Below are 288358 nucleotides of genomic sequence, written 5' to 3' on the forward strand. Positions count from 1 at the left end.
TTTTGCATAGGGGTTTGTATGTGTAAAATCTGGGCTCTGTATGGTGGTGCACACCTTTAATCCCAGCCTTCAGAAGGCAGAAATTCAGGGGGAGGATCTCTGTGAGTTCAAGGCCAGCCTGATCTACATAGAGAGCTCCTGAGTAGGGCTACATAGTGAGACCCTGCCTTAAAAACCAAAACCTTTGTGTGTGGTGGGGTGAGGGGGAGAGAGGAGTGTATATGTGTGTGCAAGCACGAGCATGTGAGTGTTCATGTGCGAGTGCGGGCATTGTGGATGTTCATGTGTGAGTGCTTATTTGTGTATCTGAGTCAGGATGGGTGTGTGCCAGTACCATGGCACCCATAGGGAGGTCAGAGGACAATCTTGGGTGTGGCTCTTATCCTCCACCTTATTTCAGACGCTGTTCTTTCTGTCTGGCCCGTGTGGTCTATAGTTTCCAGGAATTCTCCTTTCTCCATCTCTCAGTTCTTATCCTGCTGCAGGAGCACAGTAGGACTCTGTCCTGTCTGGTTTTCCATGAGTCCTGGAGGTCCAAGTCCTTGTGCTTGGGTGTCGTGTTTTACCCACTGAGCCACCTCCCCATCCTAAGATCTGCATATTTCTTAAACCCTAACAATTTATAAACAGGGGCTCAGTGGTTAAAGAATAGTGGCTGCTCATCCAGAGGCAATCATTCCCCAGAACCCTCATGATGGCTCGTCACCGTCTGTAACTCCAGTTTCAGAGGACCCAGTGCCCTCTTCTGGCTCTGTGGGCACTAGGTATGCATAGGATACACACACATGCATGCAGGCAAAGCACTCATATACATTAAATAAAACAAAATAAAGATAATTTTAAAAAATAAATTGAAATTTGGGAACAGCTTCAAAACAGAGATGGCAAATTCTTTTCTATCCCCAAGCTCAAGGGGTGCTCCCACGAGCCCTGCTCTATGGAGCCAGGTGTCAGACGTTTCATTGTGAAATGAGCCTCAGTCTTTCCAGCTTTGAGGCTCATTTGTACTACAGGAGCCCAGTTCCTAACAAAGCCTTCTAAAAGCACAGAGGAATCACCTGGTGTGTGTAAGTGCAGGTTCCCAGATGTCACCAGACTCCCCAAGGAATCCATGGATCTGCATTCCCTTGTGCTCCTAGGGATTCTAAGGGGCAATTGTTATGCTACCGGGTACAGGAGAAGGTGCCGCCCCCCCCCCCCATGGATGATGGAGACACTCCAAGCAGATGCAGTGGCGAGTGTGACAGTGGAGGGGAGAGGGAATGGAGGGAAGGAGAAGGGGGAGGGGGAGGGGAGGGGAGGGGAGGGAGAGAGAGAGAGAGTACATCTCTTGGGAATAGAGAGAAGGAGAGAGGAGGAGTTTCCTTTTTAAAGGAGACTTTACATCAGAAGGGAGGGTGAGCCCCCCAGGGGCAGGCCAGAATGCCAACATTCCTCCATTTTGACGATTATAAAAAGATGAGTTATGGATAGCAAGTTGGGGAATACGGGCACTGAATTCTCGAGACTGCTTCCTGCTGACAAGGGGTGAAGTGGGAGGCGGAAATGAAGGAGGAGGAGGGAGGCTCCCCTACCCTCTCCAAGGTTAGCCTGTCTCTAAAAGCTGGGACCAGTAAAGTCCACAGAAATCTTGGAGTTGGGGGAGAGAACTGTTAAAACCGGCAAACATCATCAGGTCTGAGAAAGATAAGTGAACAGAAGTGAGACAGCTCTCCTGTCTTCATATAAACAAACCTTAAAGCTGTTTCTTTCTATCTAATTCACCAGGAGATGATGAGAGCAGTATTAGCCCTAAGAGAATGAGGCTGTGAATTTTACATAGAGAACTGAGAAGGCAGCTGAAGCAAAGCCTAGTGGCCAAATGGCATCAGAGATCTGAGAGGGATACATTTTACCTGAGTTAGCAATTGAGAGTGACACAGACTTACCTGCCGGCTGCCTAGACAGCCACCCTAGGGTCCTCCATGGTTGTTGAGGGCAGAGGTCTCAGGGCAACAACATCAATCTTCAACTGCCAGGCCTAGGCCTGCCAGGCCTCAGAAGATTCAACAGTTGTGGGGTAGGAACTTGTGGGGAGGACCAGCCTACCTTGTCTAGGTAAAAGTGAGGCAATGGGTTCCCAGAGTCCTGTTGTCCATGGTCTGAAGAAGGCCCTGGCAGCAGTCGAGGTTCTTCTGTGCCCATCTCAGTGGCTGGTGCTGCCACTATGGAGCAAGCTCCGAGTGGAAGTTCTTCCATGCCCAGCCATCTTCTTTGGAGGAAATAAAGGTGCTGATAGGAGCCAGCAGGTCTCTCTAGTGACCCGTCCCGCAGGCCAGGTTATTGGGGAGACCCGAGGAGGCACCTCCTGAAAGATCAATGGGGGCGAGAGAGAAAGGAGACCAGGCACATAAGGGAAGACAGAGTCAGTCTGAGTCGTGTCAAGGTCTCGTTTATTGACTGGGTATTGAGGTTTATAAGCAGGGCTTCAGGCAGGGAGGGGGAGCAGGGGAAGCAGAGAGAGAAGAATGAAAAATTCCTAAGGAAGGGTGAGGTCGCTTTGGTCCCAGGCCCCTGCAGCTGGCTGATTAGCACGTACTCCAGGAAGTTGTACAGCCCGCGGTTAGGCCAGGAACCTGTTTTTGCAAGGTTTGATAAAGTAAGGAAGGTCACACAAAATTCAAGACACAGCTGTCCGGAGTCGGTCTCCAACACTCTATCATGAAAAGCTTTTTAATTAAACATTTAAAATACCATATTCTGCAGATCTCTGAAGTATTTGAGGACTGTCGAGGTATATCTGAACAGACAAACTTTTTTTTCTTGTTACTTGTTTTAAGCTCAACCCTGAAAACATATGCAAAGGATTAAGTAAAGCTTATCCCTGTAATTAATTACATCAGTACTTAGGACAACTACAATTAAAGAACTTGGTTATTTATAAGATACTGACTGTTTACTTGTGTTCACTAACAGTCTACAATAAATAGCCTTAAAAACAATGATTTTGAATTGAAGCTCTTTTAGTATCAAATATGGGTTCAGTAAAGAAACCAAAACAAAATAGCCATTCCCTGGGTAAAAACCAAACAAGTTTGTATAAAGCTGTTAAGGCTGTCTCCTGGGAAAGCAAGGAAGTTACAAGGGAAAGGTCACAGGGTGAAATGGGAACAGGAGAAAGGGGTAAGTTGAGGCATGGCCCAACTCTGAGAAAAGGACCCTCTGAGAAAAGGACCCTCTTGGAGGATCAGAAACTCCATCGTAGGATATATATCTTGTTTATCAAATATCTTATTTATTAAACATATGCCATCATTTATTTAAATTCTCTAGAGGTATAAATCTCTAAGTTAGCTTTTGTTAATCTAAACAGATAAATTTAGTAAGGACAAGGAGGCTTACATTCCTAAGCCTGAATAGACCTTGAGTAAGGAGAGACACTTTTTAAGCCATTGGCAGCGATATCTGCAGCTATTACTATTTTTAAGGCACTGTAGTTCTGGTCTTTGAGTACAGCCAGTTTATAATCCTGAATGATTTATATAGAAATAATAATTTCTTGTGGTCATATAATACCTCTTTGGCTCTGCAAAAAGAAGGTCTAGTGTCTTAGCCTATTGCAGAACCATTTTGGTTAATAAGTCTATCAATTGACAATATTGGGTCCAGTTTCCTGGGATATCAGTGGGCATTAGGTAGCCATTTTGTCCCCTATGCCAGGGGTTTTACCTTTAACTTAGCCTTTTAGCTTGTTTTGGGAGCAGGGAGCACAGGACTATGTATTCTTTTCCAAAGCTGCTTCAGGCTGAAATGGGGCACAGTCAGTGCCCAATGCAGCTTAGAGGCTAGTCAAAGGTAAGGGGAGGATTTAGGCAATGGGATATTAATCAGAAGCATCTTATTTGATCCAGCTGGAAATAATGAGCATTCATATCGGCTGGTCCATACCAGCTTTCAGTAAGTCCATGACTTACAGGTTGAAGTCAGTAGCCAATGCCTGGATATGTCAGTCAGCCAAATGGAAGCCCACTGAAAGAGATATAGACTAGAGATAAGAGTTAAAATTGATGAACTTATTTGGAACCTTTAGGCCCACAGCCTCAGTAATTGGGAAGGGGAGGAGTTTGATAACTCAAGCTGTACTGTTGTATCCATCTGGTGCCCCTCTGACCTCTCTGAAGTGGATCCAAGGGCGTCTTTTGATCCTCTGAGTCTTATATGAATTTTTATTTTATAAAATGACATAAAAGTTTTAGATATATTAGCATTACCAATCAGTATTGAAACCCACATTGTAGAAAAGCAGACATTGGGTATCTGCAAAACAGTAGAAGTAGACCCTTGAGTCCTACCAGAATTACAGATTTGTGTTAAAAGGTGTGTACATTTTTGTTTAGAGAGCCAGGTACAGATTGGACAGAGATGTCTTTGGTCTGATGAAAGGTTTAAGTTTATATTTAGAAGACAATCAAGGAAAATTTAACATATTGAGCTTGCAACCCAAATAAGTATCATAATTCTATTAATGTTAAAAATCTGAACTTTTGAAATCTTGGTATAATAATATCATAGAAGGGGAAATTAATCTGAAGCATTTAAATCATTTATTTATGTCAAAAGACCTAGTAGCTTTAGGAAAAGTAAGGCTTGATTTTTTTTTTTTAATCTATAAAATGAGCTGGCAGGTTGGCCATATCACCAGCATGTGTCTCCACTGATGCCCTAGAGCCTGGGACAGGAGAAGATAGGTCTCTGGGCCTGCCCACATGCGTGCACGAGCGGCCTTGGAGAAAGGAATGCCAGGCCGAGACTAAGTCCTCCACCCCATAAAATAGTGCATGGTGGGCGCGGGGGCTATGTTCTGCGCAGCTTGCCCCAATGCCCTGAGTGCGGGTGGTGGCAGAGGGAGGGCAGGCAGCCAGAGTGGGGAGGAGCTCAGCTCCATGACGCTGGGGGCTAGAGTCGTGATGGTGGTGGTGGTAGGAGGAGGGAGAAGGGTGGGAAACAGGACGAGACAGTTTGAGAGCGAAAGCATGAGGGTGAAGGGACCTGGCTACAGGTGACGATGTAACTGCTTTGGCAGAGACTGGAGGAGCATGAGCGAGTGGAGATAAGATACCAGCAGGTAGAGCCTGGATAGAGGTTAGTTGGTAGGCGCATCTTCCACAGTGAGGTAGAAGGTCCAACAGACTGACCTCCAGCATCCCAGAGGGTCAGTGAGGACCAATGACAGCTCAAGACATCCAGTGGATCATCATGTAAAGGCTATGGGCCATGAAGTGAGTGGGCACAAGCTGTTGCCATATACCATTACGTAGGAACAGGGGCCCGAGAGCTGAAAGCCTAAGATGCATGGCTGCCAGTACTGGAACCTGAGTGAGGCCAAGAGGTAAGAGACCATGGTCGAGAGGAGATGAATCCTCACTCATGGAAAATGGCCAGAAGGGAAGGGGGGAAGCTTACCAATAGGGTGAAGAGTCCCAGAGGTCCTCCAGTCAGAAGGGTGACGATGTTAGACAGTACAGGGTCCCATAGTTTCTCAGACTGCTGGTAGGCAGGAGAAAGCAGTGGGAGAGCCTGCCGAGTTATGGAGCACCAATGTTATGTATGATACGGTGCATGGGAGGCCTTGGCAGGCTGGGCCAAGGCACCCCAGTGGGTGAGGGAGGCATGCCATGCAGATGCAGCAGTGTGTCACAGTGGAAAGTCACTCACAGCCCAGGCACAGCATTCATGTGGAAGTTTATTATTATAGAGAGATAGAAAGAGAGGGAGAGAAAGGGAGAGAGGGAGAAGGAGAAAGGGAAGGAAAGAGGGAAAGCAGAGGTGTGCACACCTCATGGTGAGGAAGAGAAAGAGGAAGAAGAAGGGAGGGTTTTTTTTTTCCTTAAAGGAGGATTTACGTCAGGATGCAGGGTGGGTAGAAATAGACGATTCCCTTGGCATTTCCTAAGGGTTGCTCTGGGCCTCTGCCATTTGTAGCTTTACACGCACATACACATATGTGCGTGCACATGCACACAGCTGCTTTTTGTTTACTTTTTGGATTGTGAGCATGCATGGTGATGCATTGTCATTGTATAAATCTGAGGTTATAAAAATACATACCAGGAAATTGAAATCTTCCATACTGTTGTAAATCAGGGTGAGTGACTGTTACTAGTTGGTGCTGGAGACTTGCTTCAGTGGGGGTTCAGGTCCCAAAGAGGATGTGTGGAGGTGGGGAGAAGGAAGAGACAGACATGATCTGAAGGTGAATCAGGATGGCTGCCAGCAGAGTTCATTGAAAAGAAGAACACACCTTTTATACTATAGTTGCGTGTAGGATTAAACAGGAGACAAGGGGCATGTCAGCTGGGGTGTGACTTGAGATCAGGGATCGATGAATCTAGCATTGACCTTGATAATAGGCACCAGTTGTTAATGGAAAGGCCACAAGTTCCTCTTGCCAGAGATAAGGAGAATAACTGCTATACTAAGCAGGAACTTTCCTCAAGCCCCCAAGGGAACTGAGACCCTTATCCTGATGTCTGATCTTGGGAAAAGGACTTCTTCTGGGGACCAGACACTACACTACAATTTAAGAGCAATTTTCACTCCTCAAGGGGAAGCAATTCCCTAATTGCATCTCTTTGTATCTTAGTCTTACTATATGGGCCTGTTTTCCTCATATACTCCCAAAAGGGAGGGTCCTGATGTCTTACTCTTTTCCCATTATACTCTACCATTCTGATTTCTCTATACTTATTAACTGAACTCTTGCCCTTAACGGCCTCAGGCTCTGAATCTGAATTGTCTAACTTTCCTGTTCTTGGTGTAATTAGGAGGGCACAATGGGATTCCTCATTCCATGGTGGCAGGGATCTTTTTCCAAAGAATTATTTTGTTTAGAGAGGCTACCATTGTACACATTTTCACCCTTTACCAAAGTTCACACAAAATTTCCCAAAGGGAAGGGCAATAATAATGATAATCATTAGAAATGGAAGCAAAAAGGTGCTGGAGAAGTGTGGTCTGCAATGTTAAAATTCTGGAACTTTGTCAAGCAGCAATGGTCACCATATGGTCCATGTCAAACTGCTATTTCATTAACTCCAAACATGACCCCTCTCTTCCCATTAAGTAACTAAAATCAGTACACTTTCTCCCACCAGAAAGGCTCCCTAACCAAAACTGTTAGTGTTTAATCCTATTTTAAAAATGTCTCTGGGGCCAGCAGATGGTTCTGTGGGTAATGGTGCTTCACTCTAAACTTAATGACTTGGGTTTGATTCCTGGAACCCACATGATGGAAGGAAAGTGCTTGGTTTCTCTAGAAAAGAGTGCATGTAATTATAGAAAAGACAGGGGTTTAAAAACATCATTACATTTTATTTATTTATTGCATGTGGAGAGGAATGCACACATGCTTTGTTGTGAGTGTAGAGATTAGAGGATAACTTTGGGAAGTCAGTTCTCTCCTTCTATGATGTGGATTCTAGAGCTTAGATTCAGGTTGTCAAGCAGCATCACCTTTACTCCATGAGGCCTCTTTTTAGCACCGATTATTTTTTCTTTTTCTTTCTTTTCTTCCTTTTTCTTTCCCCCTCCCTCCCTCCTTCCTTTCCTTCCTTCCCTCCTCTCCTTTTTCTTTTCTTTTTTTTTCTTTCTTTCTTTCTCTCTCTCTTTCTTGACAGGGTGTCATGTAGCTCAGGCTGCCCTTGAACTTGCTATGGAGCTAAGGCTGACTTTGAACTCCTAGTCCTCCTGCTTCCACCTCCTAAATCCTAGGATTACAGGAAGTGCTACTGTGTCCAGCTGGAGTTGATGCTGTTTAAGCTCTTTCCATGATACACACATTAAGCTGGACGGTTTAGTACTCATTAATTCTTAAGACAACTCACCAGATGGAGCCTATTATTGTCCTCTGTCTACTGTTAGGAAACAGTATGCAGTTTCTACATGAGATCGTAGCAAAACTGTCCCAGAAGTAAAGTCTGGGTTTATGAAATCCATGTACTTTGACTGTACAACTGTGTCTTTAATCACTACAGCACACTGGCCCTTCAGTTCTTTCTCTTGGCTGCATGTGGCACATCATAGCTGTTTATTATTCTTTGTAGGGGAGAATTGATAGTGCTTTGCTTATTATATAGGTCTGCTCACTTAATCTTCTGAACAATATTGCAAAGTGAGTAGTGGTCTTCTCATTTTATAGTTGGAGACATGAATAGTCTGAAATGCTGAATTCTAAACTGACTTTCCCCATCCCAATCCCTGTTGTACATAGGCTTCTATAATTTTCTTCCCATGAGCTTGTGAGTATAGAAACTTTGCTTCAACCCACCCAGAACAGAAAAAAAAGGTGAAAGGATTTAGAATTTAAGTTTCCAAATGGTTGACTTTTAAGAGTTAGCAGGGATATGATCCTGTATAAACTTATCCAAGTCTTGTGAGGCCTTTCAATAAAATGCTTATACAAGATGGCCCATGAGCTTGTGAGTACAGAAGAGACCTTGCCCCAGCAAGTATGCATTCTGCTCCTATCATGATAGCATATGTGAAGGAATCAGCTGATCCACATTCCCCACCCATGGAAATATGAGATGGTAAAAATATGCTGTTTGCACTGTTTGTAATAGCCAGAACCTGGAAATAACCTAGATACCTGTCAACCGAAGAATGGATTAAGAAAATGTGGTACATATACACAATGAAGTACTACTCAGCAGAGAAAAACAATGACAACATGAAATTTGCAGGCAAATGGATGGAACTAGAAAATATCATCCTGAGTGAGGTAACCCAAACCCAGAAGGACAAACATAGTATGTACTCACTCATAAGTGGATTCTAGATATAAAGCAAAGAACAATCAGACTGCAACCCACAGAACCAGGGAGGCTATATGGCAGGGGGGACCCTAGGATGACTGTGGCTTAGAATAAGTTTTGGGTTTACTCAAAAAAAACCAAAACAAAACAAAAAAAAAATATGCTGCTTACATCCCATTAGTTTACAGTGATGTGTTCTTCAGCCATGGAAAACCAAAGCAGAGATGTTCTTGTAATTATTTAAGGTCATGTCACACAGTATGGCGGTGGAGACTTGATAGGGACTGGTTGTGGCTCTAGAGAATGGAACTCCACAGACTTATATGCAATGTACGGCCATTTTGTGAATATTTACGCATGTGTATTTAGGATGAAGGTGAATGGAGGAATGACTGGGCTCGAGAATCCCTTTTCTTCCCTCACCTCCCTTCTCTTCCCTTCCTCTGCCTTCTCCTCCCCTTCCCCTCCCTTCCCCTCCCCTTCTCCTCCCCTCCCTTCCCTTCTGTCTCCTTCCCTCCCCTTCCCTTCCCCCCTGCCCTCCCCTCCCCTCCCCTCCCTTCCCTTCTCCTTCCTTCCCCTTCCCCTCCCCCCTCCTCTCCCTTCCCCTCCCTTCCCTTCTGTCTCCTTCCCTCCCCTTCCCTTCTCCCCTCCCCTCCCCTCCCCTCCCTTCCCTTCTCCTTCCCTTCCCCCTCTCCTCCCTTCTTTCCTTTCTTTTCTCTCGCCTTCAACTTTCCCTTTTTCCTTCCTCCCCCACCCACCCTTTCTTTCTTTCATTTCCTCCTTTCTTCCTCCTCCTCCTCTTTCTCCTCTTCCCCTTCTCTGTCCTCTCTTCAAGTAGAAGTCAACGTTCATTTAGTGTTTCTTATAAATCTGAGGTGTAGTTTTAAGCACTTTCGTACTAATTCAACTTACCCTCAAATCAAGCATTACAGTGGTCATTTTGTTGTGATTTTTCTCACTTATACAGAAAGAAATTGAAGTTCAGGGAGTTTGAGTAACTAAAACTCAAGCCAGAGCCGTGTGACTCCAGATCTCCTCTGTGGCTGTGGTGCTGCTGTCTTGTGAGTGCAGGACCCTGCTTGTAAAGATAACATTCAAGCAGTCTGTTGAACAGGCACCACCCGGCCACTCCTGTAACTAAATGAGAATCAGGAGAGGCTCTGCAACTGATATTCATCTGAAACTGTCCCCAGTTCCCCATTCATTCCCTCAGCCTTCTTCCTCTCACCAGCCCTTAGTGCTGAGGAGAAACCCTTTCTAGGATTAGAGTGAACCACCCATGGGAGTAAATCCACTGTGCTGGTGTTATGCCCAGATTGCAGGGTCCCCCCAAAACCACCAAGGAGTTCAAATCCTCATGGAAAAGCAAAGTGCCTTTATTCAAGCAAGCTCCAGCTTGGACCGTCCATGTGGACCCAGCAGTATGATCAGAGAGTCCCGAGACTGGGTAGGGTGGGTTTTTTTTTTTTTTTTTTTTGTTTTTTTTTTTTTTTTTTTTTTTTTTTTTTTTTATCATAGTAGATGTTAGGGATAAGGGGATTTTCCAGGGTTCAGAACTCTGATTGGCTGACATTCGTCTAGGGCTACCTTGGTGAAAGGGAAATGGGGGTGTGCTGGGCTAAAGGACACCTGGTAATATCTATAATGGTAGGAATGTTAGGTATTTTCCCCTGGGATGCTGATTGGCAATTGTACAATTTGAGGAGTAAAGGAGCACCAGGAAATAGGATGGAGCTAAGTCCCGTGTTCAAGGAGATAAACAGATTAAGAAATGGAATGAAGAGAGCGATGACCTCAGGGCAAAATCCCATCCAGCTAAATTTCCAACTTGTGAAAGGAATTAAAGAAAAGCTTAGAGCTGGGTGTGGTGGTGCACATCTTTAATCCCAGCACTCAGAAGGCAGAGGCTGGTGGATCTCTGAGTTTGAGGCCAGCCTGCAGTAGAACTTGGCAACTACAACCATGTGGTTCTGGCTTTAGAGTCAAGGATAGAAGAAAGGGATTATGGAATCTTCCTCTGCAACTAAGGAAAGCCACTGAGGCCAAGCATATGTCAGGGATATTCCTGAATGGAGGCCTATAGAGGCCATTGTCTGAAGCTGTGAAAGTGAAGCCTGCATTGCCTTGGAGACTCCAAGATGTTGGATAGGCCAGAGTCGTAAGATACCTGCCGAGGAAAGCTGATAACAGGGAGTGGAACCAGTCCAATAGAAGGAAGTGTGTTGCAGTCAACAAAGCTTAAAGGAGTTGGAGATCTGAAGAGTGTTTTGACATCAGACATGGAGATGCAGAGTTTGGAGTTTACCCAGCTGGTTTTCAGTTTTGCTTTGGTCCAGTATTTCCTCACTATGCTTCCTTCCCTATGTTTTAAATGGTAATGTATATCTTGTGTCATTATATGTTGGAAGTATGTGATCTGCTTTTTGATTTGATTTTATAGGGGATTACAGTTAAGAGATTGTATAAATCTCAGGAGAGACTTTGAAATTTTGAGTTTTAAATAAGTCTGAGACTGTTGTAGACTATGGGGACTATTGAAGTTGGATTGAATATGTTTTTGCACTATGATATGGCTACAAGTCTTTAGGGACCAGGGTGTGGAATGTGGTTGTTTGAAAGAAAATGGCTTCCAAAGGGAGTAGCACTATTAGGGGGCATGGCCTTATTGAAGAAAGTGTGTTACTGTGGGGGTGGGCTTTGAGATCTCCTATGCTCAAGCTACACCCAGTGTCACAGTTGCTTCCTGTTGCCTGTGGATCAAGATGTAGAAATCTCAGTTCCTTCTCCAGCACCATGTCTGCCTACATGCTGCCATGTCCCACCATGAAGATAATGGACTGAACCTCTGAAACTGTAAGCCACCCCAATTAAACATTTTCCTTTATAAGAGCTGCTGTGGTTGTGGTGTCTCTTCACAGCAATAGAAACCCTAAGACAACAACCCTCAGCTTGAATGTGTTCCACTGATTTTCCTATGTTCACACCTCTCTTCTTAGGCATTAAGTTACTAGTATAGAGTATCCCCAAGGCCTTTCCGTGGTCCCTGAGCCCATTTGGTTAGAGTTGAACTCCTAACAACACACAGGGACAAGGTCATGCTCCAAAGGAAGGTCAGGTACAATGGTCAATGGGCCTCACAAGTACAAGTGTCTGCTGTGCCAGGCTCTCACTTAAGCATTTTGCATCTACTGATTCATCTAATCTGCACCATGATGTTTTAATGGTAAGAGGGTGACAGAGGTCACATAGCTTGTAATTATGAGTCCATATTCAAATGCAGGCTATCCATCTTCGGATTCCCTGATTCCTATCACAGCTACCAACAGAACACGCAACAGGGCTCCAAACCTTAGCCCAACTGACTCCATGATGGAAATGGCATTCAGGACATAAAACTCAGCATGTAGGTAGCACCACCTGCCAAAATGAAAACAAAGGCCTAATCCACTAAGTCCATAGTTCTGGGAAAGTCTCTAACTGTACTAACCTTGCATTTTGGCTTCTGTTGTTCTGCTTCTGGCTAACGGTTCTTGTGAACTGAAGTGTGTCCACCCAGAACATGGGCTTTGTGTTTAAAAGCTCACCCTGAGAAAGGCTCAGTGCTACACTGGGATCCTGAAAACCCAGTGTAGTTGGCATACTAATAAAGACTTTCTATTGGCTTAAATCCATGTCCCAGCAGTCTTGTCTGGTGGATACTTCACAATATTTCTGGAGGTCCCACAGAGATCCCCAGAGACCAGACCTTGAGACACCAGGAATCTCAGGAGTGGTGAAGAGTACAGTGGCCGTGGAGCTCCTAGGGGGTGCACAACCTGAGTTCCAGATCCCCAAGACTCCCCTTGGTCAATTGTTGCCCAGCACTTTGGAGGAATCTGACACCTCCACCCCAAAGGAAACAAATTAGAAAGTTGCCTGGTCTGTCACCTCTGGAGGTAAGTCTGGTTAAGGCACCTTATGTTTGGACACATAGGAGAGGCTAGACACAGCTGCTGATCCAGTGTCCAGGGTCCATGGGAGATGTCACTGGATTGGATTCTGCTTGTTTGCTCAGGTGTGTGAATGTGTGGTGGCCCCTCTGGTTGTCTTCTCTCTCTCTCTCTCTCTCTCTCTCTCTCTTCTGTGTGTGTGTGTGTGTGTGTGTGTGTGTGTGTGTGTGTGTGTGTGTGTGTGCATGTGTATGGTATGTGTGTGTCTTTCTATATGTTTCTTTTATGTTTCCCTCTGTTAACTAATGGCTTTCTTTGGTATGAGACACCCCCCCCCCTTAAGACCTGTGCCCCCTCCTGTTGGGGATGGACCCAAATCTTTTAGCTTTGCCTGGAGAAACAAACAAACAAAAACCAAAACCAAAACCAAACCAAACAAATACAAAAAAAAAAAAAAAAAAAAAAAACAATCAAACAAAACCAACCAAACAAAAACCCTGCCTGCCTCACTCTGGAGCTCGATGTTGTTTAGTTGCTTGATTCCTGCTCACAGTCAGAGACATCCTAATGTGGAGGGGGCAGGGCAGGCCTCTCCTCCAGGGTCCCCCTGCCATCTAAGTGGAAGGCACACAGGCAGGGAGAAATAGCTCCCCTGAGGTGGCATTCTGCTCCTTTGCCTGCTCTAAGCAACCTCAGGAAAGGGAAAAGGGGACATTCCACTCCTTTCATGATGTATGTCTTCACTTCACCCAATGATCCATATAAGTGAAAACCTTAGAACCTATCATTCTCTGAAAAAAGTAGAAAAGCCATCTTCAGGCTGGATAGGGGGAATCACGACTGGACAAAGCAGAAGCCTGGATAAAATGGATTTTCTCTTCTGGCCAACACTGACCAAGGAGACTTTAAACTTTTGCTAGGTCCTTTGTAGAAGGATTAATGACAGCTGCTAAAAAGATTTCCTTTGTCATCCATTTGGCCACAGATATTAAAAAGTTAGAAAAATTTAAAGGCATAAGTAGATCCCAGTTGCTGGAGGTAGCTCAAATGGTGTTTAAAAAGACACGCTCATTGGGACAAGACCTTTTGTATAAACTGAAAGCCCCCATGACCTCTGATGGTGAGACACAATTAGATTTATAGATACCCAGCAAAATTTTGGTGTCTACCCTCTGTTAGAAGACTATCTTCTAGCTAAAAGCTCTTCCTCCAATCAAAAGATACAATTGGACTGTCTCTCAGATTGACAATAAAGGTTCCTGGGTGTATGGGCAGAAACTATCCTCCCAGGACTGGCCCAACACCAGGTTCCTATAATTATTCAACTAATCAGTTCAGCTACCCCCATCCAGATTAAGCAATAATCCAATGATCCTGGAAAGAAAAAAGAAATTGCAGTCTGACTTGGAGAGACAGTCATCCCGGTGCCCTCCCAGTCATCCTAGAATACACCTCTCCTGCCTGGGAAGAAACCTGGGACCTCTGATTCTCATGAGTCTGATTCTTCGAGAGAAACAGGTGTACACTGTCTTAGACACAAAAGATGCATTCTTCAATCTCCCATTGGCAGATGTGAGTCAGCTCATCCTTGCTTTTAAATGACCAGACCCAGAGGGAGGTTTCAGTGGACAACTTATATGGACCAGGTTGCCCCAAGGATGTAAGAATTCTCCAACTGTTTGCTGAGACACCAAATGCTGACCTCCTGACCTTCTATCAGAGATTTCCTGGGAAAACAGATTATAAAAGGGCTACTGAGGGACGGTTGCAGGCACTATAGACTTTGAGCTACAGAACGTCAGCTAAGAAAGCCCAACTTTGTACATCAGAGGCTACCTATCTTGGATACTGGCTGAGGGGAGGCACAAGGAGCCTGTCTCAGAGTAGGACTGCTGTCATCCTTCAGATCTCAACTCCAAAGACTAAGAGACAGGTTTGAGAGTTCCTAAGAGCAGCTAGGTATTGCTGCCTCTGTATTCTAGAGTTTGTGAAAATAGCAAGGCTTTGTACAGAAGCATAAAAAGGGGCACTGAGCTCTTCATCTAGATTGAGACTCAACAAAAGGCATTTCATTTGAGGCTTTAAAAACAGCTCTGACCTCAGCTCATGGCCCAGAACTTCCAGGTGTCTCAAAACCTTTTCACCTGTTTGTTCAAGAAACAAAAGCCATTACAAACTGGATTTTAACCCAAACATTAGGACTATGGAAACACCATGTGACATAACTGTCCAAATGATTGGACCCTGTAGCCACACAATGGCCCACCTGTCTAAGAGATGTGGTGGCTACTGCTAGCTTAATGAAAAACAAGCTAACTCTGGATCAGAATCTTAAAACTCACAGCATCCCATGCTATTGAGGCCCTCCGAGGAACACCAGAGTGCTAACTGTCTAATGCCTGTGTGGCCCAGTATCAGGGCCCATTCCTGGACCACCTGCGAGTCTGGTTTGAAAAACCCACCACCATCAATCCTGCTACTCCTTTGCCTGATGACAACCTGCAAGTGTTCATCCATGACTATTACAAGATGAAAGATAAAACCAGTATGTGGGAGTTGCAGCAGTTACCTTAACTGAGACGGTTTGGGCTCAAGCCAGGTACCTCAGCCCAGAGAGCAGAACTGACTCTGCTCTCAAATGAGGAAGAGGAAGGTCTACCACCATGTACGTGGGCAGGTGCTATGCCTTTACTAGCAGGTATGTCCATGGTATGATTTATAGAAAAAGAGGGCTTCTCACCACTGAGAAAAAGGACATTAGACAATCTTGGCCCTCCTGGAGGCTATTTGGCTTCCCCTACAAATTGCTGTCCTCCACTGCTGAGCTGCTGACCTGGCTGTCTGATGAATGGCCCTAAGACTAGTGGGGCCTATTGGTATTCTGATGACATACCCTGGCCTGGTGCAGCATGAGACTCCATGGTAAAGAAAGAATAGACAGTTCAAACCCACAGGCTGATGGAGGATACCAGAGGGAAAGATCATTCTCCTGGAAACAGCTGGCAGGACTCTGGTAACTGACCTTCACCAGGCTACTCATCTGGGGTCCACAAAGCTTTCTGAGTTCCTCAGACTAAGTTATATTACAGTGTGGGATGTCTTAGTCAGATACTAGGTTTGTGCTCAAGGAAGTCCAAAACAAAGAGCCCTTACCCAGGAAGGGGTGAGGATGAGAGTCCAACACCCTGGCAACTGGGAAAACTGACTTCACTAAGTTCCAGCCTGCCAGGGGAGGATAAAAAAGTACTTGTTAGTTTTTACAAGTATTTTTCTGGTGGGTAGAAGCATTTCCCACCTGGACTGAAACTGCTTTAATGGTAGCTTAAAAGTTCCTGCAGGAACTGGTATCCTGATTTGGCCTCCCTGTAGCAATGGAATCCAACAATAGTTCAGCTTTCATAGCTGAAACCTCCCAATGAATAACTAAAGCTTTAGACTTAGATTGAAACTTCCTAACTTAGGTAGATTGAAAACTTCATTGTGCTGGGGTGGTGGCACATGCCTTTAATCCCAGCACTCAGGAGGCAGAGGCAGGCAGATATCTGTGAGTTTGAGGCCAGCCTGGTCTACAAAGCAAGTTCCAGGACAAGCAGGGCTGATACACAGAGAAACCCCATCTTGAATGACAAAAACAAAACAACAAAACCCAAACCCAAAACAAAACAAACAAACAAACAACAACAACAACAACAACAACAAAACCCGAAAGGAAGATAGAAAGAAAACTTCATTGTGCATAATATAGAGATCAGAATCGGAATTCTGGGCTGGTAAAACTCTCATGAGAGCCCAGCAAATTGTGGATAAACCTTCCTTTGCTTCACTTTGGGTCTGTTGTACTCCATACAGGGACAGATTTACCCCCTATGAGATTACGTCTGTAAGACTTCCCCTCCCCTCCTGCTTCCGCAGTTCAGAGACCAGCCACTGGTAGAACCCTCTAACCATTCCGTTCTCAGGTCACCACAGGCCCTTCAATCCTCCGTACAGGCTAGCCATCCAAGAGACTCAGCTGATCACCCAGTCCGCAATCAGTTTCCCCTTGTTTGAGTCCAGAGATACTGTCTGGGTCCAGTGGGTAGCCAAATGGGTGCTGGAGACAACTTGGAAAGAACCCTACTTGGGGACGCTCTCCACTCCTACAGCTGTGAAGGTAGTTGGCATTACACCATGGATCCATCACACCCCCCCAAAAATGGAAGCCACAGACATTGCCTCCAAATAGACTGTCTCCCAGATGATGGATCCATTAAACTTAAAGTTTCATCAGGTACCAGACCCTTCCTCTCGCTGCCCCTCTACCTCTTCCTGAGATTCATGTTTGGTTTGAATAGAGGGTTATGGGATAATCCCCACCACCTTCAGGCCTGGACCCAGGAACTAAGGAAGACAGAAGCAGGGGAGGCAATAGCTAATATGGCGACAGACCAGCAATTCCATCTTGACCTTTTACTGATGCCCACTTTAAGTGTCTTGTTGTGTTGGAGAAAAGAAAGATATGGGAGTTTATCTTTTGACATAGAAATACAGAGTTAACAATTCTACGCATCCCTTAAGCTGGAACCCCTAATTTCCAGGAACAGGGGAGTTTCCATGGCAAAAACTAGGGTTGTGAAATTGAGGCTTCCTGAAAAATTCCTTAATAAAGATTCTGGCCTTTGGGAAACAGGAAAAACCTGGAAAACCAAACTCTACATCACAGGAAGGGACCCTGGGGATAGTTAATCATTTCCAGCCAAAAATCAAGCAGGATTGTTAGTTATGCTTAGACACCTGGCCCCCATAATACATAGCAATAGGAACTAACCAGCCTGTCAGCCCATTGACTGATGAGAATCCTTGTGACTGGGGAAAGCTCAAATTAATGGTAGAGGACATACAATGGGCTGAAACTTGTCTAATATCCCAAACCTTTAACCTAGACACTTCCCCTTATTCTGATGCCTTCTATTCTGCCTTATGGGTTAATTCATCTTGATCAAAGCAGTATTACCAAGCCTCTGAGATGACCGGGCATGTACTAATGGTTTGACTGAATGTGCCTCTTTTGATGCTTTCTGAACTAAGTAGACAGGTTGATCAGGACCTAGAGGTATTAAAAGTTTCTTCTTCTGAATTAAAACAATAGATTTCCTTGCAGAAACGATCCTACAAAATTGAAAAGGCTTAGACTTATTTCTCATAGGAGATAAAGCAAACTAGGTATGGAGATAAAGAAACCTGTTTTTTTTTTTTCTCTAATTGATCAGGATTTATTAGAGAAAATCTTGCTATTGCTGTGGAAAGCCTCAAAAATAGAAAGAGACAAAAACACGAATCAAATAATTGATACCAGTTTCTGTTCTCTTGGACCCCCTGGCTAATACTCTGCTATCAGCACTGGCTGGACCTTTAATTCTCATTCTGATTGGATTAACGGCAGGCTCCTGCATCTTAAACTATATGGCCAATTATGTATCGGTTCAGTAAAATTAATGGTCCTTAGGACCAACCACACCTCTTTAGAGCAGAATGAGTTCATGATTTGACTAAGACCAGTGGGTAATATAACAGGGCCCCAGACCTTAATAGGCCCCAGACCTTAGCACAACTGACTCCATGATAGAAATAACATTCAGGCCATAAAACTCAGCATGTAGAGTATCACCTGCCACACCAATAACAAAGACCTAATGTACCATGGACTGCAGTCCTGGAAAAGTCTCTAAATATATTAAGCTTGCTTCTTTGGCTTCTTTAGTTCTGCTTCTGACTAACTGTTCTTGTTATCTAAAGTATGTCAACCCAGAATATGATTTTTGTGCTTAAAATCTTACCCTGAGAAAGGCTCAGTGCTACACTGCTGTGGAACAATCTCTGTACACTGTAAATGTGTATTACTTTCATTGGTTAATAAAGAACTGACAGGCTATAGCTGGGCAGGAAGAGATTGGGCAGAAGAGCCAGACTATGAGGACACTGGGAAGAAGGGCAGAGTTTCGGGAGTCATAAGTGAGACACAGAGGAAGCAGGAGATGTACATGCCATGCTGAGATAAGGTACCATACCACATGGTAGAACACAGATAAAAATATGGGTTAATTTAAGTTGTAAGAGCTAGTTAGTAACAAGCCTAAGCTATCAGCTGAGCATTTATAATTAATATTAAGTCTTTGTGTGGTTATTTGGGAGACAGCTGGTAAGACAGAGCTGACCAGAGGTCCTGACAAAAAACTCCAAATACACTATACTGGGATCCTGAACACCCAGTGTAATTGCCTACTAGCTAATATAGATCTTCTATTGGCTCAAACCCGTGTCCCAGCAGTCTTCTTTGATGGATACTCCACAACAGACGCAATTAATTCTTATCAAGAAAACTAAGTCATTGGGAGCCAAAGAAATGGCTCAGCTGTTAAGAACTCTTGTTGTTGAACCCAGGTTTGGTTTCTAGCACTGGTATCAGGCGCTCACAGACACTTGTAAATTGTAGCTCTAGAGGATCCGAGGCCCTTTTGACTTTTCTGGGCATCTGCATGCAAGTGGTACACACATATATGTTCAAATGCACTTACATACACATGAAATTAAAAACAATTTAAAAAGAGAAAACTGAGCCTTTTTACCATCATTTCATACCATTTCAGAGACTTTCCTGGTCTTTGTTTCAACATTACTTCTCCCAAGTTTGCACCCCAGGGTGCTGTTCATTAATCCTTGCCAGCTCTGTCCTATGATTTGTATCTTTGCCTCTCTCTGTCTTCTAGACAATGAACTCTTTTCCAGGTTCTGTTTGTTTCTGAATCCTTCACAGCATGTAAAACAGAGCCATGTACATAGCCAAAACTCAGTAAATATTTGCCTAACTGAATGAAATCTCTTCTATAACATTCGCTTTAACAGAGAGTGACAAGAGTTAGAACCTGGGTGGGGGGCATTTGATGTACTCTTAATTCATCTAGTTAATAATTATACACTCTAAGTGTCAATTTGATGAGGCACTGATTTCTTGCCTTACTAATTGATTAATACCAAAGAGTTGATTGGCTGTCCATATGTAATAGTTAACCTAGAGTGTCAACTTGATGGGATTTAGAGTCATCTAGGAGCCAAAGCTCTAGGTAGGAGTGTCTCTGAGGATGTTTCCAGAGAAGTCTGAGAAGGGAAGACCATACTGAATGTGGCACCACCCCATGGGCAGGGGTCCCAGACTATATAAAAAGAAGAGCATCTGAAGCACAGTCCTAATTAGTCTTAATAATAAAAACCCAGAGTCAGATATCAGGGCGAAAGCTAAAAGATCAGAGAAGCAGAGCAACAGCCACTAGAAACTTCTACCTCTACAAATCCTTAAACCGAATGGGGGTACTCCTGTCTCTACGCATCCTCAGACTGACTAGGGCACCGAGATCCTGTCTCCACCCACCTTATATCCCTGTCTTCATTTCCCTAGTGCTGGGATTAAAGGCATGCACCTCCCAAGTGCTGGGAACAAAGGTGTGAGCCACCACCACCTTGCTCTGTTTCCCTCTTTTTCTTTATTTTTATTTAAAAATTTTTTAAATTCATTTTACATACCAACCATCCCTCCTCCCACTCCCCACATCCCTGCTCCCTCCTGGGACCGCTCCCCACATCCCTACTACCTCCTGGGACCCACCCCTCACCCCCTTTTCCAAAAGGGTAAGTTCTCCCATGGAGGGAAAGCAAAGCCTTGTAAATTCAGTTGAGGCAGGACCCAGCCCCTCTGTTCTTCTTTTAGACTGGTTCAATCTCATGTAGTCCAGGGTGGCCTTGAACTCCTGATCTTCCTGCTTCCTCTTCCTAAGTGCTAGGATTAAAGGTGTGTGCCACCGCTGCCAGGCCTCTATGGTAAACTAGTGGCTAGCTCCACCCTCTGATCTCCAGGCAAGTTTCATTTGTCAGAATATAAACAAGATATCATATAATAAAGCCTATGTCTCTCTCTTCTTCCTGACCTGACACAATGTGACTAGTTGCCTAACACTCCTGTCATTGTACCCACCTCACCATGATGTACTGTACCCTCAAACCATGAGTCAACATGAACCCTTCCTTCCTTTAGTTGCTCTTGTTAGATGTTTGGCCACAGCAGCACAACTAATAGCCAAGACTTTCGTCCCTCAACACAGAGAGATTTTTGTTTGTCGTTGGGTTTTTGGTGATGGTAGGAATTGAACCCACAGTTTTGCACATGCCAATCAAGTGCTGGACAGCTGAGCCACATCGACCTGAACTCAGTAACTAGGCATTTAGGCTTATTTAGCAAAGGGTTCACTAGCCACATGTATTGTGTTCAATTTTCCAACTTTTTGATGGGCCTTGAAGGGACAGCAGTTACCTTAAAGGAAAAGGAGTCTCCCTTCCTCCTCAGTGGGGCTCCTTATTGCCTCCTTCCAGTTCTTCTGTCCTAAAGGTTCATATGTCACTTACAAACCAAGCTAGATATAAAAGGCACCCATGGAGTTAGCACCCTGAATTTATTTTGCCTTCTGGAAGACCTAATGGGCTCCCCCATGACCTTGAGTTGGTGTTCCAAGTTTTTTTACATTCTTGAAGACTTTAAGAGGGTTCCTGTGTTGCCCACCTTCTCCACTAATAAGCTTTAGGGTGGACCCCACTCTTTCCCCCATGTGGCTCTTTGTCTGATTTCCTGTCTCACAGCACAGCCCCTTAGGTCATCAGGGCTGCTGGGCTTTTTCCCTTGGCCTGGGGTAGAGTTCTCCAGAGTCGGAAAAACAGTAGTAATCCCTTCTCACTTCCTGGGAAGGCTTTTGGAAAACAGAGAGAGGGACTGGCACCAGGAGTTGTATTAACTATGACACCAGTTTAGAGTTTGAGTAAATGTTTCCACAGCGTGAAGTGGTTGTGCGTGTTTTCAAAGATCTGGGCATTTGGGAGAGTGTAGCTTGATTTCTAGGGTGCAACTTCTGGAAACTCAGTTGCTGATTGTATTATTTTGGATATCTTATTTATGTCTCTGATTTTGTACTTTATCATTGTAAAATAGGGACACCATCATTTACTTTGTAAAATGGTTAGGAGAAGTTAGAAAATTAACATCTATTTTTTTCTAAATTTTTATTTATTTTTTTTAATTGGCCATTCAGTTCTTTATTAGACCATCAGGTGTTTTAGACAGACACAGTATCACAGCTTCACAGAGTTAAACAAATGCAACATAAACAAAAGTAACACGCCTTAAAATAATATTCTACAACAGAGAAAGAACAAAAGAAAAAAATCCTGCATTGTTACAGGGTTTTACACAATGTTGAATGCTTTCTATATTCTTGGAGGAGGAATGGCTGGCTGGCATGGATTCTCCCATGAAGTCTGGTTACTGCGTTGTAACTTGGCTTTTTTTTTTTTTTTTAATGTTGAATAACATCTAAATTGCTATTTTTATTTGGATTTCTCCCAAAGGTGGCTGGAAGACAAGGGCTTGAGAAAAAGTGGTTTAAGTGAAAGGGGGTGTTAGGAACTAGCAGCACCAGAATGTGGGACTGCTCATGCCCCTTAACCACGGCCCACAGGACAAGGGTGCTGGCTGGGCATTTATCATCAGGCTCTTTGTCTCCAGTGGTTGAGCCTGCTCTTTGGGTGCTTTTCCTCTACATATAACTCATGTATGTGTGTAGCCTGTGGTGTTGGCATAAGCTTACAGGTGGAGAAGAACAAAAACCAGTGCAGAAGCTTCAGATGGAAGCTGTCAGAATGCCAAGAACTGTATACAGCTCTAGGTGAACTCTGGTATAGCAAGAACATGTTTGTGTGAGATTTTATAGGGGTTGCCGTGGGAGTGTAAATCACTGTCTGGCACACAGTGCATGACCAATACAATGGAAGACTTGGGTGAGTGTGGTTTATGTGGAAGAGGATATCATAACGTAGAAATATGTAGTTGGTTATTTTACTCTTTGGAAGCCCACCACCCAGCTCCCAAATAAATATAGGGAGACTTATTCTTACTTATGAATGTCCAGCCTTAGTTTGGCTTGTTTCTAGCTTGCTTTTATAATTTAAATTATTTCATTTCTTTTTAGCTACATTTTGCCTCTGGGCTTTTTACCTTTCTTTATTCTATATATCTTTCTTTCCTTCTTACTCCTTGGCTGGCTGTGTGGCAGTGTGGCTGGCTCCTGGTATCTTCCTCTCTTTCTCCTTTTTTCACTACTTACTCTCTTCCCTAGATTTCTCCTATTTATTCTCTCTGCCCACCAGCCCCACCTATTCATCTCTCCTGTCTAGCTATTGGCCATTCAGCTCTCTATTAGACCAATCAGGTGTTTTAGGCAGGCAAAGTAACACAGTGTTACAGACTTAAACAAATGCAACATAAAATAATGCAACACATCTTTGCATCATGAAACAAATATTCCACAGCATAAATGAATGTAAAACATCTTAAACTAATATTCCTCAACAGAAATAGGGGAGTAGGAGAATAAGATGAGGAAGCAAGAGTTCCAAGGACCATTAAGAGAAAGTCATTATTGTGGACAACCTGGGTTTTATCCCTCCCTAGTGACTCCTTGAGATGTTATGTAGAATATGCCTTAGAATCATGTCACCAGTGGGTAAGGATGGTGTCTGGAATTTCTGGACTCCATTTTCCCCCACTGCTGGAAAGAGCTTTTCTATTATATGGAGGCCTGTTTTTCAAATTAGTATCCTACACTTTCTCATGCAGTGATTACAGACAGGCCATCCAACCTCTCTTGAATTTGATACCCTATCTATAGGGTGGAACAATATGTACTGAAAAGGCATTGTTACATCTCAGTGTGGATGTATGTTTCACAGAGAAACCCTGTTTCGAAAAACCAAAAAAAAAAAAAAAAGTAAAATGGTTGTTAAATAGCAAATTATTGGTAATTTTCATGGTTTATTTTGATTTAGTTTCATCCCATGGAAATCATACTCTGAGTTGGAACAATATTTTTTTTTGTAAACAATCCTAATCTTTGAACATGAGTCCTGGCATGAGACCATGCCTTGTAGGTTGCTGTCCTGTATTATTTTTTGCTCCCTCACATGATAGTTTACTTTCTGGAAGCTTCTAATGGAAAATAATCCCTATAGTCCTATGAAAAGTCATGGCTTGCTGTATTTTTCTTGAGATAAGTATTATTATTTACACCATACCAATTTAATAGCCACCCTAAAATATGGTCAACTAAACCATGGATGGACCCTGGAAAATTAATCGCAAAACGCTCATTCCAATATGGTACCACGTCTGGTCTGCTTCCCACAGTGGATCAAATAAAATAGTAGCATTTATTTTAGAAAGGTTTCCTATGCTTTTTTCCATCCTTCATATTTAAAAAAGTGTTTAGTATAAAATCTAAAACTCTTGGATTTCTTGGATAGCCATAATCCAGTGCCCCTCCTTGTTTCTCCATGGTCTTACTGTATAGCTCTGACTGTCCTGGAATTCACCGTGTAGAACAGGCTGATCTTGAACTCATAGCTGCTTTGGAACTCACAGAGATCCATCTGCCTGTACCTCCAAAGTGCTGGGACTAAAGGCATGTGCCACCATGCCTGGCAGTCTCTCTTTTCATGATGCACACAACAGCTAGGCAGATCATTCCATGAGCTTACCTTGTGTTTCTGCACATACAAAACTAAAGATAGTGAATCTGCCTGGATAGTTTTCTGTGCCTGCTCTTGATGGAACCTCTTCATTAGTTATAGTCATATTCTTTTCTACTCAACACACATCAATTCTCAGGATCAAGAGGGATTCTTCAAATAAATTTGCCTTTCATGTGGGAGATAAAACTTATTTGTTATCATGACATTAAACTGAGAACTCCTGCATGATGACTGAAATTTCATTTTTTTTTCACCTGAAAGACACTAAAAAGATTAAAGCTGGATCATTATAGGCATGTGATTGGTCTTTGTAACTTCTAGAATAGAACTTGTGGGTGATACTTTCAATAGCTTACACATACATACAGTACCACATTTAATCTTTACAGCTCATGATTTCAGTTAGTTTATGGTTGGCCAACTCTGCTGTTTCTGGGTTGTGGTGAGGCAGAACATCAGGTCAGAAGGGCATGAGAGAGCAAAGATATTCACCTCATGGCAGCTAGGAAGTAGAAAGGAGGAATGGAAGGGGGCTATCACATGTATGTATACCTTTCAATGACACTAGCCAGTGACCTAGAAAGTTCCACATTTCTACGTCCTCCCAAATTTTGAATCTACCAATGGACTAAGCCATCAATGAAGGTAGAGTTCTCACAATGCACTCACCTCTGAAATGTATTACCTCTTGTCTTAGTTAGAGTTTCTGTTGCTATGAAGAGACATCATAATCATGGTTGGCAACTCTTTTTTTTGTTGGTTTTTTTTTTTTTTTTTGAGACAGGGTTTCTCTGTAGTTTTGTGCCTTTCCTGGAACTCACTTTGTAGACCAGGCTGGCCTCGAACTCACAGAGATCCTCCTGCCTCTGCCTCTGCCTCCCAAGTGCTGGGATTAAAGGCGTGCGCCACCATCGCCCGGCTATGGTTGGCAACTCTTAAAAAGGAAAATGTAGTTGGACTTTCCTTTGGGCCACCAGCTCACAAATAATGATATGGAGACTTATTATTAATTATGAAAGATAGGCCTATAGCTTAGGCTTATTCCTAACTATCTCTTACAACTTAAATGAACCCATTTATATTAATCTACAGTCTATCACATGGCATTACCTCTATTCCATCTTGCACCTCCTGTTTCCTCTCTGTGTCTCCTGGCATCTCCTCCATACCTCGATTATGATTATCTCCTCCTACTTCCTCTCTCTGTCCAGAAGTCCCACCTATATCTCCTGTCTAACTATTAGCTGTTTAGTTCTCTATTAAACCAATCACAAAAATATATCTTCACACAGTGTACAACTATCCCACAACAGGAAAACATTTAGTTGGAGCTTTCTTACAGTTTTAGAGGTTTACTTCTTTATCATCACAGCAGGAAGCATGATGGTGTGTAGGCAGACATGGTGCTGGAGAAAGAACTGAGAATTGTAATCCAGATTGGCAGGTAGCAGGAAGAGAATTCCACATTGGCTTGGCTCAAACATCTGAGACTTCAAAGCCCACCCCCAGTGATATATTTCCTCCAACATCATACCTGCTCCAACAAGGCCACACCTCCCAATAACGCCAGTCCCTATGATCCTATGGGTCCATTTTCATTCACACTACCACATTCCATTCCCTGGCCCCCACAGCTTATATAATATATAATTATAATATATTATATATATATTATAGCTATATAATATATAGCTATATATAATATATAATATATAATAAATATATATTATAGCTATATAATAATGCAAAATTCATTTAGTCCGACTTCAAAGTCTCCATAGTTTAAGAGCATCTTAAACCTGTAAAAGTCCAAAGTTCAAAGTCTTTTTTGAGACTCATGAAAATCTCTTAACTTGTAATCCCCTATAAAATCAAAATCAAACAAGCAGATCACATACTTCCATCATATAATGGCATAAGATATACATTGCCACTCCAAAGTGTAGGGAAGGGAGCATGGTGAGGAAATACTGGACCAAAGCAAAACTGAAAATCAGCTGGGCAAACTCCAAACTTTGCATCTCCATGTCTGATGTCAAAATACTCTTCAGATCTCCAACTCCTTTAAGCTTTTTTTTTTTTTTTTTTTTTTTTTTTTTTACTGTAACACACTTCTTTCTCTTGGGCTGTTTTCATTCTGTTAGCAGCTCTCCTTAGCAGATATCCCATGACTCTGACATCTCCAACATTTTTGGGTCTCCAAGGCAATCCTTTACAGCTTCACACAATGGCCTCTCGAGGCCTGCATTCAGGGACATCCCTGACATATGCCTGACCTCAGTAGCTTTCCTTAGTCATGGAGGGAGATTCCATAACCCCTTTCTTCTGTCCTTGACTCTAAAATCAGGATCACGTGACTGAGGGTGCCAAGTTCTGCAGCTTGCTGGGGCTGGAACATGGTCCCCTCATTCAAATACATTTTCACCGGCTTTCTGTTTTTGATGATTTGTTTTATTGCCCAATCTTGGCTGTCCTGAAACTTGATCTGTAGAGCTAGCTTGCCTTGAACTTAGAGATCTCCTTGTCTCTTCCTCTGGAGTGCTAGGATTAAAGGCATGCACCACCATACTGGGCTCTAAGCTTTTCTTTAATTCCTTTTCACAAGTTGGAAACTTAGCTGGGTGGGGTCTTGCTATGAGGTCACCAATCCCTTTATTCCACCTAACATCAGGCTTTTTATTAATCTGTTTATCTCCTTGAACACAGGATTTAGTTCTATTCCACTTCCTGGTGCCCCTTTTTTTTGAACTGTAGATTTTGTATTTTTCCTTGCTCAGCTTGCTCTTTTTCATTATAGATCTTTATAAGAGTGAACACTAATAATAATATGACAGAGTCAAAACTAGGCTGTTGTGAAATTTCCTCTGGCAATGCCATCATTAATCCAAAACTCTTCAATTTAGTCTCAGGCAGACTTTTAAGACAAGGGCAAAAAGTAGTCACATTCTTAGCCAAAATATCACAAGAACGGTCTCTAGGCCACATACAAATATTTTCTCTTCTGAAACCTCTTGAGCCAGGATCCCACAGTTTAAATCACCCTTAGCACCACTGTCTTTCATGCTCCTGCTAGTATAGCGCCCCCATTTAAAGTGTTCAACTGCTTATTTTGGTCCAAAGTCCCAAAGTCCACATTCCTCCAAACAAAAGCATGGACATGCCTATCACAGCAATACCTAGTCCCTGGTACCAACTTCTGTCTTAGTTAAGGTTTCTATTGTTATGAAGAGACACCATGAGCACAGATACTCTTATAAAGGAAAACATTTAATTGGGCCTAGCTTAGCGTTTCAGAGGTCTAATCCATTATCATCATGGTGGGAAGCATGGCAGTGTGTAGGCAGACACTAGGTGTAGGTGCTAGAGAAGCTCAGTGTTCTACATCCAGATCAGCAGGCAGCAGGAATAGAATGCCACACTGGGTGTGGCTTGAGCATCTGAGACCTTAAAGTCCACTCTTTTTTTTGGTTTCTTGAGACAGGGTTTCTCTGTGTAGCTTTGGAGCCTGTCCTGGAACTTACTCTGTAGCCCAGGCTGGCCTGGAACTCACAGAGATCCACCTGCCTCTGCCTCCCGAGTGCTGGGATTAAAGGCGTGCACCACCACCGCCGGTTAAAGCCCACTCCTAGTGACACACTTTCTCCAACAAAGACACACCTACTCTAACAAGGTCACACCTTTCAATAGTGCCAGTTCCTGTGAGCCTATGGGGCCATTTTCTTTCAGACTACCACACCTCTGAATACTGCATGCATCTAGAACCATATCTTCAATATATGAGACTTTGTGAGGTATGAGGGGGGAATTCGTATCTAAACCAGGACCTTATACATCTCCATTTCAATAGGAGAAAATTCAGATGCTAAATCAGTTTTTCCAAAGCATTTACCCCCTGTTGGAGAGATTCTAAGGCTTTTGCTCTCACTCTTTGCACTGGAGTTGGGGTACACACCTGTGCTGTGGTTGGTTTTGTTACTCCTGCATAAGCTGCTCCTTTGTTTGGAAGTTTGGATACCTGGTGAAATATTCAGAGGACATGTTCTCTACCATCTTTGTAGTCAGGGGTTGGCTCAATCTATTTGTGACAGAGAATACCAAGTCACCTGTTTCTTCTCGCATAAACAAATTAGGAAACAAGTAAGTATTAGGATCTATAAATTCTCCGTTGTATTAAGACAGAAGGAAAAAGAGTCTTCTAACTTTTCCCCACTTATCCATTCTTCTCAGCATTGGCCAGGGTGGATAGAGAAAGGAAGATAATGTTTCCTAAGAGCTTACTCACTTTAAGTTTCAATTCCAGGTGTTGTTTCTGGACTGTGTTTGGATGTGGCTAGGCACACACAGCACCCTTTGAGGGCAGCCGTGAGATCTATATACAGAACAAAAGTATTAAATAGGAAAGGATAAATGAGGAAGTCTCAGTACTGAGACTGTGTAAGACTCATTGTCCTGTCTCGTATGCAGGAGGCTCTGGGTTTGTTGCCCAGCACTGCAGAAACTGGGTTTGGTGGCACATCATTGTAACCCCAGTAATCAGGAGGTGGACATGGGAGGATCAAAAGTTGGAGGTCATCCTCCATGACAAAGTGAGATTGAAGCTAGCATGGGTACTCTACTTCAACGAAATCAAACCATATAACGAGAAATGTCACGATAGTCTTATCATCCTTTCTACTTTGTCAATTGAGACTTATCCGTGTGGCCCATGGATGGGGGCTTGGGGCAATGACTCTGGTTTATCAGCTTCTTGCTGAGAAACATGGGGAAGCACTGAACAGTCTCCAGGAGTGAACTCCTCTTTCCTGAGATCCTGGCCCATGCAAAGGTATTTTTCTTGACAACCTTGAGAATTTTAGATTGTGAACATGGACATTGTTGAGATTACACAAGCTTTAAAATCAGATTTTTTATAGACTACTTGGATGGAAGGCCAGGAGGGGAGCAAAGAGCTTCTCCACACGGGTATTAGTCGCTAGAAAGTGAAACAAATTTGCAAGCACAGCCTTGAAATCAAAGGGAAACAGAATCCCTGAAGGAGTTCCAGTGAACAGGAGATGGTGATTGGAAATGCATCGTGTTAGAGCTGTTGCAAAGGAAATGTAGCAGTGGGAATCTGCAAAGGACACTGACACTTAGTTCCCTCCAGTGAGGTTTATTAGCATGAGAGGGCCTCAAGGGCATCATGGGGCCTCATGGGGCCTCATGGCAAGAGGGAGAGCATTGGATAGAAACAATATCTGGAGATTGATCTGGACATGATGAGGCCTTAAAGGGAATGAAAGTCTCTCTGAAGCTTTGGAAAGGTGAGGGGGGGAGAGAGAGAGAGAGAGAGAGAGAGAGAGAGAGAGAGAGAGAGAGAGAGAGCGAGAGAGAGAGAGAGAGGGGTTGAAATGTTGAGATGTTATGGGAGGGATGGTGGGTAGAGGGTACAGAAGAGGCTCTTCTGAGATAAGCCTTCAGGACCAAATCCCTCCAAGGTGTCTTGGGCTAATCCCCAGAACAAAGGACTAAGGAAAGATTTGACTTTTTGTGATCTTTTAGAGCTAATGGGAAATTTCACATCATGTGACTTAGTTGAGCATCACCTGGCTTGCACGATAAATAGCATGGAGGAGCTAGGTACCATAAACTGAGAGCTGTCAAGTCACAGCACAGGCTGCTTCTATATTTTCTGTTCCAGAGAAAATCTGCAGGGAGGTGTGGCCTGATTCAGGCTCCAGCATCTGCTTTGAAGTTGCAGACCGTGTTGAGTTCTGACAGTACCAAGGTTTAAAGTGTGAGACAGTGTCATCGGTGGTTAAGAGCATAGGTTCCCAGAGTGAAAGCTTGGCTGGATCTTGGTGAGTGCTGGCTCTGTCATTTAGCAGCCATGTGACCTCAGATGGTACTGACACTTCATGCGCTTTGGTCTTTCTGCCCATGCAGACTTGACTTGGCACTGGTGGGGGAGTCAGTGACTTAGCACATACATTCATTGGTCTTTCAGGTGCATTCAGTAGGTGTCTCATAAATGCTTGCCATTATCCCCATTGTTACTTTCTATCGTGTTTGATATCACCATTGGTATCATCTGCGTGCAATTAAAATTGCTTTTGAGACCGGGGCTCACTATGTAGCCCAGGCTAGTCTCAAAATCATCATTTTCCATTCTCTGCATACAGGCTTGCATCACTATACCCAGGTACTTGGAGTAGGAGTTTTTTTTTTTGTTTGTTTGTTGGCTTTTAGGTTCTGTTTGTTCTTTTGAGATGGGGATCTTTTGTAGTTCATGCTGGCGTCAAAGTCATTATTTAGCAGAGGATGACCTTGAGTTCCTGACGCTTCTGCCTCTACCACTCAAGTGCTAGGATTACAGGTGTGCACCACCATGCCTGGGAAAGATGTCTTTTAAAAATGCTCATCTCATTTCAGCTTCTTTCTCCATCAGATCTTCAGCTTGTATTTCCTATCTTAGGTGCCCTCCCCCTGCCCCCAGTTACTCGCTCCCTATGTTCTCACAGTGAGGCCGCTCATCCAAATATTTATGTGGAGTAAAGGATGCCACAAGAGGTTATGCTATGCTGAATACTTTATTTATATTTTTATGTAAACATAATTTGCTTTGTAGGCACAATATAACAATATAACGAAAGCTCTGAAGCCACAGACACATTAGACAATGTTCGGTTCATTCCAATAAAGCTCAACCTTCCGAGAAGCCTTTGTAGCTCCCTTAAGGCAAACAAAGACACTCTTTACACTTCCTCCAGGAAACAACCACGAGAGGGGAAAGAAGGTGCTTAACACAAGAGTCCACGGGATGACTGACTGATTCCAGTTGTCCCTCACCCACCCTCCTGTTCTTCAAGGTGATGCTGGTCACACTCAAGTTTTCGAATTCTGTGTTCTCAGTAGAGGAGGGCTTTTCACGTGTAATCAATGGTTGGGGAGAGGTGACTTTCTATGCTTCTCCGCTGTATATGACAAGACCATTTGCATTCTGAATGTGAGTTAGGTTCCGTGTTCCCCAGAAGAGAATCTTTCTATGGCCAGTGACCAGAAAGCTATTTCTACACACTAGCAATAGCACTTTGAGAGTGGTCCTCAGGTCTACCCACCCTTGAGCATGGTTATGGTGGAAATGTAACTGATTATACAGTATTTAGCAAGGGCCATCATCTCTCTGGATAGCCAAACAGTGGAGTGCTAGTCACTCCCCGGAGCTAGGAAATAAAAGTCTGTGGTTGGCACGCTCTTTTAGATATTCTCATCCCCTGGCTTATTGGCTGGTGGTACTTTTTCTCATCTCTATATTTGACTCACACAGTCACAATGAGGAAAGACTCCATTCAGGTAAATATTTGGCATGAAGAAGTCATCATCACAGGTTCAGGATCGAGATAAAGGAACATGATGAATGGCGTGAGACTGGTTACAGAGACTTTGCAAACCAAGCAGGGAATTGTTGAAATGTGTTTGTACCCAACCCATGGGGGAAAGAGAGGGGTCCACCCTAAAGCTTATTAGTGGAGAAGGTGGGCAATGCAGGAACCCTCTTAAAGTCTTCAAGAATGTAAAGAAACTTGGAACACCAACTCAAGTCATGGCAGAGCCCATTAGGTCTTCCAGAAGGCAAAATAAATTCAGGGTGCTAACCGCATGGGTGCCTTTTATATCTAGCTTGGTTTGTAAGTGACATATGAACCCTTAGGACAGAAGGGCTGGAAGGAGGCAATAAGGAGCCCCACTGAGGGGGAAAGGAGACTCCTTTTCCTTTAAGGTAACTGTTGTCCCTTCAAGGCCCATCAAAAAGCTGGAAAATTGACCAGGGTATGTGATCAAGCAGTTTGGCCCCTGATTTTGACGGAGCCTGCAAATCAGCACCACGGTTTTGTGTGTTGGAGAGGGGGACCACACACTTGGCATCAGATGCTGGGTAGCCACCATCTTTATCCTTAGTGCTTATTGCACAGTAGAACATGCTTTGAGAAGGCAAAAGAAACCAATTAGTTTTTCAACCCCAAATGTGGTTGGTCTTCAAGGGAGCTCTTCCTTGGGAAAGAAAGGCATTTCTTGGGCAGGAACTTAGAAATAATCATGGTAATTCTGAAGGCTGAGGGTGAGGGTGAGAACCTAGGTGAGTTTAATGACATCTGAGTTAGGCCTACATGTGGTGAGTGTTTTTAGGATTTAAATAAACTGTGTGTGGCCACAGGAAGGACTTTGCTCAGGAGACATGGTTTCAGAGCAGAGGTCTCTGTAGCTGGTCTTCAGACATGCTGTTGACCCATCTCTATCCTAGAAAGAACCCACACCTGCTTCCCTGGTTTATGGTTTTTGAATAAGAACCAGGGACAAGAGTTAAAGAGAGGCTCAAACCTTAAGGTGCAGAGACAAAGGCAGGGACATGGCCTCTTAGAGGGGGAGTGACAAAGTACAGCTTGGAGAAGTCTGCATGTATAAGATCGTGAATGCTCTTCCTGGCCTACTCTCTTGCCACTAGCCAAACTGACAAAGTGCCATAGTTCGAGGCATTGCTGATGGCTGGCAGGCAAAGAGTGTCATTGGCCTGAAGAATAATGGGATCTGGACAGGGCTCTGTGACAACACCTTTCAATCAGCGTAGCCTTGTCCATGTCTGGTTTCAGACATTGGGCTCCATAGTCTTGTATTAATTTGCAAGGCTATTCTAAAACTGTCAAGAAGGACCCGAAGAAGGATGGGTTTGATACGAGGGAGAGGGGAGAGTGTGACACACGGACCAGGAAGGGACACAATACTGCATGGAATGGGATTGGCACTTAATTCCAAACACAACAGTGATCAACAACAGCTTCTTAGCTTGGCTGACTGCAGACAAACACGACACGCACTGGACTACAGCATTTGTTCACGGGGGCACAGAAGAGTTCTGATGGTGGCCATTATCTTGCCAGCCGTCCTCTACATTCACAGAGATGAGGTCTTACTGGATGAAGGGCATCCTTTCCTTGTTCTCGCTGTCGCCTTCGTGGTCCTCTTCCTCCTCCCCTGCCTCGCTGGTCTCTGTGCTGTCATTGGCCATCTGCAATTCAACAGAGGTCGTGATGGAGGTTATGTACCTACTCCCTCATCATCCCTGAGCATCAGACAAAGCATTGTGGGATGGACCTCTTTCAGAGTGTTCATTCCGATAGGGGAAAGTGCCTCTGAGGAGCCCTTCTATACCCTTTACTAATACCCACCAAGGCCCTGCTGCTTCCTTTAACGTCACCTGTAAGCCCTGGAGGTGGTCTCATTGGATCCATCCTGAATCTCACGATGCCCTAGATTCAGTTTGACTTCATGCCGTCTTCTTGCATCTAGAAGGGCTGCGGCATCTCCCCTACCACCAATGCTCCAAATACTCGTTCTCTACTGTCTCTTTGTCCCTTTGGGTGTCAGGGTGAAAATACTTCCAGAAAACAAGAGCAACAATTCAACAGAGGCAGACCTGAGCTCTTGGCTTGAATGGGGGCATTATCTGGCCTTTGATAGGCTCTGCCCCTTGGTCAAGCAACTGTAACCCCAGCCCAAGGGCCATCAGAATCTCATGTGTTCACGGAGATAGGCAGTCCCTCTGCACAGGAAGCCAGTGCCAGCTATTTTGTTTAAATGTAATAGTTGGCTAGGTCAGCTCTAGAGCCTTCTATGCATGGGGCTGAAAGAGACCTATTCACATGGGCCACAGGGTATTTGCATGAAAGTCCTGGGATCCTAGTCCCTCTTTCTAACCTCATACCATAATTTTCCCTCCAACAGTCCCGTGAACTTCATGAGTATTTAAAAACTCTATCCATATTGTCATCAGCAGCTTGTGTCACAAAGTGCCCCTTTCTTTGACTGTTCTGTATGGAGTGAAATGGCCATTACCCTTGAGCCATGTTCTGGCTACACAAGACCAGGAGCTATTTCTGAAAATACACACTTGGACTGACAGCTACGGATCACTTTAATTATTTCTCTTGAAAAAGACAGATACTGACACAAGACTAGTGCGTTAGTAAAGAAACTTAAAGCAACAACAAACCTCCATCTTTTCTTTTTTTAGCTTACCCAGAACTTAGGATGGCCAGTCATGCTCAGTGAATGCCTTTCTAGCTGATCTCAAAGAACCTGTCAGTCTCTAGCTCATCAACAGGACCAAAGCTGGAGTGCAAAGCAACTTGCCCAGGTTGCAAATGGACTGAGCGCCGCAAGGCTTTGAATGCATGCAGTCGGGAGAGTCTGTGCATTGAGGGCTACGTCGTAGGCCACCCCTCCTCCAAAGCAGCCAGTTTGGGAACAGGTGAATCTGACCTGATGTATTCTTGTGGATTGCCTGGATATTAGGGTTTTATCCTAATAAATGGAAGTGAATTGAACAGGAGCACCAGGGGCACCCTAGAGGCAGCTGGCACCGTTCTGTTGGGCACAAGCAGTGCATTGTTTAGAATTAACTAGGAAGTCTTCCCCTTGATAGCAGCCTAGAGATAGAACCGTAAAACAGTCCTTTTCTGTCCATTCCTGTCCGTCCTCACTCAGCAATTTTCCTGTCCTTCTCCATTTTCATCTCAGCCCGTGGCTGATCCCTCATTCTGGAGTCATCTGATCACCTCTAGTTTTTGAGAGCCTGTAAACACTGCCTGTATATTTCCTTCATCATCAGCTGTGCTACACGTGATGATCCAGCAGTTTGCCTTTGGTGTTGAGCCGGGCAGTTTCCTCTGCATTCCACTTACCAGCGGAGTCGGAGTCTTTTCCACATCTAGAATCAGCTTCCCGATGTTCCCTCGGTCATGGATGCGCTGCATGGCCTCTTTTACCTGAGACACAAGGGAGACAGAAGCACTTAGTGAGATGTGGCTCCTGGAAAACGGGCCTGGAAAAGTCAATCCGCCGGCCTTCCACCAGAGGGCGCTGCAGCTCAAATAGTGGTTCAGGCAGCAACTTTTTGGGGGCGCAAATATATTCATTCGCCTTGCGTCAATTATACACTGTGACCCTCTTCTGTAAGCCTGCCTACTTAAGTTTTACATAACCCTGGCTCATAATTTGGCTAAATAAACCAGTTACCAGGGCTGAACCGCATTTGCGAAATTCCCATGATTTCTAGTTGCTGGGATTTCTAGTTCCTGCTTTCACCTAGCAGGAACTCTCTTCAGAAGAGCATTCTCTCTAGAAAAGAGGATCGATGGTCTCCTTTCCCATATCTGGGTGCTTGTCAGACTCATGAATGTAGGGGACCCTCTTTGAAAGGAAAGCTGTCATACACATTCCTGTTTGTTCGGAGCCTTTCCTTCTGCTGTTGTGTAGAAAGTGAACTGCAGGGGGCGCTGTGGGGATTAATGGAGAAGACACTGAGCCACGTATGCTCGCTACATCTTATTGAAATCTAAACGGGAACGAATGCAGCTTCTCTTGCCTCACAAAAGTCAATTTGTAAAAATTTATAATAGATTGAGTCTAAATATTTTTCTTAAAGTCCCACAATTTAAAATATTTTTGTTCCTTCAGCCCACAAAAATTCAGTAAATGTTGCTTCAAGGCTAGATGCTATGACGTTAAAAAAAAAAAAATTGAAAAGTCAGACATCGTTAACTGCATATGAGGAACTCAGCCTGTGGCTGTTGGAGAAATGTTTGCTTATTGGAAACTCAAAGGCTTCCATTCATTTGGATCCAAACTCACAGAACCATTAAAATGTTTGTGTTCAAATTGCTTTACTGGGACTTCAGAGACACAATTCAATTTACGGGAGAAAAACATAAAAGATAATGAGTGTATTGCTTTTAGTGACAAAACCCTGAGACAGCGTATATGTCCCAGTAAAGGGATGGGTAAATAAACAATGGTTTCTACATTCATCTACCACATGGAAATGCTGCATAGCTTTTAAGGAAAAGAAAGATATATGTCACTAATTATAAAGGAGACACAGCAGGATCGAATGCTTTTGTAATCCTGCTAAATGAGGAAACCGACAGGCATACTTTTATTTACATCTCTATAAAAATGTAGATATTCTAAAATAACTAGGAAGGCTTGCAGGTGTACCTGGAAAGTTAAGTGGAGGAGAGGTGGGCCTTTTAACTCTACTATCCAAATAATGTTATGTGGTAACATGCTGTCAAAGTCAACGCTTAATATAAATTTCATGCATCTTTCAAATGCAGTGTTTTTGGTCACTTCGTGGTGAGAAACAGTCTCTGTTTTGTAGACTGACAGTGTCCTGTGATTGTTAATGTTTTCGACCCCGATAAACAAACCAGCTGATTCCTTCTATTTACATAATGACTTCTGAAGTATTTTCACACTTTGTTATAACAATAGGTAGCACCTTTGCCCCTCAGTATCTGTGGCAGGTTGATTCCAAAGCTCTTCATGGATTCCAACATGTGTGGGTGCTCTTATATAAAGCAGTGTGGTATATATCTGCATAGACCCTACATACATTTCCCCATAGACTTTAAGTTCTCTCTAGATCACTTGTAACACCAAATACAACATGACACTGTGCTGTTCTACTATACAGAGAATCATGACATGGAATCAAAGCATGCATGTTCGTGCAAACTCCCCCCTCCCCCGCCACCTCAAGTATTTCCTCTTCAAGGTTTGCTGAAACTGCTGATGTAGAATCTGCAGATGAGGCAGGCCCACCATGCTTATTGAAAGGCTCTATATGGTGACAGATAATTGTTGGTATAGCTCTCTGCCCCTCCTGGGAGTCGTGTCCTTGTGTGATTCTTTCCCGTTGAGTATAGGCCACAGCTAGGGACCTGTTTCCCTGCAGAGCACATCAGATGGGATGCGCTCCTCCTTTCAAGATTGAGTTACAGAAGACCACATCCGTGCTGCAATGACTCTAGTGAGGAATGCTGCGTGGCTGGGGCTACCCTATAGAGTCCCTCCAAGAGAGAGACCTAAGACACGCTCCATCCAGTAGTCAGGAAGGAACCGAGACCCTCAGCTCCTCTGAGGAGTTAAATCTTGCCACCAACCCCTAAAGAACTTAAAAGTAGAATCTTCTCCAACAAGCCCTGAAATGAGATCATATCCTGCTGACATCTTGACTGTAGCCTTGTGGGGGCCGAAGGACCAGCTAAATCATACCCAGCTCCTGGTACCCTATCCTGAGCCTATGAAATCATCAATGCTTTAAAGTTCACTGTTTTTTTGGGGGGCGGGGGGAGTAAATGGGATAATAAAGACTTACCAGACTCCTACCTTGCATATATGTTTAGCTTGCAAGATACAAATAGTGCCTATTTTAAGGATAAGTACCCCGAGGCTAAAGAGCATAAGCAATTCATTCAAAGGTTACATGGCTACGGGGAACCAAAGTGTGGTTCAGAATTAGGTTGGATAGACTTCAAATCCAGCATTTCCCCCTCAGTTTTACCTAGAGAGGTCTGTTTCACTTGATTCTAGAAAGTAGAAGGTGGTAACAAAAACCCTCACAATGTTCTTTTTGAGTATTAGGAACACTATGTACCTTCTGTATATCACAGGCAAGTGCTCTACTACCGAGTCACATCGTTAGTCTCCTGATGGTGGATTCTGGCCAATCACTTGACCACTGCCCCGAGTCCCTCATTGTCAGACTCTAATCAAGTGCTCTGCCACTGAGCTATGCCCTTAACTCCTCAACGATGAATTCTGACCAAGCACTCTATTACTGAGCCATGTTGCCAGACTTTCCCTGATGGTTTCTAGCCAGGCACTCTGCTGCTGAGCCATCCCCTAACCCCTCACTGGCTATGGTAGTTGGAATGGCATTGGCCCCCATAATCTCATAAGGAGTAGCACTATTAGGTGGTGTGGCTTTGTTGGAGTGGTTATGGCCTTGTTGGAGGAAGTGTGTTACTGTGGGGTGGGCTTTGAGGATTCCTATGCTCACGATACCACTCAGTGTCTCAGCCGACTACCTGTTGCCTGCGAGATGTAGGACTCCCAGCTACTTCTCCAATATCATGTCCGCCTGCATGCTGCCATGCTTATATCACCATGATGATAATGGACTGAACTTCTGAAACTGTAAGCAAGCCACCCCAATTAAATGCTTTCCTTTATAAGAGTTGTGTGGTCATGGTGTCTCTTCACAGCAATAGACACCCGAACTAAGACCCTGGCAGATTCTAGGCAACTGTTCTAACACTGAGTCACATCCCTAGTCCTTCCATGGTGGATTCTAGGCAAGCGTTTTACCACTGAACCACACCCCCAGCCTTCCTTTTACTTTTTATTTTGAGACAGGGTTTCACTCTGTTTCCCAGGGTGGTCTAGAACTCAGACTGAAGTCTAAGTAGACAATGAGTTTGTAATCCTCCTGTCTCAGCATCTGGAAGAGCCAGGATGACAGGACACAGTTAGGCACACTTTAAGCTGCTTCTGTACTAAGTTGGAGTCCAGGAAAATGTAAAGAGCTGTTTTCTCACAAGTTAAAGTGGATCGTGATGCTCGCGGGGTTGGAGGAAGTCCCCCCTGTAGGGTTGCCTTTAATCTGCATATTTTTGGAAATTTCTTTCCGAAATGAAACACCGCCTTGAAGTCCTGTCTATGGAAAATGGATAAAGGACCAGGAGTAATCTCAAGAGGTCATTTAATTACCCCCACCCCAGTCATGCTGTTAGGCTCTCCACGCTCTTTTAAAGGCTGCTCCTGGAGCTGCACAGGAGCCCCACTGGCAGAGGCTTAGAAGGAAGGAGACTACTACTTTTGATCAATTCTTTATCAGGCACAGTGTGTAGCATTTTGCACGCATGGTGCTATTTCATCCACATGCTGAGCTTCTTGAGGGAATGTCTGCATCAGCCTTTCAGACGAGAAACTCAGGAGGAAGCATCTGAGAGGTCTGCCTCTACCTGTCACTCAAAGAGGAAGAGCCGTGTAGGAAAAGTGAGTGCCAGCTTCTCCCTCTAAGGCTCTGTGCAAAACCCATGACAAAGCTGTGCTGGCCACACCCCAAGACTGTCCTCTGCTGATACTTCTGCACAGGGTTTAGACTTAACCACCAATTTATCAGTTTAAAAAAGGTCCTCTAATAGGTGATGTTCTTGAGATGTTTGAGAGCACCTGGGAAGATTTGTCTCCTCTGCATTTAAGACTTTCCTAATGTACCTTTCCATCTGAAACCAAAATTGCATTAAAGAGAAGAATCTTGTAGGCTTGCATCATCTAATCCAGTAGCCACAGGTCACCTGTGACAACAGGATTTGCACTTGAATGTGGTACTAACTGCCACAGGCTGTCACCATAAAATGTGTACCAGATTTCAAAGATTTAGTAGTTAGGAAGCCACCAGAGCGCAAACTAGGGCCTGGAGAGATGGCTCAGTGGTTTAGAGCACATACTGCTTTGGTAGGAGACCAGAATTTGGTTCCTAGCACCCATATCAGGTATCAGGTAACTCACAGTTCCTTGTGACTCCACTTTTAGGGGATTCTTCTCCTGGCCTCCATAGGCACCTGCACTCACACTGTATGCCACGCAGGCACACTTGTACACATACACACACACACACACACACACACACACACACACACACACATACACACACACAAATAATTTAAAAAAAATTATAAAAATTATTTTAAAAACTGAAAAAAAAATGTAAAATATCTCAGTGAGGATTGTGGACAAAGGTTCAAATTATGATATTTAGACATTGGCTTAAGGCGGGCACATTCAAGTCATCTTTTTGTCCTCTGAACGGGTTAGTAGAGCACTTCAAAACTTCACCGGTGGCTTGGCAAGTGTCCTGCTCTGTTCTTGACTGGCTGCCCCAGGAGCCAATTCTTGCACCCTTCACCCCACAACTGAAGATTTGCCTGAAGCTCAGTCGGCTGTCTGCTGTGCCTCTGCGCGCTTCCTGGAGCTTCCCAGTCCTGGCGCTAACTCAGCTGACAGCTCAGCTGTGAGCTCTTCTGGGTACTTGTTCTGTGCCCTGTACACTTGATCTTCACAATCTGGCCAAGTACTGTGGGGTCCTGGCAAGTCAGGCTGGCAGGTAACATCAACTCCATCCCTGTACTTGTAACATCTACAGCAGCCTTTATGTTGTAAGCCAACAGAACACCACACTCAAATACAAACACAAAGCAAGTTACAGATATGACAGAAGGTTTTCCGACTAGGCACAGGAAGAAATGCAACGAAGCAGCTAATAAAATTGATTTCAATAATGTATTTTACCAACTCTATCCGTCCTACTTAGCTTTAATCATCAACACCTTGGTGTAACTGAGAAGGAAGTCTCAGTTGAGGGGTTGCCCAGAACAGATTGATTCACCTGTGGGCATGTCTTTGGGCGGTTGTCTTGTTAATTGATAGAGGAGGGCCCAGGCCACTGTGGGTGGCACCATTCCCTGGGAAGGGGGTCCTGCCTTGTATATAAAAGCTAGCAAAGCGTTGGTCTGTGGGTTGTCCAACACAGTGTTCCTCCAGCACTTCTACTTCAAGTTCCTGCCCTTCCTTCAGTGATGGACTGTGACCTTTAAGTGGAAATAAACCCTTTTCTCACCTAGGTTTGCTTTTGGTCTTGACAGTTTTCACAGTGACAGATGATAACTGGGACACTATTCAAAGCTCTCTCATTTCAATATGTACTCAAAGTGATATCAAGTTAATGATGTGTGTTTGTTCTGCGTTTTGGAAATTCGGGGTATACAGCAAATTTACAAGGTATCCAAGTCAGACTAGCCTCTCTTTAAATACTCAGAGGCCCTACATGGTTCATAGGCAGCTTGGAGGTGCCTACAGGAACCCCCAGTGTGAAGGAAGGTCAGCATATGCTAACCTGCAGAATAAATGCATAAGTAAGTGAACAGACGAAGGAACAAGTGGATATGTGAAGCGGCTGAGATGCTATGTGGCTGAGCCTCACCCAGTGGGTTTCCATCCTGTGTCTACCCCACTTCCCAGAGTGGGGCAGCTGTCTCTTGGTGGCCTGCTCTGTGCTTCCTGGGTGGCCTGCAGGAATCTGTTCCTAATCAGAGCTGTGCTCCCCATACCCTGTGGGAAACAACAACAACTTCTGTTGGCTGTTAGGCCATCCAGATGTGTCTCAGCAGCTGACTTTCCCAGGGCTGGGCATTGTGGAAGGTCTCAGGCTCTACCCACTGGCACTAGTTTCCCAAAGACGCAGTGGGAGGCAGGGAATCTGAGCCGTGCCATCCAGACATGTCAGCATCTCAAGATCCTGAAGTCACTCGAACTTTTTCTGATATGGCTGTGTTTCATGAGGCTACTTGGATGGCGACCCAAGCAGATGATGGCACAGGTGATTGGCTCTGCTTCTACTTGGTGACACTGTTTGATGTCCCTGGGTTTTGTCTTTGGTCTACATGAAACAGCAATACCTATGCTACCTACTCCCTCTTCCCTTTGACAGTGCCAAAGCCCAGGTAGAATGGGTGTGCTCTATCTTTATTTTATTTATTTATTTATTTATTTATTTATTTATTTATTTATTTATTTGGTTTTTCGAGAGACAGGGTTTCTCTGTGTAGTTTTGGTGCCTGTCCTGGACCTTGCTCTGTAGACCAGGCTGGCCTCAAACTCACAGAGATCCATCTGACTCTGCCTCCCGAGTGCTGGGATTAAAGGCGTGTGCCACCACTGCCTGGAGCTCTATCTTAAAAAAAAAAAAAGACTTTTATTTTTAAATTCATGGGTGTGTGTGTGTGTGTGTGTGTGTGTGTGTGTGTGTGTGTGTGTGCATGCACAGGAGTGCTGTGCCCTTGGAGACCAGAAGAGGGCATTTTATCCCCCTGGAGATGGAGTTACAAGCAGTTGTGAGCTATCCTCCATGGGTACTGGGAACCAAACTCAGGACCTCCAGAAGACCAGCAAATACTTTTAAACTGCTGAGCCTTCTCCCTAGTTCCTGCTCTACTTTGAAGGAGCCCCACTTTCCCTTCTTAAACAGGTTAATCATAAAAGATAAACATTCCATGACTCCCTCAAGAATGTACTCAAAAAGGGGAGAATGATGTTTGGTTGTAAAGAAAACATGGCCATGGAGAGGGGCAACATGCTTGTATAGTATGACAGCGAAGGATAGTGGACCTCCTCAGGGTCCCTGTCACCCCACCCCCAGCATTCCCTACTTATTAACTATCTGCTATTCCTGTGGGGACCCCAGCCTGCCCTGCAAAGCCTCAGGATCTCATTGGAATCCAGACTTCTGCATTCATCACATGACATTATTACCTAATGTTTTTAGGACACTTTCCCCCTGTGAAGTGTGGGTAAAGTTTTGTATATATTTGTTCTCCCTGATGTAACAAATTGCTTTTAGCATAGTGCTCGACGCACAAATTTATTTTCCTATAGGTCTGGGGGTCATGAATCTGATGTGAGTCACACTGGTCTAAACTCAAGGTAGGTTCAAGACCATGTATCTCTCTGGAGGTTCAAAGGAGGAACCCATTTCTTTGACTTTTCCAGCTTCTAGAACCCTGCATCCCTTTGCTGGTATGTCCCTGCTACCATCTTCAAAGCCAGCAGCACAGATTTTTAAGGACACTTGTGATTATTCAGAGCCCTAAAGATAACCCAGGAAAACCCACCTATCTCAAGATCCTTAAATTAGTTTCATCTGTGAAATCACCTTTGCTTTGAGGCCACATGACTTCAGGTTCTGGGGATGAGAATGTAGATGTCTTTGAGGGGAACTTATGCCCATCACAAGGTTAGGTTCACCTCATAGAACCACCATTATGAAGAGTGACAAGGATGGCACATCAGGAATTTGGCATTGTGATTGGCCCAAACTAATTTCATGTAATGTCTACACAGGACCAGGAAGATGTTCTCTACTGGGAGTTACTTTAGGATGAAACTTGAGGTCTCAGCGCCCTCTATTGGAATTCTGAAAGATAGTCAAGTTCTCCCATATCCGAGCCTGTCCTAGTGGCTTTGGTGGGAACTTGAGGGTGTGAGAAAATTAGCCACTCACAGGCTGGATGCCTCTGCTTGTACTCTTGCCTCCAGCCCTGCACAGGTGACAGCCAGACCTGGCTGTGACACAGGGATTATGTAGTGCGACTGGTAATTGACCGTGGGGTGTGAGGGCGGCAAGAACTAAAGATGGCAGCTCATGGTGATGCTCTAAGACAAGTCAGAGCAGGTGATGAGTGAGGGTAGCTGACATCACCACAGGGATGACAATGATGATAAAATACCACATATCCATATGAGGCTCCTCATTGTCATCTTTGACCTTCATTGTTGAACAATGCTTCGTGATGAACATTGATTTCTTCTTCCATCTCCATCCCTAAAATGTGGATCCAAGACTGAACAGGCCCTGGGATCTGAGCTATAGGACTAGGAAGAGGAGAGGGAACAAGAAGGTGAACAGCTCAGAGGGAAGAAGGCCAATAGCAGGCAGGTGTCCCTGGATCTGATGATGCAGAGGGTTTAGAATCAGCAAAGCTAAGCCACAGTGCATTGACTGAGAACAGCCCTTTGTGGGTATCCTGGGACTCTTATCTCTTGCATTTTGCTTCTTTACAGACCCATAGTCAACCAAGACTCTTGTTCTCTAAACCTATTCTCTCCATGCAAATTGCCCCAGCTGTCGCACCCAAGGTTAAACACAGACTGTCATGGAGGTTGCAGCCTCCTAATAGAGGTTCTCAGAATAACTTATTTAAAACTACTTTATTGTGTGCAGGTAGCCTTACTCACAGAGAGTCCCTGGCTGATTTGTGTGGCCTCTGCACTGCAACCCAGCATAGTTCATCTGGTACCATTGGTTCATGCTCTGCATGAAGTCCGTTGTGTTTAATACTCAGGGCATGACCCACAAGGAAAATTTAATTGGCTCACAGCATGTAGGAGCAGTGGAGCAATTACAACTGAATGTGCTCATTTCTGTCTACACCAGAACCAGGAGAGATGAAGTTTCCAGAAGTCTAGCAGTGCTGGCTCACTGACTGCACCCTTGGTGTTCTGTTTATTCTCAAGACATTGTGCCTCTCATTCATTCTTGGGCCTCCTTTGTTCATTCCTCTGCCAGAGACTCTGGCAGAAGAACAGAAGGCAAGAGGGGTAGTGGAGGCTTCCCCTTGGCCATCCCTGCCTAGTGGAGGCAGATTTCTGGCAGAAGCTAGGTCTCTTTGTAACTGCAGCCATTGCCAGCTCCCAGCTCCCTCTCTGGCATCTGGTAGTGTGACTATCCTGACAAGCATCAAGATATTTTAGAGAGACATTTGTGTCCTTCTCTTTTAGCTAACAGACTATTGAAACAAAGTGCCCCAAGGACTTGGAATGTCCTCCAGAATGTCACGCTGGGAGAAGAGAAACAATAAAACATGGCGACAAATGGAGGGGAAGCTTGAGTCCCAGGAAGGAACTTCACACACTTCTGACAACTAATCTTAACTCTAACCGTACAGAAGAGGCTGGAGCTCAGACAATGAATGGCAGGACCACAGCTGGACCATAACTATTTTGCTTTCCGTATCTCTGGCCTCTGCTTTAACCCAAACCTCATTCCAGAATTCTGGAGATGAACTGTGGGGTGGAGTGGGGGCTGGATCCTGTTGTTCTTCCCAGAGTGGCCACATTGAATAAATCTCCCTTTTCTAGTTTTTCCTCTTACTATTTTTTTTCTTATTAAGAGTGGATAGACAAACACAGCTTTGTGGGTCTGTCAGGGACCAGTCTCTGACCCTTACATGCCCAGTAATGGTAATGCTTATTCTTTCCCACACACCTTCAAGCTTGGGGCAGGCAAGATCTTTCTACTATTGCCGGTTCCTAGGCGTCTCAACCCCTTTGTTGGCTTCTTCAACTCTGAAACATGTCAATGGACACTCCCATCATTTAAAGTCTTCAAACCCTTGGGTTAATGTGCTGCTGTGTCATCTAGGACACTTAGATTGGCACATTTAATACATTCATCAAATTCAGTGAAGCTGGGCCATTGTTTGAGAGGATTTCTATGAATTTGAGGTCAGCCTCAGATAAACTGTGAGACCTCATTTCAAAAAATAAACAAACAAAATGTGTTGAGTGTACACTCAAACTTAGGTCTGGGAAGACTGATGGGCACATGATGTCTCCAAGAGTCCCTACCAGTGCTCTGCTTATTATCTTAAACACAAGCTTAGACACAACATTGCCATTTGCTCATTACTCATTGGTGTGAGGACAATGTGGATAGAGAATTTGACCTGACTGGAGGGCCAGGGAGAAATCTGAGAAAGAAATAATTGATCTGGGATTTAAGAAATGAATGGAGTTTATTTATAGTGAAGGGGGATGGGTCAGAGAGGACAATTTCGACCAACAGGAGAATGTGAAAAAGACCTCCAAAGGCCAATGGCCATGGGAACTATAGAACAAAGTGAGCATGAACCTAGATTCGAGAAAGGTTGAGTTGGGACATTCCAAGGATAAGTGTTGTGATGGCTAGCCCTGTCAAAGTGACATAATATAGAATTGCCTGGTAAAGAGACAGTTTACATTGGGTTGGCCTGTGGACATGACTGTAGAGAATTGTCTTAATTGAGTTAATTGATGTGGGGAGACCCAGCCCACTGTGTAAGCACAAGTGGAAGCTCCTGAGCCATATGAGAGTGAAGAAATCAAGCTGAGCAAAACCAAGCAAGCTGCATGCATCTATTTCTCTTTGCTGTTGACTGCAGACGGACGTGCTGTGACTAGCTGTTTGAAGGTCTTGGCACCTTGACACCTCCACAATGATGGGCTGTAACCTGGCACTGTGATGCCTCCACAATGATGGGCTGTAACCTGGCACTGTGATGTCTCCACAATGATGGGCTGTAACCTGGCACCGTGATGTCTCCACAATGACGGTCTATAACCTGGCATTGTAAGTTGCACAATGACTGGCTGTAACTTGGAACTGCAAATTGAAATAAATTCCTTTTCCCCCTAGTTGTCAGAGTATTTTTTTCACAGCAACAGAGTTGAAATAAGAACCTGTATCATAGAAACAGAACATCCCTGTATTTCCACACTGCTACTTGAGTGGCTCATTCTTTTATACTTGGGCGATGAGGGTTATAGAAAGCTCAGTTTTTGTTTGGGGTTCCATTTAATGCTTCATAATATTCAATTTTCTTTTGAATGGCATGAAAGGGATGAAGTCATTAAGGTACAAATGACATCACTTAATAACTATGGCACTGAGCTTGTGTTATGAATAGTAATAAGAACTGTCCACCTAAGATAGGAAAAGAAATGAAGATGGAGGATTCTATGAATCACTGTGCCTATTAGATGATAAATTAAAGGCTTTGAAAATGAAGAATTGAGAAATACCATAATGACAAGACACATCTAGTAAAGCCATCTGTGAGACATTATACTAACCATGCCCATCTCTGGGAGGGACCAAGGATTGCTTAAAATCAAAAGTGGGTGTTTAAGGGCAGAATAATCATATGAGTGCCCATAGGATCTAGATTTCCTGGTTCGACTGTGTAGTTTCAGATATGAAAGTGATAGAAGCCCAAAATTCAGAAATATATTTATTTTATTTTTAATTATGTACACGTGTGTGGGTATGGTTATGTGAGTGTAGGTACTTACAGCATCCTGAAGAGGGTATGAGATCCCTTAGAGCTGGAGTTACAGTCAGTTATGAGCCATGGGATATGGGTGCTGGGAACCAAACCTGGGTCCTCTGCAAGAGCAGCAACTGCTCTTAACTGTTGAGCATCTCTCCAGTCCTCAGCCTGAAGGTTTTAATGGAAGAATGACTGGAATTATGAAATGTCAGACCCATGGACTCACATGCCAGGAAGAGAGCAAAAATGAGGCAATCTTCATTTCCTCCTTGAACAAGCTACATGTGGATCTTGGTGGTAATGCAGGACACGAAGCCACATTTAAAGAGGACCTTGTTCTCAGAACCATGCAAGTGCAGGGTTAGCACCTGAAAGTGAGGACTGCCTTAAATTTTGTACTCTAGCAACCACTCTGTCTTTCTCTTGTCTGGGCTTGTATGGACGACTATTATTTTGGAAGGCAGGTGATGAATTAGGTATTATATTTAAGGCAATTCTCTACTTGGCAACAGGAGAGCTTGTGGGGATACTTCAAGAGCATTGCATTTGTGTGGGTATATACATGATTGTGCTTGTGTGCTTGTGTGTACGTGCATGTGCATGTGTTGACCTTGGATGTCCTCTTCAGTCATTCTCCACTTTATATTTCGATCACTTTCTACTGTGTGCTTTGAGACAGGGTCTCTCACTGAACCTGGAGCTTACCGATTCCTGGTCAGCCAGCTCCAGGGATCCTCTAGGCTTTGTCTCCCCTGGGCTGGGATTACAGATGTGTAACACTGTGTGTGGCTTCTTATGTGGGTACTTGAGATCAAACTCAGGTCTTCCCTGGGCTTGCGCGGCAAGCACTTTACTGACTGAACCATCTCTACAGCTCCCTCAAGAGAAATTTTAAGGAGCCATTAGCAGCAAGTGCTGGCTCAGAAGACACCAGGAGCATGCTGAGAGTAAGGAGTAAAGAAAAGCAAAAAGCAAGTCAGAACCACCTGGATGGAGTGGTTCATTCTCTTGTCATGAGCATCTGGATGGCACGAGGTCCCTTGGTCAAATATATAGAGGTTCAAGTGAATTAAACAGAGCCAAAGTCAGCCATGCAGCCGAAATCCACCTAATCCATATAGCAAGTCTGAGTGTTCATACTTATTCCGCTCTATTTTTTATGAAAGCAAGAGATAGGAAAAACAATTGTCAAGTGTATTGCTTTGATAATTATTGATTTAGCCACTCATTTTCTTTTTGAGACAGAGTATAATGTATCAGAAGCTGGCCTTGAACTTGCTATGTACCCAGGGATGATCTTCAACTTCTGATTCTCTCTCTTCTACTTTCTGAGTGCTAAGATGATAGGTGTGCTCTGCCATGCTAGGGTTTTATGTTTGCTTAATTAGCAATGGATTTGGGTGGTTGAGAAGAACTGAAGTAAACATCCAATGAATGCTAATTCCAGTGTGTGTGAGGCCAGGGGAAGGGAGGGAGATACAAGGAGATACAAAGAGCTTCCTCTCTGGTGATGCAGTCTCTCAGAAAGGTCTAAACTCTAATATATACTGTACAAACTTTAATGGTTGTTACTGCAGTTTTTTGGGTCAAACCAGGGTTCTCATCCATGCTAGGTATACAGCCTGTCATAATACAGTAAGCCATACCCCTAGATTGTTGTACAAGAGAGATGTTGGGGGGTGTGATGAGCACAGAAGAGGAAGCAATTTGTCTGGGAATAGGCCAAGGATGAAAACATGAGACAGCCATGGAGAGGAAGTGATTTCTCACCTAGGACCTGAAGATGGGTTAGAAATTTATCATTCAGTCAAATGGAAGGACTTAAATAATCTAAGAAAATATTGTCCTATCTAGAGAATGGAAGGTTAAGACAATAACCCGAGCTTCCAACATTTGTGGGGTTCCACAAGTCAATGGGGAACTTGGAGATTACATTTAAAGTTTATTCTTGTTTTGGATATTTTAGAAAAAAAACAAAAAACAAAAGCCTCAAATCAGGGAAGAGATGCAGTATTTTTGCCTGAAAGGATCTAGTTCCTCACTAAGGATGTAATGACCTTGCTGCCAGATCATGTGGGTTTTACTTACTCACAGGGGAACAACTGAGTCTTTTCTACCATGCCTGAAGGTTTTCGCCTAGAATTATCAAAAGGAAGAATTTGTGGAAAGGGTTAAAAACCATAAGAAGTCCAGGGCTGAAGAGAAGGCTCAGTAGGTAAAGAACTAGCCATGGAAGCATGAAGACCTGAGTTTAATCCCCTGAACCAAGTAAAATTGCCAAGTGTGACGGCTCATGCTTCTAACTCTTACTGGAGGAGTGGAGATAGGAGGATCCTCTGGGCTTACTGGCTAGCCAATGTATTCAAATCCATAAGGTCAAAAAACAAGGCAGAGAAGCCAGAGAAGAAGACATCCAAAACAATGACCTCTGACTTACACACACACACACACACACACACACACACACACACACACACACACACGCTGCAAAAAGTCCAAAGATCTTTCAAGGCCTTGAAATTCTTAATTCTTAAGTGGTTAGCCATATTTGAAGGGGATGACAGTGTGGTGATATATTGTGTCCCCCAATATATCGTGCATCCTAATAAACTTATCTGGGGTCAGAGGACAGAACAGCCACTAGATAGACATAGAGGCCAGAAAATAGTGATAGCACATGCCTTTAATCCTATCACTTGGGAGGCAGAGATCCATCTAGATCTCTAAGTTCAAAGCCACACTGGAAACAGCCAGGCATGGTGACTCATGCCTTTAATCCCAGGAAGTGATAGCAGGAAGCAGAAAGGTATATAAGGCGTGAGGACCAGGAACTCAAGCTGGTTAAGCTTTCAGGCTTTCGAGAAGCAGTTCAGCTGAGATCCATTTAGATGAGGACTCAGAGGCTTCCAGTCTGAGGAAACAGGATCAGCTGAGGAATTGCTAGGTAAGGAAGCCGTGGCTTGTTCTGCTTCTCTAATCTTCCAGCATTCACCCCAATACCTGGCTTCAGGTTTGATTTTATTAATAAGACCTTTTAAGATTCGTGCTACATGACGGTGAACCTCAATGACACTGGAAGCTACAATTTAGTAGGCACAGGTGACTTTTTCCTTAGGCTTTGCAGACAAAAGGCTGGTCTACAGGGTATAGGGGGAAATTTCTGTACTTAAGGGAATGGAGATGCATTGACTAGGTGGAATGGAAATGACTGAGTCTGTGTAAAAAACATTTAGAATAAAGCAATTCTGTACAAAGAGCTCCTTCAGAAAGCTGGTCCTTTTCCCTCCTCGATGGAGGGACGTCTCTATTGGCTCCTTCCACTGAGAGAGGAAGAATGGGGAGGGCTCTGGGTTCTGAAGAAGCACGTAGCAGTGTGAGACACTCCCTGCCAGTGGGTTGTAGGAGAGAACTGAAACAAAAACTTTGGTAAATGTAAAGGACAAGGCAGGGGTGGTAAGTCCCTGGGTGGCAGAGGACATTGCGCAGTACCACCACAGCTGCTGACACATGACGGGTGCCTGCCAGGTGCTGTCACCAAGCAAAGCACCGTATATGCATTCTCTCATTTTGTTGCATCAGTGCCATGAAGCAGGTGGGAGTCTGTCAGGCTGTCACTCAGGGTTACATAAAAATACTTCCGTTTTTCTTCTTGAGTCTCTGTCACTCATGGAAGAGAGTTGAAAGGAGAGTGGAATTTAGTGAGGTTAATGGCTTGCCCAGTGGAGTAAGGAGAAGCTAGCTCTGGATATGCACAGAGCTTGAGGCATTGTTGCAATGTGAGAGTAGGCAGCCCCTGGGGATGATACGGGAATGGAGAAGAGGACTGAAGGATGAAGGATGCTGGGGACTGCAGCACAGGACCATCAATGGACTGTTTCCCCTGCACTTGCTTTTCCTAGGTCATTGCTTTTCTTCTGTCCTCTGGGGAGGAATTGTTCAATCTATGACATTTAGGGCTGGATGCTTCTTTGCTGTGGTAGTGGTCCTGTGCACCACAGGAGAGTAAGCAGCACTCTTGGTTTTACTGTATAGTTGTAGGCAACACTCTGTAGTTGTGACAAATGCATTTCCAGGCTTTACCAAATGCCACCCACCTGCACAATTCTCTCCAGTTAAGAACTAAAGCATCGCCGGGCGGTGGTGGCGCACGCCTTTAATCCCAGCACTTGGGAGGCAGAGGCAGGAGGATCTCCGTGAGTTCGAGGCCAGCCTGGGCTACAGAGTGAGTTTCAGGAAAGGCGCAAAGCTACACAGAGAAACCCTGTCTCGAAAAAACCAAAACAAAACAAAACAAAAAAAAGAACTAAAGCATCATGGGAATGTATTATACATATTCACCTTTCCATTGGTTAGTGGATGTGTTTTTCAAAACAGCATCTTGCCTCATCTTAATTTCATGTAACACCTTGGACAGGGACTTGCCTACTAGAGATTTGGTTCTGTTTTGTTCCTGGGACTAGGAAGAGAGTATGGCACACAGCTTGGGAGATGCTCAGTAACAAAACACATTTGGTCTCTGATTTTGTACACTCATTAGTTAGTATGTTTTTTTTTTCTTAAAATTTAGATTGGAGACAGCCTCAATCACACACGTGTGGTGCCTGAAAGAATAGTGAACTGGCTGTTTTAGTTCCTTTTCCTTTTGCTGTAATAAAATACCCTGGCAGAAGCAACTTTAGGGATACAGGGTTTATTCTGGTTCATAGTTCAAGGGCATAGTCCATTGATGTAGAGAAGTAAAGGTAGAAGAAGCTTTGGGCACCAGGTCACATTGCATTCACAATCAGAGAGTGGAGAGTGATGAGTACATGCTACTGTTCAGTTCCCTATCTCTATTTATATATTTTTATAAAATATTTATATATTTATATATATGGCCTAGCCAAGGGAATTGTACCACCTGCAGTGGGCAGACCTTCCACCTCAGTTAACATAATTATGATAACCCTCCTCAGCCACAGCCAGAGGTGATTCTAGATTCTGTCAAGTCAACAATTAACATTAACCATCACACTGACCATGCTGTCACCTATATGATCCCAAAGCTCTGAAATTCTGGAACTTCTGAATTCAAACAGTGCTTCATTTCACTAACAGTGCTTGCCCATCATGAGATAGGCACTGTGCTTAGCTGATTCATGTGAAGAACAGAAGAGAGAAGTCTCTGGCTGGGCTAAGATCCCTGGAGAGGATGAGGTGATGAACACCTGGATGTGGCCTTGGTTACTGCTTGGTTCAACCATCACACCATATTGGAAATCAGCAGAGAGCTACAGTGATGAGTCCTTCAACACTAGGGCAGCAAAGGAGGAGTTGGATCCCGGTCTCTGTTCTGTGCAAGCATCAAATAATTAGATTTCCACTCAGTGCAGAAAGAACCCTTCAGGATATTGTTGTACTGTTAATTAAATTCACTCACCATCTCTGTGTAGTCCCTTGGAAGACCCCTCAGCAGAGCTTCACCTGCCTATGTTTGGAGGGGCTGGTCTGGATGATGGTGGGATTTTGATGAGTTAGAATCACAGGGTTGGTAGAATAGCTCATAGCCCAAAGGAATATGATGAGACCAAACTTACTGTGATATGAGCTGAAATATCAGAAGCAGAGGTGCATGTCGGGATTGTAGCAGGTGGGCCTGACTCATTCTTAGGGAGGAAATAGGAGTCAGTATGAGCCAAAGGCTAGTAGGGACACACATGCCTGCATTAAGAAAAAAAAAGAAAAAGAAAAAAAGGAACACAAAACAGGGCTGGGGAAATGGCTCAGCCAGAAAGGCACTTGCTTCCAAGATTGATGACCTGAGTTCAGTCCCTGGAATCTACATGGTAGAAGGAAAGAACTAACTCCTGCATGTTGTACTATGACCTCCATACCCAAAGTGGCATTCACATGCATGTATGTGTGTTGTGCACATGCGCACATGTGTACACATACACACTAAAATAAATGCAAAAATTAAAGGATTGCAAAAAAGTGTTCTGCTGAGTCAAATTTTTTTAAAAAGGCAACCATACCAGAATAGTTACATCTGCTTATATCTACACATAAGTAAATAATTGCATACAGAAAGGACATAGATACATACACCTTAAAAAATTATAACCACTGGGTAGCTCACCAAATTAGAGCTGATTTTCATTTTCTTCATTTAAATTTCTCTGTTTTTAAAAATGCACATTAAGTTATTAAGGCACAAGGTTCAGAGAAAGCTTGTGAGGTGGACAGCCTAGAGTCTTTGTTGGGAGAGGTGTGAGCAAGCCCTAAATAAGAAGAGAGCCCACTTCATGTCTCCTAAAGGGCAGAGTTGGCTTTCAAGTGATAGTCCACAACCTTCCATGCCAAATCCTTGCCAGGGTACCCAAGTATAGGGTGCCCTGTCCTAGGGCACCCACTGCTGCAGCCCATCGGTCAGAGGGCTTTGTCTAGCTTGAGGCCTCCTCCTCTCTCTATGGGAGCTTTTTTTTAACCCCCTGCTTGATCCCTGGGGTCACTGTTTTTCCAGTCTCAGCTTGTCCCTCATTCTGCTGCCAAATTTTGATGACTGGTAGGTATAATGTTATGGTTTCATGTGTTCAGGGCTTGGAATTCACTGTGAATTAAGAAGCCAATGATGGTGACTTCAGCTACACTGGCCAGCAAGAGCTAACTGAAAGTGTTTGCCCCAAAGCAGTGCCTTTGCTGCAGATTAGAACCCTGTGACGGAGGGAGCATAGCCATTCTTACTTTGCACACATAGAAAACGAGCATAGCCATTCTTACTTTGCACACATAGAAAACGAGAGACAGACAGAGAGGTGAATTTGCCTGTGGTTGTTGACATAGTAGATAGAAGAGCTGGAAGTTCAACCTAGCTCTTTGATAAAATATATATATCTGGAGTTCAGCAAGATAGTTGGTGGATAGGTGGATAAAAGCATTTACTACAGAGCCCTGGAAACCAAAGTCCAATTCCCAGAACCAAACTCATGGTGGGAGTTATCTTCTGACCTCTACACGTGTACTGTGGCATGTGTGCACAATACTCACCTCTTTTCCTCCTTCCCCTCCCTCTCATACACACATGTGATGATAATAATGATCATGATGATAATAATAATAAATATATGCAGATGGGGTGATACCATACCCGAGACTTATCTTATAATACTAGGGACTGGAAACAGAGGAGACACAGTGTTAATCACTATGGAAACAAGGTGAAGGTAGTACCCAAGTGTAGGGAAAGAGGACTAAGAGCGTCAATATTCCATTATTGATGTTTTTGAATATGGTTTGAAAATTCTAAAAGGTTTATAAATGTGAGCTTCGGGCTTTCTTCACAAGCAACAACTATAACAATGACTTTGTACTGAAGCGCTTACCCACTATGCCAGATGATGATGATGTTATAAGCGAAGGGTTGAGGCTCCTTACACATTCAATGCTTAGAGAAGTGTTGTTCTCATCTCCCCAGAGAAGGATGTGCCTTTTCAATGAACCAGTTCACCTTTGCCAAGGTAAAACTTCAACAACTCCCAGCCAGGCAGCATTCACCAATGAATGCTTGCAAAGCCATACCCCCAGAGAAGCCCGCAGGCTGGGAGAGGAGGGAGGAGGCCACGGAGACCGTCAATTCCCATAGAGTGTGGGAAGAGCTGCGTTCTCAGAATGAATGAAGAAGCGTGGGAGCCCAGGGGAGGAAATGACTCAATTTGGAGAAAAGTGGCATTCTCACTGGGGTTTTAGGAGTGGAGAGGCGTTTCCGGAAAAGAAGCTGTGTACCCTCAGACCAGAGTCCTGAAGGGGAGTAGGTGGCTTAGCCAGGAAAATGGGAGTTGGGGGTGGCACCATGCCTCCTGGGGACAGTATTGAGCTGTCCAGGTATGGCTCTGCGAGGAGCAGGAAGGGGCTGTCAGGGGTTTCAGGAAGACTTTCCAGAGGGCGATGTTGGCAGGTGGAGAAATGGGGAGTCCAGTGGGGATAGGAAGTAAGGGATACTTGAAGAGACAGAGCTGGCAAGATCTGAGGTGTGCTACTCAGTCCCTGTTTTTAGGATCATTTTATGCTGTCTGCAAGTTGGGTAATTCCCCCAAATGGTGGAGAGGATTCTCCACAGCGAGCCATGTTTTGAAAGACTGTCAGGGAGAGATGAGATCTTGGGATAATTTGGTTTATTTCCATCCGTTTCAATTAGCACTGGAAACAGATGGCCTCATCAGCCCTGGAACTTCCTTATGTTCCCCCTGTCAGCATCTGTGTGACTCTAAGGTCTAATTTTTAATTATCCCTGCCCATTTGCAGGGACATGAAGGGGAAACGGGAACATTCTAACCCCCTTTAAAAAAAAAAAAAAAAAAAAACGTTTTCCTTTGCATCTTTCCTGCTTGCCTGTAAGCTATTTTTTTTTTCTTTTAAGCACCAAGGAATATCTATTAGCCTAGGGTCTGTGTTACCATGGTAACAAGACCAAACCAGCCCTAATATATAGGGAATCCAAGGGTATAGTTGAAGGAGACATTATTTTCCAGTGACTGGCTAATGTGTTGGGCATAGCCTTGTCAGATTGGACTCTGGTCCTAAAGCAGGATTCAAAGGTGATCAGAGTAGAGTGCATGTGGCTGGTGGATAGTAGCCAGCCAGACCCTCTAGAGTCGTGGAGAAAGGTGTGTATGGGAGAGGTTCACACACAAAGAGTTTGGTAGAAGGTATTAGGAAGGTGTGTGGCAATTCCTCAGTACCAATAAGAAACAAGTCATAGACTCTCCAAGCAGTGTAACAATATTTGTGCAGGGCTAGAGAGATGGCTCAGCAGTTAAGAGTGCTTGCTGATCCTGCAGAGAATCTGAGTTTGGTTCCTAGTACCCATATCTGGCAGCTCACAATTGCCTGCAGTTCCAGCTCCAGGGGATCTGACTCCCTCTTCTGGCCTCTGAAAGCATCTACATGCATGTGTACACACACACACACACACACACACACACACACACACACACACACACACACACAGAGGCATATATATGTGTATATATATATTAAAAAAAATTAAAATTAAAAAAGGAAATGTTTGTGTAGTCTTTAAAAGGTCTTTTATATGCCGTGCAAATTCTTTAAAAGTCCCCAAATTGGTAGTTCCATTTCTGAGACCACGTCCCAAAGAAATAATCCTCCAATGGGAATTAAAAAAAAACTAAAAGAAAGACATATTCAAAATATTTGCAGCTATACCAATAAAACAAAAAAGCAAGCTAGGTATGCATGTATGGGGAATAGTTGAGTGAATGCTGTTGTTGTCATGGCTTAGAGTATGTTTGGGTCACTGTAGTTGTACATGCTGATAGGAGTACATAAAGCAGTTCCTACTTTTTTACACAGTATGATTGGCGTGTTCCACCAAATGCCTAACCCTAAACAAAAGAAAAGCAAAAACAAAATCCCTCTACAAAAAGACAATTTTGGAAACAATAGAACACATAAAAATATCACCAGTCATGGGAATATGGGAGGTTTCTGTTCATTTTCTTTTTTCTTTCTTTCTTTTTTTTGTTTAAGTATTTGTAAAAAGAATATGCTACTTTCCTTATGCAAAGAAAAATAACAATTCAACAATTCAAGTTCTATAATTTGGAAACAGCCAGCCATGTTTCCTGATAAGTGTTCTATGTTTTCAGAAGGTATAGAGACAAAAGGTACTTGGGTTGGGGTGAGGGATGATCTTTTTTATTGTTTTTGTGACAGGGTTTCATGTAGCTCAAACTGACCTTGTACTTGCCATGTAGTTGAGTACGATCTTGAGTTCATGATTCTCCTGCCCCCACTTCCTAAATCCTGAGATTACAGGACTAAGGTGGTTTGAATAAGAATGGCCCCATATGCTCATAGATTTGAATGCTTGGTCAGCAGGGAGTGGCACTATTTGAAAGGATTAGGAGGTGTGGCCTTGTTGGAGTAGGCATGGCTTTCTTGGAGGAAGTGTGTCATTGGGGGTTGGGCTTTGAGGTTTCAAGGGCCCAAGTAAGGCCCAGTGTCTTTCTCTTCCTGCTGCCTGTGGATCTGGATATAGAATTCTGAGCTACTTTTCCAGCACCATATCTGCCTGTGTGCTGCCATTTTATCTCCCATGACAATGGACTAACCCTCTGAAGCTATAAGCCAGCCCCATTTAATTGCTTCCCTTTATAAGAATTGCCATGGTCATGGTGTCTCTTCACAGCAATAGAACACTGACTAAAACAACTAACCTTAATTTTTAAAATTTAAAAATTTTTTAAATAAAAAAATTTTAAAAATTAAAAAAAAAATCACTTCTTTTTAAAAAAATATTTCCAAGTTTTTGGCTATTTTTTTTTGTACACAAAGAACTGCTTTTATTGTGACATTTTACACATATATTTTCTCATACTTTATTCTTATTCAACCCTCCCAATTTTTTCCCTCTCCATTTTGTGGATGTTGCGTCTCATCCCCCTCCCCTGCATGATATATAATTGTATAATGCAGGGCTCTGAGTAAAACAGCCACTGTCTTCACTGAAGATGGTGCTTTATTGCAAGAGACCATCATTTCCTCAGGGAAGGAGGGGCTTCGGGCCTTGCCATCGCCTGAGGTTCCAGCTGTCCCTCTCAGCATCTGCATGCAATCCTGCCCTAATGGCACATGGTCTGTGGGAAGGGACATCTTGGAGGTGTCAAAGTATATAGGATGGGGGATGCTAGTTGAAGAGGGGCTCTATCCATGGAACAGTTGGGAAGCTGAGTGAATATCTTCCAGTGAGGACACGTTGGGGTCTTTCATACTCCTGTCAGTAGCCCCTCATCGTGTTCTGGAAGCAATCCAGGGATAGACATATCCAAACTTCTCCAAACTCTCCAAATAGGTCCCTCTGCTGCTTTCATGACATGTCCATTCCATCATTCTCTCTTGTCCCCACTGTCGATTTCTTCCTCCCCTCTCATAGTTTTGGGGCCCTTTATATTATTGCATATAAAATCTAGGCATTGTGTGAGATATAGGACCAAATGATTCCGTCTGTCTCCATTGATTTGACAGATGAGTTCTGTTAGCTTCCAGATGCTTCTAAACGTACACTCTGTGCTAAAGCCAGATGATCTATCTGATCTGTGTGAACACCCAGGCCTCTGTGCAATGCGGGGTCTATCCTTGGTCTTCTCATTCTCTCTTACTTGGGATTTCATGCAAGCTTTAAAGAAATCATCCAAGATGAAGGCAGTTTGGAAGAGGACTTCCTTTCTCCCTCTGTGTGTGCAGATTGCATTGGGAAAAAAACTGCCCAGTGAACGTCCCATCCTTTGGCATTGTTTTCCTTTCCACAGCAGTCTCCAGAGTCTTGGCACAAACATCAGCTACACAGCCACCCACAGCTGTTTAAGAAACCAGAACAGGCCTAGAGTAATGACGCTGATGCAGTAGGTATTTGAGCCCTGAGTACCGTAGGCAATAGTAGTAATGGGGGTAATGATGATGGTTATTGAGTTCTAGGAGCACGCCAGCAGCAGGCAGCAGCAGCCAGCAAGCTGCTTTCCAAGCTTCAGTGCCTTTCATCCTCACAACTCAGTACAAGGCAGGTGCATTCTATTTGCTTTGTAGAGGAGGAAATGGAAGATCCTAGCTCACACTCTGCTCAAGGTCACAAGGCTGAGATGTGGAAGAGCTAGGACTTAAATATAGGAATACAGTCCTGAGAATCTCTCCTGTCTGTCATAATTTTGCTATTTAGGGCTCCTTGTTAGAGGAATTATGAGGGATCATTGCAATTTGTGTGTGTGTGTGTGTGTGTGTGTGTGTGTGTGTGTGTGTGTGTGTGTGTGTGTTCATGTAAGTGCGTGTGTGCTTGTGCCCGAGGAAGCCAGAGGACAACCTTAGGTCTTATTCCTGAGTTGTCTTTTATCTTGTTTGAACATTTTTTATTTTAATCTCTCTCTCTCTCTCTCTCTCTCTCTCTCTCTCTCTCTCTCTCTCTCTCTCTCCCTCTCTCTTTCTCTCTCTCTGTGTGTATGTGTGAGTGTATATGTGCATGTATGTCTCTTTCTGTGAGCATAGGTGCTTGCATGCCACTGTGTGCATTCAGTGGTAAGAGGACATTCCTGGGTGTTGGTTCACATCTTCCAGCTTGAGAAGGGGTCTCCTGTTCACCTCTGCATGTGCCAGGCTAGCTGGCCCAAAAGCTTCTGTGGAGTCTCCTGGCTCTGCCTCTTGTGCCTCCATAGGAACAACAGACTCCAGACATTTGCTACCACATCTGGATTTCAGTGGCTCCTTGTATGGCAAACACTTGGTCCACAGAGCCATCTCTCCAGCCATACCTTGCTTTTTAAGATAAATATTTCATTGACCTGAGAGCCTCACCATGGAGGCTGGATTAGCTGGCCAGCCATCCCCGGGGATCCTCTGTTGCTACCTTTCAAGTACTGTGATTACAGCATGTCCAGTTTATTTTTATGTGGGTTCTGGGGATTCAAACGGAAACTTCATGCCAGATTAGGGCAGCCTTTACTAAAAAAGAAAGAGCAAAATGCTCAGAAGAACATTCATACCCTACTGAAACTTCACTTTCAATGTGGTCAGGAGCACCAAGAGAAGAGTGCAAAGGGGGTGATCTTCTCGCTAGGTGATTCAAGGTGAGGCTATCCCATGTTTGAGCTCTACACTATGTCATTGTACACCAGAGAATGGAACTGTCTTTAGGAAACCCCTATTAGAAGATGCTGGAAGACTTGAAGGCAGAGAGAAAACATCATTTTTTGATTGAGCATGGATATAACATTGAGATAACTTAATACTAGATTTTTGTTTTTTAGCGTGGTTCTGGGGATTGCATCTAGGGGCTTCACACATGCTAGGCATGGAATTTCTCACAGCTCTACAAACCCCAGCCCCATTAAACTCTTATCCTAAACAGTGGCCTGTTGGACTCAGCTTGTACTAGCTCATAGGGATCCATGATTTCAAATTACAGGAATCTAGCAAATCAGTTGATAGCACACGAGTAGCTTTAATTTCACCTACTGGGACTGTTTATACCAAGAAATTAAAAAAAAAATGCTACAAACTCCCCACCCTTTAGAGCTGGTTGGTAGAACAGCCACTGGCCAAAACTTCCATGCTTCTGTTAAAACTTCTCCAAGGCATCTATGACCATAGACTTTGGGGTGTGTGTGTGTGGATTATCTGTTTTTTCTCCTGCCTTGTAGAATTTGTGTGGGCAGAATGGAGATGTATTCAACAGCTTCCTTGCGTCTCATGATCTCATTTCCATTACTTCATCTCGAAGGAGAGCAATAGAAACTACTGTGGAGAAATGTGCTGTAATTGATTATTGCATATAAAGTAGATGAACCAGGCTTCCTTCCAGCCTATACTCTTTAATGAGCTATTTTAGTGCTGGCCCTGCTAAATGTCTGAAATTTATAATGCTCTGGAAACTCATCAGTTTCTGAGGGTGCAATGACTATTAGGAGAGGAAAACAACACCCCCTAAGATAGAAGGCAAAATCAATTGAGTGCAGAGATTTTACACCCTCTATATCCCCCCAAGTTTTATCCTAAGCCTTTCTGTTTATATTTTGGCCACAGAATCTCAAACCTTTGATTTTTAACACCTCAGAAGCAAGTCAGGGACCAAACAGAGATTGCTAGATATAGCACAATGGACAGGGCTTTGGAGTTGTGCTACTAGGTGGCGGTCTTCAGTGCATGTGCTGTCATTGGTGAGGTGGTAAATATGCTGTTGTCATGGTAGTGGAGGTGTAAGGGTGGGTAGGGTGTCTCAGGTAGGGGAAACCCTGATTTGCAGCCTTTGCTGACGTGTGATGCCTTTGATGCAACTAGCTCTGTCTGTGCTGATTTCTAGCTGTGATGTGTACAGTTGTCTCTGAGGAGCTGATGCAGGCTGGCTCCTGCCCAGCTCTGTGTTGTTCAAATCTCCGGTCTTTAGTGTTTCAGAGGAGTGGAGAGTGCTCAGTCCTATAGAGAGGTAGAAATAGGTACTTTCTCACAGTTAGCTGGGAGAGGCAAGATAGACTCCAGTCAGAAATGGGAGCTACTGCCCTTATGTGCTGTCTGTGAATCCCATAAGAGCCACCAGGGGGCAGCAAAAGGCTCGCAGGACAGGACGCAACCAGAAGCGGGATCTGAGCATCCTGGTGAGTATAAACCAGAACCCTCTGAACCTGCATCAGGAGTGGGAAGGGGCTCCAGAGACACACCAGCCCACCCATGTTCAGATTTCTTCTCAGAATTGCTTTCCTTTCTCCATGGCTTCCTTAGCACGGATCACTTCTAATACTAAGAGAACATTTTCATTGGCTCATTCCATTTGTTCATTGCTTTTCTGGTGTGGTACTGAGGTGTGAACAACAGTGAACAATAGGGCTCTGGAGGGATGGTTCCGCTCTTCATTCTCACAGTAACAGACAGTGGCGGGAACTGAGAGGCCCTATGAAGGGCAACTGGTCAACTGGATGTGAGTTAGGCTGTGGTCTTCTCTGCAGATATGAGAGGCTGTGGACATCTCTGCACAGATGTGAGAGGCTGTGGTCTTCTCTGCACAGATGTGAGAGGCTGTGGTCTTCTCTGTGTACAGATGTGAGTTAGGCTGTGGTCCTCTGTGCACAGATGTGAGGGGCTGTGGTCTTCTCTGCACAAATGCGAGAGGCTGTGGTTTTCTCTGCACAGATGTGAGGGGCTGTGGTCTTCTCTGTGCACAGATGTGAGTTAGGCTGTGGCCTTCTCTGCACAGATGTGAGGCTGTGGTCTTCTCTGCACAGAGGTTCAGACCCACTCTATCTTTTACAGCTTTTCTCATGCTTATCATTATCATCAAACAGACTTGGCCGTGAATTCAGGGATCCCCTCACCTGTTTAGAGCAATGCCTTTTATTTTTAAAAGTTGTCTTAGTTACTGTTCTATTGCTATGAAGAGATACTATGACCAAGGCAAGTTTTAAAAGAAAACATTTAATTTGGGCTCATAGTTCCAGAGGGTAGAAGAGTTCCTGAGCATCATGGTGAAGAGCATGGCAACAGGCAGGTAGGTATGGCACTGGAGCAGTAGCTAAGAGCTTACATCTGATATACAAGCATTAGGCAGAGAGAGGGAGAGGGAGTGAGAGAGAGACAGACAGAGAGAAAGAGAGAACGAGAGAGAGAGAGAGAGAGAGAGAGAGAGAGAGAGAGAGAGAGAGAGAGAGAGAGAGAGAACTAATTGGGAATGGCATGGGCTTATGAAACCTCAAAGCTTACCCTTAGTGACTATCTCCTCCAACAAGGCCACACCTCCTAATCATTCCAAAACAATTTTACCAGCTGGGACCAAGCATTCAAATATATGAGCCTATGGGGGCCATTCTCATTTAAGTACCACAGAAGTGTACTCCCTCCCCCTCCACAATTCTTTCCTTTATTTTTTATTGATTAATTTTGTTCTTTGATACTTTCTTACATGTGTGTAATGCATTCTGATTACTTTCTCCCCCACTTTTCCCCCTGTATCTCCTTTCCATTCCTAACAACACCCCTCTCATCCCTACCAGTCTCTTTCCTAGATTCATGACTTCTGGTTTTATTTTGTGACCCATTTGATATACCCAGGGCTGACTGTGTGACCACTGGGTTGCAGCTATCCACTGGAGCCTGGTAGGGTCACCAGTGGGCATTCAGCTGAAGGCTATGATTGCTCCTGTCCCTGAATCTCTCAGCAGCCAATAATCCAGCAGTGGGAGGTAGGTCCTGAGCTTTTCCACTATCCATTCTGACCACCGAGGAGCACATTTCTGTGTAGACCCAGGGTAGGTATGCTCAGCTGCTTTGAGCTCATGACTGCAATGCCTATGTCTTCCCAGAAGATGGTGTGCTGCAGCTCTTCTCCCTCCCTCCTCTTCCCAATGTTCAGCAGGCCTACGAAGAGCTCTTATTACTTCAATTTGATGGATGAAAAAGTGAAGAAGGGATGACAATTTGTTCATGGCCACTCAGATCATTTATGTCATAGATGAGCTTCGGATTCTAGCCAGCTTAATAGCACTACCATTACCGACATTCCTAAGCAACCCTTTGGCTAATGATGGCTGTGCTCAGAATCCAGGCTGAACCTCTTTCCCACACCTCTTACCACATTCCTTTCTAATCTTCATCCTCCATCTTCCTTTCCTCTATGTCTTTGTCTGTCTTTGATTTGAGATAAGGGTTGATTTTCTTTATAACCATCATTGAATGGACACTGAGGAAGTAATAAGCTCAGATTCTACTTACCAGAAGGCATTGAAAATTCCTGGTCACCCAAATAGTTAGCTCAGCTCTAATTCTCCAAAGACTGTGAAGGTGTAGCATATAGATTCTATTACCTGAACTGCCAATTTATTCTATTATCCATAATAAGTAGTAATGACATTTCTTAATTGTGCTCATAAAAACCTCAATAGACTTTACTAGAATCATGTCATAGGAGATGAAGATCCAATCTCATACAGCCAAAAAGAAATGCTACTCTCTGAATGAATCTTTCACAATTTTTTAGAGATGTCACACACTCAGTGAATCACTTCATTGGTTTCAGGGGATATCCTAGTTAAGAGGAATGAATTCCACTCGGAGGGGTAAAGGTAAGTGACCTACTTAGAGAAAGTCCGCTGGCCTCAAGGGGAACAGAACACCATGACACCTTTTTGTCTTCATCTAAAGATTAAAAAGTAGATCTGAGTCCCTGTCAGAGGCAAAAGAAGAGGGAGGTCTATTTACCAGACATGGAAGTGTCCCAGCCTCAAATTTACCATCATAGCTTTGGCCCTGCCACTTACTCTCCTACCCCTCCATTATCAGATGTAGGGCTGCTATAAATTGATGTCTTCTGCCTGTTGATGCAACAGAAGGTACCACACAGTTAAGCCCTTTTCCATTTTTTTTTCTTTTTGGTTTTTTCGAGACAGGGTTTCTCTGTGTAGCTTTGCGCCTTTTCCTGGAACTCACTTGGTAGCCCAGGCTGGCCTCGAACTCACAGAGATCTGCCTGGCTCTGCCTCCCGAGTGCTGGGATTAAAGGCGTGCGCCACCACCGCCCGGCGCCCTTTTCCATTTTAAAGTTAGGCAATAAAGCTCTCCTGCCTCCCTCTGTTCTCTTGGCTGTAATTCCTGGTTTTCTATGGTGGTCACTGTGTGGTGTTTTATAAGCTCCAAATAATTGATATTAATTTCCAACTGCTGCCATAACAAAGTACCGCTTGCCTAGTGGCCATCACCAATACAAATTTATTATCATTCTGGAGGGCAGGAATCTGAAATGGCTTTCAGTGGCCTAAAATCAAGATGTCAGCTGAGATGCGTTCTGTCTGAATGCTCTAGGGAAATGTCTGTTTCCTAGGTTACCATCTGAGGCTTTCAGCATCTTGCTGTGGCCTTGTGCTTCACTCTTTCAATAACCTCACAACTCCAGTGGGCCTCCTGGATCTCCAGGATAGTCCCCCTATCACAAGACCCTTTATTTAATCATATCTGTAAAGTCCCTTTTGACACAGAAGGAAATATATTCACAGGTTCCAGGGACGAAAACATAGACATCTTTGGGGACATCAACATTTGCTGGAGCCACTATTCATTTGTTGTTTCCAGTCCAGTACTTTCCTTGATTTCTTCTTCTTCCCAGTCTTTACTTCTAATTGACCAGCAAGTCCCAGTCACTCAACTTGAAGCGTTCCTCAAGTCTAACACTTCCGACTTCCTCTCACCTCTGCCACCTAGGCTAGTAGCATCATTTGCCTGGATGACTCCAGAAGCTTTCGCTAAGCTCTTTTTACTTCTTCTCTTATTTCTTCTTTTCTAGAACATTCTATTCTACACAAAGGAACCAGAATGGCGCACGCACACACACACACACGCACACACGCACGCACGCACGCACGCACGCACAGAGGCAACAGGCTAACAGAATCCCTTTCTTCACATGCTCCAATAGCATCTTTCCCATCTTGCTTAGTTTGATTCTAAGTTCACCACTGATCTGCCTTGATTATGCCCCATTTCCTGTTTCTCTGACCTCAGAGACTGCTACTTCCTCCTTTGTTTTCCCACCATAGCACACTTGCCTCACTGATGTTTTCTTAAAAGTAAACAGCTTTTCCCCCTCTTACGTCTGCACTAGCTGTTTCCTCTTCCTCAGACGTTGTTTAAGACTGCTTTGCTGTCTCCAGACCCTCTTGTCTTTGACGCCCTAACCCGTAACATCTGCTGTCTTTATCTGTCCCCCAATCCTTTCCCCTTAATGGGTTTTTTTTTTTTTTTACTCAGAACTTGTCATTACCAGAACTTATGTGATTATTTCTTTGCTTATTTTTTCTTCCCATACAAAGTTCAGTTCTGTGTGGGCAGTATTTACCACTTCCTCCAAATCCTGAATAGCAACTAGGTACATGTAGGTGTTTGATAAATATTTGACTGAATGAATGGCATTCTGGTTCCCTTGATTCTCCCAACAGCCCTGCCAGGTAAATACAGTTCTTGCAGGATGAGGGTTTGATTTTAGTTTGTCATATGCCAGCTGAAAGAGTCTTAGGCAAGTGACTTAAGCATCCCAAGCAACAGTTTCTCAACTGAAAATGGGGAACTCAAATAAACTGCAAGGAACCCTATGCCCAAAGGAGACAAAGCAATGATACTCTAAGAGGAGGTGAGTGAAGTGTAGGTCACATTCATTCCTTCTCTTGGCCACTGGGAGAACATGGAAGTTGAAGCTGGAGACCCTGGTACTTGTATCTGGCTTTTCTCCCCTTCCTGGAGACTCAAGGGGACTAAACTTCCCAACCTTCTCAGTTAGGCAAGGTCATGTGGCAATTTTTAACCAATGAGATTTGTGTGGGAGAATGTTGCCTCAGTCCTTGGAACCCTCTGTTAGAATCCAGCTTGAACACACTTGAGTCCCAGTGTTCATTCTTCTATGAGTTAACACAGTGCTTCTGTTAAACAACAAAAAACCCCTTTGTTGTTCTTCCTCCCCTTTGGATTTCTGTGAATTCATGGAGGCAAGCAAGAATGCAGGCAGGAAGAGCAGGGAAGGGGAAGCTTAGGGTGCTGTGGCCAGCATTAATGATGAACTGTTGCATCTCAAGGATAGCTTCCTCAGTAGGAGGAGGCCTCAGGCATTGTGCTTCTACTGTGAGTTCCAAATGGTGGAGGATGAGATAGGACTGAGAAAAGAGTCCTCATAGTCAAAATTCAGAAATGCTGTAGACAATATCAGCATAAAATTCTGTAGGTAAGAAACCCGTTTAGCTCCATTATCTAGTGCTTCTTGAATTTACTAGATTTTAAGCTTGTAGGATACATTTCCTGAGAACCTTCCCATCTTACAGCATAGCAGTGACAGCCTAAATGTCACATTATATGCCCAGGGATGGATGAATAAATGAAAATCCAGGGTACAATAATATACAGTGACCTTCTGAATCTGCCAGCCAAAAGAGGTAGGCAATACAAAATGTCATGGTAGAGATGCAGCTATTCAAAAGTTACATTAAGTGTGCATGGGCCTGGGTGGGTGTGCATGAGTGGAGACTAGAGGGCAAGGTTCAGGAGCCAGTTCTCTCCTCCCATCATGTGAGTCCTGGTCATCAGGTGTGGCAGCAAATGCCTTTATCTGCTAAGCCACTCTACCAGCCAGAGACATAGCTTTTTGACACGATTTCAGAAGTTTTAAGTCCATAGAGGAATTTGGGTTTCTACTCATAATATATGAACCTTAATAGTTTACCACTAACTCTACCATATATCAGCCTTTGCTAACATCAATGCATTTCTTTCAGCTGTATGACTTTTTTCCATATCCCATAGCAGTCTGTACATTATCACCCAGAACGAGGGTCCATAATTTTCTACTAGGATCCCACAGTACAACAGTCTGCATTTGTACAAACAAATAATTTTATTCTGTAAGATCACTGTTTAAAATGTGATGAAAAGTCCTTTCTTGCCTGCAATTTCTTTACAAAGTTAGTTTTTACTTCATGTAACTGGTGTTTTTCATACATCAGCAAATGTAGCATTTGAGCCTCCAATTCTTCCTTTCCCTTTTCTGAAGTATCTTTTGATGTCTCACATCTCTTACTCTTTGGAAAATTTGATGTAAAAGTTAACTCTCTGTAGCCTGTTGCTGTTTCCCAGATCTGGGAAGCAAGATCTTAGTTTTAAGTAATTTCTTTTCTCTGTGTCTTGGGTTCTTTATGCTAAGAAGTGCTGTTGAAATAGTTAAATCCTAGAATCTTTCTCCTTCAACATGGCCATCCTGTGCATACTAATGCCATTTTATGTGAGGCTAAGCTGTCCTCCCCTTCTCCTATGAAAGAATGACTTCAGGAGTCAGTGATTAGGGGTGCAATCTAATGAAAGAATGTATCTTCTGACCTCTGGAATAGAATAACCTGGGTTCAAATTATGGCCCTCTCGCTGCCTGGCTGTGCACTCCACTCCAGAATAGCTGCTGTGAACTCCAGAGTTCAGTCTCATCAGGAAAATGGGGATGATAGTATGATCTAAGTCAAAAGAACTGGGATTTGAACATAAGGGAATTTAAGATCCTTAGTTTGGTGTCAAGTACATCACAAACATGCAATAAATTACATTGACTACAGTGTGTTAAGCCAGAGAGAATATAGAGTCATTAGACCAGCCCACACTTCCCTACCTGCTGTTTCTAGAAAGGCAAACACCTTGGGAGAAAAAGATAAAGAGACTTCACATCTGTCCATTCCACTGGACAAGGGTGCTATACTAAGGCCAAGAGGAGAGAGAGGGGTATCTCCTGGTAACAAGAGCAAAGAGTTCCCTTAATGAGGCATGGAACACCTTGAGATTAGAAACTATTTAAACATCAAAAGGTAATCTACAGCTTGCAGAGGGTTTTCATAGGTGTCAGGAACATACTCCTGAGGCAGGAGTCCTGAGCCCATCTCAAAGGTTGGATTAGGGCAAGTAATGTGTTGCTGAGTTTTGATTCAGCAAGGTAACACCTTCATGATGTTTCTCTGGGAACTGGTCCCACTTCAAAGTGCTAGAGCTTTCTTTACTGTAATGATGGTGAAGACCATGGTGGGGTAGGAGGTGGTGGCTACTGTGTGGGCAACAGTTGAACAATGCCCCCAAAGAAACCTGTGGCAGTGACAGCCAGGAATATGTAATATTATGAGCTGGGGATACAGCTTAGTGAAGAGCACTTGACTAGTGTGCAAGAGGCTCTGGGTTCAACCCTGTAACACACACACACACACACACACACACACACACACACACACACACACACACTAGTTGCCACTGAAATTGAGTATGACTAGAGAAAATAGACAGTATGGACTGGATGTGGAACACAGTGTGTTATTTTGAGAATGTCGATGAACATGGTCTAGGGTTGGGTTCTGATGTTCACTCCAGAGAAGATAAAGAATTTGGGATGGGGTTTGGGTTGATAGTTCATTTCATTTGAAGAAATTGGGGGTATAGTGTGGATTGGAAACTCATTTGGAGATGAGGTCCTTTTCCAGAAAGAAAGGCCTGCAGGAAGTCAAGTGTACTATGTGAGACAGGAGGATGGCTTAGTGTGCAGTTTCAGAAACTCTTTGCTGACTTCAAATACCAGATGTATCATTTACCAGCTGCTCTCTTCAAGGTGTTTCCTCCACAACAAAACAGACATGGGAGCCCTTCCTCTTGCCACGCTATGAGTATGGAAGGTGGCTTCTGTTTCCTTCTGTAAGGCATTTCTGTCACTCAGAGTCCCCATTGGATGCCCTGTCTGCTTCCCTCTCCATTGTGAAAGTGTCGGTGGCTTGAAAAACATTGATGATTTGGGAAAATGAGGTGCCTTTCTTCTGCCCGAAAATTTACTTTCATATTTGAAGTGCTCTTCTACCTGCTGGAACTGAGAACAGCTTCCTGTGGGTTAGTTATCCAGCATTGAATGCTGAAGGAGATTCAGCATGCCTTCACACTCCCCAGGGAACAACATGATTGCACATGCTTAAAACCATGCACACTGCTTCTACCTGTATTCAAAGATGCCATGGATCTTTCTCTCACTAAAGGTCCCTGCCTGGGAGAGAGTGCCTCATTGTTTAAAGACCACTGAGCCAGGAGTCCAACAGCTGAAGGAGAGGGAGGGGGACTTCTGGAGACAAAGAAAGATGTCACATTCCATCCATCTTGAGAATGCAGAGTGCACATAAAGAGCATTCAGTGTCCCTTGGCATAAAAACAGCGGAGCATTCTGCTGCGGAGATGCAAGAGACTTCACCACCCATTTAACAGAGCATTTCTTGCTTTCCAGACTTCTCTCTCGAGCTATTAATACGACAGTCTATGCAATTGTTTTTGTAACTGCTTTTGGGAGGCACATGAAAGACATTGTTCAAGAGGAGTTTCCATTTAAATATTATTTCTTTGATCTTAATTATTTGTTTAAAGAAAAGCTACATGGAGGTAGAGTGTCCTCACATAGACACACTGTAAGGAGAATGGCTACAGCTCTATGTCTGGGCACAAAACAAAACAAATGCTCACAGTCCCAACCCTGACTAAGGCCAAAGGCCTGGATGAAGAAGTTGCAGTGACAAGAGTCATTGGGATTGGGATGGTGTTGAGAGGGCTGTGAAGTTGCCCTAGAACGGTTTTATTATAGACTTATTTTGAGACAGGGTCTCATCTAGTCAAGGGTGCCTTCAAATGTGCTAATGTAGCCAGGGATAGCCTTGAAATTGTAACCCTCCTACTTCCACTTCAGAGTGCTGGGATTACAGGCATGGACCATCATGCCTTATGTTTTTCTGAGTTTTTAGTGCACGTGCACACATGCACACATGCGCCTGATATGTTCAGGAGTCCACAGAGGCTGGAAGAAGGCATTAGATCCACTAGAGCTGGAGTTACAGACCATTGTGAGCTTCCCAACATGGGGACTGGGAATTGAGCAGCAAGCACTTGTAAGAACTAAGCTGTCTCTCCAGCCTGTTCCCCAAGTACTGTGGGATGGTCTGTATGTCAAATGTGTTGCTGATTGGTCAATAAATAAATCACTGATTGGCCATTGGCTAGGCAGGAAGTGTAGGCGGGACAAGGAGGAGAATAGAGCTGGGAAGTGGAAGGCTGAAGAGAGACACTGCCAGCCGCCACGATGACAAACAGCATGTGAAGATGCCGGTAAGCCACAAGCCATGTGGCAAGGTACAGACTTATAGAAATGGATTAATTTAAGCTGTAAGAACAGTTAGCAAGAAGCCTGCCACGGCCATACAGTTTGTAACCAATATAAGTCTCTGTGTTTACTTGATCGGGTTTGAGCGGCTTGGGACTGGCGGGTGAGAGAGATTTGTCCTGACTGTGGGCCAGGCAGGAAAACTCCAGCTACAAATGGCGCCCAACGTGGTGGCAAGAGTTTCCACCTAAAAACTGAGAAAAAAAGATTCTAAAACAGACCTAAAAACAGCTTCCTAATTGTCTCTCTCAAATGAGCGGCAGCTGTCGGCTTGAGCTACTGGAGGGTTGCTGGCGTGCGCGCTCGACCTGCAGTATGGCGGGAATGAAGTCTCTGCAAATGGCACATTAAGCTGCATTGTGGATTTAGCCTTTGCTAGTACAAAACAAAAAAAGAGGTTTCTGAGCTACATGCTGCTTGGATAAAAGCATAGACCCGCGATAGCTCCCAGAGCTGGCGGTAAGCATACTGCCGCCATGTTGGGAAGCTGAGGTGGGCGGAGCCAGCAGCCACAGCTGCTACAGCTTAAAGCAACAGATTCATAATAAGACAGATTCAGATGTAATAGTTTAAAATGTGTGTAAAATATACGTAGGCTTAAAAGAGACAAAAAAAGGTGATATATACAATATAGAAACAAATACATGGTTTAAAAAAAAAATAAAGTCTTTAAAGAGACAGTAAAATTAATATAAAAAATAAGCCACGTAGAGATGACTATTACACAGAGAGTCTGGATTGTGTTGTCTTTGGGATTCTTAACTACAGAGAGATATTTGATTGTAAAGGAAGCTGAGTTAAACCAGTATGTATATTTTAAAGATACTTTGACTTCAAAATTTGGATGTAAGGATATGTTGCTTTGGAAAAGAGTCTCTTTTGTTTCCACAGAAAGCAAGAGGCTATGGATTTGTTCCAGAGTAAGATACATCAGGTTTGACCAGCCAAGACCCCCTGAAAGGTCTCCGATGACACCATGGCCCAGATGATCCAACATCCAGAACCATTTCAAGACAACTGGCTCAGATGATACAGCCTCACGGACTACTCCATGATCCTAAAATTTTCTTTGTTTCCCCAAAAGATACAGCGCCCCCCTCCAGCAGGAAGTAGTAAGAGAAGCTACGCCCAAATTCCCAAATATACCAAGTTGACTTTGGAGATGTGTAAAGGTTAAAACCTTCCTTTTTAAGAAAAGAAAAGGGGAAGTACTGTGGGATGGTCTGTATGTCAAATGTGTTGCTGATTGGTCAATAAATAAATCACTGATTGGCCATTGGCTAGGCAGGAAGTATAGGCGGGACAAGGAGGAGAATAGAGCTGGGAAGTGGAAGGCTGAAGAGAGACACTGCCAGCCGCCACGATGACAAACAGCATGTGAAGATGCCGGTAAGCCACAAGCCATGTGGCAAGGTACAGACTTATAGAAATGGATTAATTTAAGCTGTAAGAACAGTTAGCAAGAAGCCTGCCACGGCCATACAGTTTGTAACCAATATAAGCCTCTGTGTTTACTTGGTCGGGTTTGAGCGGCTGTGGGACTGGCAGGTGAGAGAGATTTGTCCTGACTGTGGGCCAGGCAGGAAAACTCTAGCAACACCAAGTTTTGATTTTGGAATACTTTTTAGAAAACCTGGCCATATCCGTGTACCTAGCCATTAGCTCCGTGGGTGTCGCTTTCCTTTGTTATGTCTTAATGATGGATCATTGGTGGGGAAGGATCAAAGGGATGTGTAGCGTCGATCATCAAAGGACCAAATACAGCATCCAGTCAATTTCATGGTTAAGGTCTTTCCAGGCAAGAAGCCGAGAGAAAGGAAGGAAAAGCTGCCACTGGCTTTTTAACCTGTTTCAAAAATTTCTCAGAAGGCACCACTCCACGACCCAGCACCAACTCTGCTGCTCTGAGATCTGTTTTAGTCTTCCAGTCTCCCCTTTAGAGCTTATGTCTTTCTCGGGGTCAAGGAAGAAGCGAAATTGATTTTAGAAAGAGAAACTGTGAAAAATGGTTCTGGGCTAGTCTCTTCTCCTGCTGAGTCCATTTGATGCACAAAGTGGGACAGACACTAGATGCCGGAAGCTGAAATGGTTCCTTTTGCTTATTTGACTCTGGGCAGAGAAAAGCCACACTGAAGAATCCCTTAATCTCCCCAGTATTCTTTCCATGAATGAAGTATATTGGCCCAGTTTTATAGATAAGCTTCAAACAACGTGATCAAGACCAAAGCAATAATTATTTGATAAAGGTGACTCAAGTTCATACTTGTCAGATCAAAATTCCAGAAGGTACTTAGACCTCACAAAACAGTGTCACCAGCTAAGCACCAAGTGCTGAAACACAGATGTCTTGGGGACATTGCATATTCAAACCATAAGAGAAGGTACGCTTCCTCTTGATTAAAGAAGTAGAGACGATTTTACCCATCACTGTTCCTCTCTTCGAGATGGCCACATGATCAGAAAGAAATTGTTTTCATGAAATGAAAGAACTGAAGGCAGAGCTGAATGTCACAGGCCTTGGGGGGGGGATTTGTTGACCCCAGATCTTAATGAAAGAAATAAATTTCTCTGTAAGAAATAAGGAAATAAATCTGAAGGTCTCAGAGGCCAGCTTGAGGAGTATGAAGAAAAGGAGAAATGGATGGAGTCTTAGAGAGGGTTTGGCTATCTTAGGGTGCTGTCTCCTGGTCTCTGAACCCCATCTTAAAATGCTTGGTGTATGTTAGGGCTGAGAGCACCTGGGGGCAGCGGAGGTGATGATACTGATGCTGGAGGGACACGTACTAAACAGAGATCCTGCCCACAACTGCCAGGAAGACAACAGATCCTGAGCCCCAGAAGAAGCAACTACTGAAAAATCATTTCAGCTTTCTATAGATTATAGCATTGAGTGGAGGATATGAATCAAAAAGCTTGTCTAGGGAAAGCAGGACTCCAGCAGACCTCTGTCTTAGGTACACACAGGGACAGTGAGGCTCAGAGAGGCAGAGTCGGCTGAGAAGAGTCCCATAGCCAGAAAAGAGCTTTGGGTGTGTTTACTTTAAGAGCTGTGGACATATATTTCTTGTCTTTGCTTGGAGAAGGGGATAAGGGAAGGCTGACAGGTATCACGAGGGATATGTCTAAGCTACAGCAAAGGGCTGGGTGGGCAAAGGACCCCATCTCATTCACATGTATGCCACTAAACTCAAAAGCACTGACCCAGGACAGTTCTTATAGGAACCATTTTTCCAGCAAAAGTAGTGTAATAGCTGTGTGTTTCAGTTTGAGTAAAAAGCAAGCAGGAGGGGACCTTGGGGGATGTTTTTTGCCCATCTCTTTCATCTTGCAGAATGGGAAATTAAGTCCCAGAGGAGAAAGCCATGTGAGCAGGTATGAGGAAGCCTTCTGATAAATGCCAAAGGGATTTTGTGCACGTGCAGGCAGAGCACAAAACAAGCCTGACAACAGGGCAGTTTATTCTGTTAACCTGAGGCTACCCAGGGGCAGGGAATGGTGCTATGGCCTCCCGTCTGGTTCTTTCTCCCTAGCTCTGTCAGTGACGGTCAGCAAGCTCATAGATGCCTTGTCTCCAGATCTCCTGTGAATGCTGAGACCTAGAGACGCTTGCATGGGGAAGCCTATGAGTTGGAGAATCTTCCCAAAGCTCACCACTGTGGCCAGGAACTTTGGGCATTGAGAGGCCTCAAAGATAGCCTAGTGGTTCTCAGGCTATAGTACATGCAGAGATCGACCTGATAGATCCATGTGGGCTGAGGCCCTAGAGTCTGCATTTTTGTAAGGGTCTTCTTGAATGGCAGGCAGCTCAGGCAGTTCTTAGATAACAACATGGGGACATGGTATAGTGAACAGCTCACAGTTTGGGAAGCCATGTATGAGCCCAAGTTCCTCCATAGGGAAGAGACTTCATTCCTCTGTGCTTCACTTTCTTTATTTACCAACAGGAGTTTTGGGTACGCAAGTATAATGAGAAGCTCTCAGAAGTGCCTGGTCTATGAGAGAGCACCATCAACTTTAACGCAACTTTCTCCCCCTTCCATGAGAAACTCTCAGAAGCGTCTGGTCTATGATGAGAGCACCATCAACTTTAATGCAACTTTTTCCCCCAACCCCGCACCCCCATTTTCAAGGCTGCCTTTTTCCTTGCCCCCTGCCTAAGTATGATCCTTGCTGTCACATGCCACATCTCCCCACCTCTTCCATTCCCAGCTGTGACAAGCCGTCAGCAGCTGCCTGTCTTTTCATTATAAAGAATTAATCTCTTCTCATTCCAAGGCCAAGGCAGGAAAAGAATGCTCCCCTGCAGCCCATAATAAGAAGCACATCCTACAGTGGTTTAGGTGCCTTTGTCTGCTCCATTGAAACATGTCTAACTCTGCTGCCTTGTGCTGGAACTGGCCTTGGTAATTACTGTAATTGTGTGACTCGGAGTGGCTCAGCAGGAACACAGTGCCTTTTTATCCCAGGACCTTGTAAGAGCCTTGTGGATGTTCTATATGCACTCACACACACAGACACGGTTAGTGGCACAGAGACATGCAGAGACAGACAGACACACAGACAAAGACATACACACATGGGTGAGAGGAAGACAGTCTTATCTAATATAGTATTTGCTGTGATGTCAGTTTGAGATGATCTTCACGGGCTCCTATGTTAGGAGTTTCTCTAGATGATGGAATTCCAGCAAATTATTGCATCCTGATGGTTCAGGCCCAGTCAATAGTTTAATCCCTGGATGGATTCATGATAGAGTATAACTGGGAGGTGGTAGGAAGAGAAGATGGTGCTCATTGGAGAAAGGAGGTCACTGGGAGTGTGCCCTGGAAAGACATGCTTTTTCCCCTGTGTCATTTCCACTCCCCTCTGTTTCCCAGCCACTATGAAGCAAATGGCTTTCTTTGCTACAGTCACTACCTGATGTTCCGCCTTGCTGCGGGTCTAGAAGAAATGGGGCTGGCTGACCACGGACCAAAATCTATGCAGCCATGAGCCAGATTACACCTGCCCTTCTCAGGTACTGAACACAGTCACACAAATCCGACGAATGTATTCCTCAAGTTTGGACTCAGCAGCAACTTCTGGCAGTAGGCGCTAATCTGAAATGAAATTTTCATTTTTTCTTTTCTGAAGAGTACAGAATCCTCTGACTTATTGTTATTCAAGTAGGTGTGGGGTGATTAAGAGAAATGCAAATGTCTGAATATCTCAAAAGAAGTAGTCAAATCAGGACAAAGGAACTGTTCATAAAGACATGAAATTAAGGGATAAGAAGAGCAGATAGAAGAAACACAGATGCATGGGCGGGACTCAGCCAGCCACGGGCACCCTAATCCCCAGCCCCTGACCGGATTCCAGAGAAACCCCCTAGCCCACACCTGCAGCTGAATGCACCAACCAGGAGCCTGCCATAGTGCTGCAATTGGGCACTATGGTGATCTCTTTGTGATGAGGAAGCATGACCCAGCACACTACCAGGGCGACCTGAGTGGGATAAGGAGAACTATGTGCAGGTCTGAGGCTGTTCACTACAGGCCTGGCAGGGAGAGGGAGAACACAGGCCTACCTGGTACCTTGCAGTACCAGCCAGATGGACACTATTAGTGTAAGCATGGGAGAAAAGAGAGAGAGAGAGAGAGAGAGAGAGAGAGAGAGAGAGAGAGAGAGAGAGAGAGAGAGAGAGAGAGAGACAGAGAATGGTTCAGGTCCTGTGGACAGAGGCATATCTGAAGAGAAGAGAGAGGAAGGGAGTGTGCTGAGATGGTTAGGGAGCTGAACTCTCGACCAGCGGCAACACATGGGAAAGTTTGCCCTGAACTTTGTTGGGCAGCACAGCAGTGATCATCCTGTTATTGAGAGCACAGCTGCCCAGGCCCAGACCCAAGGATATGACTTGGCCCACCCCATCATCCACCCCAACTATGATCTGCTGGAGCATGTGAAGGGACCTGATCTGCAGACTCAAAACTGCAGGATCTCCACAACACAGAGCAACAACAGGATATCCAGGATGAGCCCAAGAGTAGAAACCAGAGACCTCGAACCAGACCAATGACACTTTGCAATGAACACAGGCAAGTAAAGACATATGGACAAAAGGGTATATAGTGTGACTCAAGGTCACACTGGAACTCCCATGATGAGATTTTAAAGTTCTTCTCTTTTTATTTTTTTTTATTTTATTTTTTCTCTTAAATTTTGTTTTATTTGGGGGTGCACAGGGGCAGAGGGCTGATGCAAAGGGACAGGGAAATGAATGGGATCAAGATACATGATGTAAAAGACATATAGAATAAATAAAATTAAAAAAAGAATAATAACCAAGGTTAAAGAGCTAGCACTTAAATTCAAGTTGTCCAATCACTTCTTTCCACATCTCAGGTACAGCCTAGGTCTTTCTGATCAGTGCAGGCCTCTGTGTGTATATAAAGCATCTCTGCGTTCATTGTTTATGTTTCTACCACATGAAACATGAAGATGGCAGTGCAGATGTCATTTTCCCCATCTTTAAAGATGGTAAATAAACCAGCTGTGTTGATGGACACCTGCAAGCCCAGCACTTAGGAGTCAGAGGCTGGTGGATCTCTGTGAGTTCATGGCTAGCCTGGTCTACATAGTGAGTTTCTAACCAGCCAGAACTACACAGTAAGACCCTGTCTCAAAAAAGTAGGGGAGGGAGTGGCTGGAGAGATGGCTCAGTGGTTAAGGGCACTGGCTGCGCTTCCAGAGGACCAAGGTTCAATTCTCAGAACCAACATGGCAGCTCACACCTGTCTGTAACTCCTGCTCCAGAGGATCTGACTTCCTCACACAGATATACATAAAGGCAAAATACCAATGTGCATAAAAAAGTAAGTAAATAAATAAACAAATAAATAAATGTCAAAGAATTAACTTGTTTTTTAAAAAGAAGAAACACAGAGGAGTCCATGTGTGTTCACACTGGCTCCTTTTGTTTCTGGCTCTTTCAGGAAAGGGCAAGTGTCCTAGTGATATGTAACTGTCAATTTGACATAGCCCAGGGTCACATCTGAAAGGAAATCTCAACCGAGGAATTGCCTAGATCAGATTGGCCTGTGTCTTTATTAATTGACATTGGAGGGTTCAGCACATAGTGGGTGGCGCAACTCCCTGGGTAGACAAGAAAGCTAGTTAAGCATAAAGCAGAGGGAGCCAGTGATTGAGCCAGCAAGCAGTATTTCTCTATAGTTTCTACTGTACTGCTCTAGCTATTAAATGAATTCTGAGGTCAGAGGTAACACCTGCCTCTAAGTTCCTGTTTTAGTTCCTGCCCTGAATTCCCTCAGTGATCGACTGTCACCTGTAAATTAAAACAAACCCCTTTCCTCCTAAGTTGCGTTTGGTTATGGTGTTTGGCACAGCAACAGAAAGCAACTAGAACAGGAAGCATAATTCATTACAAGATTCATGGTCTCCCGAAGAGGGAAGCAAACCAGTTCTTTAAGAGAGAGTTCTCTTTGTGTGTTTCTTCATGAGCCCTTGTAGATCAAATTTACAGACTCCCCTATGAAATACCCTGGAGATTCTATAGCAGCATCTCTTGTTGCAGAACAGAGAATCACCAGCACACTATTCATTAAAAACAGCTTCATGGTCAATCAGAGAGGTACCTTGATTCACTACATTCTTCAGCTCTGTCTTGCCCCAGCTGGGGAAGAGTAGGAAGCCTAGCTTGCTTCCTTGCTAAGTCTAGGGACACTTAGCATCAATGACAGCCTTTTCTACCCCTCAGAAAAGATTTGGCCTGGGCATGCTTCATAACACAAATTTCAGGTGGCCACATTCAGCATCAAAAATGGCAGGAGATGGAACAGATGGCTGATTCTGGTCCAGAGTGATGGAGAACTGAGCTGACTTTGGACTCACTGAATGTGCGTATATTTGCATACACCATGTACCTGCATAGACTTTATATATTATATACATTCATATGCACACTATACACAGACACATTATGCACATACAAATAAATTTAGACACTTCTGAGTGTAATTCATGCGGGTGTCTTCTAGCCTCCGTGAGGTGTGTGGAGTCACTTTGTTCCCATCACCAGCTCTATCTTTGTGAATCTCTAATATGGCATTTTGGAAATCTCCCCGGCTTCCTCCTCCTCCTTTACTCAGGCTATTGCTTCCAGTATTTGTAAGGGCTCTGCCTCTCTACTGGTTTCCTCCACTCCTAACCTCCACATGCCGCACCACATCTGACTGGAAGCAGCCAAGACTTATGGAGGCTAGAATTTTGTAGAAATCCCAGTTCCTAGGAGCTGAATGAAGTCTTGCTTGACTAGAACGGCATTTGAGCAGCAGTTACCTTGCTATCCCTTCTAGAGCTTCAGCTCTGTGTGGATATGATTTGCTTTTTAGTCAGATGACATATAGTTGACCTATTTTAGCAATACCAGCTGTATTGGTGACTTTCCCACGACTGTGATTAAGGAGGAGGCTCCTGGCTTCCTGTACTAGTTCACAGTTCAAGGAGGTAGGAGGAGTGTGAGGCAGCTGGTCACACTGCATCACAGCAGGAAGCAGGGAGATGGGAGCTGGGGTTCAGCTTACTATCTCCTTTTTTTTTCCAGCCTGGGAACCTGGCCCATGAGATGGCACCGGCCATATTCAGGGTGTGTCTCCCACTCGCAGTTAGGCATTTCTGGAAACATTCTCCTAGATAAACCTAGAGGTGTGTTTCTTTGGCGATTCTAAAGCTAGTCAGGTTGGCCCTGAAGATCTGCCATCACTCCAGGCATCCCTTGCTTGCTGGACCCTCACTGCAGTCTCTTGGTTTGCACGCCCAGAAGATGAGGTTTGATGGCTGTTTTCTCTCGCGTGGTTATCTTTTCTCCACTTTACAACGGACTCATTTTAGTGCACAAAACATGAGTAGAAACAAATGGGCCCGAGAAGTTAATGCAAACTCATGCAAAGATATGGGATGATTTCCACATCATATTATCATATTCATCCTCCTCCAGCCCTGTTAAGCCAGGGAAGGGAGGTGTTTAACGGTTCTTCACATCTCCACCTCTCATTCATTTTATACAGGCTGCCTAGCAACACTGTCACAGAACACTTCACATTCCAGTTCCAGCCCTCTATTTCTGTTAATTGGAAAATGTTTTGTTTCAACTCATCAGCCCAGTATCTTTCCCATCAAAACATCATTCCACTCTAGGTACAACACCCACCACTGAGGGGCCTGTGTGGTTCGAAAATCAGAGGACATGAAAGGATGTCTGTTTTTCCACATATGCCCGGACTTCAGATGAAGCATTGCAACACACACATGCACACATGTATATATGCACACATGTACACATATGTGTACACAAAACACACATGTGCATGCACATTCACACTGCATATGAATGTATACACACATTGTACATTCGCACGTGCGCGCGCGCGCGCACACACACACACACACACACACACACACACACACACACACACACCAACCTTAAAACTCCTGAGGGACTTACAGTCTCTCACTGTTAGCTAGTTGTTTTCAATACCTTCCTTACATCTTCCCATAGCAGAGCTCTAGGGTGAAAGGAAAGATGGATGCCTTAGAATTGATTATCTAGCGGAGACACACTTGAATAAGGAATAAGCTAGATAGGAAGGAATGATGGATGACTCCTGCCTTCTGACCAACTTAATTTTCACTATCAGCCCAATCTCTCTCTCTCTCTCTCTCTCTCTCTCTCTCTCTCTCTCTCTCTCTCTCTCTCTGTGTGTGTGTGTGTGTGTGTGTGCAAGAAAGAGAGGGAGAGAAAGAATTATTCTAGTAAACAAACATTAACCAGGAACCTATACATGCTTAACCCCAAGATAAATAAAGGAAGGATCCTGTGATGAACAAAGTAAGAAAAGATAGATATGCTCAGCTGGGAGGATGGATGCATCTCTCTCCACTTTTAAACCTTCATTTTCATGGAGGGAAGTAGGTCTTGAGAAATGACTGGAAAAGGTTTTCCACCTGTGCTATAGAAGACATTAGCCAAGTGCACCATGTATGTCACATAGGTTCCCAGCTGGTTCTGGGATCTGACATTTTAGTATTGGTCACAGCAAGACAAGGAGGACAGAGGTCATGGCAGGACACAGGAAACAAGGAGACAAGCAATGCATGAAGGAGTCTAACAAGGGAGATGGCCAATGCAATTACTCCAGCTTCTCTGGGGTGACAAGAGAGGACTAGCTAGCTGTATGAGCTATCCAGAGGGAAGAATGAAGGACAGAGGGATTAGAGCATGTGTCTGAGGAGGAGAGATATCAGCCTTGGCTTCCTGCATGGATGTCAATGGCATTAATTGGGACATTATGAGAAAAATGTTTCTCAGTCACCAAGTTATACTTAGCTTATAGGGCCCACTGTGTCATCTTTGGCTGGCCTCTGAGACCACAGAACAGTGAGCTTGCTGGGTCAGATGGCATGAGGTTGGTTAGTGAGGAAACCCTGTGTTTTTTTTCAGCCAATTATATTATATTGCTTAATGCCTTTGCTTCACATTCTTGAAGCTCTCATTCACACAATAACGTGAATTTCTTCAAAGTATGTCTTTTGATAGCATGCTGGCTAGTATTATAACAACTTGACATAAACTAGAGTTGTCTTGGAAGAGGGAATATCAATTGAGAAAATGCTCCCATCAGATTGGTCTATGGGAAATCTTGTGGTGAATTTTCTTGATTGATTATTGATATTGCTTAGCTCACTGAGGGTGATGCCACCCCTGGGCTGTGAATCCTAGGTGCTATAAGAAGGTAGGTTAAGCAAACGCTGAGGAACAAGTCAGTAAGCAATATTCCTCCATGGTCTCTGCATCAGCTCCTACCTCCAGGTCCCTGCCTTGAGTTCCTACTCTGATTTCCTTTAATGATAGAATATGACCTGAGATTTGTAAGATGAAATAAACCCTTTCCTCTTCAAGTTGCTTATTGCCACAGTGTTTTATCACAGCAATAGATACCCTAACTAAGACTGAGAGAACTTAGGTTTATGAACCAACTCTATTTTTCCCTACTTTGCCACCAAATGTGGATGCCAAGTAATCAGTGTTTTCCTAGGGTGATGGGAAGAGGCAGCCCAGATCTAGAGTCTTCATTGGCCACCAATTGATGTCTACTACTCAGGGCTCCACCACCAAACACATGGAGGAACGGAGTTTAGCATTCTTTCAACCCATAGATCACCTCCTCAAGTGCAAAGCAAATCTTCAGTTACCTAGTGTATGTCATGGCTTGAATATGAAATGTCCTTCACAAGCTCATGAGTTTGTACACTTGGTCTCCAGCTGATGGCACACTTTTGGGAGGTTGTGGAACTTTTAGGAGGTAGAACCTCACTGGATTAAGTGGGTCACTAATAGGTAGGTTCTGAGCATTATATAGCCTGATCCCACTTTAGCGTGAGCTCCTTATGTGCCGAGATGTGAGGACTACCTCATGGTCCCACCACCTTCTTACCATGATGAAATTGTGCCTTATTTAACCATGAACCAAAATAAATGCTGAACTTGTGTCTGAGAGGTGTTCTGTCCCAGTAAAGAGAAAAGTAACTAATGCAGTGTTGTGGTGGTTTAAATGAGAATGGCCCCATAGACTCACATGTTTGAATGCTTAGTCCTCAGTGCAACTGTTTCAGAAGGATTAGAAGGTGTGGTCTTGTTGGAGGGGGAGTATCACTGGGTGTGGGCTTTGAAGTTTCAAAAGCCTCATGTCATACCCTGTTAGCTCTCCACCTTATGCTTGCGGATAAAGATATGAGCTCTCAGCTGGTCCTGCAGCCATGCTTTTGCTCCACCATTATGGACTCTAACCTTCTGACACCATAACTCCAGTTAACACTTTCTTGGCCATGGTGTTTTGTAACAGTAATAGAAAACTAATTAAAATGGCATACTTTGTAACAGTATCTCCTACTTTCGGAGAAACTCATTGCAGACAAAATGGTAAGGGGTTTGACAGAGCAGTCTTTGGATTAGACAGAACAGAAATCTGGTCCAACTATATCATTCTTCCTGGTCCTCTGTCAATAGTCTTATCTGTAGCCCTGTAAATTCTGCATTAATAGAAGCTGTGGACAAGCCAAACCACATTGGTTACTCTCTGTGCTCTGTTGAAAAGCACCTTCATAATTGCAATGATCTGAGGCTGAATAGAGATTTTGGGGACTGAATTAGATTGAATTTAATTACCTCTGTTAAATTTGCCACGGGACCCGAGTCCCTGTAGTCATTTTTATTTTCCAATATTAAAGGTGAGATGATGGAAGATAATACTTTAATAAAAGCAATATCTTTGAAATTATAAATCATAGATATACCTTCTGTTGTAACAGTTACATCTCAGGAGTTCAATAGCAGTAAGAACCCTTTCCATTTTTTATTTCTCTTTCTCTCCTGGTATCTCATCTCCGAGCTAAGAAGATGAGCTTAAATTTCCTCTAATCCTGTCCCCCTTTTCTCTCTCATTCTTCCAAATTGGCCCTTCATTAAGAAAGTGATGTTTCACTAGGACCGGAGAGACTTAGGTTCTATTTTGAAGTCTCCATTAGGCCAAGAGGGTAGATTACTCAACAGTACCTCTCATCTAAGTCCTTCAAGCTCTGGTGCTTGGCTTGTAAACTTTGATTCACTGATGAATACACAAAGATGATTTCTTTTAAATCAAAGCAGTGTCTGTTAGCACTCCTGTATGACCCAGCTGTTCTGTGAGTAATGTTGCTCTGAGATCAGTCACCACTGATCAAGGGGGTGCTCTTTGCTCAGGATGGCAACAGTAAAATGGGGGAGATGATAAGAGGGTACCCTGAAAATATGACTGACTTGTTTAAAAAAAGGCAAAAGTCAATGTGACAGAAAAAGATCTTTTTTGCAATACACTTAAAAAACAGATATATCATCTTCATTGTAGATTCTTTCAAAGCCTTAATATTTCTTGGACAACAGTTCAATGTTATAAAAATATAAAAATACTCAATTATAAAACACTTCCATTCATACATGATATATATATATAATATATATGTATATGTGTGTGTATAGGTGTATTTATACATATCTATCTATCTATCGATCTATCTATCTATCTATCTATCTATCTATCTATCTATCTATCCATCCGTTTTGTTTTTTTTTTGAGCCAGGGTCTTACTATGATGTCCAGGCTGACCCGCAACTGCTTATATAGCTTAAAATCTAGCCATCTGCAGAACCTTCCTTGGTGACCCCTTGAAGATTCTCACATGCATCTGCTACTCACCAGACATTTTTATAATCTGTCCACACATTAAATAATGTTTTACAGAAAAGAATCTATTTTCTTATGTATGTCACTTGCTTCCCCCCAAATAGATGTTAAATTTCTGGTTCTCAGAATCATGGTCACAGGCAGTGATGCGCTAGTAGATGTTGAACAACTGACTTCCTGGGAGCAAAAGGGTCCCATATGTATATACATAAGCTTGTGATAAATTTTTCTGGCATGGAAAATATGTGTTAGACAATTTACAAATATAAATACAGCACATAACACTCCTGTCGAATCCACGGATGTTGATTTGTTCTCAGAGGTTGCATTTGTTGATTTTTCCCACACCTTTTGATCTGGAGCCAACCCATGGGGACCATTCAACCATGATTTGACAAATGGAGTTGCATTCCAATCCAATTCCTCCTTCACAGGAAACTTGGTGCAGTTCAGCGCATTACGTGATTGATACCTGATCTACTAGGTACGTCAACTTCTTATTCTCAACCAAGTTTTATTAATAAGTGAATCTCTTTCAGCTTCATCACTTAGCAAGGCAGCTTTTAAAGATTAATTTGCATTGCTCACATTTCCTTTATTGCTGTTTCTGTTTTTGACAGTGCTGGGGATTGAACCCAAGGCCTTATGCATGCTGAGCAAGTGTTTTACCGCTGAGCAATTTCCTCAAAACTTCATTACTTTCCAAAGCCTATTAAACTGCTAAATACTAAATCAAGCTCTGACTGTAGCATTTGCCATTTTTCATGGGTTAAAAATTGCTATCAATGTGTAGGTGCATATGAGGTAGCTCATCATTAATTACACTTCCACCAAAAAGACAAAATAAAGCAAATAAACTTAAAAGCATATCTAATCAAGTAAAGGACTAATAGGTTTTAAATATTAACTACCTTTGATTTCAGTAACCATTTTAAATGATAGCTTTACAGAATTTAGTATTTAATGCAATGGTTCTATTGGATGACTGGCTCACGAAATCTCTGCCTAATTTAGCAATCTCACTTGAGAGCTGGTAGGGGCCAGTTCTAGAACAGCAGTGCCTCTGTTTTGTAATCCAATGTCTTCTATGGTTCTGGGCTGCAGGGAGAGCCTCTGAATACTCACCCTGTTGAATGAGGAGCTTAGGATTCAAAAGGGCCGATGGTCAAAGAGATTGCAAAAATAAGGCAGCCCTCTGACATCTCCCCAGTAAATACTGATGAAAAGTGACCTCTGGATAGATTGGGAACCCTGGTATCCCTGGTGAGGTTCATAGGCTGGTTCTAAATGCAGGACTACTAAGGATCTCAAAATTTCCCTTTAGACATAATGTTAGATATTGTCTTGACCAACACCTGCTCATTTCTATTCATACAAAATACACCAACTCAGTGACTCTGTCTTCTTCTACTTGTAACCAGAATATCACAAGACAGTTTGTGTAGTTGCATCAGAACTACTCTAAGGATCACTGAAGAAAGGAAGGACTAGGATAAAGGGCAGAGATAAAGGCAAGCATGGGGATATGCACATTTCCAGTGATGTGTGTTTAAAAACCAGCTCCTCCCCTGAGCAGGCATGTGGTTTTGGAGAAGCTGCTGAACATTCCTGAATTAGTTATTTTCTTGTTGCCATGACAAATTACTGGACAAAGGCAGCTTAAGGAAGGGAAGGTCTTTTTTTGCTCACAGTTTAAAGATGCAGTCCATTATTGCACATAAGTCGTGGTGATGGGAGAGCGAGGCATCTACCTGGTCATATTGCATTTGCAGTCAATAAGCAGAGATCAGTGACTGCTAATATTTCCTCCTGTATATTCAGTCTAAGAACTCTTCCCTATTCATGATGGATCTTCCCTCTCTAGTTAAACCTCTCTTGAAAGACTTTTACAGGCATACCCAGAGGTGTGTCTCCTAGGTGATTCTAAATTGCTATGACCAAATTTTAAAGCAAGATTTAAATAATATTTATTTCCTCTTCTTGCACATCTTCCAAACGGCTTTGGTCAGTTTGTTACTACTCTGTGCCTGCCCCTTGTGAAATAAAAATGGATAATACTGTCTACTTATGATGGATGCTGTGAGGATTAAATGGAACACGGTCTGTATAGGGTTCTTAGAACAATGTTAAGTGCATGGTCAGAGTTCAGTGTGAATTGATTTCTATGCCTGTTATGTTATAATTATCATCAGACTCTTGCCTACATGATCCAGTGCTGTCTCTCTCAATGCTACTCTTCTCTTCTTGTTTTAAGCCATGGACGCACTATTAGCATCAGTGACCACCTATGCTTTGGCAGGTCCAGTAGTTGTTCTTGTTTTTTTTTTAAGGATTTTTAGGGGGAGGGCATGAGTGTGGGCACTTGGTTGTGCAATGGATGTGCACATGAGGTCATGCATCTTCCTCAGCTGCTCTCTCTCTTATTTTTTGAGATAGGGTCTTTCACCAAACCTGAAGCTCAGCAATTTGTATAGACTGCCCGGCCAGTAAACCCCAGGTATCATCCTGCCCTTCCTCCTCAGCTTTGGGATTATAGGCATTTACTGTCATGCCTGGCTTTTTATGTGGGTTCCAGGGGATAGAACTCAGGTCCTAATGCTAGTAAGGCAAGCACTTTACCAACTGAGCCAACCCTCTTCTTGGCTTTTTCCTTAAACCCCAGGAGCTCCAATGATCTTGGCTATTCACTTGACAATTAACTATGGAAAGCCTTGCCATGGTTTTTTAATTGTTGTCTAAAGCTATTATAGGAGCATCACCCATTGCTATTCTTTGCTTTTACTTCTCCCTAAGCAGACATTAAAATCATTGCTAGTAAAAAAAAAAAAAAGGGCCATGAACTTTTTCTTTTGACGGACCTAAACTACCCTGAAGGTAGTATTGTATTTGGTATCACTCAGCAAAACGGATGGAGAAGGGAGGAGGTTTCATAACTAAACTAGTAAATTAGTGCTATGAGTATGAAATTAAACACCATGTCTGTCCTTGCCTTTGGGAAGCTTATAGCTTGCTGAAAGATATGGAAAATAAATATTCAATTATGTCTCTTCATTGTAAGTACATAGTGCTGAGAATACAAAACAGGGACTAGAACTGCAAGGATGTTTTCCAAGACACACATGCTAAAGCAAGACCTAAAGAATTGAACAGAAATGGACCTTAGGGAAGCCTGATGTCTGGTGCTAGGGAGAGAGGGTCTACCGGGATATTCATTTCTATAATAAGGCCTCATGTAAACCTTCTGGAATGTCTGAAGGTTGTTTCCTCTAGTCATATTGTACCAGTTTAAAACTTTCTGCACACAGGAGACTAGCAAAAGTGAGCTGTATGTCTGGTCCAATCCACTACTCAGGAGATCCAGTTGTCAGTCAACCCTATGGAACTGGGTCTGTGTGAGCCTGGAGAAGTGATGGTTTGCATAATTTCCCAGCCCCGTGTTTTCAGTGACATAGTGGTGAGGGCATTTACACCAGGGAAATTGGCAAGTACTACTCTCTTTCTAAGGGCCTATTGCCAAATTAGTTATTAGCACACCCCTGTGTGTAGTTTTACTTGGGATTTTTCTCTCCTGCTTCCCACCAGGTACAACCATCTTCATAGGTTTCTATATTACATTCTGCTAAAGGAAATTCAACCCCAACCAACTATATTGGAAGCTTTGTGCAACTACTGCTGTTGGGACCTGTTCCACATAGAGTTTGGCCAGAAAAGCTGAGAGTTAGTGCCTGTGGGGTCACGTTTGACTCATGGGCAGTGACATTTAATGACAAATACTCCTTGCTCTGGTTTTCCAGGAAGACAGTTCTGAGATGCATTCCTAAGTCTCCCCAGGGCCTGGGATCAAGCACTTGCCACTTACAGCAGGAGCTACCTTTGAAAATGTATCTTTTTTTTTTTCCTGAATATTCTCCTTCTACCTCCCTCTTTTGTTCTGGGATCATTGCCCTGGGATCATTGCCCAAATGATTTTCTGCATGCTGTCTGCATCCCAGGCCAAACTCACCCTAAAGCTGAATCTATTGACATTTGTATGTCAGTCTCAGGACTGTCCTGTTGTATTAATAAGTGGTAATATGGAAGTGGCCTATGATGAACAAATAGCCCACTGTGATGTGTTGAAAGCCTTGTCTGGTCTCCCAAGACTAATCATGCCTTGCTCCCATGAGGAAGCTTGGGAAGCACTCATCACATTGTAAAGTAATTAATTGATGGATCAACATATCAATATTCTCTTCTTCCATGTGTTTGACACTGGGACATTGGTGGGGCCTTGTCTCCCTCACCTTACAGCATCCCCTAAGCCAGACTAAGTACTAATAAAATTTAGATGAGTGAATTAAGTAAGCACTTTAAATATATCTTTAGCACATCTTGGAAGAGTCATTAAATACTAACTGTGGGTGGATGGTGAAGAAATGAATTACAGATGTGAGTCCAAACCATTCACGTGCAATGTGTGATGTAAAGGGGAAATTTAACAATGCAAGCTAAGGAAATAAAGTAAGTAAGGCTTTAGCAAATGTAAACCTGTTGTGACTGTGACATGTTCCTTATGGGCTCAGGTGTTTGAGTGTTTGGTACCTAGCTGGTGGGACTATTTGTGGAGGTTGTGGAATTTTTGGGATTGTGGTCTAGCAGAAGTGAGTCATTGGGGAGCAGACCTTGAGTGATATCTGCTTCTGGTTCTGGTCCAAAATCTCTGCTTCCTGGCTAGCTTTTACGTGAGCACCTGCTGCTGCTCCCCTGTTGTTCTACTGTGGATTCCCACTGTGAGGGACTCAATCCCCTGAAACCACAAGCTAGACAAACCCTTCTCCCAAGTTGCTGTTCTCAGGTATTTTTGTCCCAGAGATGTGAAAATTAGCCCATATTTCCTAAGTAACAAACAAATAAATAAAATAAAGGGACTGCCAGGGAGAGAAGCAGAAGCCACCACTACTGACAATTTTTAATGACGATCTTTCAAAAAAGCACCAACATGTCTTTTCCTCACCAGGGGCTTATGGTACACCTATAACAACATGGGAGGAAACACAAACATGGGCGAGCCACTTTCCAAAGCATTGAGGATGGACATTGGTACAATAAACCTAAGCAGCTTGTAATGCCACAAGCAGGGAGTTATGATGCACGGAAGCCTGAAGACTCAGATAAAGAAAGTCAACCATGTATAACAAGACAGCAGTGGACACTGGAAAATGGCTGCCACACAGAAACCAGAAGCAGAAAACACAGCAACCCAGACCTAAACTGAGAAATGAACTTAGCAGGGTAGGCAGAATGATCCCAGATCTACTAAAAAAAGGTTTTTGCAGGAATTATTTGAGGAGCCCTCCTCATCGAATTTTTAAGTGCAAAAACTTGTAAGGTTAGAATCTTAGCAGAAAACATAACATCAGGCACCTTCTATGAGCTTTACCTTTCCTTATGTGCCTTCATCTTAAGTTCCTGCCTTCAAAGATGATGAGTCGCATCAACCAGTGTACTGGCGCCTTCCTTTCCTTTGCCTCATTTGTTTTTAACCATAAGAAAATTATTTCCAGATTTGGAGCATCTAAAGCTATCAAGTGTCTTTACAGATTGTCAATGAGAGTCACATAAACAAAGCCTCACATATTGACACTGGGGGATAGCCTCCAAGGGTCTTTCTGACTGCAAAGGGGGAGTGAAAATTCCTGTCTGTGCCATCAGTCATTCTGAAGAACATCTCTCCTTCCTGGAACAACAGCTCTATTTATTCATTTGTTTACTTTGCAACCATTCACTTTGAAGGTGCTTTGATTTTTCTGTCTCTCCAGGTCCTGAGCTTTAGTAGATAGTAGATGCTCAGTGAAGGCAAGTTGTTTTATAATTAGTGAAAAAAAAAATACAGGTAATGATATGTAAATTGAAAAAGAACATCATCTCAAAAAATAAGTGAAGGGTGTACTATATATGCCACTTCTAAATAATATTCAAATCACATTTATTTATCTCAAGTCCTTACATTAATTAGCAAAGAAAGATTGATCTAAGTCTTTATAATAATTAAGAAAGAAAAGTTGATGTTAAGTCTTTCCTTAGGGAATTTGAGAAGTATTAAAGATCGAGTGATAGTGTCCTCCCAAATTCATGTGTTGAAGTCATAAACTCGATCAAAGAGCAATGCTATTTAGAGATGGGCTCTTTGGGAGGTATGTAGTATTGGATGAGAATAGGGAGGAAGGCGTCTAATGATGGGATTAGTGTCCTTTAATATGAGACTCCACAGAAGTTTATCTCCCTCCCACCCCTCTGTATAAAGACACAGGGAGAAAGCACACATCTAGAAAGCATTCCCATCAGGTACCATATTGACACCTTGATCCTGAACTCTCAGCATCAAAAAAGAGGTGTAGGAAGTAAATTGCTATTGTTGAAGCCACCCAGTCAATGGTATTTTGCTATGATAGCCCAAGAAGTCAGAACATGAAGCAATACACTAGAAATAATGCTAAAAGGTAAACTATTAAGAATAAAGTGAAGCCCAGTGTGGTAGCCCATGCCTTTAATCCCAGAACTCAAGAGGTGGAGGCAGGTGAATCTCTGTGAGCTGGAGGCTAGTCTGGTCTACATAGTGAGTTGTAGGACAGCTACACAGTGAGAGCATTTCCCAAAAAGGAGGAGTAGGAGGAAGAGGAGGAGAAGAAAAGAGAATAGAAGAGGAGGAGGAGGAGGAGGAGGAGGAGGAGGAGAAGAAGAAGAAGAAAAGAATAAAGCAGAATCTAAGTGAATAGATAGATAAGCAACATTGGTAAACCACTGTCATTTGTGATAAAAGAACAAACCAATTATACTAGGAATAAAAAGAGTACTCTGAAAGAATACATGCAGAGATGGAATTTTCAAAATTTATATATTTTTGTACATGTATAAGTGTTTACATGTATGTATGTGCACCACATGTATACAGACCCCACAGAAGCCAGAAGAGGACATTGGAACCCCTAGAACTGGAGTTACAGATGGTTGTGAGCCTCCATGTGAGTGCTGGAAACTGAAGTCAGGACCCCTGCAAGAGCAGTAGGTCCTCCTAACTACTGAGTCATTTCTGTAGGCCCAGAAGTGGCTGATTTTCTTTGGTTGGTTTTTGTTTTTTTGAGAGAGGGTTTCTTTGTGTAGCCTTGGGTGTCCTAGAACTAGCTCTGGAGACCAGGGTAGCCTTGAACTCTCAGAGATCCACCTTCCTTTGCCTCCCAAGTGTTGGGATTAAAAGCATGCACCACCATTGCCCAGCCAGAAGTGGGTTTTAATGGTAATATTGTGACTCTGTTATGTACTAAATGTCTTTTTGAAAAGTGACATAGTTTGATTTTTTTTCTAAAAGTACTCACACCAATGTCTCACAAACCAGAGCCTCAAAAACTGTATATGGCTTGTTGCCATTTCTCTGTGAGACATTGGGACCTGTGCTTCTTTTTCCACAATTTTTCTATACCTTGGGTCAGTCTGTTAGCTGGTGTACAAGTCTTCGGTAGGTAGTAGAGCTATTATATTTAGTATCTACTAAAAGTGTGAACAGATTAATTCTCATTCTCATAGAACACCAAGCTCAGAAGAGATACAGAATTATATATGCTAACTACTCACCACAGCAAAGTCTATTTCTAAAATTAATTTACATAGCAAATGTATGTTTAAGCCTTAGATTTAACATTGAAAAAAAAGAGAAGTATAAATCAAAGGTTGGGCTTAGATTTCACAGGAGAGAAGACGATGTCTTCTGTGTCCTTGCTCTGTGGTATACTGGTGGTATGGCATCCAAAATTTACAAGGGAGGAACCTCTGGTTTAGTGTTTCTTGCCACACCTTCCTTACTAGTAGACAGGTATGCAATTAAACAGAGGGCATGTCTTCCCAGGCCAGATATGCATCTTTCTTAGTAAGTAGCCACCATGCAGGGGCAGCATTATATGGCCAGGGCAGCCGCACAGTCCCTTTATCTTTTGATGAGTTTGTTTATTTGCCAGAGTGTCTTCTTGTGAGGACCATCCTAGCTGTGCATAGCTTTTTGAGGGTCTTATGCTTTTACACCAAATACAGCACTGTTGAGAATTTTGGCTTTAATCTCCATTTTAGAACATTTACCACGTTTGTTATATAAAAAACAAAACAAAACCCAGTAATTAAATGAGAAATAGTAGTTGAATTTCATCAAGTGCCGTGGCATCTATTGAGATAATTACACAATGTTATTATGGAAATAGGATAAATTATATAAATAATTCAGATTGCTGTTGTCCCCTGACATGCACAGGTGAGGTTAATTACAAAAAGGAATGTCATCATGCATTTCCAACTTTATCCACAGCTCTTGCTTTTATTAGAACACAGAGAAAAAGAGAGGAATATGATAAACCCATTAACCAGTAACAGCTATAGTTGTGTATGCTTTTTGATTTCTAATAAAGAAAATTTGGGTGGATTATACTTATATCATCAGCCCCCTGTATATCTGGTTCCATATCTGCAAACTGAACCAGCTATGGACTGAACATATTTGAAGCACAGTTGTATTGGTACAGAACAATAGAGGCTTTTCCCCTGTGTGGTGAGGGGTGGGGATGACCAGTGTGGTTCATTTAATATAGCCTTTCCAAGAAGAAGCGGATGCTGCCTAGAATGTTGAGCTGGGAGTTATCCAACAGTAAGAGGCACCCAGTGGAAAAGACCAAGATTAATTGGTGATGGATGTCAGGGACTGAGGAGGAAGTTCAGATGGCTTGCAAGCCATGGTCTTTGCCCTATCTTGTCTAAAGGGAGTCCATTCTATTTGCTCTGATCAGGGAATAAGTCAGCAGATGTGAGCATAGGCTTTTGATAGAATATAGGTGACAATTATTCTAAATGACTCTGTGACTATAAAAGCATAAAAAGAGAAAATGTACCATTATTTATAAATCATAGGTAAGCTACAAATGAAGGCACCAGTTTGTTCCTGAATCTCAATGTCACAACTCCAGTCCCACCTCCGACCCCTCTGGCTCTGATCTTGCTATATGCTCTTTAACCCAAGTCCTACTATCACTTTTTAATTCTCCCACATCTATGACCTTAGAGATAAGTCTAGATCCTCCCCTAGCTCTATCGACAATGCTAGTCCAAAGTTAACACTGCCTCACCGAGTTGTGACCCCATGTCCCTTCTCTAGCATCACAACAGACTCTTAAATCGCTTATATGAACTCAGAAGAAGACCTGGGGCACCCACAGTTAAAGCCATAGTGGGAGGGAGAAAGAGTCATAAAAGATATGTACTGTAATAAAGGCTGGAATGGGCTGCATTAAAACAGGAACTTGTTTTCTTTAGGGTGGTACAATTCTGGGTGATTGCTAATGCCTTTTAATAGTATTTGCTAAGTGTTGGACATTGTGGCCATATGGTACTTACATCCTTTATTCTTTTAGCTGCAAAAATGAGTGGTGAGGGAAAAAGGCAAACAGGCACAAAAGCAGAGCACACACACACACACACACACACACACACACACACACACACACACACGCAATATCCATGATAAAATGACCTTAAATTCCATTACTTTTTAAATCATCCTTTTCAGTCTATCTTTGTGAAAATCTGCATAATGGTCACAACTCTTGTCCTGCTGTCTCTATGGGTTCACTGTGGGTCCTGATCACTACAAACGACGACGGGTTAAATTCTATGGACAGGGAGGGTGCCACTGTTGCCCATTTTCATCTCTGCATTTTCCAGTACAACCTTGCATGCTGTAGCTTGGAAAGTAAAGTGCTCCTTTGGAGTATGTCCAACTGGTGAGGCAGGAAATGCAACGAAACCAAAGCAAGTAATAGGGCGTTGCGGTAAGTGGGGGTGAGGCCAAGGGGGTGACAGTGAGGGGTTCAAGCCCTGGCTTTGGAGTGAAGCGAATCCGTGCTACCATTAAGAGTTTTGTGTCTTAGCTGACCTGAGCTGGTGGGAGCTCATGGACTCTCGACTGACAGCTAGGGAGTCTGCATGGGACTGACCTAAGCCCTCTGCATGTGGGTGATAGTTGTGTAGCTTGGTCTGTCTGTGGCCCCTAGCAGTGGGACCAGGATCTGTCCCTGGCGTATACCAAGCTGGCTGTTTGGAACCTATTTCCTATGGTGGGATACCTGGCTCAGCCTTGATGCAGCGGGGAGGAGCTTGGTTTTGCCTCAACTTGGTATGTATGCTTTGTTGACTCCCATGGGAGGCCTTACCCTTTCTGAGGAGTGGATGGCGGGGGTGGGGGTGGGGGAGGAAAATGGGGGTAGGGGGAAGAAACAGGAGGAGAGGTTGGAGGGGAAACTGTGGTTGGAGTGTAAAATAAATAAAAAATTTTTAATACAAAAGTTTTGTGTCTTGGCAGCAGAGGTATCCGTGCTCATCTCCATCACCTCTGTCTCATCTGGAACATGGGCTTCGCTCCTCCAGCCACAGGGGGCTAATGTGAGTCAACCCTACTGCACCTCCTTAGTCATAACATTAAGATTTCATCTTCATGTCCCTGTCCTCACCCACTTGTTCCCTGTTGAGTAAACTCATATGTATATGAAGTTGCTAGGGAAACTCAAAATGGGACATTTGAAAGAGAAATGGGAAAGGTTTTCTCAAGAACCCTCTCTGGCTTTTATTTTTTTTTTTGACATTTTAATTGTTTTGTGTGCCTCTCTCTCTCTCTCTCTCTCTCTCTCTCTCTCTCTCTCTCTCTCTCTCTCTCTCTGTGTGTGTGTGTGTGTGTGTGTGTGTGTGTAAGACATGTGGAAGTAGGAGAGTGAGAGTGGGAGTCAGTTCTCTTCTTTCACCATGCGATCCTAGGGATTCAACTCAGGCATCAGGTTTGGCAACTAGCTGTGCCTTTACCTACTGAGTCATCTCACCTGCCCCACACTCCGGCTTTTACCCTCCAGCATCCAGTCAGCAACTTGTATATTGATTGCAAAAGGCTTTAGAACAGGCCAGGAGACCCAGGGTTATTTCCATTTCATAGATGCAAAAACTGAGGTTTAGGATAAAAAGTTCACTGTAATTGGAGAAATTAGGGACTGATGAACCAGGGTCTTGAAAGCGATTCTCTTTCCCTTTCTAACAGCCCTGAGCCAGGATGTTTCAATCATAAAGGATTTGGGAGAACCGGAGAGAGAGCTCAGGACAAAGGCATCTTTACTCTTAGAAGGGATCTGTGTTCTGGTTAGGAGCACAGTCTCAGGAGACGGTGAACCCGAGAGTCAAGTTTTGACTCCATTATTTTGCTGTGTGATCCTCACCTGGTCCTAGAACCCTCTCTCTGAAACTCAACTTTCTTGTCTGTAAAATGGGGTAAAGAATTGCTTTTTCCCAATGGGACCACCAGGCATCAGACAAGTGAATGTATTTAAGGTCTCAGGGCCAGCATCAAATTTCCGCGCTCCTGTTCCTTTGTCATCCATCCAGAATTTGGTGGGCAGCTGCTCACTTACAGTTTATTAAATGACTAACAGGCACATGGCACTTTCCTGGCAGAGCCTCCCTGAATAAGCTAACAGTTTAGTAGTCAAAGACTGGTTGGTGCAGGGAGGAGAAAGGCAAACAGCAGCGTGTGTTCATCATGTATGCTGCAAGGAGCTTCTACCCCCAAAGCAGAGCCACAGACGCCTCTGGCAGGGACTGAGCAGCATAAGGCAGAGCACCGGTGGTCCCATGGTGGTACCTCAGAGGAAACTGCCACACTGCAGGATCAGCGAAAGACATGCCTTTCCTCCCTTCTGAAGGGCAGAGGCCCCAGGGACTTGAAACACATCACCTCTGGGCATCACTACAGTGTTTCCATTGAGAAGGTACCGCCATTATCCTCATTTTATAGAGGAAAGAGCAAAGTCCAGGTAAGAAGTGAGGTGATTTCCTGAAGGAGCGAGAGGCTGGACCGAGAAGAAGGTACATGGAAACCTTTTCTAGAACCTTCCCTCTGAATTCAGACGCCAAAATTTGTTTCTTTGGCCCTTTATAGGCCATAGCACAATTGTACTTTCCCATCATTTTGGATTCATAAATTATGTGTTGAAATGTGTCTTTTCCCTCTTGCCTGCTAGGTTTTCAGCTATAGGCTAATCAGGCTATGACCACTTGCAGAAACCTCTTCCTTACAGCTCCATTTGATATAAGAAAATGGCAAGCTCCCTACCAAGATCCTGTTTGTAAATTTATAATTCTCTAACAGACTCCTCTGGTGCCTGGATTCCACGAAATTGACAGGTACCACTTTTACTTCCCGAAGGAATTTTACAGACCTGAGGTTGTTAGAATCTGGGACAGCAGAAGGCTAGCTGCATGATGGGTACATCTCAACTAGGTGTCCTTCTCTCCCCCGACCTGCATCCTCAGAGCATCACATTTCTTTCTTGGGAGGTAAGACCTTCTCCCTGCTGCTCAGTAATCAGAAACACATGGGCTGGGACTGCAGGACCATGCTGTGTACCACTCATCACAAAACATTTCCCCTTCCTCTGAGACCTAAGAAGGGATCCCCAACTGCCTTGTGGCCTTAAACTCTCCTCAGAGCACCACTGCTTTCTCTCTCTCTCCATCCCACCCCTTCTCACTCCCACCACCCAGTCTATGGCATTACTAAGTTTCTTATTCAAAAGGGTGATCCACCTCAGCCCCTCCACACACCCCCAATCTTAAACCTTTCACTCCTTAAGTTTGTATGTTGAAATCCTAATGCTTAGGACCTTAAGCTGTGACCTTCTTTTCAGATGCCGTTTGTTAGATGACAGACACTGTGCTGGAGGAGGGCAGAACCTGGTATGATCTGTGTCCTTAGAATATGGGGAATTTGGGAGATGGATGCATGCAGGGACACCATCCTATGAAATAAACCAAGAGACCAGGGGATGTATCTATAGGCCAAGGCACACTGGAGACTGTTAGCAACAAGGAGCCTAAACAGGCATGGACAGATCCTTGTTCACAGGCCTCAGAAGGCATTAACCCTGATGCCATTGTGATCTTCCCCTTTCTGTTCACCATATTGAGACAAAAAGTTTTAGTTGTTTAAACTGCCTGGCCTACAGTACTCCGTTACAGTACTGAGAGTGAGTGACCACACAATTCCTCTGGGAAACAGGATCAGCTGTTCCCATTCTATAAGAAAATGAAGAATGGAGAAATAAAGTGTTAGAGGATAACAGCTAGAAAGTAGGAGGGTTGAATAAAACAATCTGTTGATTCAACAATTTATACTATTTATTTAGGGTTTTGCTCACAGATGGGAACAAGTCTCATGTGAATAGAGTACTTTGCAATTAAAAGTTCAATGCATTATGGATTCTGGGGATTGAACAATAAAAATAAAAAACCCTATAATAATTACAGGGACATGACAGTATCTCCATTTCTTGTGTGTGTGTGTGTGTGTGTGTGTGTGTGTGTGTGTGTGTGTGTGTGTGTGTTTCTACATATTTGTCCATGTACATGCACATGGAGGTCAGAGGCCATTGTCAGATGTCTCCCCCAGTCACTCTACCTTAGTTTTTAAAATAGGGTCACTCAATGAACTTGGAGTGTGCTGATTCAGCCAGACAGGCTGGCCAACAAGATTTAGGAATCCTCCTGTCTCTGCCTTCCTCGGCACTGGGATTACAAGTTTGTCATTGTGCCTGGCTCTTTAAAGATGTGGGCTCTTGGGAATCCAACTTAATCCTCATACTTATACAGCAAGCTCTTTACTGACCCATCTTGCCTGCCCCAAGTATCCCCATTTCTAATGGAGGAAACAGAGGTTCAGAGAACTGTTGATGGGTTCCCAAGGATGGGAATGGAGCTTGTTCACAGCATGCTCAGCTGCCAGGCTGTGGCCTTTATCCCTGCACCCTCTGATGTAAATGTCTGTGCTGGGGTGCAAATGACTCCTTATCTGCTGCATAGCAAGCCCTTCCATCTAATCTAGTGAATAAATCAACATCTGTGAATAGCTTACCTCTGTAGATACCTTGGAAAATACTTAGAGATGATTTCCATTGCCCTCTTGCAAGTAAGATATATAAAATAACTTCCCTAACAGCTCCAAAGGCAAAGAGAACATTTCTAACCATTGACATCAGCAGAATATAGCTTCAGATCTTTTAAAAACGCATCCAGGAGCTGCCTACATCAATTGTTCCCAGCTTGCAAAGAAGACCAGTTTCACGATATATTTTCCACCAAGTGACGGGCCAAAGGCAGAAGATAATTATTTTCTTCATAACAGGAATGTATCCAAGCTGAGCCTGTGGACTTCAAACAGGAGTGTTAAGCTGTGGATAATATACTGAGGTCTGTGGTGCAGATAGGATTGTTTGGATTAGGTCTGAATGGGAGATGATGTACTGGGCCAATGAAAATGCATGCTCTGAGGCACTGGAATTCTCTTGAGTTCTCCTTGCTTGGGACCTTGTTACCATAACTCTGTTGTAGTGGTGTGGCAATGCACTTTGACAGCACCACTGACTTCTGTGTCAACAATAGGCTAAGCAGTCTGTCTATTAGGTCATTTAATTTTTCCAATTAGAAATGGAAGTGACCATTGTGCTCTCCATTTTCACAGGTCCATGAAAGTGACAATGAGGGAGGTGAGCCCCTGGGCTCTGAAGGCAGAAGCTCCTAACTCAGGGTCAGGGTATTGACAACAGGGAGGAAGCTGTGTTTTTACAGAGGAGCTGATATCATCTTGCCCGAGTCTTAAAAACGACCAGAAATTCGTTAGGAAGACAAGGAAGAGGGAAGGGCACAGTGAGCAAAGTTTCCAGCATGGACCAAGGAAGTGAGATGCAGAGCCACAGTCGTCCACTGAGGCTAGAACAATGGCCACCTGGCTGGGGGATCCCTACTATCCCATCTGATTTCACTTCTTTCAAGATCAGCTTCCCCAGCCTCCCGCATCATTTTGTGTTTAGCCTGATGAAATTCTTTGCTCTACATGGATGTGTCTGCCTCTCTCTGTCTCTTTCTCTAGCTCCTTGGCCTTAGCTGGGCTATAACACAGACCCAGGTCTCACTCCTGCTCAACTCTTTTCTCTTCATTTTATTTCCTTCTTATTAAGTTACACATTCACTTCCGCCCCCTGCCTACTCCTTGTGTGTAGATCCAAGACCCATGCACAATTGTTTCCAAAGCTCAGAGACTGCTGTGGCACAGGGAGCCACATTCATCCTCTTACAGCTGTTTAGGTATAAAGCCTCTTGTGTACTAAAATCATTGGAGGTAGCTGCGTACCTTCTGGAGTCTCTGGGTCCTTGTCCTTTCTGGTTCTTACAGTCTTTTCCTATTCCTGGACTCATGGCCTTACACCAAATCACCTTTCATCCTCTGATTATGGTATCAAAATGCCTTCCCTGTTTCTGGTCCCTACTTTCCTTCTTACAAAGCCCCGTGTGACTACACTGAAGCCTCCTGGGAATTACAGAGTCATTTTAAAGTCCTTAATCACATCTACGAAGTACCTTTGTCGTATGCGGTAGCATATTCAAAGATTAGAGATTTGGAAGTAGACATTGGTTTGGTTTTATTTTAAGTTGTCCTTGCTTAGCACCTTGCATAGTAACTCCTGATCTTTGATATCTCAATGCTTTAGGCTTTCACTCTATAGCTTAGGCTGGTCCAGAACTCACTATGTAGCCTAGACTGGTTGTCAATCCTCCAGCCTCAGCCTCCTGACAGATGTGGACATCTTAAAAAATTTTAACTTATGTGTGTGTGTGTGTGTGTGTGTGTGTGTGTGTGTGTGTGTGTGTGTGTGTGTGTGTGTATGTGCATGCACACACATGTGTCATGGCACATGTATAGCCATTAGAAGACAACTTTCAGGAATTGGTTCATTCCTTCTAGCAGGGAAGGAACTCAGGTTGTTAGACTTGGAGGCAAGCAGCTTCACCTGCTGAGTCATCTCACCAGCTGCAATACGGACATCTGTGAGAAGAGGCGATTCTGCTTGACATAGATGAGTGAGCTGAGCCAGAGCTATGCAATTTATTTGGCCTGTTGGACAACTAGGAGAAAGGGGCAGGCAAATGCACAAGTAGGTTTAGAGCCACAATCCGTGGAAGTGTTTAGGTGGCAGAAAACATGTGGCCGAGGGGTGTGCATGGAAACAGGGAAGGCTTCCAGGGTGGGTCTCACAGTTCAGGGGGATACAGTCCATCACAGTAGAGAAAGCATGGTGGTAGGAATGTGAGGCAGCTGGTCATATGGCATCCATAGTTAGGAAGCAGAGAACCACGAATGTTGTTGCTCAGTTCATTTTCTCAGTTTTTTTCCCATCTAGGACCCCAGGATGATGCCACCCACATTTAAAGCTAGGTCTCCTCACCTCAACTAACCCAATCTAGATACCTCACCACAGATGTCCCCAGAGGCTTGTCTCCTAAGGTGATCTAGATCCTGTTGACAATCAATATTAACCATCCTGTGTCTATCAATACACACACACACACACACACACACACACACACACACACACACACACATATATATATCATAGATTTAAATATAATTCAAATATCATACAGTTCATCCATTCATGGTATGCAACTCAATGATTTCTAGAATATTCATGGAGTTGTGCAACTACCACTACCATTTACTGTAGAACATTTTTATCCCTCTAATAAGAAATCCTGTGCCTGTGAGCAGTCCCACTCCATTTCTCATAATCTTTCACCCCAGGGAATCCCTAATCCACTTTCTAAGCAGCCCTCTTCCAGACTTGGGCTCCTGTTGGATGCTTTCCAGGCACTTACTCTGTCTGATGCCAAGTAGCAGGCTTATGCTGGCTGTCAGTCTGCCCTACCTACACATTTCCTTCCCAGCCCTGGCTGGTCAGACTTCTTCCCTCACCACACCACTGAAATGGCTTTCTGAAAGACTGGCAATGGGCACTGGTTGAACCCAATGACATCTCCTTTACACACCCCTGGTAGCAAGCAGTGACCAATGATAATGGCCTATCATAACTATCTGCCTAACCAACGACACTGCCTAAGGATACCTCATCTGAGTCTGACTGCCAAGTGAAGGAAGGGACATACTAGCATTTCCCTCCACAGTGGAGGAGTTAATGATCCTGCTCCCAAGTTCAGAGTCAGGCTCCCTGTGTCTCAAAGTCAGCTTTGATACATACAAGCTCTGTGATTTCCAGAAACTTTATCTTTGTATGCCTCCATCCCTCATCTGTTGTCACAGCTGTTGTCATGGTAACCACCACTCAGGGGTCTCATGAAGATTAAATGAATGTTAAGGCCTCCACAAAGTATGTGTTATATAGACTCCTTCTGTGCTGATTCCTAATATAATTATTTAGCTCATTCTTTTGTTCAGTGAATTTATTCATTGCCATTTTTTCCAACAGTGTCTATGCTTTAGATTTCTCTGAGGTTCAAATGCCCTGCAAATTCAATTAAAGGCAGGGTCTCTGGGCAGTGAAACCTCTCCAAAAGCTCATTTTGTGGTCTTACAGATGAGTCTAATAGCTCCCTGGGTCTTTGGGTTACTGGAGAGTTTAACCAAGTTAATACATGAAGCATATCGAACAGTCTGGCACATCTAGAATCTCCCAGATATATTAATGGGCACAGTTATCCAGTCCTCTTCTCTCCCACATGGATGTGGTTCTCAGCTCTCTGGGGACATCTCCACATGCTTTTCCTGAGTCCCTTAAACAAGACTCATGTCTGTCTGAGTTTTTAAACTTTCTTACAGAAGCTTCTAGATTTCATCTGGGCATTTGTTTCTATAAACCGACTGCATCATCTCTTAACTTCCTGGCCTATAGTTGAAGCCTACGTTAGGACTGTCAATCACCTCCTCCGTCTGCCAGCTCTGGCCTTGAGTCATGCCACTCTCCTATGATTGCTTCCCCATATTAATCTCCCTTTTATCTAGCTGCTCTTTTGTCTCAAGGCATAGAAAAGCACCCATGAAGCTCAGCATCTAGCCTTTCTTTCCTTCCATTCATGCCTTTAGACAGCCTGTATCTGTTTGGAGCTAGTATTGGCTTCGAATGAAAGACACAAATATATTCAAGCCGTGACTATCTACACGGAGCTAAAGTGCAGGTTATGCATAATGAGATATTCAGGACACACACATCAAATAAGTGACTCTGTTTGGGCAGTGACCTTCATGACACCACAGCAAAGAAAGCGACACATGGAAGGGCATAATTAACATAATTGACGGAGAGGCAACCAGGCCAGAAGGCTGCAGAGACAAATTGTTCCCTGCTTTCAAGCAGAAGGGTGACATCATCACATAGACCAGTTCTAGTGAACTATTCTACAATGATGGGAGTGTTCTAAACACACCCTGTTCAGTATGGTAGCCACTAGCCACATGTGGCTTCAGAGTACTTGAAACTGCATTTTTAATGTGACATAACTGAAACTTAAAGAGCCACCTGTGACTAGTGGTATCATATGGGAGACTATAGCCAGACTCTTGATGAAATCATGTTGCAAAATACTATACATGGTGCCTTCAACAGAGAACTTATAAATATATTGAGGGCTGGGAAAATAGTTAGGACTCTAAGATGCTCACTGTTGGTAGTGCAAGGACCTGAGCTAGATCCCCAGAACCCAAGAGCCCATCCAAAGAAGCTGAATGAGGTGCTTTGCATGTAGAATTCCAGTGCTTGGAAGGCCGAGACAGGAGGATCACTGGAGTGTGCTAGCCAGCCAGACTAGCTTACTTGATGATTCCAGGCTACTGAGAAACTCTATATTAAAATAAAATGTAGGCAGTGCCTGAGAAATAACACTCAAAGTTGTTCTTCAGCTTCCAAAAACACACATGTACATAGAAGCATGAACATGGTTATCCACCCACATGTGCGCACATCTACCAACATGGGTATCCACATTCATGTGCACACATACACAGTTATTAAGATCTCACAGAGCCCTTGGTGAGCTGTTAACTGGCAAATGGGTAAAGTTTGCAGTGATAGATAGTCTAGACACACAGCCTTTTGATGATACTGGTGTTTTGGGTATTTTTTTGCAAAAGGGTCTCATATAGCCCAGGTTGACCTCATACTTACTACACAGCCAAGGCTGGCTTTCAACCCCTGATACCTTCATTTCCCAAGAGCTAGGGTTATACATGTGTATTATCTGTATTGTTTTTTAAAATGTTTTCTTCTTAAAAAAATTTATGTTGTTTTTAATTATGTATATCTATGTATGTAGGTACAAGCATGTGAGTGTAGGTACCATTGGAGGGCAGGAGAGGGTGTCAGATTCCCTGGAACTTTACTTACAGGTTGTTGTACCAGATGTAGATGTCAGGATCTGAAATGGGGTCTTCTGCAAGAACAGTATGCAGCCCTAACTAATGAGCCATCTCTCCAGTCCCACTGTTTTTGTTTGTTTGTTTGTTTATTTATTTATTTATTTATTTATTTATTTATTTATTTATTTATTTATTTATTTTAAGGCAGGGTCTTGGCCTGTAAACTAGGCTATCCTGGAGCTTACTTTGGAACCCAGGCTGGACTTGAATCCATGTTCCTCTGCCATCAGTGCCTTTGTGCTGGGATTACAGGTCAGTACCATCAAGCCTTACTTCAGGTTCATGACAACATAGATCAGCCTTGGCGGCACGGTTGAGCCTCACTAGACTGGGAATAAAGTGGTGTCATACTCTCTCATAGCAACCCCATTAATCAGAAGCCAACTCCAAGACTTGTGCCAGGCAGCAAAGGTGTCTGTGATTTGGATCCATTCCCTAAACCCTATGTCCTCTCCCATGCTTACTCTGGAGCTTTCTCTCTGACCCACCTGCCTTATAACTGCCTGTGATTTTGTTCACACCATCCCCACAGTGTGTGGTATTTTTGTGGTACCAACATCAACCCAATGAGAGAGAGAGAGAGAGAGAGAGAGAGAGGGGGGGGGGGTGTATGTTTGTGTTCACCTAGCTGTGTATACATGTCCCTGCAGGTATGTGTGTGCTCATGTGCTTATGTGTGTGTGGAGGCCAAAGGTCAATATTGGGTATTTTCCTCGATTATTTGCATCTTATTTTATGAGACTGAGTTTTTCATTGAACCTGGGTCTCATTGATTTGCTCAGACTAGGCTAATAATCTACAGGAGTCTGCTTGTCTCTGCCTCTACAGGGCTGCATTACAGGCTCTTGCCACCATACCCTGCTTTTATGTGAGTACTGTGTATATAAACCAGGGTCCTCATGCTCGTACAGCAGGAACTTTACTGATGGGGACATCTCTTCCCTCTTCCCTTTTATCGTTCCTAAAAACATCTCTGCACATTTAGTTCATTCTTAACTTTGTTCTCTCTGATTTCACACCCAATTGCAGTTGACACTGATACCCTGTGATTGATTATTGCTATTCTCTAATTATTTCATAGGTTTAAGTTTTGTTAACAACTCAAGGACAGGAAACAGGTTGCCTATGGTTGGTGTAGACTTGACAGGTGAAAGTACTATGAGGGCATAGTAGGCGCTTGTTTACTTACTTTTCTGGTCCATGTGACCTAATGACTGACAAATGTAACTTAAGGAAAGACGAGTTTATTTTGGCTCCATATTTAAGGGTACAGTCCACCATGGCAAGGAGGCATGGCTGCAGGAGCATGGCAGCTGGAGCATGGGGTGGCCGGTCACATGGCACCCATAATCAAGAGGCAGAGACAGATGAATGCTGATGCTCAGCTCTCATTCTCCTTTTCATTCAGCTCAGGATACCAGCCCATAGGATAGTGCTGCCCACATTGGGTGGGTGTTCTCTCCTGAGTTATGCCTTACTGGAATTGCTCTCAGAGACACACTAGAGGCTTGTTTCCATGGTGACTCCAAAGCAAGTCAAGTTCACTATGAAGATAAGCATCACTAGTGCCCAGGGAAACAACAGCTGCTTGGGTGACAAACACAAATGTTTTGTCCCCTTTCCAGCTTAACCTGCAAGCTTAATTTTTTCCTACGATATAAAATACAGGTGTATATTTAGCATCTGAAAGCAAATGGGAGACTATAGTATCCCCCACTCTGCTTTGTGTATTAAATTTACAATAGAGTCCCAGACAGATGGCTAGAAAAAAAAATCCTTAATCGTGTCTGATATTATTAAATCTTCTTGTCTGAGGGCTCAGAGAGCCCAAGAAAATTTTCTTTTAATCCCTTTGGGTTTTATATTCTATAAATGGAGTTACATAGCTGGTCTGAGAAGCAATTTTGTGTAAGCCCTTACCAAATGGAAGGAGGGAAATCATTACAGTCCGCCCCCGAAGGTTCTCAAGCAATAAGCATGCTCCACTCCCTTTAAGCCCAGAAGAGCTGCGTGGGCTGGATAAATGGCTGCATTTGGCCCAACTGCAGCTCTAAACAGATGTCTGTAAATATTGTAGAAAAGAACCCTCAGAAAGTTGGTGGGTGTCGCTGATGAGTGGCTGTGGAGGCTTTGTTGGCAAACAGGCAGCAGCCGTCTGTCGCCCTTCTGTGGAGGACCAGCCTGCTACGCTGATTACAGTTCCTTTGTTTTTCTGGTGACTGGATCATCCACTATAGGTTCTGCTGCTGAGGCTTCTCCTGCCTCCTCCTCCTCTTCCTCCTCCTCCTCCTCCTCCTCCTCCTCCTCCTCCTCCTCCTCCTCCTCTTCCTCTTCTTCCTTCTCTTCTCCCCTCCCCTGCCTCCTGGGACAGGGTATCATGCACTCCAGGCTGGCTTCAAATTCACTATAGAGACCAAGATGACCTTGAACTTCTAATTTTCCTGCCTCTGCTTCCTGAGTGCTGGACTTAGCAATTCCTGGTAAATGTGGTGCTTTTTGTAGCAGTTGCTAAGCAATGGAGCTACAACCCCAGCCCCACAGCTTCTTTTAAAACAGTGATCCTCCACTAGGAACAGTTTTCCATCACCCTTGTCCTACCCAGTGGCCCAGGAGACATGTGACAATAACTAGAGACAGATTTCTTTTATTGCTGCTGCTGGCATCTAATGAGTAGATTCAATATTGCATAGGCAAGCCCCCTACCCCTGATGAAGAATTATCCAGATCAAAACATGAATCAGGCCCTAGGTGAGAAACCATGACTTCTTTCTTTCTGCTTAGAAACCCTGTGTTAAAAATAATAATATCGTTTTATTTGTACTTGAAATTGCATTTTTTAACATTTTATTAAATAAATTAACGTTTTCTCTTTTCTCTCTCTCTCTCCCCATATGTATGTACGTGTGTGTGTATGTGTAGATGCGTAGATTAGAGGACAACTTGTGGGAGTCTGTTCCTGTCCCCTTGTGAGTTCCAGGGATCATCAACATTGGTGGCAAGTACCATTACCCACAGAGACAACTTGCTGGTTCCAGGAAAATATCTCTGAAAAAATATAGCTTATTTATTTCTTTACTTACTCATCTATTTTCTCAGCAAATATTTATGATTAAGCATAGCAAGTATCCAACCAGTCATGTTTCTGTGTGGTGCTGGGCTCACTGACTCATCCATTACAATATGCTGTTTCCTGAGCATCCACTCTGCCAGGCACTGGAAGCCTATATGTTGGATTTTCCTACTTACCTTCTAGTAGATGCGAGGCAAGAGTCAATGCACAAGCTGATCAACCATTGGTTTATACAATGGAGACCACCAAACAGTGGAAAAGGAGTCAGTGACCAGGGCAGAGGTGGCTTCTTTGGAAGGCAGAGGCAGAGAAGGCCTTCCCACATAGGTCACAAAAGAAGTCATGAATAGTGGGGAGTATGTATATTTAATGCAGAGGGGACAACTACTTCTTCAGAGGTTCAGGGAGGGGAAGGTGTGAGTAGGCTTAAAGACCAGAAGATTGGAAGGTGCTGAAGTATGGGTGAGAGAGGGTGGGTGGATGCATAGAACATGAGAAAATGGTTGGGAGTACAGTGGGTCAGGACTCGACTAATCTCAAGAAGACAGGGATTTAGACTGAGTTCCAGATTTTCTCTCTCTCTGTCTCTGTCTCTGTCTCTCCCCTCCCTCCCCCTCTCTCCTTCTCTCTCTCTATATGTGTATTAACACTTGAGAGAGTGGGCAGAAGAGAGGATATCTTAGTCATTGTGCTATTACTGTGAAGATGACCAAGGCAACTCTTAGAAACATGGATTTAGACTGGGTTCCAGATTCTCTCTCTCTCTCTCTCTCTCTCTCTCTCTCTCTCTCTCTCTCTCTCTATATATATATATATATATATATATATATATATATATATATATATATATATATATATATATATATATATATATCTCTGTGTGTGTGTGTGTGTGTGTAAGAGAGTGGGCAGAAGAGAGGATGTCTTAGTTATTGTGCTATTACTGTAAAGATGACCAAGTTAACTCTTATGAAAGAAAGCATTTAATTGGGACTTGGTTTTATTTTCAGAAGTTTAGTCCATTATCATCATGGCAGGGAGCATAACGGCATGCAGGCAAGTGCTGGAGCAGGAGCTGAGAACCTCCTTAGGCAGAGAGACAGACAGTGAGAGCGAGAGCGAGAGCGAGAGCGAGAGCGAGAGCGAGAGCGAGAGCGAGAGCGAGAGCGAGAGAGAGAGAGAGAGAGAGAGAGAGAGAGAGAGAGAGAGAGAGAGACTCTAGGCCAGGTAAAATTTCATGGAGAGGAAAAAAGTCTGAAAAAGGTCCTCAGAGAGGCCATGTTGAGAAGAGTTTGGGAAGGGAAACACTTCTATGTGGGAACTAAGTGACCTACCCCCCACCCCCAATTTCCTCCTGATGTCAATTTAATCAGCAACGTTCCCCACAGGCTTGTATTTCAAGTGTTTGTTCCCAGGCTAGTGACACTATTTTAGGAGGCTGGGTCCATCTGGTAGTTACTCGTCACTGGAGGCGGGCCCTGGCTCTGGGACTGCTCTCTGCTCCCTTGTCATCTCTGATACGATTAGCCAATCCCACACTCCTCTACCACCATGATCTGAGATGCTCTGCCATGCCTTCCCCTCCACAAAAGAAGGAAAACTTCTGAAATTGTGAACCAAAGCGACACCTTCAGTCCAGGTTGTCAGGTAGTGTGGTCATTTGAGGAAAACAGCGAACACGGCCTCTCCCAAGAGCTTATTACAAGCAGCAAGCTTTCTGCATGTTTTTGCCCACTTTAGTAGTTTCTGTTCCTTCATACTCCTTGGATATAAACTCTGTAAAACCCAGGGACATTATCTACCTATTCTTCACTGTGTCTTCAGCATCTCCCCAGAACTAAGCACACAATAATTACTCAGTAGGTGTTTAGAGACTCTGCTACTACTGTGAGCAAGGAAGAGTGTCAAATACTAAGAAAACTAGCGGGGCCAACTGGACCGCCTCTTAGGTTTTAACCCTCATAAGCTACCAGATTTGCTGGGTCCCTTTGGGCACTGAGTTTAAACCTGTCTATTTTTTTTTTCAATTTAAGAAATTTTTTAAAATTCATTTTACATACCAACCACAGATTTCCCCTCTCATCCCTCCTCCCATTCCCCCTCAGACTTCCCCCCCCCAACCCCAACCTACCCCCCATCAGCAAAGCCTGGTACATTCAGTTGAGGCAGGACCAAGCCCCTCCCCGCAGCATCAAGGCTGAGCAAGGCATCCCATCATGGGTAATGGGCTCCAGGAAGCCAGCTCATCTAGCACCAGGGCTACATCCTAATCTCACTGCCAGGGGGCCCCTCAAACAGACCCAGCTACACAACTGTCTCCCGTATGCAGAGGGCCTAGTCTGGTCCCGTGCAGGTTCTACAGCTGTCAGTGTAAAGTTCGTGAGTTCCTATGAGCTTGTAAACCTAAGTCTTATATGTGCCACATGGATGAGAGTTTGTCCTGATTGTTCCTGCTTTTCTCTGGCATGCCACTATGAATAACATACAGATCTCCGATTCATTAAATTGAAAAGATTTTCAGTAAAATGATGACAAGAGGCAAACCATCTTGGCAATTACACAGGACAAAGAACACATTATTGTCTGATTTACTTTAGCAATAAATTGAATTACAATGAGCATCTGCAATAGAACAAGATGGGAAGGAAGGAAGCTGGAATGTTAACCACATTATCCTTCTCTGGAATGTGGATGTGCAGTTTGTCTTCTATTTATGCTGGGTTGATTTAGGAATGTCCTGTACTGAATATGGATTTCGGTTATCACAACAAACAAGGACTTTGGGTGGCTGTTCTTTTTTTTTTTTTTTTTAAACTGTCCATGATACTTCAATATTAGAATGGCATACATGCATATAGTTCAAGTTCACAATTAATCTGATGGCATGTTACCCCTCACCCAAATCTATCATACACACTTCTGACTTAGACAACTTAGTGTTTGTAACTTAGGTTGTAAAGGTTTCTGGGACCGCCCCCCAAAGTTTAAAAGCACTTATTCCAGGGCTGAGGAGATGGTTCAGTAGGCTATATGCTTGATCTGTAAGCATAAGGACCTGAGTTAGGACCTCCAGCATCCATGTAAAAGTTGGGCATGATGGTGTCCATCTATAACCCCAGAACTAGAGTTGAGAGAGGAGGAAGGCAGAGCTGGGGGGTGCTGGCTAGCAGTCTAGTCTAAATGCCAAGCTCCAGATTTAGTGGGTGCCTGTCTCAAAATATAAAGTGGAGAGTGATTGAGGAAAACAAGAGTTTTTGTTTAATTTTGATGTCTGGCCTTCACACACACATACATGGATGAGTGTACCACTCACGGGTGCACACACTCACACACACCCTTCATGCACAAACACACATCTATCCATCAAGTACATCTTCTATAAGGCACCTCACCCATGAAAACAATGCAAAACAAACCAAGAACACAGTCCATGCCAACTTAAGCATTTTCCCAGGCCTCATGACTGAGGGAGATCTGAAATATCACCCCAAATCCAGGCCACATGCTTCCTTTATTCTCACAAGGAGCTGTCATGCTTCACCCTTGTCTTGTCCTGAAGGATTTCTAGACTCTTTGAAAACTCCTTGAGCACCATATGAACCAATCCAGCTAGTTCCTACTTTAGCATCCTTGAAGGTTATTTTGTTCACATTTCAAGAATGTTTTCCAACACCAGAACTTTTGGCAATCTGCCATCATCAACAACACCAGCAGCAACAAAACTCCTAAGTTCAACACCAAGCTCAACACCATTACTGTGTCCACCATGACAGCTGACAATGTCTCAAAGGGGCACAAAGCATCCAGTGTCTGCATACAAATCAATTCCATCTGTGAGCTACCTCGATCTTGACATTTTAACAGTGATCACACCCTTATGTAATCAAGGTGAATTGGCTATATCCATTCAAATTTGTTGTTTTACCTGGGAATAAAGCATTCATGTATAAATGCTGGAGATGCATGGCTTGAAAGCCTCTTGGGACCTTGAAGTGGTCCTTATACCTAAAGCACCATGACCCAGATATGCCAAACCTGTGGGCCATCTGTGGCCAAGGATATCTATGAATGCGGTCCAACAGAAAATAATGAGGTTACTTAAAATGTTATGAGATTTTTTTTTTTGGTGATTTCCTTCTTGTTGCTCAACTGTGTATTTCTCGCATGCGAACTTGGCAGGTGACAATGTGGCATTTTGATGTCAGAAGGTTGGGTTCACCTACTTTAGGACTTTTGTTTAGAACAAACCTGGAGAAAAATGGTTTTGTAAAAGATTGTCATGGGTGCCCAAAGTCCTCGAAATAAACCAAGAAGGTTGCTTGCTTACCTCCTCCAGGGCCCATAAGGAATCCACCACAGGCTTGATCTTCTTCTGGTTGTACAGCCCTAGGAGCTTCTCCACTACTCCCCGGATGAGGCCTGAGCGGCCCTGTTTGAAGAGCAGGTTGAGGAGTGAGAACCCTGCGATGACTTTGTTTTCTTCATACAGCTTGATGGGGTTCACTTTCTCCACCTGCCACCACTGCAATTAGAGAAGATTCTAGGTTATGAAGTCCAAAGGGGGTTACATTGTGCAGCACTGCCTATGTCTTGGGGATATTATCTATTCCAAGGAAGCCAAAGTTGAAACTGGGTGTACTCTAGTGGACCAGCAAGCAGTCTTGGTGATATATCTTTTAAGCATCTATTTCTGAATCTATAGCCATTGGTGCAGAGGATATACTAGATAGCAATGCTGTGTGAGGGTTTTAGCTTGGAGAGAGAGAGAAGGCTGGGCATCCCTTTTTCCAAAATCCCCACTCTAAAGTGCTTCAAAAGCCAAATCTTTTTGAGTGCTAATATGGTACCATAAAGGGACACTAAAAATCCTGTCTATGCTGGGAATGTAGCTCAGTTGGGACAGTGCTTGCCTAGTACATACGAAATTCTGGGTTCAAATTCTAGAACCACACACAGTAAACAATTTGGAGATAGATGCTTGTAATCCCAGAACTTTGGAGGTAGAAGCAGAAGGATTAGAAATCCCAGGTCATCTTCAGCCAAAAAGTGAGTTTCAGAACAGCATAGGCTACAGCAGAACCTGTCTTAATACACACAGACACAGACACAGACACAGACAGACAGACAGACAGACAGACACACACACATATTATAAAACATATCTTATAGCTTACCTGTAAATATTCCAAAATCTGGAAAAAGAAGTCTCCCTTCCCCCACCAATGCAAATTCTGAAGCTCTTCTCACCCCATTGCCTTGGATAAGGTTTCTCAGTCTATTCGAGACCACAGGTTGCTACAGTAGTGAGTGTGTGATTAGGATCATTGACTCTGGAGTGGATCCTGATTGTGTACCTCACTCCCCATTATTCTTTGCACTTCATCCTTCTCAGCTGACTCAAATGAGAGGACACACTGGCGTCTTCCAGGAGGGTACAGAGTAAAACATCTGGCTCTATGAATGGTTGTGGGGTTGATGAAAGAGTCCTAACACAGGACGTTTACAGAGTGACAAAGTATTGGGGGCATGGTGGAGGTGACCACCATGGGTGCAAGATCACCTTTTTACTTTTTATTTTTTTAAGAGGGTGAGTTGGGGATGATAATGACAAGGCTACTGGAAAGGTAGGTGGAAAGGAAGGGCAAGTTAAGAAAGAACACAGCTTGGAGTGATAAATCCAAGAGGTTGGGACTGTGTAAATGGCTCTCCTGTGGGTTCAGCCTTTGAAATGTGACAAGGATTTTACGGTCAAATGCACTGCTCTTCTTGAGCTGTCCCATCCCCAGCTCTGCTAAATGTGATTCCTTGAAAAGTTCTGTGAGTGTGGCTGTGGGTGTCGCTCAGTTTGTAGACTGTGTGCCTAGCATGCATGAAACTCTGGTGTTGCTCTCCAGCACCACAGAAAACTAGACATGGCAGCACCTGCATGAAAGCTTCATGTTTGTTTGCAAACCGTCTTCTCTTACTCTTGGTCTCCTAAGTATCCCAAAACAGAAGTTCAAAATCTTGGGCCCCATGATTAAGCTTGATGCCTGCACATCTGCAGGACCTCAGTGAATGTTTGTGTAATGCCGACTGATGCTACAGGCACTGCACATCTCTGACCAAGAGCTCTAGGAATGGCTCAGTGGGTAAAGGGGCTTGCCACAAGGCTGGAAATCTGACTTTGATCTTAGGACCTACATGGTGAAGGCAGAGAACTGACTTCTGCAAGTTACACTCTGACTGCTTCATGCATGCTATGCCAGGTTTACACACACACACACACACACACTATTAAACAAGTGTACTTAAAATCTTCTCTGAAATTTCTAGAGTTGAGTGTCTCTTGTTAGCTGTGTAACTAGGCAATTCACCTAACCTCTCTGCGTTCAATCTCCTTATACAGCTTAGGGCGAGGGAGGTTGTCATAGGAAGTAAATGTGTTCATGTGAGATGCATGTTATTTCAGCAGTGTGTGTATACCACAGGCTCCACAAGTGTAGACAAATTTAATTGTCCTTTTAATCTGAAAGCCATGTTTTAGATTTACTGAGCAATAGCTTGGAATTTGGAGTCAGGCTGCTCTCTAAATGTCAACATCATCTGTAGGCATCATCCTTGTCATAGCCCCAGAGCGAACAGCAAGGCTGACAAAGCATAAAGAATTCCTTCTGCTGAAATCTTAAGATGGAACATAATTAAGATAGCAGAGTGAGAACTCTCTATATGATTCTAAATGTGCCTTTCTTGATTGCATAGAATTTTTTTCCTGGAGCAAAGCCATCATTGCACTTCTGAGGAAACCTTCTCTTCAATTTACTTTTAGCCAATCAGCCTGCATGAACCTGGGCCTCTGGGCTTTTATTCATGACCTTCAGCTCCGGAGCATAATGGTACTCATTTGAGGAAGAGGAAACCGAGTCTCCATCCTGACTGTGTTGTTATAAATACCTTCCCTAGCTTGGACACACTGTAATTATTTCATTAGTACTGTGTGTTGGGATTGGGCATTAAGGGTGAGAAAAGGGAAAACATTTCTTACAGTTGTATGTAATTTGGGACTAGCATGATTCCTCAGAGCAGTCTCTCAGCATCATGCAAACTGTATCCACGGCAACAAAACAGCCATGAGTTATACACAGCCTGTCTTCGGGAACAGACAGAAGATAGCATCCCTCAGTAGGTTCTATCCTTGTTCCTACAGGAACTAAATTTCAAATGATTCTTTGTATACACACACACACACACACACACACACACACACACACACACACACACAAATATTTGGGCTTTTTTGAGACAGGGTTTCTTGCATAGTTTCGGTGCCTGTCCTGGATCTCGCTCTGTAGACCAGGCTGGCCTCAAACTCACAAAGATCTGCCTGGCTCTGCCTCCTGAGTGCTGGGATTAAAGGTGTGTGACACCAGCACCTGGCTAGTTCAAATGATTCTTGACCTACATTTTTATTAAAGTCCCATATGCAAACAATGCAAAAAAAAGAGTCTTTGAAATTCTGATCTCATGTATAGAAGGAATACTGCCATTCCCCGATTCAGCAGATGTTCGAGGGTAAAATTTGGACAGTCAGTGTTGGCATAAAGAACATATAAATATTCCTGGCATGTTTAATATTGATTGTCAACTTGACAGCCTCCAAAATCATCTTGGAGACAAATCTCTGGGTATGTCTGTGGGGGGAATTTCTAGACTGGGTTAACTGAGATGGGAAAACCCTTCAAAAATGTGACCAATACAACTCCGTCGTGATATATGGAAAGAGAATTCTAATGCCTTTTCCCTGGCTCTCTCACCACCCTTTACACAATGCTTCTACCTCATCCTGCCTTCTTCCAGAATCCCATTTCTATTTTCCTTTGAGGTTGGGTAGGCATTCACAATCAGGTTATTAACACATTTCCTTATTGTTGGGTCTATCTCCTTAATAGAATGTAGGAGCCACAAGGGTCCTGCACACCTCTGTCACATCCACTGTGATACCTTGCTTAGAATGCTACCCACAGTAGATGTTCAGGAAATGCCTATGTAGTGATGCTTATTGTTATAGAGCATGGTCCTCTGAGCAAAACAGCTACCATTTTCATCAGAGTGCCTGTGCCTATACATGAGCAGGCTTGTTGACTATTGGTATTCCATCAGAGAAGGAGAGGGTAGAGAGGATCCTTGGATCATCACCTGAAATTCCAGATGCTCCTCCAAGCCATATGTAATCCAATTTTGCCCTAATTGCATGTGGCCTAGTGGTCTCAGAAGGTACTAGACAAACATAATCTTGGGAGGGCTAAAGGAAGGGTTTCCATCTATGTGACTATGAGGAAGCCATTATCTAGTTGGGTATGAACTTCCCAAGGCAGCTGCTTTAGGGTCACCTACACTCCTGCCAGTAACTCCTCATTCATGCTCATATGTAAGGGCAATAATCTCAGTGGTTCCTCAGTGTGAGCTCTGGTAGAATCATACATTGGTCTGTTGCCAGGACTTTATGTGGGGGTGTTTTTTACATCTCCCCAGGGAAGAAATTCTTGCAACACTTATCTGGTGCGTCAGCTGCACCAGAGACTTGGAGCACAGGGACAGAAGCTGAACACTTGTGAGAAATAGCAGTCCCTTGCTCTAGTGGGTGGGGTAACAAAAGCACAACCCCAAATCAGCTTAACTCTGACACATATAAATAGCTCTGTATGGAAATATCCATCTGAGCAGGTGCAGTGAGGGAGAGCACTCCTCAATGGCAGGCAACGTCATCACATACTCAGAAATTATTAAAGTTAGGGGTTTCGCATTCCCATCTCCAACACAGTAAGATGGGGACACAGAAATCTACTGTGACCCTAGAAACCTGGACAGAAAATGGTCAAAATAAGACTGTCTACTATAAGGAACAATTACAGTACCACAACTCTAAGTTCACTATAGACAGGTTGAACCAATCTCTGCTTAAATAAAAAGGAAGCTTTTCAAAATTTTACTGACACTACCACCTTTCAAGTCCTGGTCCTTCTGTATGCAGTTAGCAGGGAATGGATATGGAATTTATTAGAACTGCACGACGCAGATGACAGACGAGCAGTTGACCAGTTGACTAATGTCTTTTTTGTTGCTTTTTTGGTTTTGGTTTTTTGTTTTCCCAAGACAGGGTTTCTCTGTGTAGCCCTGGCTGTCCTGGAACTCACTCTGTAGACCAGGCTGGCCTCAATCTTAGAGATCTGTCTGCCTCCGCCTCCTGAGTGCTGGGATTAAAGGTGTGCACCATCCCCGCCTGGTGACCAATATTTTTAAGTGGAGCTCACAACATGGAAAAGAATGTTAACTACTAGCTAGTAGACAGGCAAGGATACTTACTGACTTTGCAAAACTGAAGAAACTCTTGGTCTCTCCAGTTACCATGTTGGATGAACCTGCAAATGAAAGATGCCCAAGTCAAGTAATTGTTCATGAAAATCAAGGTATCTTCTTATGGAAGAAGAGTGACAGGCATTTCATCTGTGCACAAGTGGCAAAAGCTTGCAAACAACATGCTTCAGTCTTCGAAGAAGTAGAGGTGTTGGGGTGGGGCACAAAGTGGAACATTTGGCTAGTCTTCAGCTCTTACAGGAAGATGGGTGTATCATGGTGGCTGTTTCATTCCTTTGGAAAGCCAGGCATGTAGCCGTAGGTGATTGATTAGTCCAATGCTTTAATAATATGAAACATTTTGGTCCTGTTTCTTAAAAATAAGAAGTGAACTTCTATAGGAAGGCACTACATAGACCCAAATTTGATTCTTAGCAAGTGAGGGGCTTAGGACTCTGACATGGGCTGGGTACTAAAAGGTAGGAGGGGAACTTAGATGGATACAAACAATGAGATACAGGAAAGATAGAGGAGAGAACAGTAATTTCAGAGGTTTGGGGAATGTGTGACTATCTGTCACCTCCAAAGGGGACCAGGCAGAGAGGTTAAAAAACAAAACAAAACCTAAAACTCTAGATAAAACAATATTGGAAACTGTGTGTTGACAGCTGGACCAAGTGACACTCAGATGCCAGATGAAGGTGAGGTGAGATGCTCAGAGAGAAATGATCCCTTTGCAGGGTTCCCAGTGTGGATGGGGTGGGAGGAAGAAGAAACCCTCGACAGTATAGAGACCATCCTGATGCAATGGCCCATCTCCACAGACTTTCCTGCTTCTCATCAGATATCTGGAAGTGTAATTTTTCTTAGACAACAGTCATTTACTTAAAAAATGCATATTTTTAAATTAACGATTTGGCCTGGCTAAACTATTTCCCAATCAGTTAGTTAACCATCCCTTTATCTTTGATGGGATGATGAGTCCCAAGGATCATAACTCCAGGCTTCCATTACATAGTAACCAAGTGATCAATGTAGTGACTTGGAAAATTACGAGATAATCAAGTTGACGTTCACCCAAATGACATCATGGAATTGAGGCAAAAATACAACTCCTGGCTAATGAGAAGGAAGGATGAATAAATTGCCCATCTGCCTTCTATTAGTCACATCCGATGTTCTTATAATGGTATTGACCCTTGTAGGTTTTCTCATCAATAATATTAATCAATTATTTACTTCTTGGGAAATAAGTGGTCAGGATAGAAATGACCAGAATGCATCAGAAAAGGAGTGTTGCTCACCTGCTTGGTGAGCTCAATTCCTTTGTAATAATGATCTGATGATGAGAAGATATTTATAACCCTCAAATATCTCTTTTATAAAGAGAATTGACTTCTTTTTTTCCTTCTGAAATACTCAGAATTAAGGCTCATTTTTTTTTCGAGACAGGATTTCTCTGTATAGCTTTAGAACCTGTCCTGGAACTCACTCTATAGAATAGGCTGGCCTCGAACTTACAGAGATCTGCCTGCCTATGCCTTTGGAGTGCAGGGATTAAAGGTGTGCACCACCACCACATAGCAAGGCTCAAATTCTATTGCAAGAACAGGGCACAGAGGTTTTAGGAACATCAAACATCAGATATTCCAATATTCTGCTTGGGAAGATGGCCTCTGGCTTTCTATACACCTTTTGGAATTTGTGGAGACCACTGTTTATATTAGTGTGTGTGTGTGTGTAGACAAGAAGGTCAGACACTAAAGTTTCATTTTGCTGAAGAAAATTTGCTTCTGATTTTCGTAACTTTTCTGCATACTCAAGAGCATAGTAGATGTGGCCAGGCATGGTGACTCACACTTGTAATCCTTTCACTGAAGAGACTGAGACAGTGGGATTATGAGTGCAAGATCAGCCAGGGTTGTATAGTGAGACTGTGTTTCAAACAAAACAAAACATTTAAAGAATGACAGTGTAGGAGATAGGGCAGTAGGCAAATAAGTTAGCTTTATAATTTATGACAATAGTATCAGCATAATAAATGCGCTGAAAAAAAAAAACAAAAAACTAGATACTCCCAAGCTTGCCCATTACACAGAATATTAACACCTTTCACCTTGCAGAATGTGGTCAGCATGGTAGAGTGCTTTCTGTTGTTGTTGGTTTTAGGCCACTGTGCATGCACTCACCATATAAAATGTAGGTCCCCAGAGGTTTGAGGAGACTGAGCCCCTTGCCAGTGTTGTCCCCACACAGGCAGTCCAAAACAATGTCCACACCTTCAGCAGAGATCCTGCACAGAAGGAGACAAAGCGAAATGATACATACACCCTGTCAGGAACCAAACTCTTGAGTCTTTCCTTTCCATGTCACATCATTTGGTGTCCAGAAAACAAAGAGTGATCACTCTAGGACCATCCATCTAACTACTGTCATCCTTGACCTACTGCAGATGCCGGCGATAAGTCCTCTGTAAGCTAAAAATATCTCAAGTCAAATTTTGCTGAATTCATCTAACCTAATACCTGGCATGGCCAAGCAGTGCAGCACACTGTAGCATGAAAATGGTTTACTCCATGTTTACATGGATGCCTGGGCACTGTCCCCACCCCTAGCATCACAGGAGAATATTATAAGACACATTGGTAGCCCAGGAAGAACTCAAAATCAGTGTCTGAAATATAATGTCTATGAATGCCTTTTAAAAAAAAATTCCTGGACCAAACCACTGTGAGTCAGAGTCACACTGTCTGTACAAGTATTTCACAAAGTTGGAGGCAGCAAAGTACCTCTCCCAAGAATAAGTCTGGGGTAGAATAACGAAGAGGAAAACTGGAGTCAGAAGGTCTGAGCTTTTCAATCTAGATGCTCACTCAAACTCTCCAAGCCTTAGCTCTCGCCTTTGTAATGTAGAGTGAATGTGTTTCTTTGTGGGAGGATGCAATGAAAAAACAAATGAGGTGTTTGGCTCAGGCTTCCCACAGTCCAGTCAGCCAGTCAGTCTCTCAGCCAACAATCATTCTTAAAGGAATATGGCCAACGTGTCTGTGCTGTCCAAGGTACTGAAGTGAGTCAGAAAACCAATACATTCCCTGAGTTTATGTGGCTGCTAGTCTGGCCTGGAGGTCACAGCTTTTCGTAATCCTTTATTTAGGTTACCTCCCCAACTCCCCCATCCAACCCCTAGGATTCTCCCTCATTGTTTTCATATCACTTATTTCTACTATTCCTTCTCCTTGAAGCCCCCACTCGAATGGCTGCTTTCTACTTTGCTGGATTCTCCATACAGTCCAAGTTAAACACACAATCTAAAGATTTGATGCTAGAGTCCACACATGGAAGGACATGGCATTCTTGCCTATGTTACCTCACTCAGTCTGTTTTATTTCCAGTTTCATCCGTTTACCTATTCATTTTAGAATTCCCTTTTCAAAAACAAGATAGAGATATACACAAAAAAGAAAGTCATGAACTAATCTTCCCAATGAAAATGTCCACAGATTTCACAGTAAAATGCTTGCAAACCAATCCACAAACATATCAAAGAGATCATGCATCATGACCAAGTTGGCTTTATCCCAGAAATGCAGGAATGGTTCAACACACAAATAAATAAGTGAAATAACCTTCCTTCACAGAAGGAAGATGGTTGGCTAACTCCTTGCCTGAGGTTCTAGCTGCTCCCTTCCTCCTGAGATGTTGTCTTTGGAGTGCTACAGTATTTAGGAGACTGAACAGTGACTGGGATGGGAACTCCAGAGATTCAGATTTTATGATTTGTCATGTATGCTGGGGTGGGCTTTTTTGGTGATATGGCTACCTGAATAAGTTACCATGTTTTGGAAGTAATGGCTTACCAAGGTGCCTGTAAGTAAGCACACCCCCCCCCCCCAAATTGCTGATTCACCAAGCCAGACATGGGTAGAATTTGTTCCTTTGGTATTTAAAGTTTTGATGAATGAGCATTCCTGTACATTGCTCCTTTTGAGGGTAGAGACATTCCTTCAGTGAATAGTTTATTAAAGACTACCACCATCTCACCCTATCATTAGGATGAACAAATGAATGCTATTGAATGGAACCTACTCAAACCAAATTGGTCTTAGGTCTAGTGAAAGTGTTTCAGGTTCAGAGCTAGAGATGTGACTCAGATGGTAGAACACTTGCCTAGCATGCACAAAGCCTTGGGTTTGATCCCTATCACCAGCTAAAACAGGTGTGGTGGCACACTCCCTTAGTTCCAGCAGAAGAGATGTGGAGGCAAGAGGATCAGAAGTTCAAGGCCATCCACAACTGTGTAGTAAGTTTGCAGATAGCTATGGTTTACATGAGACCATTAAAAAATCATCCAGATGCATTTTTAGAATGGGCTTGGCTACTGTCATACTCCTCAGCTGTCCTTTTCGTGACATCATCAGGACCATCCCTGGAAGAGCCAGTCAGCTCTGAAAGGTCCAAGGCCCAGCCTCATTTCCAATGTCCTCACTTCTAGGGGTGTCACACTGTCTATGTATACATAATTATGCAGCAGCAGAGATGGGTCAAGGGCCAAGGATATGGTTTCTCTGTGTGTTTGCTGTTGCCATCACAAATCTCCATGAATTTAAGATACCAGCAACCCCAGCTCAGGGACTCTGGGCCAACTCAGCAGCAAGACATTTTAGAATTGCTAACCTAAGACCACACAGTTCATTTTTCTTTTGTTTCCAGTCCTGGTCCCCTTATGGGGAATTCTGCTTCTTTGATTTCCACCCACATGGATAAGGGAAGCATTTCTCTGGATGGGATGAGGTTCCCTGAGAGCCATTATTGGTGTGGAAAGCCTTCAGCCTAGCCAGGAAGTGCATCCTTTCTCACTGTTTCCTTGGTTCTCTGCTGAGCTTTCTTTTTCTAGATTCCCTGTGACTTGAGAACTTGCCTGTGCCATAACTTCCAGTATGGTTGTTGCATAGTAGGTTTCTCACAGAAAGGCTGGTCCATAGTGGGCTTGTCCCAGAGACTGGGCACACTGCCTAGCATTCAGTAGACTTCCTATAGAGTGTTGGGCACAGTGCCTAGGGAATAGCAGCTTCTAGAGGTGCCAGGTGCACATTAGGTTTCTTAAAATTTCTGAGAATGATGACCAACACACAGTAGGCTTCTTACAAAGTTCCAGGCATGGTATCTGGTGCACATCAAGCAAGATTCTCACAGTAGGCTTCTCTAAGTGTGCTAAGCATAAGTGCTGATGCATAGTAGGCTTCTCAGGAAATGTTCACTTACTGGTAGTTCCCACATTTACTTAGTAATATCTTTTCTAGAAGTCACCTCTGGACCTACATTCCTATTCTCTCCCAGCAATTTGATTCTCAGTAATTTCCACCAGTGGTTGAGTAAGCACCTACTATGGGCCAGGCACTCTGCTAGGCACTGAGGCTACTGAAGACAACATGGACAATCTTTTTTCTGAGCTCACACTTCCTGGCTTTACCCTTACCCTGGGTCTACAGACTCAAGTTACATGAGCAAGCAGCAGCCCTCCAATGAGAGCTGGGTTCCTTCCTCTGGGTTTGGTGCTCCTTAGTCTGGCTTTTGCTCAGCTTTGCTCTCCAGCTTCTAGAGCCAGCTCTTAGTGGTCACTCAGCAAGTGGATGCAACCCTGGTCTACTCCCTGTAATCCCTGGGGCTTCACAGTCATGCTAGAAGATAACCCAACGGCTCTCAACAGCTCAAGTAGATGTTTTCTTTCCTCTTGTGTTCTTCTCCATAGTCACTGGTCACTAAGTCTATTTTTCTTTTCTATTTTTCTCCTATGTGCACAGGCATGGGTGAAGGACATAGGTTAATCTAGGGTATCACTCCTCAGACACTGTCTACTTTGATTTGGAGAAAGGGGGAGCTCCTCACTGGCCTGGAGCTTGCCAAACAGGCTAGGTTGATTGGCTAATGAGCTCTAGGAATCCTGTTTCCATCTCTGCAGCACTGGGATTGTAAGCATGTGACACCCTGTCCAGCTTCTTAGTGTGTGTTCTGAGGATCAAACTCAGACGTTCATGTTCATGCAGACAAGCCCTTTATGGACTGAGCTACCTCCTCAGTTTCTGTTCTTTTCCTTTGACTCTGCCTATTCCTGGCCTCTGAATCCCATTTCCCACTTATCTTGCGCATTGTGGCCAGACTGTTTCATAGACTCATCTCACATAATAGCTCTTACCTGCCTTGAATCTGCAAAGGATTCTAGATTTCCAACATAATCCAATTTTAACCCCATCTAAGGGCTTTCGAGAGTTTCATCTATATAGTTGAGAAAGTCTGTTTAAAATTTTTATGTTTTCAAATTGGAGAGACGGTTTGGTGGGTAAAGGTGCCAATCATCAAGCCTGACAACATGAGTTTGAGCTCAGAGAGTCACAGGGTGGAAGGAGAGAACTGACTTCCTCCACGGTTGTCTAAATAAGTAAATAAATGAATAAATGAATAAATAAATAAATAAATAAATGACTGTGTGACAATTTTTTCTAGTGCCTTTATTTATGAGTCACAGTGTGATATTTTCACACATGCACGCAAATCAGAATGAGCAAAGAAATCTGGGTAATTAGCATGTCCATCATCTCAGTCATTACTCATTCCAAGGTTGCTTAATTGGGAGCTGTTTGCTCACAGCCCCCCATGGGTGATGTCCAGGGATGTTTCACATTGTCATGACTTGGGGGATGTGGCAGGTAGCTGCTAAGTACATCTAATAAGTTCCATTGCACGGGATGGCCTCCAACCACAGAACGACTCCAAGTGTACACAGTGCTGAGATTGACAAGCCCTGATCTAGCCTGTTCCTGCCATTCAGCATCTCACACAGCCACAGCCTTCAAGTTGGATGGCTTGGTTCCCTCATTGACCCAGGGGTGAGCCACCCCTACTCCCTTAGGGAGAATGGGCATAGATGGTAGAAAGTTTAAACTCTGGAAGTAGGCCATGTGTGGCGAGTCCCACTGCGTGTAGGTATGTAAATACTATTTAAACCTTCTATACCTTGGCTTCTCCCTAAGGAAATAAGGACAGTGTCCACATCATCAAATTTGCAAAGGGACAAAACTGAGCTCCCATATGCGCTTTGGGCTTTTGGTAAGATATCACTTCCATGTGTTCCCAAATGACACTTCCATGTGTTCCCAAATGTCCTGGCTGTCTCTACTTGGTGCTGATGCAATTACTTACTACATTAACTGTGACTAGTAGTTTGGACATTTCAGGACACAGTGATATATATGTGCCTTGGTCACCACTGTGTTTGCATAACATATAAAAAGTAATAAAACATGAATGCATGAACATAAGGTCTTAAATGATATTGTGCACCATTTCCACCAAGTGTTTGATTTTAAAGGCACCCATAAGCAGCTTTATTGAGCTATAATTGATGGCAATAAGTAGGACAGATTTCAAATGTGCAGTCAATAGTTCAATGAGTTGTGGCAGTCCACATCAGTGAAAGCAAAGTCCACACCAGTGAAATTATTCAAGGTGATGGATGCATTCTTCTAGCTCAAATGTTTCCTCAGGTCATCTTGTAAACCATAAAGAGTTGGAGAAAACTGAGTCCACACATTTGGAGGGTAAATCTGGAACTAAGCTTCAGCTTTCTCATTTGTGAAGTGGGTTGTTTTTGCATTTGTACAAGGCGCTTGTGAAATGATCGTCTAAGAGAGCAGAGGCTGACTGAGCATGGCTGTTCTTACCTGCCTTGCCCTGTCCCAGTTCCCCTGCCGTTCGTTCCTGCATCTCCTCCTGCTGAAATGCTTTGCACCCTTCCAGGGGGCCATGGGGCTAACGGTGTTGCCCTTCTCTCTGAATTTTCCCTCTCTTTTTTATTTCTGAAGGCCTATGAGTCAGATGCACAGGACTCAAGGTTTCTAACTATTTGGTCCATTTCCCACCCATTGTCATCTCCTTTTTCACACAGATAAGAACATCAATGCAAATATAAAGTCTACATCAGAGTTGTTTTTCCCCCCAGGCTTGGGAGATGGCTCAGCTGTTAAAGTTCATGCCTCACAAGCATGGTGAGCTGAGTTAGGTTCCCCAGAACCCATACAAAAATGCTGGGTGTGGTGGAAAAGCTGGTAATTCCAGTCTTTGGGACACAGAAGGATGGATGCCTGGGGCTCACTGGCTAGCTAGTCTAACCATGGTGAGCTCTAGATCAATGATAGATCCAGCCTCAAAGATGGGTGTCAATATTCCTGAAGACTGTCCTCTGACCTCTACACACAAGTACACATACATATGTGATCACACCTGCACATACAAAAACATGTATAGGCACAAACATGCAAATATACAACACATGCATTATAAATTTTTTTCTCTAATTTCTTTCCTGGCTTATCATGAATTCTAAAGAGGCTCTCCAATTGGCTAGTATATATGAATTTTTAATTGCAGGAAATTTTTTATTGTATCTTTGTAGTTCATTGTACATAGATTACTGTAACCATGTCTATAAGGAAAACAGCAAAAAAGAAATGACTCTGTACAGTGCTTTACTACATGTGTGTGATTGAAACCCTTTCAGTTTACATCCCCATGCACAGAGAATTTGAATCAAGTTGTGATCACAGTGTTGATGGAACTTGGCATTCTGTTTTCTTCCCTTAAATTCTACCACAGGCATCTTTTCTGAGATACAACCTCCATAATAGTTGTTTCTAGGGGCTGCATAACACACGCATGTGGCATAGCAAAAATCCCTGCAGTGTTTGCCTTCTGTTGACAGCAGAGACTGGATCTGATTGCCACTGTTACAGACAGGCCTATTATAACTCACTGTCGAGATATGTTGAGCGCTGACGACCATGCAGAAGCAGAGCTCAGCTTAGCAGCTTTGTGCCTTTGGCTTTGAGCTTGCTCTGGACTATTTCCCAAGGGTAGGATTTCTGGGCAGAGGCTCTGTTCGCAGTCAGAGCTCCCAATCCATTTCCCATATCTATGGGTCTCTACTTAAAGTGAGCTGTTGGAAGCCACCTCTCGAAAGGCAGGTGGTAATGAGAAGGGCCCAAGACGCTCTTTCCTTCTACTTTTCTCGTAGTAGAAAACATTGATTCTGGCTCCGAGTGGGGCCAGAGTAGGGTGGGGCTGAGGAGATGGAGCGGCTGTGTGGGAAGTGGGGCAGGCAGGAGGCCCCTGGCTCTCAGCTTCCATTTGTTGAGAACAGCTGTGGTATCCTGATTTTCTGTTCTTACTGCTCTCCAGAACCAGCCACACTTGCTTCCTGTCAGAACCCAGGGTTTCCACAGCACCTCAGCAATGCTGTTCCCCCTAATCCAAAATGCTTGTCTCTCCACAACTTCTCATCTTTCACCTCTCAGCCAAAACTCTTCCTCAAATCACTGTCATGTCTGAGTTCCCTACTAGCAACCTGCATTTCTCCACCAGAGTGTATGCGGAAAGTCCAAACCAATGTATTCTTTGAATGGTTTCTTTTCTTTTTTTTCCTGTCTCCTCTCTGACAACTAGACTCCACACTCCCTGAGTACAGAGTCTTTCTGATTGGTTGTTGCTGGCTCTTCCTCTTTGGCACAGGTCCAATCTCATCTCAGACCCCCAACATGTATTTATTGAGCAGTAGGTAGACGAGTGCGGAAATATCAGGTAAGGAGGCTAAAGAAAAGATTATTAAAAGGGACAACAATAGTTCATACTTCAGACCACAGCTTGAGAAACTCAAGTTAAAAGTAGGTGAACTGGGCAAACAGAAGTCTTTAAAATCACCTAAACTGTCTGCATCTCTCAGAAATGGGGTGGACTTCTAATATTTAGCTTCAGATAAAAGCTCCCCTTTTACGTCCCACTGGAAAAATTGGGACATGCTTACCTTATATATAACTCAATCACTGTTTTAGACATGTTCTTTCAATGTAACCCTGGCTAGACTGGAACTCACTCTGTAGACCAGGCTAGCCTTGAACTCACAGATCTGGTTTCTGCCTTCCAAGTTCTGACACTGACAATGTGCACCTCCATGCCTAACTTTACCTTAGGTTTTGAGACTGGGTCTCTCATTAAACCTTGAAATATATTTGGCTAGACTGGCTGGCCAAAGCTCCAGGGATCCTCCAGTCTCTGCCTCCCTGGTGTTGGGATTACATGTATATGCTACTGTTCCTGGCTCTTTTACATAGGTTTGGGGAATTGAATTCAGGTTCATATACTTGCATAGCAAGCACTTTAATGAATGAGCCCCAGCCCAACAAATTTAAAAAATTCACCTGTCAGAAAAACTTCCTTCTAAAAAAAATGCCCCACTTAATAAAAACCCAATCTTGTCCAAATTCCTGCTTGAACAACCAGATTTGTCCCTTTTCATCTTAATTTGAGACTTGGAAAAAAATGTTCCATTAGTGTGGCACTGGCTGGGTGACTAGTTACATTTAGGCTTTATAATTTAATGCAGACTATAAAAAGAGGAAAATAACAGCTCCTGGCCACCACTGACTCCTCTAGCAGTTCTCGGTTGAAAATGCTGAGACTGAGTTCACCCTGGGCAGCAGCCAAGTGAAACACACACATCATCTACAGCTGTGCTACCACCTGGGCTCTCCATGGGATTCCCAGTGTGGACACACATAGCCATGATCAATAGCTTTGGATCACAGGTAAACTGTAATTAGCTTATATAGTCAGACATGCCTGAACTTACACCCTGTTGAAGTTTTATTGCTATTTTCCTGATCTTTGAGCCTTTGAACTCAGTTGCTCAGTATGTAGGCAGCTACTCCGATCTCTACAACATCCTCTTCCAGGCTCTCTTCTTCCTATAGGTATCTATGGCTCATGCTCTGCTCTTTAGAAAGTCACCTTCTCTATAGTGAAAGCATGGGTTCACAAGCTAGACAGCCTGGTATGAACTGAGGCTCTACTGTCTACCATTCCATGAAGGCTGGGTCTGCCTGCTTGTGTAACTAGGTGATGGTTTCAGTCTGCTTTCAGGGAAGTGTGGCCAGGGACCTGAACAGTAGCTTCAAATTTGGGCAGGATACATATATTCATCCCAGGACTGACCAATAAAAACCTCTCATGCACGGTGTATTACTATTTTCCCATTTTCTAGATAGAATCAAAGGAACAGAAGACTCAGGATGATCATCAATGAAAATATAATGAGCCTGGGTACCAGAATCTCCGTACAAGTGAACATCTTCCTTGAGCTTTTTATGTGGATGAATGAGAATTAGACTTGCATGTGTTAAGATAGTGTTGTGGCTGTTGTGGGAATTTGTTCCACCAATAGCTTTGGGGTACAAGCCTTGGGGCATGGCTTCTTGTCTGTGTACATGACCGCTTAAGGGGAGGGAGGTCACGCGCTCTCTTGGGGTGAGGAGACTGGGTCAGGCATCGGAAAGTGGCTTTCACTTGGTCCCCATCTGCCTCGAGGAGAACAGAAGCTGGATCAGCACCATGTCTCTCTTGCTTTGTATTAGTGAGTCCGTTTTTTGAATTGCACCTTTTAATAAATTGATTATATATATATATATATATATATATATATATATATATATATATATGCACACGCACACCTCCGTGGGCTCTCATATCAAGTGCAGTTAGCATAACATTAACACATTAATTCTGCAAGTTTTAAGACTGCCTTCTTCCTTGGGGATAACAGGGAGGTTGAGAGTATCTGATGGGCTGACACATATGAAGTGTCAAGCTCAGAGCTAGAACTAAGCCTCCAATATATGTTTACTATCACCATTATCATTAGTATCCTTTAAAGATTTACTTTTATTTTATGTGTGTGAGTGTTTTGTCTGAAAGTATGTATGTGTAGCATGTGAGTGCAGTGCCCAAGAAAGAAGGAAGAGCTCATCAGATCCCTGAAATAGAGTTACAGACAGTTGTGAGTTTCCAAACGGAATGGCGGTCTTCTTCAAGAACAGTCAATGCCCCTAAATCACCTTCATTCTAGCCTCACAATTAGCCATCTTCTAAATGAATACTAATGATCTTCAAACAAAGAGCAGGGGCCAGCCTGGTGATCTGCAGAGCCACCCCCTTACCTTTTTACTTCTTGCACGTAGTCGGCATTTCTGTCAAAGAGATGGGTCACAGAATCTTTGATGGCTTCGTGCTTGAAAGTAGAAGCTGTTCCAAAGACTGTCACATTGGGGACAGTAGAACATAGCTGAGCCACAGCTTGACCCTGGAAATGACACACAGTAATCACATGAACACCACCACTCTCAGAGAAGTGTTGCTTAACATGGGTCAAGAGCATGGCACAAAATATGACACTTACAGACACTTAATAAACCTCAACTAAACAGCCAGTATTGCTGGACAGAAGGCAGAATTTTGCAACTTTGACATAGTTGACATTTTCGAGTTTGAATTCATGTTTTTCAGATAAGACTGCAGGGTATTTATCAGCATCCTTGGCCTCTACTCTCTTGAGGTAATGAACATCTCCAGCTCAACTGTGACAGCCAAACATGTTCAGGCATTGCAGCATTGTCTCCTGAAGGACAAAACCTGTCTTGGCTGGAAACCACTTGTGTGGGGTAAAGTCAACAGGAGCCAGATAACCCCAGCACTAAAGTTAACTACTATTTAACCATGCTGAACTACATCTCAGCAGTCATGCTATCTACTCCACAGGAATCTTGGAAGATGTCTCATTTTGACTCTTACAAGCAGATTCTGAGCAAACACTTGAATATAAATGTTTTATTTGTAAGATAATCTTAGATACTAACAGGGTTAATATCTCAAAGGGGAGCCAGCAAGATGGCACATCATTTAAGTGCAAGCCTTACAAGACCAAGGACCCGAGTTTGAACCCCAGAATTTACATTCAGGAAAAAAAAGAGGAGAAAAGAAAGAAAAACAGAAAGCTGGGCATGGTAGAGCATGCTTGTAACCTCGGTGCTGGGGAGGCAGAGTCAGGAGGCTTCCTAGGGCTTGATGGACAGCCATCCTAGCTGTCTAGCTGAACATGTTTCAGGCCAATGAGAGACCCTTTCTCAAAAGAAATGTGGTTGGTAAACTGAGGAACAACATGTGGTATTGTCCTCAGGAATCCCCGCAAAGAATACATGTGCACATGCACCTATATACATATATGAACATGAACATGCATACATCTCCCTTATATACAAAAAGACCCAGAAGAACTCAGATGACTTAATCCAATGGTTTAGTTCAACAACATGTAGCACTTCAGAGAAACAAAATCCCCCAAAGAAAGAGCTGACCACTCATGTATTATCAAATTCATATCTATCATGGACATCCAGAACTCAGCCTGACACCTCCATGATCAAGAGCCTACCCAGCTAATTTCCATCTAATACTGGCGGACCACTGCTTATGTATGAGTATCCCTTGACACATCTGGTGTGTCCTCGTGAGTCAAGTATGCTCCCTGGTTAGACCGAAGCCCACAGCCAGCAAGCTTCAGCATGTTGTGTGGGGCAGATATGCATGGCTGATTGCCAGTGTCCCATAGGGAAGGGCTAAATGAGGTATTATACCAGACCGAGGACCTGAGACAAAATGTGGTTCTGACTAGATACTCAATCTTAATTATCTCTCCCCCTTGGGGGCTTATTATATCCAAGGCTAAAGATGTCCAGTCAAATAAAGAAAAGGTCAACATGTGGTTTAAATGGTAAATGGTCTAGGGGGGGGAATTACAAATGCAGTTAAGAGGTGGGTGATTTGTATCTCCTCTACCAATATGGTCAACATTAAAGACATCGAACAAAATTATGTGGGCATGTGCATCTCAAAACTTTCCAGTAAAACCCAATTTCCTGGTAATTAAGATGCATTAAAAGAAACTGCCATCACTCTCGAGCATCCCATTTACCATTTTAAGGAGGGGGATTTTTCTAGAGGCATCTGTCACAGCCATTTCTGCCTATCATCTTATTTTCATGTCTTCATGTTGGTGGATAATTCAAGTTGGCAGGTCAGTTTATGGAAATGGTATCTTATTACCAATCCCAATTAAAGGCAAAATGGAGAGATTCATAGAATGTCAGAGCTGGAAGAGCGCCACATTATAGATGAGGTAAAGGACCACAGAAAGGTCCAAGTCTCTCAGCTTTTCAGAGGCATAGCTGGGACTCAAACCAAGGCTTCTTGACTCCAGTTATTTCCATTTTCAACTTTTCTATTCTGTCAACTTATTTTGACATTTTAAGCTAAGCGACTTTAGCTTGCTGCCTAAAATAGACATGACAATTTCACTGGGAGGTCAATATTTCAGAACAGGGACATAAGCCTAAGACTCTACACAGGGCACAGTTCTCTATGCTAAGTATAGTGTTGGTATTTATTTAATGTTTTGTCCCAGATTTCACAGGACAAAGAGGGGGCTGTCTTCTAAATGAGCATAAATATCCCTAGCCAATGCTGCGACTCCTTTAAATCCACTGACCTCATGTCAGCCTTGGTTACATCTCTGAAGTAATAAGGCTTGAACAGACCCTGGCAGCCATGGAAGAGGTTAGAATTAACTTTAACATCCCTGTAGCCACTTCTTCCTTCTGTCTTTGGGCAAATGTGACATTTATTCATTCAACTATTTCCCAAATCCCCATTGTTTAGTTCAATGCTATCGACATTTGTCTCCATCTGGTGGATTCCCTCAAACAACGTATCAAATTCATCTGACCCAAAACACAACTCATGACCACCATGAAAATGGATTGGTCTTTAAATCAGTGTGTGAAGGATGCTGCAACAGTGACGTGACATGCTGGATGAGTCCTATGAGAGAAACTTTTTTTCTTGAAGTTTGGAACTGGTCCCAAATCAAGGTGTTGATTCCTCCCATAGGTTATGAAGGAGATTTCTGCTCCAGGTCACTCTCCTTGGCCTGCAGATGGCTACCCACTGTCTCTGTCTCTTCACATTGTCTCTTCTATGCCAGTTTCATGTGTACAAATTTCCCCCTCTTTTGAGGATGCCCACCATCTTGGGTTAGGGACCATTTTCAAGGATCTCCCTTTAGTTTGATTGCTACTTCTGTAAAAATCCTGTTATAATTTAAATTTAAAAATCTGCCAAAGGGGTGTGTGTGTGTGTGTGTGTGTGTGTGTGTGTGTGTGTGTGTGTGTGTGTTTTCAAGGCTTATTTCCCAGTCTGCAGCATGGTTGAGAGCTGGTAACACCTTGAGGTTGGAGATTACTGCGAGTTTTCATATTATTGTCAGTAGTGGTGGCCTTTGAGGGGAATATTGGGACTCTGGACTTTCATCTCTCTCTTTTGCTTCATGACTGATATGGTGTGAGTAGCTTTGTTCTACCATGTGCTCCCACCATGATATTGTAGCTTAACACAAACCTAAAATGGCAGAATCATTACAACATAAGGGGACTATGCTTGCACATGAGATCTGTTGTTGACTAAAATCAACATATAGGCATGGCTCCAAATTATATCATGAAATATGAGTATTATATAAGGAATAATATATGCATATAACATATTGTATGACACTATATAATTATAGCAATGTATAATTACATATTGACATTAAATATATTTATGCAGTTAGTGTTATAGACATAAACACATACACATATAATTAATACATAATATAGAACATTTAGGTGCTGGAGAGATGGTTCAGCAGTTAAAAGTGTGTACTGACTTCCTCTTCTTGCCTCCTTGGGCACCCTCATGCGTATGCATTGACAGACAGACAGGAAGACTTAAGATCAATCTTAAAAACTTAAAAACAAACACTTAACTAGCAATAGATAACTAGTATTCTTTTAATAATATCTGTATACTATGTAAGTATGATGTATGACATTATTATAGTATAATACAATATTATCACATATAGTATATAGTAACAATGGTTAGAAAGCACAAATTCAACTGTTTGTAGCCTTTTAGCATCCCATCAACTCACTGAGATGATGAAAGACCCTCTACGATCTCAATGACTTTTTTTTTTTTTTTTTTTTTTTGGTTTTTCGAGACAGGGTTTCTCTGTGTAGCTTTGCGCCTGTCCTGGAACTCACTTGGTAGCCCAGGCTGGCCTCGAACTCACAGAGATCCGCCTGGCTCTGCCTCCCGAGTGCTGGGATTAAAGGCGTGTGCCACCACCGCCCGGCTTCAATGACTTTTTAAAAAAGTAAATACCATGCTGGGTTCTGTATTTAAGCATTCTCCCTCACAGTTATAGGAAATTTACTTTCTCTCACTCCCCAGGTAATGCAAAATCAGCAGCTCATTCATTCTTCCTTTCTCCGGCCAGTCAAGGCATCACAGGGACTCAATAAACATTTGTGGGAGATGGAATGACTTCTCAATAAAAAGGATTTTGCAGTTTACCTGCAGACCCACAGCATAAAATGAACAAGACAAGCCATGCTCGTGGCAGCTGCAGTAAATGGAGATATGCATATGCCTGTTTTAATCGACTCTCCTTCCCTCTCAGGGACACAAGCATTCTGCTCCAAGCACCCTGCCCTTCTTATGGCTGACAATGCAACAGCAATAGCAGCTGTGCTTCCTTTTATCCCTCCAGGAGCCAGGCACTAAAGGCTTTGTTAAATCCTTTAACCACTCTAAAACAATTTTTGTTTCCCATTTAAGCCTCAAAATGGGCATTCAGAGAGGAACTGGACCTGGCCCAAAGTTATGGGGCCTGTGAATGATACAGCTGTGTGCCTGGACTCTACCGTCACCCATGCTGCTGATCTGTCCAGCTGATCAGGCAGGCTGCTGACCTAGGACCTAACCTTTTAGCAGTTCAGTCTTTGGGCATTACAGTGTGGTGCTGTTATCTACAGATGTGTTTGACTGCATTCATAATTATCCTCAGATGCATGCTGCCTGTGGGTCACCAATTAGACACACCTAGTTTAGAGTCTTGGAGATACTGTAGTCCTTGACTCAAAGGTTTTAACTGGTCTGCTCTGGAGAGCTGGGTCTCAGGGTATACGCATGAACAGGTTTCTAACTCCATTATCATGAGGTTGCTGGAGCTTCCCACCACACCCCAAAACATAGGGAGCAAGAAATCTGGGGACGACTATGAGGAAATGTTTCAGGTTTTCACACCTGAGTAACAACACAAGGCAAAATCCTACTGTAGAAAAGCCAGGCGCAGTGAACAAATGGTTAGAGGAGCAGGAGGATTAGCCTTTGGCATCGTCCATACTGAGTACTGAGTAAACAACAATCTTTAGCTATAGTTTTGGAGACGGCAAGAAATCCAGAGGAATTCTGGAAAGTCACGCGATGGGCGTTGAAGACATGATCTTATCAAAACACTGAGATTCAGGATCGCCATCAGAGACTCAATGACACAAGAAAAATGAATGGGGGGCTCACAAGGGACTCTCGAATGCAGATGGCATCCACCTCCCCCGTCTTCTTTCTCATCATATGCTAGAACTCTGGCTTTGATCCTAGGGGAAAATACCTATTTCTTCCAAAGGGTCACCCTGCCTCTCGCCACAGGACCTTTGGACATACAGACACTACTGCTTGGAATCCTCTTCCCTGTCATTTCTTCTGGATTATTCCTCATCGTCCTTTATATCCCAGTCTCCCACTTCCTTAACTCATTCAATCCTTTAGATATGTCTGAAATGCCTTCCTGCTGACTCCACTGAGAAGTTCTAGAATTATAAAATTGAAAGAATTACACGTGGTCCCTCTATCTTGGTTTTCACATTTTAATGGGGAAAAGAGCTACTAGCAGAGTCAATGCAGTATTAATAGTCCAAGGACATATTTGAAAACCACGAGGCAGAGTAGTCTAAGACCCTATCGTGTCCTGTCCTGTGCTTTAGTACATATGCCAAGAATAAGAGGTGTGCACTAAGGAGGAGTGTATGAACATTGAAGGAGACTAGACACAGAAAAGGACCCCACCGTGTTACACATTCTTAATGTATCATGTGGTCGGGGACAAGTTAATCTCTTTTTGCCAGTTTCACTGTTTTAAACATGGGAACTTAGGAGGCTGGAGAGATGGCTCAGCAGTTCAGAGCGCTACCTCATTCTTCAGCTAAACCCTAGAAAGACTATCTGAAGAAGTTTCCTAAAGACAATGAAAGTCAAACTAGACCTGGGGGGGGGGGGTGGGTGGCACAGGCCATTCATCCCAGCTACGTGAGAGTGGAGACAAAGAGATTGCCAAGTTCAAGGCCCGCCTGGGATATAGAGTGAGTTCAAGGCCAAGCATGCTGGAAGCCCTTGGTCTGATCCACAATACTATTTAAAAGCAAAGCAGAAAGAGAAGACAGGGAAGGAAGTTTCTATCGGCATCATAACCGCTTCCGAGTTCACCTCAAAAATAGACTTCTCTTTAGCTCTTTTAAGCTGTTTTCACTTTTAAACAGCTATGGAAACCACAGGCCATTAATGTGGTCAGAGGATGGAAAAGACTGAACAGAAGGAGCCTGTGAGTGCACAAGGAAAGTGCATGGAGGAAATGCAGAGGGATTTATTCCAAAGAACCATAGGCTGAGGTTTTCCCCTTTTATCAATTCACAGAGGCACAGACTTGCAAAGACCACTGTGTGCTAGATCACAAAGCCCTGGCCTCTGGACACTCACACTCTCCTTATGCCTTTCTTATATAATAATACGAACTGTCACTTTGGGACTTCACAATTGATGCTGTCTTTTGCCTGCTCCACAGTTCAGTCTGTTCCATTCTGGGAAGAACATGATTTTCAAATCCCACCTTGGGGACTGCTGTGACTCACCACTAAAAGTGGCAAAGCCTGTTCTCTGGGCTCACCCACTACACTCTAAAGATCAGTCTGTTTTCCTTTGTTGTGTTGTTGCAAAGCTGTTGACCTAAATATGACATCGATTGGAACAGGTGGGCACTGAGAATTCTAATGGCGTGAAGCTACAGAGGTACATGGTCAGGGTGGAAGAGAGGGAAAAAGTGAAGAATGTGGGACAATGTTTTTTTAACTGCTCAAGATGAGTCTGGACCTATTGTGGAATGCTGTCCTCCAAGCATATCGACCATTACCATCTTCATGAGAGCAGTTGTGACTAAAATAGACCTTCAGGATTGGGCCTGCTTATGTTCCCTTGTAGAAGGATGGACCTGGAGCACCACTGTGTTCTCATTTGATATTCCAGCCTCTCACTCCCACACCCCATTGGCATGTAATTCTTACTTGGATGTACATGGTCTTGTTGAATGGTAGACATTGGAAGGTTAATTGGATGAGGGGAGCTCCATTTGCACAGTATCTTAGTTTGGGCTACTATTGCTATGATAAAACACAATGACCAAGAGAAGTTGTGGAGGAAATGTTTTATTTGGCTTATGCTTCCACATCCATAGTTGATCACTGAAAGCAGTTAGTGCAGGAACTCAAATAGGGTGGAAGTCTGGAGGCGGGAGTTGATGCAGAGGCCATGGAGAAGTGCTGCTTACTGGCTTGCTCCCCATGGCTTGCTCAGCCTACTTTCTTATAGAACCCAGGACCACCTGTCCAGGGATGGCACCACTCGCAATGGGCTGGGCCCTCCCCCATCAATTACTAAGAAAATGCCTTACTGGCTTGCCCATAGCCTTATCTTATGGAGGCATTTTCTCAGTTGAGACTCCCTCCTCTCTGATAACTTTAGCTTGTGTCAAGTTGATTTAAACTAGCCAGCTCACACAGCTATGGAGAAACCATCACCCATCCTAAGGCAGGGCTTTCCAGTAGTGTTCCCGAGTCACCGGTCTTCCTGTAAGCAAATAAACTCATTGGTTCACCAAGTGAGAAATGAATCTGTCAGCTGGTCTCTATTTGGGTGAGTAGGTATCTGCTCATACCTCCTAAGGAGAAGTTTATACAACAGGATCTCCCCCTTTTTGTTTCCCCAAAAGCAGTAGACACATTCTTTGCAAAGGAATGGTAGGTGCTGTCAGCCTTTTACCCTTTCCCTTCTACCAGTTACATGAATGAGTACGTCTCAGAACTAGTACCAGCCATCCTCCTCTTATAGAGGCCTCTTGAAATGCAGATGCCCAGGCTCCACACAGATTTTCAGTAGAACTGTCCAGACGGGGCACCACAGTCTGAGTTTCACAAGCCTTCTTGAGGAGGCAGATGCAGCTCACATTGAGAACTCTGGATGCATATAATCCTAAGTAGGTAACACCTACTCTGTGGGGTAGAGGCAGGAAGAAGCCCAACCAGCAGACCTGAATGGCAGGCATTCAATTCCAAACCCGAATAGAGCTTGGTTCTTAGTGTATCCTTTCTAGGTTCCCTAGCAGTACTGGGATCCACTGCCTCTAATGTGTACAGTCATGGCCCTGTCATACTCCACTTCCGCTTTGCCTAACAGAGGTTGATGTCACAGCCTATGGGTTCAGTGTGTAGGATGCTGTCAATAGGGACATGATGAATGTAGGATTCTGTGACTCAGACACAGAAAGAGGAAATAAGTCCTTAGCACTAGGAGTAGGGCCTGAAGCTCTCAACCTTGGAAGTGTTTGTCCTCTGAGCTACCAGGACACAGGGAAACAGCACTGAATGTATGACCAGGATCTAACAGTCACAGCCTGGCCCCAGCAACCCCCCTTCACCACCTATGTGCTCAGGCCCAAATGTTTCACAACCTCTTCACTAGCCGGGGAACCAAGAAGCATAAGCCTGTGGGGTACTTTGCATGTTCAAACCACAGCTGCTGACTTTGGCTCCTTGCCCATCACCTTCCCAAACCATCTCTTCTGGGATGCCTTCCCAGAGTTCCTTGGAAGAGTTAGCATCTTCTGCTCTGTCCGCACACTCACTGACAGTCCTACCCAAGGCCCCTCCTCACTGCATAGTCTTCTTTCTCTTCTACCCATCCCTCTTCACTCATCTGTCTTCTATCTTTTATTTTTTGCTTTTTTTTTTGAGACAAGATCTCACACTGTAGCCTAGGCTGACCCAGAACTCACAGCAATTCTACTGCCCCAGCCTCCTGAGTGCTGAGATTACATGTATGAGCCTCAGTGTTCTCATCTGTCCACTTGAGACAGTGCTCTCTGCCCTGGAGGTGGGGAAGATGCTCACTGCAGCAGGAGAGTTTGCTCAGCCTGGGGCACACCCAGAGCAGGAGCTCAGTGAATTCCAGGCTTTTTATTCTTATCCAAAGCGTGATTCCATTCTTTGTATTGATCTTGGGTCTCGTCATTCCAGGTTAAATGCCTTTTTCTAAGGCACTCTGGGACCCACAATTGTCAATTTCGGGGCAATTAGCTAGATTGGAAGGGCTCCATTTATAACTGTTGTCACTCCGAAACAGTATCCTACTAGAATTTCATGTGAATTGGAAAGATAACCCTGTACCCACAGAGGTGTGAGTCTGGGCAACTGAAGTGAGGGTATTCTTTGCTTGCCTGTGTGAACAGGTGTCTTTGTGCAGTGTATAGCCGGCCCAACTGCACATGACAGCCCTATTAACCCACCCTTATAGGCATCACACTAAGACTTGTGTCTCTGTTCAGGAATCCTTTCCAGGTAGTGGAGGTTATGCACAGCCACCGGAAGACCCACAGCTCACAGACGGCCTCTTTGCCTCAAGATGGGCTCCAGTAACTATGTAGCTAGCATCTTGGCCAGGGAACAGCCAGCCCACCAGATGGCAAAGTCCCCTTACAGGCCTCTAAATCACAGAGAGTCAGAAACCTTCCAAGCTGGCTGCCTTCCAACTGGTGCACCTGGATAGATTTCCGGGATGGCTGTATTTGCATAGTGGGGATGCCAGGTTCCTGTTTTCCAGCCAGATGACAATTTGTACCCAGTTTTGAGCTGTGGTTTTTATAAATGCACCTCTTTCAATCCAAACCAAAATGAATTACAGTCGGGCAAGGTGACCAAGTACACCATATAATTTATTCTTGAAATAGGAAGGTGGAAAATGCTATTGTTAATTTTTCCTTCATCAATAGATATAAACTAGAAGTGTCCTGGTAAATTGGGTCATACTGTCATTCTGATGTTGAGTGAAGAGAAAGAACTTACAGGGTGGCCAGAAGAGAAGAGCTTCAGTGAGACTCGGAGGTTTGTATCTGTTGCACATTTCTTGAGGGACGTGACCTGGTTACTCTGAAAGATGACTGTATACGTGCCGTTGGGGTAACTGGATGTAACCCACCAGGCAACCATGCAAACAAACTAGACACAGAGGTATAGGGCCTTGTGAGGAAACACAAGCTTGCTTCTTTTGCTTACTTTAGGCTACAGTCTACACAGCATCTCCTCCCCAAACACAGGGATTTGTGAACCAACTTGCAATGGTGCCTGGCAGAGATCGGATACTCTTCCTTGGGATAGGGTTTTACAACTCAGCAACCTGCCTTCTGCCCTGCTTTAAATGCCTGCACTTGCTGGAGGCATCTCATTAACCAGAGCGGTTGACTCCAGCTGGAGCCCAACGCTGGCTTCAACACTCTCTGATGTGATGTAGCATTTCATCTGAAAGCTCCTGCCCTGACCGTGAACTTCCCCAACTCAGACTGCTGCTCTGTTCCTACCAGCCCTCACAGATCAGTCATGGGGACACTTCACTGTGACTTCAAATCCTGAGGCTGGGGTTCTGAATGGGGCTGGTCAGGGCCTGTCACTGCTGGAGGTAACATCTGAGGCACCCAGATCAGACTAGTTCATCAGTTAGTCCTGTAGGGAACTGAGGTGCCATGGATCAGTCTCCAGATAAGGGTTCCCACTGGGGGGCCCAGACCTAGTCACTTCATCTTTCGATGCCTTGATCTTTAGACTAGCTCTCTTTGCAGACCAGCAAGTGTGCCCAAAGCTCTTTGTCCTGCTGTTTCATTTTAAGGAGAAACTTTCAAAGTTAACTGGATTTCTTTGCAGATACATCATGAGCAAAATTATTTTGTTCTTAGTATTGTTTACTAAGCCATCTCCCTTACTTAAGCAATGGCACCCTTTCTTTATTTTAAAGTCGCCTCTTTATCTCCAGCAGTGGTTCTCAACCTTCCTAACCCTTTAAATATAGTTCCTCATGTAATGACCCCTAACCTAAGATGATTTTGTTGTAACTATAATTTTGCTACTATTATGAATTGTAATGTAAATATCAGTGCTTTTTGATGATCTTAAGCTACCCCTGTGAAAGGATTGTTTGAACCCAAAAGAGTCACAACCTACAGGTTGAGAACCACTGATCTGGAGTTCCTGCATAGTGCTAGAACACAGAAGCTATTTTTAAAACTTGGAGCAGATAAATGAATGGTTCCATCAATGACAATCTTTCTTTTTTTCTTCTTTGCCATCTCTGTAAAGCAACGTTGTTTCTTTCTCTGTTTATCCCCAGTGTCTCACAAATTTTACGTGTACATGTTTCATTCAGTAACTATTTATGTGCCTTACACATGCCAGTGGGCCATGTACTGGGCATCTACTTATTGTTGCAGGATTTGCTAGACCCCAGGACACTAAATAGCTTGTTCTGGGGACAGAGTGCCTCCAGGAATACTCCATTACATTTACTAGCCTGGGTGGCAAATCACACAAGCAGCCAGAGCATATGTGAGTGGCCATGGTGCCCTTCTCAAGGTAGCTATAGGTGGGAAGTAGATAGTCCTCCACAAGGCTCAGCACATTGCCTGGCACCAATCAATACTGACATCAAAGACTTCATCTCCTATCCTCTCTTTTCAAGAAGATTTTTGGATCAGACGTTTGGGCTTGTCTCCCACACTGGAGCCCAAGAAGGGAGAACATGGGACATGGAGAGCACAGACTGGAAGATGTGAAATTTGAAAATGCTCTTGGACCATTCAGTCCAACCTCTTGCCTATTGAGGAAGAGCTTCCTGACTCAGCAGCCTCCTCTAACAGTTCCAGATGAGATGGGGAACTAATGGCCTCCCACATTAGCCCATTCTTTTTTGAGGTGGCTCTGCTATCTCAGAAGTATGTGTGGTGTGCTATAGACGGCCTCACTGTCAATTGTGCTGCTAGGAAGCATGGCACGCAAAGCCATAGGCTTGCTCGTGTTATACTCTCATTGTTACTGTTACATTCCCAACATCAATCCTGTACCCTGGGCTTTCTGTTTCCGGGTCAGAGCCTGTTTATCCCCCTCACCTCTTTCCATGGACTCCTGTCCAGTAAATAATGATGTGGAAGGTGATAATTCTCTTAAATGCACCACAGTAGAACATCAGCAGTTCTAGATATTTTTGTGTTCATAGCTGCTTTATTTGGGTAATAGAATTTGTGGTACACGGATGGATCAGAAAGATCAGAGTAACACTAAACATGTTGAAGGGAGAGTGTCATTTGCATAGCATGACTTCGTGTCTCTATAAAGTCACCAAAAGTTGTGTGACTGCTTCCTGGTTGGTGTCACCAACATTAGAAGCGCTTACCGGCCAGGCTAGGCCTTCTATAGAGGGGCATGAGAGACACAGTCCAGAAGACAGATCCTCCTCAGGCAACCAACAGCTTCCACAAGTTTCCCATTTACTTGCAGCAGAGTGTCTCACATGAAACCCTGCATTTTCAAACCAAATCATGTCTATTCTCTGATGGACATGCAGAACAATATTGCCAGTTGTATAAAGTCAAATGGGCATGTGGCTTTAGGGCCTGGGGAGGCAGATCAGTGGTTGAGGGTTTGTCTAGCAGATGCAAGGCCCAGGATTTGATCTCTAGCACCCCCAATAAACACATGGATTTAGGAGTTCACTACTGTCATAGCATGGGGGCAACAAAACACAATGACAGTTTATCAGAAGCAGCAAATTACCTAGGGAGAGGTGATGGGTATATCATTGGTCCCCCTGTCTCCTGACACACACTCATTGCTTTGGACTCTAAATATCCATAGGTTGCAATCAACAAAAGAACTAAACACAAACAACTATAGTCTCTGTTTCTGTTATGACCTTCATTCTTAGAAAGCAATTGATGTAACAGAAAGTCATGGCTCCCCAGAACAGGAGAAGCTCTGGTCATATCAGTAATTTTTCCTGCTATGTGCAAAACATTGGCGAATGAAAGGCACCATAGTGCTATGGTGGGAATCTACACTGGGCTCCACTGAGCTTTTTGCAGAAAAGTGTCATTACAAAAGCAACACACATTTGTTGCCATTGTAAAGAACTACATTCCAAAACTCCAAAAGGCTATAAAAAACCATCAACTATAATGCTGTTTGTCAGAGATAAACACTCTGCCCCTCTGGCTTATTTCATTCTTGTTTTCTGATAATGTGTTTGCTTACCCACAGAATTGGAACTGTAATAAACACCACTGTGCACCTCAATGTAGTTTTTTTCATTTCGAAGCTTATATTGTATTTTAGTGGATCATAAAAAAATGTTAACACCATCATTTTTTAATAGCTGCAGGATATTTCTATTATATGACTAAACTATACTTTAATGCTATAAACTATAATTTTTTGAATAAATCCATGTCTTACCAGGAATTGTAATATGTACTATTTTCACCCATATTTTACTAAGTATCTTTGTGAGGAGATCTCTGTTACCTATAGAAGGTAGGTTTTTATCTATGACATACAATTTGTGTTTAGTACATTACTTGATAGACTCTAAGTGCCTGATGTTTGAGTGAACGGTAGTTGTCTGTGGGTTTTTTTCTTCTGGTGTGTGTGTGTGTATGTGTGTGTGTGTGTGTGTGTGTGTGTGTGTGTGTGTGTGTGTGTGTGTGTGTTTGCAAACACCCCTGATTGCTCTTCCATCATGTTCATTCAGGCAGTGTCCCTCAATCAAACTCAGATCTCACTGATACAGGTGGTCTTGTTAGCCTACTTGCTCTGGGGATCTACTGTCTTTACTTCCAAGGTTGGAATTACACATGGGCTGAGATGCCAACATTTTACATGTGTCCTGGGTATCTGAGCTCTAGTCTTCATGCCTGCAAGGTAAGAATATAACCATTGAGCAATCTTGCCAACTTCTTGGTTACAGTTTCCTTAGGAGAGATTGTCCACTGTTCCAGTGGTTTCCTATACTTCATTTAACTTTAGTTAATTAGTATATTTTTTCTGTAGTGTTGTGGATAGACCCAGGGCCTTGTTTGTCCTTGACAAACTCACCAAGCTATATCCTCAGCACTATGTCCTATATTTTTATTCAGCAGCCCGACCAGCAGGAAACTGAGTTCAAAAGACTCGGTAAAGTTCTACAGAGAGGATTTGGGGCATTAAAACAAAAATTTCCATCTCTTTAGTCTACAGAGGGATAAAGTAAAGCCCACCAGGGGATATTTTTGCTTTGAAGATACATTTTGGTAGTGGGGAATGAAATACGGTCACCGGCTTAATGGTTTACAAGCTGTTTTAAATAATGAAACTGTCTACATATGGCTTGTGTTTTGATGATAACATATTCATTTGTTAATTCCACATACTTAATGTATCTGCTGCCAAGTAATTAAAATGCTCATTATCATCACACAGATGTTGTCCAATTAAAACAGGTGAAGTTCATCAGCTTAATGTGATCTAACCCTTGCCACTCATTCCCTCCTTTACATATACAGTGCTACTCATTGGAAGCACAGAGATGTCTAAGAAAATCCATGTAGCCCAGAAAGAAGGATGGGAAATTGCACAATACTCTTGCCTAGCATACAGTGGCAGCCAATGTATACCTGTTAGTGCATGGATGGATGGGTTGGAAGATAAACATGTGGGTGGGTGATAGATGGCTGGGTGGGTAGAGAGATGGATGAGCTGCTAGGTGAGTGAATAAATGGATGTATAAATGCATATATAGATGAGTGGTTGTATGGGTAGGTTGATCAATGGGTGGAAAGGATGGGTAATCAGATGGAATCTGGTGAGGGCAACATTAGAAAGGCAATGTAGAGTGTGCAGAGGAAGGAGAAGCATGGAAGGCTTCTAAGAGGAGGTAATATTGAAATGAGAAATAGAATTTTCCAGTGGAAGGTCAAATGTGGGAGTATGTGCTAACATAAGGCAAAAGGATGTACTAGAACAGAGCAAGGACTGGCTCAAAAACAAAAATAAAAAAGAATAAACAGAAAGTTTAAAAAGAAATGTCCAAGACACATCAGTAATGAGGTAAGAGAGAAAAGTCTACATAGCTGGAATGTTCCCAGGCAGAAAGGCAGCGCTAGAGATGGAATGTTGATAGAGGATTTACAGGGAGAAATAATTGATTTGACCTTTGACTGGTCATGGAAGATGAATTCAAGGGCTTGGGTTCCCCTCCAAATGCATTGTAAGGTAAAAATATAGGTGCATATAGTTATTTCAAATTAATCTCAGGAGTAAGGATTACTCAGGAGTAATGAGTTGGGAAGATGGGAAAGTCTAGAAAATGGCTTTCTCCAGTGAACAACACAACTCCATTCCAGTGGGGACCCTTTGAGAGATCATATAAAACATAAATCAAGGCTCATGGTTCTCCCATTGAGAAGCCTGATTTTTAGTAACCCCAGTTCCCATGTGGCATCTGCTGAGGGGTGGTCCTGGGCACACTAACTCCAGAGCCCTGCCAGCCTGCTCTGAGCATGCACCAAATTGCACAACCATAATCAGCCTTGGGGCAGTAAGCTGCTGGATTTGCTGACAGAAGATGGGACTGTCTATGCTGACCTCAGGATGGGGATGTGGGTATGTCTGCTGCCAGGCTCAATGAGAACAGCTATATCTCTGCAAGGAAACTGCACCTCAAGAGGGAGAATAATCCTGTTGTAAAGACTTCATGCCATGAGCCATGCCTGCCCTGTGTTCACTGTGTCCTAAGGCCAGCAGGGTGTTTTCCCCTGCTTTTCACATAACCGTACCTGTCTCTGATTCAGTGTCATCCCTCAGTATGGACATGGATGTGTTCTGATTATGACTCTGAAATGCCTTCCAATGGTTCATTGTTGGAATCTTTGGTCCCCAGCTGGTGGCACTACTACCCCAGGAGGTACAGCCTTGCTGGAAGAACAAGGCTACTGGTAGATTGGTCCTCGGTAGTAAATTATCCTTAGCCACTTCTGGTCTTGTTCTCTGGACCCTGTTCTGCTTCAATTTGAACAATCCTTTCTTATTATGTACTCCTGCTGCCATGAGGCTCTGTGTAAGTACACGGAGCCAAGCAACTCCACAGTGCATGGAACTCTCCAGAACTGTGAACCAAAACAGGTAACTCTTCTCTGAAAGTGTTTCCTAGGAGATATTGCCAGTAGTTATATTTAATTTTATTTTAGTTAATTAATTAATTAATTTTTCGGAAGTGTTAGAGGTAGACCAGAGGACCCTGTGCATGTTAGGCCAGCTTCTACTCTTGAACTACATCCCCAGTGCTGTGTCATATTTTCATATGGCAGCCTGACTAGTAGGAAATTGAGTTAAAAGGCTCAATAAAGTTCTGAAGAGATCTGTGTGTGTGTGTGTGTGTGTGTGTGTGTGTGTGTGTGTGTGTGTACATATATGTATGTGTATATACACATTTATTCATTACTCATGCATATTATAGTAATACACAGAAGATGTATGTTTGAAGATATATTTATTTTCCATTTGGCTAAATGATAATCCCTGAAGACAGTGCTTTATTTATTTTCCAGATACCTTGCATGCTGCCTAGCACATAGTAAATAGTAAAGATCTACTGGGTAAAGTCCACTGTTCACTCCATGAACTTGCTGTGAGAGGAAGGCAGAAGCAGCCTTGTCCTTCCACTGTCTCTCTGCTACCCAGCAGGTCCAGGTCCTGGTGAGTAACACAGAGGAAGGTTCATCTCTACTTTGCCATCTGGACAGCCCAAGTCTTAGCACTGAACGTGCAGCCTTTCTCTCACCTTGGGGTAGACTGTGGAGAGCAGGGCTCCCTCCGTCACTGCTCTTGAAGCTTAACATACTTGCCTTCCTTAATGCATTCTTGACTGGACCTGTTCCTAATCACATCAAATCCAGGCTTACTGCCTGGCTGGTGTAAATAATCCCCTGGAAGGTTTAGAACTTTCTGTGGGAAGACTCACAGGTCCCTGGGAAATAAAGACTACCAGATAAAATTTGTATTTGCTCAATCTAGTAACAGATAGATTGGTCATCTGTTGGGGCTCTGGAGAAGAGGGAAGTGCTATAGCCTACCTCTCTAAGCAGGGGTGGCTTGGTGCATGCCTTCCACCTTGTGTAGCCTGATGCACTTCAGTCCTGCTCTCCCACTCTCCAAATGGCTTCTCAGAGGCCAACACAATCCCATGTACTATCAGAAAAGACAGCTTGTAGCAAGTTCTCCTCCATACCGCAAAATAGGTAAGTGGTCAGAGCAGATGGCTAAACCTGGACCTTCTGTCTTCTTCCTTCTTCTCTGACCTATATTTCTTGTTTAAAATACTGGCTTTGAAGAAGACCCACCAAGTGTGGATTTCACCTCCATCCTTGCCATGTGCCATCTATGCATTTCTGTATATGTGGCTTCACTTTAGTCACTCTCAAGTATTTTAAAATTTCAAAATACATCAGTGATCATAGTCTGTACCTCCTGAAATTGTTGTGAACATAAGTAAAATAAGAAAATCTTTTTTTTTTTTTTTTTTGGTTTTTCGAGACAGGGTTTCTCTGTGTAGCTTTGCGCCTTTCCTGGAACTCACTTGGTAGCCCAGGCTGGCCTCGAACTCACAGAGATCCACATTGGCTCTACCCTTGCAGCCCCCACACTCTGACCGTGTTTACTTGCTTACTGGTGTCCTCCACAGACCCAGTATCCATCTCAACGCAAGGCCTATATCTTCCAAACTTTGTTTTTACAAGGCCTTGTATCGAATGTGTTCCAATGAAAGCATCTATCTGTATAAACGCATTTCAATGGACTCAGGTTCATTTAGCCTCAGACAGTATTTTTTATTATCCTGAGAAAACAGAAACTACCCTGATTTTGAAAGACCTAGGTAGCTTCCTTTGCTGTCCAAGCTTGGATGCCATTTGAAATAAAATGAAATTCACACTTGTCCTTCATGAAGACGGGCTCCCTTTTCATCACCATATTTTAAATGCCAGTTGAACTCAGGCTGGTCATCCTCAGAGGATCAGCTCCCAGGCTCTCCCAATTATGCAAGAAGCCCTGCTTTCTCTTCTGGTCTAAACATCTATCCCAACTTCCAAGAGCAGGGTATCTAAGGGACAGAGTGACTGCTTGGTGGATTATAGCTCTGCACCATTATGTCTTACTCACATATATATTCTTCATTTTAGAGCCTGTGTTTAGTTTTGCCTGGGAGAAGAAAATGCTAGAGACCAATCACAGTTATAAAACCATGCCATTTAGTGATGAATGTATTTACTTGTTTGGTAACAGGGGAGAGTGGTTAGGGCTCTATACTTAGCAGATGAAGTTTCAATTTCTGGCTTTACTATTTGCTGATTTATAGTCTTTCTTAGTTCTCTAAATATCAGCTAACTCATTCGTAAAATGAGAAAACCCAGGTAATACATACTAAGTAGGCATTGAGGGGTCTGGCACACAACATTCTCTTAGCTATTTTTGACTGTAGTATTGAAAGTAGTCTGTAGTATTGAAAGTAGTCTTATTAGACTTTCCAGCATGGATTTAAAGAGGCAGATATTATATATGCATGCTTGTTTTACTTTTTTCCCCTGTCAGGTTAAATTGGGTGTACAATAACTCCAACTTCAAACCTTACACTATGTGAATGTAAAACTTAACTATCAAATCAAATGGCCTTGTATGCAGCAGTAATATGTTTCTTAGAAGCATTGGGAGATATTCATACAGAACTTCAGAATCAGCAGGGGTACCCATTTGTATTCCACCCTTGTTGACTCATTTCATAGGGCAGATCTTTCCTCCCACTGCTTGGCAGTCTTTGGGCAGTGGAGGAGTAAATTCCCACTCGCTCTTCTCTCTCATGAATTCTGGGGCTTGGGAATTGTACAGGGATGCCTTCTTTATTAGAGAATTGACCAAAATGGCCCATCAGGCTGTCAATTTAATACTTTGGTGGAGGCCCAAATGGCTTAGAGTTCATCAGCTTCTTGGTCCACCCATTTATTCAATCCATTGGAATTCATTAACTTCTTTTGTACACTCAGTAGAATTCTGGAGTGTGTTAATATTCCAAACCAGAGATCTTAGTTAGGACATGTAGCAAGATCTAAATGAGGTTCATGATTGAGGGGTATCAATAGGTCAGGCAGTTTGTATGGGGTACGCACATGGTGCCCAATAGAATATCCTCATTATTTCTGTAGTCTGGGTTCCTGGGAAAGAACTCTGTGGGGAGACTTGAGGAATATGTGTAAAGAGGTGAAAGAAAAGCAGGGGTGGGCAGAGGGCAGAGGGCTAGGCTGTGGTGTGCTTGAGAGATTCTCTAGCCAGCTGCCAGAGGAGCTCTGAGACTGGACTAGGTAGGCCTTCAGTGTTGTTTCTTCTGAGGCAAGAGGACTGGTGATTAGATGTAGGCTGCCCTTGCTACAAAGGGCAGAAATCTTTCACAATATAGCTCCATTTCTTTCAAGGCTATTCCCAGTGAAAGTTGCAGTCACCAGCAGCCAACTCTCCTGTCAGTTAGAGGCCATGAATACTTTCATCCCAAAGAATGTTCTAGATTTTATGTCATAGTACTCAGTGCAATTTTATTAGGCAATTTATGTTTATGTACAATGTGTTAGGCATTCTTCCATTTTTTTGCACCAAATGGTTCATTAAAAATCTCACAATATTTTGAGTGAAAAAAAGTGACTACATAATACATGGAAAAGTAAAAGACAGCTAAATAAGCCCTGAAAACCAGTATTCTAGTTCAAAAGGTCTCTAGAGATTGAATGCTTAATGACAATTGTTAATTATCTTTCTAATTCTAAGAATTTAAAGAATGGGGTCATAGTAGGGATAAAAAGGGTGGTGGTAAGGAGACTAACAAACAATAAAGTTTTCACACAGGAGTTAAAGATAGCCTCCTAAAGAAAACACAGAGTACTAATGAAGACAACCAAGACTATAGGAATTATCTGGTCTACCTCACTTTTCATTAAGTATCAAATCTACCTCATTGAAGAAGCATCTCATCTGCCATACCTTCCAGAAACAACATCTTGACTGTCTCAACTGACAGAAGAAGCATCTAACTTAACCTACAGAAGCAACTTAACCCACAGAAGCAATATCTGATCTCCCTCACCTCAGAAAAGCAATATTTGGTCTGCTGCACCTCACAGAAAGAGCATCTGTTTTACTTCACCTCACAAGAGCAGCATCTGGTCCACCTCACTTCACAAAAGCAGCATCTGGTCTACCACACCTCACAAAAGCAGCATCTGGTCTACCTCACTTCACTAAAGCAGCATCTGGTCTACCTCAGTTTCCAGAAGCAGCATCTGGTCTACCTCACCTCATAGAAGACACACTGGTATAACTCATTTTACAGAAGAAATATGAGATCTAAGGATGACAAAGGACTTGTCAGGAGTAAAACAATGATGACAACTCTAGATGCCTAAATTTGTGAATACTGTCTTTCCTCTCACTGCTCTGGGAGATGTTGGAAAGGGTACTTTGGATGCATCCATTTCAAAATCACTTGATTCTCACATTGACCAGATCCAACATATTCACACCCATCTTCCCCCAACTCTCCCTCATATAAAATCTTATAAAAAATGTCAACCATGCACTAAATATCTATTCAAAATGTTCTAAGGATTCCATATAGATTTTAGGAGAAGATTACCACTTTCCCCTCAGCTTCTTTGAACTCAGGTGTCAGCCCATTTTATTGTTACTTTCTATTTCTCCTGTTCTCTATCATGCTTGTTAAGTTCCTACAGGATGTCCAGGTCCTGTGTTTGTGGCCATTCTTTCAATACTCTATTTCTGTCCTTTTTTAAAATCCCTTTCTTCCCCTATGTCTTCCCCTCCTGGATACCAGTTCTAAGTTTAGTTCATAAGCAGTCATGTGCTATGTCTTAGAGTATGAGGTCATGTCCTACGTTCCTCAGCCTCAGCAACCTTTACTCCTCCCCCCAGTTCCTGTCACTACTGCCAGTGATGAATAATAGAAACCTGTGTCACACATTTTAATTCTCAGAAGAGTTGCTTACTATAAAATATCCAAAGACCAGCACAATTATTTCTATTGCTTATACTTCACAGTTATTGAGGGGGAGAAGAGGAGAGATGAAAAGGAGCAAAAAAAATGGGAAGACAGAGGGAGAGAAAGGAGAAAGGAGGCAGGAAAGAAAAGAGGAAGAAAGGAACAAAAAAGAGGAAAAGAGAGATGTAGAGAGAAATAAGTGTAAGGCAGAAAAAGAAATGAGCATAAAGAGAAAGGATCAGAAAAGGAGTGGGGAATAAAGAAATGAGAAGGCACATTGGAAAGAAACACGATGAAATGTTTTGGGGACAGCCAGGGAGTTATGTACGAGTGTAGGGTAGGGAGGACTCTGGATTATTTGAGGGAAAGGTGGGTCTCTATTTTCATTTCCCCGTTCTGGTGTGTAATTTAGGGGCCCAACCATATCTTGAGCAAGGAGTACATAATTGGAAAGGGCAACTTGACCTTACCCTGGAGGAAGCTTAGGAGGAAGCGACCAAGATAACCAGAGGCATCCAAGGCCATCCTAGGACTTGGGTCAACAGCCCAATAGTGTTAGCTGGAACTCAGACTAATGCCTCAAATGTGAAAAGGGTGTCACTTGCTACATACCTCATTTATTCCTAGCTGAAGTATTCTTTTTCTTAATAAGGCAATAATATTCTAAAAAGCAACTGTGGCATTTCAGGTGTGTTACTGGGAAGCTGATGGGTCCCTGGGGTCATATAAACCCAGAAAAGACTAGTCTGTTTGGTTGAAGATCTTGGCAAGTGTTCAAGGGGCTAAAACTCTGAAGCTAACTTTTCTTTCAAGTTTAATGATCTCCTCTGTGTTCAAGGAAATTGATGTTTGGAAAGGTACATGTGAGACCATTTTAGTAATCCAAAAGGCCCCTAAACAGATGCTTTCAAGAAAGATACATGAAAGAATGCAAAATTAGCCTTATCTGCCATTTTTATAGGTGTCAAAAGCTAGCAACCCTTAGATTGTGCTGTTTCCTACTCATCTACTCCTAGCTGTGAATGCCAAAGTACCACTGACTATTCCTAATTGGATGATGATTACACTGTGTTGGTAATAATATTATTATTAATAGTAGCTAGTATGTGCATTTTCTACATGCTAGAAGAGAGTATGACAATCTAATTACAATCTTCTTTATACAACACCACATGAGAACCATGAGACAGAGATTATAGTCAAATTCTTACAGATGAAGAAACAAGGTTCAAAGAAGTCACTCTGCTCCGGGGTCGTACTTGAAAAGCTAGGATGAGCTCCAAATCTGGCTTCAGAATCTGGACTCTCTATTACAAAAGATTTTGTTTGCCTTTTGACCTTTTTGTTATTTTTCTTATGATTTCTTCACACTTTCTCCAAATATTCATCAAGCTACATAAATGTGCTTGATGTGGGCTCAATGGGCAAGATTCAAGAATGAAGGAATTGCACTGTCCTTGCCTTTGTGAACGTGGCAAGTGGGTGCTTAATTTCAGATGGAATGTTATGGTTAAGGGATGCTGGAGCACTGAATTTGTCAGACTCCTTGAGAAGTAATCTGTCAAGTCTTCACTCCTCCTGGGGATCTCCCAGCTCCTGTACAATACCAGATTATTCTAAACATAGAAGAAGAGTGCCCCAAACAAAATGCATAGAGGAGCATCCATCTCATCTCCTTCCAAGTGGAAACAAGCTTCTCTGTCAGCACAGCTGATTCATTTGCACAGCCAAACACTTTAAAACTTTGAATCCTTATACAAAGAGTTCACAAACCAGTTCTCATTAATAATAGCACAATGTAACCTCAAACAACCAAGACACTTTTCTATGCCTCAGTTTCCTCTACTAAAGTGGAACTATAATAGTTTGTCTCATGGACAACGAATGGAAACTATGGGGCTCCATCTACTTTAGTATGCCTACTCTCAAAAGCTGATATATTTACCCAGCCAATATTGAGTGAATGGATCCTGCCTCTGAGGCCAAACTCAACCTTTACAATATTTATGATGAAGATAGCTCTCTTCAAGCTAATCATGATTTATGTACATGAGTTAAAAGCAACTAGAATAGAGTTCAAGTAAGGCTTTGTCAGACATAGTCAGAGCTTAGAAGATTTTATATATATATATTTTATTTATATATATATTTTATATATATATGATTATATATAGATGATTTCCTATGCCAGCAATGTGTTTAGATCTCTCTCTCTCCCTACCTACCTACCTACCTACCTGTCTGTCTATTATCTATCTATCTATCTATCTATCTATCTATCTATCTATCATTTATTGCACTTAATATCTATCTATTGTGTTTAATATCTGTATATCTAATGTGTTTAGTATGTAATATAAAGCATGTTGGTGGCATAAGGAATCCATCCTAGATGTTTTCACCAGATGTTTCTGAGGATGGGGAATGGGGACCCTGTTCCATCACATCTCTCAGGAGCAGGAGCATGGTGGACATTTAGGAAAGCAAGTGCTTGTCTCTTAGGGTTGGCAGTTAGAGGAGGTCTTAACCCTAGTCATGGCCCTTTCTGCTGATGTGAAGATGCAGCTAATCCTGGTGGTGTCAATTATTCATGAAGGACATGGCAGAGCCGCTTTGTTCTCTTTAAATTTTTAGCAGTTCTGCTTCCTATCATTGTAGGCCCTTAGGGACCAAGTGTCTCGCCACAGAAAAATCTCCCTTATTCTAGGGCACAAAGTGAAGTAGGCAGAAAAGAAATGAAGAGAGATGTAGGTGTTTCTGAGGCTGTTGATGTGGGAGTAGTGTCAAGAGCGCTGGATATGCTGTGGGAATCACCAGCCCTGGATACTTGGGATCAATTTGATCCTCTGACTAATTCACTCTATGGCTTTGGAAACATTATCAGAACTCTTAGTCTGGGACATTATAACAGCTAAACTTTTGTTGGTGTTGATGGTATGACAAGTGGTGTTATAGCTCACCACTAACTGTTAAGGCTGGCAGTAATCTCACTCACACTTTACAGATGGAGCAGTTGGGAAGATAAAACAGGAACAGAGGGATTTTAAACTGAGAGTTCACAGTCTCTTATCCTTGATGCTACATAAAGTCCAACAGAGAGAACTTAATAGGAAATAAACAAATGTTTCAAAGCATCTAGTGCATAGCTAGTGATTGGCAGAAGGTGGTGATGTCTTTGCTTCCTTACAGCTCTGTAACTCTTATGTATGTGGCTGCAGTTTACATCCCTGAAGGAAAGGACTAAGGACTCAGGAGAACTGGGCCATGGGATAGTGGAGGGGTGATGGGAAGGGCAGGCACAGAGGCCATGAAAATGGATCTCATTCACCTAGTACATAGACCGGATGCAGATCAAAACCTCTTAGAAAAACATTTTCTGACATGAACAAGAGCCCCACAAACTGCCTAATAGATTAAAATTTACAAGAATTCTGGGAATGTTATTTTCCTTCTGGGATTAATTCAGTAGCAGGGCTTCTTAGCAGATACTTCATCTAGAATGTTTTTTTAAAATGATGAGCTCTTTGGTATACAAGTATTTACAGCCCTTATGAAGCAGGGAATATGTACAAAATAAAGAGATCTGAGTTTTGTGGGTTGAGGGGACAGGATGAGGTAAGCTGACCCTCACTTTATCATGGCTAATCCTTTTTGCCTGCTCTTCTGAGTTAAGTGCCTCTTCATTGTCAGCTCATTTAGCATGAATAGAGGGTTTTGGAGTAATCATTGCATTGTTTTAATTCCGATTATATAAATGAGGAAACTGAGACGTTAAGCAGTTGCTCAAAGCACTGGGCTTTTGACCCATACTGTCTGAATCCAGTACTCAGGTCAGGATCACTGACCTTGGGAAAGCCCAAGGAGAAGGAAGATGCAGACTGGGAGGTAGATGAACTAGACTCATCCTGCAAAAGACTTGGAAGAACACGAGTAGTGGGAACGGGAGATTCCAGGAATCTTAGTGGTTTAGATAGTAGCAGTTTCTATTCCTTCCCTTTGCTTACTTGAAGTCCACATGATGGTAGGGGCAGGGAATGAATGGAGTAGAGGAAGAAAGTAGAAATTCTAAGGGTTCCAGGTTGATGGAACAGTACCAGGTTCAGAATGTCTCTTGGACTAAACTCAACACCTGCAAGGAACTGGGGAGAAAAAATCATGGGAGATTATGATGGAAGAGACAGGCCTGGAACTGGTGTGTATTATAGAGAGTCTGTCTATATACTCCACCATCAACCCAAACATCAGCACATCATCCCAGCTAGATTTGAGGGCAGGGCATAGTTGGGGCATTATGCAGCTTCTCATAGAGAGCAGAATGCAGAGCTGGGTGGACAGTTAGCTATCTTTTCCATGCTCTTTATGGATGCTGAAAGCTTTTTTTTAAACCACTGTCCCACTGAGGTAAAGACCTAGGAGAAGAAGCCAGATGCGAGCAGCAGGAGAATGCTGGCAATAGTGGCAGCACACACCACGAAGTTCTGGATGTTGAGCTTAACCTGAGAATAATTCCCACTATTCCCCACTGTCTGTTACAGCAGAGAGATATAGGAGCAGATTGGTGGGCTGTGGACCCAAGCAACGAGCTGAAAGAACAAAGAGAGGCGGGGCTGGACACATGGCCCAGTTGTCAAAGTCCCTGTTGTGCAAACATTGCAACTTAAATTTGAATCCCCAGAATCCATTTCACAGCCAAGTATGGCAGTATACTTCTGTCATCCCAGCGCTCCTTTGGTGAGACAGGAGGCAGAGGCAGGAAAATCCCCAGCAGCTTATGGTCCAGTTAGCCTGGTGTATGTAAAGACGAACAACCAAAGAATGCACGTCTCTAACAAGGTGGAGGGCAAAAACTGACTTCCAAGGTTGTCCCTCTGACATGCACAAGCTTACCATGGCACTCACATGCACATAGACACTCATGAACACACACATTATCATACAGAGAAAGAGAGAAAAATTTTAAAAAGCATAAAGAGGAGACTTTGTGAGCAGGAAACTGTTAAAGAACTTCAGCAATAACCTAGGTGAGTGATACTGGGGCCACAAAGCAACGGAAGAAGGATGGGCTGCTAATTAGCTTCAGCCACAACTTGACATAGCCCAGAGTTGTAAGAGAGAACCTCGGTAAAAGAATTGCTTCAATTAGATGGCCTTTAGACATCTCTGTAAGGCAGTATCTTGGTGGTTGTCCATGGTCCCAGCCCTAGGTAGGTGGTCCTGGGTTGTATAAGAAAGTTGGCTGAGCCTGAACCATGGACAGCAAGCTGGTAAGAAACCTCTGCCATGGTTTCTACTTTGAGTTCTTTTCCTGTTGGAGTTCTTGCCTTTCTTGAGCGTCTTCTCTTGCTTCGATCAACAATGGGCTGAAACCTGTAAGATGAAAGGAATTTTTCCCTCCCAAGTTGCTTTTGGTCATAGTATTCATTGCAGCAACAGAAACCAAGCTAAGACAGATGGAGAGGTTGGTAGACATAAGAAATATCCTGTTGTCTGAAATTCTTTCACTGAAGGCATACACCCCCCACTTCTCATGAAAGCCCAACCCACCCCATTTCTAATAAAGTTCCCTACCCTCATGAATCACTCATCCCAAACGCACTTTTCACCAAGGTTGTTTGCTTCCACCGTGGTCCAGTTCACTCATCATCCTTAGAGTGGAGTGCAAATGGCATTCCCATGAGGAAGTGGCTTTCTGATTCCATACCCTGCTCTATACCAAGTCTCTGTTAGGAACACTTATGTTAGCAAGTATCTCTTTCAAAGCCCACAGCAGAGCTATTTATGTAATTATTTGATTAATGTGTCCACTTTTGATTTATTGAACTTCTCATTGAAAGAAGGGAATCTGTCTTATCACTTGTTCAATTTCTAGTTCATAATTCAATGTCCTGAATTAAGCCTATCTTCACAATCTATGTGCTGAACTTCTGAGTGAATAAATGAATGAGTCATGGGATCTGGAAGGGACATCATGTCAGAGAAGAACTAACCATAGTTCTTAGGTTGTAGGCTTGAGTAGTTGGGTCAATGTTAGTTCCTTTTATGAGCAATCGTGGTTTTGTTTTCAACAAAATACTCTTCTAAGATGACATCTCCACAGAGAGAATTCTCTTTTCTCTCTGGCTGTTGTGACATGATCTCTGTTCTATCATGCCTTCCCCACAACGATGAGTTTAAATTTTCAGAAAGATCAACTTTCCACCATTGAAAAAAGTTCTATGTCACAACTGACTCTTGCTGAGATAATACATCTTCCTGTGACGGTTCATGACAACTGTCAACTTGACAGAACCTAGAGTCACCTGGTAGAGAGGCCTCTAGGCATGACTATGGGGGATTATCTTGATTGCATGAGTTGAGATGGGAAGACCTGCTCATTGTGGGTGGCACCATTCCCCAGTTAGGGTCCTGGGTTGTATAATGGAGAAAGGGAACTGATGACAACATGAAGTCATCATTCTGTTTCCTGATTGAGGACGTGAGGGGACCAAGTGCTTCCAGCTTCTGCTGTATGACTTCTCCACTATGATGGATAGTACCTTTGAACTCTGAGTAAAAAAACCTTTCCCCCTTAAGTTGTTTTTGTCTGGATTTAAAAAAAAAATCTGAGCAACAAGAAGCAAAGGCATCACACTACACACCTAAATTCTTCAAAACACTGAGGCTTTTTCTCCATCAGGTTTCATGCTAAAGAATTGTGAATCCATCATTTAGAGAAGATCACCAGTTCCTGGGCCTGTGGAATCCTGTAGTGAAGACTTAGGGTGCCCCAGTAGAGACTCCTCCTTCCCTTTCATGATTGCTTCTTTTCATGGTTTTGAATGATGCTGGGAGATACTGTGCTTGATATATTGTGCACCCCAATAAACTTATTTGGGCATCAGAGAATGGAACAGCCACTATATTAAACATAGAGGTTAGGTCATGGTAGCACACACTTTTAATCCTCGCATTCCAGAGGCAGAAATCCGTCTGGATCTCTGTGAGTTCAAGGCCACACATCCCTTATCCATAAGGAATGGAGTGTAGTCATTGTGCTGTAGCCAGTTAACTCTGAAATTTAAACTGTGCTTTCTTTTCTAAGAACCATGGAACGATCAGCTTTCCTCACCCTGCTTCTCTCTCTGTCTTCTCACACTGTCTCATCTGGGAGCCCATGCAAAAAACCTCACTCACTTTCAGGGAAGAGTTGTGGATGCTTCAGCCATTCTTTTTGGCTTGCAACTAAAGCTAGGATTGATGGAGACCTAGCTGCATTCTGTTTTCTCTAAAGTACCCTTTTGCTTGGAGAAAATGAGAGGCTGCTGTGGCAGGGCTAGAGAAATAAAAAGAATTTGAAAATTCATTTACTTTAGCCAAGAATCCATTAGCTGAAATTGTCTGTCTTTCTTCCAACTCTTTATCTTGGAACAGTTTTAGTTTTACAAAAAGGGATAGAGACTTTCTATTTAAACATTGCCTTGCTGTCCTTAATGGCAATGCTTTCCACTCCAGGGTACATTCACCCCAAGCAGGGAATTAGCATCATATTAACTAGACTGCAGAGTTTCTTTGAAATTCACCAGTTTTCCCATTAGGCTACATTCTCTATTCCAGGAGCTGACCTAGGGTACTATATTGCACTTCCATGTTTTCCAAGTTTGGTTTCCTATTGCTTTGATAAAACACTGACCAAAAGCAACTTAGCTTACATTTCCCCCACCACAATCCATCGTTTAGGAAAGTCAGGGCAGAAACTCCTGCAGGAACTTGGAGTCAGGAACTGAAGCAGAGGCCATGCTACTTACTGGCTTCTTCAGCTTGCTTTCCTATATCACCCAGGACCATCTTTCCAGATGTTACACTGCCCACAGTGGGCCAGGCCCTCCCACATCAATCATTAATTAAGAAAATTCCCCCTGAGACTTGCCCATGAGCTAATCTGTTAAAGACAATTCTTCAATTGAGATCACCTCTTCCCAGATATGTCTAATGCCAACACATATATCCTGTCTTCTTTGTCTCGTCTGATATGTGACAGTTTCTTAGGAGTTCTTTGCTTTTTTATTTTCATTACCTTGGCAGTTATGAGGAGTTTGGTTAGATATTTTGAAGGATTAGCTTTGATCTGAGCTTGTACAATGCTTTGTGATTAAACTTTCATAGGTTTGGGTGGAGGTGAGGTGTCAATCCCATGGCATAATTGGAAAGTATAATATATGAACTAGAGTAAACCCTTGTTTGCATCAAATATTTGCCAGAAGTTATAAGTCATTCAGCCCTTGCTTTGGGTCTAAGATTGTTCCTGGTACTATGAATATAGAGATCAACCTCTCTGTCTCTGTCTTCTCCCTCATTCCTTCCCAGTCTCTATTCCTTCACCTCACCTTTTTCCACTTCCTCTCCTCATCTCTCTCTCTCTCTCTCTCTCTCTCTCTCTCTCTCTCTCTCTCTCTCTCTCTCTCTCACACACACACACATACACTCTCTCTCTCTCTCTCTCTCTCTCTCTCTCTCTCTCTCTCTCTCTCCCTTTCCCCCCTTTCTCTAGAAAAATCAATAAACTTTATGCCAGGAATAATGAATGACAACCCCATATTTCTCACATTTCATAAGATGCCATGGGATAGACATGGTTGTTTCCATGTTATAGATTTTAAGTTGTTCACAATCATCTAGCTATTGGAGGGCAGAGCTGAGTGTTGAATTCAGGGCTTTTTTTTTTTTTGACCACACAACCATCCATGCTTCCTACTAGATAACACCTCAAACTAAGAAACACTGTTCAGATGAACTCATGTATAAAGGAAGAGCTATAAGGATGCTTTCTGTGACTGCTATTTGCCTTCTCAGAGGAGGTGACACTTGAATTAGGCAAGACAATCATTCTGGAAAGAAGAAACAGGATTCAAGAAAGCACAGAAGTTTAGAGTGTTTGGTGTGCTCTAAGAAGAGTGAGCAGGTCAGTGTGGCTGGAGGAGGGTAGGGGAGTGAGATGTTGATCTAGCACCAACTTCCTGGAGTCCTTTACTGAGGATGTCTGTAAGATCAACCCTTCTCATCTTCTTGTCTCTCTGTTGCTGGGGTCCAGATGGTGGAGCAACAAGAGAATGAAGTACAGGGTCAAGAATCTTGGAGCTCATTATGTCTCTGACATTCTTACTGCTCTCACCCCCCTATCCATCAGCTCCTGTATCTGTCAAAGGGGGATGACACTCAGTGCCAAGGGGGTCACTGCTCCAATATGAGGAAAATCCCATAGAGAGCATCGAATGTCACAAGTAGATGCAAATGGCTTCCCAGTAACAGTCGTGCCACTTATTCGAGAACCAGAGCATACCCAAGTCATGATGCTGAAATTCGGAAGGCTCATCAACAAGGCATGCTGAATGGGATTGCAACAAAGCCCATACATACAGTTCCTGACATGAGTCCCACACCATCGCTTATTTTGTTACTTTCATTTTAAGGGCTCATGAGCCAATTTTCCACCAGTTTCTCAAGATTTGATTAGGGGCATTACCATCTCAGGCCATCTGGTCATGCTATAGTCAGAGGAAATTACGTATCCAAGGCTTTGATGGAGCAGTGGATACATTTGAGTCACTCTAGCGACCACACATCCTGCTCTGGTCTGAATTATTTCTCAGTGCCCTATTATAGTTGGATAAAATCACAGCTAAGGTTGGTATTCTTTAAGAGCTATCTGCAAAATTTCCACCCCGACCTTTACTGTGAAGCTAACAGAAATCTTGGTGCTATTAAGACTGTATATTTTTACAGAAACCCAATTTAGACAGTTTTATCCTAATGACATTTAATCTTTACCATCACATTAAAATTTAGCTAGAATATGCATGCCTGGGCCACAGTCTCACAGCTTTTGAAATGTCTATACTTACTCCTGAAAATTCACTACATGGTGTGTGTGTGTGTGTGTGTGTGTGTGTGTGTGTGTGTGTGTGTACATGTGTACATGTGTTTGCATGCATGTGGAGGCCAGAGGTCATTCCTCAGGAACTGTCTACCTTGTTTCTTGACACACGGTCTCTTACTGGCTTGGAACTTGCACATCCCCCAAATGTGCCTGTCTCTGTCTCATTAGATTTAGTTTTTTGCATGGGTTCTGGAGATCCAACTCAGGGCCTCATGCTTTCCTTAACAAGCACTTTACTGACTGAGCCATAGCCCCAGTCCTGAGTAAGTGAAAACATGAAAATGAACGGCCAATGTCCTCCTAATATTCTGGTTTGCTGAGTGGCAACAGAACAGGTTTAGAATCACCCAGAGAAGGGGGACAAATTTTAACTCTTTTATTTCTTCCTGTGTTTTTGTTAAGCCACAGTGGGATCTCTACTGTCAGAGAGGGTCCAGGAAAAATGGCCTCCGTGACAAATGGCTACAAACTTGAGAGCTCACAAAAATGTCTTTTTTTTCTTTTCTTTTCTTCTTTTTTTAAATATTTTGCCTCTGGAAATCTCATATCCAAAATGGATTTCACTCAGCTGAAACCAAAATGTTAGCAGAGTTCTTTCCTTCTGTGGGCTCTAGATGCAGTGTCTCTCTCAGCATCTAGAGCCCACCTGCTGTCTTTGGCTCATAGCCCCAGTCTGTCAGCAAAGCCACATGGAAGCATCTTTAAACCTCCCTGACTCTTCTGCTTGCCTCTTCTGGCTTCAAAAATTCTCGTGGTTACTTTGGGACCAGCCACAGTCTGAGAGAATTTCTCCATCTCAAGACCCTTAGCATAATCAAATTTGTGAAATTCCCTTTGCTCTAAAAGGGACATACTCAAAGGGGCCAGGGACTTGGGTGTCTTCAGAAGCCACTGTCCTGCCTACTGTAACAGTTGTACACAGTGGTGGGGAGCATCTCCATTCCTCTCCAAGAGTGTCACAGATAATGCAGGTGAAATTTCCCTCAGGGGGTCCCTGACCACGTGTACAGTCATCAGCCAGTCATGGAAGGAATTTGGTTCTAACTTGGAGGATTCATTCATCTCCACAATGAGGGGGTGGAGGTGGTCCCCACCTCCCCCAGGCCACTCTTCATTTCTGCAAGACTGTCAACCCTGCTCAGATCAGATGACTGTCCATATGTGTAAGTATGTGCTTGGTTTACACTTTTTCCTTTAATGGTGGCCTTGAATTGTATCATTGAACCTATCAATTTTGTCTGGAAGAAATGCTCTCCAAGGAGGCCCTCCCGCTGGAGAGACAGGTGGTTGAACCACACATTTAAATCTGTCCAAAGATGAAGCTAAGCCACATCCTCTTGGTCCCAGGGGAATGTTGACTTTCACTAAATTTTATTTTACTTCTATACTATTTGACAGCCTTGGGAGCATAGCATAGGAGATGTCATGGAACTATTCCACTTCCTGAAGCAGCTCTAGTGAGGATTCTCATGACTTTCCCACATATGTTCCTTACGAGAAGCTACAGAAGACTAGCCCCCTACTCTCCAAACCAGTATTTTTCTCTCTAATGGGGTTGTTCCCATTAAATGAACACAGCTTGCTTACACAAATGATCATTTCCCCCTATTTTTGTCAGCTATTATGAAGCCAAGGGAGAAAACTGTTGCCTATCTCAAACAAAGCTTTAAAATGTCTCAGCCTGTATAATGCCAATTAACTTATTTTCCTCCTTTTATTGGCCCTTTTCTCTAATTCCTTCACCTTTTTCTCACTTCAGTTATTGTTCGTAATATCTGCAAGCTCAGAACAAGGGAGAGTAAAAATTATGGTGAGTTCCCAAGAATTTCTTTTCCTGTATGAGAAAGATACTCTTGATATGTTGCTATTTGTTCTCAGCACAAGAAGAAAGAGGAAAATAATCAGTGATGACATATGCAAATTAACTGTTCTGGTTTGCTTTCAGTTACTATGATAAAACATTCTGACTCAAAGCGGCTTGATAAGAGTGGTTCCTTTGGCTTACACTTCCAGGTAGCAGTTCATCACTGAGGGAAGTTGGTGCAGGAAGCCAAGGCAGGAACCTGGAGAGAGGAACTGAAGCAGGGGCCACAGAGGAATGCTGCTTACTGGCTTGCTCAGTCCCACTGTGATGCTGAAGGCCTTAAGGATTCCTGGAGAGCTACTCATCTTCAGCTTGCATTGGAAGCCTGAAGAAACTGGTTCTGCTACCATTGAGAGAGTGCTGTAGCAATAGGATACATGGACTTGCCAGCAAGAGTAGAGGCAAGCAGGTAAGAAGCAAGGCTTCTGTCTTCCATGTCTTTTTTTATCTGGGTTGCCCTTGGAAGATGCCACCCACATTTAGGGTGGCCTTCCTGAATAAAACAATCGGATCAAGAAAGTCCTGGTAATGCCCAGAGGCTTGCATTTTAGTTGATACCAGAGCCAATCAAGTTGGCAAGTAAGTATAATGAACCATCACACTGACCCTTGGCAGGACAGAAGCCAGAATAACCGTAAGGACAGGTGCTTCTGCTGGCAACGTGAAAGCATCCCCACACTTCATATGCAGAACACACCAAGACCATAAATGCCAGCATGCTAAATGGCTTGCTCGCTGTTAGCAGATTGCCGGAACAGAAAGTATTCTCTTTTCTAAGCGGCATTTAGTTTTTATTATATCTTTACTCATGGTCAGAAGACATCAGCAAATTTGTGAATAAGATTGAAGATCTCTTCTTCAGGCATTCTGAAACTTTCACACCCTTATTTTTTAGATGTGAACTTGCTTTGTTAAAAAAGGAAATGCAGAAATGTCGTTCATAGGTTGGGAACATGACCTGGTAAGGTGCTTCCTGAACAAGCATGAGGACCTGTGTTCCATTCACAGCATCCATGTTAATAAGAGAGGTGTGGTGGTGCCTATTGTCCCAGTGCAGGGTAGCTAGAGACAGGTGGACCCCTGGGGCTTGCTGGCCAGCCAGTCTACGTAACCTGGGAGCTTCAGGTTCAGTGACAGACTTTACTTCAAAGAATTAGATGGAGAACAACTGCAGAAGACATCTGATGACCCAGTATCAACCTCTGGCTTACACACACACACACACACACACACACACACACACACACACACACACACGATTTGCTTTAAACTTCAGAAATTTCTGGTAATTATGAAAAGCCAAGTTTTCTTTTAAATCAATATTAACAACCCTCCAATGAAAACATCTGAGCCAGATTAAATCATAAGAACTTATATCACAACTCAGGAAACCTTTGAATTCTGTTAGATTGTGCCTTCTCTTCTGAGTCTGTGTATCCACAGTGTCTAGAGCACGACATGTGCTTAATGAATCTGTGTTGAGTTAGTGAGTAATACTGCCTAAACCTCAATCAAATATGTCAAGCCTGGTAATTGTCCATGTGAAGGGCATACAGTATGCATTGGACATAAACACCAAGACATATCGAAACCATGGAAGAAAATCCCACCGTACATGAACTATAGAGAAGAAATTTCGATAGTCTTCATTTTCCCACCTGGCAAAGATATGTCTGAAAGATTTCACACAGAATAGTCCCACGTATGATCACTCTCCTGGGTGTGCTAAGGTTCATGTGCAGTTCTTAGTGTGACAGGTCAATCTCTGTCCACATTTTTCCCATTTAAGAAAATACACCAGAGCACAAGTGGATTAGAATGTTACTATAAGAATCATGTCAAGTACTGCAACTAATTGAAAAGGACATTATCCACTATCTTGGCATTTTACATGGCATCAGTAAGATGTGACATGTGCAAGTATCTCATAATAATCAACACAGCACTTGATTATGATGCCAAGACTCAGTGTCTCTCCACAAAAACCACGCCTGAGACCACTGTGTCCTCACATAACTCTCTGAGAACATCCTAAGCCCCAGAGACACCATCTATGATGTTCAACCTCACCCCACTACAATAATCAATAAAGGCTTTTGCAGTTCATGAGAGTACCACTGCCGTTGTGGACTATTCCTACCAATGACAACTCACATAAGAACCACACTGTCAATTTCAACTCCATTTGTACCATCACGACCCTGAAAAAACAGAATCACCAACAGCGAACTTACCACCCCACCGCCAGCTGAGTGCACAAGCACAGACATCCCTTCCCGGAGATTGGCAATCTCAAAGAGCATTGTGTATGCTGTGACGAAGTTCATGGGGAAGGCAGCGGCCTCAGAGAAACTCATGTCATCTGGGATCTTGTAGACAAACTCCACTGGGGTGCAGACCACCTCAGCCCAGGCATTGTAGTTGACAAATGCCATGACGCGGTCCCCGATCTGGGAATAAAGAAGTAAAAAATTAAAGGAAAGTGGTTCATGATGGGGTTCTAAGAAGGACCAGGCTCACCGGGAGCTGTCCGCGGTACCTAACATGCACAGTGTTTCCATTACATCACAGACATGGGCCGTTTCTCCTAATACATACACTGTGACCTCCATAAAAATCCTTCCGATTTTCAGATTTCTTCTTTGATGAAGCAAACACATTTCTATGTATTTGCAGTAAAATCTCAAGTAAGTTGCTCTAAATCATATGATTATTTAATGAGCCATTGAGAGCTTTGGATTTCCTAACTACCCATCTTCCCTACTATTTATTGTCTCCTCTCCACAGCCATGACTTTGTGGAAACTCATTCTGTCCCTAGAATAATTCTCCTATTCCTCCTCCTCCACCTCCTCCCTTATTCTCTTCCTCCTCCTTCTTAAACAGTCTCATGTTTTCTAGGATGGCCTAACACTTATTATGTAGCTGAAGATGACCTTGAACTTCTGATCATCCTGCCTCCACCTTCTGAGACCTGGGGTTTTAGATATGCATCAGCATGTCTGGCTTTATACAGTGCTGAGGACTTGAACCCACGATCTCGTGCATGATAGACAAGCATTCTACTAATTGAGTTACATCCTTGTTTTCTGTCACTAGAATTCTGAAGACTGTTTAGGTGGTAGCAGAGGCTTGAACAGTATCAGTACACCTGACAAAGTTAGGATGAGGCACATACTTCCTCTCTCCTTCCCAAATTGCCATTCACCTGAATCTCGTGGCCTTCCTTTAAGGCTTCTTTTAGCCCTCATAGCCAAGCATCCTTGGACTTACAGTTTGGCTGGGAATGGATTTCTCTTCATAAGAGGTTATTGTATTTGCATATTTGATTATTACAGAAAAACCCATTTACTGGACAAAAACAATTATATACTGAACTCTAACCTCCATATTACATCAGTTATTTAGTCTCCATGACAATCACTTCTGGGCCTTTTGGCTAAGATCAAGTGTAGTCTCCATGACAGCTTTCTGGGGTAGTAACCCCACTATGCTCATGTTGAAACTGAGGTCACACAGGCAAAGAGCTGTCTGTTTCCATGTATCTTTTCAGAATATTACAATGCTCTCCTGTGATGATGGTTTATGTAAGCCCCATCTCAGTCTTGAATTCCAAGCACAGGTGATATAACGGTAAATGAGTTACAGTTCATACTTTTAAATTGTTCCTAGTCTCTGAAAAACTGCAGGTGGCAAATACTTTGAGTGACAGGTCTTAGGAGGCAACTCCACCTGGAAGAAATATTTTAGTAGAAAATAAACTCTTGAGCTAATGGCATGAGCATGGTGATGTTTCAGACACTGGTCCAAAAGAGTGAAGATTATGTTTTTCACGTGTGGAAGGGTTGATATGGTCCAAGAGATCCCACAGTAGTCTGTTTCCTAGGAACAGACAGTTCCATGTATTTGGGGATAAGGTTGTTACAACCTCTGTGTGTGGATGTCACAGCATCTATAAAGACTTTCCTGTCTATCCTGGAACCTACCAGATCTGGGTTAAGAGGAGTTCAGTTAGATGACACAGGTGAGGACCACATCTATTGTGTTCTAAGAGAATCTGCACATCTCTGTCCCTGTGTCAGGACATCCCTGATAGAGCTGAAAGAGCTCAATTCAGGAGAGATATCTGAGTCACAGAACCCTGTTATGCCTTGCTAGCAATAGGAACAATGCAAAACCTGGTCTGCTTGGTCTGAGAGAGCAATTAATCATGATGATCTGGTGGCTGGGCACAGAGGAGTATCTGCTACTTAATCTTTTCATTTTGCTGCAGATTTAAATGGCTTAGACAAGGTTCTCCTGTCCCTGAGTCCTCTCTGGTCTAGACAGTGAGCAGTCTTTGCTCAGGTTTACCCATGGCTCTGGTTTAAACTTCTTTTTTTCTCCTCTCTCAAGTATGTAAGTAAACCTGGATTAATTGAATACTAATTAGAAGTAGTCCTCCACTTTACGAACATATTTCAGATTTCAAGTTTAAACATTTTACAATTTTTGGAGAGATTTCTGAAATTAGAGTCTGATGGAAATTAAAGTTTCCTTCCCATGAAACAAAACCTATCATTGCCAAAGATGCATATTCATGTCTACCTCCCTATTTCAAGACATTTTTGATCCTTCACAACCAATATATTAAACTCTTCCAGGGGCCATGGAGTCCATGTCCTATTGGCCCCCTCCTTGAGTGACACACCACGGACTGTCCAAGCTATCTTCTGACTCAGTTGCTATTTAACTACTGTGTTTTAGTGATGAGGGAATCGGATAAACCAAGGTAGTTGAAATTCTGCTAAAACCTCCCTGAGCACTGAGGACAGGCCTAGGAGTTCAGCTCACCCTCATTTATTTTTTTTCTCATGCCTAGATAGACTCCCTGCCAGTTTAGTTCATTGTATTTGCATCTAACCAGATCCCAGGATTACTGATCCTGGTGGACAGGAAACTTGGTAGATGAGAGATCCACGGAAACACACAGGCATGAACTGGATAACAGCAATGTGGCTTTGAGTGAAACAGGACAGTGGTACTGGATGGGATAAGTGCTATACAATGTTTGCTGGATGTGTAGCACATGGAAGCATTTCTCTAGAGACCTCACACAGCTTGACTCATGTAAGCTTTGGCAAACCCCGGGAAGGCACAGCTAGACACTGCATTCTTATCAATAGTTGATCCGGCCAAACACTATGAAAAATGAGGAAAAAAGAGCCATCTTTTTGAAATGACAAGTTTTTTAAAATAGCATATCATTATTAGGAAATATCAGAAGAAGCGCACTAATGTTAGTACGAGTCACCAAGTGCTAGGTAAATTAAAACATTCTGGAATTTGAAATATTAGTTCCTTATATTACAGTTTTCAAATGTTAATAACAAATTTGCTATGGTCAATGCCAACTCCCAAGAACTAATGGCTTTCCTAGAGAAACGGTTCAATTTTTATGTATTTTTATTATGATTAATTCTTCCATTGTATTTTCCTTGCAGCTTAGTGTTTGCTTCCTATCCTTACCCAACAACAGCAACAACCTCCTTTAAGATGGGTTCTGTCATAGCCCTCATGTACAAATGAATGACCATAAATATTTATCTTCATTTAAAGGAACCCAAAGAAACATGGAATCACTGTCAAAGGTCATGCAGTTGGAGAGTGGCAGCGTCATGGTTGGCGTCCAGGTACTTCAACTCCAGATACAAATAAGTAACCCATCGTACTTGAGGTAAGTGCTATGAAGAAAACATACCATGTGGAAGTGCACAAAAGGGGACTCTATGATGGCATACTGAGCTCTTTAACTCACTTTCCTCCTCTCTGAAATGGATACCGTGTTTACGATGCAATGCGAATCCAGTGCACTTAGCACAGTGCATGGAAACCAAGGAAAGAGCAACACACGCACCTGTTTTACAAAGAATAAACTGGCTCCAAAACTCGGGGATTCACAGATCAGTGATCCACTGAAGCACAGACCTGCTCTACTCACGAAGCAGAAGGAATAGCTGCCCAATGAAGATCTGAGAGAGAAAAAAAAGGCTGTCCCACTGGCAGTGACTCTGCTAAGTGTTGTCATCGAGGCAAGCATTTGGACCAGATCATGAAGAGAGCCCAGCACTGGCTTCTTCCTCACAGAACTGTGAAAACTGAGACACAAACTCAGCACCCTAGAGTAGCTAATGGCCTCTAGTATCCACAGGGAGTGAAATGAATTGTTTCAATGTGCTTCGCAGTTGGAAGTGTAGGACCACTCTCGGGTCTAACACTACACTTCAGCCTATCATTTATTCATGTATTTCATTCTCAAAATAGCAAATGTGACCAGGCGATGGGATCAGCACACACATATATACTTGGACACATGTGAAATACGTATCTATATTTATCCAATTAGTTGATTCTAGTAAGAAAAACAAATCAGCTCCGAGGCCATGAGTCCAAATCTTTTTTTTTTTTTAAACTGATGGCCTATGGACACAACTTTTCTTTTTTTTTCTTTTTCTTTTTTCTTTTTGGTTTTTTGAGACAGGGTTTCTCTGTGTAGCTTTGTGCCTTTCCTGGAACTCACTTTGTAGACCAGGCTGGTCTCTAACTCACAGAGTTCTGGCTGCCTCTGCCTCCCAAATGCTGGGATTAAAGGTGTGCGCCACCACCGCCCAGCTAGGACACAACTTTTCAATCTCTTGCTACTGATAAAAACCAAGAGTGCCATGGAGCATGTTGCTGCATAGAATTCCATCTCCAACATGACTAAAATTAAGAATCTTAAGTCAAAACCACATAGAGGATATTAGTGTTGGCTTTCTCTAACACAACACCCTGTACAGAGACAATAGAGAGGACTTTTTTAAAAATATGTGCAGCAGCCGGGCGGTGGTGGCGCACGCCTTTAATCCCAGCACTCGGGAGGCAGAGCCAGGCGGATCTCTGTGAGTTCGAGGCCAGCCTGGGCTACCAAGTGAGTTCCAGGAGAGGCGCAAAGCTACACGGAGAAACTCTGTCTCGAAAAACCAAAAAAAAAAATATGTGCAGCTGAAAATCACTGGCAGGAGAGAGGGTTGCCATGAAGGCTTGATATTACTGTCAAGTCATGTCTAACTAAAAGAAGGTAAGTAATATTTAGAGGACAAATGCATTTAATTGAGTATGGTAAGTTATCCCTCTAAACCAAGTCCAATGACATTTCTGTTTACTGATATTTAGTCAATGCACAGGGTTAGCAGAATGAGCAGAGTGAGATTTTTCTTGGGGACCATGTGGAGGCATGAAGAACAACCAGATCCATATACATGCAGCACATCTGGAAAGAGAGATGTGTGCCTAGGTGACAATGTCTACTAGGGTCAGAGAATGTGAAGTTGTGTTTAAAGGTCCAAAGCTCATCTTTTCTTCCTTTCTGTGTTTTTCTTCTCGTATGTTATTTGGAAATCTTTGAAAGAAGCATCGTTAAATGGGATGAGGTTTGCAGGCATTCATCAACATGAACTTAGAACATTCCGTATTTTCAGGTAGAGTGACTCCAGCTGGCATGAGGACGAGCTGCAGGCTGAAGGTCAAGATGGAGAGAACGCTGGGGCTGATTTTACAGGACTCATCTTCACTCCTCATGCCTTGCATGCATTTTGGTAGCATTGGGGGTGAGGGTGGGAATATGGGTCAAGGCCATGAGATTCTAGGAACTGTAAATGGCTTTGGTGACTTAGATCTGGGATCTGCTTCTACTTCCTACCTTCTAGGACTACAGATAATTCTCTCTTCTCTCTTCTCTCTCTCTCTCTCTCTCTCTCTCTCTCTCTCTCTCTCTCTCTCTCTCTCTCTCTCTCTCTCTCTCTCTCCAGTGTGGTTAGAGAAAAGATGACTGCTCTACAAAGCTGGCTATGGTGTGTTCTCAATCGTCAGTCTCCCTGCCTTTCTGCTGAGATCCCAGTTATGAGTGAGAACCCTTGAATTCTTGAATTCAATTTGTAGTGAGTTTTTCGATGTCAAACTCCTAATTTTATACAGCTGATATTGCTGCAGTGTTTCATTAGATTGTGTGTGTGTGTGTGTGTGTGTGTGTGTGTGTGTGTGTGTGTGTGTACCACAGCACTCATGTGGAAGTCAGGGGACAACTTGTAGTTCTCTCCTTCAATCTTGTGTGATGTAGGGATTGAACTAAAATCACCAGGCTTGGTGGCAAGCACCTTTATCCACTGCCATCTTGCCAGCCATGGTGCTTCAGGCTTTATAAACTAAATTGTGTTTTAGTTTGTATTAGAACAGCAGGAAGACTCATGCATGCATTTTTTCAAAATAAAATGTTTGATGATGGAGAATTTCACATGTATATGAAAGCAAAATAATGAAATAAACCACTTACATGTTGCCTTCTTCCCAAAGCCATTAATTAATCCCTCACCAATTATATCTTATTGTCAGGGAGAGGTTCCTTGAGTTAAAGCACTTTTTTTTAAATTTGAAATCCTGCTTTGTCCATTTCTAAAATATTTCAGCATTTATAAATGATAACTTAAAAAGCACCCACTAGGTAAATACTTTAAAGAACCTTATTATAAAATAATTAACTCCCCTTACTTTTGCATTTTGTAATTGATTACTAAGCCTGAGATGGTGGAAAATAGTAGCCGTAGATGGAACAAGGGACTATGCACTTAGTTACTACAAAATCAAATAGTCTTAATAGCTATTTTAAGTAAGTGTGAGAGAGGAATTTAACAAGACGTGTCCAGCCCACTTCCCCAAACTGTTGCCAGGAGCAACAAAGATGGGATATGAAAAAAAATTCTAAAACATAAGCAAACAGTCATGAGATTTTTGGAAAGCCCTATCATTACAAACATGGTTAATATTATCAAACTCAAAATGACAAAATAAAACATGACTGCTATTATTTCAAATACATTTCCCCATATTTCCCATAGTCTTAGTACCTCACATATTCTAGATGATCCCTGCTATGTAAGTCAGACTTCAAACTTTACCTCGTAACCCTTCACGCTGTCCCCTAGAGCTTCAACAATCCCAGAACACTCAAATCCTGGCACCAAGGGCGTCTTAGGAGGGTTGTCAATATTCCCTTGTCGCACCATCAGGTCGAGGAAGTTCAAGCCACTGTGGAGAGCAAGCATAAAGAAAGATTCAAAATGAGATCCCCTCACAACACCACTCTGGCGTTCCCTTCCCTTCCCCTGCCTTCCACCTTCTCCCTCCTTCCCTCTCCTTCCTTTTATAAAAAAAAACATCATCTCCTTCTTGCCAAAGTGTCCCTAATAGTAATGCCACTTAGCTAGATATCAGCAATAAAGCAAAATTCAATTATCTCCATGTGGATAAGTAATGCTTTCCTGGCAGTGAAGACAGTTGCAGTTCACACTCTAATTCAGCCCCTTTATCCTCCCTCAGAGTCTGCTCACTCTTATCCTGAAAACACATATTGACTAGATTGATCATTAGACATTCTAGCACTTAATCCAAGGGGGGAAAATATACTAGGGAGTGGTTATGAACAGACATATGGAAAGCAGCCAGACACAATGGCTACCGGTCGATCTGTGAGACAGAAAGAGAAAGAAGACCTAATTTAAAAGGGCTCGAGACAACCAACCATCTCTCCTCAATCTTCCCACACATGCATACCAGCACTGTGCATGCGCCGCACCCGCAATAGGGAATGGGAGCCATCCAGAGACTGCATCACTTCCTACAGGAGGAAGGTGGCTCAGAGAAGGGGCATCAAAAGATAGCCCCAGGGGTATGAGGATACAAAATCTAAGTCACATCTGGATGGGAGAAGTATCTCAGTCAGGGTTTCTATTGCTGTCATGAAATATCATGACCAAAAAGCAAGGTGGGAGCCAAGTGTTTATTTGGCTTACACTTCAGCACTATTGTTCATCACTGAAGGGAGTCAGGTTAGGAACTCAAACAGGGCAGGATCTTGAAGGCAGGAGCTGGTGCAGAGGCCATGGAGGGGAGCTGCTTACTGGCTTGCTTCCCCTGGCTTCCATAGTCCACCTTCTTATAGAACCCAGAACCAGCAGCCCAGGGATGGCACCACCCACTATGGGCTGGGCCCTCACCCATTGATCACTAAGTGAGAATATGCCTTGTAGCTAGATATCAAGGAGGCATTTCCTCAGCTGAGGCTCCTTCCTCGGATGACTCTAGCTTGTGTCAAGTTGACACACAAAACTACCTAGTACAAGAAGTTACCAAGTATTTTCTGCTAACTCGTTACTTTTAAAATGAGACAGTTATGAAACTTATGTTTAAGTCATAGCCACAGGAAATCATATGCTCACTTTCACCAGTGCCATCAATGTCCCCAATGGCTTTGTGTTCGTTGGCTTAGATCTAGAGTTGCATTTTTTAATTTGCTAACCATATGGAGGAACATATCTCATTGAAAATGCATCTTTTATCAAGAGATTCAGTTCTTACAAGCTTCTCATTTTCATCAGCTACCATCTAAAAAACAAAATCCAAACATTTTTACCCAACCTAAGATCCATTAGTATCTGGCCAAACAAGACAGCTTGAACTATTTTGAACACAGAGAGGCCTCTTTGAAGCCCCAAAAGCATGTAATTCTACCAATGCCCTCTGCTCTCCCTCATTAGTCTCATTCAGACAGGATGGAGGAAGTCAAAGAGATGATTTATTTGAAGGGTGAGTTAAAAGTTGACACTTTCTCGAGGTCCTCCTGATCATGAATGAAGTGAGCTCCCTATCATGCCTCAGATGATGCATCTCTTGTAAGGCAACTGTGTGCCTTATGACATTTAGTTGTTTCTATAGGGCCTAGCATGCAATGGTCCCACAGTCACAACATGAAGCAGGTGCGCAAATAACATCTGGTAAACAAAGGGATAGTCATGGATATGCAAAGGTTTGCACTTCAGGTTTACAGTGCACCTTTTTCAAACAACAAAATAATGGAAACACTTTGGAAGTGGATGTTCAGATTTCCAAGGGTCCTACTTTGATGTTTAGTAACCATTTCTGTCACTTCTTAAACAAAAATGTTCTTTGACAATAAGTCCTGTTTCTTTTATTTATTCAGAGTTTTATTTATTCATTTTACATACCAATCACAGATCCCCCTCTTTCCTCTTCCCACCCCTCCAGCCTCCCCCTCCCAACCCATCCCCCATTCCCTCTACAAGAAGGTAAGGCCTCCCATGGGGAGTCAGCAGAGCCTGGTACATTAAGTAGAGGCAGGTCCAAGCCCCTCCCTCCGCATCAAGGCTGTGCAAGGTGTCCCACCACAGGTAGTGGGCTCCAAAAAGCCCACTCATGCACCAGGGATGGATCCTGATCCTACTGCCAGGGGATCCCTTAAGCAGATCAAGATACACAACTCTCTTGCTTACACAGAGGGCCTATTCCAGTCCCATGGAGCTCCACAGATGTTGGTCTAAATTTCATGAGTTCCCACTAGTTTGGTTCAGTTGTCTCTGTAGGTTTCCCCATCATGATCTTGATGCCCCTTGCTCATAGAATTCCTCTTCTCTCTCTTTGACTAGACTCCTGGAGCTCGGCCTGGTGTTTGTCTGTGGATCTTTGTTTCTTAAGGGTCTGGAGAATGGAGTTCAAAATTCAACTCGACCACTTCTAACTATATGACCTTGAATAAATAACTTGGCTTCTCTGCCCTGAGTTTCCCCATCTGAAGGCAAGAGTTAGGCAGCACCCACAGACTTGTGAAAATTAATGAAGAGTGAAGCCCCGAAACATGTTACCAGCTTCATAGAAAGCATTTAAGAAAGTGCACATCTTTAATTAAGAAGGCAAGAAGTATGTGAACATTTTAGGAAGCCTTGTCCCTCTTTTTAAAATAAAGAGGAGGTATGTTAAAAACCATTCCAGAGTTTACATGGAACAGCATCAACTATGTACAAACTTTGCTTCTGTGAAAAGGTCCATTGTCCAAAGTCACTGTAGAACAATAAAAAGAATTTCTGTGTCTCGAATCAAGCACTCCATCTCACCCACGCATGGTTCAGCTCACTGTTTCCTTTTGTGTGATAACTTATGGTTTTCCAAGACCCAGATAGTGAAATGCCAGAAAATAATCACTTAGCCATTTTGCAAACACAGCCACCCCTGGAGAAGGCTTCATGCTAGGTGCCCATTACACAGCTTAGGAAGGCTGTCTTCAATTGCCTTCGGCATGAGTTAGGCCTGGTGACTGTGAGCTGAGATCCAAGCTCCTGCACTCAGTGAGAAGAATTCAGATTGATTGTAGCCACAGTAAGATACTCAGTGATTCTATCAGGTCATGGGCAACGCCACCATTCCTGGGAAACAAGCACTCAGTGTCTATTTCAGTACAGAAAACATGACCTATTATCAGTGGACTACATTAATCTGTTATATCATCCACATCCTCTTGAAAAGGATACAGCTTCAATTTGTTAGGGGTTTGATTTGTGGTAGGGACTGTACTGAGTATTTTTGTTTTATTGTTTTAAACTCAATGATACTCCCATGAGTAATGAACTGTGGTACCCATTTCAAAATGAGGAAACCACAGACACACAGATTAAGTCAGCATTATCTTTGAGAAGCATGAAAGGACCTGACTTCAACCATAATAGAAACTTGAGCCCTTATAGAATATAGTACACTATGTGTGCATGTGGCACATGTATGTATATGTGTGTTTGTGTGTGCAGTGTATGCACACGTGTGCATGTATGTGTGCATGCCTACATGGAGGCCAGAAGACATTGGGTGGCCACCTCTATCACATTCCAGTTTATGTCCTTGAGACAGAGTCTCTCACTAAATTTGAAACTATGCTGGCAGCCAGCAAGCCCCAGTGATCCTCCTGTCTCCACCTCCCTCAGTACTGAATTCACAGGCATGTACGATGCCACAGCTAGCATTTTACATGGATTTGAACTCAAGTTCTCAAACTTGTGGAACAAGTGTTCTTATCTTCTGAGCCATCTCCCCAGCCTCCTGAATATGCTACCTCTTCATGGAAACTTCTCCACCCATGAAGTGGCATATCCCAGGGCAACATCTATAACTCCTTATCCCTTCCCACTTGTCGGCAGCTGAGTGTGCCAAAAGGGAGTCAAGTACTGGAAGAGTGGCCATTCATAATCCAAGCAGGAACTGCTCTTTTCTAAGAAAAAGATATTATTCTTAATTATGTGTATGCATAATTTGTGTTGCAAGTGAATACATATGAAGCAGGCACCTGAGGAGACTAGAGGCATGGGAGCCCCATGAACTTGGAGTTACAGGCAGGTGTGCGACACCTGATGTGGATTCTGGAAACTGAACTTGAGTCCTGCACAAGAGCAGTAAACAGTCTTAACTACTGAGCCATCTTCTTGTGCATGTATGATGCCTGTGGAAGCCAGAAACCTGTGTTGAATCCCCAGGAACTGGAGTTACAGAGGTTTGTGAGCTACCATGGGGCGCTGGGAAACTAACCTGCATCCTCGAGATGAGCAGCCTTTGCTCTTAACCAATGAGGCATCTCTCCAGCTCCAGGACCCATTTTCAATAGGAGCAAATAAATTATCCCAACAAATCATTGTTCCCCAGAAATCAGTAAGTGGAAATATTCTGAAGAGAACAATTTGGTGCCTCCTCATGCCTCCTTCTCTCTGAATTCCTTTGTTTATCACACATCTTTCTACTGGAATCTCTTTACTTGAATTCCCTGTGTGGTTTCGTAAAACCCAAACCTACAAACTAAACAAGTACCATCATCAGCCACCCATTGAAACATTATTTTTTCAAAGCAGTGATATTAGAAATATGAAAACAAAAGCCACAGAGTGAAGCTGTTGACCTTGGTTTCATGGTATTTACCGCTTTTATTTTTCCACGGCTACAAAAGCAAAACAAAGCAGGGGCCCACCAAGCCATGAATTTTCACAACTATAGTCTCCACTACTCTCTGAGACAGCCTGATTTTTACCTGGACACTCATGTTGGGGAGACATTGAGGACTGTGCATAATCACCCAAGTGCACATGGGGGCTGGAGGGGAGAGAGGGAGACAGAATCTCTCAATGCCCCTTCTACTGATTTTTTTTTTCTTAAAGGAAAAATGATTTATTTTGGCTCTCAGTTTGAAGGTATAGGCCATCATGACCAGGAAGACATGGCAGAGTTTGTGGCTCCCCGAGCATGTGATAAGGACTCCTCATGTCTCTCATTATGTTTTATGTTATAACATTCAAGCATTTGAAATAATTGCAAAATGGTGTTTAAAAGGCCTTGATAATGTTGTACTACAATCCTAGTTTCTTAAAACTGCTATAATTTTAATATATATATATATGTATGTATGTATGTATATGTGTGTGTGTGTGTGTATATATATATATATATATATATATATATATATATATATATATAGAGAGAGAGAGAGAGAGAGAGAGAGAGAGAGAGAGAGAGAGACTGTTTTTTCCTCCCAAACTAAGTCATTTATCAGAAGCTAGGTACAAAGGGTTATTATTGAGAAAAGAATCCTGAAGGGCAAAGGCAACAGCATGAAGAAGGTATCTTGAAAAAAAGTCTTTGTAAGAAGAGGGTTCCAATGTTGTGATAAGAAATATGGAGGCGTTTGGGACATTCCTTTTAAATAATATTGTCTAACACTTACCTAGACTAGCAGAATTTTCATGCAAGTCTCTTTAATTAATTAATAACATGTCCAGAAAAACCAAACATGCCAATATCATTTTCCCATCAAATAGATGTACACATTAAGAAGGGCACGAAAACACTGAACTGCCAAAGGCAGTGCATGTAGTGTGTGGCAGAGCTGAGACTGAACAGAGGCCTTCAGGTTCCTTTCTTATTTTATAGCCCACGACACAGTGAAATGCAAGTAAACCAAATGCACAAAAGTCAATGATCTTAGACTCAAAGGCAAGAAGGCTAAGAGGAAAGGGGGAAAGGATGGATGTAAGCATAGAGAGTCTAGAACCTTCACTTCACTCCATCATCTGTGGGTCATTGCTGAGTCTCTAAAGCCTTCATCAGCTCTCACACTCTTCTCCTGATGGTCCTTTCTTCTGTGGCTTCTACTTAAAATGATATTAGAATTAAATCCCAGGGAGATGGGTAGAGACACTAGTGGTCATGATAGAGATATGGACTCATGATAGGAGCTAGCCTTCCTTGGCCTCTATCATTCTTTTCCTTATTGAGTAAGGCGTGTCACCCTAGGAAGCCTCAGGAGAGGTAGTGAGAGATGTTACACTGTCTCCACCATGTGGTCTGCACCAACAAACACTGCTCCCATAATGAAGATGCTACCTGTGAAGACTAAGGTAGGGACCATTTTAATCTCCCTGCACAAAAGGAAACTGAGGCCATGAGAGAATCCAGTACCCCATTCAAGACTACATCATAGGACCCGAATAAGCATATACATTCTTTTTTATGACTTCTGAGCTTGAGATTTTGACCACTAAATCAGCATCTTGTCATTTATAAACCACAGTAGACTGTTGTGCACTCTTATCTGTTGTCATTTGGGATATGCTAACACTATGAGAGAATCTTAGGGCTTCAGCCAGCCCATTCTTTTGTCAGATAGTCAGTACTTCAACCCTGACCATGGGGGTCCAAACAATGTTAAATTATTAAGCAAAGACCACCAGGTGAAAACCCTCTTTGAGCCTACCTTTACATGGACACAGATCACAAAAGCTCCACCCTATATTCTGATTGTATGCTCATCAGAAATCTCAAAGCTTACCCTGCCATGGGTCCAGTTAAGAGGCAGATAAGTAAAGAAATCACCTTCAGAAACCCAGTGTGCATACGCATGTAGAGGCCTGAGGTTGATATTGTATACTTTCCTTGTTCGTTTTCTAGTTAGTCTACTGAGACAGGGTCTCTCATGGAACCTGGAGCTCAGTTAGCTAGTCTAGCTAGCTAAACTGCCACAGAGACATCTTGTCTTTGCTTCCACATATGCTGGCATTACAGGAGGGCTGCCACAGCCACCTGGGTAGATGCTGGGGATCCAAACTCAGGTCCTCCTTCTTGTACTGCAAGTGCTCTACCCACTGAGCCGTTTCCCTAGCTTGTCTTAAAGCTCCACTTCATCTTAATATCTGAACCTTAGAAATTTCTACATAAATCTTATACTGTTTTTTTCAGTTATTTACAAATTTACTTCTTGAGTGTGAGGGTGCATGTGTATGTCATGGTGTGTGTGTGCATATGTGTGAACAAGTGCCTGTGTATACCTGTGGTCAGAAATCAGTAGTCAACCTTGGTACACAGTTCCTCAGGGGTTGTCCATCTTATTTTTTGAGACAGCATTTCTCACTTATACTAAGTTTCACCATTCAGCTAGACTGGCTCATTAGCAATTGTCAGGAATCTGCCTGCCTCTATCTCCCCAAAGATGGAATTACAAGTGCATGTTATCATGCCTGGTTTCTTATACATGGGCTAGGGATCAAACTTAGGGCCCTTATGCTTGTGTGGCAAACGCTTTATCATCTGTTTGATATATCCCAGCTCTGGTTCGAAAATTATATTCTGTATTAGAATTCCCATGAAGGTTTGTTAGAGTAGATTGTTGGTCCCTACTTCTGACTCAGTAGGCCAAGCTTCCAGGCTGTGCTGCCAGGCTGTGGACCATGCTCAGAGAACCACCAATACATCTTCATGAGCTAATTCAAGTCCTTCTTGGAATGAGATAGGGTAAGAATTACTAGGTGGTTATTATGTAGATATGAAAATGAAAAGTGCTGTCAACATTTCCCAGGGCAGTTGAGGTTTCTGACCTTGGTCCAGAAGATCATATTTAGCCATGTTAAATGTAATCTTATTAGATTAGCTTAATTTGTCTAATTTGTCTGTTTCTTTCTTGGATCCCAATTCTTTGATCCAAAACCTTGGCCTGCCTTCATGAATTTCTGTTCTCTGAACATGTTGTCACCAAGCCCATTGCTATCTATGTCCAAATTGCTGATAAAATATTGGATAGGTTGTCATATCCCTGCTAATGGCATTTATAAAAAGCCAATGGAAGATGTCATGCTGGAAATATAGAAATATCTTCTAGACACCTTGAGCTCCTGTGCCTTGAGTGGAAAGCATGAGATTTCCTTGCTTGTGGCTGGTAGCAGTAAGTCCTCTCTCCCACTGTAGTATTGTTGAATACATCAAATCCAGTATATTTTGGATCCATATCAAGATCCTTTTTCAAGTCTTACCTCCCTGTAAGTATGAAAATCCTGGCCCAGCTCAGAATGTCTCTAGCTCAAGTATTATGGATTGAATTTGAAATGTGCCCCCACAGAACCATGCTTTGAGTGTTTGGCTTCCAGCTAATGCTGCCAATTGGAAGGCTGTGGAACATCAAGGACATAAAGCAGGTAAATAAGGATAGGCCCTCATTCTCTCTGTTCCTTGGTTTGTCACAATGTGAACAGCTTGTCTCATGTTCACCGAAACATGAACCGAACTGTCCTGCCATGGCTTCATTGGCATGTTGAACTGAAAGACTCTAAAAATGCAAGTCAAAAGAATTTCTTCTTGTCAGAGACCATGGTCATGGTGATAGGAAAGTAACAAATATGCCATACAATCCTTCTCACTGCCATAAGGGTTGCAAAGCACTACTGTAATAAGGAGTGTCAGCTCTTCCTATGAAGAGGAATGTCCAAGAAAGGTTGCATTCTTTCTAACTGACTTCTCTGAAGATGGAACCCAAGGAGAAAATCAATTGATTTATGGCCAGTGATTATTATAGATAACATTTATCAGGCACTTACTGCATCCAAGGCTAAGTGGTTTATATATATGGTATCATTTACTTTCCATAACGCCCATAAATAATGCCAAGAGATAATGATATTATCCCAGTTTTACAAAGAACAAAATGAGGGCCTGTTGAAGTTCACAATGCCAAGATGTGAGTGATAGGAATCCAGAATCTCCATACTTACTTTCTTTGGAAGCTACCACCCAACATTTCCAGTTACAAAGATTGGACCTCTGTATTCAGCATGAGGAGCACCTGATGTTTACCAAGCAGTATGCTTGGTCTTGGAAGCTTAGAGTAAACACATTCAAAATCCTCCTAGGAACAAATTCCTAAAAGCTCACTCAGTACGATGAGGACTTTTATGCTGTACAGAAGCAGAGTACTTGTATGACCACCAGGGATGTGCCCAAATAGAATCTAGCTAGAAAGCCAAAACATTGACACCCAAAAGCTTTTATCAAAGAATTGTTCCAGAGACCCTCTGCCATCACCAAAGATATATTTATCTCCTTCACTTGAATTTTCTCCCTTCTCCATGAGCAGGTGGTTTGACTTCCTTGGGGGTTAGGCCAAGGTGTTGGTGTGGATCTAATGTTGATAGTGCTTGTGCTACAGAATGCCTCTCACACAACAAGTGCTCCATAAGCATGAGCCTCATCTACCACCATCATTCTCATAACACAAAGAGGGTATCAAAGGTCAAGTTCACTGGGAAACAGACTCCAAGATTGAGATTTGCATGCATTCTGATAGTAAAAGCTCTAGGGAACAATGGTTGGATCATCTGAGGGAAGTTGGATTGGGCAGAGAAGAAGTTAATTTCTGATGTACTACTACAGAGGTCTTTGAATCCATGCAGACTCATGTCCTTTTAGCAGGTCTTAGTCAAGACAAGACCTTGTACTGAGTAGTCACGGCTTGAGACCTGCAGATAGAGTGGTGGGAAAGGGAGGGAGGGAGGAAGGGAGGGTGGGAGGGAGGGAGGAAGGGTAGGAGGGATGGAGGCAGGGAGGGAGGGATGGAGGGTGGGAGGGAGGGAGAGAGAGACAGAGAGACAGAGACAGAGAGAGAGACAGAGACAGAGAGAGAGATCTTAGACAAGGGGGTTCCCTTCTGCTGAAATTAATTCTTTAGAAGGGGAGGGGCTGGCTATGAGTTGCCAGTAGCCATTACTCCCAGTAACAGGACGAATAAAGAATGGGGCCTTGCCGGGCGGTGATGGCGCACGCCTTTAATCCCAGCACTCGGGAGGCAGAGCCAGGCGGATCTCTGTGAGTTCGAGGCCAGCCTGGTCTCCAAAGCGAGTTCCAGGAAAGGCGCAAAGCTACACAGAGAAACCCTGTCTCGAAAAACCAAAAAAAAAAAAAAAAAAAAAAAAAAAAGAATGGGGTCTTAAAATAATGTTCTGGTGACATATGGCAGAACCCAATACAAGAGCAGTGGTGCAATACCTACTTGGAGGATTTTATTCCCTCATGATCATGGAGCAGTTGTTACTTGTGAATATTTAAGGGCTCCTTTGCGTGGTGGTCCCTGAGATGGAAAGACTTACATGTTCTAATAACTAATTATGTAAAACCTGAAATTAGAATAAGGCCATTAATTAAGGATGTGAAGTAGAAAGAGGAACGGAAAATGAGGAATTAAAGAGATCAAAGAACAAAGAAAGGGGCAGAGACTGAGGACAAAGAAAACAGAAAGGGCTTAGCAGGCAGCGCCACCAAAACACTTGCAGGATTTGCACATTTCTGGGGGGGGGGGGCGGGTAAAAGTCCATATTAAGTTCATATCCACGCGCTTTCGATATGTCTGTAGGAAGCTAAGGTCCCAGAATGCTGTGGAACATGTGGCATCGAGGAAAACACCTTCAAATTCCAAGAGGAATTTGACAGCCAGTGGGTGTCAAGGACCCCAGCATCTAAGACAGCCTCTACCAGCTGTGAGAGGGACCAAGCAGATCTGATGTGAGACTCTGATGAAGCAGACACAGCAGAGAAAGTGAGCCGCTAATTATTCTGGTCTTGTCTTACTGATAATACGTTCATCAAAGCACTTAACTCCAACCCAGGTAGGGTCAAAGAAGTAGATGTTTGATTCATTTCATTTCTTAAGAACTGAAGTTTGGGTATCTGTTTGTTACTCCCAGCTGATAGCATACGCACGCCCAGGAAAATAGGCATTGATTGATCTCAGAAAAATCTTGCTTACATTTTTTTCTCTCTTGGCTTTTTAAGACCCCTTTTTTGATATCTCAAGACTGTGAAAATCATTTGCTCTTGGAAGGAAAATTATGTGCAAAGCAAGGACACCTTATTTGTAAATTCCAAATAGTATCTTATGTGAGGACATTCAGAACTGTTCTGAGTAAGTCACAGCAAAGAGTAGCCCTCCATCCAATCAGAGAGTGGAAAGAGTGTGTTCTAGAAGGCCCAGCTTGTTTCTTCCTACTTCTCTTGACTGTAGTCCCCTTGGAGTCTGGCTCCACATAACTCTGCCCGCCCTCTCTATCCATAATTGTTAAGTAAACAAGCCTTTGCATCCATATGATATATAGGGAATTCCCTGATCCATCTGATGTTTTTGCATAGCCTACCATTTTCTTATTAAATAAATGATAGGATTGTTGTCCCACCCAGATCACTTTCTCTATAACATGAACAGTGATGATGGATGCTATTAGCAAAGGATATAGCTGTATGAGTCCTTTATTGCTACTGTGTCTGAGAAAGGAAATGCATTTAGACCATCTGTCTAAATTTATATTCAAGGCACACTTCAGTAGTATTTTCACCATGTAATAAAATAACCAAAGAGACATATTGAGAATGTAAATATCCAGAGCCAGTTTTCAATAGAAACAAGAAAGCATGGCACAAATAAGCTCCCCTTGATGCCAAGACTAATGTTTTGATTTGAGGGACTTGGAGTTATTTATCTACTCAACCCCTGGGAGTGGCAGATGGTATTCATTCCTATGATGGTTGCTGAAAAGGTTAACATCTCTATGTCCCATGTTTTATGCTGACCAAGGCATGAGCTTCAGAAGGCTTCTTGGCAGCAGTTGATAGCACAGAACATTCATTCTCATCCAATTTATATTCAACAGACCCTCTGTGTTTTGGGGGTTGGCTAGGCAATGATGTTACAACACTGACAGTGACATCTGTGCTTCCCCTGAGTTCAGGGCTCAGCAAATAAATTACTACACAGTATGACAATTCCCCAAGAATTTGCTACACGAGGGTCATGGCTAACACAGAGAAAGTAGCTATTAACTTGTCCCATTGGGATTGGGTGCTTCTCAAAGGAAAGAATGGGATGGGCACGCTCTTTGCTTCTGTTCTTCACACCCTCCAGCGCTAGCCCACCTCTCCATGGAGAGGAAAAAGGTTCAGAGTGACCCCAGCTTGATTTCTCCATAAAGCCAGGGCACAAGAAGGCCCAAATAGAAACAGTTCACTTTTGCTGTGCTAGGGCAGTTACTTCCCAAGACATTGCTGCTGATGAGCAAGATGTATAAGAAAATTGTTGTTTCAATAGGACAAATGGAGAAAGGTAAAGACTAGCACAATTATGTCTATATCTTCCTGGGGTGATGGGAACAGGGAAGCCAATATAGTAGCCACTGGACACACATGTGGATATCAAACACTTGAAATATGATCATTGTAACTGAATACAGTAGTCACTTTTATGGTAGATGTGACCAAATACCTGACTTAGGAGGAGAAATGTTTTGTTTTGGCTAACATTTGCAGACATTGCAGTCCCTTGTCCCTTGCTCCACTGATTCTGGGCAAGTGGAGAAACAGGTTAGCCTGGTGGCTGGAGCATGGAGAAGGAGGCTGTTCACTTCATGGTACACAAGAAGCAGGGCAGCAAGAAACTAGGGACTAAGAACATAATGTCCAATAGACCTACTTTTCCCATCTAGGTCCCACACACTGAAGCTTCCAGAACCTCCCAAAATAGTGCTAGCAGCTGGGGACCAAGTGTTCAGTGCATGAGCCTATGAGGGACATTTCAAACTCAAACCCTAGCACTAAAGAACTGAATTTCAAATGTTGTTTCATTAATATTTAGGTGTCATTAGCCTCAAAAGAAGACAGCAGCAGGATCATGATGCACCTACCTTCCCCACAGATAATTAGCAACTCTAGAAGTCTGTCTTTCAAAAAAAAAAAAAGTGCTTAGCACAGGGTGCATCAAAGACTTGCAAACAATGCTTCTTCAACTGGAGACCTAAGTAGGAAAACATCTGAGAGTTTCTAGCTTTTCCCTTTCTTTTCCTCTCTTTGTTAACAGAATTATCCCTCAGCTCTGCTTGGCTTGCAGCCTCGGGTGTGTACTGGTATAATGGGGAGTGGGAGAACCAAGGAAATCAAAGACTTCCTGCATTGACTGCTTTGGAAAGGGCAAAGATTTACCCCTGGGACGTGGAAGGGGAAAGGTGAGTAAAGATAAATATAAAAGACCAGACAGCAAGAACAGAGTTTAAAATACAGGCGAGGGGGCTGGGGAGATGTCTTGGTTGGTAAACTACTTGCCACATAAGCATGAGTGCCTTAACTCAGATCCCTAACCCATGTGGAGAGCTGAGCACAACCATCCATCCTTGTAATGCCAGCATTGAGGAGGCAGACACAAGGGGCATGAGGCTGGCTGGCTAGCCAGTCTAGCTGGATTGGGGAACTCTTTGTCAATATGACAGCCTATCTCAAAATAAATAAACAAATGAATGACTGAATAAACAAATAAACAAACAAACAAATAAATAAATGTGGTGGAGAAGAAGAGAGGAAGGTCCTGCACCAAGCTCCTGTATCCATGAGCATTCATGAGAACACATACAGGAAAGTAATGGGGGTGAGGGTGGGGGGGTGGGGGGGGGGAGCGGGGAAGAAGAAGAGGATGAGGGAGGAGAGTGTAAAGACAGCAGAGATAATATGAAGAACACAGGAGACATTTGGGGATGTCAACAGCAAAGCACTATTTTCAAGACCTTTCTCTGTTGCTCTAATGGATCCAGCTTTCTTATTTTCTAGAGAATGCTGGATTGACACAGCTTTCAGTTGCATAAGAAGTTTGCTCTCCATTCAGGAGTGAGCAAGCCCAGCTATGCTGGAGAAAAGGAAGAGTGTGACTAGGAAAAGAAAAGCAAACCGCCCAAGGAAGGAGTCAAGCTGCTGGCTGCCAGCACAGGTCTTGCAGCTTGGAGGAGGCAGGAAGTGACTCTGGCCTTTGCTACTTAGTTCCTAGCATCCCAGAGGTGCTGGCTGTTCCTCTGGTCACATCAAGGAGGCCCTCAAAACTGAAGCTGCTGTTTCAGGATGTGCGGAGGATGCATCGGTGCCTGCATGAAGCATCTCCAGATCCGACTGAGAGGTTGAGTCAGAGTGTATGACAAAATCCCCAAATGGAACAATTTCAGTGAGTTTTGCTGGGAGGATAAGAAGAATCCAATTACAAAATCACTCAGACCAATCATGGGAACGGTGGGCTTAATAGCTCTCCATTAGCTGACTGAACAAGAGGTAGCACAGATAAATGAGAAAGCAATTCTCTTTGATCCTAGGCAAGGCCTGCTTTTCTTCTCCCACCAGGGATGATGACTAACTGTTTTTGGAGGAAAGAGGGAGCCACAGAGACTGTAGTGAGAGAATCTCATGAGAGTTCGCACAAATCCCAGGCCACAAACTACCTGCATGGGGTGGGGCACTGCCCACTGTATATCAGTTTCCTTGAAGAACAGCTGTATCTTCTGAGGGAAAAAAAAAAAAAACAACCAAAAACAACCTTACCTTGAGGGAAAAATGGGCCTGAGAATCTAGGCTCGAATGAAGACAGCTATGATGTGTCAATGTTGTATACGCTACCAAGCAAGCTGTTTTCCCACTCCAGGGGCTCGTGTCTAGGACAGGGCAGTGAAGCACAGGTGTATAAAGTGGGTAAAACAGGATGGAATGCTGGAGACACACACACTCTGTCTTAAATCTATGCTCTCAGTCTTACTATCTGCGTAATTGTTATTTATTTATCATGTAGTGCTAAGGTTCAAACTCAAGGTCTTGTACATGCTAAGCAAGCATTCCACCACTGACCTACATCCCTAGCTCAGATCCTAAACAAATTCATTCACCTGTCTGATTCATTTCTTTATCTGGTGTCATAAAGATAGCTACAGAATGCTTAGAATAGTGTTTGTGACACAAAGAAATGATTCCTAAGGTTTTTTTATGATATTAATAATAATATAATAATATGACTAATATATGAATGAAATAAAGGAAATGATGATAGCATCCTTATATTGTTTTCAAACAGTGAGAATATGACTCTAGGAAGAGTGGACACAAAATAGGTGTATAATCTGGATGCTTCAGGGGCAAGGGGGGCAAAACAGGGTGACAGGAAAGAGTCCTAATTAAAAGGACACAACAAGAAAACTCCATTTCTGAGCACCCGTACAGCACATTCAACTGTCTGAAGATTGAGGAGTGGGGGTTGGGGGCTGATGCATACATAGGAAGATGGGGACAGAGTCATGGACATATAGTTTCTTTCCAAATTCTGTTCCTGATACACAGGCATTGAGGGATGCCTGAGTGAGTCCTCCCAGAATAACAGTTATCAGAGGCAGCCCCCTGGGTTCTCTCGACAGCCCTGGCTTCCAGCACTTGGTGGAGACAGAGGTCAATAGGGAGAAAATTACAGAGCATCCTCAGAAGTCAGAGCCCCACATTTCACAGCCCAGAGAAGGTAGTTATTAGAGAGCAGGGAAGTAACTTCAGGTTCCAAGGTAACACGGTGTGTTAAGAAGAAATAAAATTCTCTGAAAACACTTCCACTGGGGTTTGTTCAGTCCTTACTCAAAGACCTGTCAGCTGCAAGTTTTAGAAGAGATGACCTTTCTTGTTTGGGAAAAATGCTAGATAGATTGAGTGTGTTACTGGTTATGTTATAATAGCTGTATTTATCACCATCAGAGTCAATCATTTATTTGTCTATCCTGTGAATATTTATTGGATGTCTGTCTATATTAACCAAGTCCATACTTGGTATATGATTGGTAATTGGTAATGTTAGAATTTCCAAGATTACCAAAGAGGTATGAAGACTTAATCCTATGTCATTTAATAAGTTTGCAATAAGAATTGTAAGAGCCTAAAATGGAATGAGCAGGGTTGCCATTCCAGTCCTCTGCCTGGTTTCCCCAACCTTTTCTGCATGGGCAGTCTCTCCTAACTGGGCACAGTGGTGTGTACCTGCAATCTCAATCATAATCTCTTTTTAAAATTAGTTGTGTACACACACACACACACACACACACACACACACACACACACACACACACGTACAACATGCTCAGTTTGCATATCCTTTGTGGTTCTTGTTCCTATCTTCTGATCACTATCTACTGATTTTGGGGTATCTATTCCTCTTTCCTCTCTACACACACACTCACATAAGGATACACACAAATAGACATGCACATAACCATGCCTGCATGCCCGCTCTCTCTCCTCCCACCCCTCCTCTCTCTCTCTCTCTCTCTCTCTCTCTCTCTCTCTCTCTCTCTCTCTCACACACACACACACACACACACACACACACACACACACTCCAAGTGAGCTGTTAATCACACAGTCCTACTATTTTAGGCCAATGTGGGAGAGATCAAGACATAAATACAGACAGTCTAAGTTCTTTATTCCTTTGGGGACTAGGAAGAGAGAGAGAGAGAGAGAGAGAGAGAGAGAGAGAGAGAGAGAGAGAGAGAGAGAGAGAGAGAGAGAGACATTTAGGGGCTGCTAAGCAATGACCAATCAGATTCTTTCCTTGTTGCTTGAAAATCAGAAGAAAAACATCTTTTGTTGTACTGGGGCTTACTAAAAACTTGTACAAGCCAGCCGAATCTAGAGGTTGACATCTCTGTCAGTCTCAAGATGGAAAGTCATTGTAGGAGCTAGCTCAGGAGAAAGGAGACTATGAAAAGATAAGAGGGAAGACAGCAAAGTCCAGTTAGCAAGGGCCCATCACAACCATCAGCACAAACAAGACACAAAAACACAGGTCAGGGAAGAACAGACTGCTCTTCCTTCTGAAGATTTGGCTTCAGGTCCTGGCACACTGTAGAAGCATAATATCTCTGGATTCTATTTCTGCTCTTCCTTCAGGAATTAATCTTGGTGCCTCCTTCCAGGGCTACTCTTGATGTCAGGATATTGTAACCTTTGGGGGAGACATGTAGTGTCTGAATGATGGGCCAGAAAACCTTATGAGGGGCTAGGGAAGCAGCTCAGTGATTAAGCTTGCACTTGTAGAGTGTACACAAGGTTCCAGGGTCTATCCCTAGTACTATACACAGAGTGTTATGGAGTACTGGGGGACTTCCTAATGTATTTCTTTGCACTGCTTCCATACCAATAATGTCTTTGGAACACATAATATATACCTCAGAAAAATCATTAATTCAACAAATATTACATACACCAATATCACTGCTAGGAACTTATATCTGTGTGTGTGTGTGTGTGTGTGTGTGTGTGTGTGTGTGTGTGTGTGTGTGTGTTTGTACTTGTGGGTACATTGTGGGTGGGGTGTAAGAGCATGTGTAAGTGCATTTGTGGATAGATATCCACACACACCCATGCTTCTGTGTGTTTCAACCAGAAGTTAACCTTGGGTAGCAGTCCCCAAGAGTTGTCCACTTTGTTTTTTGTTTCTTTGTTGTTTTGTTGTTTAAGGCAGTCTCTCACTAGGATTCCGGGCTCATCAAGTAAGCTCCAGTGGCTGGCCATCGAGCCTTGAGATCTATGTGTCTTTACATTCTCATTGCTGAGATTGCCAAGTGTGCACCACCACATTTAGCTTTTTATGTGGGAGCTGGGGACTGAATTCAGATCCTCAGACTTGGGCTTGCCAGCACTTTACCAAATGAACTATCCCCAACCCCCCCCATTATCTATTATTATACCCATATTGCATATGAACAAATTGAGACCTTAAAGAAGCCCACCATTATCCCACAGTTACACAAGTTTCTGAGATTATTGGAAGCAGGACTTTCATCCATGCCCACTTCACTTCAAATATAGAATATTTTATAACCAAAGGTTTGCACGCAGTGACATTCTAAGATATGAATCATTATGCTTCCCTGAATAAGGGATAATTATCTTGCATTGAACTCTGGGGACCACACTCAATTAGAGAAGTTGAGAGTAACAAGACTCAATGCTTTAGCTTGCTACTGGGGTTTTGTTGGGGAACGTGCTGTTTGGCATGCCCTGCTCCCAGACAGTGCTGAGGATGAAACTAGATGAAGAGTCAGGGGTCACTGGCAGAAGATTAAAAGCAGAAGCTGACTGCATGCTCTTATGAAGGAAATATCACTTTCAGAGATGAAGCAGTACCTTTTATGGGAGCATCGATGCTGTCTCCTGAGCCTTCAAACATAAAACTCACTCATTTCAATGCCATGACTCCAACCAATTTCCTGTATGAGATCACACACAGAGGAACTAATTTGAGATTACATGCTTGCTGCCCTTTCCTACGAAGAGTCTCTTCTGGCTTCTAATTAAACTTTTTCTTCTACAACAAATGCCAAGATGTCAAAAGGATCCATTTTAGGAAAGAGAAGTGCTAGGAACTTGGGGGGTACAATTTCTCTGTGTCTGGATGAGCTTTGTTGTTAGCATTGGATGTCATTGGTCCACGCAAAGGTTATGGAATTTGGAATCCTTTGAATTACAGTGAACCAAACTCCCAAGGATAGATTATCCATGCATATTCAACTGTCAGAGAATCCCTATCACTATCCATGGATGGCTATGTAAGGGCTAGTGTGATGGTAGTCATAGAGCAAGCCAGTTCTATTCCCAACCCTAGGAATAAGGATTAAAATCCAATTTCCTGCTCCTTGACGCCAACATGGTTCAGAACCAGGAGACACCAATTCAAATGTGAGAGACTCAGGAAGGAAAATGACCTTTATTGAATACCTATTATGGGCAAGATGTGTTGAGAGCTGTTGTAGTTTGAATATGAAATGTCTTCCCCAAAGGCTCATGTGTTTGAGCACTTGGTCCCAGCAGGTGGATCCTTGAAGGAAAAGAATGTGTGGGGCACTAGGGGTGGGCCTTGAGGTTTTATATCATGGCCTCACTTCCTGTTCATTCTGTCTTTGCTCGCTGTCAATGCAGCATGACCAGCTGGCTTCCTGAGCCTACCACCATGCATTCCTCACCACCATGGAAGGTATCCTACCAAACTGTAAACCAGAAAAAAAAAAAACAAAACATTTCTTCTTTAATTTTCTTGTTGTTAGGTATCTTATCACAGCTTTTTTATACTTGCTTTCCTACCAAAGAGTGTTGACCAACCATCACTTTCTAAAGGGTGAATGAATGAACTGATAGTTTCTCCCTTAAACCCAGAGCCTTATGGATGTTATGCAAGTGCTTTTTCACTGAGCTATATCCGTAGTTCAGAACAAACTCCTTCTACGTGAACTCATTGGCCTTTCTTCCAGTTCTTTCTTCAGGTACTTTCTTTTGCTCCCAAACTATTTTCAATTTCGTAACTTTGACTCTCAGAATGTTTAGACATAACTGCCACCAAATCATAATCACAATTGCGACATTAGTAACTCTAGCAAGTTACAACATTCTAAATAGCATTGTTAAGCTAATTGCAATTTACTTCATTTTTATTTTAGTAAAACTATTTCCACTTGGATGACTCCTACTTTACATAAAATATTACTACACATTTTAATTCCTCGGTCTTGTTTACCCTCCACTATAAATTTTTCCAGTTACTGCTTCTGTTATTGGGACTATGCTTTGATGGCCATTGCTGTTTTTCTTTTAATCATAATGAAAAATGAGGAGGAAGGGAGGAGTATGTGTGATGGGGGGGGAGAGAAAGGAACAGCCTAGTGTCCCTATTGAATTGAGATCAAAACAGTCTGGAAGGGACAAGATGGCTCCCTATAAACAGTAAGTTAAAATTATGGGGGTTAAACCTGCGATAGAAGAACCACTGTGTTACAGGTTAAATCTTATATGTCTCCCATAGGCTCGTATGTTTTCATATGTGGTCTCCAGCTGGTGGGTTATTTAGGGAAGTTGTGGAACTTTTGGGGTCTGCACATGGCTGATGGAGGTGGGTCACTGAGGGTAAGGTTTTCAGGACTATAATCTGACATAATTTCTAAGATCTCTCTAAGATCATCCTGATCTACACTATGTGAGGCAGCAGCAGCTGCAAGCTCCCACCACTATGGACTGAGCCTCTCCAGCTGGCATGCCCTCTCTGCTGTGATGGACTGTTTCTCCAAACTCTGAGCCAAAATAAACCTTGCTTCCTTTAAATTGCTTTTGTCGGACATTTGGTCACAGTGATGAGGAAAGATATATGCCATTTTTGTGTTCCTACCTATCCAAGTTGCTGGGAGGCGGGGTTGTCTAAACTAGGTATGATAGCACATATTTAAACTTTGGAAGGCTGAAGCAGGAGGGTTGCAAGTTCCGGGCCAGCCTGGGATGCTTAGTGAGACCTTGTCTCAAGACAGAGCAAAACAAAATGACCAAAGAATTTCCGTTCTATTATTGGGTAAACAGGAGCCATCACTGTCCCCAGCCCTGGCTAGAAAGGATATAGGTAAGGAGCAAGCAGAAGCTTCAGTAGATGAGAATGACCCCTGAGCTAGGAGCTGTGTCAGGTTCATTACCAAAGGAGACTTAGTTCTGACTCAGCACGGAGCCACCCTTCTCATGTCAAACCCTGCTACTTTCACTCAGCAGAGAGCGATTCAGAACACCGTAGCCCAATTTCCATGTCAGAGCATCTTCTGAGTCGGGCACTTAGAGTTCTCTCAGCATAATTTCTCGGTTTTATGAACAGCTGTGCCATCGAACCTCATGGACTCCATTTGCTTACTTGAACAAACCCAGAGCATGCCATTGGCCGTGTTTCATCCCATCAGCCTCATTAGTGACACTTTAATGCTATACTGATTTAGGACATCTTGTCTTCAAGTTGTCAGTGTTTGCAAAGGTGGCCAGTTAATCAAAGGAAGCAAAGGAAAGAACTCCACTATTTTGAGTGGTTCCAAGGTTTAATCAGCATTGAGTGTTCTTTATCGACAGCCTGAGTAACTTTATCCTCAAGGTATCTTATACCTCAGAAGCTTAGAGGAAACGGAAGTGAAACAAATACAAATGGCCATCTAGGGGGCAGACAGTATACAATTTTGAGTCTTATCAGTTCTATCTGGAATGGTGCTTCCTCTGTGTTACACATCCCTGGGTCTGCCTGCCCCCGACGCTGTTCATCATGATTTCCTACTATCTGGCACCCAAATGTGAAGAATCCAGGAGCAATATAGACTTGGACTTTTTATATCTCTTTTCTACTTGGAAGTCTGAAGTCCTGACAAGTCTTCTTTAAAACAGAGTCAGTGACATTGACCTTGTTGACCTATATATGCACTCAATTTCTGGCTCATAATAACTGTTCAGTGAGCATACATTCTTCCCCTGTCTCCTGCATATCTTTATGACATATTAGAATTCTGCCCATCTGCTGGCTTGCTTCTGGTGTGGCCTGCCCTCGGCCCATTTTTAGATCAGCCAATGGGGCCATGACAAGCTAGAACCATTTTTCATCCAATTGGTCTCCTTCCAGCAGTTTCATATGGCCTCTTGCTGTAAATCACTCTGGGAAAATAAATGTCCCCAATCCATTAGTGACTTTCCGTCACAAGCCAATTTGAGCCACAAACTAGACAAGGCTTGTTAATGGCCACTTAAATACATTCCTACAGCCCAACCTGGAGACCTTCAGCCCGCCTCAGACCTTACCAGTTCCTTTTCAAAAGACATGATGGCAACAAGGTCACACGTCATCAGACCCTTGTCAGGTAGGATACCCTGGTTTGTCCAGAATCCTTCCAGTTTGTCCCTGCTATCCCAGTGTAATTATCAATCATTTTACTTTCAAAACCATTCTGATAAGACTCTGTAAGGTAGTGATGTGATGTAAGCCAAAATTAATAGCTTAGACAGTAAGTCATTTATTAACCGTTAATTGTATATATAGGTCTTGTGTGTTTTACCTCATTTCAACTTCAGTACAGTACGAATAAAGGAGGCATCACAATTATCCCCATTTTACAAACCAGTCCTCTGTTTAGGTTTAGGGTAGATAATCAGCAATGCGAACCAAGGAGTGAGATTGTACTTCATCTAGATCCCTCCTGTGGATGTTGGCTACTCATTATCTCCTGGAGAATTGTGATCCATTGTATGAAAACCTCTGCTTAAGCGATTCCACACTCCCATTAGCAGCCCAGCCAGTGACCAAAAGGCTTACCCTATTTCTTCCTCTTGGGAGGAACTGACTCTGCAGAGGGAGCCAATGGAGACCATACCCTTGTTTAGTTCTCTCGGCCCTGGCCTGCTTGCATTGCTCTCTTTGCCCTGAAAGGTCTTCCTCAGTAAACAGCTTGCAAAAGGCTCTCCGTACCAGCCTCTGGTTCCAAGGAGCCTGATCCATGCTATCCAGTTAGCAAGGAAGGAGCTGAGCTAGAACTCAGGTTTGGCCGTCTTGATACCACTACAACCATCATCTTACTGTCCATGCTTTGAAGATAACCCTGGGAAGCTTGGAGCAAATGAGACAAGCTCACCAAGGTCACACAGAAGGAAGAGCAGAAGCTCAGGCACATGCTCAGGTCCACCTTTCTTCAAAGGACACACATGCGTGCACACACACACACACACACACACACTCTTTCTCTCTCTCATACATACTCATACACAATCACACATACTCACACACACACACACACACACACACACACACACACACACACACACTGTCTCTCTTTCACACACTCATTTGCTGGTTGGTCACTTAAACCTACTATTACATAGACCACTCAATGAAGAATTTGTGAAATGGATCTCCCATCAATTGACATTTTTTTTTTAGAGGGCAGAACCCTCTGTCTTTCCAACCCTATAGCAACAAGCAGTGGCTCTCCCTAAGCTGCACTTGAACACATCTTTAATTTCCAGAAAAACCAACCATGTTACTCTGGGAATAGCCAGAAAGTATCCCCTTAGCCACACATAAGAAGAACAATGGACCATATTTATTAAAGAAACAAAGGACACAACCATACATGTCATGGTCTAGAGAGGTAAATCACATCTCCTGTGGTATTTCTGAGGGTCACAAAATGGAACAAATGGGAACGTGTTGAAGCCCTGAGGACACACAAATATACATCCTCACTACTGTTTGTGTGACACTTTTGACAAATCACGCAATGTCCCCAATGCCCAATTTGTTCTGTAAGAAAAATGCCTGTCTAACCAATCAGTGAATTAGAGGGTAAATGAAATAAAATACTCCTTTCTTCCTGCTTTTTCTTATCCACTTTTATAATTATAGACTCGCCAACTTGAGCCCTTGTCCCAGGTCTGAGTAATACTAGTTCAGATGCGCTATGCTTTGTTTCCAAGCAAAAAGAACATCCTATTTGATGATAAAAAGGTTTCCATTAAAAACAGAAAGCAGATAAAAGGGGGACCTTCAGCCACAAGGCCTCAGTTGATTCATAAAAACATGGGATGAGTCATGTTGCCTCTCAAGGCAGAAACTTATAATCAATGGGCCTCTTTGGCTAGCCAATCCCAGCCCAGCGGAGGATGACAGACCCAGCAGGCCATTTCCACAAGCTATTCCAATGCGGCCTTGCAAACTGATTAATTCTGCTTCTCACTTGGTGAAAGGAAAAAATCAATCTGAAGCTCTTTGCCATACTATATTCCTAGTACAGACCAGGTCTGTGTGGCTTTCTGAATAAGCAGGGCTTTTGTAGTAGTGTGTATGTGTGTGTGTGTGTGTGTGTGTGTGTGTGTGTGTGTGTGTGTGCGCGCATTTGTGTATGTGTGTGTGTGTACATACGTGCAAATGTGCATGTGTTCATACGTGTGTGTGTGTGTGTGTGTGTGTGTGTGCGTGTGTGTACACATGTGTGCGGCTGCATTCAAGAGCAGGTCTGTATGTCAGTTTCTGAAAATCACCTCCTCATTTTCATCTTGAGTTACTTCAAAATGTCCCTGCTCCTGCAGGCATTTTCTTGTTGTTAGCACAGGGCTACTGAATGCAGAAGCTGGGGAACACAGACTTACTCACACTGCAGCTAAAGCTCTTTTCTTGAAATTGTGGCCCCAACAGTTATTCTCTGAATATATCTTTGAATCCTAGATCTCAATCTTCAGTGTGAATGAAAGTTCATAAATCACACACGCACACACACACACACACACACACACACACACACACACACACACTTGTATATAAATGTGTGTCCATAGGTGCATAATATTTTGATGAGGTCATTAAGGAAGGGGAGTTATTCATACATGGTTTTAATTATACTAGGTAGATGGTCTTCCATCAACGAGTATAGAAAAATGATGACTCCACAACCCTCCTCCAGTCTACCCCCTCAATCCATTCACCCATCACCACTTACTTAGAATATGCACTGTGCCAACTCTGTTGGATGCTGGTGGTTTATCGGTGAAGGGGGCAGGTAATACCTCTGCCTGCTGGGATCAATCACCTTGGCCTCCTAAGAGTTAATGAAAAGAACTGCACCAGATCCCCAGATTGGCCAGAAGCTTCTCTTAGCCTGAATTCCTCTCCTCACCTGAGAAACCTCCAAAGTGTTTAAAGTCAAGCAGGACCAAGATCATATATGAAGAGCTAACCATGGACCATTGCTTGCTGCTCCCACCAGCTGCCTCCCAATCTGGCAAATAAAGCCCACCTGCTGTCAAGGTGGTGCAGGGGCCAAAGGGAGCTCTGTGCATTTTTCTTACCCTTAGATCAAGTTGCAGATCCTGGCTTTCTTTCCGGATCTGTCCTAGGGAGGTTTGAGTCAGCTGCTATTTCTATGAAGTAGGGACATCAGGGGCTTAGGAAATCCATCCAACAACCCTTGTAAGAATCATGGTTACTACAGAACACTGAGCCTAGTGAGCGGCTCCCCACTCCACTTGACTTCAGGGGCATGGCGGTTTGTGCCCCCAAGCAGAGAACAGCTTTCACACACACTGCGGGGAATCCCAGCTGGCCTAGGCACGTCTCCCCACGAAGAATGGGAATAGAGGGTCTCTTAGAGTGTGGGCTCCTTCTGAGAGCAGCTCAGGAGTTCCTGAAGAACACGATCTGGTTTTCCCAGCTACCCGGAAAGGCAGAAGATGCAGTGGGGGAGAGAGGGTAGGATACATCCCTGGCCTCACCTTTCACCTAGCTTAGGTTGGGTGATTTAACTCTCTTGATTCTCAGATCCTGTCTTCATGTAAGTCCGGGGAAAGAAATGCACAAGGGGTGGGGGTGGGAGAACCCAGTCCTGCACCCTGTCCTCAGCCCCATCTGAATGCAAAGGTGAAAAGAGAGATCGAGTGTCAAGGACCAGCCAGGTCACTTACTGGCAGCTGAGTGATCTTGGCAGATCACTCATTCCCTCTGAGGCTCCCTTTTCTCACCTCTAAAGCTGGGCACCTGGCTTACTGGGGCTCAGGAAGTAGTAAATGGGATCGCATATGTAAAACTCCAAAAACGGCACCGGGAACAGTACGAATACAGCAATTGCTATTTTTCAAACCACGTAAACGATCAGTTCCCACCCTTACATCCTTCCCAGTGTTGCAGCTGAGTTGTCCTACAAGAGGGGCACGACGCAATCTTCCAGACTTCAAGTCCTGGGAACCACTATCCTTCCTGTCACCCTACATCTGCTGTGGGGAGAAGGGCCACCTCTGAGCATCCTCCCCAGGCTCCACTGGCTTGGGCTGGGAGTGGGGGAGCTCTGAGAACCAAGTATGGGTGTAGAGTGGGCGCCTGCTGCTGTGGGTACTAGGTACCTGGGCAGCATCCCCAACCTAGTCTCTCCCACCCACTCCCGGAGCGCCCAGCACGCAAAAGAGAAAAACCAGAAAGTCGTGGATACTGGACCAGGCTTTGACGCGGATCTTGAGCTCGCCGTCCTGTGGCTCCGGCATGGCCTTTCTGGAGAGCCTCAGCTTGTTGAGCCCGCCGAAGCCGGCCAGCACCACAGCGCGCATCTCCTGGGCATCCCCGAGGCGGTGGGAGCCGTCGCCGCCCTCAGCAGGCTCCTTGCTGGTCTCCTTTTCGATCATCTGCTCCGTCTCCTCCGCCTTCTCTACGCCTTCCTTGGCCATGTCGCGCGAGGGGTCGCGGGGCGCACAGGCAGCGGCTATGAGGAGGGTCGGGGCTTCTCTCCCGCGGGCTCCTCCTGTTGAATGTGGGATGCTCTTCAGTGCAATGGCTGCAACCTCTGCGAGCGGAGCCGCGGTCCACCGCCTCCGCCGTAATCCTCAGAGGAGCCGCGCCCTCGCGCCCCACCTCCCTCACGCCCTCACATTTCCTCCTGCTTCAAATTAAACCTCAAGTCCAGCTTTTGTGCGGATCCCAAATCAGGCTTTTGGTCGCAACATTCAAAACGGATTTTCTCCAAGACTCTTGAATAAAACACACCAGGAGCGGCTGCCTGGACACCCCAACCCCGGGCGTGGGCTCAATACTTGGGTATATACGGCACAGACTCTGGCGCCTTGAAATGGACAGAGATGAATGTCTGGGCCTGGAGGATGCTGCCGCGAGACAAGGTTGCCTCCTCTCCCGCGGGTAGGCAGGGGTGGGCGGGACAGCCGGGAAATTGGGCTGTTTACCATCTGCTGGCTCTGAGTGGAACCGCAGGGAGGTGCGGGAAGTTAGAGATCCCTCCCAACCAGGGCTCTGAAGGGCCAGGTCCAGTCTTTTCCCTCTGGACCCCGTGTCATGCGAGATGCTCTTCCTGGGCTTCTCCTGAGGCTTCCTTCTGACAGTTAGTTCCTAGGACCTATGCTTTTTTTGAGCAAAGATGCTCCAGAAAAATTCGGTCCCAAAACAGAGCTGGTTCTTGCTGGGATCTCTAGAAGAATAAGAACCTCCTGGACAACACACACACACACACACACACACACACACACACACACACACACACACACACACACGGTTCCTGCTGGGATCTCCAGAAGAAAAAGAAAATCCTGGACAACACACACACACACACACACACACACACACACACACACACACACACACACACACACACACAGAGTCTTTTGTTTTGAAAGTTTATAGAAAAACGTGTACTTTCTCCAGCAGGTTGTGGCGACATGTCTGCATAGTCCCAGCACTCACGAAATTGAGGTAGGAGAGAAACCCTGTCTCAGTGAGCCTAAAGGAGTAAGCATTAATTCCGGGCAACCGAGGTGCAACGTCTTTAATTCCAGCACCTGGGAGGTAGAGACAAGATGGGTCTCTGTGAGTCTAAGGGTAGCCTGGTCTACATAGTGAGCAGACTGGCCAGGGCTACATAGTGAGACCCTGTCTCAAAAAATAAAAAATAGCAAAAACTATAGATGCAATCCGAGCATGTCTATCACATAATAAATTCTAACTCTTAAAAAAAAGTTCATTTGTGCTGTCTTAAAAGATGATATAGGAGTTGCCCTGTGCAGTTTAAGGAAAGAGATACAATTTCTCATCAGGTGCACGTTTCAGTTCAGGTAAATCCTACCTTTGAGATCTCAAGTGATATTTACTCTTCCTGAGTCCCAACACCCGTATCCACTGTCCTAGTTAGGGTTCCTGTTGCTGTGATGAAACACCATGATCAAAGCGACTTGGAAGAAAGGAGTTTATTTCAGCATATACTTCCAGGTAACAATCCATCTCTGAGGAAAGAAAGAGCAGGAACTCCAACAGGGCAGGAACCTGGAGGCAGGGGCTGATGTAGAGGACTTGGAAGACTATTGCTTATTGACTCCATCCTCTAGGCTGACTCAGCCTGCTTTTTTTTTTTTTTAAGAACTCAGGAATACCAGCCCAGGGATGGTACCATTCACAGTGGGCTGGAACCTCCCCTGTCAATCATTAATTTAGAGAATGCCTTATAGCCATATTTTATGGCGATATTTTCTCAACTGAGGTTCTCTACTTTCAGGTAACACTAGTTCATGTCAAGGTGACATAAAACTACCCAGCACATCCACAGAATGGGTGCATTCCATTTGTATTCTACATGGTGTAAAGTGCTATGGTGGCTTAGCTCAGTGATTGTGAGGCTGTCTGTCTCAGTGAGTGAGACTGGTGGGGCAATGTTCATAGGAACATGGCAGAATGATACTATAACCATCTCTCCTCATTCCATCCTTTCTGTGCCTCTCTGTTTTCAAACTTTGGCCTTTACCTGGAAAAAGTCATTACGTCATCCCCATCTTAACTCAGAACTCTACACCTGCTGTGCCCTTGAACTTGGATGTTCAGCCTGCCACCTTCATCAGGGTTAATTCCTTACCTACTCTCATTCAGAGCATCAATTTTTATCAAAGTTCACTAACTCCCAGGCGGGGTTCTTCACTGTAAAAATGCATGTCAGTTTGTAAGTATAATATGATTTATTTAGCAATGTCTCATTCCTTAGCCCAACTTAAACTTCAGGTGGATAGGAGCTGTGCTACTTTTAACCAACCTTTTTTTCCTAGGTGTAGCTCATGATGGGTCCATAAACAAACATGTTCGTTGGATGAACGATTTAGCCAATGGAAGCAGATGCTTCTGTGGAATCCCGGAAGATGGAACTATGAACTCATCCTATGAGGTTGGAGGCATTCTCAGGGAGGAGGGGACATGTAAGCCAGTTCTGCAGACCAAGAAGATTTCAGGCCCACTGAAGCACATCCAAAGGTGACAGGTAAAGGCAATCTTCAGATAATGCTCATCTGTCCGGTGAGCTGTAGTCCTTGCAGAGGAGCTGAAGGAAGCAACATTTGAGGCTGGTCTTTGAAACATGGTTTTTTGTTTTGTTTTGAATGACCATTTCCACCTTACAGAAAGCTTCAGATACAAAAATGAGGGACCAGGATTACCAGAACTGCATTTTGGGGTAATAATGTTGGCGATAAGTGGGCTGTGGGTGAGATGATAGAGTCCCTGGAAGCATGGTGATCAGTTGGAGATGAGAGCATGGGCAATGGGAGATGATGCAAAGGACAGGGGTTTCTGCGGAGGCAATGGCTATGTGTGGGAGGGAGAGGGCAGACGGAGGCAGAACAGAAGGTCCCCTTTAGTGAACTGAAGTTTGTCATAAACCCAATTAAGAACCCTGATCATATTGTGAGATAGAGTCTTATAGGCTGGATTCAATCCTGGAACAAGAATTGGAACAAGTGCCCATGGTTTATTTTGGAGGCAATCCCAGGAAGCTTTGGTTATAAATTAGGAAAGTGAGACAGTAAAATGATAGAAGCCAATACAGGATGCCTTTAAGAGCAGATTACCACTGTGGGTGAGTGGGGTTAAAACCATAGGAGACCTTTGGGATGCACTGTGGATGAAATACATCCCAGAGTTGTGTCATCCAAGAAGCAGGGAAATTGTTATTTACTCACTACACTCTGCATATGACTGGCCAAGAGCTGATCCTGGAAGTGTTTGCTCTATCCTGTCCTAGGTATCTAGGCAGAAAGAATACCAGGTTGAGAACTTGAGCTGCTCTCCATGGGATGCAGTCATTTTACACATGGAGAAGTGAGTAGAGGTTGCTTCAGTGTAAATAGCATTGCGATATATGATGTTGTGTTGGCTGTCTACTGTTCTAGACATTGCATAATAAAATCTGATTCTCAGAATAACCTCATGAGGTAAGAATGAATGTTTCCACCTTACAGAAAGAAAATTGAGTCTCAAATGACTCAGCATATGGAACACCTCAGTTCTTTTGAATAAGATTAAAAAAAAAAAACTGACTCCAGGTTCCTGCTCTTAGCATTTCCCATGTGTGTTTGTTGAACTGGGTATAATCAGTTATGCCTCTGATTAACATTACTCAATGGAATTGTTAAATGTGTCTGCTTCTTTCTTGGACTTCTAATATCTCTATTTCACCAAGGCTCTTTGTGTTGTTTCTAAGCATTTTCTTTTGGCCCAAAGGAAGTAAATCTACGCTGTAGTTCACAGATTGCATATTTAGGAGATGGTGTTTGTCTTATACAGTGTGTTAAGTGGAAGATAATTATTCCCTACAAGTGAGTCTTCTGGCTGTTAAAAAACCCCAGATTGTAACTGGTAGACAGCTGATATTCACAACAACCAAGAAGGGATACACCACACTTTGAGCTACTTGGAGAAGAATACTGTCCTTTGAGTCCCATATAACAATTTAAGTAAGCATTTGTAACATGGTTCCTCTCTAGTATAATATGGTGGAAGCTATGCTGGCTGGCATAACTCCACATAAACAATAAGTCAGCTTTTATTTGGTGTAAATGGGTTATTCCAGGTATTCTCACTGCGCTTCCCTTGAGAAGTACCTTCCCATAAAGGGCAATGTCAAACACTGACATTGTACCACTGCAGGCATGATGAGGTATTGCAGCTCAGCTCTAGACTGTTAATGGCTCTCAGAAAAGAGCACATGTGCTCCTGAGTGAGTGTGTATGCAAGTGCATGCATGCATGCACGCAGGTGAGTGTATGTGTGTAGGGGGCAGGGAGGAGAGAGATAGAAAGAGGGAGAGAAGGAGGGAGAGAAGGGAGGAGGGAAGGAAAGGGGAGAGATTTTTTTCTTTTCTTTCTTTCTTTTTTTGGTTTTTCGAGACAGGGTTTCTCTGTGTAGCTTTGGATCCTGTCCTGGAACTCACTCTGTAGACCAGGCTGGCCTCGAACTCAGAGATCCACCTGCCTCTGAATCCTGAGTGCTGGGATTAAAGGCGTGTGTCACTGTGCCCAGTGAGAATTTGAGTAAAGAGGAACAGAATGTCAGGTGAAGTCTAACAGTCTAGTCTAAGTGATATATATTGATTTAGGTTGGGTTGCCCAGAAGCAAACTTTTCTTAATCCAGAAAGTAAAAAGATATAGGAAATAATATTGAAACAATATTAATATTAGCTTATAAATGGTTATCTAAATAATTTGAAATGGCTCAGCAAGATTCTAGAAATACACCCCTTATATGATGATCCGTGCATCCAGATGCACTCTTTAACCAGGTTTGGTCCACTGCATCATCTTCAGTCCTGTTAGAATAACTGGTTATGCGTAAATCACAATCGTTACTCTTCAGGATACTCTTGTGCCTTAGGAACTACTATTCCTATTTTACAGAGGAAAGATTTGCAAAAAGCTGAAGAGCTTTCCCAAGATCATTTCCTCATGGGAGCCATGTCACTTTGAAACATGACATCTTAACCATTATTTGATAATATATATGGTTTTATGTTATTCCATCTTTCTAACTTTTTGAGGATTTATTTATTTTCTAGGCACCCGTGGGTGTGCCTGGGTGTATTTGTGCACCACCTGTCCATATACAGGAGCCCATGGAGGTCAGCAGAGAGCATCAGAGTCCCTAGATCTGGAGTGACAGGCACTTATGAGCTACTATGTGGGTTCTGTACAAGAGGAGCAAGCGCTCTTACCCACTGAACCATCATCCCTCCAGCCCCTACATATCTTTATTCTTAAGGACACTACTTACCTCCAATGAGCCACATCTCGTCTAGTTTAGTCACATCCTCTTGCAAAGGAGGTTGGGGGGGGTGTATAGTGTTCTGTCAGTGAAGTGACAGAATCCCTGAAGAAAGTAGGAGTTCAGTTATTAGTGATAAGGGGAGAGACAATATTGGGAGTAATAGTAGGACACTAATAGATGACACTATGGGATGGTGGATGGATGGTATGGGGAATAAAGGGAATTCCCAGGTTCCTTTGTCAAAGTACAACATCACTTAAATAACTCTGGCCCCTGAGACTTGAGGCTATTTTCCCAAAAATTCCTCCAAAACATGTTTTCTTTTAAAAAAAGATTATATATATATATATATATATATATATATATGTGTGTGTGTGTGTGTGTGTGTGTGTGTGTGTGCGCGCACGCACACATGGCCATGTGTATGTAGCTGTCCACAGAGACCAGAAGGTGTAAATCCCCTGGAGCTGGAGTTCCACGGGCTTCTGAGCTGTCTGAGGTGGGTGATGGGAACTGAACTCTGATCTCTTGAAAGAGCAGCAAGCACTTTTAACTGCTAAGCCATCTCTCCAGCCCTAAAAATACATTTTTGTCCTATTTCATGTTTTTATCTCCATAGAATTCAATTGCAGTTTAATGACAGAAACTAATAGGAAAACTCTGTCCTTTTTTCATAACTTGGAGGTGCTAGCCCTAAGAAGAGCATTTTAGGTCTGTATTTGCCAGATCACAAATTATTAAAATTGGGATCGTTTTACCTGCTCTTTCTTTCTCTTTTATTCACAAGCAGCTATTGTCTATGGAGAGATGATTTTTATTGATTGTTTTGCATTGCCTGGTAAACATGGCTGGCCAAGTGTGGAGGAGAATATACCACACGGGACCAGGTGAGGAAATTTAAATGAAGCAGTTTATGGTTTTGTAACTTCATTCATGCTACGAGATGATTTCTGAGTGATTTCTTTTATCCCCTTCTGCATATTTTGGTGGGGTTTCCCCTCGTATGAGGCTGTGTGATTTCCTCTATGAATTATCACACAGTAATGCTGTCTGCTCCTTCCAAATGCTACGTAGAGATGTGTTTCCCCAAAGCACTTTGGTATAGATCATTGTGAATAATGGCAACTGAACAGGGATGTAAAATACAGGTTTAGAAGCAAATAAAACCTTGACTTCTCAGATAGGGTCCAGTAGAAACCAGATCTGGGGATTCTTCCCTGCATGCATCCTTCCTTCCCTCCTTCCCTCCCTCCCTCCTTCCTTCCTTCCTTCCTCTCTTCCTTCCCCCCTTCCTTTTCTCCCTCCCTCCTCCTTTCTCCCCTCTTCCCGCTTCTTCTTCCCAGTACACTATACACCAGGGTGAACTAGCACTGCGGCTACCTTGGCTCTCTTATTTCCCTGACAGATCTGGTTTGAGCTGAGCCAGGGTTTTTTTTTTTTTTCCCAGAGTGCTGTTTCTGTTATTATTTTATTGGCCAGTATCCAGTTTGTTGGCTTTTTCTCAGAGTCATGACCGTGTGAAGCTGTAAGATCTGGATGCAGCAGAGAATGTGAGAAAGGCACACTTGGCCTTTTCTTTTCTGAGGGTAAATGGCTTAATTTCCAGGAGAGGAGAAACATTCTTCAGGGACAGGAATCCTACCCATTGCCTCTTAGCAAGTACCTCCTCTTCACAGAACTTACATAAAGTAAGTGGGCAAGAAATATTACTCAACCATCTGTCACTCATTTATCCATCCACCAGTCCAGTCACAGAGTCTCTAAATTCTTAATATGTACTGAGCAAAGCCACCGTGTAACCATGACCAAGTTCCTTAACTTTTCTGAAGGAAAAAATTGGGGGAATTCATATATTGTATTTTCATGGGAGGGTGTTTTGCCTGTATGTATGTATGTGCACCATGTGCATGTTTCATGCTTACAGAAGTCAGAAAATAGCATTGGATCCCCTGGAACCAGAGTTATGGATGATTGTGAACCACAATGTGGGCTCTGGGGATCGAATGTGGGTCCTCTGAGCACTCTGCAAGTGCTCCTAACAATTGAACCATATCCCTTGACCTTTCAATCTTTCTTTTTAAAAATCTATTTGTGTATGTGGGTGAGGGTGTGTGTACATGTTGCATGCAGGTGCAGGTACATGTGTGTGTATATGGAGGTCAGAGGTCAATGTATGATGTCTTCCTCACTCACTATTCTTTTTTTTTTGACAGTGTTGCTCATTGAACATAGACCTAGAATGGCTGGCCAGTAAACTCCAGGTATCTGTCTGTCTTCTTCCCAAGTGCTGGAGTTACAGATAAAGGTACCTGAATTGTGGTGTTCTGAACTTTACCAACTGAGCCAGCTCCCCAATGCAAGATTCTTGATCTGTATTGTTCCATTTCCTAATTTGTAAAATATAGGTATTGATCACTTACTTTGATCCCAGACACTGTTCACATCCCAGTGTTCCCAATTCCAAACTGTGTGAATTTTGGGCTCTGAGAGGTTAGCACAGTTCGTATGTGAAATGAGAATCAGAAAACTAATTTGCAGGCATGTAAAAAACTGCATGGGATACATGACAAACCCTGAGTATCATTTCTCACATACAGTAGTTGATTAAGGCATAATAACTACTTTTCTACTTGCTTCATGAAGGCCTGATGCCTTCCTTGTAGGCAATGGACATATAAACCACATGCTGTGCTGCTCCAAGGATGCAGGGCCAAGATAAACAGAGGGAAAGCTCCTAGTTCCTAGAGTTGATCAGGCTGTCCATTCCAGACCTGGCTTCATTTACCTCTTCCTAACTGTGTAACCACTGCTGAAGTTCCTTATGCTTTCTCTCTCTGTGTCTCTGTTTCTGTGTGTCTGTCTGTCTCTGTCTCTGTCTCTCTCTCTCTGTGTATGTGTGTGTGTGTGTGTGTGTGTGTGTGTTTATTGCTTAACTTTCAAAATGTGTATATTGATCATGCTGTCTTCAAAGATTTGTGGGGAAATTTAAAGGAAGCAATCCAAATCGATGTCTGTGCTTGGAAAAAGCATGCCTTACTTGAAACTCCCTTTACTATGTCACTTAGTATTTTAACCACTGTTTAACTGAGAAAGGTTAGGGCTCCAAGCTAGCCTTTTCTAAAGTCCACTGAGTGGTACATTGGTCTCTTAGGATACTGATGGATGCAGAGTTAAAGGGGATTCTATAGTCAAATTAACTGGGGACACAGGGGTCAAGTGCAGTTAGGCAGCTGTCTTTAATCCAGATTTAGATCCTAGTGTAGCACGATTCTTGAACCTCCACATGGAGCTATGGAATAGAGCTTCATCCAAGCATACTTGACTTCCAGGCCTTTTCCAGTGAAGTTCACAAGGGTGACAATCTCAGGGTGTCATGGAGAGAAGGCTGCTGTGGACAAATCAATCCATAATTACTTCTGAGTATTTGCCCAGCATCAGATACCATGGAAGGGCAGCAAGAAAATGTCCTGACCTTGCCCTCAAATTTCTGAGAGGCTTATTAAGAGAAAACAGAGCCAAAGAGTTCTGAGAACACTTCAATCTAAATTTGGAACCACGATGCATGTGAATCAAATGAAATGGCTCTTGTGTGGGGTGCAGTAGGGAGTGGAAGGGACTGAGATAAACAGGAGTGTGGAAGGCATTCTGAAGGGGAGAACTATCAACTCAGCCTTGACTCACTATATTAGTTGATTTTTCTCTTGCTTGACAGATACCAAAAGGAAAGTATTTTAGAGGAAGAATTTGTTACGACTTACGACTTCAGAGTTTCCAACCTTCTGTTTGCTGGCTCCTTTGTTTCCAGGCTGTAGACAGATAGAATATCTTGGTGGAACAGAGCTGCTCAACATCATGACCTAGAAACACAGGCAGGAAGGACAAGTTACTCTTTGGTGACCCATTCCTGGTATCCCACTTACTTACTCTAGCAAAGCCCCACCTCCCAAACTTTCCACTGCCTCCTCAGATAGCACCGCCAGCTGGGACAAAGCCTTCAACCCATGAGCCTGTGGAGACATTTTGTATTTAAACTCTAACAGCCATGATTGCCAGGTAAGGATGTGAGCTCAGGATTGCCAGATCTTTTAGACATTCACAAGAATTGAGTAGTCTGGATTTTTTTATGCAAAATATACCAAATTTATAAAATCCTTATGAATATAACATTGGATGAACACAGTGTTTCTGTAAGTCAAATTTAGCCTACATGGCTTCACTTTGCAATCTTTGGTCTTTGCCAATCATTCTCAGGTGGGATAAATTTGTTCCTTGGGTCATTTGCCAAGGCCTGGGTACATGTTTGTCACAACTGGCATTACAGGCAACTAAGGGATAGAGGCTGCTAACTACCTTTGTCAATAGAAAATAATTAGTACATCCATGATGTTAACAGTGCTCACTCTAAGCCACAGGTTCAGATGTTGGGAATGTGTGACTCTGTGGTTTTTGTCCTCCTGCCTGTGTGACTTTGGAAATGTTCTTGTTCTAGTTGGTAAAAGAAGATATTTGTGCTAATTGATGCTCCAGGGACTTTCCAGCCTAGGGCCTGAGGTCATATCAGTCCTCATACTGGCAGTGACCTGGCACAAAGGCTCTCTGCAGAAATGCCCTTGATGGGAAATGATAGCTATGGATACGCCAACACAGGCTAGGAGTGTTCCCAACCTGGAATACTGTCTGTCCTTTGGATGAGTTCCGAAGCTCCTTTCAATTCTATCTCACTCAAGGCACTTGAAAAATTTGAAGCTGATGTTGCAAGGCTCCTAAATCATCCTGTACAATTTTGTTTTTAGAGACGGTTCATATTTTCAGAGAGGAAAAGAAATCAAAGGACATACTCTAATTTAATATGCCACTGCCCTTCTGAATAGAGACAGCCTTTCAGATGTGGACTTTGAGTCTCGTCATTGTGTGTGCCTGTGTACCAAGGGCCTTCATGAGCAAAGTTATTATTTGATCTTCAGGATTTAATTCAATTGTGCCCACAGGGGTAGTGAGGCAGACTGTTAAATGAGGTACATGGAGGAAGGGTAATGCCAGGCCAGGAGCGGCAGGGATGGACAGAAGGCACATGATGCAGCTTGCAGGCTCCCATGCTGACACACAGCTCACTGCTGAGCATGCTCATCCCCAGGCAGCCTGAGTCACTCTGACTGTTGTCTTAGTCTGGGATTATAGAACAACATACGTTGAGTGGGCTTATTTTATAAATAAGAAAGATCATGGTTCTGCAGGCTGGAAATCTAAGATGAAACTGGCAGCAGATTGGATGTTTGTGGAAGGCCTCTTCTGATTCTTAGCAGGGGTCTTCTAGCTTCATCCTTCCATGGTAGAAGGATGGAGGGGGCTGTTGTGTGTACCGCTGATAAGGATACTGAACTAATTCCATTTGTATTGCTCTAGTAAAACATTCTGACCAAAACTAACCTGGGGGAGACAAATTTTATTTGGCTTACAATTCCAGGTCACAGTCCATCACAGAGGAGAAATCAAGGCATGAACTCAAAGCCACTAGTTACATCACATCCACAGTCAAGAGAAGAATGAATAAAATGGACACATGGATGCCTTTCAGCTGTTTCTGCTCAGCTGGCACTCTTGAATGATGAAATGGTGCTGCAGATGTTCAGGGTCGATCTTCCCACCCCAAATAATAATCAAGACCTGTCCCTCAAAGACATGCCCACTGATCAACCCCATCTAGACAGTTCCTCAACTGAGGAAATTTTCAGGTCAGTCTAGGTTGTGACTAGTTGTCAATAAGAAGCTAGTCATCACAGATTACTGTGGGATGGTCTGTATGTCAAATGTGTTGCTGATTGGTCAATGAATAAATCACTGATTGGTCAGTGGCCAGGCAGGAAGCATAGGCGGGACTAACAGAGGAGAATGGAGAGAACAGGAAGCTGGGTGGAAGAGACACTGCCAGCCGCCATCAGGACAAGGAAGATGTAAAGTACCAGTAAGCCACAAGCCACGTGGCAAGGTATAGATTAATAAAAATGGATTAATTTAAGCTGTAAGAACAGTTAACAAGAAGCCTGCCATGGCCATACAGTTTGTAATCAATATAAGTCTCTATGTTTACTTGATCGGGTTTGAGCGGCTTGGGACTGGCGGGTGAGAGAGATTTGTCCTGACTGTGGGTCAGGCAGGAAAACTCTAGCTACAACAGATAGTAACCCCACTCATGAGGATCCCTTAGTCACCTCCCCAAAGACTCACCCACCAATACAATCACCTCAGGGATGAGCTTTTCAATACATAAACTTAAATATTCAGTCTTCTGTATTACCCTTCTAACTGGGATATATTTATTGGGAGGAAAAGCTGCTAGAGAAGAGACAGGGTTGCTCTTTCAGGATTTCTGGATACTGACCCCACCAGCCTTCCAAGAATAGGCTTTAGGAATGCTAAGTTTCCTTCAGAGTCCCAGTCTGTCTATAGCATTTGATTTAACAGCAGTGTGCCGATTGCTATGACAAGCTCTTGGTGGTAGTGCAAACCTGAGAGTTCAAGAGTCATAGCAAAGCAAACCCCTGCCCCAGATAAAAAATTCTATTTGCTCTCCCACTCCGTCCCTCCCCCAGCTCGACCATCCTGTTCCCTCATGCTCTTATCCCCCATCTCCTATCCTCTATTGCCTCCCATCCCCAGTTTACTCATGGAGATCTCATCTATATCCCTTTCCCACGGCAATTTATGCATCCCTCTTAGGGTCCTCCTTGTTTCTTAGCTTCTTTGGAGCTATGGGTTGTAGTTTGATTGTCCTTTGCTTTACCTCTAGTATCCACTTATAAGTGAGTATATACTGTGTCTTTCTGAGTCTGGGTTACCTCACCCAAGATGATATTTTCTAGTTCCATCCATTTGCCTGCAAATTCATGATGTTGTTGGTTTTTACAGCCGAGTAATACTCCATTGTGTATATGTACCACATTTTCTTTATCCATTCTTCGGTTGAGAGGCATCTAGGTTGTGTCCAGGTTCTGGCTATTACAAATAATGGTGCTATGAACATAGTTGAATAAGTGTCCTTGGATATGATTCAGCATCCCTTGGGTATATGCCCAAGAGTGGTATCATTGGGTCTTGAGGTAGATTGATACCCAATTTTCTGAGAAACCACCACACTGGTTTCCAAAATAACTGCACAAGTTTGCACTCCCACCAATAGTGGAGGGGTGTTCCCCTTGTTCCACATCCTCTCCAACAAGTGGGAGAACAATGAAAGAGATATCTTGGTAGAGGGAGATATTATCGGGTAAGGGAGAAACTTGGAGCTAGGGAAATTCCCAGGAATCCATAAGGATGACCCCAGACTAGACTACCAGCAATAGCGGTAAGGGTACCTGAACTGGCCTACCCTGGTAATCAGATTGGTGAATACCCTAACTGTGATCATAGAGCCTTCATGCAGTAACTGATGGAAGCAGATGCAGAGATCCACAGCCAAGCACCAGGCCAAGCTCCAGGAATCCAATTGAAGAGATGGAAGAGGGATTATATGAGCAAGGGGGATCAAGATCATGATGGGGAAATCTACAGAGACAACTGAACCAAGCTCAAAAGAACTCACAAACTTTAGACCAACAGCTATGAAACCTGCATAGGACTGGACTAGACCCTCTGCATACAGAGACAGTTGTATAGTTGGGTCTGTTTGAGGGGTCTCTGGCAGTGTGATCAGGATCTATCCCTGGTGCATGAGCTGATTTTCTAGATCCTATTACCTATGGTGGTACACCTTGCTCACCCTTGATGCATCGGGGAGGAGGCTTGGTCTTGCCTCCACCAAATGTACCAGGCTTAGCTTTCCCCTCATGGGAGAACTTACCCTGTTGGAGGAGGGGATGAGTAGTGGATCAGGGGGATGGTGAGAGGGGAGTAGGAGCAAGAATGACAGGGGGATCTGTGGTTGGTAGTAAATTTAAAAAAAAAAAGAATAAGTACTTTAAAATGCTTACAGTAACTTGGTAGAGTCTAATAAAATAATTAAATTTGTACTTGCTCCTGTAGATGAGAGTTAATGCATCAAACATTCTATACCTTCCCTCTGAGTAGTGATTGCTCTTCCAGCAGCTTCCTATGCCTTTTCACTTGTCAGGTTAGGAAGTCAGTCTACTAGCATAATAGATGTGTGAGCAAATATAGGTAGTTTGTGCCAGTTCCACATGCAGAATGTAGAGGTGAAGGGCAATGTTGACTGATGGGCAGCTCTCTTGGTTTAGGTTTCCCTTAAAGCAAACACTGGAACTAACACTGGAGACCTAGTTGACTGGGGTGGATCCCAGGAAGCATTGGAAGCATCGTGGGGAAGTCACATCTGGAATGAAAGAAAATGGGGAACAGGCACATTTTCAAACAAGTGGGTGGCTGGTTCTTGACTCTACTAGAGATCTCCAGAAGGTAGTGTGGATCATGCTTTTGAACTTTCCAAAGTGGCCACTAATGAAACTGGGATATTTATGAATGCTGTGACCCTTTAATATAGTTTCTCATGTTGCAGTGACCCCCAACCATACAATTATTTCATGCCACTTCATAACTGTAATTTTGCCAGTATTATGAATCATAGTGTAAAGATCTGATATTCAACCCCTGTAAATGGGTTGGCCTCAAAGGGGTCATGACCCACAGGTTGAGGACCATGGCTCTATCAAGCATTCAACATTGCTTTCAAGAGAAAAGTAGTTTCCAGAACTCTTGTCTTGCCTTCCTTGTAGAACAAGCCATCACCAGTGTCCTCAGGCAGACAGTAGCAGGTATTCAAAGCCAGCAGCTCCAGCAGGGCAGTGAGTGCAGAGGAATGCAGACTTCGATGGGGCAGCACTTGCTGGAGTGTATTGATTTAAACTGTTATTATCACTGTAGCACTTGTACAGACGAAAACTGACTGTAATATTCTTATGCTTATAGTGCTTAACAGATTGTGCTAAGAAGCAAAACATGCTTGAATATTACATTTTCAAAGCAGTAAAACACAGCGCAAGTCAAAATAACGATACCTTGATGTGATGCATAGCATACTTTGGTCAAACAAGATGGAGATTTACTGTGCAAATATGCTGACTACCAAGAGGCCAATTATTCTGAAATCCATGTGGCTAGATCTTGTGATAACTATACCTCCCGGCTGAAAAACAAAACAAAACAAAAACCCTATTCTATAGCTATGAAGTTTTCAAGTTTTCACTGAACCCAAGCACACCATTTTGTCTTAACTTTTTTTTTAATTTTTATTTATTCTCTCATACAATACATCCCTACCACAGACTCCCCTCCCTCCACTCTTCCCAGTCTCTCCTCCCATCCTCTGCTTCTCTGCTTCCCTTCAGAAAAGATCAAGGCTCCCAGGGATATCAACCAAACATGATATAACAAGATGCAATAAGATCAGGCACAAACCCTCATATCAAGACTGGATGAGGCATCCCAGTAGGAGGAAAAAGAGCAGGCAAAAGAGTCAGAAACACCCCTACTCCAGCTGTTAGAAATCCCACAAGAACTCCAGACTAAACAACCACAGCAAATAATGCAAAGGACCTAGCACAGACCCATGCAGGCTCTGTGATTGCCACATCAATCTTTGTGAGCTCCTGTGAGCCCAGCTAGTTGATTCGGTGGGTCTTGTTTTCCTGGAATTTTGGACACCCCTGCCTCCTACCATCCTTCCTCCCTCTCTTCAGAGAAGTTCCCAGAGCTCTGCCTCATGTTTGAGTGTGGGTCTCTGCATCTGCTGCCACACCTGCTGGAAGAAACCTCTCTGATGACAATTGGGCTAGGCTCTGATCTGTGAGTATAATGGAATATCTTAACTTTTAAGATATCCCCTTCTAGTCAAATGAGGCTCTTAGTTGAAACTGGTTGACCTAGCACATTAAGGAAAAGGATCTATTAAAAAAGGTGGCAACCAGTGAGATGACTCAGCAGGTAAAATCGAGGCCTGATAACTTTGGTTCGATTCCCAGGACCAGCAAGGAGAGAAGCAACACCTTCAGATTGTCCTCTGACTTCCACACCTGTATGGTGGCATACCCATATGCAGACATACACATGCAAAATCAATTTTAAAATGCAGGGGGAGATAAGGATTGAGTTTCCTTCTTCTATGGGTAACTATCTTGTTTGGGCAGCAGCATTTGTTGAAGATGCTGTCTTTTCTTCAATGTGTATTGAAGAAATTGTATTGACAAGGACACTGATCTTGTCAAAGAGCATGTAGATGCAGTATGGTTGTAGGCTTATACAATGAAAGGAACAAAGAAGAGCTAAGCATGGTGGTATATGTCTATAATCTTAGTACTTTCGCATCTGAAATTTGAGGCCGGCCTGGGCTATCAAACAAGACCCTGCCTTAAAAAATAAATTCATAGCTGGGCAGCGGTGGTGCATGCCTTTAATTCCAGCACTCAGGAGGCAGAGCCAGGCAGATCTCTGTGAGTTTGAGGCCAGCATGGTCTACAGAGCGAGATCCAAGACAGGCACCAAGACTACACAGAGAAACCCTGTCTCGAAAAATAAAAAAAAATGAATAAATAAATAAATTCATTGAAACAAGCGATGTTGGGAAGCTCACAAAATCCCTGGGATCACTAGGACTCTGCAGAAACATGGGAAGAAATGAAACAGGGGTTTTTAACTAGAAGGACCAGGTGTTTACTGTGATTTACACATAGTTTGAGTGTGTTCCCCTAAAGCTTCACATGCTGGGCTTGTGGACCCCAGTGTGCTCATGTTGAAGTCTTGAGGCTTCTTTGAGGCAGGGATACTGGACAGCAACGAGATGGTGAGGTACAGCCTCTCAAGAATCAATACCGGTCTCTTGTGAATTAGTTCTTACAAGAGATGGATGTTATAAAACAAGGCTGCTAACTCACCTGTTCCTTCAGCATTTCCCTTTCCACTTCTGTTGTGTTGTGACCCAATCAAGGGGACCCTCAGTAGAGGATGACTGAGGAGGCTACTCAGTCTTGGAATTTGGAGTCAGGAATCTGTGGAGTAAATTAATCTATAAAGTACCCAGACTCTGTTTTTGTTTTTGTTTTTTTGTTTTGTTTGTTTTGTTTTGTCACAGCAGTACAAACCAGACTGATAACAGTAGTTATATCAAACACCAATGTCTACAGAGGAAAGAGTGCTAGGGGAATATTCAAGAATATCTTGTCTTTCCACAGTCCTTGCTCTGTAAATAAAGCTGACATGCGTTAGCTAATATTGTTCGGGCAGCTGTTTTCATTGACTTTGGTTAACAGAGAAGAGCTCCTTGTAAGAGGAGGTCGAGGTCGGCTTAACTGAAGGGAATTCATGCCTGGCACTGCAAACATAGCCAAACACTTGTGGCCGGTGAGGTAATGGACCGTAGAGGAAAACCCACAACTATCACTTTCCTATACTCGTATAGCTTCCAACTGTGTTCTAAGTAACCATCATTGTATTCACAGATAAGTGAAGCTCTCACCCCTCAGCAAGGTAGCTTCTTTTTGTAGCAGACAAACCATTACGGAAAGCCACAGCTTGTCAAAATGCAGAGAACACAGAGGTACCTAACCCCAACTGATACATTTATAACACAATACCTAAGGCTCAGGGCACATCACGGAAGAAGGGGTAGAAAGATTGTTAGAGCCTGAGGTTCAGGGCATCTACTGCAAGATGGTAACTTCTATATAGGACAAAGATGCTGCATCCATGAAATCAACAATATGGTTGCCTAAGCAAGACCAGCACATTGATACCAGTAGACATGTCAGTATGCACAGGGGTTGTCTCACAGGTCCCTCCCCTAGATGAAGAGCTACAAGCAATTAATGACTAGGAAAGGGAGATTTAGTTTTTGTGCTCCTTGATAGGTTACTCAATCTTAAGGGATCACCCCTAAACACACAAAATGGATCCAGCAAGTTGTCTTTTTAATATCTATCTATCTATCTATCTATCTATCTATCTATCTATCTATCTATCTTCTATATGTAACAATAATAATTAAAGAAGATGAGGTCATGAATTTGTGAGAGAGAATTGGAGGACACAAGAGAAGATAGAGGGGGAGAGGAGCAAAAAATGATATAAATTCAGTACTCATGTATGGAATTCTCAAAAAATAAAAATAAGAATTTTAAAGTCAGTAAAAAGGAAGAGAGGGACATGGAGATTTTATTATTTTTATAGAAAACCACAAGGTCCCAGGTAAGTTTATTTGGCCAACCTTTCTCTAATCATAGAAGAAATATTCCCACAGGAAGGCTATTAGGAACAGATGGGTTGCAAAGTCTGTTTGAGATTATTTTCCATCTGTATTTTTGGGCCTCTGAGTCTTAACGAGGATTTCATAGTGAGTCATATGCTCGCAACTGTAAGTCTTTTTCAGTCATACATAGCTCAAGTGTGTCCATCCCTGTTCTAGGGAGGTTTTGTTGCTGTGATAAAGACCATGACCAGAAGCAACTTGGGGGAGCAAAGGTTTTATTTAGCTTTACTGCTTATAGACTAATATTGAGGGGAACCAAGGTGGGAGCTTTTCAGAAATCATGGAGGAATGCTGCTCACTGGCTCACTGGCTTGTTCCCTCTGGCTTGCTCAGATATATCTATATATCTATATCGATATCGATATAGATATAGATATAGATATAGATATAGATATAGATATAGATATAGATATAGATATAGATATAGATATACAGCCCAGGCTAGTGAGTAGAGATGGCATGACCAGTAGTGAGCTGGACTCTTCTAAACAAATTAGCAATCAAGAAATGCCTCACAAACATGGCCGCAGGCCCACCTGATGGAGGCATCAGGTGGCTTCCTCTTCCCAAGTGTATCAAGATGATGACCAATATTAAAAATCACAATCCAAATACCTGGAAAAGGCCCAAGACAAACATCAAAACAGGGCAGCCATATAAGACTGTCCTGTGCATGAGGCACTGGAAGAGAGTGGTCTTAAATACATGAAAATTTAAATGTTGACTTTTTCTTCTTTTGCTGCTAAGCTTGAGGTGGGGGTATTTTGTGTGGTTGTGCACATGGATTAGGAACCCACAAAATAGTAACATATTTTTGGAGGTGTCAAGTGGTAGAAATATTTTGGGAAAGGAATTTGAGCAAATGAAACCAAAGCCTGAAAAAGACAGACCTTTTGTCACAGTAATGAAAAAGCTATTTATTCTGGGGAGGTAATTAAAGATGTGCACACACACATTTCAGCTCCAAGTATCTTCATTGCAGTATTAACGAAAATACGCCGAACCACAGACTAGGAATAAGAGCTTTAGTTTTGTGTGAGTCCATACATTTTAAAACCACAGGACCTTGGAAAACATTATCAGTGGAAGAAGATTTAAAAAAAATACACCTTTAATAATATAATATTCTCTACAATAGGCCATGCATGCAGATTTGCTGAGCATGTAGATGATATGAAATGCTACTTATTTGCAGCTATTTTTTTGCAAGCCTGGTTTATTTTCTTCATACTTCTTTGTGTTTTCTCATTTTTCTACAATTTAAATATAATTATTTACAAATGATCATGTTTTAAGGGAAAAAATCCCTGCATAGTTCTTCTGTTTCTAACTATGTTGATGAAAGCAGCAGGTGGCCCTTAAAATTATATTTATTTGTATATGTGTGTATGGTGTGTATGTGTGTGGGTATACACATGACATGGTATATGTCTGGAGGTCAGAGGCAGCTTGCAGGAACTGAACTCATCAAGCTTGGCAGCAAGGGCCTTTACCTGCTGGGCCATCTTGTTGGCCCCTAAGTGATTTTTCGTAAATAAGCAAATAGTTACAACATGTGCAATGTTTTTTATATGCAGTGTTTCTCAACTAACACCATTGTGTCCTATATAGTAAATAATGCTTCATATTGATACAACTTCTGTTTGTAAGAGGCTGAACAGATGAAAGTTGTATGCTTCTAGATAGTAGAGAACTTGAGTTCAACCAGCTCAGCCAGCTTCAAAGATCGTCTGATTCTCACCTCACCAGCTGACACCTAGGTCCCCAGGGAGTTTCAGGAGGACTCTCCTACCCCTGCTTTTCATTGACCAGACTTCTATCCTCAAATTGGCTTTCAGAAGCCAACAACTTTTTTTCAGTGGGCAGAAGCATAAGAGTTCAGTCTGCTTGAGTTGAAGTACCAATAACCATTGACATATGGGCTGAGATTGTTTCTGCCTTGCTCCTCTTTGAATAATGCTATTATAAAAATAGTATAATAGTGTCTTGGCAATAGGATACAAGATGAAGAAAAAGCCAAACTCTCTTGGATAGCATGGTGAGGGGAATGGGCTTAACCTAGGCAGGGTAGCAGTCAGGATCCAAGGTGAACCTACGTCTCTATTCTGGTGGACTCACCCTACCTAGGTGGAATGAATGAACAAATGAATGAATGGAAAGTGACTCTCCCTTTTCCTTTAGGATAGAGAGACCAAAGCATTAAAGATATCAAGAGCAAAAGAGGGAGGGACTAGAGAGAATTTGCAAAGGGGAAATTATTATTATTCTTTACTTTATAGTAGGTAGGGATAAATCATGATCTAGATCTAAATCTAGATTTAGATGGGAGGTTCTACCTTGCCATATAATTGCCAAACTGAAGAAAAGGAAATGTAATAGTTAGCTTTGTCAGTTTGATACATCCTAGAATCACCTGGGAGGGCATTCTTAATGAGGAATTGTCTACATTGGGTTGGCCTGTGGAAATGTCTATGGAAGATTGTATTAATTAAGCAAATTGATGTAGGAAGATCCAGCCTACTGTGGGCAACATAATTCCCTAGGCAGGGGGGCCTGAACCTTGTAAGATACATGGAGAAATTGAACTGAGTGAAATCAAGGAAGTGAGCATGCATGCTTGCATTTCTCTCTGCTCTTGACCTTGGGTTGATGTGCTATGACCAGCTGTTTGAACTTCTGCCTTGACTTTCCACAATAATGGGTTGAAAACTGGAACTGCAAGCTGAAATAAACCCCCCTCTCCTTCACATTGCTTTTAGTCAAAATCATTTTATCATAGCAACAGAAATAAAACTAGAACACGGGACCATTAGCCCTAAGCATAGCATGAATTGCAAGATACATTTTGACTTAAAATAAAAAGCATTTTAACACATGTCAAACCATCTCACCTTGACCCTGTGTAAGGAAAGTGATATTAAGATGACAATTATACCACTCTTCTCTTCTTGTCTGTGACAATTTTAATGTTATTTTTAATATGTGGAGCACTAATGTACCCCCAGATGATAAAATGATACAAAAGGTATACTAGATGAGTGTTCTCCCTTCTCTGCATCTTCCACCCTCTTCTTCCCACTCACCCTTGATGAATAACCAACTTTATTGCTTTACGTCTTTCCTTTGTGTTTCTTTCTGAAAAGATTAGCATGTGTATGGATGTGTTTTCTTTATTCTCCTCTTCTACCATAAGAGGTAGCATTATGTGCCTACCTTTTTTGTGCTTTGCTTTTCCATACAACAATATCTGCTAGAAAGTGTTCCATAATCACTGCACAGAGATTCTTTTTATTTCTTTTGTAGCTGCCTAGTAATGCAAATGTGCACATGACACAGTTTATTCTGACTTAGTCATTAACTCTTGACAAGTAATGCAATTATCATATTAAGGTAGAATAAATCACACCAGTGGGCTGTGAATTTATGATCATTGGCCTGGATATTTCCATTGTGGTGGAAAATGTTCCCAAGGGAAGGAAGGTTCTTAGATTGGAATACTGGCGGCTGGAGAATAGACACAATCAGCTCAGGGTTGGGCATTGAGAACATGTCTCAAACTGAGAAAGGCTCACTTACTCCATGAATGACTGGAGACCTCACTTAGTTCTTTGTGTTCTGAGGGCTGATAGATTTCAGAAGTAAATGGTTGTAGGAGGAAGCTCTTAATAACGTTGAGACCCAATGCTCTAGGATTCTCAACCTTGGCAAATCCCTTGTGCTTGAACCATGTATCTAAACATCAGGAGAACTCCTCCTTCAAGGGTTTATAAAAAACCAGGAGGATCCCGGATGATGATTCTGAACTTTGGAGAACTCTGAGACTTTCAGAAGTAGGAGTGGGGGCACTATTGAATTTAATGCCATTCTGATGGTATGGGGAATCAACACAGGTTTTCATTTTTTTTTTTTTTTGTAAAATTTGTGTGTGTGCACACATAAGTGCAGGTGCCTATTGAGACCAGAAGAGAGTGATGTGTCCCCTGGAGCTAGAGTTACAGAAGGTTGTAAGCCATCTGACCTGGGTGCTGGGTCCTGAACTCAGGTCTTGTACAAGAGCAGCAAGCTCCTAACTGCTAGCTCCTGGGCTACTGAAATTCCCAGATGGTCAAGCTCTTCATATAAAATTGTAGTGTTTGTATGTACCCTGGGCATATCTTCCCACAAGCTCCCAATCATCTCTAGATGACATCTAGTCCCTAGTGCAGTATAAATGTTATACAAGCAGCTAGACCGCACTGTTTAGGGAACAGCAAGAGCAGAATAATCTGCATGCATTGAGTGTGGGTGTCATTCTTTTCAAAGGACTTCTTTTGCCTTGTGGTTGGCTGAATTCAGAGATACAGCCCCTGTGGATGGTGTGGTGGGTGGATTGTATTTTTTTATTGTCTCTGGTATGTGGATGGTTGTTGGTAGGTTAGATGTTGTGCAGAGAAATTAAAGTGACATTTTTTTGTCCCTGTGTGTTAGGGTTACATTCATCTCTCCTTCTTGTATGCTATTGTATTTGGTTCTTACACAACTCCTGTCAGAAAGATTTTATTCCAACTTGATGAGTGTGAGATCCAGAGAGACTGATTCCTTTGCCTAAGACCACAAAACGGTTCTATGACAGAACTGGAGTATATACCTGGCTCTCAAATACCTCCTCTACCTTTTCTAAAGGGTAGCATCTCTCAGAAATAATGAGACCTACAATAAATTCTCAATCACAGAAACCACTCTCCTTCAAACAGTTAAAATATCTACCTTTGGTATGTTTTGATCCTTCTATTCAAATTCAGGAAGTACAGGGAGTTCAAAGTCTAATCTGCCTTTGAGTCTGCAAATACCCAGGAATGTCTTTGAACTAGCAGATGAAGCTTGATGGATAGTGTGGATATTTGTTTGGCATTTGTTCTAGTTTTCTTCTTACTGTAGTGATGAAAACACTCAAACCAAGCTACTCAGGGGAGGAAAGGGTTTATTTGGCTTATGGTCCCAGGTCATAGTCCATCACTGAGGGAGGTCAGAGCAGGAACTCAAGCAGGGATCTGAAGCAGAAATCATGGAAGAACATTGCTTGCTGGCTAGCTCACAGCTAATTAGCTTTCTTATACAGTCCAAGACTACCTGCCTAGTAATAGTTCGATCCATAGGAGGCTGTGCCCTTTTGTATCAACAATTAAGGTAATCCCCCACAGATGTGCCCACAGACCAACATGATAAAGACAGTTACTCAACTGAGACTCTTTTTCCGGTGATTCTAAGCTGTGTCAGGTTGACAGTTAGTGCTAACTAGGACAGCGTGTTTTATGATTCACACAATTCAATTTTACCTCTTGGTTAGGAGGGGAAAATTTATTTCAAATACATAGAAAAGAGATGAAAAAGTCAAGAAGAGCAGTAAAGTGAATTAATTAGATTGATGATCAAAGGGTCTTTTGCATTTTATTACTGACTTTGGCAGACAATTAAAAAAAAAACAACACAAAACCCGAACCCTCTGACAGTGTTTGGAAGGAAGCCAAGGCATCCGGGAGAAGTCTAGAGCCCTAGCGCTGTTTTATCTTGGTTTGTTTCTAAAGTGTTGTACCATTCTTCCTTTTTCTTGACTGTGTAGACCTTTTGTGGTGGTTTGAAAAGGAATGACCCCAATAGGCTCCTATATTTGAATGCTTAGTCATCAGGGCGTGACACTACTTGACAGGGATTAGGAGGTGTGGCCTTGTTGGAGGTAGGTGTGGTCTTGTTAGGGGAGGAAGTGTGTCTCTGGGAGTGGGCTTTGGGATTTCAAATGCTCAAGCCAGGCCCAGTGTCTCTTCTGCTGCCTGTGGATCCAGATGTAGAACTCTCAGCTACCTTTCCAGCAGCATGTCTGCCTACATGCTGTCATGCTTCCTGTCATGATGATGCTGGACTAAACCTGAAACAGCCCCAATGAAACGTTTTCCTTTATAAGAGTTGCCGTGGTCATGGTGTCTCTTCACAGCAATAGAAGATTGACAAAGACACCTTCATCATAGTTTGTTCCTCCCATGTGTAAAAAATGAAGTAAGTCAATAGTAGAAGTGGTGTATAATGAAGAGCAAATGAAGAGCCTGCAGAAGACTTTCTCCTCCCATGTTCCAAGTGACCTTCCAGCAGGTACAATTTGATGTTGTGGTTTAGATATCATTGGCCCTCCCAGCTTGGTCCCCAGGGTGGCATAATGAGAAGAGGTGTGGAACCATTAAGAGGCTGTATAAAGTAGAACATCTTTAGTGCAACAGGAAATGTTTTCTTTCATGGCCCAAAAGGATTAAGACATTTCTCATGGGATCATGGTTAGTTCTCTCTAAAGGTTCTTATAAAAATCTGAGCTAGCACAACCCAGTCTCTCTGGCTTCCTGTTAGAAGATGTGATTTGTCCACACTGCCTTTCTTTGTCTGCCATAAACTGAGACAAGAGGAGGATGCTACCAGAGCCTGCTTCTGCTGTTCGGACTTTTATCTTCAAAAACGAGCACAGCTGGTTTTTCTTCCTAAGTAGCAGATATTAATCTCTGCTAGGTGGCAGAAAAACACAGACAGCAATGGGGACAGATGAAGGCATGGAGTCTACAGGAAGATAATTTTGCAAATTGCTTGGGGTAATATACTACTGTGAGGCAGGCACAGGATTTGACTCAGTCCACGTTGATCTTAAGCCACTATGCTGGGACTGACTTTTTCCTTTTCTAGTTCCCTCATGAATTGTTGGGAAATGCAAATACAATATATAGATACATGTCATATTTTGGTAATTAGAGAATACTCACCAGATGTGAAATCCACCTTGTAGCAGACTCTTCCAGCAGTGGCAGGACCATGTCAGAGGAAGAAGGGGAGGCTGGGCTATGCAAACACAGAGGCAGGTACTGTCATGATGGAGAATACTGACAATTCAGTCATGAACTTTTATTTTGCACTTAAAAAAATAATACTTTGGGCTACTATATTTAATCTTAATTTCTGAGGTTAGGAATAGAAATTTTGAGGTTTGCATCCAAGGTAAGTCCCTATGTCTCTTGGTCCTAATCCACCCCTAATGTCATTTAATTTGAAATAGGTTTCAAAAAGTATGGTACACATACATTTAAAAGTGTTCATGATGCATAGGTGGTGCTTTGTTTGACTTCAGGCGATACTTCATCATTAAGATACTTCCATTTTTCCTCTATATCTTCTGACTAAGCGAAGAATTACGTGTCAAGTTGGCAGCTGGCAACTCTGAACAGGGAGAGATGAGGCTTCAGCCCCAGGTCTCCAGCAGGTTCCTGGTGGCATCTTCTATTTGCCCTCAAGGTAATACTCATTTCTTCTTCTCATCCTGGTCAGTGTCCCCAGGAGGCCAGTTTCCAGGGAAATCATTGGAATGGACCTATAGGTGCACTTACTTGCTAGTTTCAGGATTGTCCAAATAATTAGAAATACCAACAGAAAGTTGTAAGATTCAAGGAAGAGAGAGTTCAAGATGCTTGTTACCAGTTCACACCCTGTCCAGTTAGGTTCTAACTGGCTCCTAAGGAAGGCTATAATATCCAGAAGGCAGCTCTTCTCTCATGTCCCACTTTCTGCTCTCTCTACCCTACTCTCTTCACACCCAGGTAAGTGTTGTCAGGAACACTTTGAACAACCAGTTAACTTTGAATTTCAAATAAATTACTATTCATTTTAATATAATTAGGTTCTTCATAGTATATTGAACATAATTATATGTAAAATTATTTTTTTCTGGGCTTCAAATTTAATTAGACATCTAATATTTTCATTTGCTAAATCTGCCAAGACTAGCCTTGTAGATAATTGCACCCACTATTGCCAGAACCTTGTTAGGGTCCTTTAGCTTGTTCACAACTTTGTCAATGGTTTCTTCATTGAACTCTACTTGACTTCCCCAGTTGAGAATGCTGTCTAGATTTTGATTAATGGAACTCATACTAGTGGGCAGCAATAACTGTTAGGTTTTTATGGTACAGTTTCATTTCTCATTTTGTCTTCTTTTGTTTGCAAGTGACATTGGTTTTCTTTTGTAGTGAAATGTATTTTCATTTAAGAATAAATGTATTTGTGGGGGTTGGGGATGTAGCCCAATTGGCAGAGTGCTTATGTAGCATGCACAAGGCACTGGATTTGATACCTCCTACTGCATAGCTGGCACATAGTGGTGCACACCTGCAATCCCAGCACTCTGGAAGTAGAGGCAGGAGAATCAGTAGCTCAAGGTCATTCTCAAGTATGTAGTGAATTTGAGGCTAGCCAGGAATAAACAAGACTCTGTCTCAAAATAAGTAAAATTAAATAAGTAGCTTTGTTTTAAAAATAATAGTAGAGGTGGGACACTGTGGAGGCCCAAATTACTCAGGGTCAGAGAATCTGGCTTTACCCAGCAGGGCTGCATAAGGAGATGATTTGGCCATGGTGGGTGTTTACCAGGTGTTTGGAAGGGTCTACACTTGGCTGTATGGTGTGCTTTGATCTTACAAGGGGGAAGTCTTTTGCCTCTCCCCTTGGCATGTTATAAAAAGTCCTTTTGAATAGGTAGAAGGGGCTGTTGGGTTTTGATCCAGGTCCTCCTGAAGCTATCCTATGTTTCTGTCTTTCTCCTCTTTGCTATCTTTCTAAATGTCTCTTATCTCTCTCTCTCCTCCTTATAGGAACCCTTTAAAAGTGGGAGCTTGCCTCCCACAAGACACATCTATGGCAAAATTCACAGATGCAAGCAGAGAATAGGTCGTGGTGTTCAGCTAACCTTAGATCAAATCCCAAGCCCACCACATAAAACAATCACAAACACTAAGAATAAAGGAAAAGTCTTTGTAAGTATGGGGTCTTGGCTTTTAGCAGTATCATAGTTATGTAAGTACACAGACAGACAGATACACACACATACACACACACACACACACACACACACACACACACACACACACACACACACTCACACAAATCCCTCCTCATTCCAGGGCACAAAGCAAATATTAGAACTAAGATTAGAGTATGAGAGCTTAGCCTAAGCCCAGAGTTTCTCATGCCAGACCACAGGCCCTGGAATCTTGCATATAAAGGATTGCCATGCCAGCTCTGGCCCTACTCTGCCCTGAAGGGTGGCTGGTGAGAATAGTCTGGCCCCATGATTGTGATGTTTTGAAACATAGGAGTAAACCTCTTTAAGCTTGGCAAAGTTGGTATTTCAAATATAACAAAGGAATACTTGCATATTGATGGTAAGAATATACATTGGTACAGCCATTATGGAGATCAGTATGGCAGTTCCTAAAAGATCTAAAAGCAGAATTGTCATTTGATGCCACTCTTGGGAATATACCTAATTCTTCACTGGGCACTCCACAGAGATACTTGCATATCTATGTTTATTGTGGTGATAGACATAATAGCCAAGGTAAGGATTGAGCCGAGATGCCCATCAACTGATGAAAAGATAAAGAAAGTTATATACACACAATGGAGTTTAATTCATCCAGTAAGAACTGAGAGATCATGTCACTTGCAGGAAAATGTATGGAACTGGAGATCACAATGTTAAATGAAACAAGCCCTACTCAGAAATTCAGAGATTGTATACTTTCTCTCAAGGAAAGGGACTAACAAAGGGGAGAGAGGGTAAATGTGAGTGAAGTAAAATGATATACATGTACAAAATATCAGAATGAAACCCAGTGCTTTGTAAACCAACTTTTAAAAATCAACTTAATAACTTCTTTGAATTTAGGAGGCTTAAAGAATGAAAAGAGAGAACTTGTTTCATGAGTGATGAGTGAAGAGAAAAAATGAATTGAGGAAGGTGTGGTGTGAGTCTCAATCTAGATACAGTGTGCCCTGTCCTCGATGTCCTAATCTCTCCCCACCAGCTGTGAGATGACTTAGGGTATAATCTACTTTCAGGTCTTGGCACCACCTTGGGAGATATGACATGTTCTGAGCCCCTCGGACTTCTGGAGTCTTAGTTAACTGACTTCTGTGTTGTATGTATGTCTATGTGAGTGTTCACATGTGTGTGTTTGTATGTGTCTTGACGTGAGTGCCATGCATGTGTGGAGGTCAGAGGACAACTTGGCTCTCTCCCACCTTTACAGAGGTCTCAGGGGCTGTGTTAGAACCACTTTTATCCACTGAACCATCCTTTCACACTGTCTGAAGCACACCATGAAGCCCACAGGCAGCAATCAAGAATTAGCAAGAAGATGGTGGGTTCTCTTTGCTCAGAGAAGGGTAGGAGTTGCATTACTTAGACCGCCATCCCACCACAGACAATCCTAGGAGCCTTTAACTTTACAACAATCCCAAGAAAAGGACACTGTGCCTGGAATACTATTGGTATTGCAGTCCAGTGAGCCCGTCCTACTAACTCAGGAAGGAGATCCTCCAGGAGGAAGATACTATAATTCTGATATTTATCCAAAATAAATGACATCAGGATCTCTAAGACATCGGTGGCTTAGATAGGTTAAAGATGAGCCCAGAATCACACAGCAGAATCACATGCACTGGAGCCAGGACTGAGACTTGGTCCTGCAACCTTGGAGTCCAGCCTCTCAACATCAGGCCCCTCCCTGGCATAGTGCTTAAGAAATTTCCTCATAACAGAGGAAGAGATGTGGAATACAGTTCAAGTTTATGTTCCCTCCCCTAACAGCTCTGTGTGTCGTGGAATTTGTGTATTACAAATCTTGGAAGTTACCTTTCTGTTGAGTCAAAGTATCAGAGAAGTGCTATAAGATGAAAAGGGGGAAAGTGAGAGGGAACAGAGAAAGGCCCCAGGTTAGTAAGATACAAGTTTATAGAGAAGATCGCCTTGGAAGATGTGCTATAGGAAATGGACTATGTGAGCAAAGGCCGGGGATGAGGACAGTGCAGGAACACACACAAAGAATAATCTAGATCTTGTGAGATTTCCGATACCCTAGCAATCTGCCCACTGTGTTGATCTTGACTAATCCACAGTCACCCTCCTCATTGGAATTTGGACTTCTCATTCTGTTGGCACCTGTTACACAAATCTTCTGCTCTCTGGTCCTTAGGTCTCCATAAGCAAAGGGTTTTCTGGGAAATCTAATTGCCTGGACAGAGACTCAAACGTTGCCAACCAAGGACACTTTCCATCAGGCCTCCCTGATGTTCTTGCCTCTTTGCAAAGTGAGCTTTTAGAGAACAGTGAACAAGTAAGAAGGATTGGTTGACATTTCTCCAGCTTACTTTTGGCTTCTGCACTTTTAACTCTCAGTATAGCTATCAAAGGGGATGGGTGTTAGTAGCTGTCATTGATTGCCATAGAAAGTTGAAAAATTGGTTAAAATTTTGTTTTCCAACTTAGAGATGAAAATTGAGCAAGTGTATAACATCCATGCCTGATCTAGCATAGGTATAACTGTGTTATACTACCTCTCAGGCACTCATGTGTCTATCATTTAAATATGGTACCATGTGACATTTTATTGGGCACAAAGCTAACCATGTAAAGGTAGCTACAATGGGGCTGGAGAGATGCCTCAGCCATTAAGAGCACATGCTGCTCTTGCAGAAGACCTGAGTTTGGTTCCCTTCGCCCACATGAGGCAGCTCACAGCTGTCTGTAAATTTATTTAGTTTAATGAGATCCAGGGTTGTCTTCCAGCCTCAGTGTGCACCTGTGCTCACATGCACATTAACATATACACAATTAAAAATAATAAAAACCAAAAATGTTATACTAACATCATGTAAAATTTTACTTCACACTGAAGTCACTTTTAAATATGTAGAGAAAAGGTATTTGATGTTTTTCTGTCACCTTAATGGTTGCACATGAATCTACTGATGTTTTAATTATCATCTACAGCCCCACGGCCCCACAGTCAGTACCCCTGGAGGGCCTTTCAGTCCCCTGGTACCAGCTCTCCTTGGCAGTGATATGTAAGTTTAAACTAAATCTCTAGCATTCTTTTTACCAAAAAAGACTCAGAAGTCAGATGTGGGGGTGAAAACCTGCTAGATTAGAGAAGCTGAGAAGCGATCAGCTGATCTTGCTTTTTGGCCAGAGACCCAGCAAGCATCATCCCCAAACAAAAAAGAAGCACCAAACCCAAGTCCCTGCCCTTTCCTTCCTGAGTATCTTCTCTATCCAAATTGCTGGCTTCTTTGGCTAATTCTGGCCAGCTAGTCACTGGCTCTCCCCCTGATTCATGGTAAACTTTATTTAAAAGTCTCAGAGTGTCACAGTGTGATCAAATATGGCACAACAGGTATTAGCAATTAAAAAAAATCACTGCTACAGTCATTGTTATCCTTTTTACCTGTCCTGAGGCATCTTCCCTACCAGCAGAGGCTCTGTGACTTGGGGGTCCAGAATAATACAGAGTAAAGAGGGTGAATTTTGCCATACTACAGTTTGTCTTGCTCTGGACATGTCACTTAATCTTCAGTTGCTTTAATAAAACAACGGTGACAGCCATACTGTCTCTAATTCTTCAACTAGATCAGTTTAGGTACACAATGATGAACATGTTGGAAAAAGTCACAGATATATACAACAAAATAAAGTATAAAAGGGTAGAGCAGAAATTTCTGCCAGGAAATATTAGTAGAGTATAGCATTATAAAATGCCTATACATGTAAATAGGTGCAACCCTCATTATGACATACAATGAGGTTTTTTAAAATGATATCACATTTTATCAATTAATTTTATGGTACTGGGGGGTCAAACCCAGGGTCTCATATATGCTAGATAAACAAGCTCCACTGAGCCACATGTCTAGCTCATACATTTTATGCTGAGCATTTCCAGAGAGCACTAGCTGACAGGGAGCATCCACTTAGGATATGAGTGGCACCGCTCCATGCACCGGGGCATAGACATAAAAGGGGGACAAAGGAGAAGGTGCCTCTTGGCCTGGCACTGATGTGCTGTGAATGAACCTATCCACCATGCCTTCCCTGCTGGGAAGGGCTGAACCTTCTGAAACTAGGGACCAAAGCAAATCCTTCCTCCTTGACGCTGTTTGTGCAAGGTGTTTTTGTTGTATTTGTCACAGAGACGGAAAAACCAATACTAATGCCAGAGCAGATTAAAGGCAATTTAGGTAAAGGGAGTGCTGGATGCACAGTTAGTGACAGAACTGTCATTGTCATTACTATGGTCTTCTTCACTGTCGTTTCTATCTCTTGACAAGGCAGGAGAATCCAAGGCTCTCTGTCTACATTAACCAATGGTCCTCTGATCGCAGACAACTGAAGGATTGAACAGGCTAATGCTTCTGGGTCCTTCTAACCCTCCAAACTGTCTAGAAATGTCCATCACCAAGGTAGATGATTACCACCAGCACAAACTTTGTAGTTTTGGAAATGCTGAGCAGAGAACAGACCCAGTTTGTCTTGAAGAAGTCAAGGTACCTTCCAGGCATGCTAGGTAGGTGCTCTCTTGCCCTTTCATTCTTGTACCCCTTCTCCACTTAAAAAGCATTGGAGTAGCAACTGGCATTCTGGTTAACCCTGAATAGCTGTACCTCCTGCTCAGACCGGAGTGGTATGTGCTTAGAACAGAACATCTTTTCCCTCTTCTTTCCAGCAGTTCAAGGATGCTGCATGTGGGGTATACTGGGCAGAGACCTATGCAAACTTACGCTGAGATGCTAGTTAAGTCAGTTGTGCTAGGCTTTTGAAGAACAGCTCCCCTTGCTGCCACCAGAATGGCCTTCCATCCATGTGGCTCTGGTTTTGTCGATCCTCGACTTTAACCCCTTAATTCTTGCTCATGATCTGCAGAATGAAGCCCCAGCATCTTCAGGGAGGTGTTGAAAGCCTTTCCTAGTGGGACTCAGTGAGTCTGACTTCCCTAGCTTCACACTTACATTCTATATTCCCCAGTTCCTTCTGCTCCGTAAGTGGGCTTTGTGCAAGTCCTGTGCTCTTGGATGTTGGTTTGAACTCCTGTTCCCACTTCTTGGACCATCTCTCCATGATAAGGTCACTTGCTGGATTTCTAATCACTTTTTTTTTCAAAACTCAGCTCTCCTCCTTTGTGAGTCCTTCAAGGTTAATTACTTCTGTCCATTGGAAATTAATTTGAGGGGTATGTTCATTAATATTGGATTATGATAGATTACAGTGAAGTTATTTACTTTCTATTTCCATGAAGTCATCTCCATATGGGACTGTATTAATTGTGATACCCACCAAATACATAAAATTTCAACCAACCACTAGTAAAGACCAACTAAGTGCCAAGCTGCAGACCTAATCTATGCAGGGCTCTCTATCCTAATAGTTGTGTCCTAACCACTAGAACCCACCAGACGTACTTGAAGAGGAATCTTGCAGATGGGATTAAAAGTCTACACATAGTGATGTAGCCCAGGATGTTCAATCACAAGTGTTTGTACTTACAATAGAAACAAGAAGGTATGAGGCCTAAAGCAAGGTGCTATGTTGGTAGCTTTGTAGATACAGGGAGGAGACACCAGCCAAGGAATGTGGTTCTAGAAGCTTGACTGAGCAGGATCTCGTAGCTAGAGGAAACAACAGCATTTAGGAAGTCCAAGGAACAGGAACAGGGATAAAATGGGAAGGGAGCACCCAGGTCCAGAATCAGACAGAACACTTATAGCATGACTTGTTTAAAAATGGAGTCACCACATCCCTTCCCCATCCATCACCAGCTTTGGGGCCTTAGTGAGAGTTTCCTCATCTGTAGCGTGGGAATCTTTCTATTAATGCCAGGGGAAGTGGCACAAATCAGAATGAACCCATACACAGTTCCTGACATTCGAGTCTCTCTGAAGTGACTGATTCTCTCAGAGTCAAGGTGTGTGCCATAGGTCCTTATGGATTATTGGGCTTGTTTGCATTAGTGTAATACAGTGAATTTAAATATAGGTTTGCCACAGAGTCCCATGCCAGTTTGACTGTGTCCCTCAGAATTTCATGTGCTAGAAACTAAATCCCTAAAAATAGAATTGGGAGATATGACATTTAGAAGACACTTATGATTCAATAAGGTCATGAGGTATAAACCCCTGAAGCACTGGCAACTTGCCATTGAATATTTGGGTGAGTGGCATTGTATAGCCTATCATACCCATGTCTCTTAATTTCTTACTTAGTAGGTCTTCAATAATAAAGTTAGTTGAATTTTACTTTTCTTGTGATTCACCAAGAAGGTCCTCACCAGAGGCAAAGAGCATGCCACTAGGTTTTGTAGCATAGGAACAATAGTTATATCCCTGAATTTTTCCTAAGTTAATTAATCAGATTTTCAGAGATCAGAAGAAAGGAAATACAAAGTTTGAGCAGAAAAGCTCTCATGTCATGGGTAGAATCTTTGACTGCTGGCTAGTATTTACACAACATGGAATGCAGAAGGACCCTCCCTCCCTCTGACTCCTCATACACGCCACTCGCTACCTACCCATCCACCTGATGGAGGCTCCTATTCTGGTTCCCCAGACTAAGTTAAAAGAATATCTGCCAGCAGATATGACCTGGAAGGGAGGAAGGGAAGTGGTACAATAGCTTTAGGGAGAAAGCACTGCCGATGCATTAAGAGCGCAAATTCTGTAACTAATAAGCAGTGTACCAAGTCCCTCCTTCCCTTGGAGGGGTTTCACAATGTTAGGAGTGTCCATTTCACCATTTGTAAAATGGGAGTGACAACAGCATCTTCCAATCTCTTGGCGTTGATACAGGTTAAAGAAAATATTTAGTATTGTTCATGTGCTTGAGTGCCTGCATGAGTTTATGTGCACTGAATTTATGCAGGTACTCACAGAGCCCAGAAGAGGGCCTCAGATCTGCAACTGGAGTTACAGGAGGCCATGAGCCACCTGATGTGGGTGATGGGAACTGAACCTGGATCGTCTGTGGAAGCAGTAGGCTATCTTAACAACCGAGCCGTCTCTCCAGCACTGAGGGTGAAAGATAAAAGGGCGAGAAAGTCATCTAAATGAGAATTTAGCAAGCTTTTTTAGTTAAGAGACAGATGGTGAATATTTTTTATTGTTGACATCTACAGTGATGAATTTTATTACAATAATCATAATATATATTTTTTATTTTTAAACTCTTAATTGAATTTGTCTTTTGATAACTTCATGCATGTCTAAAGTACACTCTTATTCCTGTAATCTCCCACCCTCTCTGGTCTCCTTCCCAATCTTGTTAACCCCTTCTCCCTAAAACTCCCTTTCAAACTGTTTATTTTGGTTTGAGACCCACGGAGTTTAATTTTTCTATTTAAGATTTAGTCATTTTATCTGTCTGTGTGTTTTGCCTGCACATGTGTTTATGTATACCATGTTCATGTCTGGTACCTATAAAGGTCAGAAGATGAGGTCAGACTCCCTGGAACTGGAGTTCCAGATGGCTGTAAGTCACCATGTGGGTGCTGAGAAACAAACCCAGGTATAACACGAATTGCTAAATGGTCTTATTAATTAAAAAAAAAAAACCTAGAGCCAGATATTAGGGTGAAAGCTGAAAGATTAGAGAAGTAAGTTCTTACCTCTATGAAATTCTCAGTCTAAAGAGAGTTCCTGTTTCCTTACACCTTATATACCTTTCTCTGCCCTGACATCACTTCCTGGGATTAAAGGCATGTGTGCTTCCCAGTACTGAGATTAAAGGTGTGTGCCACCATTGCCTGGCTCTGTTTCCAGTGTGGCCTTGAACTCACAGAGATCTGGATGGATCTCTGCCTCCCAAATACTAGGATTAAAGTTGTGTGCTACCACTGCCTGACCTCTATGTTTAATTTAGTGACTGGCTCTATCCTCTGATGCCCAGATAAGTTTTATTGGGGTACACAATATATCACCATACCCAGGTCCTCTGCAAGAGCAATAGATGCCTTGACCACTGAGTCATCTTTCCAGCCTAAGACACATAGAGTTTAACCTGTATCATCTGTGTGACCAGGGGTTTATAACTATCCATTGGAGCCTGGTGGGCTCCTTGGTAGATACACAACTGAAGACAGTGAGTATATATATATATATATATATATATATATATATATATATATATATATATATATATACATATGTATATATATATTTTTTTTCTTGAAACTTGAAAGGCTCTTTTCAAGTTTCAAGCTTTTCAGGGCATTGCTTCCTGTAGTAACTCTTGACTTTCCAGGGCTGTATGCTAATGAAACTTTAATTGCAAATCAGAGTTTGGGTAATAATCTGTGTATCCACACTTTAGATCAATACCATTAAACCTTCAAAACTGGTGGCTGTGATTCCGATTCTGTACATTAGAGCATTGTGGTATCAACTGAGTCCTGATTTGAATGAGCAGATTCTCAAAAATGGATGGCTGCCATTCATCTTTATCCTACTTGGAGAATTGCTTCTGTGGATAAGGAAGTGGCAAGAGCGAGGGAGGGTGCATTCATTTCTTTGGACTTTAAATCAGCCAAGAGAATTGTATCTTCCAAGTGCTTTTGGTATTGCTTTTTTGAAATGTTGGCCCCTTGAAGGTTTCATTTTTATTGATCAAACTTTAGGGTGTTTGGGGGATAATCTGAGAAATAAATAATACACAGCATGGTTCATTTCTCATTAACTCAGCCAGATTCAGCTGTAGAGCAAGAGAGTGAAAATAGTATATGGGAATGGTTTGCTGCAAAATGTGAGTAGATTGAGATAATTTAATTGTTTACTTTTAGCTCTCCTGGAGGGCTGAGTAAGTCTTCATAGCCAAGAGAATTTATTTGATGACTTTAGTGTAAGAACCGCAACTTTATTTTCTCAGGACTAGCTGAGCAGAAGCAGCAGTTTAACCATGCTTGTGTGCCCTGCAAACATCCACAGTCTCATGTTCCAAATGAAAATGCTCATTAGTGAGCTTATCTCCCAATGTGCTATTAGCTGGAAGACAAAATTAATGCGTTTGTTAGGTTGCCTGCAGTAACGAGAGGAAAGGATGGAATTATTTGGCAGTCAGTTTCTGTTCTGTGATTGACTCCTTGTTTTGCTTTGCCTTTTTTTAAATGTCACCCCTAGAGGTCTTCTGAACTTCGTGTGGCCTAGAATTCTCAGAGCTAACTAGGATAGTGTCTCTCTACTTTTGTGGTTTTCTTTGACCTGTCTATATTACTGCTACAGAGGCAACACAAGTAGCTTGGGGTTTTGTGAGAAGAAAGTCAAACAGAGGTGTTGTGAGATGTGCACTGGATGCCAGGCTTCTGTCAACTTGACCCAAACTAGAGTCATCTGTGAAGAAGGAATCTCAGTTGAGAAAGTGCCTCCATTAGATTGGCCTTTAGACAAGTCTGTGGGCCTACGGGGTCTTTTTTCAATTGGTGTGAGAGGGCCCAGCCCACTACAGGCGATGCCACCTCTGAGAAGGTGGTCATGAGTTGTACAAAAAAAAAAGCAAGTTGAATGAACCATGAGGAGCAAGTCAGTAAGCAGTAGTCCTCTGTGATCTCTGCTTCAATTCCTGCCTCCAGGTTCCTGCCTTGAGATCTTGTCCTGACTCCTTTCAGTGATGGACTGTGGGAGTTGTAAGATGAAATAAACCCTTTACTCCCTAGGTTGCTTTTGATCATGGTGTTTATCAAAGCAACAGAAAGCAAACAAACTCGGCTTCCTTTGGGATGGTATGATGACGTATCATCAGTCCCCTCCATCTATGAGGCCTGCTTTTGTGAGTTATCCTAGCTATGGATTGAAAATGGAATTTTAAATGTGTCCATTGAATATGTATAGAGACTCCATGTTACTATTCCCTAACTAATACAGCATAATAACTATTTAGATAGTATTTACATTGTATTAGGTGCTGCATTCACCAGTGTTCTCTAGGGGAACAAAGGAGATAGAATGAATATACTAATGAGGATTTGTTAGATTGGCTAATTGGATTTATTAGATTGGTAGTTTTGGCAATCAACAATGGTTGTCCCACACTGGAGAAGCCAAGAAGCTGGTTTCACTCATTCCATGAGGCTAGAGGCCTCCACAGTCCCAATCTGGCATTGAAGGCCTGAAGAGCTGCTGGTCTTTAGTTCACATCTGAAGCCTGAAGAAGTTGGTAACAGCAAAGGAATTATCATCATCATCATCATCACCATCACCACCACCACCATCATCATCATCATCATCATCACCAGCAGCAGCAATAGAGTAGATTAACTCACCAGCAAGAGTGAAGGCTAAGCCAGCATAAAAACAAAAAGCTCTCCTTTTTCCATGGCTTTTTAAAAAATTCTGGGCCACTACCAGAAGGTGCTGCCCACATTTAGGGTGGGTGTTTCTGCATCAATGAAGGGAATCAAGACAGTCCTCCAAAGACATGACCATGAGCCAATTTGATGTGGACAACACCTCATTGAAACTCTCTTTCCAGGTGGTTCTAGGGTGTATCAAGTTGGCAGTTAAAATTAACCATCACCAGATGTTGTAAATACTCTAACAAAAAATAGTTGTGAGACTGTGGATGGATGATATGCAAATACTGTGATTCTATACAAGCTATTTGAATATCAGTGGATTAGGGTATCTGTAAGGGACAAAAAGGGGTCTGGTCCTTAGAATTCCTGGCCCTGGAGGCCAAAAGAAACTCTACACATTTAGTAACATCAATCCTCATTTGAATAAGCTTACACCCTGGGGAAACATTGAAAGTCGGTAAACCACACCTTACAGTATGCAATAGGACTGTTTCAGTCTTGCATCTGATTATAAGGACTACTAACTAAGAACCAGAGTAGGTGGAGGAGAGAGCTCAGTTGGTAGAGAATGTACCTAGCATGAACAAGACCCTGGGCTCCATCCCCAGCTCTGCATAAGTCTGACATATTGGCACACACCTGCTACCCTGCGTCCAGGAGTGATGGCAAGAGGATCAGAAATACAAGGAAACCTGTGCCTACAGTGAAGCAGCAGATAGAAGCACTACAGAAATGTACATTATTGTTCATTTGATTTGTTCTTTGTTTTCTTTGAGACCTCACTTTACAACAGCAGTAGGTGGAAGAGGAAGTCATGGGCAAACAGTTAGCTGATCCATGTGAACAGAGTATGAAGGTCTTTAGAATCCATGTGTACAATTAAAACATACATTCCATGTTTTGTGTTAGCTTAGAAGCAATTACATGGGCAATGAAGGTCCTGATTACTTTTTAGTCATAATATTTTCTCCAAATACTCATTCATAATTAATCAGACTCTAGATCCATATGTTCAGATCAGGATACTTAAAACTCTCAAAGAAACATCTATTCATCCCAGCTAAGGCACCAACAGACCAAAGGAAGGTTTCCGCCAAGCCCAGCTTGCCAGACAACGTTTATAAGGTTACTTACTAGTGCTTGGATGATTCAAAGGCAGTTTGCATGGCCAAAGGCTTTCAACCTCAACACAATGACAGTTCATGAAAAGTTGTACAGCCGAGGATTCCCAACCTCAGTCAGCCTCCACCTCCTCTAGCACATCTTTTCTCATGATAAGTACAGTTGGGGGCAGTAAGAAGACAGGTCTGAAATCTTAGATGAGGATCTGGTGACCCTCTCTCCTTCCTAAGAGGGAGTGTTAGCATCCTTATTACCATTCCTGGCAGCATGGCTATCGCTGTACTGGTATCAGCTACAAAGCTCTGCTTAGTTCCTTGCTGGGACTGCAGGGCCACCCTATTCTACGATCAGTAGAATCATAATCAGTAATCACTTCTCCATGATGCAGATGGTCATGTCACACATGGCAGACATAGCTACTCTACCACAGGAGCAGACTGGACATTTTTCATAATTACATTTTTCCCTTCTTAACGAACGAATCTTAGGGGAGGATCGTCTTGGAATGTGCATCAACACTGCTTAAGACAAGTGAGCAGCAGGGATATCAGAACCTTCAGGGGTTCATACCTGCAGTTCTATAAAAATACTTATCCCCTACAAAGCAGCAAAGAAAATTCAAAGCACCACAGTCTTTGTTGAATCACAAGGTGTTGTTTACTCCTAGGTTCCACCCAGAACGAGCTTATATTCCTCCTCAAAGGATTTTCTCCTAGACAACCCGTGGTCTCTTGGCAACTCATTTGTAGCAGAGGCCCCTCTAAGTTGTGATATGCCTGGACATTGCTGGGTCCTACTGTGTGTGGGGTCAGTTTGCTTTCTCAGCATATGACTCTGTCCCATGTACATTAACAGATGAAAACAGAGACGCAAGGGAGGAAGAGATCCTGCTTCACACATGATCTTTGCACACAGAAAGCCCCACGCTTCTCAGATGTTTCATTTATGGACAATTTATACTGCAGAGATGAAAAGTGAAGACACAGTAGAGTACCGGGTGGGTGATGTTAGGGATGTGCAAGGAGCAAGGGAAGAGGGAGAACAGAAGAGGAGTGGGCTCGTATCCATGAATATTCTATTGTGGTGTTACCCAGACAGATGAAGCCATGTCATGGAAGACTTGATCACATCAGCTGAACTCAGTAGCTGAGAATTCGGGATTCAGAATTTGAATTCTTGCTTCCTATTATTTTGTATTAGGGATTCTCTGGAAGAAAAAAACTCCTAGAACAAATACTTGACAGTTTCACAGGTCCTGATCTGAATATTGAGACTGTGGCTAAATAGGATTGTTTGGAGAATATATTATGACTAAAAACGCTGTCAGAACCTTCACTTCCCGAGGCACTGCTTCTCATTTTGAAGACTGCTAACACCAAACATGGAGCGCATGCTTTAATGGAACACAGGTTCCAAAGACTTTCCTCCTCTGCCCACATGGATCAAGTGACTGCCCATGACTTCTTCTTCAGTGCACCCCTAATCTAAAGTGATGTCTAAAGGGAGACAAAAGAGGAAGGAAATCCACAACAACGAACATTGACCCAGTACTTGCTTTGCTCCTTCTTCTCTCTCAAACTGTGTAGGAAAAGATGCCCTTGAACTTCCGGTCTTCCTACTGCTTGCTACCTTCTGACAGCTGCAATCACAGGTGTAAGCCGATAGCCCCAGTTTAACGCCTAGTGCGTGCTGGATAAATACTCTACCAAGTGAGCTCTATCTCCAGGCTACTCTGATTCTTAATTTAGATGCCTTTATGATTCCATATACGGGACTGGAATGGTTAGCCCCACTGCACACTGTGCAGAGACCTGCACTTTTCAGTGTTTCTTCCACAACATATTTTAAATTTAGAGATTAGAATTTTTGTATTTAAAAACTTCTTCTCATACTCAAACACCAAGTCCTTCTGCATTTTAACCTTTGGGAATTTCTGTTTTTAAAAGTTTTTTTTTTTTTTTTTTTTTTTTTTCTGGCTATCAAAGAGATGCATGAACATTTTCGGAGGGGTTGGGGATTTAGCTCAGTGGTAGAGTGCTTGCCTAGCAAGCGCAAGGCCCTGGGTTTGGTCCTCACCTGGGAGAGGGATATTTTGGAAAAGTGAGGAAGTGGAGAACAAGAAAACCCCACCCAAACCCAAACAACATAAGGGATAGTCACAATCCCAGGACCTGTCTTGGGAACTTTCAGCAGTTGGGCAACTAGTCTTCCAATGACAGAGATACATATAAAATTACTTGCCAAGGACAGCCAGTGGTGGTGCATGCCTTTAATCCCAGCACTTGGGAGGCCCAGGCAGGTGGATCTCTGTGAGTCTGAGGCAGCCTGGTTGACAAAGCAAGTTCCAGGCCATCCAGAACTGTTACACAAAGAAACCCTGTCTCAAATGACAACAACTACAATAACAAAACAGAACAACAACAACAACAACAAAAACAAAGAAAATTACTTGGCAAGAATAGATATACAGGTTTTTCATAATATTCTGTAATTCTAAAAACACTTCATCAGTTCTTTGGTGTCTTTTTTCCCCCACTGCATACAAATATAGAGGGAGGATAAATGGCTGAGGATAAATTAAATATTTTTGGTTCAAGAAAAAATGTATTAACAAATATAAAATGTAACAATACATAAATGATTATAAAATCAGCCCAGGTCAGAGCAAATGATCTATCCTTTTATTTTTTTAGAGGCAGGGGCCCACACTGCCTATACATACTCACTAAATGGCTACATCTACCCTCTAATTTGTGGTAATCCTTCTCCCCCTGGTTTTCCCGTGCTCTAGGGTTATTAAGTTAATCCATGTCCAGCTAATATCTATTTTAAAACAATACTTATGTATAGCCATACAAATTACACATTAAACAACATTGTAATAGAATATTTGATATGGTTTTAAACAAAAGAAAAAGGGGGACATTTTCAAGTTACAAAACTCTTCCCCTAAAACAAATGTGTTTTTTTTTTTTTTTAAAAAATCACTTTTTCTAAACGGGTCAATGTGACAAAGGCATCCAGTGACTAGTCATATCAAATGCTTACCACAGTAATGATCAGTTGAACTGAATAGAAAGTCCAACTTCAACCTTGGCCAGGCCCAGCTAATATTTTTTTAAATAGTAAAAATAAAAGCCATAGTGTTTGGGAATGTTTTACCTAATTATTAATATGAGTTCAGTATTATAAGGAGCTACTTCTTTGTTGTAAATGACTTTGACTTAGTTTCAAAAAAAAAAACCCAACTCAATTATCCATTCAAAGACTATTTACATTTTTAGCAGAAAATAAAATATAATAACAAATTGCCATGTTCACAGAGATTGTACTGTGGTGTGAGCAATAAAGGGAAACATGAATAAGTACTCAAAATAACAGCTTTGTTGAAGGCAGGAAATTAAAATGTGCGTATACAATAGAGTGATGTCAGAGTTTCTCAGCATAGACAAGTGTATTGCACGGTTAAAATTGATTCTTAACGTGAGGAGACCAGTGCCAATGATGGGTGGATACCATTCTGGGGGGAGGGGACACTGGGTGCAAAAGTGCTGTGGATGGAGCAAATGAAATCAGCATGCTCACCCAGGATTCGAAGAGCAGGAGTTACTAAGCAGGGTCAACAACGTGTCGTCTTGTAAGGGAGAGAAGAAGGTCAAGCTTCATATTTGTACAACTGCAAGGCACCGGGAGTGGCGCAAGGCTTGCGGAGATGCCACGTGGCCCTCAATGTTGATTGGAGCATGAAGTGCAGGGAAGAAGAGTACGCTCTCAGGGAGGAAGGCTAGCAAACTTGTGGGCCCAGGTGGCAGGGCGGGGGAAGCAGGTGCCACGGGGGCATGGCAGGAACGGATGCTCTTGTGTGAATTGCACTTGAACTTGTGCTGGAGTGGAGACGGGAGACATGGGAGCAGAAGAGATCGAGGTAATACCACTGGAGATACAGACATTTGGAGACAAATGGAATAACATCTTTGGGTATCTCTTACAAGCACTCGGCAGAGTATAAAAATGTTTTCTAGTAATAACAATACTTTCCACTTATTAAGAACCTAGCACGTGCTTAATACTGGTCTCCCCGCACACACACACACACACACACACACACACACACACACACACACACACACACCCCGGCATGCACTTTGTTTTCTCTTCATGTGCAGGGGGAACAAGGATACAAAGGTGTACATTGAATGAAATTCTATCCTATTTATTTTGCTTACTAAATTACCAAATAGCCCATGCTTTCCATATGCCCTTTGCCCTACTGTGGACTGCATTGCCAAGGAAACAGATTGTTAAGCAGAGGCGCCGCAGCTAAATCCTATTAAACATGCTATAATTCAAACGAAATGTGCAAAGCCAACCAGCACTTGGCTTTGAAACATTGGCTTCCAAATGTCCCCTTCCTAATGCCTAACACTATACTTAATACGATCCAACATTTAGAGGCCTGTCTAATGCTACCCAGAGTTCTAGACTTGCACATTCCTTCCTCAAATCCCTGCTCTGAATGTCAGAATTTTTAATTAACCCCACCAAATGGTATTTTCACATAATAAACTCTTGGCATAATGCTAGTTTCAACTGGTAGGGGGAAAGAGGTGTTTGTTTTCTTTTTGTCTCAGTCACATTTTTCCTGTGTAAAACATTAAGCCTAATTGCCCATGTACTCACATGTAGTCAAATGTAGCTGGACAAATCCAGAATGGGTTTTCAACAGAAGTTTAAAGACCGCATACTTCAGATTGACTTTATACATAAGGAGCCTTAGGTTCAGCATCATAGATTTATTTTCCAAGGTCATACACACAGCTTATTAATGGGCAGAACCAGAGGCAAGGTCCACTTGCCCTGGCTGAAAACCTGGTGCTATTTTTCTCTGTATCAAGGCTATTTCTCTTACCTCCTCTTAAAGTTGCCCTTGCTACTCTTTGGTATAAATTTTTCATGTTCTCTTCTCTCTCTTCCCTATATCCTTTGCCCTCAGGCTCCTTAATAAAGCCATTGCCTTTTTCCTCCCCTGATTGCTTCTTGGATGCCCAGACTTCTCTGCTGGAGCAAATTATTTCAAACCTCACACCTACTTTTATCATTTGTTTCATTACTATATCTTTGGCTCATCTCTCTTTCTCTTTGCAAAATAAGGGCCTGATGGTGTATACCTATAAGCCCAGTCACTGGGAAGTGGAGGCAGGAGACTCGAGACGTTCAGGTTACCTTTAGTTACATAGGTGTGCATGTGGTGGGGCCTGGGAGAAGGTGGTGCAAGGGAATGGGAGGCATGAGATTAATTTAGTTATGAATTGCAGATAGAATAAGTAGACTTGCAGTGGAATATAGATGGGACATGTGAAGGCTTGGATCACAGGAAACCTTGTTTAAAAAATACATATTTAAAAAATACATATTTGAGCCGGGCGGTAGTGGCGCACGCCTTTAATCCCAGCACTCGGGAGGCAGAGGCAGGTGGATCTCTGTGAGTTCGAGGCCAGCCTGGCCTACCAAGTGAGTTCCAGGAAAAGGCGCAAAGCTACACAGAGAAACCCTGTCTCGAAAAACCAAAAAAAAAAAAAAAATACATATTTGCACATCAAATTGTATTTTGCATAAGTATATTTTCCAATCCAGTGCCCAAGGGTTTTGGCATAAGCCTGTCCTCACTTGACCCTGGTCATTTCATTAGAAAACAGCCAGTGAAGTGAGGAAAATGTAACTGGAATCATTGTAGCACAAACAAATGCTTATATTAGGACAGCTAACTGCTAAGCTTATTGGATGCAGAAGATGAGTCCTCATGGGCATGAAATACCAGATGTCAAACAGATACAGTACTTCAAAGAAAGTGAGTATGGTGTTAGTGGTAGATGTAAATAAAAGAGAAGAGAAGAATAAATGTGTCATTTCTGCCCAATCAGGACTCAGTATCTGTCCATGATAGGAAGTTTTGAAGATGAGAAATGTAATATTTAGATTCTATTCTTGTGTGGTGTGGTATAAATGGTCTTTAATAGTCCTGTGCCTCTAACTCAACTCACTGAGTTACATAAAAACATATTAATATAATCAAGAAGAAGTACTCTCTAACTTGGGTTTTGCTTGACATTAATGTAAAGAGGGGAATAAAATGAACTGGAGATACAGAACGCAGAAGTAAGAATCACTGAAGTGGAAATGAACCTGAAGGTGATTAGAAGAAATAGAAGCCCTGAAGCATTGGAATAAATCTCCAGGACACTGAGCTTCACACTAAAGTTATAATAAGGATATAGGTCAAGTTCATATAGAACTGATGGGGAATGGTCCCTAAATCTACGTCAGGAGTGACAAGATAACCGAGAGATTCTGCACTGAGTACTAGCTTGAGTTCATTGTTCTCTGCTTCTCAGCTGTGGATGTGATGTGACAATTGCCTCAAACTCCTGCCTCTGTGACTTTCCCGCCTAGACTGTAACCTTGAACTGTGCACCAAAATAAACCTGAAGATGCTTTTGTCAGAGTATTTTATCACAGAAAGACAAAGAAACCGACGAGGAAAGAGGCCTGTTCACCTCATGGTGCCTGGGAAGCAAAAAGATAGAAGAAGGGGCCAGGGTCCAAATATCTTCTTCAAGGCCATGCTCCCAATGACCTAACTTCCTTCTGCTGAACCCCCTCTTCAAGGGTCCACTCCTTCTCAACAGCACCACAGGCTGACAGTGGCACCTTTAATATAGAAAATGTAGAGAAATATTCCAGATCCAAGAATCAGACATTTTTTCTCGAAGGATGATGTATTATAATTTTCTGTTACTTGGATAAAACATCATGTCCAAATGCAACTTATGCATAAAAGAGTTTATTTGGGCTTACAGTTCCAAAGGGGAAATCCATAATGGTGGGGGAGGGTATGATAGCAAGCAGCTGAAGCAGGAAGCTGAGCGATCACATCTTCAACCACAAATACAAAACAGAGGATAGCAAATTGGAGTGGGGAGAGGCTATAAACTCTCAATCCTACCCCTCCTACGACATACTTCTTCCAGGAAGTTTCCAAGTCCTAAAAAGTTCTACAACCTTCCCAAACAGCACCACCAACCGGGGACCCAGTGTTCAAATACAGGAGTCTATGGGGGACGTTTCTCAGTCAAACCACCACAGATGAAGAAGATCTAACTTTTTCCTTCTGGAAAATCAAGTGTGAACATGACTAAGTTACAAGATAAGCACTGCTTAGAGACAAGAGCTGCTCACTCTTGCCTACTTTCCAGGGAGCACTTTATGTAGAGTATTTTACACATTAAGTGAAATAGTGATGGTTGATGGCAATGCTTGGCAACCTGAGGTTGACTTGTACTGGAGATAGTCTGTTGGGAAGATCTGGATTGGGTTTCTCTTAGACTTCATAACAGGTGAAATCTTCTATTTGATTACAAATAGCTATCTCTCATTAAGTTATATTTTTAAATTTTAACTAGTATCCATTGAGCCTAAATCATTGACCAAGCCCAGTGCCAAGTCTTAGAGTTCAGTAGCAGATCAAACTGGAGACCTGATCCTGCTATTGTGGAATCTGAAATCTGGAGGGAGAGGGAGATGTCCAAGAAAAATAAATGAACAAAGAATACCATGACATCATTGGGGCAGGAGTTATGAAGGATAGGTACCAAGAGAAACTGAACTAATGAAGCTGATAGAGGGGGCATTAATCAGTAAAGTAATGAACTAGTTAGAAAGACACAGGGAGATGTAAAATCCTGGGTAGAGGGATCAGCTTGTCAAGAAGTCCTACGGCACCCATGAACAAAACCAAGGCCAAGTCCGGTGGTGAGTCCTGGGGGGGACGAATGTTACACTACACAGCTGGAGTCACACAGGAGTGAGATCAGAGAATTTGTAATTACAAAAAACAATGAGAAGCCTTGGTTCACACACACAAACACACATACACACACATACACGCACACACACACACACACACACACACACACACACACACACACACACACTAGGATCCTATGTAAATGTTGAAAAGTAACCATTGCTGTAGACGAAAGACGGCTCTGAGGAGCAGCTGCTAGACAGGTGTCCTCAGGAGTTCCTGGCGGCTTAAGCTCAGGTGATTCAGGAAAGCAGGGACGTATGAGACTAGGACAGTCAGAGAGTGAAATGTGTAGGGTTTGGTGACACATTGGACAGAGAAGTGTGAGAAGATGATGAAGCCTTGAGCAAATGAAGTCCTGAGGGATGTGTGCAGTCTCTATGCCATAAACGCCTGTGGGGAGAAAGTGATGGTGGACTTTCTACACACAACCTCACCATTCACACTCGGACAAGAAGGCAAAGCTTTGCCATTTCCCTGAGTCTAGCCTAGGGAAGTATTTGTCATTTTCCCAGGGGCCTGAGGCTTTGGTCCCTGACATCACTGTACCCATGTCAAATTGTCTCCTGTGCCAAACGCGTTCAAGGCTACTTCCCACTTTCTCTCATCAGGTTCCATGTGACTGGATTTATGTTGAGGTCTTCAATCCACTTGGACTTGAGTGGAACTGTTTGCATTTTTTCTACATGTCAACATCCAGTTATGCCAGTGCCATTTGTTGACGATGCTTTCTTTTTTCCATTGTACAATTTTGGCTTCTTTGTCAAAAATCAAGTGTTTATAGGTGTATGGATTTATATCAGGGTCTTTGGTTCGATTCCATTAATCCATGTGTCTGTTTTTATGCCAATACCAAGATGTTTTTATTACTATAGGTGAGTCTTGCCTCAACTTGATATGCTGTGCTTTGTGACTCCCAGAGCAGACCTCACCCTTTCTGAGGAGTAGATGGGGGGAGGGAGGGTAAGAAGGAGGTGGAGGGAGGGAAGAAGAGGAGAGGCAGGAAAGGAAACTGGTTGGTATATAAAATAAATTTTAAAAATTTAATAATTAAAAAAGAAAAAAACAGTTGAAAGCTAAAACACATAGTCAAGTATTGGTCAGAGTTTTTGAGTTGATGAGATAAGCAATATTGGAAAGTGTTGCAGGCCAGATATTTCTGGATTTCTTAGTTTCTGTTCCTGCGGCTATAATAAAATATCCTGAGAAAAGCAACTTAAGGAAGGGTTCCATGTTGACTGAGCCTGCATCTCATAACAGGAGTGAAAATACACAATTCCCACTTTTCCTTCTATTCTTTTAATTAGTTTTATGCCCAGTGGGTCACACAGCTAGCAACGAGGACAGAATTTTAACTCTGGGTTTTCTGCCATCAGAGCCTTTCTTACCACAGCACGTTGCTTCCAGAAAATTCTGCCCATGCACAGGTTTAGTCTGAGTTAAGATTACAATTGAAATTCCCCAAAGTATGAAAGAGTATGAGAAAGGACAGAGGGAAGAGGGTCAAAGGATATGAGGACGTATACTTGTAATATGGTAACATCTTTAAATTTTTAAATAAACTTTACTATAAAACCTTTCAGGTAAATATAAACATCACTCACAACACACTTAACCAGACCAGGAGTCTATACAAGTCAATGAACTCCTTTGCCATTGGAATTAGCATTCAGAAAAGAGTTGTGGAGCTTCATTCACATTAACTTTTACTCTTTCAGTATTGAATATATTTTATGCACATATTCACCACCAAAAACAAAAGGTCCATGGCAGGTTTAGAACTATTTCAAGAATTCACTTCATGCCCTCTTTCATAACTCATGTCTAGTGTCTGTGGTCAATCTTTCCTCAAGCCCTTATACTTAGCCTTTCTTTTTTTTTTCTTCATGTTATATTGTACCCACATGTGTATTTGTTTACATATATACTTTCTTTTCTTTTTTTTTTTTTTTTTTTTTTCAGAGCTGAGGACCGAACCCAGGGCCTTGCGCTTGCTAGGCAAGCACTCTACCACTGAGCTAAATCCCCAACCCCCATAAATACTTTCTGAGGAAAGGTCTAGAAATCTTTTTAAGCTTGCATGTTAGGGAATTATACCCTAAAAGACAGGTATGTTTCATGGAAACCGTGAAACTCAGGCCTCCAGAGCATCTGGAGAGCCCAAGGCCCTCAGGACACACTGCTGACTGCCGTCTCTGTCCCAGTCTGGACACTGACTTTATTGTCCCTTCCAGACATCAGACAAATAGGCCCTGGTGCCACTTGGTTCTAATCCCAAAAGGATTTCTTGGAATTAAATCTGATTAGCTGGGCTTAGGCTGCATGCCAATCTTCTAGACTGTCAACAGCGGTCCATTCCCTGCTAATCCCAAGGCAGAAGGGAAGCTGCACCAATAAATGGGGAGCTATTTAAGAAAAGGGGTGAAAACACAGTTCATCCTCACAAGTTAGCACGGACTCAGTGGCTTCGCACAACAAAAATCCGTACTCTTTCCATCCTGGAAGCCAGAAGTCCGAAAGGAAGGCATTGCAGCAACTTAGTCTCTCCAAGTTCTCTAAGGGGTGGAGGCTGCCAGCATCCCCTGGCTTGTGGCATTGCACTCTGATCTCTGTCCTTGTCTCCATGTGGCTTGAGCCTCCTTCTCTTTTCATTTATAAAGATGACAATCACTGAACTTAGGACCCTCCTCAAGATCCTCAAGTTAATCACACCCATAAAGACTGTTTCCAAGTAAGTTCACGCGAACACACCAGGGCTAGGATTCAGATGTGTCCTTCTGTGGCAATTATTTAACTCACTGAGACAGGAGAATGGATGCTTACCACAGGTTAAGGACACTCACAAAATGCTGCCACTATCTTCGGTTGATCGTTCAGTCTGATGTAGGGCTGTACAAATTGATAGTGGAGCAAAAAAAAAAAATGTAGGCCACTTCTCAGAAGGCCTTCTGGGGCCCGTGAAATATAGCAGATGTAAAAGAGGATCAAGGCTGGTGAGAAGAAATGAAATGAACCCCGAGTCAGGAAATACATGGGAGTTAAGCAAAAATGAAAAACCATCAGGAAATTAAAATTTCATGTTAATAATAAATGAAAAGAAAAACGACACAGACCTGCCAATGACGCCATGATGAAGTGGGGAGTAAGTACTTGAAGATATAAAAAGAGGAAAGTAATAGTCAAGGAAATATCAAACCAACTCCACACCTATAAAATAAAAATTTATGGACTTGAGTATGAGACTTTAAAAAGAGGAACTTTAAATTGCTTCAGAAAATATATCTTCTCCCAGATTTATGTGGTGGACTCCCTAACAGGGCAAATACTGCTTAGATTCTCACTGGTTCTCAACTGTCCTAAGGATGTGGTCCTTTAATACAGTTCCCCATGTTGTGGTGACCCCCAACCATAAAATTATTTCACTGCTACTTCATAATTTTGCACTGTTATGATTCATAATATAAATATCTGATATGAGGACATCTGATATATGACCCCCAAAGGTGTCTCAACTCACAAGTTGAGACTCACTGGCTTAGAGTAGAGACATATTTACTCCAATTATTCACTGTCTGACCTTACAACTCTGGCTGGCTGAACTCACTCTAAAGTCTTTCTCAAACATGTGTTATCCCTGGTGTAGTTCAAAGTCTTGGAGAAATCAAATGTATTTGGAGAAGTTTTTTAAGAATGCCCAAAGAAATCACAGGCCCGGTCATCAAATTGAGTTACCTTTAGGTTTACTGTTAACTTTAACCTGAAGTCAGGGGATGAAGGAGTCTTACAGTATGGAAATCATTCCTTTTGGGGGGAATTGGGCTACAAATGAAATGTGTCATATTGATATGCAGAACAGTGCAATAAAGTCCAGGAAGGGAAGGCAGTTAGAGTGCACATGGGTGACCTGACCTGTTGTCCCCAGTAGGGACCCTTTGTACGGGTCATCTAAGATAACTGTGAATGGGTGGTTGGTGAACATTCCAGAAGTTCATTGAAAACTTATGCTGTTCTCAGTAAACCCACTAGCAATGAGAGGAAAAGGAACAACTACTTGGGTTATATTTAATCACCTTGTTTAAAGGGGTTGGATATTTTCCCCATTTCATTCATTTTTTAAAACTTTATTTAATTTTTAATTAATTAATAATTAATTCATTTTCCCCGTCCCATTTTCCCATCCTAGTCCCTCCCCCCAAACCCCCCATCCACTCCTCCTCCTTTCTCTTCAGAAAAGGGCAGGCCTCCCTGTATATTAGCCAGTCATGGCATATTAAGTTGCAGTAAGACTAGGCACCTCTTCTCCTATTAAGCCTGGATGAGACAACCCAGTTGGAGGAAAGGGTCCCAAAAGCAGGTAACAGAGTCAGAGACAGCCCCTGCACCCACTGTTAAGAGTTCCATTAGAAGACCAAGCTACACAACTGTAACATTGTGCAGAGGGCCTAGGTCAATCCCATGCTAGCTCTCTGGTTGGTGATTCAGTCTACATGAGTCCCTGTGAGCCCAAGTCAGTTAATTCTGTGGGTTTTCTTGTGATGTCCCTAGCTCCTCGGCTCCCATAATCCTTCTTCCTCTTCTTCCACAGGATTCCCTGAAGTCTGCCTAATGTTTGGCTGTGGGTCTCTGCATCTGTTTTCATCAGTTGCTGGGTGAAGCCTCTCTGATGACAATTGGGCTAGGCAATATGAGTATAGCAGAATATCATTTCATTGACTTGTTTTTTTCTTTTACCAGTCATGTTTGATTCTATCCTAGGTCTCTAGGCTGTCCAGCCTCTGGGTCCTGGCCCTCCAGGCAGTGTCAGGAGTGGGCTCCCTCTTATGGTATGGATCTCAAGCTGGATCAGTCATTGGTTGGCCACTCCCACAACTTCTGTGCCACCTTTACCCCAGCACATCTTGCAGGCAGGGCAAATTGTAGGTCAGAGGTTATGTGGATGTGATGGGGTCCCAATCCCTCCACTGGAAGACTTGCCTGGTTACAGGAGATGGCCGGTTCAGGGTCTTTATCTCCCATTGCTAGGAGTTTTAGTTAGGATCACCCTCATATATTTCTGGGAGTTTCCGTTGCTCTAGGTTCATCCCAGAGATGCTTCTGATTCCAGTTGTCTTTCCCAGTCCTCTCTTCCTCCATCCTCCCCCCGACCAAATTCAGTTCATTTTTTTTAAGATTTATTTTTTATTTTTAATTTTCTCTCTCTTCTCTCCCCTCTACCTCTCGTGTATGTGTGTGTGTGTGTGTGTGTGTGTGTGTGTGTGTGTGTGTGTGTGTGTGTGTGTGTGTTTGTGTGTGCTTGTATTCATGGAAGTGCCAGGAGAGGGTATCAGATGCCCTGGAGCTGGTGTTTCCAGCAGTTATGAGTTGCCCGATGCAGGTGCTAGGAATCAAACTCAGCTGCTCTGCAGAAGCTGTACTTGCTAGCAACCATGAACCATCTCTCTAACTCTGAGCCCATCCCAATTCTTTAACTGAAACTCTGGTGACATGAATGAAATGTGAAATTAGCAAGTATGCCAGCACTGTCTTTGTTAATTGGTATGTTCCATTTCAATGAAAACCACCCTAGCTAATTACTCATTTCACTGTGTGTAATGCCAGCCAATAAATTGGAGGACACGGTTTAGGCAAAAACAAACTCCACACTCTCTCTGCTTCGTTAGCTTTTTAGTGTGTTTCCTTCATGCATGTGGCAATCCAAAGGAAATGTAAATTTAAACTTCCAGCCCCTCTTCATCTTGGAGTAAGTGAGCAGAGTAGAGAGAATGGGAGCTTTGAAATGCTGGCTTTGTTCTTCATGTGCTACAGGACCATGACCTTTTAGCAGTTTTCTCACCTAAAAATAGGCACCATATTGGTAGTTGCTATACAAAAAAGAAATGGTGTGAGGGTTCAATGAAGTCATAAAGGCACAAGGCTGGTGTATAAGAAGTCTGGTGGTTTTGTCCATAGGCTCATTTGGAGTGATAGCTTCTCAGTTGGTTGTACTCTTTCAGGAGAGTGTGGAATCTTTAGAAGATGGGACCTACCTGGAAGAAACAGATCATGGTATGAGGGGCGGGAAGAGGGGACAGTGGAGTTTATACTCAACTGCTCATTCAGGCCTGCCCGCCCTGCGTCCTTATCTGCTATCACCCGATCAGCATCTATTAGGTACTTCCAGTGTCATGGACCAGGATTCTCTACAGTCTTCTCCACTGTGGCAATGGGCTGGACCTCTCTGAAACCAGGGACCCAGATCAATTTGTCCACTCTTAAATGGTGAAGTATTTGTCACAGGAACACAACAGTAACTATTACCATCTGTATTTAATAAATATTAGTCGCCACTATCAACACCACCTTCCCACTGGCCTGGATGCCATCTCCTCATCCACCAGCCTCAGCTTGGTCACCACATTCTCCTAAAAGCTGGCACTGAATTTCCAATCTGATTTTGCCCCTCCTCTCTATGTGGATCTGTTCTGCCATATGACACCACTTACTCAAGCCTTTTATTGACTTGTAAGTAATAAAGCCCTGTGGTTAAGGCTGAAATGGAAAACAGTATTTGCTGTGGATATCGTTCTGTATAAATAAAACACTGATTGGCCAGTGGCCAGGCAGGAAGTATAGGTGGGACAAGGAGAGAGGAGAATTCTGGGAAGTGGAAGGCTGAGTCAGGGAGACACTGACAGCCACCGCCATGACAAGCAGCATGTGAAGATGCCGGTAAGCCATGAGCCACGTGGCAAGGTATAGATTTATAGAAATGAGTTAATTTAAGATATAAGAACAGTTAGCAAGAAGCCTGCCACGGCCATACAGTTTGTAAGCAATGTAAGTCTCTGTGTTTACTTGGTTGGGTCTGAGAGGCTGTGGGACTGGCGGGTGAGAGAGATTTGTCCTGACTGTGGGCCAGGCAGGAAAACTCTAGCTACAAGTATTTTTCTCCCAGTGTGTGTAGACTACATTGTCAAGTGGCTATCAAGCTAGTCGAACATAAATCCGTACTAAGTTGTTAGGGTGGAGTTGTAGAACAGACAAAATTGTTAAGTGTTGTTTTGTTGTTTTTCCTCCTAGATGAGCTTTGGAAAAGTTACTGAGGTATGAAGGGCTCTACACTGAGAAAGTTCTAAAACCCCAAGTGCAGGAAAATGGTAAAGCTTTAAACTAGAGATATAACAATGGTTATTGCTATTGTTATATGTTATAGTTATGACAATACTATAATTAGCCACTTTGGAGACTGAGGCAGGAGTATGGCAAGTTCAAGACCTATTTGGGCTCCAGGATGACTTCAAAGCCAGCCTGGGTAAAATGGTGGCAGGGCTAGAGATGCAGTTTAATGGTTCAGTGCTTGTCTCGCGAGCATGAGAGCTTGGATACAACTATACTGCCACAAAATAACAGCCACACTTAGTAGCTAACAAGAAAGTAAATACTAACTTCAGAGTCTCATGTATATTGATTTATTTAATACCTTGACATTGGTGCTGGTTAGTATATGTATTTATTCATTTTGTCAATTTGGGGAAAAGAAACCTCAGTTGAGGAATTGCTTCTATCAATAGTCAAGTCTGTAGAAAACATTTTTGATTTATGACTGATACAGGAGAGTGCAGCTCACTGTGGATGGTTCCACCCCAAGCAGGTCGGCCTGGGTTGTATAAGAAACCAGGCTGCACAAGCCATAGAGGACAATCCAGTGTGCACCTCTCCTCATGGTCTCTGCTTCTGTTCTTGCCTCCAGGTTCCCCCATTAAGTTCCTGCCCTGACTTCCTTAGTAGTGTGTAGTGTTATCTGAAAGTATAAGGTGAAATAAACCCTTTCCTCCTCAAGTTGCTTTTTGGTCAGTGTTTTTTTTTGTTTGTTTTTTTTTCCCCACAGCAACAGAGAAGTAAACCAGGACAACATCCCTGACAGGAATGTTCATCTTCTGTGTGGTAGGGAAGCCACAGAGAATGGAAAACAGGTTTGGGTAATGGGTTGGTGATGATGGAGGTGGTACTCATGCCTAAGCATCCTGATGTCAGACTTGGGTTCTTACCCTCTTCTTTACTAGTGCTGGGGGCTGTAGGAATACAGAGTTGAGGCTGTCTCCTTGGCAGAACCACTTATGAAATCAGAGAGTGGAGACAGGAGATGATTGAAGTTATCTGAGCAGTCCACACTGAACCCTGCATATCACAGAGTATATGGAATCCTGGCATGGAACACTGGTGGGTGAAATGGTACCTTTTAGGAAATATGAACTGAAGTACTAATTTTCTGATCTTTTTCTTTAAAAAAAAAAAACCTAATGTATATTTATTACATGAAGTAACAGGTTTCATAATGCAATTTTTGTTTAAGCATATCATGACTTTCATTGATCAATTCACCTGCATTATTCGGTCCCCTTCCTCTCCTGCTAGTCCCCTGCCTCTTCCCAAATATTCCCCATCATAGGGTCACTTTAGTATGAGGAGACACCATGACCAAAGCAGATTGGTGAGGGAAGGATTTACTTTGCTGACACTTTCATAACAGTATTCACCATCAAAAGAAGTCAGGGCAGGAATTGGAACAGGGCAGGAACCTGGAGGCAGGAGCTCATGCAGAGGCCATGGAGGGGTGCTGCTTACTGGCTTGCTCAATCTGCTCTTGTATAGAACCCAGGACCACCAGCCCACAATGAACTGGGCCCTCTCCCAACAATCACTAATTAAGAACATACCCTATAGGCTTGCCTGTCTGTAGTCCAATTTTAGGGAGGCATTTTCTCTGTTGAGGTTCCCTCCTCCCAGATAACTTGAGCTGTACCAAGATGACATAAAACTAGGCAGGACATATCCCTCTTCTGTTTTTATGTATCCTCACCCCTCCACCCCAATGAGATTACATGACAAAAATGTGACATTCATTTTTCTGAGTCTTAGTCCTCTTAACCTTATGCTCTCCTGTTTCACCCACTTTTTTATAAATGACATAATCTCATTCTTCTGTATGGCTAAATAAAACTCTATTTATGTGTATACCACATTTTCTTTGTCCATTCATCTATTGATGGGCACATCGGCTTGTTCTGTAAGTTGGCAAACAGGTTGCTCTTCTGTGTCTGCATCAATTCCAACAGATGGTTCTTATTACAATAAATGACAGGATGCAAAAGCAAGGCCCAGGTCCTTCTGATTTTGAGGTCTTCAGCAGTGTGTGCTTGTGGCTGCTATTGTACTTGAGGCTAATCTGGTCAGTAGCACTGTAGACTCCCTGAGGTCTGCACCAGGCCAACAGTGTGTGTGTGTGTGTGTGTGTGTGTGTGTGTGTGTGTGTGTGTGTGTGTGTGTGTGTGTGTATTAGGCTCATGTATGTGGAGGTCAGAGGACAACCTTGAGCATTAGGTGACTGCCATCCATCCTTGTGTGTATATGGGCATGGTGTGATGGTGTGCATTCAGGTGCAGTCCCCCCACATGATTGCACGTGGACAGCCAGGGACTGACCTAAGCACGTCTTTCTCAATCACTTCTGTTCTGTTTTTGGTGGTCTCTCACTGAACCTGAAGGTCATCATTTCAACTAGACTGTCTGGCAAGCAAGCCCCTGATGTCCACTTGTTACTACCCCCAGCACTGGGGTTACAGACTTATACTGCCATGCTCAGGATTTACATGGGTTCTGTGGATCTAAACTTGGGTCCTTCCTCTTGGGCAGCAAACACATTACTAACTGAACCCTCTCCCGAGTCCTCCACCTTATATTTTGAGACAAGATCTTTCACTAGCCTGGAGTCTGCCCATTTCATGATACTAGCTGCCAGTGAGCCTCAGGAGGATCTGCCTGCTTCCACCACCCTAGCCCTGAGATTGCAAAGAAGTGCCACCATGTCTGACGTTTTAAAAAACATAGGTTCTAAGTATAGAACTTAGGTCCTCAGGCTTGCCCAGCAAGAATTTTGTCTGCTATGCTCTCTCTCCAGCCCCCAACAACTTCTTTGTATTTGATCTATATTGGATATTTAATTAGAGCTCTAAACATAGTTGTAATTAGTAAAAGACAGGGACCATAATGCAGCTATCAATAAATAACCAGCACTCTAACTTGGGTGTCTTCAGGTTGCAGCGTTCAGCTGCCCCAACTCCTTTCAGAAAGCAGTCAAGGCCAGTGGAGTTCACATCAACAAACAGTGTGAAGGGAGGCTTTCTGGACCGCCGGAGAGGTCAGCCATCTCCCCAGCAATTACACTGCTGTCAGATTGTAAATACACATTTGCAAATGCCTCTGTAATTGTTCAGAAATGACTCAGGCCTGCTCATGCAGGGCTAGTTACAGAATGTTAATGGGGATGCTCACCCAACATCTGCTTTCCTGGTTGGATCCAGATCTGCACCATTTAAACATTTATGGGCATAAAGCAGTAGACTGGGTATTTGCTTCTGTCAATTTTGAGGGGGAAAAAAAAACCTCAGCAGCAATGGACACTTCCCCAGCAGATTGACATGTTTAGTGTGGGTATCAGATTTTCAGCTATAGTTATGAAAATCTACTACTACTACTCAGTAGGATGTGAAATTAGCATCGTGGAGTTGTGGTTCTAGGGCTTCACTTACCAGCCTCTCTGACCTTGGCACAGTTAATATCTTAATTAAACAAAGAAATCCCCGCTGGCACCGAAGCATGGCCCATGGTGATGGTCACAGAGGAGGCGGTAGATCTCAAGGCATGCAGTTTGGAATGCTTGTCTTTCTGATTTAGGATTTGTGTTTGAAATTGGTGTTTTATTTGCCATCAGCATATTGGGAGATGGCTGGTTATATGGTTATATTTGGAAGCACATAGGCCGCCTCTCCTGCTCAACTGTTTAAGCGGCTTTGGGTGTCTGCTGCCTGCCCCCTCCTGTGCCTATGACATTCTGTGCACATCACAGAACTTTCACATCACGAGTCAGAGCTGGGATGTCAATTTTGCGTGCGATCCCTTGAGCTTGGGTGAACACTCATCTTGTCATATTCAAGTATTATAGTTTATTATTTAGGGTTGCAGCAATACTGCAATGAGAGGGCCCCAAATTACAATGCAGAAAGATGACAGGATTTTATTACTGTCTTCCATCACTGACCTCTGTCGACAGCTCAATCTGAAGGGTTGCTTTGCTTCACAGAGTCCCTTGGAGAGCCAGGCGCTCACCATTCTTTGCATTCTGCCATTCCCTTAGGGAATTTCGTCATCTACTTGTGGGGGTCCCCTTTTTCCCCACTGCCTGTTGGCCACCAGTCCACGAGGACAAGGGGCAGAAGCAATGACAGAGAACTTTGTATGGCCTGTGAGCACAGAGATAGCTCTCTGGGAGATGACTCAGTGAGTCAGTTCAGCTTTACTTCAGAGTACAGGGAATGTATAGGATTGGGAACAGTAGCTGGGGTATCACCTGATTTGTACTAAACAGCACATCCCATCATAAAGCTCCTAGTACAGTCTTAGTTATCATCTGTGAAAGCACGGTCCTATCATAATGTTCCCAGCACATGCCTAATTACCATATGGGCAGCAGGGGGATAGCTTCTGCAGAGAACTGCACCCAGAGTCATACTAGAGATAAGTCAGGCATCCAGGCCTCGAGACAGTCTCCAAATAAGATCAGGTAGAGAACAGGGCATCTTCCATGTTATGAAGCACAGAGAGAGCTGGGCCTCCCAGCATCTACCTGGTCATGATTGGTTTGTAGATATATCCATGCTGCAGCTCACAGAAGATAGGAAATGAGGCTCCAGGGGAGCTGTCTTCTCTCTTAAATTGAATGTGACTCATAACGTCATCTTTCCCCTACATCACATTGCCCCAAACTAAATCCCAAGGGCGTATTTAATGGCAAAAGATCCTGGGGAATTCTGTTGACCCAGCTTGAACTCTACTGTCATAGAATCAAGGGAAGGTAAACTGTGTGTGTGTGTGTGTGTGTGTGTGTGTGTGTGTGTGTGTGTGTGTGTGTGTGTACACATGTTTGTGGAGGTCAGAGGACCATCTTAGGTGTCGTTCCTCAGGCACTGCCAACATTTATGTTTTTTTAAACAGTTACTCTCATTGACTTGGAGCTTGCCAAATAGGGTACGCTGTCTGGACAATAAGCCTCGGAGATGCCAGGTTCTGTGTCCCAATGCTGGGACTACAAATATACACCACCACACCTGAGTCATTTTACATGGGTGACGGGGATTGAACTCAGATCCTTATGCTTCCAAGACAGGCACAATATAGATAACTCCAATATAGGTGGAGCTATCTTCCTAGTCCCAAGTGGGTAAGCTTGAATGGTTAGCCAGAAGTCATGAGAAACAATGGATTAAAAATATATTTAAAATGATATGAACATTGCACAGCCATATATTCAACATATATTTATTAAGTGCCTACTATGTGCCAGATACCCCTAAAATAACTAAAAATCTTGGCTTCGTGGATAAAATAATACTGCCCTGCCAAAGCATTTTTCCAGTCTTAAAAGACTTTTAGTGTTATAGATGGAAAAAAAAAAAGGCAACTGGAAACCAGGCAAGGCTTTTACTTCTGCGTTGCAGGAAAATATTTGCACCTGTCAGATTCCACTTGCTGACATTGTCATTCTGTGCAGAAGCTCACACAAAGACCTCGTGGATGTTCTTTTGGGTTTTGATAGCTTCACAACTTGCTTGAAGGATATTTACGAAGAAAGGTCTTTTCACAAGACGGTATCAGGTCATTGAGATCAAACTCAATTTCAAAGGAGGGACTTTCTTCCAAAATAATTAAGGCAGCCAGCACGGCCAGTTTTGAAGTCATTCCCTTGATTAGGTACTTCAGACCAGTTTTGGGGTCTGTATACTCAAAGCAGTGTATAACAAGATGGTAGTCAGAGTGTGTGAAGTGGTTCTGGTAGTAGACTTGGGGATGCAGGAAATAGTCCAAAGGCACAAGGAACACATCCTTAACTTCATCTGCATTAGGCTGGGCCTGGAAGTTGTGGTCTAGAAAACCCACTACTGGGGTTACCAGTGCATCATTCTGAAAGCAGAAATCCAAATCCACACATTACAAAGTGCAGCCACATATGGTTTCAAAGATTAAACTCACACCACTTCTAGGAGAGGAAAGACCAAGGCTATGATATATGGTATTAGGTGGGCCAGGGGGTGGGAATACTCCTGACACAAATCCATGTCCCCCACGTAACAGAGATGCTCCACCTGTGCTGGCATCTGGACTGATGTCACACACCTTTTCCTCTTGGTGAGGACAGAGGTGTGATGTCTTATCAACAAAAAAGTAACATATTACTTCTGGCATACTTACATTCAGGGGGAAATACACACACAAAATCGTAAGCTATATAATTGCTTATAAACTATATTTTCATAACGTACATATTTGTTTTGCGAAGGGATAGTTTTATTTATGAGCATAAATGCTTGCAAAATGACTCAGAGTTGCTGCTGAGTGGACCATCTTCACTTGTACTGGAAAGCCTGCAAGAGAGGCTGGGACTGAACCCAGATGTGATCTCCAGTTTGAAGTTCCTGGATCATGGAAAAGGTACTTGGGAAACCAGATGGAGGTACATTGTGAGGAGGGAGTCTAGAGAAGATTAAACAGGCCCACGGGGACCTCCCATTAGGGGAGGCAGCCAAAGAGGGTTTCAGAATGGAAATAGGTCAGACTATTAAATGCATCCATGGTGAATAACAACCTTTGGCTAGAGAGGAGGCAAGGGGGAACAGACCTTAAATAGCCTTAGGGCAATAAATCTGGGGTCATAGGTTACCGAGAGCCCCAGCCATGCGGGGTCCTGGGTAAGGGCTCACTCTTGGAGGTCATGGGTTCCCCAGAGTAGATGGTGAGCGGAGGATTGACATGCGAGCAGGTTCTTCAGAAAGTGCTACCAGGAGAAACTGGTGAGGGGCTAAGGAGGGAGGGCAACAGCCTGGTGAAGAAAGCAGGCAGGGTGTTGTGGAGGCGACTCCAGCTAGAGACAAGGAGCTGGGGTTTCAGGCTCAGGCCCAGATGCTGGTGGAGGACAGCTTTGCAGGAAGTCAGCCCAACATTTGTGACCCCGTGCAGGATGTCCAGCTGGTCATCCACAGTCACCCAACAGTGAGTCCCTGGCAGAGAGCTGCTGGCCAGCAGAAACGCATAGTGGGAAGGATGGATGGATGACGAGGTCTCAAGAGAACCCCAACAGGGTATGTCAGAATGAGGTGCCTTACTACAGTTCTCAAAGTAATGGGGCCAGCTAACCAGGGGCTTGAACCTCCAAAACTATGAGCTGAACTAAACCGTCCTTCATGGTCTAATGTCATTTCTACTGCTGCGATAAAACACTTACCAAAAGTCATTTGGGGTGAGAGAAGGTTATTTGTCTAGCTCACAGTCCATCACTGAAGGAAGTCAAGGTAGGGACTCAAAGGAGGGCCTGCTTACTAGTCCACATAGTATTACTCCAGAGCAAGGAGTTCACTTCACAGCCCAAGAAGTGAAGCAGCAACCATGGATGATGGATGTTTGCTGGCTCTCAGTCTGGCTTATGCTTAGGTAGCTTTCTTATACAGCCCAGGACCACCTGCCTAGGGGATGGCACTGCTCACAGTGGGCTGAGCACTCCTGCATCCATTAACCACTAAGATACACTTCCTACCACCAAAACACACACACACACACACACACACACACACACACACACACACACACACACACACGCCAATCTGATCTAGATAATTCAGTTGAGATTCTCTACTCAGGTGATTCTAGGTTGTGGCAATTTGACATTTAAAATTAACCATCAGACCCTATCAGTTGATTACCTCAGGTTTGTTAGAGTAACAGGTGACTGAGGCATCTGTGAACTCCATTATTGCATCCACCCACATACAATTCAGGCGCTCCCAGGGATTGTGGAAATGAAGCTACTCTGATTTGAGAAACTTCTAACTGCTTTACATCAACGAGTTAATAGAGTTTTAAACTCAGCTCCCTAAAATGCGTTGGGGGATTTGCAGAAATTAATTGAAAATCACCCCCATTAGAAAATGCAGCTAAAGAGGAAACAGCTGCCACATCTCCCTCCTTCTAATGCTCTCTTCTCTTTGTGTCTGCTGTCTGTCTGTATCTGTATGTCTCTATAGATCTATCTCTAATCTTTCTCCATGTGTCTTTTCTGTCTTTCTCAATCATAACACACACACACACACACACACGCACACATGCACGCACGCACGCGCACACATGCACGCACGCACGCGCACACATGCACGCACGCACGCACACGCACACACACATTTATGGAGTGGCCACCAGCTTATTCCATACTGAATCTTTCTCAAATGCGTCCTTTCCACTTTTCAAATAAGCTCAGTGAAGAAGGACGAGCTCAGCGTCACTGATTTTTACAGTCCAGTACCACTGAGACTTTAAGCAAACTGTAACCCAAGGACAATCTAATGCCCCAGTTTTCCAGCTGTGAGGCACTGGTGGCCATAATGTTTTAATATAAATTTTTACTGAAAGCCCAATGCATAGAATATTAAACTATTTATACCTAATTCTGTGGTTATGTGGGAAGGACATCGAACCCTGTGGCCTTCCTCACCCAAACTGTAACACCAGCTTAATCATGAGAAAAGTATCAGTGAAACTGAAATTCAAGGACGCTGAGCAAAACGCATGAATGGCAAACCTTGGGACTGCCATAGTCACAATGAGTGTAGCCGGAGAAACTGTCACAGGGACTAAGAGATCTGACAACTGCATGCAATCCAGCAAGCAGGATGGGGTCAAGGGCAGGAGGGAAGGCAATAGGAAAAGTAGTGGAGAAAGTGTGGGTGCAGTTCACAACCATGTCCTCACACTGTTTCTTCATTGTGACCACTGTACCACAGCTGTGTCAGGCATCAACCACGGAAGATATGGGGTGCGGGGACATGAGAACAGATGACTACTAATCTGTCATCATTCTGGACATGACTGTAAAGGGGCCATGGTACATTTTCACTGATAAAATAATGCTGGTATACAAGTTAAAATCAACAGGTGACTCCTGAAGTCTGTTTGCACAACTGTTTTTGTTACAATACAGCCGATGAGACCTAGTTACCCCAGCTCCAGGTTTTCCTGTGCTGTTGGGTTTATGGAATAAGGAACTCCTGACTCATAGAGAAATGCAGTGGCAAACACTGGCAGTTTTTAGGCATCTTGTCAAATGATCTTGTTCTCCCAAATTGTGACCCTAGTCGAACCATGAGGAGCCCAGGGCATGGAGAGCTAGTTCAGCAGCGGAGAGCGCATGCTGCTCCTGCAGTGGACCAGAGTTCCAGTTCTCAGCATCCATAGGGTGGCTCCCAACCGCCTATAACTCCCACTCCCTATTACTTATAAACTCCAGCTCCAGTGGATCTGACACCCTCTTTTTGGCCTCTGGAAGATCCTGCAGGCACATTCGCTGCCACCTACATACACATAAATAAAAATAAAATCTTTTTATAAAGTCCTTAACCATGAGGTACCTGAACTGAAGGGCATCCAGCATAGCTTAAAACTGCCAGGGTCACGGTAACATGAAGTGTGAGAAATAATCACAGACCCAAGGCCCACAGCGACCAGACAATCAAATGCAGTATGGAATGTGAGACGAGGCTGAGGATAAAAAGCCCCCTAGTTCTTTGACAAGAGGGCTCTGTATCCCAAGGTGTGCACCAAAACGAGTGACATTAGAGTAAACAGAAAACACTGGGCCCCTCCAAAGGGACACCATTTAGTATTTTGCACAATAGCATATTATTTTTCAACTGACTTCTCAAAATAAATGTACGCTGGAGAAAAATACACACAAAATGAACATTAGTGGAGCAATTCTGAGAACATTCAGTGTTCCATGGCACTCAGTTTGAAAATCATTGAGGTAGCGCCCCTCTCGTTCTGGATGGGGTAGGAGGGGCTTACCCAGGGCCACAGAGCTCATGAAGGGCAAAGTCCACCCAAGGACCCAGGTATCCTGTCTCTGTGCATCGTGCTCTTGGGAACTGAACAAATGTGGAACCCCCTAGGAGCTCAGGAGGGCCCATGACTGTCCTTACATTAAGCAGATATGGCACCAGGTGAGAGACCACCTCCACTTGGTGGGGATGCAGCCCCACCTCCTCCTGGGCTTCACGGAGAGCAGTGGCTGTGTCGTCCATGTCCACCGGGTCCCTCTTTCCTCCAGGGAAGCAGACTTCTCCAGGTGCCCTTCGCAGCTGGGGGATTGAAAGAATAGAGTTACAAGTGAGATTTCAATTTGAGAACTATTTAGTCATTTAACAAATATTAACTCAACATCTACAGTGTGCAAGGTATGTTTTTCCTTGAATCCTAAAAACAAAACAACAACCAAAAAACAAACAAACAACAACAACAAAAAATCCAGGGCCCATGAGATGAGCTCAGCAGGTAAGGGCACAACCTAAGTTTGAATCTTGAACTCATATGGTAGAAGAAGAAAAGTGCTGCTTGAAAGTTACCCTCTGACCCTCACATGAATGCCATGGTACATGTGCATGCTTACACAAGTGGGCAAGCGCACGCATGCATGCATACATACATACATACATACATACACACACACACACACACACAAATATATCTTACACTAATAATTTTATTACAAAGGTGGGAAAATGTCTGTTTAGAAAATTCTCTGTATTGTTCCCCATCTGAAATATATATTTTACATAGTTTTTGCCTAGTTCATAAGCCTATGTTAATATTTTCACTCAATATTAATATTAAATTAAATTTTGCTACTTATTCATCTAATATACATACTACTTTTTATATTTCACCACATATCCTTTAGATATGATTTTTAACATATTACATTTATTACATAGAGAACATGAAAATATCCCTGATGGAAATAATAATTTAACTTTATAAATAATGTGTGTACTTAAAATAAAACTGCATAGAAAACATACTGAAGGATGCAGGCCTTTTTTGTCTGGCAAACTCACATGTTCATAAAAATATTACTAATTTCAATTCATTGTTATGTTTTAGATGCTTTTATTTATACAAAATATATCTATGTCTATATTGTATGTAGAACATAGTTCTCCTATACCCCCTGCCCCCTTTCTTTTCCCTCCCATTAGTTTCCAGAGTCTCCCTAATCGGCTTTCCTTTTCCTTTTATATCATATATACACACATGATTTTATGTGTCTATATAAAATGTAAGAACTACAAGTGAAAGAAAACACTATATGATTAAGTTCATTTGCATTTATTTTCTTACAAATGGTATGATTTTGCTTTTCTTTCATTTATTTTAATTTTCATTTTATATATAATTTACTTATTGTGACTACTGCTTCAATAAACACTGATGTGCAAGTATCTCTGTGATTTGTTAGTTTGAAATACTTTGGTTAAATACTTAGGAGTGGAATAGCTGGGTTGTATGGAACATCTTTTAAAAAAACAATTTAAACCTCCATACTGACTGGACTAGTTTACATTCTCACCAGCCATGTGTAAAGGTTCCTTTCCACCCCACCTCAAACTGTTAGAAGGAAATGTCAAGAAAACTTTCAAAAAATAAGGTGGTGATTGAGAAAGACATCCAGTGTTGAATACTGGCCTGCACATGCATGCAAACACACACACACACAGACATACACACACAGACACACACACACACACACACAGATACACACACACCTTAACAACTGAGAACTTCCCTCATTTCTGATTTTTCTCTACATGCTTCTAATATAAACACACAAACAGACAGACACCAATGAGGATTTGTAAAAGCTAAAAGAAAGGATAGTATAAAGATAGTATTACCAACAGATGATTTTGCTAAGTCCTTTATGGGTGCTGACTATATCCAGGGCATACGTTTCACAGGAATTTTTCTGTAGCTGTTATGTATGGTGGGGAAAGATTGGAACAGGGTCTCATACAGCCCAGTCTGGCCTCAAATTTGCTATGTAGTCAAGGATGACCTTGAGCCTTTGACCTCCCTGCTTCCTGCTCCCCAGTGCAGTGGTTAGGATTTGCACTACCACGCCCTGTTTTAGGCAGTGCTGGGGATCGGACCCAGGACCTGGCACATGCTAGGTAAACACTCTACCAACCCTACAAGCTATTATATCTTAAAGCATTTTTAATGAAGTAGAATTAATATAAGATTAACCAATTTAAAACAAACAATTCAGGAACATTTCATAAATTCATAATGATGTAGAACCATATCTAATATCTATTTTCAGAATGTTTTCCCCACTCCAAGAGGAAACCACTTATTAAGCTCCCCCACCCCCACCCTGCACTCAGATGCATTCTCTGCTTTCTGTCCAAATGGATTTCCAGTTCGATTATTTCATGTAAATGAAATCATATGACATGTGACCTTTTCTGTCTCTCAGCATCTTGTTTGTGAGGTTTTGCAATGTTGTCACAGGTCTGAATATGGCTGAACAGTAATTCCTTTGTTTTCACAAATGATCTCTATTAACAAGTACACAAACCACATTAGGCTACTATTATTCTATTTTCACAGAAAGGGTAAGACGCCTAGAGGTTAAGTTACCTGACAAAGTTCACATAGTGAGCTATACATTGGAGTTTAATTCCAGAGGCTTTGTTCTTAATCAGCGCACCATCTATTTAGAGTCTCTAGGGCCACAGAGATGACTCAACTGGACAATCTGAATTTGATTCCTAGAATCCACACACAAAACTGTGTATGGTGGCATGCATCTGTGACTCAGAATTCTTACAACTGGATGGGAGGCCAAGGTAGGAGAACAGTCCAGAATCTGGAAGGTTCCTCTGCCAGTCAGCAATCATTCTGCAGAATTTGAGACAACCTGACAGAAGCTCCAAGAGCAAGATTTTGGATCCTGTAGCTGGGAATTGAGGGGATAAGGCCAAGAGAGACCCTGTCTCAATAACAAGGTAGGAGAGAAGAGACTCAAAAGTTGTCCTCTAGCTACCTTACACAGACCACGGTGCACACGTGCCCACACTCACACTCCCATGTAAGTTTAAAGAAATCAGTAAGAGTTTGCTAAAACATAGTAGGGTCGAAGAGCCATCACCACTGGTGCCATGCATTTCAACATCTCCGTTTATTTTTGCTCACTCACATGAAGTACAGGGCCCTCTCTTTCCCTATTTCTCCCCCCACATCTCTGACTCCAGTCCTTTCTGATTTTTGGACAATGTGTCCTCATGCCAGTAATTTCCTCCTTGCTCATCTCTGAAAAATGAAGCCCTCACCATTCTCTTTTCTGTGGCACCCAACTTCTCAGCCAGCCAAGCCCAGTTTCTCTTACACCCTCACCTACCCATGTCCACTGTCCTCCCCACTCATCTGCTGCGAAAGCCTGACTCAGCAAGACTCGTAGGCCAGCCTCTTGCCAACTGTGTACAAAGATCCACGGCAGTGTGCACCTGCTACACCACAGGGCAGTCACATGAGCTGAGGCTGCAGCACATGGAGCTGTGTCTAGATCCCAGGCATGGGGATGTGATGAGAACACCTAAAGTCAGTTCTTCAGAGTTCAACCAAGAGGTCCTGTTGGCATTTTGAGTACCTGGGTTGACAGAGATGTTTAAGGAAAGCTAAGAGCCTGCTCTGGTCAAAATACCTGTTACCTTGTATGTCGAAATCCTCAGTCACAAGGTAATGCCATTTGGAGGTGAGGCTCATGGAAAATTATAATGGAGCAAGGCCCTTATCAATGAGGTTAGATTCTACCGACTGTTCTGCTCACCCTGGGAGCACACAGGGGAAAACCATCATCTGTGAGTTAGAAAGAGAAGGCCAGGACCAAGCACTTGATCTGCAGATGCCTGGATACTGAACTTGGTGGCCTCCATAGCCATGAGAAATGTTTGTTGCTCATAAGTCATCCAGGATAAGGCATTCTGTAACAGCACTTTGAGAAGACTAAGGCTGTTATGAACTTTATTTAACTGCTATAGCTGAAGACTCTGTTTTAGCAAGCTTTTTATTTTTATTCATTCATTTATTTTGTTTTGTGGTACTGAGGGCTGAGCCAGGGCTTCATGCATACCTGAGTAGTGTTCTGTGCCAGACTCCCAGCCCTAGGTAAGTCTTTGGAAAACATAAAACATTTGCAGTTCTTCCCTGCTCTAAGTGGAGAGTTCTTATAGGAGCTGCTTCGGCAGTTATGGCCTCACACATCTTCTCATCAGTGACAGATGGGAGAGGAGGGAAAGGAGGGCTAGACCATTTTCTGTCTACCACAGCCTGTCTTATAAAAGTCTTAGAAATACACCTTCTGTTCCGTTACCTCTAAAATGTGATTTATTGTTTGCACATTCAACTCTGCGGTACCTGGTGACGGGGGCACCCACAAGGACTCACTGGGCTTGATAGAAATAGGGACTTGATTTAAAATATGCTTTGAAAGCCCTTCTGAGAGACCCCAGAGCATGCCAATTCATTCAAGTAGCCTTTCATCTCGACCCCAATTAATAGGGAACAAGGACCTTTTGGATTCCTGAGAACTCTATTCCCAGCAAATGTTCTACTGTTTTGAAGCAAGCAGGTGCATTTAAAACAAAAAAAACAACAAAAAAAATTTTTTTCATAGACTGTTGAAACCAGAAAGGGTTCTACCTAGGCATGGGATCTTTTCCCCCTGTAAATAGTGTAAGCTGTGTATGTGTTTATATGGGTGTACATGTGCATGTGTTTGTGTGGGTGCACATGTCTACATGTGCATGTGAAGGCCATAGGTCAACTTTTGGTGCCATTCCTTAGGTGCTGTCTACACTGGGTTCTTTTGTTTGGTTTTTATTTATTTTATTTTTGAGATTATAATAGAATTACATCATTTCTTCCCTCCCTTTCCTCTCTCAGAACACCCTCATATATATCCCTCCTTACTCTCTTTCAAATTCATGGCCTTTTTTTGTGTCAATTGTTATTACATTCATATATGTTATCCTAGCCTACTTGGTGAGCCCCAGGCCAATAAGAGACCACCTCAAACACCAGTGTAGCTTCTGACATTACTGGGAGACACTCGTAAACTCTCACCAATGTGATGATGGCCTAAACATGAGCTGAATAAGGACAACACCAACAGACGTGCCGAAGAGGAGGGGGTAAGCCCAGAAGTCCTCAACCCTACACAAAGGACTGCAGGCAACTATGGAATGCTGAGAATGAATACTGAGAACAGGGGCAACAGTCTTCCCCAGAGAAGCACACATCAAGTGGTGATCAACACCAATGGTCAGCCCTCAAAACGTGTATGAGTAACATAATATGGATTGAGTAGGTTGTATTCAGGAATATATATGTACGTGTATACACACACACACACACACACACACACACACACACACACACACACAAATCACATTCTCACTTTCCCAGTGAAGTTGATTACCTCAGGTTACATAGAGAAACATACTTCCACCTATATATAAAAGGTACACACATCAACTGATGTGCCCCTCCCCTTCACTTCTCTCATACTTCTGGTGTCTCACATCCCTTCCTCATGATGCAAGACCCTTTTCCTCCTTTCCCATTGCCTGCCTGGGCCTCAAAAACAGCTGGACTGACACCAAAACTGCCTGTCTTCACAGACCTATAAGAAGAAACTCCCTTAGTATGCCTCATGGACATGATCTCCAATCAGAGCCTCTACCATGCTGTCTGTCTGTCTGCCCATGATTATTAACTCTTCTAATAAATATCTTATCCAAAACCTAATGTTCCCTTGAACCCTAGTCCTGAAACCTTTCAGCCAGCTGAAAAGTCAAGCCCCAGGACCCCAGGTCTCTGAAAGGAGACCTTACCTATGCTGGACTGAGCAAAGAGAGAAAGCAACAAGGGACAGTCAATGTCAGGGAGCACGGACACTAGTGTGAACTGAGACAGTGTTCAGTCAACGTCAGGGAGCACGGACACTAGTGTGAACTGAGACAGTGTTCAGTCAACGTCAGAGAGCACGGACACTAGTGTGAACTGAGACAGTGTTCAGTCAACGTCAGGGAGCACGGACACTAGTGTGAACTGAGACAGTGTTCAGTCAATGTCAGGGAGCACAGACACTAGTGTGAACTGAGACAGTGTTCAGTCAATGTCAGGGAGCACGGACACTAGTGTGAACTGAGACAGTGTTCAGTCAATGTCAGGGAGCACGGACAACTAGTGTGACTGAGATAGTGTTGCTCTTTTGCACACTGCTCACAGGGCAGCTTTCAGTCTCATCTCTAGACACCGGAAAACTGAGGTTTTAAGACATTAAAAACTTGGCTCCAGGGCCAGGGATATGGCTCTTTTTTTTTCATGAGGCACTTCTGGTACAATCCTGATGGCCTAAGTTTGATCCATGGAAGCCTTATAAAGGTTGAAGGAGAAAGCAGACGCCACAGGATTATCCTCTGATCTCCACACCTGCATGCATGGCCTTCCTCCTATATACACACATTTAAAAAAAAATAGTTTTTAAAAAAGAAAGGAAAAAAAATAAAAAGAACCTTCCAGAACCAGGCGTGGTGGTACAAGCCTGTCATCCCAGATGCTTGGGACACTGAGGCAGGTGGGTGGCAAGTTCAAGACCTGATGGAGCTACAAGAGTGTGTTAGAGGCCAATCTGGGCAATTTGGTGAGACCCTGTCTCTACAGAAAATGTAAAAGGAGGCATTATGATTGAAGCCCGTGTTAGAGCTCCAGCTTGGCAGAAGACCCTGGGCAGTCCTGAGGAGATCAGGCTGGTTGAAGAACACATTGCTTCCTTCTTTCACAGGCAGGCAAGGCTTGCAATCAGAGTAACGAAGATTTAACTTTTTCATTTGTTTTTTGTTTTTGGCTTTTCAAGGCAGGGTTTCTCGTGTAGCTTTGGAGACTATCCTGGAATTTGCTCTATAGACCAGGCTGGCCTCGAACTCACAGAGATCCACCTGCCTCTGCCTCCCAAATACTAGGCTAAAAGGTGTGCACCACTACCACCCAGTTACATTATTTTTTTTAATGACCTTAGGGAGCTGGAGAAATGGCCCAGTGGTTAGAGCACTTGCTGTTCTTGCAAAGGACCCAGGCTCAGTTGCCAGAACTTACATGGTGGCTCACAACCACCTAGAACTCTAGTTCTAGGGAATTCTTTTTTTTTTTTTTTTTTTTTGGTTTTTCAAGACAGGGTTTCTCTGTGTAGCTTTGCGCCTTTCCTGGAACTCACTTGGTAGCCCAGGCTGGCCTCGAACTCACAGAGATCCGCCTGGCTCTGCCTCCCGAGTGCTGGGATTAAAGGCGTGCACCACCACCGCCCGGCAGTTCTAGGGAATTTAGTGCCCTCTTCTGACCTGTGTGGGCACTGAACGAACATGGTGCACATATATTCATTCATTCAGGCAAAACACGCATACACACAAAAAAACAAATCTTTAAAAATTAAAAATAGAGAAGTAAAACTGACTCTTATAATCATCAGGCATAACTCTTGTGTCTGCAACAAAAAATCCAGAGTCCCATTGGCCAGAGGCTTAGGTCTTATATGGGATAATCAAAACACACACACACATGTATGGGGGGGGGGGGTTTATAAACACTTTATCTGTGCTTCGGCGGAAAGCTAACAACAGACCCTGTTTCCCTAGTTCTAGCTAAGTGTCTCCTTTGGGAAACTGGATCTTGATCATGAACTTGTGTCACTTGCCTGGCCCACAGTGAAAAGGATCTCCACAGTTCTGTGGCCCCTGAGTCCACAGCTGTTATTTATTTATGTATTTATTATGTACATATATACGCTGTCAATGAGACATTTTTAACTATTCCGCTTGAAAGACCATGTTACTTTGTGGTACACTATTTCTATCCTGGGATAACCTTGAAATGACCATTTCTTCAACTCTCTTGGGGAATATTCCCAACATCAAGGAAGGGCGACTGCACCCAGAAGTGCATGGGAGAGACAGGATCACCTAGCCCAGTATGGCTGTAAAGTGAGATGGTCCCTAACTTCAGCCTGCATTCAACGTGGGCAGCTGGCTTCAGGGCCTCAGCTGCTAACAGTATGCTCTGGTTTACCTGGGTAGGCTCGTCTAACAGTCATTCTTATGGGAGTCATTTTCCATTCCTATTCTGCCAGGACTACTGGCACTGTCTGGAGATATGATGTCATTATACAGATGTGCCTGTGTATGTGTGCTGCTCTCATGGGTAGAGATAGAAATCAAGACAACACTAAACATCCCACAGTACACAAGAAGGCTCATCAGCAAAGAACGCTCCAGACCTAAATCCTGTTTAAGCACCGATATTAAGTAACCTTGGTCTGAAGTGTTTTCTATTTCACTGATTTTTTTTCTTCTTCTTTGTAAAACCTCTTTAAAAATGATACAATTGGCTGAGGAGGCGGCTGAAGGCGTGAAAATGCTTGCTTGTGCAAGTTTGAACTCCAGCACCCACGTAGTAATGCTGGCATGGTTGTGCATACCTGTAACTCTAGTTCTGAGAGGGGTGGAGGCAGGAGGATTGTTGCAGCATATGGGCCATGCCTAATCTAAAAACAAAAACTCTGGGTTCAGTGAGAGGTCTGTTTCAAGGCAAGAAGGCAGACAGTGATAGAGGAGGCCACTTAATGTCTTCCTCTGGCCTCCATAATCATATACACACGCATCTCTCTCTCTCTCTCTCTCTCTCTCTCTCTCTCTCTCTCTCTCTCTCTCTCTCTCTCACACACACACACACACACACACACACACACACACACACCACACGAATACTAAAACTTAAGTTAGCACTTGAGAGGCAGAGACAAGCAGATTGTCATGAGTTCAAGGCCAGCCTGGGTTAGAGAACAAACATGTATCTCAAAATCACCAAACAAAACCCCATTTCACCCTTCCACTACCCCTCCAACACCATGATTTCAAAAGTTCATCTGAGAATGGTAGCTTTGAAATGAGGATAAAGTGACAGATGTGTGATTTTAAATGCCCCGAGATGTCACAAGAGCCTCTTGTCACCTACCTTGTCTGAGCGGACAGTGAACAGCAAGTACAGCTTTTCTCCTTTGACCAGCAATGGCAGAAGGACAGAGTATTTATTAGGAGACAAATGGGAATATCTGGTCCCCACATCAAACCTTCTCAAGCGGGCCTTGGCATCATCTATCAGATTGTTCCTAAGACGAAGACACGGCAAGATCTCTAGTAAGAGCAGAGCTGTGGCAGAAAGCTCCTAGCCCTGCTGATCTATCTGTATGTGTGGTGGGATGGGTGCTGGGGATGGGGGTGGGGGGGTGTATCTTGAATTTCATTTCTGAGTCTCATTATAATTTTCCAATAACCTGGCAGAAATCACAGTACTTAAACTGCACGTTGTTGGCAAGAATGAATGAGGCAAAAACACCAAGTCCACAGTTGCATACACAAGTGTGCTTAGGAAGGCAAATTAAATTTAAAATTAAAATTAAAGTTTAAGCCAGGTTATGCATGTATGTAATATCTGCATTCAAGAAGCAAGAGCAAGAGGACCAGGAGTTCAAGGTTATCCTTAGGGACACAGTGAATTCAGGGCCTACCTGTGATACATGACACCTTACCTCAAAAAACAAAACCAAATCAAGTATGTATGGTAAGACATTTCCCCAGTAATGTAACAGTTGAACTTTGATATCTATAAGTAAGTTGGGCTTCATTGTAAACCCAGATGTTTGGGAGCTGAGGCAGGAGGATCACAAGTTTAAGGCATCATTGGGATACAGAGTGAGTTCAAGGCCAACCTTGAACTCTAGACCCTGTTTCAAAATAAGAAATAAAAAGAGGGCTTGGGATGTAGCTCAGTAGTAGAGTATTTGCTTAGCATGAGAGGCCCTGGTTCTGTCCCTAGTGCTCTGGGGGGGGGGGGGGGGGATACTATAGTTACATGTAGATAGGGCAGGTGTGTCCAAAAGTCTTTATAAGGCTTGCCTGGCCCTTCTGCCATGTTCTCAAACCCAGATGTCCTGTAAAAGTAATTCCCAAACTCAGACATCCACAGAATCTGGGAGAAGGGTGCTCTCAATAGACAGCCGGGTGTACCCCACACTGTGATTCAGTGGCCTTGAGGTGAGACCTAAGAAGGAGCACTTGATCCAACTTCCGAGTGATGATGTTGCCTCTGCGGCAGCTCAGGAGACTGTGCTTTGAGTACCAAAGGTTACACAAAAATGTAGACTCATCACCACAGATGGCAGTGTTCTCCTGTAGCTCTTTCTGGGTCCCTCAGACAAATGCTGCTGGCCTGCACAGCAGGGGGTGGGATAGTGGCCTCATTCATGTCAACTTAGAACCTGGGAATGTGACTTTACTCAGAAATGGGATCTTTGCAGATGTAAGTAGTTAAGGCTCATGAGATAAGATCACCTCGGATTTCAGGGGAACTCCCAACCCAATGCCAGGTGTCTCTGAAGGAAGTGAAGAGGCTGCAGAGACACAAACACACACACACACACACACACACACACACACACACACACACACACACACACACACACACACACGGAGATGGGGATGGGGACCAGAGTGCTGCAGTTACAAGCCCAGGATGACCAAAAGCCACCAGACGCTAGAAGAGGCAAATTAGTGCCCCCAGACACTTCTGATTGTGTTCCTGATGATGCCTTGATTATGGACTGGCCTTTAAACCCAAGAGGAGAATAAACTGCTGTTACTTAAGCCATACAGTTCCTAGGACTTCATCACAGTGGTCATAGAAAGTGGACATCGGTTTTCACTATTCTGTAGTGTAACTGTGCAAAAACAGATGTGTAGGTAAGCCAGAACTCATTTCATCTCAAAAAAGGATGGAGCCAGGCTCACACCTGTAATCTCGGTGCTTGGGAGGTTGAGGCAGTAGGATTGCCAAAATTTTGAGACCAGCCTGGGCTACACATGGAAAAAAAAAATTGACATTATCTCCTGGAGCCTCAGAGTCCTCATTTGTACTTGTTTGAGGGTAGTCATGAAGACAAAGTGGCCAGTTAGCACCCTGAGCTGTGACTGCTAATGAAGAACACATCCTTGACAAGCCATTGGTTGGAGATGCTTGCTCATTTTCACCCCCTCCGCCGCCCTTTCCATGTGGCAAGGTGCTGGCTGCAAACCAATCAAATGACCTGGAAAGGGTCACTGAAATTGGGCACACAGTGCACAGGTCTCTGTTACGAAAAGACAACTAGCCAAGCGGGGAGAACTCTGCCCAAGGAGGCTTTTAAGGAGCCCCGAGCGCTGCCCAGAGACAGCAGGAGAAACAAAAGTCTAGAAAACTGTCTCGAGACCATCCATTAAAACAGGAGCAATAGCTCTGATCAGGGCTCGCACCCCACTCTGTGTTTAATTTTCAGGACAGCCCTGTAGGTAATATCAGAACCATGTGAGGCCAGGCTGGGAGTAGTGCCTTGAGCAAGAACCACGATCATGAGCGTAAGTAGCCATCCAGGAACTTGAACCCGGTTTGGCTGATGCAGGGCTGTCTGGCTATCGCTGGTTTCTGAGGTTCTGCTGTGAAGACATGGGTTACTGAGGAGGGACACAGGTTGGCAAAAGGGAAGCGCAGTGACCTTGGGAGATGAGGACAAGCCTGCATGTGTGTGAATCTTGTTAGGGGAAACCTTCACTCTGTCCCCAGGAGCAGAAGGAGCAAAGTCCCCCCTGGCCATCCAGGAGGCAAGCCCCGAGGAGCCTGAACTGTAGGGCGTCAGACTCAGGCCTGCGCCGGGATCGGAGCCCGGCTAGGTCGGGCGCTAATGTCTGGAGACGGAGGGCTTTACCTGACAGGCTCTCGGAGTCCACAAGGTCGCGGCATTGGCCCGGTAGTATCTTTGCTACCAGCTGTTGGAGACTTCAGGAAGGAAAGCGTCCTCAGGCGCATGCGCATAGCAGACCTAGCCCTGGGTAGTGAGGGGCGGGGACTACCCAAGAAGAAGCTGAAGGCGGGACGCTCAGAAGAAGCCAGACTGTCAGACCCGGGAGGGGCGGGGCCTATAAGGTGGGGCGTGTCCGGGCGGAGTTAGATCTGAATGTGGCGCTGACAGGGTTTAAAAAGCTGAATACACTAAAAACAGTTTGCTTTCTAGCAGTTTGGGTTTCTTCAAAACCATGGAGCCTCTGAGAAAATTTGCAACGAGCAACTGTAAAAAAAATATTTGACTTTAAAAATATTACACTTTATTAGTGCGTGGTGTGTGTGTGTGTGTGTGTGTGTGTGTGTGTGTGTGTGTGTGTGTGTAGGTCAAAGGACAACTTGCAGGAGTCAGTTCTCTCCTTTCACCCTGTGAGTTCTGGGTATCGAACTCAGGTAGGCAGGCTTGGCAGCAAGCACTTTCACCTGATGAACCATTTTGCAAGCCCAGTGACAAATACCTTTTTTTTTAAAAAACAAAAACAAAAACAAAAAAAACTTCTATTGATTCTTTGTGGATTTCACATCATGCATTCCCATCTTATCTCCTTGTTTCCTCGAATCTGCCCTCTGCCTTTACAACAACAACAAAAAAAAAATTAAGTGAAGATGCAAGCCAGACATGGTGGAGCCTGCTGTAACGGCACTCTGAGTGGCTGAGGCAGGAGGATTGCCATGAGGTCAAGGTCAGTCAGGCCAAGGGAACAGAAGAAAGAAAAAGGAAGATTCTGCACTGGTGAGGCTAGAGGAGAATTGAATCTCCTTCCAGTTCGAGGGGAGAGTGGTCTGACAGCTGGCTGTGAGCACCTGCGATTTCTGGACGCAGATTCCACACAGAAAAGACCAGTGGGATAGAGGAGAGGGTCATGAATCAAATAGCCACATGGGAAAGCCAGAGACTTGTAGTCCTTGGAGAGCTGGGAGGGAGAAAGGTGGCTGGGTGGAGAGTTGGGGGCTCGGACAACCAGGCTGAGCTCCTCGCTCCTGGCCAAACCAGGGTTTCTCACATGTGGGTTCCCACCAGCAGTATCAGTGTCTCCAGTGTCCTTCTGCCTTGTAGACTCTGCCCAGGGCACACACCTGCTGAGTCTGAGGAGGGTGATCAGAGGTAAGTAGATGCTGATGTCTGCTGACTGCACCTGCTTTCAGGGATGAACTCCCTAGAGATGAGGGGATCCAGGAAAAGTTCGGGAAGAAAGAGGAGTGTGCCATCACCTCAGGTGGAGCTGGATAAGAGAGTGTGCCAGGAAGACTGGTGGGAACTGAGACTTGGAGGTGGGACGGGGGGGGGGGGGGGGGGGGGGGGGGGCAGAAGACTGCTACATATACTAAATAATGTGCTTTAAAATTTATAATTTCTTCCATAATTTCATAGGTGAATACAATGTATTTAGATCATATCTACCTCCCATACCCCCCTCCTATTCCCCCCAGACCCTCCCATGTCCTCCTCCCAAATTCATGTTTTCTACTTTTTATTTTTTCTTAAAAATCCAAAGATTTAATGTAAAATTAAGCAATATACAAAAATGAATCAAAACTGAATTACATTCATCTTTGTATCAACATAGTAAAAAATAAATTCATTTGTATTATTTTTTAATGTAAGAATAATTCCATAAAAGCAAGGGTACTTAGGACTCATGAGAGTCACATTAGGACTAAGGGAACAGTAGGACCATAGTTCCCAAGATTTAACAAAATTTGTTTTTATTTATGTATATAAGTGTAAGTCTGTTTGCATGTGTGCCACATGCTGCAGGTACCTGTGAAAGCCAAAAATGGAATCAGATGCCCTGGAGCTAGAATTACAGGCAGACAAGCTGCCTGATATGGCTTCTGGGAACTGAACTCTAGTCTTCTGGAAGAACAATATGTGCTCTTAAATGCTCAGTCAGCTCTCCAACTCCCATTTCCAAGACTTTTCAAAAGCACCAAACCAGCATCCTGTGGTTAATCTGGGCAGTATCAGGAAAATCTGGGAAGAGTCTGAACCAAGAACACCATAACCTCCTCATAAGACTGATGGTGGCACTCCACATACATCAGTGTCAATTCTCAGAGCAGGACGCTTGGGAGACGGCTCATTGGTTGAAACTCTTGATAGTGAGGACCACAATTTGGATCCCTAGAACCCACATAAATGCCAGGTAGGCACAGTGGTCCACCTATAAATCCAGTCTGGGAGGGTGGAGACAAAGTGTTACCAGACCACTAGCAAGACTAACCATAGTAATGAGCTCTGTGGGTTTGGTTGAGAGACCTTTGCTTATGAATACGATAGAAGATGATTGAGGATGATTCTCAGCATCAACCTCAGGGGCACCAAATGCACCTGCACATATGTACTTATGCTGACACACATGCAAGCATACACATGTACAACACACACACACACACACACACACACACACACACACACATACACGTGCGCTCATGTAGAGAAAAATCATCAGAGCAATAATAAGTAGAATTATTTCTCCAATGGTATTACCACCTTCTCTTTGCTGATTAGAAAATAAAAATATCGAGCTTGAGTCTTAGGGCTCTGGTTTGAGGCTATATCATTCTGACCTCTGAGCCCATGCATTTCACCATGCCCCAGAGAAACAAATGGCTTGTGAATTAAGTGTGTTTGACCATGAGGGAGAAATAAATGACTCCTCATGTAATATTCATGGCATAGCTGCTTGTGAGAAGCATGAGGCCGTGACTGAGACATGGAACCCTGACCTTCAAGGCCTCTCAGGCTAGAGGAATGACAATAAACACAACCCACCTCTCTAGTAATTCACAATATGTTGACTGTGAGTGGGAAGGGACAATCACTCTGGTTTGGAGGGTTGAATTGAAGGCTGAGAATTACTGTCCGGGAATTCTCTTTTCTCCAGATTTCTATCGATTGACTCTTTGCCCAAAGATGAGAAAATTGAGACTAAGAGGCTCCAGGTGCCCTCACATTGTCATACAAGAAGTAAATGGTAGAACCAAGTGTTAGTCCTGGCCAACTGGACTAAGGCGTCTGAGGTGGTAAAGACAACACTGTAGGCAGAGGGGACAGCAGATGCCAGCTTGGGTATGGAGTTTTGTTTAGAGGGCCTAGTTGTTCAGTATGCCTGGGATAAAAATTAAAAAAAAAAAAAAAGCATGTTGCAGTTGTAGAGCTTGGAAGTGCATGGAAAGGCATTGGCCGTCAAGAAGGTCAAGATGGCCATTGACCTTCTTCACCAAGGAAGAGGAATTAGGAATCGGGGTTTTAGGAAGACCTGTGGCTCAAAGTGGGAGATCAGGTGGTATCAGGGAGATGCTGGAAACAATCAGGAAAGTAAAGGTCGTCCTCTGGCCTTCATACACAAATGCACACGCACCCACACGTACATATGCACTTGAATACACACTCACAGGCACTACACACGGGAAACGTTCAGCTTTTGTGATGGTTTTGGTAAGGGTGCAAGCTGTAGCACAGGGTGGCTGTAGCATCACACTATGAAATGTATCATGATGGTGTGTGTGTGTATGAGAGAGTGTGTGTGAATGCGCACGCATGTACACACACACAGCAAGCACTCATGTAGGTAACAGAACCTTAAAGTCAAGCACTCATGTAGGTAACAGAACCTCAAAGTCAACTGGTAGCATCTTTTAGAAGCAATGACTTCTCTCTGTAGTTCTGCACATGTTTATTTACTGGTAGTAACATAATTCTAAAAATTTGTGGGAGAGAAACATTGCTGCAAAAAAGGTCAGGTTGGCCCCAGAAGCCACCCTCCACAGGCGCAGGCCTCTCAAAGGAGCACCCCCCAGGAGACAGGGTCAGCTTCACCAGCAGACCACCCATCTGGGTGATGCTGAGCTAAAGAAAACATTAACAAGCCCTCAGGAGCAAAGGCCACCTGAAGAAGAGAACACAACTCACAATTAGCCTAATGCCAGTAAAAGCTCTAGCAAGGCAAAGGGGCTTAAGAACTCAGGGGAGTGCAGCACAGCAGGGAAGCAATTAATTTCCCTGGCTGTGGGCAGTGGGGTGGGAACCCCTGTAGACTGCAGACACAGTAAGATAAGACACTGGGAAAGTGATGCTCAGAGAATGTGAGTCTCCTCCATTCCTTCCTGGATTTAGCGGTGTGTCAATCACTAACAGCCAAGATCCTGGAGGCAGGCTGAGGAGAGGGTTTCCATGACAAACACACACATAAATGTCATATAGATTTCTGATGGGTGTGAGGCTTGTCCTCCCTCCTACTCCCACCAACTCACCCTAAGCCACTGAGTGTTCCCCCTGGAAGGAGAGAGAGTTGAGAGGATCCTGAAGGACTGGGTTATAATTAGGAATTTCACTACAAATGGATTGGGAGCCCTTGATGTCAAAATGACATGGCGGTGATAGGTACTGTCTGGACTAATCAATCCCTGTTATGGGACACTTTTCTAGGGCGGATGTGACATAAATGTCTGTTCACCTCAGATGGGAAACTGACAGCCAAAGTGATGACACTTCCCAACTCCCACTTGATAAAGCAGTGTGTTTACTGGAGTCACGAACTGAAGCAAGGATGACCCAAAGGCAACTCCAGGACCAAAAGCTCTCCCCAGCACGGGTGATAGCTCATGAAAACTGGAACCTTGGGGGTTCTCTGCACCCTTTGCAGGCAGTCGGACAAAAGAATGAATGTGTTCCAGGCAGTTCAGCTGGTCTGACTCTTGTCAGCAGCCTTTAGTGCTTAACGAGCCTTAGAGAGAGGAAGCCTCATGTGTGTTTCAGTTTCAGGGACTTCCTGAGTTTTACTAGTGGTTTACTTCCTAAGTTATGTTGCCTCCCTGTAACCCTTCCCCGGTATTAACAAACTTCCCTCTAGATGGAATGTTTCAAATTGCCATAGACCCTGTAGCTTCTTATTTTGAGATGAAGTTCATCCATGTGTTCCTAAACTTCTGATAATTCTGCTACAAAGGTCAAAGGCATTGATTCAGAAGCTCCAATGGGGAGAATTTAATGTTGAGAGGATAAAGCCACCTGTTGTGGAATATTATTTTAACTGTGTAAAAAAATTTGACTGTGTTACATTTGTTTGATTAAATAAAATTAAACTGGGGTCAGGAGGCTGAGTCGGCAACTAGCTGACAGGAAGTGGCAGGGGGGAAGTAAGTGTAGCCAGGGTTCTTTAGTGGGGGCTGAGCAGAAGGACGCCCTTTTTTCAGGAGCAGCGAGTAGGGAGAGAAGGTTCGCTATTTGCTATTCAGCCTCTCTGAACAAGCAGGATTTTACCTCAACCTTTGAATCCTGAGTCCTATCGAAGAATAGATTTAGGTAGTTTCCTTTAGCCGCCATGATAGAGCTAGTGCCTGAGGGAACAGAATTCCCACCTGGCTGTGAACCATGCCACCCCGAACTGCTGCTGGTAGCTGTGGAGTTGCAGTTCCCTGTTGGGACAGCAGTTGCTTAAGGGGCAGCCACTGTATGTAATGCAAAATAACAGCCGCCTGCCCTGACACCTTGGTGACATGGTAGCCCCAGAGAGAAGAAAGAACAGCCACCAAGGACCATAAGGTACCATTCCTTAACAACATGGGCAGGCCCAACTCAGGAGAGGTGCCAGGGTTGATGAATGGACTGTTGTAGAAAGTAGGCTGTTAGTGGAGAGCTTCCTACATAATATGGCTCTGACTTCATAACTTTTATTTTATCAGTTTGTGTGTGTGTGGGGGGGTGTATGTGTAGGAGTGTGCAGGTGTGCACATGTGTGTGAGGCCAGAGGACGACCTGGGTTGTCACTTCTCAGGCACTGCCCACCTTGGTTTTTGAGACAGGTACCTGGGGCTCACCAGTTCATCTAGGATGGCTGGCCAGCAACCCTAAAGATGCTCTTGTCTCTGTCTTCTTGGCACTGGGATTACAAGTGTGTGCTACCTCATCTGGCTTTTTATGGGAGTGTGAGGATCACTCAAACTCAGGTTCGTATTCTTGTGTGGTAAGTACTTTGTCAGCTGACCTCTCTTGGCTCACTTAAAAAAAAAAAAAGGTATCTTTTATTTATCTTGGACAATACCATATCATACATGTAAACAATGTAACTTGATCATATCCACCCCAGATTTCTTTCACTCCCTCCAAGCCCCCATAACACATTCCCCTCCCTCTTCTTTGCCCTTCATCTCTACTCCTATTATTATAATTATTTTTGTAACCCACTGAGTCCAATAGGTACTGCCTGTTGAAAGTTGGCTGCTCTTGTTGGCTAGATCCTGTGCAGGTGTGCAGGTCCTGTGCCGGCAGCCAGAGTGAGTTCGCAGGTGTGACGGCCACGGCATGTTCAAAAGGCATCATTTCACTCCTCTCCACTCTCACGCTCTTACATTCTTTCTGGCCCTGCTTCCTCGATGTTCCCTGAGCCTTGGGGAAGGGTGATATAGATGTCCCGTGTAGAGATGAGCATTCAGTGGTCCTTTGTGTTCAGTACTTTGGTCAGTTATGAGTCTCTGAATTAACTGCTGCTCACACCAGGCAGAAGCCTCTCTCACTCCTATCTCTTTTTTAAAAATCTTGTAAGAGACCCATTAAAAATGAAAGATAGGAATTTGGTCCACTCAAGGCCAGTTCTTGGGTAGATATCTCACTGGATGTTGATGTTACAGAGATCTATAATTACCCCTGATTGGAAGGACCTTGGAGTCAAAGAGTTCACACAATAATCTCCACAAAGCAGGCCCAGCCATGGGGATGCTGACCTGGGGCAGTCCAAGGAACCGCATTTGCACTGAGACCCTGAAGTGATTCTGAAACAGAGAGTACTCTTCGAAGAGTGGAAAGTGAAACTTGGGTCTAAAGGAGTTGGGGATATGCAATTGGTAGAGTATTTACCTACTGTGAATGAAGCCATGGGTTTGATCTCTAGCATGCCACAGTAGTAAATGCTTGTAATCCCAGCAATTCAACACTTGGGAGGTGGCAGCAGGAGGATCAAACATTCAAGGTCATTCTTGGCTGCATAACAAACTTAAGACTAGTCTTGAATACATAAGACTCTATCTCGAAGAAGAGTGGGGGAAGGAGAAGGAAAGAGAAAAGAATTAAAAGACTGGACATCACTAGCCACAGATTTAGGAAAAAGAAACTGACCTTAACTTCTGAAGAAAGGTAAGTAATCATCAAAAGTTGCCTTAGTTTTTGCTATGATAAATACTATGACCAAAAGCAACTTGGGGAGCAAAGGGTTTATTTTTTTTTTCTTACAGCTTGTGGTCTATCATCTAGGGAAGTCAGGGAAGGAACCTGGAAGTAGGAACTGACGCAGATGGAAGAGTGCTGCTTACTGGCAGCTAAGCCTGCTTTCTTATATATCCAGGACCACCAGCCTAGGGGTGACACCCCCTTCCCACAGTGAGCTGGACCATCCTACATCAATCATTGAAAATGCAACACAGGGTTTGTATTCAATCAAGAGAATGCCATACAGGGTTTGCTCACAGGCTAGTATGGTGCAGGTATTTTCTCAATTGAGGTATCCCCTTCCAAATGACTCTAGCAGGTGTCAAGCTGACATAAAACTAGTCAGCACAGGTTACATAGGAATTACAGAGGAAATGACTGCAGAACAGCTGTGGGCTTCAAAAGACTGGGAATTTATTTCCAGGTGCTCCAAATGAGATTTGAAGCATAGCACATTTCCAAGAATGTCTAATATTCATGATGTGATAATAAAGCAGACATACGTTTGCCTTAAATCTTTGAGCATGCCTGAGCCAGGCCTACCATACACTGATACACCTCTGTCAGTGTGCTGCCTTCACACAGTTCACACAATTCATTGTCTGCACACCCTTGGAAACAAGATGAAGATTGGTGATGTCCGATTGCTTTTCTGTCTTGTAATCTTTGTGTAGTGGAACAGTCAAGAAGACTTAATTACCAATGACAAGTGTACCAGGAAGTTTGTCATCAGATTGAAGGCTCCATCTAACAGGCATATCATAGTATGACTGACTGTATTTCCCAATGAGGAGCCTTCTGCTCCCAATTAGCCTGGAAATTAGTTGTGAAATTGGCTCAGGATTTTCCAGGACACATGGGCAGCTCAGCTTCATGGCAGGAACACTAGAAACTTGCCCTCTGGGAACTCACCTTGGTCTTGGGGATCAGCTTTCTACAAACTCCTAACTCTATTCCAGTTAAGTCTTTGAACTTTAAAGGCCAGTGAGGGAGGGAATGTGGTGGTTTGTATGAGAAATGTCCCCTGTAGGCTAGCGTATTTGGACATTTGGTCCCCAGAGGGTGGAGCTATTTGGGAAGGTTATGGAACCTTTAGGAGGTGGAGCCTTGCCACTGAAGATGGGTTTTGAGGTTTTATAACCTGGGTCTACTTCCTGTTCTATTTCTGCTTCTTGCTTCTGCTACCATGCTTACACTTCCCCACTGCGATGGACTACACGTATCCCCTCTGGAACCATAAGCCATAAAAAAACAAAACCAAAACAAAATGAAACAAAAAACCTCTTTCTCCGTTAAGTTGCTTTTGTAAGGGCACTGGACCACAGTAACAGAAAGGGAATTTACACAGGTCACAACCTACATCTCTTCCTATATTTAGACTCTCTCTTGTCTAGCTTGGTGCTACATGGAACCTCAGTAAAGGATCACACCATCTGTACTGTGTTTCCAGGAATGCCATTTAATGTGCACCTACTCATTCTATAACTCAGTAATGGCATCACCACGTGGGCAGAAAGTTGGACTAGCCTTTTGGGAAGGATGCTGTCAGCTTATTGCTGGCTTCTAGCTTCTTGTATGATCTTTGTCCAACTGTCTTAGAATGGCCACAAAATGGTTTTGTTGGGTAGGGAAGGCAGTTTCTATTGCGTGAGGCAGTGTCCATTGCTAAGAAGGCAGGTGAGATTGCCAGTTGTCCTGATGTCATTGCAGGGGTTTGATGTGGAAGGATGGTATTGCTGGCATCACAGTCCATGGGACTTTGTGCAGTGACAACTATGCTCTCCATCTCTGCCTAGGAGAGCAGTGGCTAACCACATGCAGCTACTGAGCACCAATACTGCAGCCAGAATGACTGAGAGACTCGCTCTTTAATCTGCTCTCATTTAATTAATTTAAGGTTAAATAGCCACATGTGGCCAGTAGTTACTGTATTAACACAATCTCAGGATTATAGCTTCTAGGTTTCCTGCTATCCTGCAGTTTTCTGAGGAGTGTCTGATCCAATCTTCAACAAAGGACACCAAGACCTCAGGGGCAAGTTCTTAAAGGCATTTTTGCAATGTTTGAATGGAGATTAGAAGAAAGCTTCATCAAAAAGGACACTTTTTTTAGATTTTAATTTTAGTTGTGTGTGTGTGTGTGTGTGTGTGTGTGTGTGTGTGTGTGTGTGCATGTGTGTGCGTGTATGTGTGTGTGTGTGTGTGTGTGTAGGGGGGTACACATGAGGACAAGTGCCTGCAGAGGCCAGAGGAAAGTATTGGGTCCTCGAGAACTGGAGTTACAGGTGGTTGTGAGTCTGCTGACATGGGTGCTGGGGGCAGAACTCGGTTCTTCTACAAGAACAGTGTGGAGCTCTTAGTGACTGGCTTGTCTCTCTAGTCCTAAATTAATTAGTCTCTTAAACAGGAATATATATATATATATATATTCCCCATTCCACACCATACCACATTAGGTGAGGCTTTTCTAGTATAAAAAAGATCTTCATAGTTAGCCCAAACAATGAACTGTTATCTACAAGTTCACTTCATTTTTTATGCTTACCATACGGTCTGAGCTGAACTCATTGATGTGGTTCCAAGGGGAGCCCGTTTTTGTTTCCCTGAATGTGTTCTAACTACCTGTACAATGTTGAAATGCATTGCAGGAAAGCTGCATGTGATGCCTTCTTTTGCATGTTCAGAACCTATATGCAAGTTCTAAAAAGTCCAGCTGTAAAGTTGGCTTTGTGTGACTGTAGAGAAGTGGTTCTCAACCTGTGGGTCATGATCCTTTTTGGGGGGTCAAATGACCCTTTCCCAGGGGTCACATATCAGATATCCTGCATATCAGATATTTATATGACAATTCACAACAGAAAAATTACAGTTATGAAGTAGCAATGAAATAATTTTATGGTTGGGGGTCACCTCAACATGAGGAACTGTATTAAAGGGTCTCTGCATCAGGAAGGTTGAGAACCACTATTGTAGAGAGATGGCTCAGCTGATAAGAGTACTGACTGCTCTTCCAGAGGATCCAGGTTCAATTCCCAGCACCTACTAGGAACTTAGAACCATCTGTGACTCTATTTCCAAGGGAATCCAACACACTCTTCCAGCCTCCATAGTACCAGACATGCATGTGGTACACATACACACATGCTGGCAAAATACCCAGACACATAAAATAAACATTAAAAACAAAATTAAAACTGACTTTGTTTAGCACATATTTCCCTTAATGCACTTGGCAGAGTTCTTTTGGTCCTATAAGGCCAGAGACACAAGTCTGTACTGGTACACAGTACAGGTAGAGAGGTCACTCTGAATGAGAGCCATGAGTAAGGTCAGGAAATAAGCATGAATTATTGCCCCTGAGAATCAAGGAGTGTTTCATGGAAAGCCTGCTGCTGCTCTTCAAAACGGAATCTAAAATATAGATAGTCCCCAAATTGAAGTTGTCTTACTCAGCCGTTTTTTCTTTTTTAAACTTTATAATGGTGCAAAGGCTGTGTTCATTCAGGAGAAACGGAACTATGACTTGTGAGACAAAGATCCCAGTGACCCACGTGATCACAAGAAGAGAAAACCAATGTTTTATGGTGCCCTGTATTGCCAGGCAACAGTGTTTGCTGGGTTTGATGAATTACAAAAGTGTATTTTGAGACAGGCTTTCCCTTAGTAACCCAAGCTGGCTTCAACCTTGAGACTCTCTTGCATCAGCCTCTCAAGTTATGGGATTACAGATACGTGCCATCACACCTGGCTGGCCCTTATATAGATATTTGACTTCTAATATTTCCAATTTGTGATGAGCGTATGGGAGGTACTCCTAATGCAAATAAAAACAAAACAAAACAAAAAATAAAAACATGCACACAAACAAACAAAAACCCTGTATTTTCATTTTTTACTCCCTCACCTGTTTCAGTTTTCATTTTTTTCTTCCTTCATTTTTTTTCAAGACAGTGTTTCTCTGTGTAGTTTTGCAGCCTGTCCTGGAACTCATTCTGTAGTCCAGGCTGGCCTCAAACTCACAGAGATCTACCAGCCTCTGTCTCCCAAGTGCTGGGACTAAAGACGTGTGCCACCACCACCAGGCTCACTTTTTCTTACTCAGTAGCAGATGAAACAATACATACTCAGTTTTCCTTAATCTGCCTCCCCACCACCAACATTTAACTCCACGAGAAAAGGAGCTATGCTCTATTCCCATCCTGCTGTGTCCTCAGGTAGTCAGTGTGTGTTTATTGATTGATACTGAAGTGAAGAACCATTCCAACGGGGCTAGAAGGAAGGTGATCATTTCAGAAGGAGGGAGATGGACAGGAAGAAAGAATAATAATAACGATGCAGAAAATGGCTGGGAGTGAAGGAAGGGTGGGCACCCAGCACTGAGGCATGACAAGGGAAGGCTGAAAGCATGGGGAAGATGGGAGGAGAGCTGGCTGAAGTTACAGGAGTACCTTATAAAATGGATGTGGTATAGGAAACATTTGTGTTTCAAGAGAGGGAAGGGGTCTTTGCTGGTGAAGAGGTAGCATGAAAAGTGGACTAGTCTCTTTATTGGAGTTATGGACAGGTTGCCAACACAAAAGTGTTAATGGTAAACACACACACACACACACACACACACACACACATCTATGGCGTCCACTGTCACCCATTTTAAAGGGTTTTACTTGCAAATGAGTTTACTTCAATGTTATCTCCATAGAAGCAAAAGGCTACACAATGCACGGGTGACTAGAAGTTCTGTTGGAAGGGCAGAGGATGCTGGCCTAACAAGTGACGTCAGCGGGGTATTCACAGAGGAGGTGAGTCATCCATCTGGCAAGGCCACTGGATGTCCAACTGTATTTTCCTCCTGCTTTGTCATTCAGAATACAGACAATGCTTCCAAGACAGGAATAAAGAGCAGAACATGTTTCTTTGAATGGAATCCTTCATATTTGAAAGCAATGTTTTGTTCCCCAAGTAGAGATAGGGCAGACACAGACTAATTAGTTTAGCCCATGGAAAAGGAGGTATTTATAGTTTCATAAGCCCTGTCCTCCTCTGAACTTGTGTAGCAGTTTAATGTAAGCTGGGTGAAATTGGGTCCCCCATAGCATCCCCTCCCCAACCAGAGAAGCCCTAGGGCTACGACATATGGTGGTTTCAATGAGAATGTTCCCCATAGACACATATGTTTGAATGCTTGGCCTCTAGTTAGTAGAACCGTTTGGGAAAGATTAAGAGTTGTGGCCTTGTTGGAGGAGGCTTTGAGGTTTCCAAAGACCCTGTCATTTCCAGTGTGCTCCCTGTTCCTGCTGCCATGTCTTCACGTTAACATCATGCTTAACCCTCTGGAACTGTGTAAGCCCCGTTAAATTTTTTTTTTTTTTTTTGGAAGGTGTCTTCACCATGGTGTTTTATCACAGCAATAGAAAAGTAACCAAGATACTACTTTTCTTTCCTCTAATGGCCTGACAGAGTCACCTGAGTGGTCCGTTCCTTACAAAATGTGAAAGACATGGGCAGTAACAACAAATCACCAGCAACAATAGCGTGTGTCTCAGAAGCGTACGATAGGCAGTGTAGGACATTCACATTCATTGCTTTTGTATCGATGGGATTATTTATTTTTCACAGCTACCTTTGGAGGTGGGCTTTTCTCCTTGTTCTTGACGATGAACATGGGAGATATAGAAGAACTTGGATTTCAAAGTAGGGTCCTAATAGATGGAATAGGAACAATTTCACTCTGTAGTGGTTACTTTTCTCCTCACAGTGACAAAATACATCAAGGCACGGCAGCTGGAATGGCTCCGTCCACTGCCATAGAAATACCTCTCGTGGCTCACTCACAGCCATGGCAGACCAGCATACAGAGTGTGATAGTGTTAGGGAACCTAGAGACACAACCTGTGCCCCCGAGAAGCCACGTTTCACCACCCATCTACAATAATGCAGTTAAAACAGCCAAATTAGCCGGGCGGTGGTGGCGCACGCCTTTAATCCCAGCACTCGGGAGGCAGAGCCAGGCGGATCTCTGTGAGTTCGAGGCCAGCCTGGGCTACCAAGTGAGTCCCAGGAAAGGCGCAAAGCTACACAGAGAAACCCTGTCTTGAAAAACAAACAAAAAAAAAACAGCCAAATTAATGGCAAAAAAAGCAGAAAAAGATTTACTCACTCTAGCCACACTGGGAAGATAGAAAGAGATTCAGCCGTGCCCCCAAGTCTATCTTTAGAATCCTGAAGTGAGATTTAGGTTTAAATACAGGGCTAGGGGTATGCATATCTAATCATACCTGGTCAAAAGGTGGCCCTGCCCACCATTCCCATCACTGTCCCTTGTAAGGCAGGCTAACACATAAGTGGTAAGTCTTTTTCTAGTTTCCTCTGTGACTGGCCCAAGCATTATGCATTTTCTTCTCCCGGCATGAGACTCCTGAGGGAATTGCACTCTCCCAGGGTCCATTGTCTCAGCAGTTTGAGAGCAAAGACAAGGAATTCAAGAGTCTCATCAAAATACCTCCACCCCTGTTAGACAGGTTAGAGTAGGAATAAGCAGGGATGATACACTCCCAAGGAGTCCTGTCCCCAGTGACCTACCACTCGGAGGTTCTACAGCCTCCCACAGCAGCACATTAGCTAGGGATCAATATTCCAAACACGCAAGCCTATCAGAGGATGTTAGCGACCCAAACCATAGCACAGTCCAATGTCTATAATCATTTTAAGATAGCTTTCTTCTTACTCAACATGACTTTTAGAACCAGAAGTGTGTGGGCATCAGTTGTCCTCTCCCTGCCAGAGGCTAAAAGTGGAGTCTGAGGACTGTTATTTACTGGGTGCAAGAACAGACCACGAGATACAACAAAACCCACTTTAAGAGTTTATTAAGGGAGGGGTAAGACATATGGGCATGTGAGCAGACCTATCAGACAGGAAATGTGCGGAGGAGGGGGGGACAGGTGGAGTCTGCTTTTAAGGATCACCCTGTGCACGCATATAGGGCTTACATGGCTACACTACTCATGTGCATAGATTACGTGACCACGCTACACGCAGATTATGTGGCCAACTGTGCACAGAGTACATAGGACAGAACGACCTGGAGTGACGATGCGTTTTGCCTGAATGCTGACAGCGCATGCGCGGTCATAGAACTCTGGAAGCGGCTAGATGGCACGATAAGAAGGACCACATACAGAGATGCAAGGCTGAGAACAAACTAGTGTGATGAAGCAGGAAAGGATCCCTGCATCTCCCCACTCTTGAAAGCCAACTCTCCCCCACCCGCTCTGGAGAGGCAAGTTCAAGGTGATGTTTGAATTTCAATGGCACAGCAGGCTGAGAAGATGCTCCCAAGACAAGACATCTGGAGAAAGAACCGGTTACCAACAGATGTGATGTGCCTAGACCAATACCCTAGGCTGCTGCCTCTAGCCCTCTCTAAGTGGTGAACTAATCATGCTCATTAGGTTCCTGGGCTCACTTGCTCGCCCAGATTGCTGTCTTTTCTCTTATTTCTTCTTGCTTCATTTCTGCATATCCATTTCCTGCCATTCTGGTCAAATATTGACGAAAGGAAAGAAAACCCAAGGGAAAGTCATGGCCTACCACGACTTGGCCACATCACTCTTTGCTCAGGGAACTGCCTCCCTGGTTCATTCCAGATTCTGATAAAGACTCCACCCAGCTTGTCAGCCGCCTCCTCTCCGTCAGGCCTGGCTCTGTGTTACTTACCAGATACTTGCCTTCGATCTACTGCCTTATTTTCCCTGTATGTCATGGGAAACAGTAAAGGTTAGAGGAAAATGACTTTAGTCACAGCATGGCTGGAACTGAGGAGAGACAAGTTCCCAGTTATTCTCCATCTTGCCTGTAGCAGCATTAAAATGTCATAGAAGTGATGAGCCCAAAGCCAAGAAAAATATACAAGATGGCAATTTAGCCCTGAGGTGAGCTGTTGGAGTCTCTTCCTGAGATCCTGAGGCTTCAGCCTGTCTTCCCTCCCAGTGCGGGGCTCCTGAAGTAGTTTTCAATCTTTAGGGTCCATTGTTGAATTTTTTGGAGTCTGTGTTGCTCTGTTTCATCAGCCATGCTTCTGGTCCTGCCTTTCTGCCTAGGCTGGTTTCAGCAACAGTCACTTACCCTCACTGTGATTTTCCACCCAAGGCCTCCTCACTCCCAGGGTTGGTTATGATGGCTGAATTCTTCCAACACGGCCACAGTCATCCTGAATCAAGCCTTCCTTAGTGTTTCACACATCTGAATAGTTGTTTGAATAGCTAAAGGACCATTTATTATTTCACATGAAGTAAGTGGGAGAGCATTTTCTGATATAAATTGGAGAGTATTTGAGCTGGTTTTTCATATGTCACAAGGGTCAGTCCTGGGATGAGCAGCAGCCTATCACCTCGAGCTGTCCATACATATGAATGATGATTGTTTTATAAGGTGAGAGGTAACATGGCATTTTTCAACCTAGTCATTGACTCTTTTAAAAATTAATTAGATTTGTTTCTAGATCAATGTATGTTGATCACTCTCACTTCCCGCCTTCCACTACTCTGGTCCACCCCTCCAATCTTTCTCTTACATTTATGGCTACTCATTTTGATTTGTGACCCACTGATTAGCCAGGGTCATCCGTGTGATCATGGGTTTGGAGCCCTAGTGGGCTCAGCAGTGGGCACACAACTAAAGACAGTGGTAGCCCCTCTTCCCAGAATCTAGCAACAATCTATCAACTATTGGCAATAGTTCAGAGGTAAAGAGTAGTGCGTTGTGAGCACCTCCCACTTCCTTAACTGATTGTTGATAGGGCCAGTCTTACGTGAGCCCAGTGCAGGTAACTACAGTTGTGAGCTAAACAAACAAACAAACAAACAAAAAAACCCCAGACCACAAACAAGAAATACAACAGCTTTCTTGGCCTCCATTTTTATGTCTGATAGAAGCTAGTTGAGGGCAGGAATCTCCGGTACCCTTTAACATAAGCCCTCTCTGGTTGTTTAGTGATGTCCTCTGGTCACTTCTTATGCTGGCACCACAGCCACCGACCATAATGAAGCTTAATGTTTGACACCAGGATTGTGGAAGTAATCCCCATGATTCCTATGTGTCTTCATTAAACTAGGCAATCCCCAGTCTCCATGGAATGGCCAGAAGGTTGAAGCCCTTAGAAGGGCATACATCTTCTCGTATTACCTACAATGATTGAGATCTCTGTGGTGCCTACACTCCCTAGAAGCATCCTCCCAGTGACCTCAGTCCCTCTGGGGTTTGTATTACATTTTTTTTTTTTTTTTTTTTTTTTTGGTTTTTCGAGACAGGGTTTCTCTGTGTAGCTTTGCGCCTTTCCTGGAACTCGCTTTGGAGACCAGGCTGGCCTCGAACTCACAGAGATCCGCCTGGCTCTGCCTCCCGAGTGCTGGGATTAAAGGCGTGCGCCACCACCGCCCGGCTTGTATTACATTTTTGTGTGTGTTTGTTTCCCTCATTTTAGTTTTGATTCCTCGTTGTGCCTCACTGGACAGATACACTGGAACCCAGCACCTCTCTGTCAGGACTGTTATAGGTAACAGCCATCTTGGGCTGTGGTGTGTAGCTTAGTGATCCAGAGCGCTTGCTAAGCAGGCATAAAGCCTGGGTTCTATCTCCAGCACTGAGGTGGGAAGAAAGAAAATCAAAACAGCAACCCGGGCTTGTGACCACTGCCCAGGGTGAAACCTCAGCAAATGAGAGGTTATCTCAATAGTGGTCTGTGGTAGAGTGATGTGCAAGAATGAAGGCCAGAAAGAATAGTGCAGTATTTGGATCTGGGCTCGTTCCCATTTCTGGCTTTGTGGCTCCCGGGGCAGATGTCCTATCTATGAGTTGCATTTTCCTCATCTGGAAAATGGAGATGATGTTTAGACTTCATTCGATGGGTTGTTTGGGTGATTAAATGAATCATGAATAAAATGCATTTAATCCTGGGTCCAGTATCAAGTTATATATAAAAGGAAAATCATGATAGCATGCATCAGGTCCTGGGCAAGATCCTTAGCATAATAAATAAATAAATAACCTAATTCACCCTCGTCAAGTCATGCCTGTTCGGCTAGAAATCTCCAGCTCACCCTGCTTGATTGAGAAGGCCCCATTTCTCTCTCTCCAAACCCTGCCCCCTCATAAAATCTCCAACAAAGAAAAGGTGCCAAAAGCCCAGCTCCACATTTTGGGGGCTGTGGCAGCTCCTCCCCAGAAGTTACCAGAGCCACAACCCCCACCTAAAGGATACCACACTGGGCACAAACCCAGCTTATGGAGGACATGTCATTGAGCTCCTGCTTTAGTTTAGACACGTGATTTCTCCTGGTTGGATCTCTGGGGCTGGAGAACTCACCCAGGAGTTGCTTTGCTTGAAATAAACCTGTTCTTTTCCTTTTTCAGTTTGGCTTGCTCTGGCTTACTGTGTCGGTGGAGAAACCTACTATCAAGGTGCAGAAAATCTATTAATACCTGGATTTTTATGTCACACAACTATTTGTTAGCTCTGCAGTCCTGGCCATATTATACCACCCCTAAACCTGTTCTTTTCTCTCTTTTTTTTTTTTTTAACAAAAAATCTGTTAGGTCCAAGACGTACAGTAATTGAAGTTGTCTATTAAATAGACAGTTGTGTATTTCTTCATATAACTCAGTAAATAAGAGGCGGCAAACAGGGCAGAAGATGTTAGACCCAGAGATCAAATAGCCCCCAATGGTTCTCTCTCTTCGCTTCGGCCTCAGAAATAAGTCTATCACTTTACACATCAGCAGGGAAGATGCAGGCTGGACAATGGGACCTAAAGGATGGAGGCTCAACAGAACAGGTAGACTCAGAAAGCAGAACTCAAATGGGTCCTGCTGGTTGAGGAGCAAAGTGCTAGAGCTGTAGGAGTTCCAAAGGGGCTTGAGGAAGCAGGTGGCTGCAGGGAGGCAGGGGCTGGGAGAAGAAGGTGCAGCTAGATCGCACTAGCCTTTTGGACTATCTACAGAATTCAGGGGTTTGGTTTCTGTTGCAATATAAGCATCCCTGATGATCCCTCCATTAGCTGCCTGCGTCTTAGTTGCCATATTTGTGAAAACTGTGTTTATGTGGCAGCTGCCGCAATGAAGCTTTGTGTCTTGTGATTACTTGTCTTGCTAACAGCTGTCTGTTCCTCCGTGAACCCTGTTTACCTAATTTGGTGAGGCTGGTATGCAGACAAATGGGCTTTGATATGATAAACGAGCCGTGAAAGGGAAAAGAAAAGGCGTACAGCGCTCATTTCCATTCCATCCTGGAATAAGGCATAAAAGGTCCCCAGCTGTGAAAACCCCAGCAGATTAGAAGCAGCCTTCTGATGGTCTGCCTGCTGGGGGATAATCCTGCCAGCCCAAGTGCTAGTGACTTGCAATTTTTATACTAGCCTTTCTCCGAGGACACACAAACACTTTCTAAATGTTTCCCAAAACTCGTCGAGGCAGAGAGGCTAGGATGTTATTTTGCAATTAAAAAGTCATTTTAGAAGAACTGTTTTAATAATCTGTCACAGGCTGCATGCATGACTTTGAAATTTCTCTGGGTTCACATTGCTTGCTACCTGA

General features: G+C 43.3%; 2 protein-coding genes across 3 annotated transcripts; both read right to left on the reverse strand.

The window, feature by feature from the left end:
* Positions 1-30875: 30875 nt before the first annotated feature.
* Positions 30876-195016, reverse strand: Vat1l (vesicle amine transport 1 like). Its single transcript, XM_052728074.1, has 9 exons — positions 194668-195016; positions 168839-168968; positions 162102-162317; positions 127099-127241; positions 117247-117350; positions 115067-115122; positions 110052-110246; positions 35044-35127; positions 30876-33368 (listed from the first exon to the last, which is right to left on the reverse strand). The coding sequence occupies exons 1-9, from the start codon at positions 194892-194894 to the stop codon at positions 33270-33272; spliced, it is 1254 nt and encodes a 417-aa protein (XP_052584034.1). The 5' UTR covers positions 194895-195016; the 3' UTR covers positions 30876-33269.
* Positions 195017-252999: 57983 nt separating this feature from the next.
* On the reverse strand, positions 253000-269577 carry Nudt7 (nudix hydrolase 7). Of its 2 annotated transcripts, none has more exons than XM_052728752.1 (4): positions 269430-269577; positions 266648-266801; positions 257779-257877; positions 253000-253657 (listed from the first exon to the last, which is right to left on the reverse strand). In XM_052728752.1, exons 1-4 carry the CDS (start codon positions 269534-269536, stop codon positions 253295-253297), a joined length of 723 nt encoding a protein of 240 aa, XP_052584712.1. In that variant the 5' UTR covers positions 269537-269577; the 3' UTR covers positions 253000-253294. The 2 variants fall into 2 exon arrangements, with proteins under 2 accessions (XP_052584712.1, XP_052584711.1); XM_052728751.1 differs by having other exon boundaries at positions 257719-257877; positions 269430-269572.
* Between the last annotated feature and the right edge of the window lie 18781 nt (positions 269578-288358).

The sequence above is a fragment of the Peromyscus californicus genome, unplaced genomic scaffold (assembly GCF_007827085.1).
Source record: "Peromyscus californicus insignis strain IS unplaced genomic scaffold, ASM782708v3 Scaffold_8__1_contigs__length_139910024, whole genome shotgun sequence".
Classification (NCBI taxonomy): domain Eukaryota; kingdom Metazoa; phylum Chordata; class Mammalia; order Rodentia; family Cricetidae; genus Peromyscus; species Peromyscus californicus.

What these genes read in the sequence shown, in the direction of transcription:
- Vat1l (XM_052728074.1), bottom strand. Translation starts at nt 194,894, where the DNA reads ATGGCCAAGGAAGGCGTAGAGAAGGCGGAGGAGACGGAGCAGATGATC. An exon ending in ACAGCGTGAAGGGTTACGAG is followed by an intron (nt 162,318 to 168,838) that starts GTAAAGTTTGAA and finishes CTTTATTCCCAG; the next exon opens with ATCGGGGACCGCGTCATGGC. An exon ending in CCTTATGGGCCCTGGAGGAG is followed by an intron (nt 35,128 to 110,051) that starts GTAAGCAAGCAA and finishes CTTGTGTCTCAG; the next exon opens with GTAAAAGAGGCCATGCAGCG.
- Nudt7 (XM_052728751.1), bottom strand. Translation starts at nt 269,536, where the DNA reads ATGCGCATGCGCCTGAGGACGCTTTCCTTCCTGAAGTCTCCAACAGCT. An exon ending in GGACTCCGAGAGCCTGTCAG is followed by an intron (nt 266,802 to 269,429) that starts GTAAAGCCCTCC and finishes TCTTCGTCTTAG; the next exon opens with GAACAATCTGATAGATGATG. An exon ending in TCACTGTCCGCTCAGACAAG is followed by an intron (nt 257,878 to 266,647) that starts GTAGGTGACAAG and finishes TCAATCCCCCAG; the next exon opens with CTGCGAAGGGCACCTGGAGA.